Source organism: Salmo salar, chromosome 10, assembly GCF_965601325.2.
Source record: "Salmo salar chromosome 10, fSalSal1, whole genome shotgun sequence".
NCBI lineage: Eukaryota > Metazoa > Chordata > Actinopteri > Salmoniformes > Salmonidae > Salmo > Salmo salar.
In genome coordinates, this window is record NC_138300.1 from 54,422,501 (window position 1) to 54,680,000 (window position 257,500).

Below are 257,500 nucleotides of genomic sequence, written 5' to 3' on the forward strand. Positions count from 1 at the left end.
GCTCAGCACGTCACAGAGCTGGAGGAGTTCCCTTCCACTCTCCTTTAGCGGTCTCTCCATCCCTCCTTACAACTCCCCATCTTTCTCCGACTCCCTCCCTCTATCAATCTCTACCTTCATCCCCTCTCTCATAAAATCATTACAGAATTGATCCCCTTTAAGCCTCTTGTGATGCTGTTGACAAGGGCAGAAAAGTCAGCCATTAACTATCCCAATATAAAGTCAAACAGACTTTTTTTTTTCCTCAGAGATCATGGAGGAAGAGACATCCAATATGGCTGTGTCTCAAATATGGTTTAAAGTCTTAAGACTATTGACGAGTGAGCACTGAGGTCCAAGGTTAGACAGGGCAGAGGTTAGTGGTCTTTCCCTGGCCAGACTACGCTGTCCAGTCCAGTCCTGCTCAGTTCCTTCTGTAACCAGATAGACTGGCACTTGACCTTCAGATTTTTTACAATTCAGGGCTTGATTCAATCCGTGGCGTAGGAAATCTGCTTTGTAGTAGCGCAGTTTAAATTTAAAGGTATTTTTAGATTGTGCCAACATATGCAGCGTTTACCGTGAATGCAGTCTGTGCAAACTCGGAAACATTGCCTTTAAATGTCAATTGCGCAATAACGCTGATCTTCTGTCCTACTGATTGAATCAAGCCCTTAACTTTAATTTAAACAGGAAGTCTCACTGAGGTCAGAAGACCACCTTCCCATCAACAACATGTAATGACCAAAGAGAACACAACTGTCGTCATGGTTTCTGTAGTCGCCATGTCAACACTTCCTCAACAAGGGTTTGTTTGTGATTTCCTTTGAGACAAGAGTTCATGACATGAACCCTGACCTTGGCAATCATTGGATTAGCCTGAGGGACACTGAATAATAACATCTGCACAGTAAGAAGTAACTTACTTATTATTAGTATTATTGCTATTATTATCATCATAATCATTATTATTGTTGTGATTATTACTCCAAATAATAGTGGTAAGAGTAATAGAGGGGATGGTAACGTAGTAATTTGATGATGGTGGTGGTAGTAGTAATGATGATGGTAGTAGTAGATATATCAGAGGTAGAAATGATACTAGTGGTAATGGTAGTAGTAGTAGTAGTAGTAGTAATGATGATGATGGTAGTAGTAGATATATCAAAGGTTGAAATGATACTAGTGGTAATATTAGTAGAGATATTAGAGGTAGAAATGATACTAATGGTAATGGTAGTAGAAGATATATTAGAGGTAGAAATGATACTAGTGGTAATGGTAGTAGTAGATATATCAGAGGTAGAAATGATACTAGTGGTAACGGTAGTAGTAGAGATATTAGAGGTAGAAATAATACTAGTGGTAATGGTAGTAGTAGAGATATTAGAGGTAGAAATGATACTAGTGGTAATGGTAGTAGTAGAGATAGAGGTAGAAATGATACTAGTGGTAATGGTAGTAGTAGATATATCAGAGGTAGAAATGATACTAGTGGTAATGGTAGTAGTAGAGGTATTAGAGGTAGAAATGATACTAGTGGTAATGGTAGTAGTAGTAGTAGTAATGATGATGGTAGTAGTAGAGATATTAGAGGTAGAAAAGATACTAGTGGTAATATTAGTAGAGATATTAGAGGTAGAAATGATACTAGTGGTAACGGTAGTAGTAGAGATATTAGAGGTAGAAATGATACTAGTGGTAACGGTAGTAGTAGAGATATTAGAGGTAGAAATGATACTAGTGGTAACGGTAGTAGTAGAGATATTAGAGGTAGAAATGATACTAGTGGTAATGGTAGTAGTAGAGATATTAGAGGTAGAAATGATACTAGTGGTAATATTAGTAGAGATATTAGAGGTAGAAATGATACTAGTGGTAATATTAGTAGAGATATTAGAGGTAGAAATGATACTAGTGGTAACATTAGTAGAGATATTAGAGGTAGAAATGATACTAGTGGTAATATTAGTAGAGATATTAGAGGTAGAAATGATACTAGTGGTAATGGTAGTAGTAGATATATTAGAGGTAGAAATGATACTAGTGGTAATGGTAGTAGAGATATTAGAGGTATACATGATACTAGTGGTAATGGTAGTAGATATATCAGAGGTAGAAATGATACTAGTGGTAATGGTAGTAGAGATATTAGAGGTATACATGATACTAGAGATATTAGAGGTATACGTGATACTAGTGGTAATGGTAGTAGTAGAGATATTAGAGGTAGAAATGATACTAGTGGTAATGGTAGTAGATATATCAGAGGTAGAAATGATACTAGTGGTAATGGTAGTAGATATATCAGAGGTAGAAATGATACTAGTGGTAATGGTAGTAGATATATCAGAGGTATACATGATACTAGAGATATTAGAGGTATACGTGATACTAGTGGTAATGGTAGTAGTAGAGATATTAGAGGTAGAAATGATACTAGTGGTAATGGTAGTAGATATATCAGAGGTAGAAATGATACTAGTGGTAATGGTAGTAGATATATCAGAGGTAGAAATGATACTAGTGGTAATGGTAGTAGATATATCAGAGGTATACATGATACTAGTGGTAATGGTAGTAGTAGAGATATTAGAGGTAGAAATGATACTAGTGGTAATGGTAGTAGTAGAGATATTAGAGGTAGAAATGATAGTTGTAGTATTAGTGTTAATAATAGCGGAGGTAGCATTCATTTTAGTAGTTATAATAGTAGTAGTCCATATTATTGATTTTCCTATTACTCTTCACTGTTACTATTTGATTGTTATTTTAAATGATGTATTCTTAAATTAACTAAATCACTTTTAAATGATTATAATTCATTATTTGATTACAATGTCAAATCAAATTGTATTAGTCACATGTGCCGACTACAACAGGTGTAGAGCTTACAGTGAAATGCTTACTTACGAATAACAGATAAAAGTAACAAGTAATTAAATGCAGTAGCAGAGAGAACAGTCTATGACCTGGGTGGCTGGAGTCTGACAATTTTTAGGGCCTTCCTCTGACACCGACTGGTATAGAAGTCCTGGATGGCAGGAAGCTTGGCCCCAGTGATGTACTGGGCCGTTCGCACTACCCTCTGTAGTGCCTTGAAGTCGGAGGCCGAGCAGTTGCCATACCAGGCAGTGATGCAACCAGTCAGGATGCTCTCGATGATGTAGAACCTTTTAAGGATCTGAGGACCCATGCCAAATCTTTTCAGTCTCCTGGGGGGTAATAGGTTTTGTCATGCCCTCTTCACGACTGTCTTGGTGTGCCAAGGAACTTGAATCTCTCAACCTGCTCCACTACAGCCCGGTCGATGAGAATGGGACGTGCTCAGTCCTCTTTTTCCTGTAGTCCACAATCATCTCCTTTGTTTTGATCACGTTGAGAGAGAGGTTGTTGTCCTGGCACCACACAGTCAGGTCTCTGACCTCCTCCCTATAGGCTGTCTCATCGTTGTCGGTGATCAGGCCTACCACTGTTGTGTCATCTGCAAATTTAATGATGGTGTTGGAGTCGTGCCTGGCCGTGCAGTCATGAGTGAACAGGGAGTACAGGAAGGGACTGAGCACGCAACCCTGAGGGGCCCCTGTGTTGAGGATCAGCGGGCGGATGTGTTGTTACCTACCCTTACCACCTGGGGGCGGCCCGTCAGGAAGTCCAGGATCCAGTTGCAGAGGGAGGTGTTTAGTCCCAGGGTCCTTAGCTTAGTGATGAGCTTTGAGGGCACTATGGTGTTGAACGCTGAGCTGAAGTCAATGAATAACATTCTAACATAGGTGTTCCTTTTGTCCAGGTGGGAAAGGGCAGTGTGGAGTGCAATAGAGATTGCATCATCTGTGGATCTGTTGGTGCGGTATGCAAATTGGAGTGGGTCTAGGGTTTCTGGGATAATGGTGTTGATGTGAGCCATGACCAGCCTTTCAAAGCATTGCATTGCTACAGATGTGAGATGCTACGGGTCGGTAGTCATTTAGGCAGGTTACCGTAGTGTTCTTTGGCACAGGAACTATGGTGGTCTGCTTGAAACATGTTGGTATTACAGACTCGGACAGGGAGAGGTTGAAAATGTCAGTGAAGACACTTGCCAGTTGGTCAGCGCATGCTCGCAGTACACGTCGTGGTATCCGTCTGGCCCCGCAGCCTTGTGTATGTTGACCTGTTTAAAGGTCTTAATCATATTGGCTGCGGAGAGCGTGATGTATGTATATTGTATACATTGTTGCTCATGGCAATAAAGCAGCTTGAATTAGAGAGAGCGAGAGCGAGAGAAAAAGAAAGAGAAAGAGAGAAAGAAAGAGAGAGAGAGAGCGCCTAGAGGTGGTGAGAAGCAGGTCAGTTTTAATCCTCCGGTCTGTTCCGACTCAGCCTTGGCCCCAGGACCATGAACACGTCTTTGTTTGAATGGACGGCAGGAAGAGTTTCAAATTTACAAGCCTGTTTTTGACTGCAATTAGTCATTACCTAATGTTAGCTATTTTTCCAATAAACAATGTCATTAAGTGTCCTTTTTTTCGGTCTTTGGCCCAGTTTAGAGTGTCTGGAAGTGCAGCGGTATAGTCTACAAAGGGATGGAACCGAGAACATAGGGATCCAGGGCTTTATGGAAGTAATTATAATCCATGGAAACTTGTGCAACCTTTAACAGATTTGGTTTTCTTTTGTTTAGTCAGAGCTGGAGCACAAGAAGTGTGTACGGGAGAGGTCAATCCAGGCTAGTTTACGTAGAGCTGTGTCTGCTCGCCAGGGTTGGGTAAGTTACTTTCTAAATGGAATCCGTTACAGTTACTAGTTACCTGTCCAAAATTGATATCAGTACTATAACTTTCAGATTACCCAAACTCAGTAACGTAATCGGATTACTTTCAGTTACTTTATTACTTTCCTCTTAAGAGGCATTAGAAGAAGACAAAAATGATCCATCAAACACATTAGGTGTGGCATCATAGAGGTCTCTGATTGATGGTCATCATTTGGTGTGTCATCATAGAGGTCTCTGATTGGTGGTCAGACTCTCTCAGGTAAAACAAAGTTAAACTCAGTAGTGGAGTGCGGGTAAAATCACCGGGGAAGCTTTCTCCAGAAGAAATATCCATATCACAACCTGTTCTTTGATAAGTGCGTTGTTCGCTGTATAAACTGATAGTTCTTAGGACTTGGAAAAGGAGAGTCGTACACTCTAGGAGCTCAGATGCAATAATTGTATAACCAACGTTGACAGCCAAACAGTCTTCATATGCCTTGCCACCGTGATATATAGGCCTTAGGACGAGACAACAAGAAGATACAGCGGCAGAATAAACTCAACCACACCTTTGTTTCATCACAAAACCAGAGAGTAACCTCTAGGCACAGTTTAACTGGTGATTATGAATGGCCTGGGGATAGGCTGGAAAGAGGAGCTACACCCTTCCTTCCCTTCCCACCCAAATCCAAACCTTAACACAGACAGAGTGTGAGCTGACTGATGCTAATGTCTTGGACCTGGCCCCTGGATGTAGATTAGGACTAATACCTGGCCCCTGGATGTAGATTAGGACTAATACCTGGCCCCTGGATGTAGATTAGGACTAATACCTGGCCCCTGGATGTAGATTAGGACTAATACCTGGCCCCTGGATGTAGAGTAGGACTAATACCTGGCCCCTGGATGTAGATTAGGACTAATACCTGGCCCCTGGATGTAGAGTAGGACTAATACCTGGCCCCTGGATGTAGATTAGGACTAATACCTGGCCCCTGGATGTAGATTAGGACTAATACCTGGCCCCTGGATGTAGAGTAGGACTAATACCTGGCCCCTGGATGTAGATTAGGACTAATAGCCTCTCTCAGTGTGTGATGATTTCACAGGCTTTCACCCTGCATCTGTGATGTTCTACCTAGACAATACATCACAGACATGTACAGGCTTTCACCCTGCATCTGTGATGTTCTACCTAGACAATACATCACAGACATGTACAGGCTTCCACCCTGCATCTGTGATGTTTTACCTAGACAATACATCACAGACATGTACAGGCTTTCACCCTGCATCTGTCTGTGATGTTCTACCTAGACAATACATCACAGACATGTACAGGCTTTCACCCTGCATCTGTCTGTGATGTTCTACCTAGACAATACATCACAGACATGTACAGGCTTTCACCCTGCATCTGTGATGTTCTACCTAGACAATACATCACAGACATGTACATAGAGTCATATTTGAGGCATCTCACTGTTCCCTCTCTCTTCGAGAGAAAACAGGTCTCTCCTTTAGAAGAGTGAGGAGCACACAGGGTGGCCAAGAAAAGCGGAGCAAACATTTGCAGTGTTTTTCCTTTTATATGTTATTAATAATCCATAAGTCGATCCATCTGTATCCCATCAGCATTTGCAGTGTTTCTCTAACCAGCCCTAGGGACATGGAAATAATGTATCTGGAAGCCTGCAACTAAATCCACCCCTTAGCTGATTTATATTACTGAATAGATGTCACCTATCAAACATTATTTTAATGTGAACTAGCCAGCAGGTATAGATTGTGTTTAGGTTACCTTTGAAGTGGTATAATATGTATCAAATGAACGAACGTTCTAAAGTCATTCCAAGCTCACCCTGCGGAAAGACACCACGTAGAAGGTGTCTCCACGGCGATGAATCTCATCAAAGAAGTCGTTGTAGGTGCGGTGAGGAGCGTAGTACACCTGCAGCTCATTACCTGGGCTCCTGTGGGGGGGGAGAGAGACAATATTTACTTCAGTTACAGGCTCCGCTGTATACAACAAACACCAGAACGGATTCTAAACTCCTTTCCTCAGGGACATTTGCATGAATATGCAGTTGAGCTTTTGTTTTCACAGGAATCAAACATGTGCATTCTTGCAGTACAAGATGAATAACAGATTTAATACATTTTGACAGAGTTGATCAAATCCACAGATAAAACATCAGGAGAACAGACCACTACACACCAGCCTCAGTCTTAGGACCTCAGAAGCCCTAGACACACAAGCCCTAGACACACAAGCCCTAGACACACAAGCCCTAGTCAATGATCACATTTACACACTAATATCCTGTTATTATTCGGGATACTTAACGTCATATCCCATTTACAATAACCCCAAAAAACAATGTCTCCTGGGTCATGAGAAACCTGGATAAGATGTCTGAGATTTGCTGATCTTAGACGGGATACTCTGGCATGTAAACATCGTATCCCGTTTAGTGTGGGGTTTTTTGCGGTCTGCACAGGCTCAGTTTCACATATCATTGGTGTTGTGTGGTGTTTTCATCTGATTGTCAAACAAATCATTAAAACAAGTAGGTTACCTGCTCAGTTTGATCCACCATACTAATTCCATCATAAATAGTTTTGCTGATACTCCATACTGGACCGTATAGTCTACTGGCTTAGGCTACTTTCACCCTCATTTAGATATGTTTCTGCTAACATGTGTCTGCTTATAATTTCCGACATTTGGTAGGCCAGATTACTATAACTTCCGACATAGGCCATTTGTTTGTCAACTATAGTTTGATACACGCAGCTTCTTTTCTGTCATAACTTGTTGCCCCAGAAGACTAAATAAACTACGGCTCAGCTGAATTACATTTTTTATTTTTCCTTTATTTAACTAGGCAAGTCAGTTAAAAACAAATTCTTATTTTCAATGACGGCCTACCGGGGAACAGTGGGTTAACTGTCTTATTAACTGAATGTCTTACATAGATAGAATGAATGCATTAGTAATCTAGTTTACACCGGCAAAGTTGTCTGTTTCGTTTAGGGGCCGGGGAGAAAATACAATACATTTCAAAACAGTGGAAAGATTGTTCCCATAGCAAAATGTCCAAATGTCATCAGTTTGACCAGTTTTAAGGAAATGAAAAGCTGAGAAAACTATGAAACATGTTTCTGATAAGACTTCAGTTTGTCTTGGGTGCATATTTTGTGGTTGAAATACTGTCTGCTTGCATAATAGTGTCAAATATACCAGCTATATGCACAGCACATTTGTGTTTTCTCAAGAGATGCTGAAAGAAAGAAATGATATTTCCCCACTCCTGTTCCCAAGACAAAATGTACATTTTTTTTGTATAATTGTACTGCAAGAAATGCATAATTCTGCATGAGTTAATATTATATTACATGTGAGAGGTTATGGGCCTACAATCAGTGTCCATATTTCAGTTACTATTCCATTTAACCCATATGAACTTAAATTAAGAATATCCTGTTTATTCATGGAAACAGGGATACTTGTGAGCGGGAAATCAAAAGGTGCATGTAAACAGCTTATCCCGCATAAGACCTAAAGCAGGATATGAGCAACTATCCGGGAAAACTGAGCATGTAAACGTGGTCCTTCTCTGCAGTCTGTATCCCACTTTAATGACAGACAGTCAGGGTCAAGGTTAAAGGTTTGGCAGGGCCTGCTACTATGCCCCAGAGTGTCTGGTTGGCCATCAACTTGATTTTCAAATGTGGGAAAGTCAAAAGCATGAGGAAAATGTAGTACCAAAATAAAATATGATTGCAAACAGAAACATTAGTCCTCTGGGGGCACAAATACAAAATGTCATATTTAGAATATTTACATTTTTCCATTTCATACTAAAAACAGAACTTGTACTGCAAGTGAATATGTAACTTAATGTTGTATGGTGTCCTGAAAAGTTGAAAGCCGTTTTATAAATCGGATTTACAAATGGGAAAAGCTTTGTGAGGCAGATCTAAGAGTGTAAGTCAAAAAGCCAGCAGTAAAGACATCAGATAGATACTCCCAGGCAGACTGACGCAGTAAAGACATCAGATAGATACTCCCAGGCAGACTGACGCAGTAAAGACATCAGATAGACTCCCGGCGACTGCCCCAGGCCCCAGGCACTGACGCAGTAAAGACATCAGATAGATACTCCCAGGCAGACTGACGCAGTAAAGACATCAGATAGATACTCCCAGGCAGACTGACGCGGCCGAGCTCCCGGCGACGACGCAGGACATCAGATAGATACTCCCGGCGCGCGCAGGCCGAGACTCCCGCGACGCGCAGTAAAGACATCAGATAGATACTCCCAGGCAGACTGACGCAGTAAAGCACGGACTCCCGGCAGACTGACGCAGTGACTCGGCTCCCAGGCAGACTGACGCAGTAAAGACATCAGATAGATACTCCCAGGCAGACTGACGCAGTAAAGACATCAGATAGATACTCTCAGGCAGACTGACAGTCTGAACACTGGAATAAGGTAAACATGACATGCATGTAGAAATCAGATATATGTTGTATATATACACTCCTCCACTCACTTCTCTGTGGAGTCAGTGTACTGGACTGTTAGGACCTGGGACACCTCAGCCTTCTTATCCTCTTTCTGTATGGAGAGAAAGAGACAGAGGAGAGAGAGAACCAGAAAGAGAGAGAGTTAGTGGTTAGAACATGTTAATGAAGAAGTGAAAACTACTGGTGATAAATTTGTTGGCTGTGTATGTTGGTACAGTATAGTATGTTGATACACTATATGTCCAGGTGTGTATGTATGTTGATACAGTATAGTATGTTGATACAGTATATGTCCAGGTGTGTATGTATGTTGATACAGTATAGTATGTTGATACAGTATAGTATATGTCCAGGTGTGTATGTATGTTGATACAGTATGTTGGTACAGTATATTTCCAGGTGTGTATGTATGTTGGTACAGTATATGTCCAGGTGTGTATGTATGTTGGTACAGTATATATCCAGGTGTGTATGTATGTTGGTACAGTATAGTATGTTGGTACAGTATATTTGCAGGTGTGTATGTATGTTGGTACAGTATATGTCCAGGTGTGTATGTATGTTGGTACAGTATATGTCCAGGTGTGTATGTATGTTGGTACAGTATATATCCAGGTGTGTATGTATGTTGGTACAGTATAGTATGTTGGTACAGTATATTTGCAGGTGTGTATGTATGTTGGTACAGTATATGTCCAGGTGTGTATGTATGTTGGTACAGTATGTTGGTACAGTATAGTATGTTGGTACAGTATGTTGGTACAGTATAGTATGTTGGTACAGTACATGTCCAGGTGTGTATGTATGTTGGTACAGTATATGTCCAGGTGTGTATGTATGTTGGTACAGTATGTTGGTACAGTATAGTATGTTGGTACAGTATGTTGGTACAGTATAGTATGTTGGTACAGTACATGTCCAGGTGTGTATGTATGTTGGTACAGTACATGTCCAGGTGTGTATGTATGTTGGTACAGTATATGTCCAGGTGTGTATGTATGTTGGTACAGTATATGTCCAGGTGTGTATGTATGTTGGTACAGTATATGTCCAGGTGTGTATGTATGTTGGTACAGTATATGTCCAGGTGTGTGGTAGCAGGTATAGTATGTTGGTACAGTATATGTCCAGGTGTGTATGTATGTTGGTACAGTATAGTATGTTGGTACAGTATATGTCCAGGTGTGTATGTATGTTGGTACAGTATAGTATGTTGGTACAGTATATGTCCAGGTGTGTATGTATGTTGGTACAGTATAGTATGTTGGTACAGTATATGTCCAGGTGTGTATGTATGTTGGTACAGTATAGTATGTTGGTACAGTATATGTCCAGGTGTGTATGTATGTTGGTACAGTATAGTATGTCGGTACAGTATATGTCCAGGTGTGTATGTATGTTCATACAGTATAGTATGTTGGTACAGTATATGTCCAGGTGTGTATGTATGTTGGTACAGTATAGTATGTTGGTACAGTACATGTCCAGGTGTGTATGTATGTTGGTACAGTATATGTCCAGGTGTGTATGCATGTTGGTACAGTATATGTCCAGGTGTGTATGTATATTGGTACAGTATATGCCCAGGTGTGTATGTATGTTGGTACAGTATGTTGGTACAGTATATGTCCAGGTGTGTATGTATGTTGGTACAGTATAGTATGTTGGTACAGTATATGTCCAGGTGTGTATGCATGTTGGTACAGTATAGTATGTTGGTACAGTATATGTCCAGGTGTGTATGCATGTTGGTACAGTATAGTATGTTGGTACAGTATATGTCCAGGTGTGTATGTATGTTGGTACAGTATAGTATGTTGGTACAGTACCGTAATTTCTGGACTATAAACCGCAACTTTTTTCCCACGTTTTGAACCTCGCGGCTTAAACAATGACGCGGCTAATATGTGGATTTTTCCCGCTTTCAATTAAAAATAAAAAATAAAAATAACATCCTGTGACGTGCTCAGTTTTTTGGCGGCATGAAGCTTTCATTAGACCAATGAAATTGCCGAACGGGTTAAGGTCAAACAACTTTTTTGTTTACTGTTTAGATTAAATCGAGCGCTCTCAAACTTCCCATCATTCTGATTACGGTAGTCATTTTGTCACCCTCATCATGGCAAAGACACGGAGAAATGCATATGATGCAGCTTTCAAGTTGAAGGCGATTGATCTGGCTGTTGGAAAAGGAAATAGAGCTGCTGCACGGGAGCTTGGTCTTAATGAGTCGATGATAAGACGTTGGAAACAGCAGCGTGAGGAATTGACTCAAAAAGACAACTAAAGCTTACTGCAAATTTTTAATTTTTTTTTACAAGCCGTGTTTCGTTAAAGCCTATTTATTTTTACAAGCCGTGTTTCGTTAAAGCCTATTTATTTTTGTTACAAGCTGTGTTTCGTTAAAGCATGTGTAAAGTTCATTTGTTTCAATGTACCGGGCACCTGCGGCTTATAGACATGTGCAGCTTATTTATGTTCAAAATAATACTTTTTTGTTAAATTCAGTGGGTGCGGCTAATATTCAGGTGCGCTTAATAGTCCGGAAATTACGGTATATGTCCAGGTGTGTATGTGTTTTCATCCCACACAGTCAATGACAAGCTCCCTGGCCTCTTTTTTCCAGCAGAGAGCTGGGTGACACTATCCATTTCAGGAAGACGTCACATCACCAAGGCTGTGTTTACACAGGCAGCCCAATTCAGATTTTTTTGCCACTAATTGGTCTTTCGACAAACCAGATCACATCTTTTGCCAATATTTGGGCAAAAGATCAGAATTGGGCTCGCTGTGTAAACACAGCCCAAGTCACTGACCATCTCTAGCTCAGGGGCCATGCCAGCCACACAGTTTCCCCCAGACAAATGACATCGCTCCAGGCATAACTCAAGTGTTTTTCTTATGAGAGCATAGCTGGGCCATCCTGGGCTTGACTTCCTGGATGGTTCTCATTAAAACCTTCAAACTAGCTAGCTGTGAATACCTCCCAAACAAATGGCTCAAAACTAAAAAACAGACATGTCTGTATGCTCATTTATTTGAATGAGTAGAAATTAAACCAAAAATGCTAATGTTGTTTCGATTCAACTGGGCTGCTAAGGCCTTTCTAAGTAGTAATGGTGGGTCAGGGGGCTGTGTATGGTAAATACAGGAAAAACAGAGGTGTTTCAGGGGGCTGTGTATGGTAAATACAGGGAAAACAGAGGTGTTTCATGGGGCTGTGTATGGTAAATACAGGGAAAACAGAGATGTTTCATGGGGCTGTGTATGGTAAATACAGGGAAAACAGAGATGTTTCATGGGGCTGTGTATGGTAAATACAGGGAAAACAGAGATGTTTCATGGGGCTGTGTATGGTAAATACAGGGAAAACAGAGATGTTTCATGGGGCTGTGTATGGTAAATACAGGGAAAACAGAGGTGTTTCATGGGGCTGTGTATGGTAAATACAGGGAAAACAGAGTTGTTTCATGGGGCTGTGTATGGTAAATACAGGGAAAACAGAGTTGTTTCAGGGGGCTGTGTATGGTAAATACAGGGAAAACAGAGGTGTTTCAGGGGGCTGTGTATGGTAAATACAGGGAAAACAGAGGTGTTTCATGGGGCTGTGTATGGTAAATACAGGGAAAACAGAGATGTTTCATGGGGCTGTGTATGGTAAATACAGGGAAAACAGAGATGTTTCATGGGGCTGTGTATGGTAAATACAGGGAAAACAGAGATGTTTCATGGGGCTGTGTATGGTAAATACAGGGAAAACAGAGGTGTTTCATGGGGCTGTGTATGGTAAATACAGGGAAAACAGAGGTGTTTCATGGGGCTGTGTATGGTAAATACAGGGAAAACAGAGGTGTTTCATGGGGCTGTGTATGGTAAATACAGGGAAAACAGAGATGTTTCATGGGGCTGTGTATGGTAAATACAGGGAAAACAGAGGTGTTTCAGGGGGCTGTGTATGGTAAATACAGGGAAAACAGAGGTGTTTCAGGGGGCTGTGTATGGTAAATACAGGGAAAACAGAGGTGTTTCAGGGGGCTGTGTATGGTAAATACAGGGAAAACAGAGTTGTTTCAGGGGGCTGTGTATGGTAAATACAGGGAAAACAGAGTTGTTTCAGGGGGCTGTGTATGGTAAATACAGGGAAAACAGAGGAGTGTCATGTTTCAGGGGGCTGTGTATGGTAAATACAGGGAAAACAGAGGAGTGTCATGTTTCAGGGGGCTGTGTATGGTAAATACAGGGAAAACAGAGGAGTGTCATGTTTCAGGGGGCTGTGTATGGTAAATACAGGGAAAACAGAGGAGTGTCATGTTTCAGGGGGCTGTGTATGGTAAATACAGGGAAAACAGAGGAGTGTCATGTTTCAGGGGGCTGTGTATGGTAAATACAGGGAAAACAGAGGAGTGTCATGTTTCAGGGGGCTGTGTATGGTAAATACAGGGAAAACAGAGGAGTGTCATGTTTCAGGGGGCTGTGTATGGTAAATACAGGGAAAACAGAGGAGTGTCATGTTTCAGGGGGCTGTGTATGGTAAATACAGGGAAAACAGAGGAGTGTCATGTTTCAGGGGGCTGTGTATGGTAAATACAGGGAAAACAGAGGAGTGTCATGTTTCAGGGGGCTGTGTATGGTAAATACAGGGAAAACAGAGGAGTGTCATGTTTCAGGGGGCTGTGTATGGTAAATACAGGGAAAACAGAAGGTGCAGCTCATTGCTGAACAACTCAACTGTTTCCTTTCAGTAGAAACTCAGTCATTCTGACCTAACTAAGCCACAGTTTTTTGTTGAACAGTTCACTTTACCTGCTTCACATTCACAAACTATCAATATTACTTCAATTAGCTAACCACCTAGCTTCACATTACAAACTATCAATATTACTTCAATTAGCTAACCTCCTAGCTTCACATTACAAACTATCAATATTACTTCAATTAGCTAACACCCCAGCTTCACAGAACATTAACACAAGTACAAATCCTTTCTTGAAACTAAATCATGATAGTCTACCAATGTCCTGTCCAATAAACAAACAAACTGTCCTCAATCTTTCCACCTCTACATCTGTCCAATAAACAAACACTGAGTAGTGGACCTGCCCACTCCTAAAAACACGTTGTAGAGTGGTGCTGTTCTGTATCGGAATCCTTCAACATGTTGGAATCATAAGAACCCAAGAAGTCTATAGGGGTCCTGGGAAAATATATCTCCATCTTCTCTGACACAGTGCCTATGTGGACTGGAGAGGGTGGGAACTTGAGTATTGGACTGTCATGGGATAACACATACACCCATCATCAGCTGACAGACTGTTTAGATGAGGGCTTTGTTCATTCTGCTAAACAAAGAGGAAGAGAGAGAGCAGAGGGGAAAGTGATTACTAAAATCCTTTCTTTAACAGTTGTGTTTACTTTCCCAAGATTGCTGGATTAGGTTCATTCCCATGAAGAGAGAGGGAGAGGGGAGGAGGAGAGGAGAGGAAGAGAGGGGAGGAGGAGAGGAGAGGAAGAGAGGGAGAGGGGAGGAGGAAAGGCAGAAGGGAGGAAGAGAGGGAGAGGGGCAGGGTAGAGGAGAGGATAAAAATAGTCAAAAGAGATCCAAAAGACCTAAGAATTTAAAACATGAACTGGCGTAACATCACAGATCGGTTATTAAACTGACCTAACATCACAGATCGGTTATTAAACTGACCTAACATCACAGATCGGTTATTAAACTGACCTAACATCACAGATCGGTTATTAAACTGACATAACATAACAGGTTATTAAACTGGCGTAACATCACAGATAGGTTATTAAACTGGCGTAACATAACAGGTTATTAAACTGGCGTAACATCACAGGTTATTAAACTGGCGTAACATCACAGATCGGTTATTAAACTGACGTAACATCACAGATCGGTTATTAAACTGGCCTAACATCACAGATCGGTTATTAAACTGGCCTAACATCACAGATCGATTATTAAAAACTGGCCTAACATCACAGATCGATTATTAAACTGGCCTAACATCACAGATCGATTATTAAACTGGCGTAACATAACAGATCGGTTATTAAACTGGCCTAACATCACAGATCGATTATTAAACTGGCCTAACATCACAGATCGGTTATTAAACTGGCCTAACATCACAGATCGATTATTAAACTGGCGTAACACAACAGATCGATTATTAAACTGGCCTAACATAACAGATCGATTATTGTACAGTTTGAAAATCTTTTATTATATGTGTGAGTGTGAGTGTGCGTGTGATGGGTGCTGCTTTACTAGATGCATCAGTACTGTGCGTACAGGGATAGTCCTGTTGGCTCGGTGTTGGCTGTTGCTCATGCGTCTGGTCTTGGTCCGCTCCACCTCATGTCGATGGACCCAGCCTCGCAGCTCATGGTTCAACCTGTCAACCAAATCACTGAGTCAAGTCATTTAGACATTTCCACATACATGTGCACTCCGTAGACTGGAAGAGATCTGGTTGGCTGTCCCCATCTGCTTTACTGTGATAGGTTTCTCCATCTAAAGCCTATAAGTTGTGTCCTTACTCTGTCTACATCTCGGATTTGATTTTAATTCAGCCACTGTAGCACTTTGAGATAGTACAAGTACTACTACTAATAATAATACAACACTTGAATTTTTAAAACTCTCTCTCTAATTAAAGCCAACAATAAGACAAGACTTAAAACCCATCTAAATGGATTCACGATGAAGGCATATCTTTATGACATGTAAAGAAACACTACGTCTGATTAATTGTTCCATAAAGCACGGGAGCCAATTTGCGGCAGTGATGAAGAGTCCATATGGAGTCCATATGCTGAACCTCCAGAACCGATATGTTCTGAGCGTGCATAAACTAAGCCTTAAATGGTTTCCATCTAACTATTGAAAAAGACCCAGGAAAGAGATTAATTCACCTGAATCAGATATGGACATTGCTTTACTAAATCTTGTGGTTTAGATGTCATTATTTAAAGGAGTACATAGTCTTAAGTCCTAATGTGGAGGAACTAGAGATGGGGCTAAGTAGGGTTGCAAAATTCTGGAAACTTTCCCAAAGTTTTTTGGGGGGGAAACCCTGGTTGGAATCAGGAGGGAATAAAGAGTGAAACAGCGGGTAACCCTAGGGCAGAGTGAAACAGAGTGTAACCCTAGGGCAGAGTGAAACAGCGTGTAACCCTAGGGCAGAGTGAAACAGAGTGTAACCCTAGGGCAGAGTGAAACAGCGGGTAACCCTAGGGCAGAGTGAAACAGCGGGTAACCCTAGGGCAGAGTGAAACAGCGGGTAACCCTAGGGCAGAGTGAAACAGAGTGTAACCCTAGGGCAGAGTGAAACAGCGTGTAACCCTAGGGCAGAGTGAAACAGAGTGTAACCCTAGGGCAGAGTGAAACAGAGTGTAACCCTAGGGCAGAGTGAAACAGAGTGTAACCCTAGGGCAGAGTGAAACAGAGTGTAACCCTAGGGCAGAGTGAAACAGAGTGTAACCCTAGGGCAGAGTGAAACAGAGGGTAACCCTAGGGCAGAGTGAAACAGAGGGTAACCCTAGGGCAGAGTGAAACAGAGTGTAACCCTAGGGCAGAGTGAAACAGAGTGTAACCCTAGGGCAGAGTGAAACAGAGTGTAACCCTAGGGCAGAGTGAAACAGAGTGTAACCCTAGGGCAGAGTGAAACAGAGTGTAACCCTAGGGCAGAGTGAAACAGAGTGTAACCCTAGGGCAGAGTGAAACAGAGTGTAACCCTAGGGCAGAGTGAAACAGAGTGTAACCCTAGGGCAGAGTGAAACAGAGTGTAACCCTAGGGCAGAGTGAAACAGAGTGTAACCCTAGGGCAGAGTGAAACAGCGGGTAACCCTAGGGCAGAGTGAAACAGCGGGTAACCCTAGGGCAGAGTGAAACAGCGTGTAACCCTAGGGCAGAGTGAAACAGAGTGTAACCCTAGGGCAGAGTGAAACAGAGTGTAACCCTTGGGCAGAGTGAAACAGAGTGTAACCCTAGGGCAGAGTGAAACAGAGTGTAACCCTAGGGCAGAGTGAAACAGAGTGTAACCCTAGGGCAGAGTGAAACAGAGTGTAACCCTAGGGCAGAGTGAAACAGAGTGTAACCCTAGGGCAGAGTGAAACAGAGTGTAACCCTAGGGCAGAGTGAAACAGCGGGTAACCCTAGGGCAGAGTGAAACAGAGTGTAACCCTAGGGCAGAGTGAAACAGAGGGTAACCCTAGGGCAGAGTGAAACAGCGGGTAACCCTAGGGCAGAGTGAAACAGCGGGTAACCCTAGGGCAGAGTGAAACAGAGTGTAACCCTTGGGCAGAGTGAAACAGAGTGTAACCCTAGGGCAGAGTGAAACAGCGGGTAACCCTAGGGCAGAGTGAAACAGCGGGTAACCCTAGGGCAGAGTGAAACAGAGTGTAACCCTAGGGCAGAGTGAAACAGCGGGTAACCCTAGGGCAGAGTGAAACAGCGGGTAACCCTAGGGCAGAGTGAAACAGCGTGTAACCCTAGGGCAGAGTGAAACAGAGTGTAACCCTAGGGCAGAGTGAAACAAAGTGTAACCCTAGGGCAGAGTGAAACAGAGTGTAACCCTAGGGCAGAGTGAAACAGAGTGTAACCCTAGGGCAGAGTGAAACAGAGTGTAACCCTAGGGCAGAGTGAAACAGAGTGTAACCCTAGGGCAGAGTGAAACAGCGGGTAACCCTAGGGCAGAGTGAAACAGCGGGTAACCCTAGGGCAGAGTGAAACAGCGGGTAACCCTAGGGCAGAGAGAAACAGCGGGTAACCCTAGGGCAGAGTGAAACAGAGTGTAACCCTAGGGCAGAGTGAAACAGAGTGTAACCCTAGGGCAGAGTGAAACAGCGGGTAACCCTAGGGCAGAGTGAAACAGCGGGTAACCCTAGGGCAGAGTGAAACAGCGGGTAACCCTAGGGCAGAGTGAAACAGAGTGTAACCCTAGGGCAGAGTGAAACAGAGTGTAACCCTAGGGCAGAGTGAAACAGCGGGTAACCCTAGGGCAGAGTGAAACAGCGGGTAACCCTAGGGCAGAGTGAAACAGCGGGTAACCCTAGGGCAGAGTGAAACAGCGGGTAACCCTAGGGCAGAGTGAAACAGCGGGTAACCCTAGGGCAGAGTGAAACAGCGGGTAACCCTAGGGCAGAGTGAAACAGCGGGTAACCCTAGGGCAGAGTGAAACAGAGTGTAACCCTTGGGCAGAGTGAAACAGAGTGTAACCCTAGGGCAGAGTGAAACAGCGGGTAACCCTAGGGCAGAGTGAAACAGCGGGTAACCCTAGGGCAGAGTGAAACAGCGGGTAACCCTAGGGCAGAGTGAAACAGCGGGTAACCCTAGGGCAGAGTGAAACAGCGGGTAACCCTAGGGCAGAGTGAAACAGCGGGTAACCCTAGGGCAGAGTGAAACAGAGTGTAACCCTTGGGCAGAGTGAAACAGAGTGTAACCCTAGGGCAGAGTGAAACAGCGGGTAACCCTAGGGCAGAGTGAAACAGAGTGTAACCCTAGGGCAGAGTGAAACAGCGGGTAACCCTAGGGCAGAGTGAAACAGAGTGTAACCCTAGGGCAGAGTGAAACAGAGTGTAGAACTGACCTGAGGCATTTGGTCCTGTTGACAGGCGGCAGACACGGAGGAGGAGGTCCGAAAAACAGAGGATCCTTCTTCACCACCATTAGAGCCTTATCCTCCGAACTAAGACAGACAGACGGACGGACGGACGGAGGGAGACACAGACGGGGAGAGCGACACAGACACAGAGGAAGAACAATGAGAGAAAATTTAAGATTTCTTTTACTTTGGCGGCAAAAAACGAACTATTCTTGGATACAGGTGAGAGATTCCCCACTGAGGTAGTGACTGGAACCAAGATGGCTGCCTACCAAGGCCACGCAGAGCCCTGAGACGACCCAGAGTAGTGTAGCTAAGAGACCAAATGACACGCAACTCTTCAACATGAAGGCCATTAATCCCATGTTAAATTATATCTGCATGTACAGTATGCCAAACTAGGCCGTGAAACAGTGACGTGTGCAGCGTTGTGATGGGACTGACATGTACAGAGCTGGCGGCGGGTCTGAAGACTTTAAAATGATGAGTCGTACAATCCAGGAAGCGCTGATCTGTTCAATACAATGTGTCCACAGTCCGTCACAGGCTGGGGAATACCACGGATACATTGGGGATCACGCTGCCAATAACAGAACTCTGGGATAAGCTTCTGCTGACACCGAGCTATGGCACAGAGAAAAGACGAGGGAAAAGTGCAAACTCGACGACTCAGAGTTGAAATACGGTGAGCGGGCTGAGCCTAAATAATGGAAACTAGACTAAACACTCACAGAATATCACAACCAGAATATCACAACCAGAATATCACAACCAGAATATCACAACCAAGATAAAGAAAACTTACATAACACCGGGAGGGAGGGAGGGAGGCTGGGATAGAGGGAGGGAGGGAGAGAGGCTGGGAGGGAGGCAGGGATAGAGGGAGGCAGGGATAGAGGGAGGGAGGCAGGGATAGAGGGAGGGAGGGAGAGAGGCTGGGAGGGAGGCAGGGATAGAGGGAGGGAGGGAGAGATAGAGGGAGGGAGGCAGGGATAGAGGGAGGGAGGGAGAGAGGCTGGGAGGGAGGCTGGGAGAGAGGCAGGGATAGAGGGAGGGAGGCAGGGATAGAGGGAGGCAGGGATAGAGGGAGGGAGGGAGAGAGGCTGGGAGGGAGGCAGGGAGAGAGGCTGGGAGGGAGGCAGGGATAGAGGGAGGGAGGCAGGGATAGAGGGAGGGAGGGAGAGAGGCTGGGAGGGAGGCTGGGAGAGAGGCTGGGAGGGAGGCAGGGATAGAGGGAGGGAGGCAGGGATAGAGGGAGGGAGGCAGGGATAGAGGGAGGGAGGCAGGGATAGAGGGAGGGAGGCAGGGATAGAGGGAGGGAGGGAGAGATAGAGGGAGGGAGGCAGGGATAGAGGGAGGGAGGGAGAGATAGAGGGAGGGAGGCAGGGATAGAGGGAGGGAGGCAGGGATAGAGGGAGGGAGGGAGAGATAGAGGGAGGGAGGGAGAGATAGAGGGAGGGAGGCAGGGATAGAGGGAGGGAGGCAGGGATAGAGGGAGGGAGGGAGGGATAGAGGGAGGGAGGCAGGGATAGAGGGAGGGAGGCAGGGATAGAGGGAGGGAGGGAGAGAGGCTGGGAGGGAGGCAGGGATAGAGGGAGGGAGGGAGAGATAGAGGGAGGGAGGCAGGGATAGAGGGAGGGAGGGAGAGATAGAGGGAGGGAGGCAGGGATAGAGGGAGGGAGGGAGAGATAGAGGGAGGGAGGCAGGGATAGAGGGAGGGAGGCAGGGATAGAGGGAGGGAGGGAGAGATAGAGGGAGGGAGGGAGAGATAGAGGGAGGGAGGCAGGGATAGAGGGAGGGAGGCAGGGATAGAGGGAGGGAGGCAGGGATAGAGGGAGGGAGGCAGGGATAGAGGGAGGGAGGCAGGGATAGAGGGAGGGAGGCAGGGATAGAGGGAGGGAGGGAGAGAGGCTGGGAGGGAGGCAGGGATAGAGGGAGGAGGGAGAGATAGAGGGAGGGAGGCAGGGATAGAGGGAGGGAGGGAGAGAGGCTGGGAGGGAGGCAGGGATAGAGGGAGGGAGGCAGGGATAGAGGGAGGGAGGCAGGGATAGAGGGAGGGAGGGAGAGAGGCTGGGAGGGAGGCAGGGATAGAGGGAGGGAGGGAGAGATAGAGGGAGGGAGGCAGGGATAGAGGGAGGGAGGGAGAGAGGCTGGGAGGGAGGCTGGGAGAGAGGCAGGGATAGAGGGAGGGAGGCAGGGATAGAGGGAGGCAGGGATAGAGGGAGGGAGGGAGAGAGGCTGGGAGGGAGGCAGGGAGAGAGGCTGGGAGGGAGGCAGGGATAGAGGGAGGGAGGCAGGGATAGAGGGAGGGAGGGAGAGAGGGAGGGAGGGAGAGAGGCTGGGAGGGAGGCAGGGAGAGAGGCTGGGAGGGAGGCAGGGATAGAGGGAGGGAGGCAGGGATAGAGGGAGGGAGGGAGAGAGGCTGGGAGGGAGGCAGGGAGAGAGGCTGGGAGGGAGGCAGGGATAGAGGGAGGGAGGCAGGGATAGAGGGAGGGAGGCAGGGATAGAGGGAGGGAGGCAGGGATAGAGGGAGGGAGGGAGAGATAGAGGGAGGGAGGCAGGGATAGAGGGAGGGAGGGAGAGATAGAGGGAGGGAGGCAGGGATAGAGGGAGGGAGGCAGGGATAGAGGGAGGGAGGGAGAGATAGAGGGAGGGAGGGAGAGATAGAGGGAGGGAGGCAGGGATAGAGGGAGGGAGGCAGGGATAGAGGGAGGGAGGGAGGGATAGAGGGAGGGAGGCAGGGATAGAGGGAGGGAGGCAGGGATAGAGGGAGGGAGGGAGAGAGGCTGGGAGGGAGGCAGGGATAGAGGGAGGGAGGGAGAGATAGAGGGAGGGAGGCAGGGATAGAGGGAGGGAGGCAGAGATAGAGGGAGGGAGGCAGGGATAGAGGGAGGGAGGGAGGAGAGGTAGAGGCAGGGATAGAGGGAGGGAGGCAGGGATAGAGGGAGGGAGGCAGAGGATAGAGGGAGGGAGGGGGATAGAGGGAGGGAGGCAGGGATAGAGGGAGGGAGGCAGGGATAGAGGGAGGGAGGCAGGGATAGAGGGAGGGAGGCAGGGATAGAGGGAGGGAGGGCAGGGATAGAGGGAGGGAGGCAGGGATAGAGGGAGGGAGGGAGAGAGGCTGGGAGGGAGGCAGGGATAGAGGCGAGGGAGGGAGGGATAGAGGGAGGGAGGCAGGGATAGAGGGAGGGAGGGAGAGAGGCTGGGAGGGAGGCAGGGATAGAGGGAGGGAGGCAGGGATAGAGGGAGGGAGGCAGGGATAGAGGGAGGGAGGGAGAGAGGCTGGGAGGGAGGCAGGGATAGAGGGAGGGAGGGAGAGATAGAGGGAGGGAGGCAGGGATAGAGGGAGGGAGGGAGAGAGGCTGGGAGGGAGGCTGGGAGAGAGGCAGGGATAGAGGGAGGGAGGCAGGGATAGAGGGAGGCAGGGATAGAGGGAGGGAGGGAGAGAGGCTGGGAGGGAGGCAGGGAGAGAGGCTGGGAGGGAGGCAGGGATAGAGGGAGGGAGGCAGGGATAGAGGGAGGGAGGGAGAGAGGCTGGGAGGGAGGCAGGGAGAGAGGCTGGGAGGGAGGCAGGGATAGAGGGAGGGAGGCAGGGATAGAGGGAGGGAGGCAGGGATAGAGGGAGGGAGGCAGGGATAGAGGGAGGGAGGGAGAGATAGAGGGAGGGAGGCAGGGATAGAGGGAGGGAGGGAGAGATAGAGGGAGGGAGGCAGGGATAGAGGGAGGGAGGCAGGGATAGAGGGAGGGAGGGAGAGATAGAGGGAGGGAGGGAGAGATAGAGGGAGGGAGGCAGGGATAGAGGGAGGGAGGCAGGGATAGAGGGAGGGAGGCAGGGATAGAGGGAGGGAGGGGGATAGAGGGAGGGAGGCAGGATAGAGGGAGGGAGGCAGGGATAGAGGGAGGGAGGCAGGGATAGAGGGAGGGAGGCAGGGATAGAGGGAGGGAGGGAGAGAGGCTGGGAGGGAGAGAGGGAGGCAGGGAGAGAGGGAGGGAGGCAGGGATAGAGGGAGGGAGGGAGAGAGGCTGGGAGGGAGAGAGGCTGGGAGGGAGGCAGGGATAGAGGGAGGGAGGCAGGGATAGAGGGAGGGAGGCAGGGATAGAGGGAGGGAGGCAGGGATAGAGGGAGGGAGGGAGAGATAGAGGGAGGGAGGCAGGGATAGAGGGAGGGAGGCAGGGATAGAGGGAGGGAGGCAGGGATAGAGGGAGGGAGGCAGGGATAGAGGGAGGGAGGGAGAGAGGCTGGGAGGGAGAGAGGGAGGCAGGGAGAGAGGGAGGGAGGGAGGCAGGGATAGAGGGAGGGAGGCAGGGATAGAGGGAGGGAGGCAGGGATAGAGGGAGGGAGGCAGGGATAGAGGGAGGGAGGCAGGGATAGAGGGAGGGAGGCAGGGATAGAGGGAGGCAGGGAGAGAGGGAGGGAGGCAGGGAGAGAGGGAGGCAGGGAGAGAGGGAGGGAGGCAGGGAGAGAGGGAGGGAGGCAGGGATAGAGGGAGGGAGGGAGAGATAGAGGGAGGGAGAGAGGCTGGGAGGGAGGCAGGGATAAAGCGAGGGAGGGAGAGATAGAGGGAGGGAGGCAGGGATAGAGGGAGGGAGGCAGGGATAGAGGGAGGGAGGCAGGGATAGAGGGAGGGAGGCAGGGATAGAGGTAGGGAGGCAGGGATAGAGGGAGGGAGGCAGGGATAGAGGGAGGGAGGCAGGGATAGAGGCAGGGATAGAGGGAGGGAGGCAGGGATAGAGGGAGGGAGGCAGGGATAGAGGCAGGGATAGAGGGAGGGAGGCAGGGATAGAGGGATGGAGGCAGGGATAGAGGGAGGGAGGCAGGGATAGAGGGAGGGAGGCAGGGATAGAGGGAGGGAGGCAGGGATAGAGGGAGGGAGGCAGGGATAGAGGGAGGGAGGCAGGGATAGAGGGAGGGAGGGCGAGAGGCTGGGAGGGAGGGAGGCAGGGATAGAGGGAGGGAGGCAGGGATAGAGGGAGGGAGGGAGGCAGGGATAGAGGCAGGGATAGAGGGAGGGAGGCAGGGATAGAGGGAGGGAGGCAGGGATAGAGGGAGGGAGGCAGGGATAGAGGGAGGGAGGCAGGGAGAGCTGGGAGGGAGGCAGGGAGAGAGGGAGGGAGGCAGGGATAGAGGGAGGGAGGCAGGGATAGAGGGAGGGAGGCAGGGATAGAGGGAGGCAGGGAGAGATAGAGGGAGGGAGGCAGGGATAGAGGGAGGGAGGCAGGGAGAGAGGCAGGGAGGGAGGCAGGGATAGAGGGAGGGAGGGAGAGATAGAGGGAGGGAGAGAGGCTGGGAGGGAGGCAGGGATAGAGGGAGGGAGGGAGAGATAGAGGGAGGGAGGCAGGGATAGAGGGAGGGAGGGAGAGAGGCTGGGAGGGAGGCAGGGATAGAGGGAGGGAGGCAGGGATAGAGGGAGGGAGGCAGGGATAGAGGGAGGGAGGCAGGGATAGAGGGAGGGAGGGAGAGAGGCTGGGAGGGAGGCAGGGAGAGAGTGAGGGAGGCAGGGATAGAGGGAGGGAGGGAGAGATAGAGGGAGGGAGGCAGGGATAGAGGGAGGGAGGCAGGGATAGAGGGAGGGAGGGAGAGATAGAGGGAGGGAGGCAGGGATAGAGGGAGGGAGGGAGAGAGGCTGGGAGGGAGGCAGGGATAGAGGGAGGGAGGGAGAGATAGAGGGAGGGAGGCAGGGATAGAGGGAGGGAGGGAGGGAGAGAGGCTGGGAGGGAGGCAGGGATAGAGGGAGGGAGGGAGAGATAGAGGGAGGGAGGCAGGGATAGAGGGAGGGAGGGAGGGAGGCAGGGCTGGAGGGAGGCAGGGAGAGAGGCTGGGAGGGAGGCAGGGATAGAGGGAGGGAGGGCGAGAGGCTGGGAGGGAGGGAGGGAGGGAGGGAGGCAGGGCTAGAGGGAGGGAGGCAGGGAGAGAGGGAGGGAGGCAGGGATAGAGGGAGGGAGGCAGGGATAGAGGGAGGGAGGCAGGGATAGAGGGAGGGACGCAGGGATAGAGGGAGGGAGGCAGGGATAGAGGGAGGGAGGGAGAGAGGCTGGGAGGGAGGCAGGGATAGAGGGAGGGAGGGAGAGATAGAGGGAGGGAGGCAGGGATAGAGGGAGGGAGGCAGGGATAGAGGGAGGGAGGCAGGGATAGAGGGAGGGAGGCAGGGATAGAGGGAGGGAGGCAGGGATAGAGGGAGGGAGGCAGGGATAGAGGGAGGGAGGCAGGGATAGAGGGAGGGAGGCAGGGAGAGCTGGGAGGGACGCAGGGATAGAGGGAGGGAGGGAGAGAGGCTGGGAGGGAGGCAGGGATAAAGGGAGGGAGGCAGGGATAGAGGGAGGGAGGCAGGGATAGAGGGAGGGAGGCAGGGATAGAGGGAGGGAGGCAGGGATAGAGGGAGGGAGGCAGGGATAGAGGGAGGGAGGCAGGGATAGAGGGAGGGAGGGAGAGATAGAGGGATGGAGGCAGGGATAGAGGGAGGGAGGGAGAGAGGCTGGGAGGGAGGCAGGGATAGAGGGAGGGAGGGAGAGATAGAGGGAGGGAGGCAGGGATAGAGGGAGGGAGGCAGGGATAGAGGGAGGGAGGGAGAGAGGCTGGGAGGGAGGCAGGGATAGAGGGAGGGAGGGAGGCAGGGATAGAGGGAGGGAGGGAGAGAGGCTGGGAGGGAGGCAGGGATAGAGGGAGGGAGGGAGAGATAGAGGGAGGGAGGCAGGGATAGAGGGAGGGAGGCAGGGATAGAGGGAGGGAGGCAGGGATAGAGGGAGGGAGGCAGGGATAGAGGGAGGGAGGCAGGGATAGAGGGAGGGAGGCAGTGATAGAGGGAGGGAGAGAGGCTGGGAGGGAGGCAGGGAGAGAGGGAGGGAGGGAGAGAGGCTGGGAGGGAGGCTGGGATAGAGGGAGGGAGGCAGGGATAGAGGGAGGGAGGCAGGGATAGAGGGAGGGAGGGAGGGAGAGAGGCTGGGAGGGAGAGATAGAGGGAGGCTGGGAGGGAGGCAGGGATAGAGGGAGGGAGGCAGGGATAGAGGGAGGGAGGCAGGGATAGAGGGAGGGAGGCAGGGATAGAGGGAGGGAGGCAGGGATAGAGGGAGGCTGGGAGGGAGGCAGGGATAGAGGGAGGGAGGCAGGGATAGAGGGAGGGAGGGAGGCAGGGATAGTGGGAGGGAGGCAGGGATAGAGGGAGGGAGGCAGGGATAGAGGGAGGGAGGGAGGGAGAGAGGCTGGGAGGGAGGCAGGGATAGAGGGAGGGAGGCAGGGATAGAGGGAGGGAGGGAGAGAGGCTGGGAGGGAGGCAGGGATAGAGGGAGGGAGGCAGGGATAGAGGGAGGCTGGGAGGGAGGCAGGGATAGAGGGAGGGAGGCAGGGATAGAGGGAGGGAGGGAGGCAGGGATAGAGGGAGGGAGGCAGGGATAGAGGAGGGAGGCAGGCATGCAGGCAGGGATAGAGGGAGGGAGGCAGGGATAGAGGGAGGGAGGCAGGCAGGCAGGCAGGGATAGAGGGAGGGAGGCAGGGATAGAGGGAGGGAGGCAGGGATAGAGGCAGGCAGGGATGGCAGGCAGGCAGGGATAGAGGCAGGCAGGCAGGGATAGAGGGAGGGAGGCAGGGATAGAGGGAGGGAGGCAGGCAGGCAGGGATAGAGGGAGGGAGGCAGGGATAGAGGCAGGCAGGCAGGGATAGAGGGAGGGAGGGTTTTTACCTTGTCAGCTCTGGGATTTGCTCTAGCAGCTTTTTGTTACTGGCCCAATGCTCTAACCACTAGGCTACCTGCCGAAATAAATATAGTAACCCTAGCCTATCAAAGCTGATGGGATCCTCCTCTTTTTAATAGGCCATCACTCTGTTTTATCACGCAATTGCATAGACTATAGAAATGTTGTGCAACATGAGCTCATGAAGTGTTTGATTAGATTTTCAAAAACATTTGTATTGACGTCAGAGTGATTAGAGGGACAATAGAGTGCTGAGTACCAGGCAGTTAGCAAGTTTGGTAGGCTACTAATGACCAGCAGCAGCATCAGAGCTTGGAGAAGCCTACAGTGACTAAACGGTCACGTGGAATGTGACCGCAATCCGTGCTTGTGACCGCCGGTGTGGCAGTAATACAGTCACGTAACAGCCCTAGACATACGCTGTCAACTGTGGGACCTTATATAGACAGGTGTGTCTTTCCAAATCATGTCCAATCAATTGAATTTACCACAGGTGGACTCCAATCAAGTTGTAGAAACATCTCAAGGAGGATCAATGGAAACAGGATGCACCTGAGATGAATTTAGAGTCTCATAGCAAAGGTCTGAATACTTATGTAAATACCTCTCCAGTCCAGTCCAGGTCAACCCAACCCAGCCTCTACCTCTCCAGTCCAGTCCAGGTCAACCCAACCCAGACTCTACCTCTCTAGTCCAGGTCAACCCAACCCAACCCAGCCTCTACCTCTCCAGTCCAGGTCAACCCAAACCAGCCTCTACCTCTCCAGTCCAGTCCAGGTCAACCCAACCCAGCCTCTACCTCTCCAGTCCAGGTCAACCCAACCCAGTCTCTACTTCTCCAGTCCAGGTCAACCCAACCCAGTCTCTACTTCTCCAGTCCAGGTCAACCCAACCCAGCCTCTACCTCTCCAGTCCAGGTCAACCCAACCCAGCCTCTACCTCTCCAGTCCAGGTCAACCCAACCCAGCCTCTACCTCTCCAGTCCAGTCCAGGTCAACCCAACCCAGTCTCTACCTCTCCAGTCCAGGTCAACCCAACCCAGCCTCTACCTCTCCAGTCCAGGTCAACCCAACCCAGCCTCTACCTCTCCAGGTCAACCCAACCCAGCCTCTACCTCTCCAGTCCAGGTCAACCCAACCCAGCCTCTACCTCTCCAGTCCAGGTCAACCCAACCCAGTCTCTACCTCTCCAGTCCAGGTCAACCCAACCCAGCCTCTACCTCTCCAGTCCAGGTCAACCCAACCCAGCCTCCACCTCTCCAGTCCAGGTCAACCCAGCCTCCACCTCTCCAGTCCAGGTCAACCCAACCCAGCCTCCACCTCTCCAGTCCAGGTCAACCCAACCCAGCCTCCACCTCTCCAGTCCAGGTCAACCCAACCCAGCCTCCACCTCTCCAGTCCAGGTCAACCCAACCCAGCCTCCACCTCTCCAGTCCAGGTCAACCCAACCCAGCCTCTACCTCTCCAGTCCAGGTCAACCCAACCCAGCCTCCACCTCTCCAGTCCAGGTCAACCCAACCCAGCCTCCACCTCTCCAGTCCAGGTCAACCCAACCCAGTCTCTACCTCTCCAGTCCAGGTCAACCCAACCCAGCCTCTACCTCTCCAGTCCAGGTCAACCCAACCCAGCCTCTACCTCTCCAGTCCAGGTCAACCCAACCCAGCCTCTACCTCTCCAGTCCAGGTCAACCCAACCCAGCCTCTACCTCTCCAGGTCAACCCAACCCAGCCTCCACCTCTCCAGTCCAGGTCAACCCAACCCAGCCTCCACCTCTCCAGTCCAGGTCAACCCAACCCAGCCTCCACCTCTCCAGTCCAGGTCAACCCAACCCAGCCTCCACCTCTCCAGTCCAGGTCAACCCAACCCAGCCTCCACCTCTCCAGTCCAGGTCAACCCAACCCAGCCTCCACCTCTCCAGTCCAGGTCAACCCAACCCAGCCTCCACCTCTCCAGTCCAGGTCAACCCAACCCAGCCTCTACCTCTCCAGTCCAGGTCAACCCAACCCAGCCTCCACCTCTCCAGTCCAGGTCAACCCAACCCAGCCTCTACCTCTCCAGTCCAGGTCAACCCAACCCAGCCTCCACCTCTCCAGTCCAGGTCAACCCAACCCAGCCTCCACCTCTCCAGTCCAGGTCAACCCAACCCAGCCTCTACCTCTCCAGTCCAGGTCAACCCAACCCAGCCTCCACCTCTCCAGTCCAGGTCAACCCAACCCAGCCTCTACCTCTCCAGTCCAGTCCAGGTCAACCCAACCCAGCCTCCACCTCTCCAGTCCAGGTCAACCCAACCCAGTCTCTACCTCTCCAGTCCAGGTCAACCCAACCCAGCCTCCACCTCTCCAGTCCAGGTCAACCCAACCCAGCCTCCACCTCTCCAGTCCAGGTCAACCCAACCCAGCCTCTACCTCTCCAGTCCAGTCCAGGTCAACCCAACCCAGCCTCCACCTCTCCAGTCCAGGTCAACCCAACCCAGTCTCTACCTCTCCAGTCCAGGTCAACCCAACCCAGCCTCCACCTCTCCAGTCCAGACCCCCCGTGGTCATCTTACAGTGGAACATGGAGTCTGATCTGTTCTAAGACAGTGTTTTTAAACTTTGTTTTAAGACATGGGATCAGCAAATATAAAAACTTAGTGTCAGGTAACCAACCATCTCAGAGACAAGCCAACAACGTCCCACGTTCTGGCCCTGGTCCACGGAACTGAGATAGACCGTTTCTCTAAGGCACTGCATCACAGTGTTGCGGGTTCGATCCCCAGGCTGTGTCATTACCGGCCGTGACCGGAAGTCTTATAGGGCGGCACACAATTGGCCCAGCATTGTCCGGGTTAGGGGAGGGTTTGACCAGGGGGGGACTTTACTTGGCTCATCGCGCTCTAGCGACTCCTTGTGGCGGGCCGGGCGCCTGCAGGCTGACTGCGGTCGTCAGTTGAACGGTGTTTCCTCAGACACATTGGTGCTGCTGGCTTCCGGGTTAAGTGAGCGGGTGCTCAGAATATCCTGACCTGGACAACACTGACGTACACTGCCGTGTGTGTGTGGGTGTGCAGTATAAACATAGTTAAAGTGCAGAGCGAAGGGGAGGCAGGTTTATGACATGCAGCATGCCCACCACAGCCAGGTGTGTGGTGATGCTGAGTTAGGTCATTACCGGTGGGTCGGAGGGGTGGTCTGGAGGGATTCGGGGCCCACCGGGGTCTCGGTCTCTTGGGAGAAGTCCAGCAGATGTCTGCCGCTGTGCATAGAGCCAGCCTGGAGTTTAGAGCCACGGCCACCTTCAAACAAACTGAAGCAGGACGGGACAGGGAGAGGGTGGGAGAAGGGGAGAGATAGGGAAGGGGAGAAGATGGTTGAAGAGAGAGAGAGAAAGAGGGAGACAGAGAGAGGAGAAAAACCCCTGAGTAAATAAGGCTAAAATCAATGAGCCAAACAGCCAGTGGTCCAAAGACATTCAGTCTTAAAAGCAACAGCAGAATCTCAACTCTGACCTCCATGTGTCTCATCATTTCAAAGCCATCTGGCCCCATACGGTGACTATTTTACATTCCAATGGACGGCCCCAATAGTGTTCCTCTAAATACTCAGACTCACATGCTCATTCAGAGTTACATTCAAAACCACACTATGTTCTCTCAGTCTGCTACTGAAACAGCATATTCCTAGCTAGGAACACCAACACTTCACAAGCGCTTGCACACATGCCCCTTGAACTCCAACTGTTTGGGGAACACAGGCTAGATTTAGCATTTACGATGTGATTTTCTACCCTTCTCTCAGTCCCAGAAGTGGGCACTTGCTCACTCCCCCTGACCTTTTTAAAGGCATTGCAGTGGGAATAAACAAGTGCACACTTGGGGTAGAATGAGAGAGACTCACCTCAGTCCCAGGCAGGCAGACTCACCTCAGTCCCTGGCAGGCAGACTCACCTCAGTCCCTGGCAGGCAGACTCACCTCAGTCCCTGGCAGGCAGACTCACCTCAGTCCCTGGCAGGCAGACTCACCTCAGTCCCTGGCAGGCAGACTCACCTCAGTCCCTGGCAGGCAGACTCACCTCAGTCCCTGGCAGGCAGACTCACCTCAGTCCCTGGCAGGCAGACTCACCTCAGTCCCTGGCAGGCAGACTCACCTCAGTCCCTGGCAGGCAGACTCACCTCAGTACCTGGCAGGCAGACTCACCTCATTGGTCCAACATTGAGCATGAGGAACACCAGCACAACCATGAGACAAATGGCCCGCCTCTTAGGAGCACTGGTCTTCAGAACCTTGTTCTACAGGAATAGGAAACGCATCATCACATTATATCACAGGAAACGTCATCATTACATCACACATCCACTCCCAGCCTGGCCCAGAAAACATTTTCTATAGTTGTCAGGTGTTTTTGTGGTCTAACTCTGACCTCTGATAGTAGTCCCTCCAGCTGTCTCTTCAGGGTGCCGTTCTCGTTCTTGAGCAGCTGGTTCTCAGAAAGCGCCATCTTGAGACGGACCTCCAGCGTCAGCAGGTACTCTTTCTTCTTCTTACGGGACTGAGATGCCGACTCCCTGTTCTTTATCATCCTCTGCTGTCGCTGGGACACCTTCGACTGGAGGAGAGAGAGAGGGAGAGAGAGCGAGAGAGGGAGAGAGACAGAGAGAGATGTTAGCCTATACGGGCCATTTGCAACCATCAATATATGCTGAAATCATCCGCAAAGCTGATCTCCCATTATTGGCCACCGATTTACCTCTCCCTAGAGTCGATGTCGGGGTTTACTCTTAGTTCTGATTTCTGCCGACATTTTTCAAGAACATTTCACCCTGTGGTGGGCATCATCATCATTATCGCAACAATTTAATTACATTTTAGTCATTTAGCAGAGGCTCTTATCCAGAGCGACGTACAGTAGTGAATGCATACATCTCAATTCATACATTGTTTTTTTTTCCCTCCCGTACTGGCCCCCCGTGGGAATCGAACCCACAACCCTGGCGTTGCAAACACCATTGCAAACACCATGCTCTACCAACTGAGCCATAGGGAAGCTGCTATTATAGCAGACTATGGTGATTTATCTATTTGACAATCATGCCGTACAACTGAATTAAAGTATTTCATTTCCTCGTTTACCACCACCATATAGCCTTACCCTGAACATTTTATCAATGGAAACATCATGGAGTAATGACTTTACTTGTCTTAACAATATAGCCATGAGGGCTAAAGGAAATATTCCTGAACTGTAGGCTACACATTTGACATGTAAGGGATAATCAACGAGGGTTATGCGTTCTCTGAAAAATAATGAACGACCTACGTGGAAGGTGTGTTCCACGACGGGCTAGTGGAGTGAAACTGACCTTCCACAAAGTTGCATTATTTTCCAGAGAACGCATTAGAGCCCCGAGTTGATTATCCCTTTTATACCAAGGCTATAATTTAACACATTTACCTCAACAAATGTGTTCATTTGCAAGTAGAAATGTGTTTCAACATCCACTGAAGTAGCATGCAAGTTTACTAGATAGCTACAGTAGTTGCCCTGGTAACCAAACAGACTTGTTAGTTTAGCTAACCAAGTCATCAGTCCTAGCTTGCTAATATGAATTGAATTATGTTTTCAATTCAACTTTTGCTTTCAAAAGCTGCTCAATAGAACAGTAAGAATGAACTATAGCCATTGAATTCTACCTTGCTAATATTCCGTGCATTATAGGGAAATGAAGGAATGCCCTTCAAGCCAATCAGGAACAATTATTCAACGATGCCATGGTATAACTGAAACTAAAACGGTGATTGTGTTACATTTTTTCCCCCTCAAATGATCTTGTATTCTAATAAAGTTATTTAAAACAGACAGATTTGGATGGGTATTTGTATTATACTAATACGATTTCCGCTGTGGCATGGACAGCGGCTCTATGGGGTTAAAGTTCTACAAATGAAATGATCATTATTTTTTAAATAACTGTTAATCGCTTTGAAAAACAAAACACACAGCTTGGCGTGATTGTCTGTGATGAACTGGTGGTTAGGCTCAGAGGCATCATGGCCACAGGGACCTGTACCCCCATCAAATTCTTCCTGTTGAAAAAAATTAACTAAGAAAATCTGTAATACTACTAGCCACCTAGCAATTTTATGAATTTGGCTCTAGGTTCCCAATCTCCCAACCTCATAACTAGCCTTGTAGCTAGCTTGTCTAACTATTTTAGCTGGCTTGCCTGCTGGCAAGGTTGGTAGACTTTAGAAAAGCAAACGATAACTCAATGTACTGAATAAGACTCACATTTAGCAGAGATGCAGTGTAGCACATTTAGTTTCTTTAAAAAGAAGAGGAAAAAGAACCACCAGCCAGGAGGATACAGACCGCTCAAGAGGTATGCTTAGATATGCAGAAAAATAGACAGATTTAAATCAGAATTATTATGCCTCTAGATTTCAGGAAAAGCTATTTCAGGTTTTTGAAAAAATTAAGAAAATCCGTAGCCTCGCTCCGGACCCCCCCCCCCCCAACGTACTTTGTGCCCCTTCAGATTTTGGAGGTTCATGACGCCCCTGGTTAGACGTAGGGAAGAGTAACATTAAAAATGTTGTAGGAATAGTGGAGAATGCAGTGATTATTTATTTATTTATTGAACAACGTGATAACATTCGTTGTGATAACAGTGAACCTTTCTACGTTGTTACAGGGCTACAGTAACTAGGCCCATAGTCCCTACTGAGGTATATGGTACTTTATTGAAGAAACAATGTCTGAATTGGAAAGAAATGTGGTAGGGAGAGTCATTTATAAATTATTTGGAAGTCGCCATCTTAAAACAAAAAGACAAAGTGCTTTGTTATAATGATATTTAAAAATGGTCTATCACACATGCTGCAATTCATATCACTTTCATTTACAATGTGGTAATTCATTAAAATCCATATCACAAATTTACAATGTGGTAATTCATTAAAATCCATATCACTAATTTATAATGTGTTAATTAATTAAAATCCATATCACAAATGTATAATGTGGTAATTAATTAAAATCCATATCACTAATTTATAATGTGGTAATTAATTAAAATCCATCACTTTAATTTATAATGTGGTAATTAATAAAAATGTGGTCTTCAATAGCTTTATTTTTGCAGAACAGTATCCTCGAAGTATGCATAACTTGGCTATGTAATTGTCTGTAATTAAACGTGTTAACTAAATCATTGTAATTGACATAGGCTACATTTCCAGTTGAATAATTCAACTTCAGTTATATTCTTCCATTTCTCTTTTTCCCATTTTGATTTGGTTTTCCTGGTAGGATGTTACTTCATTGGGGCAGGCGTAGTGAACACAGACAAGGACCATTTCCGCTGTCGACACCGTGACAACGTCAGATCAGCTGGTCTAGATAGTTTACTCTATTCCGCTGTTCTTTTCGTTGTAACTAGGGTTATTTTAGTTTGGAGAACCATGTAATCTCCCGTTAAGAAATCCAGCGCTAACCTGCAGGTGAGCGTCATGTTCTGCCTGTTCGTTGCAATGTTAGTTTGTTTCATTGACATTTCTACCTAGGTTACTTCCATCCCAGTCCCATATCACAGCTGATTGAAATGAAAAGTGTAAACATCATGATGAAAAGGGTAAAAATACAAGACAGTCATTAGAGAAAAGGTTTGATCTTGGAGTGCCCTGGGGACCTTCTGTCCCAAGTTAGTACTCAGCAGGAGGGTGGTTCTAGTTCTCAGGGGAGGTTCTAGTTCTCAGGGGAGGTTCTAGTTCTCAGGGGTGGTTGTGTCAACAGGAGACCGTAGGGTTGTTGTAGTTCTCAGGGGAGGTTCTAGTTCTCAGGGGTGGTTGTGTCAACAGGAGAAGGGCATTTCATCATTCATATCATCTGATTCACTAAAACAGGTGGCAAAGGATGACGTATCCATGAGCACAGACAGACAGACAGACAGACAGACAGACAGACAGAGAGAGAGAGAGACAGAGAGACAGAGAGAGAGAGAGAGAGAGAGAGAGAGAGAGAGAGAGAGAGAGAGAGAGAGAGAGAGAGAGAGAGACAGAGAGAGAGAGAGAGAGACAGAGAGACAGAGAGAGGAGAGAGAGAGAGAGCACAGAACGCCAGTGAGCATCACTCTGGAATGTGGCTCCTTAAAATAAAGAGTGAGAACCATAGGAGAAGAGAGGGGGATGTGTGAGAAGAGAGTGGGTGGGAAAGGAGCGACAGAAAGCGAGAGAGAGTGAATGGAAAGAAGGTGGCGTTAACATAAAAGCTAGCCTTACTCTACTTCATTTCCTAGGATAATTATTTAACCTCGCTGACGGCTACCGGTCGCTGACGGCTACCGGTCGCTGACGGCTACCGGTCGCTGACGGCTACCGGTCGCTGACGGCTACCGGTCGCTGACGGCTACCGGTCGCTGACGGCTACCGGTCGCTGACGGCTACCGCTCTCTGCAGCAGAAAATAATAAACAGACATATAAGACGTCACATCGTAAACGGTTCCCCCGGCAACACAGCATGGGTTGGTATAGCCAGTGCATATACTCTTTCGAAGTTCAAGCTTTAAACACTTTATCTGAAAGATGGCTCTGTCTGAGAACCAGGCGCCAAAGAACCAGAACGGCATCTTGAAGAGACAGCTGGAGGGACTACCATCAGAGGTTTGAGTTAGGCCACATACACACACACTAGAAATAAAATGTCATTTGTCCCAGTCAAAAACTTTCAGCCGGAGAATCTTAACCCTTATCATCCTGAACATCACCTCTTATCCCGAGGATTTAGTCAACACTCAATCATCCTAACACAAACACACACTTCCCCCATGTGTGTGAATGACAGCTAAACACATCCCCTCCCAGGAAGCTGACTGCACCCCTCTCCCCCCAGCAGCAGTAAGCCTGTAAGACACTGGGTCTAATGGACCAGCTGGTTGATTAACTTATTTGGATCCGGAGAGCAGACGAGAGGAGGAGAGATGACAGCTCCATAACTGTTTGTATTCCGTCTCCTGAGAAACTCTCCCGCTCTGTTCTCCCGGCCCAGATCTGGGATCCGTGCCACCACCAGAGCCTGGGAACGCCAGGAGACAGAGGTTACCAGGACACGGGGTGGGCTCTGGTTCCATCGCCACATCAACAGAACCGGTAAGGGGGGTGAAGGGGACATGAGTGGGTGTGGGGGGAGTTGGGTTGAGTGCCACTGGCAGGCCTGGTAACTTTTCACTGAGAGATTCCAACCGCCTTCAGTTGGTAGCCTGAACCTCAACCCCAGCCGCTCCCAGCACCTTATCTTGAATTCTCCATTCATAAGACTCACGTTTTGAGGTTTGGCACACGAGACTAATCAGAGGGAAATAAACAGAGGCACCACAAAGCCTGTTCCTTGATCAGGACTGTTCTTTCCATTCAGGTCACCTCAAACCCTTCGAAACTGAGATCTTTTAACAAGTAAGATGAAAACATTTCTTTAGTTTAGGGGATGTTAAAAAGGTTTCCACAGGCCAGCATCTGGACACACATCGTACCCAGGATCACAGCATCCTCCCCTGGCCTGGTGTCTACCCGTGTTGGGGGCTTCCCCGAGGCCTGTAGTGTAATGAGTTACAGCCCAGAACGTAGCAGAAAATATCAAAGGAAATCTGAGCATATTATTTTACAAATAGCTCACTTTTTCAGCTTTGCCACTCTACTCGACACCTGTCCCAATATTTAGCAAGCTTTTCACACCCTCACAATTACAAACAGTGCATTCGGAAAGTATTCAGACCCCTTCGCCTTTTACAAATTTTGTTACTTTACAGCCTTATTCTAAAATGGAATATCATTTTTTTTTATTCCTCATCAATCTACAAACAAAACCTCATAATGACAAAGCGAAAACAGGTTTTTAGAAATGTTTGCAAATGTATTAAAAATAAAAACACAAATACCTTATTTACATAACTATTCAGATCCTTTGCTATGAGACTCTAAATTGAGCTCAGGTGCATCCTGTTTCCATTGATCATCCTTGAGATGTTTCTACAACTTCGAGTCCAACTGTGGTAAATTCAATTGATTGGACATGATTTGGAAAGGCACACACCTGTCTATATAAGGTCCCACAGTTGACAGAGCAAAAACTAAGCCATGATGTCGAAGGAATTGTCCGTAGAGCTCCGAGACAGGATTGTGCCAAGGCACAGATCTTTGGATGGGTACCAAAGAATGTCTGCAGCATTGTCCCCAAGAACACAGTGGCCTCCATCATTCTTAAATGGAAGAAGTTTGGAACCACCAAGACTCTTCCTAGCCCTGGCCGCCCGGCCAAACTGAGCAATCAGGGGAGAAGGGCCTTGGTCAGCGAGGTGACCAAGAACCCATGGTCACTCTGACAGAGGTCCAGAGTTCCTCTGTGGAGATGGGAGAACCTTCCAGAAGGACAACCATTTCTGCAGCACCCCACCAATCAGGCCTTTATGGTAGAGCGGCCAGACGGAAGCCACTCCCCAGTAAAAAGGAACATGACAGCCCGCTTGGAGTTGCCAAAAGTCACCTAAAAGACTCTCAGACCATGAGAAACAAGATTCTCTGGTCTGATGAAACCCAAATTAAACTCTTTGGCCTGAATGCCAAGCGTCATGTCTGGAGGAAACCTGCCACCATCCCTACGGTGAAGCGTGGTGGCAGCATCATGCTGCGGGGATGTTTTTCAGCAGCAGGGACTGGGAGACTAGTCAGGATCGAGGTAAAGATTAATGGAGCAAAGTACAGAGAGATCCGTGATGAAAACCTGCTCCAGAGCGCTCAGGACCTCCGACTGGGGGCGAAGGTTCAGCTTCCAACAGAACAATGACCCTGAGCACACAGCCAAGATAATGCAGGAGTGGCTTTGGGACAAGTCTCCTTAATATCCTTGAGTGGCCCAGCCAGAGACCGGACTTGAACCCGACCGAACATCTCTGGAGAGACCTGGAATTAGCTGTGCAGCGACGCACCCCATCCAACCTGACAGAGCTAGAAGGCCAGCATCCCGGAGTTGCCTCTTCACTGTTGACGTTGAGATTGGTGTTTTGCGGGTACTATTTAATGAAGATGCAAGTTAAGGTCTTGTGAGGCGTCCGTTTCTCAAACTAGACACTAATATACTTGTCCTCTTGCTCAGTTGTGCACTGGGGCTTCCCACTCCTCTTTCTATTCTGGTTAGAGCCAATTTGCGCTGTTCTGTGAAGGGAGTAGTACACAGCGTTGTACGAGATCTTCAGTTTCTTGGCAATTTCTTGCATGGAGTAGCCTTCATTTCTCAGAACAAGAATAGACTGACAAGTTTCAGAAGAAAGTGCTTTGTTTCTGGCCATTTTGAGCCTGTAATCGAGCCCACAAATGCTGATGCTCCAGATACTCAACTAGTCTAAAGAAGGCCACTTTTATTGCTTCTTTAAATCAGAACAACAGTTTTCAGCTGTGCTAACATAATAGCAGAAGGGTTTTCTCATTATCAATTAGCCTTTTAAAATGATAAACTTGGATTAGCTAACACAACGTGCCATTGGAACACAGGAGTGATGGTTGCTGATAATGGGCCTCTGTACGCCTATGTAGATATTCCATTAAAAATCATCTGTTTCCAGCTACCATAGTCATTTACAACATTAACAATGTCTACACCGTATTTCTGATCTATTTGAGGTTATTTTAATGGACCAAAAAAAATGCTTTTCTTTAAAAACAAGGACATTTCTAAGTGACCCCAAACTGTTGAACGGTAGTGTATGTAAATGTGATATTTCAGTTTTTGATTTCTAATACATTTGGAAAAATGTCCCAAAAACTTTTTTTGCTTTGTCATTATGGGGTATTGTGATGTCATTATGGGGTATTGTGATGTCATTATGGGGTATTGTGTGTAGATTGATGAGGGGGAAAAAAATCGAAATGTAATCAATTTTAGAATAAGGCTCTAATGTAACAAAATGTGGAAAAAGTCAAGGAGTCTGAATCATTTCCCAAGGCCCTGTACACACAAACACGCTCACAGCTCAAACACAGACTGGCACTGAGGACTGACGTAAACACACTCAAACACCTGCCTGAAGTAGGCCCCGCGGTTTACTGATCACTCAATCCACCGTGCTCTGGCCAAACCACAACGATACAGTCAAAACAGCTGCGATGTGTCAAAACAAACACACACACACACACACACACACACACACACACACACACACACACACACACACACACACACACACACACACACACACAGCTCAACTGCTTTGTGTGGGCCAAGGCGGCCGTGTCATGCAAAAAGCAAAAAGTCTGTTTAAGGCAGCACACCTGGCCTAACACAACAGACACAGCTAAACCATTTACCACCACTTTTCAGCGTATAAAATATCTGACAAACAGAGTTAAAATCCTTTTGATAAGTCTAAATACATGTTAATTCTCTGGAACCATGGATGGACTATTTATCCCGAGTCCTGAGTGAGATTCTAGTTGATTTCAGCTCCAAAAACCTGGTCCTGGTTTTGATGTTTTTCTCACAATGAAAGCACTACCCTTTAATTGCTGTATTGTAACATTATTGACTCTGTCAGGTTTGTAAAACGTCCTGAGTGGCTGGTTTGTTTTGGCCTCTTGTAGCTCGGCGGCATTCCTGGTCAATGCTCTCTCTCCAGACTCCTCCTCTCCAGACTCCATCACGATAATTTAACTACCAGACCAGACACTTTCCGTCCTCTTCTCCACTCAGCTGTTTCAGAGTGGTGTTTGCACAGTCCGAGGTTAACCATTACCACTCATAAAAACAACAACAACAACTGGAGAAATATTGCTGGGTTAACGTTCCATTAATGTTCCATTAACGTTAAATGTCAACAGCAATCCTTCAGTCGACTGGACTGGCATAACAGGGTAGTCTAGGTTATTCCTCCAGAGCAGGGATGGAGGTGGGGACCACTAAATAATCGTAACTCATCATGAGGGGCACACATTGGCTCGCAGGACTGCGTACCCACATCCATACCTACAAATGCAGTCAGAGACGGCCCAAGTATTTTGGGGGCCCTAAGCTAAAATGTTGAAAAACTGCTGATGCCCAACCAAATTTTGAAATTGCACCTTGTGTATTCTAACTCTGAGTCATTAGCCGGGTGGTTTCTTACGAGTCATTAGCCGGGTGGTTTCTTACGAGTCATTAGCCGGGTGGTTTCTTACGAGTCATTAGCCGGGTGGTTTCTTACGAGTCATTAGCCGGGTGGTTTCTTACGAGTCATTAGCCGGGTGGTTTCTTACGAGTCATTAGCCGGGTGGTTTCTTACGAGTCATTAGCCGGGTGGTTTCTTACGAGTCATTAGCCGGGTGGTTTCTTACGAGTCATTAGCTGGGTGGTTTCTTACGAGTCATTAGCTGATCATGTCATTCCACTAACAAAATACAGGGCTCTACTTTCACGTGTAAGTTGAAAGATGTAGGTGCACAGAAATACATTTAGGAGCACAATGAGAAATATTTTTAAATATTAAAAGCTAAATTAAAATTCCAGGTCGCACAGCAAAATATTTAAGCGCATACGTGAGTAAAATGGTCGCACTGTAGAGTCCTGATTAGAGCTCTGCCCACCTGACAGGCAGATATTACACATCTGTTTTCATCAATAACTGGGCTATGGACAGGGTATCACTAATATTTAGAAGCTGCTCTATTGTACAGTCAAATGACTAAGATCATAACATGGTGTCAGAAGAGCTTCAGCCTTGTCAAATATAAGACAGGAGAGATTATTTCACAGACAATGTTCCTCGAGTTTAGAGTGAGCAGAGCAGCCCATGCGGAGTCGTTGCTACGGTTACTCACAGAGCAGAGCACATGCAGAGCGAACTGAGCGCAGGGAACGAGTGACAGGCAGAGAGGAGCAGCTCATGGATTTACTAACAGAGGAAGTTATTTCTGATTTTGGGTTCGGGTTTCAGGCAGAAGCAATCAGGCCTGGGTAGAGTAGGGCCTGAACGTGGCAGGTATGGGTAATGTTAAAACTCTATCCCTGGTATGATGAGGACTCCACTACCATTTACATAACATTTTACATTATAGTCATTTAGAAAACGCTCTTATCCAGAGCGAGAGTGACATCATTATATAGTAAAACAGGGCTAAAAGTGTAACACAGAGAGAGAGAGAGAGAGAGAGAGCGCGCGAGACAGAGAGCGAGAAATATGCTTATTATATGCTTATTGTTGAATGTATGGTTATTTTGACCCTTGCTTATTGTTGATATTTACTGTTGTCCCGTTGACAATTTTGATTCTTATTATTTTCATATTGTAAATATCCAAAGTAAGCTTTGGCAATATGTACATTGTTACGTCATGCCAATAAAGCAAATTTAATTTAATTGAAATTGACAGAGAGAGGGGGACAGAGAGAAAGGGGGGGACAGAGAGAGAGAGAGGACAGACAGAGAGATTATACATTCAAATCTGTCAGCTAGTTTACCTTCTAGCTCCAACTGTTTACTGGTGGTAACCATAGCAACATGGCCACTGAGGCAGCAACAGCAGCACCAGCAGCAAATACTGAGAGACCACCCCTAAAAAATGTTCCCCCCCCCCCCAGCAGAAATCAAAAAGAGAACTGTTTACTGGTGGTAACCATAGCAACATGGCCACTGAGGCAGCGACAGCAGCAGTAGAGACTGAGAGACTTTAACCCCCAGCAGAAATAAATCAGAGAAGGGAAGAATACATTTTAAACCCCGAATTCTGAGGGAGAACCCAGAAACTTTGTTTGCCGACTGCTCACAAAACAGGACTGTTACAAACCTGTTATTTTACACAGACCACACTACTGCCTGGCATACAGCTGTAACCAGGCATTTCAGCTATACCACAAAGAAAGGCATCTGCAAGGGGAGGCAAATCCACATTTTTGAGGACAGCGACAAGGACCAGGAAAACAGGTTTCTGACGGTAAATATGTACCAGAACGGCACGGTCATGGTCCAGGGCAGTGAGGCTGCACTCAGCTCTGTTGTGCAGGACTTCCCCACCCTAACGAAGATAGCGGAAAGCAAAAAAGACAAGGACAGCACCCCAACCTCTCCCCTCAGGCACCCCAACAGCAGGACTCTCCTCCCCCTGCCTGCCTACAACCACCAGAGCCTGTTGAGAGACAGGCTGGCTCTGTTAGAGGGATGGGTTACTGAGCTGAAGGAGCAGCTCCCCAGCTACACCACCACCAGCCCAGACACAGAGCTAAAAAAAATAAAGGGAACACTAAAATAACACATCCTAGATCTGAATGAATTAAATAATCTTATTAAATACTTTTTTCTTTACATAGTTGAATGTGTTGACAACAAAAATCATCAATGGAAATCCAATTTATCAACCCATGGAGGTCTGGATTTGGAGTCACACTCAAAATTAAAGTGGAAAACCACAATACAGGCTGATCCAACTTTGATGTAATGTCCTTAAAACAAGTCAAAATGAGGCTCAGTAGTGTGTGTGGCCTCCACGTGCCTGTATGACCTCCCTACAATGCCTGGGCATGCTCCTGATGAGGTGGCAGATGGTCTCCTGAGGGATCTCCTCCCAGACCTGGACTAAAGCATCCGCCAACTCCTGGACAGTCTGTGGTGCAACGTGGCGTTGGTGGATGGAGCGAGACATGATGTGCTCAATTGGATTCAGGTCTGGGGAACGGGCGGGCCAGTCCATAGCATCAATGCCTTCCTCTTGCAGGAACTGCTGACACACTCCAGCCACATGAGGTCTAGCATTGTCATGCATTAGGAGGAACCCAGGGCCAACCGCACCAGCATATGGTCTCACAAGGGGTCTGAGGATCTCATCTCGGTACCTAATGGCAGTCAGGCTACCTCTGGCGAGCACATGGAGGGCTGTGCGGCCCCCCAAAGAAATGCCACCCCACACCATGACTGACCCACCGCCAAACCGGTCATGCTGGAGGATGATGCAGGCAGCAGAACATTCTCCACGGCGTCTCCAGACTCTGTCACGTGCTCAGTGTGAACCTGCTTTCATCTGTGAAGAGCACAGGGCGCCAGTAGCGAATTTGCCAATCTTGGTGTTCTCTGGCAAATGCCAAACGTCCTGCATGGTGTTGGGCTGTAAGCACAACCCCCACCTGTGGACGTCGGGCCCTCACACCACCCTCATGGAGTCTGTTTCTGACGTTTGAGCAGACACATGCACATTTGTGGCCTGCTGGAGGTCATTTTGCAGGGCTCTGGCAGTGCTCCTCCTGCTCCTCCTTGCACAAAGGCGGAGGTAGCGGTCCTGCTGCTGGGTTGTTGCCCTTCTACGGCCTCCTCCACGTCTCCTGATGTACTGGCCTGTCTCCTGGTAGCGCCTCCATGCTCTGGACACTACGCTGACAGACACAGCAAACCTTCTTGCCACAGCTCGCATTGATGTGCCATCCTGGATGAGCTGCACTACCTGAGCCACTTGTGTGGGTTGTAGACTCCGTCTCATGCTACCACTAGAGTGAAAGCACCGCCAGCATTCAAAAGTGACCAAAACATCAGCCAGGAAGCATAGGAACTGAGAAGTGGTCTGTGGTCACCACCTGCAGAACCACTCCTTTATTGGGGGTGTCTTGCTAATTGCCTATAATTTCCACCTGTTGTCTATTCCATTTGCACAACAGCATGTGAAATTTATTGTCAATCAGTGTTGCTTCCTAAGTGGACAGTTTGATTTCACAGAAGTGTGATTGACTTGGAGTTACATTGTGTTGTTTAAGTGTTCCCTTTATTTTTTTGAGCAGTGTATATATAAAAAAACATTGTTTTTAGCTGTTATCCTGTTTATCTCTTAACAACGTACTAGTTAGTAGTTACTGTATTTCTGACTGCTATTCTTTCTTTTTGCAACATGAAATCACTATCAGTTAGCATGTGGAACATTCAGGGCCTAAACTCATCAACCCAGTAAGCTGTACAACATCAGAATTTCATACAGATGGGCCCAAAACAGCACAGAAGAATACCAGAAAGCAACCTGGAACCAAAATATCCAAACACTCTTAGATAACTTTCTGGAAACCACATTCACTCACAGTAAAGAAGGCATCAATCTAGTAGTAAAAAGCACACATATACACATACATACAGTGAGGGAAAAAGGTATTTGATCCCCTGCTGATTTTGTACGTTTGCCCACTGACAAAGAAATGATCAGTTTATAATTTTAATGGTAGGTTTATTTGAACAGTGAGAGACAGAATAACAACAAAAAAAAACAGAAAAACACATGTCAAAAATGTTAGAAATTGATTTGCATTTTAATGAGGGAAATAAGTAGTTGACCCCCTCTCAATCAGAAAGACTTCTTGCTCCCAGGTGTCTTTTATACAGGTAACGAGCTGAGATTAGGAGCACACTCTTAAAGGGAGTGCTCCTAATCTCAGTTTGTTACCTGTATAAAAGACACCTGTCCACAGAAGCAATCAATCAATCAGATTCCAAACTCTCCACCATGGAGACCAAAGAGCTCTCCAAGGATGTCAGGGACAAGATTGTAGACCTACACAAGGCTGGAATGGGCTACAAGACCATCGCCAAGCAGCTTGGTGAGAAGGTGAAAACAGTTGGTGCAATTATTCGCAAATGGAAGAAACACAAAAGAACTGTCAATCTCCCTCGGCCTGGGGCTCCATGCAAGATCTCACCTCGTGGAGTTGCAATGATCATGAGAACGGTGAGGAATCAGCCCAGAACTACACGGGAGGATCTTGTCAATGATCTCAAGGCAGCTGGGGCCATAGTCACCAAGAAAACAATTGGTAACACATTACGCCGTGAAGGACTGAAATCCTGCAGCGCCCGCAAGGTCCCCCTGCTCAAGAAAGCACATATACATGCCCGTCTGAAGTTTGCTAATGAACATCTGAATGATTCAGGGGACAACTGGGTGAAAGTGTTGTGGTCAGATGAGACCAAAATGGAGCTCTTTTACATCAACTCAACTCGCCGTGTTTGGAGGAGGAATGCTGCCTATGACCCCAAGAACACCATCCCCACCGTCAAACATGGAGGTGGAAACATTATGCTTTGGGGGTGTTTTTCTGCTAAGGAGACAGGACAACTTCACCGCATCAAAGGGACGATGGACGGGGCCATGTACCGTCAAATCTTGGGTGAGAACCGCCTTCCCTCAGCCAGGGCATTGAAAATGGGTCGTGGATGGGTATTCCAGCATGACAATGACCCAAAACACATGCCCGAGGCAACAAAGGAGTGGCTCAAGAAGAAGCACATTAAGGTCCTGGAGTGCCCTAGCCAGTCTCCAGACCTTAATCCCATAGAAAATCTGTGGAGGGAGCTGAAGGTTCGAGTTGCCAAACGTCAGCCTCGAAACATTAATGACTTGGAGAAGATCTGCAAAGAGGAGTGGGACAAAATCCCTCCTGAGATGTGTGCAAACCTGGTGGCCAACTACAAGAAACGTCTGACCTCTGATTGCCAACAAGGGTTTTGCCACCAAGTACTAAGTCATGTTTTGCAGAGGGGTCAAATACTTATTTCCCCCCCTCACTGCACACACACACACACACACACACACGGCAAAAGAAGCACAATTGAAATTGATAAAAAACTAAACAAAAAAGATCACAGATGACAACTGGTTTTATGCAGATTGTAACATTATAAGGCAAAAACTTAGAACACTATCCAACCAAAAGCACAGAGATCCAAATAATGGTGAATTACACCTTCCTTACTGTGAGAGTTTAACTCTAGAAACTAGAGGTTGACCGATTATGATTTTTCAACGCCGATAGCGATTATTGGGAGGACCCAAAAAAAACGATACCGATTAAATCGGGCGGTTTATTAATTTATTTGTAATATTTATTTGTAATAATGACAATTACAACAATACTGAATGAACACTTATTTTAACTTAATATAATACATCAATAAAATCAATTTAGCCTCAAATAAAATGAAACGTTCAGTTTGGTTTAAATAATGCAAAAAGAAAGTGTTGGAGAAGAAAGTAAAAGTGCAATATGTGCCATGTAAAAAAGCTAACGTTTAAGTTCCTTGCTCAGAACATGAGAACATATGAAAGCTGGTGGTTCCTTTTAACATGTCTTCAATATTCCCAGATAAGAAGTTTTAGGTTGTAGTTATTATAGGAATTATAGGACTATTTCTCTCTATACGATTTGTATTTCATATACCTTTGGCTATTGGATGTTCTTATAGGCACTTTAGTATTGCCAGTGTAACAGTATAGTTTCCGTCCCTCTTCTCGCTCCTACCTGGGCTTGAATCAGGAACACATCGACAAAAGCCACCCTCGAAGCAGCGTTACCCATGTAGAGGAAGGGAAAAAACTACTCCAAGTCTCAGAGCGAGTGACGTTTGAAACGCTATTAGCGCGCACCTGGCTAACTAGCTAGCCATTTCACATCGGTTACACCAGCCTAATCTCGGGAGTTGACAGGCTTGAAGTCATAAACAGCGCAATGCATTGCGAAGAGCTGCTGGCAAAATGCAGTAAAGTGCTGTTTGAATGAATGCTTACGAGCCTGCTGCTGCCTACCACCACTCAGTCAGACTGCTCTGTCAAATCATAGACTTAATTATAACATAACACACAGAAATACGAGCCTTAAGTCATTAATATGGTCGAATCGGGAAACTATCACGTTTATTCTTTCAGTGAAATACGGAACCGTTCTGTATTTTATCTAATGGGTGGCATCCATAAGTCTAAATATTCCTGTTACATTGCACAACCTTCAATGTAATGTCATAATTATGTAAAATTCTGGCAAATTAGTTCGCAACGAGCCAGGCGGCCCAAACTGTTCCATATACCCTGACTCTGCGTGCAATGAACGGAAGGGAAGTGACAATTTCACCTGGTTAATATTGCCTGCTAACCTGGATTTCTTTTAGCTAAATATGCAGGTTTAGAAATATATACTTCTGTGTATTGATTTTAAGAAAGGCATTGATGCTTATGGTTAGGTACAGTCGTGCAACGATTGTGCTTTTGTTAAATCATCCCCGTTTGGCGAAGTTGGCTGTCTTTTATGAAGAAATAGTATTCACACAGTTCGCAACGAGCCAGGCGGCCCAAACTGCTGCATATACCTTGACTCTGTTGCAGAGGTGACACATCTTCCCTAGTTAAAAGAAATTCATGTTAGCAGGCAATATTAACTAAATATGCAGGTTTAAAAACATATACTTGTCTATTGATTTTAAGAAAGACATTGATGTTTATGGTTAGGTACAAGTTGGAGCACCGCATCGATTATATGCAACGCAGGACAGGCTAGATAAACTAGTAATATCATCAACCATGTGTAGTTAACTAGTGATTATGATTGATTGATTGATTGTTTTTTATAAGATAAGTTTAATGCTAGCTAGCAACTTACCATGGCTTCTTACTGCATTCGCGTAACAGGCAGGCTCCTCGTGGAGTGCAATGTAAAGCAGGTGGTTAGAGCTTTGGACTAGTTAACCGTAAGGTTGCAAGATTGAATCCCCAAGCTGACAAGGTAAAAATCTGTCGTTCTGCCCCTGAACAAGGCAGTTAACCCACCGTTCCTAGGCCGTCATTGAAAATAAGAATGGTGTTCTTAACTGACTTGCCTAGTTCAAAAAATATATATTTTTTTTCTTTTTTCATCGGCAGCCAAAAATACCGATTACCGATTGTTATGAAAACTTGAAATCGGCACTAATTCAAATCCGCCATTCCGATTAAAATCGGTCGACCTCTACTAGAAACGTACACTCAGAACCAAAAAAGCACAGTACAACAGCAAGCAGCTGACACTAATTGAGGAGTCCATAAACAAACAACTTTTGCAAAATTGGAAAAAGCTAAAACAATCGAAACAAGAGGAATTAGCGATACAAAATGGTGACATATGGACAACCCATTTTAAAACACTCTACAACACCGTTCAAATTGACACAAACGCAGAACAACGCCAAATTCATGAGAAGTTGAATGGATTAGAAAACACTATAAAGGACAATCAAAATCTATTGGACTCCCCAATTACTGACCAGGAGCTCTATAAGAAACTTCAGGCCCTCAGATTTAAAAAAGCATGCGGACCTGATGGCATCCTAAATGAGATGCTCAAACTCACTGGTGCAAAATTTCAATTGGCTATATTAAAACTGTTTTATTTGATCCTGAGTGTAGGTTATTTCCCTGACATCTGGAATCAAGGACTCATAACCCCAATCTTTAAGAACGGAGACAAATTTGACCCTAACAATTACAGAGGCATTTGTGTGAACAGTAACCTGGGGAAGGTTTTCTGTAGTATTAGAAAATGTAAGAGTTCTAAACTTCCTTAATAATGTCTTGAGTAAAAGCCAAATTGGATTTATACCAAAACATCGCACGACTGATTATATTTACACCGTACACACCCTGATAGATAAACATGTCCACCAAAATATTACCAAAATATATGCTTGCTTTATCGACTTCCAAAAAGCATCTGATTCTATTTGGCATACAGGCCTGTTCTACAAAGTTATTGAAAGTGGTGTAAGGGGTAAAACATATTACATAATTAAATCAATGTATACTGGCAATACGTGCAGAATTAAAATTGGCAAGAAAAGAACAGAATTCTTTAACCAGGGGCAGGGCCTTCGCCAGGGTTGCAATCTGAGCCCTGCACTCTTCAATATTTACATCAACGAATTGGCCACTATTCTAGAAAAATCCTCAGCTCCTGGTGTTAGTCTCCACAATTCAGAGGTTAAATGCCTACTCTTCGCAGATGACCTATGCCTGCTGTCACTCACAGCACATGACCTACAGCAGAGCCTGGACCTGCTACAGCAGTAAACACCAAAAAGACGAAAAATAAATGTTTTCCAGAGAAGATCCAGATCTCAGGGAATTAGACCAAAGTTCTCAATTAGTACAAAATATATAGAGTACTGTACACACTACAATTACTTAGGTTTAAAAATAAGCTCAACTGGACACCTTAATGATGCAGTGAATGAACAGAGAGAAAGCAAGGCATTCTACGCCATTAAAAAACGAATTCAAATTGAAATACCTATTCAAATTTGGCTAAAACTAATTTAATGTGTCATGGAACCAATTGCACTTTATACCAGCGAGGTGTGGGGTCTACTTGCAAAACAAGATTTCATAAAATGGGACAAACACCCCATTGAAACCCTCAATGCAGAGTTCTGTAAGATTCTCCTACATGTCCAGAGGAAAACTACATACAATGCATGCAGGGCAGAATTAGGCCAATATCCACTAATAATAAAAACTCAAAAAAGAGCAATTCAGTTTTGGAAACATCTAAAATACACTGACCCCCTCATATCATTACCAAGCCCTGCAATGCCAAGAGCTGAGCAAAGAAAAGAGTCCCCTCATCCAGCTGGTCCTGGGGCTGAGTTCACAAACCTGTCCTACTAACACACTGAAGCCTCAGGACCAGAACATCCAATCAGAATAAAACAAATTACAACACAATCAAAACAAAACTACATTGCTTATTGGGAAACAGAAGCACAAAGCAAAATGCAGTGCTATCTGGCCCTAAATGGACAGTACACCGTGGCTAACTATTTGACCATGGTTACTGATCAAAACCTTAGGAAAAACCTTGACAAAGTACAGGCTCAGTGAGCACAGCTTTGCCATTGAGAAGGGTAGACACAGGAAAACCTGGCTCCCTGTAGAGGAAAGGCTGTGCAACCACTGCACCACAGCAGAACCTGAGACAGAGCTGCATTTCCTGACAAAATGTAAAAAACATAAAACAATTATAGTGTCATTTCCCCAAATTTGAAACCCCTATTTAAGGTTTCAAAGACCTCTCTGATGGGAATAGGCTACCGGTCCTGCTGGGGGAGGACGCAGACAGACACAGACAGACACAGACAGAGACAGACAGAGACAGAGAGACAGACAAGTCATGCAGAAGAACAGCTCCTGACTTGTTATAACTTTTTGGTTGTTAACTTTTTATGGATGGGGGCAGTATTTTCACGGCCGGATAAAAAAATGTACCCAAGTTAATCTGATTATTACTCCTGCCCAGAAACTAGAATATGCATATAATGGATAGAAAACACTCCAAAGTTTCTAAAACTGTTTGAATGGTGTCTGTGAGTATAACAGAACTCATTTGGCAGGCCAAAACCTGAGAAGATTCCAAACAGGAAGCGCCCTCTCTGACCATTTCTTGGCCTTCTTGATCATCTCTATCCAAAACAGGGGATCTCTGCTGTAACGTGACATTTTCTAACGCTCCCATAGGCTCTTAGAAGGCGCCAGAACGTTGAATGATGACTTTGCAGGCCATGGCTGAAAAAGAGTAGCGCATTTGGTAAGTGGTCGATCTGAGAACAATGAGACTGGCGTGCGCGTGCACGAGAAGAGTCCATGTTTACATTTTCAGTCTTTGAACGAAAACAACAACTCCCGGTCGGAATATTATTGTTTTTTTTACGAGAAAAATCGCATAAAAATTGATTTTAAACAGCGATTGACATGCTACGAAGTACGGTAATGGAATATTTTGAAATTTTTTGTCACGAAACGTGCCGGGCGCGTCACCCTTCTTTACCCTTCGGATAGTGTCTTGAACGCACGAACAAAACGCCGCTATTTGGATAGAACTATGGATTATTTGGAACCAAACCAACATTTGTTATTGAAGTAGAAGTCCTGGCAGTGCATTCTGACGAAGAACAGCAAAGGTAATCCAATTTTTCTTATAGTAAATCTGAGTTTGGTGAGGGCCAAACTTGGTGGGTGTCAAAAAAGCTAGCCCGTGATGGCGAGCTATCTACTCAGAATATTGCAAAATGAGCTTTCACCGAAAAGCTATGTTAAAATCTGACACCGCGATTGCATAAAGGAGATCTGTATCTATGATTCTTAAAATAATTGTTATGTTTTTTTTTTGTGAACGTTTATCGCGAGTAATTTAGTAAATTCACCGGAAGTGTTCGGTGGGAATGCTAGTTCTGAACATCACATGCTAATGTAAAAAGCTGTTTTTTTATATAAATATGAACTTGATTGAACAAAACATGCATGTATTGTATAACATAATGTCCTAGGAGTGTCATCTGATGAAGATCAAAGGTTAGTGCTGCATTTAGCTGTGGTTTTGGTTTTTGTGACATTATAAGCTAGCTTGAAAAATGGGTGTCTGATTATTTCTGGCTGGGTACTCTGCTGACATAATCTAATGTTTTGCTTTCGCTGTAAAGCCTTTTTGAAATCGGACAGTGTGGTTAGATAAAGGAGAGTCTTGTCTTTAAAATGGTGTAAAATAGTCATATGTTTGAAAAATGGAAGTTTTCGGATTTTCGAGGACTTTGTATTTCGCGCCACGCCCATCATTGGATATTGGAGCAGGTGTTCCGCTAGCGGAACGTCTAGATGTAAGAGGTTAAGAGCGAGATTGACACGATTAAATTAGCAAAAAATGTATAGGTAATCAAATTGTACAACTGAAGATCAACACAGGAAGGAAAGATTGGTCTTTTAACTCACTCTCTGTCAATCTTCATCGTGGTAGCTAGCCAAATTCAAATCTGTCAGCTAGCTCACCTCTAGCTCTAACTGTTTACTGGTGGTAACCATAGCAACGTGGCCACTGAGGCAGCGACAGCAGCAGCAGAGACTGAGAGACTTTAACCCCCAGCAGAAATAAATCAGAGAAGGGAAGAATACATTTTAAACCCCGAATTCTGAGGGAGAACCCAGAAACTTTGTTTGCCGACTGCTCACAAAACAGGACTGTTACAAACCTGTTATTTTACACAGACCACACTACTGCCTGGCATACAGCTGTAACCAGGCATTTCAGCTATACCACAAAGAAAGGCATCTGCAAGGGGAGGCAAATCCACATTTTTGAGGACAGCGACAAGGACCAGGAAAACAGGTTTCTGACGGTAAATATGTACCAGAACGGCACGGTCATGGTCCAGGGCAGTGAGGCTGCACTCAGCTCTGTTGTGCAGGACTTCCCCACCCTAACGAAGATAGCGGAAAGCAAAAAAGACAAGGACAGCACCCCAACCTCTCCCCTCAGGCACCCCAACAGCAGGACTCTCCTCCCCCTGCCTGCCTACAACCACCAGAGCCTGTTGAGAGACAGGCTGGCTCTGTTAGAGGGATGGGTTACTGAGCTGAAGGAGCAGCTCCCCAGCTACACCACCACCAGCCCAGACACAGAGCTAAAAAAAATAAAGGGAACACTAAAATAACACATCCTAGATCTGAATGAATTAAATAATCTTATTAAATACTTTTTTCTTTACATAGTTGAATGTGTTGACAACAAAAATCATCAATGGAAATCCAATTTATCAACCCATGGAGGTCTGGATTTGGAGTCACACTCAAAATTAAAGTGGAAAACCACAATACAGGCTGATCCAACTTTGATGTAATGTCCTTAAAACAAGTCAAAATGAGGCTCAGTAGTGTGTGTGGCCTCCACGTGCCTGTATGACCTCCCTACAATGCCTGGGCATGCTCCTGATGAGGTGGCAGATGGTCTCCTGAGGGATCTCCTCCCAGACCTGGACTAAAGCATCCGCCAACTCCTGGACAGTCTGTGGTGCAACGTGGCGTTGGTGGATGGAGCGAGACATGATGTGCTCAATTGGATTCAGGTCTGGGGAACGGGCGGGCCAGTCCATAGCATCAATGCCTTCCTCTTGCAGGAACTGCTGACACACTCCAGCCACATGAGGTCTAGCATTGTCATGCATTAGGAGGAACCCAGGGCCAACCGCACCAGCATATGGTCTCACAAGGGGTCTGAGGATCTCATCTCGGTACCTAATGGCAGTCAGGCTACCTCTGGCGAGCACATGGAGGGCTGTGCGGCCCCCCAAAGAAATGCCACCCCACACCATGACTGACCCACCGCCAAACCGGTCATGCTGGAGGATGATGCAGGCAGCAGAACATTCTCCACGGCGTCTCCAGACTCTGTCACGTGCTCAGTGTGAACCTGCTTTCATCTGTGAAGAGCACAGGGCGCCAGTAGCGAATTTGCCAATCTTGGTGTTCTCTGGCAAATGCCAAACGTCCTGCATGGTGTTGGGCTGTAAGCACAACCCCCACCTGTGGACGTCGGGCCCTCACACCACCCTCATGGAGTCTGTTTCTGACGTTTGAGCAGACACATGCACATTTGTGGCCTGCTGGAGGTCATTTTGCAGGGCTCTGGCAGTGCTCCTCCTGCTCCTCCTTGCACAAAGGCGGAGGTAGCGGTCCTGCTGCTGGGTTGTTGCCCTTCTACGGCCTCCTCCACGTCTCCTGATGTACTGGCCTGTCTCCTGGTAGCGCCTCCATGCTCTGGACACTACGCTGACAGACACAGCAAACCTTCTTGCCACAGCTCGCATTGATGTGCCATCCTGGATGAGCTGCACTACCTGAGCCACTTGTGTGGGTTGTAGACTCCGTCTCATGCTACCACTAGAGTGAAAGCACCGCCAGCATTCAAAAGTGACCAAAACATCAGCCAGGAAGCATAGGAACTGAGAAGTGGTCTGTGGTCACCACCTGCAGAACCACTCCTTTATTGGGGGTGTCTTGCTAATTGCCTATAATTTCCACCTGTTGTCTATTCCATTTGCACAACAGCATGTGAAATTTATTGTCAATCAGTGTTGCTTCCTAAGTGGACAGTTTGATTTCACAGAAGTGTGATTGACTTGGAGTTACATTGTGTTGTTTAAGTGTTCCCTTTATTTTTTTGAGCAGTGTATATATAAAAAAACATTGTTTTTAGCTGTTATCCTGTTTATCTCTTAACAACGTACTAGTTAGTAGTTACTGTATTTCTGACTGCTATTCTTTCTTTTTGCAACATGAAATCACTATCAGTTAGCATGTGGAACATTCAGGGCCTAAACTCATCAACCCAGTAAGCTGTACAACATCAGAATTTCATACAGATGGGCCCAAAACAGCACAGAAGAATACCAGAAAGCAACCTGGAACCAAAATATCCAAACACTCTTAGATAACTTTCTGGAAACCACATTCACTCACAGTAAAGAAGGCATCAATCTAGTAGTAAAAAGCACACATATACACATACATACAGTGAGGGAAAAAGGTATTTGATCCCCTGCTGATTTTGTACGTTTGCCCACTGACAAAGAAATGATCAGTTTATAATTTTAATGGTAGGTTTATTTGAACAGTGAGAGACAGAATAACAACAAAAAAAAACAGAAAAACACATGTCAAAAATGTTAGAAATTGATTTGCATTTTAATGAGGGAAATAAGTAGTTGACCCCCTCTCAATCAGAAAGACTTCTTGCTCCCAGGTGTCTTTTATACAGGTAACGAGCTGAGATTAGGAGCACACTCTTAAAGGGAGTGCTCCTAATCTCAGTTTGTTACCTGTATAAAAGACACCTGTCCACAGAAGCAATCAATCAATCAGATTCCAAACTCTCCACCATGGAGACCAAAGAGCTCTCCAAGGATGTCAGGGACAAGATTGTAGACCTACACAAGGCTGGAATGGGCTACAAGACCATCGCCAAGCAGCTTGGTGAGAAGGTGAAAACAGTTGGTGCAATTATTCGCAAATGGAAGAAACACAAAAGAACTGTCAATCTCCCTCGGCCTGGGGCTCCATGCAAGATCTCACCTCGTGGAGTTGCAATGATCATGAGAACGGTGAGGAATCAGCCCAGAACTACACGGGAGGATCTTGTCAATGATCTCAAGGCAGCTGGGGCCATAGTCACCAAGAAAACAATTGGTAACACATTACGCCGTGAAGGACTGAAATCCTGCAGCGCCCGCAAGGTCCCCCTGCTCAAGAAAGCACATATACATGCCCGTCTGAAGTTTGCTAATGAACATCTGAATGATTCAGGGGACAACTGGGTGAAAGTGTTGTGGTCAGATGAGACCAAAATGGAGCTCTTTTACATCAACTCAACTCGCCGTGTTTGGAGGAGGAATGCTGCCTATGACCCCAAGAACACCATCCCCACCGTCAAACATGGAGGTGGAAACATTATGCTTTGGGGGTGTTTTTCTGCTAAGGAGACAGGACAACTTCACCGCATCAAAGGGACGATGGACGGGGCCATGTACCGTCAAATCTTGGGTGAGAACCGCCTTCCCTCAGCCAGGGCATTGAAAATGGGTCGTGGATGGGTATTCCAGCATGACAATGACCCAAAACACATGCCCGAGGCAACAAAGGAGTGGCTCAAGAAGAAGCACATTAAGGTCCTGGAGTGCCCTAGCCAGTCTCCAGACCTTAATCCCATAGAAAATCTGTGGAGGGAGCTGAAGGTTCGAGTTGCCAAACGTCAGCCTCGAAACATTAATGACTTGGAGAAGATCTGCAAAGAGGAGTGGGACAAAATCCCTCCTGAGATGTGTGCAAACCTGGTGGCCAACTACAAGAAACGTCTGACCTCTGATTGCCAACAAGGGTTTTGCCACCAAGTACTAAGTCATGTTTTGCAGAGGGGTCAAATACTTATTTCCCCCCCTCACTGCACACACACACACACACACACACACGGCAAAAGAAGCACAATTGAAATTGATAAAAAACTAAACAAAAAAGATCACAGATGACAACTGGTTTTATGCAGATTGTAACATTATAAGGCAAAAACTTAGAACACTATCCAACCAAAAGCACAGAGATCCAAATAATGGTGAATTACACCTTCCTTACTGTGAGAGTTTAACTCTAGAAACTAGAGGTTGACCGATTATGATTTTTCAACGCCGATAGCGATTATTGGGAGGACCCAAAAAAAACGATACCGATTAAATCGGGCGGTTTATTAATTTATTTGTAATATTTATTTGTAATAATGACAATTACAACAATACTGAATGAACACTTATTTTAACTTAATATAATACATCAATAAAATCAATTTAGCCTCAAATAAAATGAAACGTTCAGTTTGGTTTAAATAATGCAAAAAGAAAGTGTTGGAGAAGAAAGTAAAAGTGCAATATGTGCCATGTAAAAAAGCTAACGTTTAAGTTCCTTGCTCAGAACATGAGAACATATGAAAGCTGGTGGTTCCTTTTAACATGTCTTCAATATTCCCAGATAAGAAGTTTTAGGTTGTAGTTATTATAGGAATTATAGGACTATTTCTCTCTATACGATTTGTATTTCATATACCTTTGGCTATTGGATGTTCTTATAGGCACTTTAGTATTGCCAGTGTAACAGTATAGTTTCCGTCCCTCTTCTCGCTCCTACCTGGGCTTGAATCAGGAACACATCGACAAAAGCCACCCTCGAAGCAGCGTTACCCATGTAGAGGAAGGGAAAAAACTACTCCAAGTCTCAGAGCGAGTGACGTTTGAAACGCTATTAGCGCGCACCTGGCTAACTAGCTAGCCATTTCACATCGGTTACACCAGCCTAATCTCGGGAGTTGACAGGCTTGAAGTCATAAACAGCGCAATGCATTGCGAAGAGCTGCTGGCAAAATGCAGTAAAGTGCTGTTTGAATGAATGCTTACGAGCCTGCTGCTGCCTACCACCACTCAGTCAGACTGCTCTGTCAAATCATAGACTTAATTATAACATAACACACAGAAATACGAGCCTTAAGTCATTAATATGGTCGAATCGGGAAACTATCACGTTTATTCTTTCAGTGAAATACGGAACCGTTCTGTATTTTATCTAATGGGTGGCATCCATAAGTCTAAATATTCCTGTTACATTGCACAACCTTCAATGTAATGTCATAATTATGTAAAATTCTGGCAAATTAGTTCGCAACGAGCCAGGCGGCCCAAACTGTTCCATATACCCTGACTCTGCGTGCAATGAACGGAAGGGAAGTGACAATTTCACCTGGTTAATATTGCCTGCTAACCTGGATTTCTTTTAGCTAAATATGCAGGTTTAGAAATATATACTTCTGTGTATTGATTTTAAGAAAGGCATTGATGCTTATGGTTAGGTACAGTCGTGCAACGATTGTGCTTTTGTTAAATCATCCCCGTTTGGCGAAGTTGGCTGTCTTTTATGAAGAAATAGTATTCACACAGTTCGCAACGAGCCAGGCGGCCCAAACTGCTGCATATACCTTGACTCTGTTGCAGAGGTGACACATCTTCCCTAGTTAAAAGAAATTCATGTTAGCAGGCAATATTAACTAAATATGCAGGTTTAAAAACATATACTTGTCTATTGATTTTAAGAAAGACATTGATGTTTATGGTTAGGTACAAGTTGGAGCACCGCATCGATTATATGCAACGCAGGACAGGCTAGATAAACTAGTAATATCATCAACCATGTGTAGTTAACTAGTGATTATGATTGATTGATTGATTGTTTTTTATAAGATAAGTTTAATGCTAGCTAGCAACTTACCATGGCTTCTTACTGCATTCGCGTAACAGGCAGGCTCCTCGTGGAGTGCAATGTAAAGCAGGTGGTTAGAGCTTTGGACTAGTTAACCGTAAGGTTGCAAGATTGAATCCCCAAGCTGACAAGGTAAAAATCTGTCGTTCTGCCCCTGAACAAGGCAGTTAACCCACCGTTCCTAGGCCGTCATTGAAAATAAGAATGGTGTTCTTAACTGACTTGCCTAGTTCAAAAAATATATATTTTTTTTCTTTTTTCATCGGCAGCCAAAAATACCGATTACCGATTGTTATGAAAACTTGAAATCGGCACTAATTCAAATCCGCCATTCCGATTAAAATCGGTCGACCTCTACTAGAAACGTACACTCAGAACCAAAAAAGCACAGTACAACAGCAAGCAGCTGACACTAATTGAGGAGTCCATAAACAAACAACTTTTGCAAAATTGGAAAAAGCTAAAACAATCGAAACAAGAGGAATTAGCGATACAAAATGGTGACATATGGACAACCCATTTTAAAACACTCTACAACACCGTTCAAATTGACACAAACGCAGAACAACGCCAAATTCATGAGAAGTTGAATGGATTAGAAAACACTATAAAGGACAATCAAAATCTATTGGACTCCCCAATTACTGACCAGGAGCTCTATAAGAAACTTCAGGCCCTCAGATTTAAAAAAGCATGCGGACCTGATGGCATCCTAAATGAGATGCTCAAACTCACTGGTGCAAAATTTCAATTGGCTATATTAAAACTGTTTTATTTGATCCTGAGTGTAGGTTATTTCCCTGACATCTGGAATCAAGGACTCATAACCCCAATCTTTAAGAACGGAGACAAATTTGACCCTAACAATTACAGAGGCATTTGTGTGAACAGTAACCTGGGGAAGGTTTTCTGTAGTATTAGAAAATGTAAGAGTTCTAAACTTCCTTAATAATGTCTTGAGTAAAAGCCAAATTGGATTTATACCAAAACATCGCACGACTGATTATATTTACACCGTACACACCCTGATAGATAAACATGTCCACCAAAATATTACCAAAATATATGCTTGCTTTATCGACTTCCAAAAAGCATCTGATTCTATTTGGCATACAGGCCTGTTCTACAAAGTTATTGAAAGTGGTGTAAGGGGTAAAACATATTACATAATTAAATCAATGTATACTGGCAATACGTGCAGAATTAAAATTGGCAAGAAAAGAACAGAATTCTTTAACCAGGGGCAGGGCCTTCGCCAGGGTTGCAATCTGAGCCCTGCACTCTTCAATATTTACATCAACGAATTGGCCACTATTCTAGAAAAATCCTCAGCTCCTGGTGTTAGTCTCCACAATTCAGAGGTTAAATGCCTACTCTTCGCAGATGACCTATGCCTGCTGTCACTCACAGCACATGACCTACAGCAGAGCCTGGACCTGCTACAGCAGTAAACACCAAAAAGACGAAAAATAAATGTTTTCCAGAGAAGATCCAGATCTCAGGGAATTAGACCAAAGTTCTCAATTAGTACAAAATATATAGAGTACTGTACACACTACAATTACTTAGGTTTAAAAATAAGCTCAACTGGACACCTTAATGATGCAGTGAATGAACAGAGAGAAAGCAAGGCATTCTACGCCATTAAAAAACGAATTCAAATTGAAATACCTATTCAAATTTGGCTAAAACTAATTTAATGTGTCATGGAACCAATTGCACTTTATACCAGCGAGGTGTGGGGTCTACTTGCAAAACAAGATTTCATAAAATGGGACAAACACCCCATTGAAACCCTCAATGCAGAGTTCTGTAAGATTCTCCTACATGTCCAGAGGAAAACTACATACAATGCATGCAGGGCAGAATTAGGCCAATATCCACTAATAATAAAAACTCAAAAAAGAGCAATTCAGTTTTGGAAACATCTAAAATACACTGACCCCCTCATATCATTACCAAGCCCTGCAATGCCAAGAGCTGAGCAAAGAAAAGAGTCCCCTCATCCAGCTGGTCCTGGGGCTGAGTTCACAAACCTGTCCTACTAACACACTGAAGCCTCAGGACCAGAACATCCAATCAGAATAAAACAAATTACAACACAATCAAAACAAAACTACATTGCTTATTGGGAAACAGAAGCACAAAGCAAAATGCAGTGCTATCTGGCCCTAAATGGACAGTACACCGTGGCTAACTATTTGACCATGGTTACTGATCAAAACCTTAGGAAAAACCTTGACAAAGTACAGGCTCAGTGAGCACAGCTTTGCCATTGAGAAGGGTAGACACAGGAAAACCTGGCTCCCTGTAGAGGAAAGGCTGTGCAACCACTGCACCACAGCAGAACCTGAGACAGAGCTGCATTTCCTGACAAAATGTAAAAAACATAAAACAATTATAGTGTCATTTCCCCAAATTTGAAACCCCTATTTAAGGTTTCAAAGACCTCTCTGATGGGAATAGGCTACCGGTCCTGCTGGGGGAGGACGCAGACAGACACAGACAGACACAGACAGACACAGACAGAGACAGACAGAGACAGAGAGACAGACAAGTCATGCAGAAGAACAGCTCCTGACTTGTTATAACTTTTTGGTTGTTAACTTTTTATGGATGGGGGCAGTATTTTCACGGCCGGATAAAAAAATGTACCCAAGTTAATCTGATTATTACTCCTGCCCAGAAACTAGAATATGCATATAATGGATAGAAAACACTCCAAAGTTTCTAAAACTGTTTGAATGGTGTCTGTGAGTATAACAGAACTCATTTGGCAGGCCAAAACCTGAGAAGATTCCAAACAGGAAGCGCCCTCTCTGACCATTTCTTGGCCTTCTTGATCATCTCTATCCAAAACAGGGGATCTCTGCTGTAACGTGACATTTTCTAACGCTCCCATAGGCTCTTAGAAGGCGCCAGAACGTTGAATGATGACTTTGCAGGCCATGGCTGAAAAAGAGTAGCGCATTTGGTAAGTGGTCGATCTGAGAACAATGAGACTGGCGTGCGCGTGCACGAGAAGAGTCCATGTTTACATTTTCAGTCTTTGAACGAAAACAACAACTCCCGGTCGGAATATTATTGTTTTTTTTACGAGAAAAATCGCATAAAAATTGATTTTAAACAGCGATTGACATGCTACGAAGTACGGTAATGGAATATTTTGAAATTTTTTGTCACGAAACGTGCCGGGCGCGTCACCCTTCTTTACCCTTCGGATAGTGTCTTGAACGCACGAACAAAACGCCGCTATTTGGATAGAACTATGGATTATTTGGAACCAAACCAACATTTGTTATTGAAGTAGAAGTCCTGGCAGTGCATTCTGACGAAGAACAGCAAAGGTAATCCAATTTTTCTTATAGTAAATCTGAGTTTGGTGAGGGCCAAACTTGGTGGGTGTCAAAAAAGCTAGCCCGTGATGGCGAGCTATCTACTCAGAATATTGCAAAATGTGCTTTCACCGAAAAGCTATGTTAAAATCTGACACCGCGATTGCATAAAGGAGATCTGTATCTATGATTCTTAAAATAATTGTTATGTTTTTTTTTTGTGAACGTTTATCGCGAGTAATTTAGTAAATTCACCGGAAGTGTTCGGTGGGAATGCTAGTTCTGAACATCACATGCTAATGTAAAAAGCTGTTTTTTTATATAAATATGAACTTGATTGAACAAAACATGCATGTATTGTATAACATAATGTCCTAGGAGTGTCATCTGATGAAGATCAAAGGTTAGTGCTGCATTTAGCTGTGGTTTTGGTTTTTGTGACATTATAAGCTAGCTTGAAAAATGGGTGTCTGATTATTTCTGGCTGGGTACTCTGCTGACATAATCTAATGTTTTGCTTTCGCTGTAAAGCCTTTTTGAAATCGGACAGTGTGGTTAGATAAAGGAGAGTCTTGTCTTTAAAATGGTGTAAAATAGTCATATGTTTGAAAAATGGAAGTTTTCGGATTTTCGAGGACTTTGTATTTCGCGCCACGCCCATCATTGGATATTGGAGCAGGTGTTCCGCTAGCGGAACGTCTAGATGTAAGAGGTTAAGAGCGAGATTGACACGATTAAATTAGCAAAAAATGTATAGGTAATCAAATTGTACAACTGAAGATCAACACAGGAAGGAAAGATTGGTCTTTTAACTCACTCTCTGTCAATCTTCATCGTGGTAGCTAGCCAAATTCAAATCTGTCAGCTAGCTCACCTCTAGCTCTAACTGTTTACTGGTGGTAACCATAGCAACGTGGCCACTGAGGCAGCGACAGCAGCAGCAGAGACTGAGAGACTTTAACCCCCAGCAGAAATAAATCAGAGAAGGGAAGAATACATTTTAAACCCCGAATTCTGAGGGAGAACCCAGAAACTTTGTTTGCCGACTGCTCACAAAACAGGACTGTTACAAACCTGTTATTTTACACAGACCACACTACTGCCTGGCATACAGCTGTAACCAGGCATTTCAGCTATACCACAAAGAAAGGCATCTGCAAGGGGAGGCAAATCCACATTTTTGAGGACAGCGACAAGGACCAGGAAAACAGGTTTCTGACGGTAAATATGTACCAGAACGGCACGGTCATGGTCCAGGGCAGTGAGGCTGCACTCAGCTCTGTTGTGCAGGACTTCCCCACCCTAACGAAGATAGCGGAAAGCAAAAAAGACAAGGACAGCACCCCAACCTCTCCCCTCAGGCACCCCAACAGCAGGACTCTCCTCCCCCTGCCTGCCTACAACCACCAGAGCCTGTTGAGAGACAGGCTGGCTCTGTTAGAGGGATGGGTTACTGAGCTGAAGGAGCAGCTCCCCAGCTACACCACCACCAGCCCAGACACAGAGCTAAAAAAAATAAAGGGAACACTAAAATAACACATCCTAGATCTGAATGAATTAAATAATCTTATTAAATACTTTTTTCTTTACATAGTTGAATGTGTTGACAACAAAAATCATCAATGGAAATCCAATTTATCAACCCATGGAGGTCTGGATTTGGAGTCACACTCAAAATTAAAGTGGAAAACCACAATACAGGCTGATCCAACTTTGATGTAATGTCCTTAAAACAAGTCAAAATGAGGCTCAGTAGTGTGTGTGGCCTCCACGTGCCTGTATGACCTCCCTACAATGCCTGGGCATGCTCCTGATGAGGTGGCAGATGGTCTCCTGAGGGATCTCCTCCCAGACCTGGACTAAAGCATCCGCCAACTCCTGGACAGTCTGTGGTGCAACGTGGCGTTGGTGGATGGAGCGAGACATGATGTGCTCAATTGGATTCAGGTCTGGGGAACGGGCGGGCCAGTCCATAGCATCAATGCCTTCCTCTTGCAGGAACTGCTGACACACTCCAGCCACATGAGGTCTAGCATTGTCATGCATTAGGAGGAACCCAGGGCCAACCGCACCAGCATATGGTCTCACAAGGGGTCTGAGGATCTCATCTCGGTACCTAATGGCAGTCAGGCTACCTCTGGCGAGCACATGGAGGGCTGTGCGGCCCCCCAAAGAAATGCCACCCCACACCATGACTGACCCACCGCCAAACCGGTCATGCTGGAGGATGATGCAGGCAGCAGAACATTCTCCACGGCGTCTCCAGACTCTGTCACGTGCTCAGTGTGAACCTGCTTTCATCTGTGAAGAGCACAGGGCGCCAGTAGCGAATTTGCCAATCTTGGTGTTCTCTGGCAAATGCCAAACGTCCTGCATGGTGTTGGGCTGTAAGCACAACCCCCACCTGTGGACGTCGGGCCCTCACACCACCCTCATGGAGTCTGTTTCTGACGTTTGAGCAGACACATGCACATTTGTGGCCTGCTGGAGGTCATTTTGCAGGGCTCTGGCAGTGCTCCTCCTGCTCCTCCTTGCACAAAGGCGGAGGTAGCGGTCCTGCTGCTGGGTTGTTGCCCTTCTACGGCCTCCTCCACGTCTCCTGATGTACTGGCCTGTCTCCTGGTAGCGCCTCCATGCTCTGGACACTACGCTGACAGACACAGCAAACCTTCTTGCCACAGCTCGCATTGATGTGCCATCCTGGATGAGCTGCACTACCTGAGCCACTTGTGTGGGTTGTAGACTCCGTCTCATGCTACCACTAGAGTGAAAGCACCGCCAGCATTCAAAAGTGACCAAAACATCAGCCAGGAAGCATAGGAACTGAGAAGTGGTCTGTGGTCACCACCTGCAGAACCACTCCTTTATTGGGGGTGTCTTGCTAATTGCCTATAATTTCCACCTGTTGTCTATTCCATTTGCACAACAGCATGTGAAATTTATTGTCAATCAGTGTTGCTTCCTAAGTGGACAGTTTGATTTCACAGAAGTGTGATTGACTTGGAGTTACATTGTGTTGTTTAAGTGTTCCCTTTATTTTTTTGAGCAGTGTATATATAAAAAAACATTGTTTTTAGCTGTTATCCTGTTTATCTCTTAACAACGTACTAGTTAGTAGTTACTGTATTTCTGACTGCTATTCTTTCTTTTTGCAACATGAAATCACTATCAGTTAGCATGTGGAACATTCAGGGTCTAAACTCATCATCCTGTCAGTTAGCATGTGGAACATTCAGGGTCTAAACTCATCATCCTGTCAGTTAGCATGTGGAACATTCAGGGTCTGAACTCATCATCCTGTCAGTTAGCATGTGGAACATTCAGGGTCTAAACTCATCATCCTGTCAGTTAGCATGTGGAACATTCAGGGTCTAAACTCATCAACCTGTCAGTTAGCATGTGGAACATTCAGGGTCTAAACTGATCAACCTTTGGACTGAAGAGTTTAGCACTGGAGTTCAACAAACATCTTAAAGATGTTGACGTCATCATTCTGCAGGAGACATGGTGTAAGGCTGACATTGTCACTCACTGTCCCACAGGCTACAGAGAGGTCATTGTGCCATCACAGAAACACAGCTCTGTCAATAGAGGCAGAGACTCTGGAGTACTGATCATTTGGTACAGATCCAAACTACAACATCTAATTGCTCCCCTCAAAATTGGTAAATATCACATTTGGTTAAAACTGAAAAAAAGAATTGTACTGACAGAAAAAAACATGTTCCTTTGCACAATATATATCTCCATATTACTCAGAGGAGATCTTCCCCACCCTTGAGGCAGAGACGTGCCATTTCCAGGCCCAGGGAAATGTGCTCATCTGTGGGGATACAAATGCATGCACAGGAACACTACCTGATCTAACGACCACACGAGGGGACAGCTTTATTACAGGCCTTACTTTTCTAACTGTCTTCATCTCCCCCATAGAAACAACAGTGACAGCACCATCAACAAAAACGGAAGAGATCTTTTGCAGCTCTGTATAACCCTGGGTCTGTACTTTGTCAATGGTAGGTTATGGGGGGACTCTTTGGGGAGATTCACCTACTGCTCACCTCTTGGCCATAGTACAGTAGACTATATGATCACAGACATTGACCCTTTCTCTCTCAGCTCATTAACTGTCAAGCCACTAACACCTCTGTCTGATCACAGCCAAATGATGTTGTTCCTCAAAAGAACAGACATGGAAACAACCACACATTCACAGCCCAGTAAGCTGTACAACATCAGAAATTCATACAGATGAGCCCAAAACAGCACAGAAGAATACCAGAAAGCAACCTGGAACCAAAATATCCAAACACTCTTAGATAACTTTCTGGAAACCACCTTCACTCACAGTAAAGAAGGCATCAATCTAGCAGTAAAAAACATCAACTATATATTCAGGCAAATGGCAAAAGAAGCACAATTGAAATTAATAAAAAACAAAACTAAAAAGATCACAGATGACAACTGGTTTGATGCAGATTGTAAAACAATAAGGAAAAGACTTAGAACACTATCCAACCAAAAGCACAGAGACCCAAATAATGGTGAATTACTCCTTCATTACTGTGAGACTTTAAAACTCTATAAACGTACACTCAGAACCAAAAAAGCGCAGTACAACAGCAAGCAGCTGACACTAATTGAGGAGTCCATAAACACAAACAACTTCTGGTAAAATTGGAAAAAACGAAAAAAATCTAAACAAAAAGGAATTAGCGATACAAAATGGTGACATATGGACAACCCATTTTAAAACACTCTACAACACCGTTCAAATTGACACAAACGCAGAACAACGCCAAATTCATGAGAAGTTGAATGGATTAGAAAACACTATAAAGGACAATCAAAATCTATTGGACTCCCCAATTACTGACCAGGCGCTCTATAAGAAACTTCAGGCCCTCAGATTTAAAAAAGCATGCGGACCTGATGGCATCCTAAATGAGATGCTCAAACTCACTAGTGCAAAATTTCAATTGGCTAAAAAATTATTTCAATTGGTTTAAAAATAAGCTCAACTGGACACCTTAATGAGGCAGTGAATTAACAGAAAGAAAGCACGCAGGGCATGCTATGCCATTAAAAAGCAAATTCAAATAGAAATACCTATTAAAATGTGGCTAAAACTAATTGAATATGTCATTGAACCAATTGCACTTTATGCCAGCGAGGTGTGGGGTCTACTTGCAAAACAAGATTTCATCAAATGGGACAAACACCCCATTGAAACCCTCAATGCAGAGTTCTGTAAGATTCTCCTACATGTCCAGAGGAAAACTACAAACAATGCATGCAGGGCAGAATTAGTCCATTATCCACTAATAATAACAACAACAACTCAAAAAAGAGCAATTCAGTTTTGGAAACATCTAAAATACACTGACCCTCTCATATCATTACCACGCCCTGCAATGCCAAGAGCTGAGCAAAGAAAAGAGTCCCCTCATCCAGCTGGTCCTGGGGCTGAGTTCACAAACCTGTCCTACTAACACACTGAAGCCTCAGGACCAGAACATCCAATCAGAATAAAACAAATTACAACACAATCAAAACTACATTACTTATTGGGAAACAGAAGCACAAAGCAAAATGCAGTGCTATCTGGCCCTAAATGGACAGTACACCGTGGCTAACTATTTGACCATGGTTACTGATCAAAACCTTAGAAAAACCTTGACAAAGTACAGGCTCAGTGAGCACAGCTTTGCCATTGAGAAGGGTAGACACAGGAAAACCTGGCTCCCTGTAGAGGAAAGGCTGTGCAACCACTGCACCACAGCAGAACCTGAGACAGAGCTGCATTTCATGACAAAATGTAAAAAACATAAAACAATTAGTGTCATTTCCCCAAATTTGAAACCCTTATTCAAGGTTTCAAAGACCTCTCTGATGAGGATAGGCTACCCGTCCTGTTGGGGGAGGACACAGAGAGCTGTGGGTTGGCAGCACACTACATTGCTGCCTGCCATAAGATGAGGGACAGTGTCTGACAGACCAATCAACCTGCACATGTCCTCTACTGTATAATTATTGTTATTGTTGAATGTATGGTTATTTTGACCCTTGGTTATTGTTATTACTGTTGTCCCGTTGACAATTCTGATTCTCATTTTTATATTGTAAATATCCAAAATAAGCTTTGGCAATATGTACATTGTTACGTCATGCCAATAAAGCGAATTGAATTGAGAGATTCAGACAGACAGACAGACAGACAGACAGACAGACAGACAGACAGACAGACAGACAGACAGACACACAGAGAAAGAGAGACACACAGAGAAAGAGAGAGAGCGAGAGAAACAGAGAGAGACAGAGAGAGAGCGAGAGAAACAGAGAGAGAGACAGAGGATGTGTGCTTCCGAAAGATCCTTGTGAAAACCACAAGGGCTGTTGCAAGTGGTGGTTACTGTAAGGAATTACTGGTACTCACAGCCACAGGAATGACCTTTTACTACCTGCTGGCTATATGAAGGATCCTTCTAGAAACCAAGACCAATCTAAAAGCAATAAGCCTGAGTTCAAACAGCGCTCTATCGAACACTGAACATAAAAAATAAGTCACTTTCTCTTTGGAAGAAGTTAAAGTGCCATCTGAAACAATAGTGTGAGCCTCTTCCACTCTTCCTGTGCAGTGCTGCTGAAGTACGCTTCTGTTTGATGCAGCGCGCCAGAGAAGTTCTTCCACTGTCAGGAGAAATGCTAATGCAAGTTAATATATGTTAATTGCATGCAAATGAAAGGTTGCTTCTCTATCACACCCACAACGGAAGCACAACCATGGCCTTGGATTAGCAGGTGGAGGACTTCTGTGAGAGGTCGCTGTTATGCCTGAATTCGACCCAAAACCCAACGAGGTTGAGAGTGGTTGTATGAAACCATTCGGTATGTCAAGAAAAGCTTTTAAACGTGCCAGCCCACTTCATTTCTATTCAAGTTTGACTCGCCATGAATTCGGCGTTTGAACTGTGCGTAAGCCGCCATTTTCAAATGAGTTTACAACATAGTAACAAAAAGATCAAAAGAAACAAAAACTATCCCTTAGCTTTTAATAGAGAATAATGAAAGCTGCCCCCTAAAACGAAACCAGCACAAAAGACACAGAGGACTTTTACTGAGAAACCACTGGCTAGTATAAACCCAAAAAATACGGTATAACTGACTATTCTTGTTTTGTTTGTGCCTGGTTTGCGTCTTTTGGACGGCCTCTGCTGAAGTGAAATAATACCTTGTCTGAGCTGAAACCAGTGTAGTGCGGTGTGTAGGACTTCTCAGTACTGGTAATTACACCGCCCTGCGATGACTGGGATAGTGTGTAGACACCGCAGGAGGTCATATCACTAGTGTGTACGTGTGTATGTGTTGCAGCTGTCCTTACATCACCCTAGTGAAACATAAAAGCACTGGAAGGACACCACCCCTTTGACCTGTCACCTGACATTTCCTCCAACTGACTGTAGCCAGCTGTTTTACCATTCCATTACTGCAACACATTCTGACTGTAGCCCGCTGTTCCATTACTGCAACACATTCTGACTGTAGCCAGCTGTTCCACCATTCCATTACTACAACACATTCTGACTGTAGCCAGCTGTTCCATTACTACAACACATTCTGACTGTAGCCAGCTGTTCCACCATTCCATTACTACAACACATTCTGACTGTAGCCAGCTGTTCCATTACTACAACACATTCTGACTGTAGCCAGCTGTTCCACCATTCCATTACTACAACACATTCTGACTGTAGCCAGCTGTTCCACCATTCCATTACTGCAACACATTCTGACTGTAGCCCGCTGTTCCATTACTGCAACACATTCTGACTGTAGCCAGCTGTTTTACCGTTCCATTACTGCAACACATTCTGACTGTAGCCCGCTGTTTTACCATTCCATTACTGCAACATATTCTGACTGTAGCCCGCTGTTCCATTACTGCAACACATTCTGACTGTAGCCAGCTGTTCCATTACTACAACACATTCTGACTGTAGCCAGCTGTTCCATTACTACAACACATTCTGACTGTAGCCAGCTGTTCCATTACTACAACACATTCTGACTGTAGCCAGCTGTTCCACCATTCCATTACTACAACACATTCTGACTGTAGCCAGCTGTTCCATTACTACAACACATTCTGACTGTAGCCAGCTGTTCCATTACTACAACACATTCTGACTGTAGCCAGCTGTTCCATTACTACAACACATTCTGACTGTAGCCAGCTGTTCCACCATTCCATTACTGCAACACATTCTGACTGTAGCCCGCTGTTCCATTACTGCAACACATTCTGACTGTAGCCAGCTGTTTTACCGTTCCATTACTACAACACATTCTGACTGTAGCCAGCTGTTCATTACTACAACACATTCTGACTGTAGCCAGCTGTTCCATTACTACAACACATTCTGACTGTAGCCAGCTGTTCCATTACTACAACACATTCTGACTGTAGCCAGCTGTTCATTGCTACAATACATTCTGACTGTAGCCAGCTGTTCATTACTGCAACACATTCTGACTGTAGCCAGCTGTTCCATTACTACAACACATTCTGACTGTAGCCAGCTGTTCCACCATTCCATTACTACAACACATTCTGACTGTAGCCAGCTGTTCCATTACTACAACACATTCTGACTGTAGCCAGCTGTTCCACCATTCCATTACTGCAACACATTCTGACTGTAGCCCGCTGTTCCATTACTGCAACACATTCTGACTGTAGCAAGCTGTTCCATTAATGCAACACATTTTGACTGTAGCCCGCTGTTCATTGCTACAATACATTCTGACTGTAGCCAGCTGTTCCATTAATGCAACACATTCTGACTGTAGCCAGCTGTTCATTACTACAACACATTCTGACTGTAGCCAGCTGTTCCATTACTACAACACATTCTGACTGTAGCCAGCTGTTCATTACTACAACACATTCTGACTGTAGCCAGCTGTTCCATTACTACAACACATTCTGACTGTAGCCAGCTGTTCATTACTACAACACATTCTGACTGTAGCCAGCTGTTCATTACTACAACACATTCTGACTGTAGCCAGCTGTTCATTACTACAACACATTCTGACTGTAGCCAGCTGTTCCATTACTACAACACATTCTGACTGTAGCCAGCTGTTCATTACTACAACACATTCTGACTGTAGCCAGCTGTTCCATTACTACAACACATTCTGACTGTAGCCAGCTGTTCATTACTACAACACATTCTGACTGTAGCCAGCTGTTCCATTACTACAACACATTCTGACTGTAGCCAGCTGTTCCATTACTACAACACATTCTGACTGTAGCCAGCTGTTCATTGCTACAATACATTCTGACTGTAGCCAGCTGTTCATTACTGCAACACATTCTGACTGTAGCCAGCTGTTCCATTACTACAACACATTCTGACTGTAGCCAGCTGTTCCACCATTCCATTACTACAACACATTCTGACTGTAGCCAGCTGTTCCATTACTACAACACATTCTGACTGTAGCCAGCTGTTCCACCATTCCATTACTGCAACACATTCTGACTGTAGCCCGCTGTTCCATTACTGCAACACATTCTGACTGTAGCCAGCTGTTTTACCGTTCCATTACTGCAACACATTCTGACTGTAGCCCGCTGTTTTACCATTCCATTACTGCAACATATTCTGACTGTAGCCCGCTGTTCCATTACTGCAACACATTCTGACTGTAGCAAGCTGTTCCATTAATGCAACACATTTTGACTGTAGCCCGCTGTTCATTGCTACAATACATTCTGACTGTAGCCAGCTGTTTTACCGTTCCATTACTGCAACACATTCTGACTGTAGCCCGCTGTTTTACCATTCCATTACTGCAACATATTCTGACTGTAGCCCGCTGTTCCATTACTGCAACACATTCTGACTGTAGCCCGCTGTTTTACCATTCCATTACTGCAACACATTCTGACTGTAGCCCGCTGTTTTACCATTCCATTACTGCAACACATTCTGACTGTAGCCAGCTGTTCATTGCTACAACACATTCTGACTGTAGCCAGCTGTTCATTACTACAACACATTCTGACTCTAGCCAGCTGTTCATTACTACAACACAGACTGACTCTAGCCAGCTGTTCATTACTACAATACAGACTGACTCTAGCCAGCTGTTCATTACTACAATACAGACTGTCATTTTGTAATCGTCACCTATACTGAAGATCAAGAGGCGGGAAACAGAATGGAACAAACAACTTCTGAGACTGAAGAAACATCTTTAGGACGATGAAGTGAATCATCAACAATGGCATACTGTAGACTGGGTGCATTTCCTGTACGCTGTAGTTAATGTGGATTCACATTACACACCGCCCCGTAGCATTCACGTCTGTAGCTATGAAGTGCTTTGAAAAGCTGGTCATGGCTCACATCAACACCCTTATCCCAGAAACCCTAGACCCACTCCAATTTGCATACCGCCCCAACAGATGATGCAATCTCTATTGCACTCCACACTTCCCTTTCACACCTGGACAAAAGGAACACCTATATGAGAACGCTATTCATTGACTACAGCTCAGCGTTCAACACCATAGTGCCCTCAAAGCTCATCACTAAGCTAAAGACTCTGGGACTAAACACCTCCCTCTGCAACTGGATCCTGGACATCCTGACGGGCCGCCCCCAGGTGGTGAGGGTAGGTAACAACAGATCCGCCACGCTGATCCTCAACACTGGGGCCCCTCAGGGGTGCGTGCTCAGTCCCCTCCTGTACTCCCTGTTCACTCATAACTGCACGGCCAGACACGACTCCAACACCATCATTAAGTTGGCCGATGACAACAGTGGTAGGCCTGATCCCCGACAACAACGAGCCTATAGGGAGGAGGTCAGAGACCTGGCCGTGTGGTGCCAGGACAACAACCTCTCTCTCAACGTGATCAAGAGAAAGGAGATGATTGTGGACTACAGGAAAAGGAGGACCAAGCACGCACCCATTCTCATCGACGGGGCTGTAGTGGAGCAGGTTGAGAGCTTCAAGTTCATTGGTGTCCACATCACCAACAAACTAACATGGTCCAAGCACAACAAAACCTATTCCCCCCCAGGAGACTGAAAAGATTTGGCATGGGTCCTCAGATCCTCAAAAGGTTCTACAGCTGCACCATCGAGAGCATCCTGACTGGTTACATCACTGCCTGGTATGGCAACTACTCGGCCTCCGACCGCAAGGCACTACAGAGGGTACTGCGTACGGCCCAGTACATTACTGGGGCCAAGCTTCCTGCCACACAGGACCTCTATACCAGGCGGTGTCAGAGGAATGCCCTAAAAATTGTCAAAGACTCCAGCCACCATAGATTGTTCTCTCTGCTACCGCACGGCCACCGGTACTGGAGTGCCAAGTCTAGGTCCGAGAGGCTTCTAAACAGCTTCTACCCCCAAGCCATAAGACTCCTGAACATCTAACCAAATGATTTGAATTGCTGCCCCCCCCCCCCCCCCTTAACGCTGCTGCTACTCTCTGTTTATTATCTATGCATAGTCACTTTAATAACTCTACCTACATGTACATATTACCTCAATTACCTTGACTAACCGGTGTCCCCGCACATTGACTCTGTACCGGTACCCCCCTGTATAATCTCGCTATTGTTATTTTACTGCTGCTCTTTAACTACTTGTTACTTTTATTTCTTATTCTTAACCACATTTTTTAAACTGCACTGTTGGTTAGGGGCTCGTAAGTAAGCATTTCACTGTTAGGTCTACACCTGTTGTATTCGGCGCATGCGACTAATAAAATTTAATTTGACATTAACTTTTTAAGGTATAGGGGGCAGTATTATCATTTTCAGATGAAAAGTGTGCCCAGAGTAAACTGCCTAATACTCGGGCCCAGAGTCAAATATTTGCATATTATTAGTACATTTGGATAGAAAACACTGAAGTTTCTAAAACTGTTTGAATGATGTCTGCGAGTATAACAGAACTCATATGGCAGGCAAAAACCTTAGAAAAATCCAACCAGGAAGTGGGAAATCTGAGAATTGTAGTTCTTCTTTTGAATCCCTATCGAAACTACAGTGTCTGTGGGGTCACGTTGCACTTCCTAAGGCTTCCATTGGCTGTCAACAGCCTTTAGAAACGTGTTTCATCCTTCTCCTGTTACTGGGCAGAAAATAAGAGCTCAGTCAATGAGTGGACTGCCTGGGACCAGTGAGTTGTTTACTGCACGGGCACGTTTGGCGCACCGCTCCTTCTTTTTCCTCTAATGAATACGCTATTGTCCGGTTGGATTATTATTGACGTTTTATGTTAAAAAGACCCTAAGGATTGATTGTAAACAACGTTTGACATGTTTCTACGAACGGTAATGGAACCATTTTACTTTTCTTGTCTGCATATTATGCCTTTGGATAATGATCTGAACGCACGAACAAAACGGAGGTATTTGGACATAAATATGGAGTATTTCGAACAAAAAGAACATTTCTTGTGGAAGTAGGAGTCCTGGGAGTGCATTCTGACGAAGACCAGCAAAGGTAAGAGAATATTTACAATACTAATTCTGAGTTTAGTTGGCGGGTGTCTGTATAGCTTGCTTTGATGGCTGAGCTATGTACTCAGAATATTGAAAAATGTGCTTTCTCCGTAAAGCTATTTTAAAATCTGACACAGCGGTTGCATTAAGGAGAAGTATATCTATAATTCTTTCAATAACTGTTGTAAATTTGATCAACGTTTATGATGAGTATTTTTGTAAATTGATGTGCACATTCACCGGCAGTTTTGGTGGGAATACATTTTCTGAACATCACGCGCCAATGTAAAATGGGTTTTTTGGATATAAATATGAACTTTATCGAGCAAAACATACATGTATTGTGTAACATGAAGTCCTATGAGTGCCATCTGATGAAGATCAAAGGTTAGTGAATATTTTAGCTGTATTTTTGGTCTTTGTGATGCATGTCCTTGCTTGGAAAATGGCTGTGTGGTTTTTCTTTAAGTTTATGTCCTACATAATCTAATTTTATGCTTTCGCCGTAAAGCCTTTTTGAAATCGGGCAATGTGGTTAGATTAATGAGAAGTTTAATCTTTAAAATGGTGTAAAATAGTTGATTGAGAAAATGAAATGAGATTTTTGCTGTTTCGTATTTCGCGCCCTGATATTTCACTGGCTTTTGATAGTGTGTAGCGCGGGTGGGACTCTAGCGTCCCACGTAGCCCATAGAAGTTAAGCTCAGCTGTATGCCAATCCTGGATGCTGCAAATCTAGTTTCTGTCAGTCTAGAAAAAAGACTGACAGCATCATAAATAATAATGGTGGCTAGTTTTTCTAGCTGCCATTTTGTGTTTTCGTATTTCACCCAGGAATTAAAATCAATGAACTGAAGTGAAGAGGAACCAGCACCACAGAGTGAGATACAGTCTTCCATTGTTGTGGAAAGGAGAATGAAATCAGAGGCATACGAGCATGATCAAAACACAGACATGTAGGACACACACACCCTCTCTCTCTCACACACACACACACACACACACAGCAGACACTTACATCTTCGTCAGAGCCAGGGCTGTGGAGTGTGACTGCAATGGGGGCGGGCCTCTCTTGGGTCAATGATGGCATGGTAACCAGGTGCCCGGTGACTGCCTGTGGCGTGTGGATCTGCAGCACCTGGGCCGGCTGGCACAGCACCAACGGACCACCTGTTAGGAGGGGACAAACAACACTTAGATTATATACTGTACCCTTTACTAAGCTGTTATTAAATAATAAGCTGTGTGTTTCGGTATTCCTCGCCAGTCGCTAACCACAAAAACAACAGAGCACTTGGTCACCTGTGACAGCTGGGAGTCAGTCTGGCTATTATCAGCAGCCCCTCTTCCCCAGTGCTACTGTCTGGTCCCTCTCAAAAAGCGTTCCCCCTTTCCCCAGTGGTACTGTCTGTACAGAGTGCACCCAGAGCTCCTTCTACCCTCTGACCTCTCAGCGACCCTGCATTAACCCCTGAGCTTTAATAACCTGTAGGAGAACTGAACACTGGGGAACTAACTGGTCAGATGTTAACCATCAGGGTCAACGGCCGGTCACATTCCTCCCCTCCTACCTGTATTAAAGGGAGGGAAGAACAGACAGAAAAATGGAACACATCTGTCTGTGTACATGATTAGATTTCTCAATAGATGTATTGCGGTCTCACGGTAATTTATACTAATGTAATACAATGTTTCTAAAAACACCATATCCATGGTTTACAGCTCTGTGCCAGGAACCATCCGTCACACAGAAACACTGGCACAGCACCCACCGGGTCCTGCTAAATGACCTGTCAGCGTTAATGGTGATGATTAGACAAAGCTACAGCGCTGATGAAGGAACGCGGATGAGATGAGGACTACTTCTTTTACCAAGTCAAATAGTAGATCTAGAGCAGAGCTACCAAATCAAATCAAGCTTTATTTATACAACACATTTCAGACATGGGGAAAAAAAATGAATAAAAACAAATGAAATTAAAAAGAAATATTCACAACAAACATCAGAGGATAAACAAACTAAAGAACAACAATAAAAACAGAGACTAAAAAAAGCACAGTGAGGAAAAGCAAAGCTAAGGTATGTTTTAAGATCTCTTAAAACTCGACAGTTTCAGCCCCCCCCTGGCAGGCTGTGCCCGATCCCGTACGTCCACAGTTTCAGCCCCCCCCTGGCAGGCTATTCCAGAGGCTGGGGGCATAGTAACTAAAGGCTGCCTCTCCATGCCTCTTGGTCCTAGGCTTTGGGATAGTTAAAAGGCCAGAGGACCTAAGGGACCTACTGGGTACATAACTTAAAAGCATGTCTGACATGTACTGGGGTGCACAATCGTGGATTGATTTAAAAACCAAAAGAAGAATATTAAAATGAATTCTAAAACTCACAGGCAGCCAGTGTTGAGACTTTAAAACCAGTGCAATATGTGCTTTCTGTCTGGTCTTGGTCAGTACCCGTGCTGCAGCATTCTGTATGTTTTGCAGTTGACCAATGGCTTTCTTGGGTACACCAGACAGGAGAGCATTACAGTAGTCAAGCCTGCTTGTAATAAAAACGTGGATGAGTCTCTCTGTATCAGCCTTAGAGAGAAACGGCCGCACCTTGGCAATGTTCCTCAAGTGGTAAAAGCTATTTTGGGCACATTCCTAATGTGTGATTCAAAATTTAGCTTAGAATCTAAAATAACACCTTGGGTTTTTTACCTGCTGTTTTATCTTTATTGCCCGTGAATTAAAATGTTCAGCCAGATTATCTCTCTGTACTTTGGCTCAAACAATAAGTAACTGTTTTTTCTTGATTTAGTTAGAGAGGAAGTTGTGAGCCATATACACTACCGTTCAAAAGTTTGGGGTCACTTAGAAATGTCCTTGTTTTTGAAAGAAAACCTAGGTGTTATTTTAGATTCTGTAATAAATAGAAGGCTTAAGTTGTGATGTCACTTTGCTGAGCATGTCTGTGTCAACCAGGGAAAATAACTCCATAGTACCTTTGCGTGGTAGACTAAGGCACATATTAAACTTCTTATCAGGTCTTGACTGATAACAAACATTAGGCTGGATATCTTATCTCTAAAATATGCTGCAAACTCATCACATTTCGACGTGTAGGAAAGTTCATATACAGTAGGTTTGCAGGTGTAGGATTTCTCTCAAATGACTAGCGATCAGATTAGAGCCCGTCTGGCATTTAGAAAGTATTCAGACACCTTGACTTTTTCCACACTTTGTTACATTTTAGAATAAGGCTGTAACGTATTTCATTGTTTTTCCCCCCCTCATCAAATCTACACACACACAATACCCAATAATGACAACGCAAAAATAAAAATACTGAAATATCACATTTCCATAAGTATTCAGACCCTTTACTCTGGACTTTCTTGAAGCACCTTTGGCAGCGATTACAGCCTCAAGTCTTCTTGGGTATGACGCTACAAGCTTGGCACACCTGTATTTGGGGAGTATCTCCCATTCTTCTCTGCAGATCCTCTTAAGCTCTGTCAGGTTGGATGGGGAGCGTTGCTGCACAACTATTTCCAGGTCACTCCAGAGATGTTCAATCGGGTTCAAGTCTGGGCTCTGGCTGGGCCACTCAAGGACATTCAGAGACTTGTCCCGAAGCCACTCCTGTGTTGTCTTGGCTGTGTGCTTAGGGTCATTGTCCTGTTTGAAGGTGAACCTTCTCCCCAGTCTGGGTCCTGAGCCCGTTGAGCAGGTTTCCATCAAGGATCTCTCAGTACTTTGCTCCGATCATCTTTCCCTTGATCCTGACTAGTGTCCCAGTCCCTGAAATACATCCCCACAGCATGATGCTGCCTCCACCATGCTTCACCATAGGGATGGTGCCAGGTTTCCTCCAGATGTGACACTTGGCATTCAAGCCAAAGAGTTGAATCTTGGTTTCATCAGGCCAGAGAATCTTGTTTCTCATGGTCAGAGTCCTTTAGGTGCCTTTTGGCAAACTCCAAGCGGGCTGTCATGTTCCTTTTTACTGGGGAGTGGCTGTCCTTCTGGAAGGTTCTCCCATCTCCACAGAGGAACTCTGGAGCTCTGTCAGAGTGACCATTGGGTTCTTGGTCACCTCCCTGACCAAGGCCCTTCTCCCGCGATTTCTCTGTTTGGCCGGGTGGCCGGCTCTAGGAAGAGTCTTGGTGGTTCCAAACTTCTTCCATTTAAGAATGATGGAGGCCACTGTGTTCTTGGGGACCTTCAATGCTGTAGAAAGTTTTTGATACCTTTCCGCAGATCTGTGCCTCGACACAATCCTGTCTCGGAGCTCTACGGATAATTCCTTCAACCTCATGGCTTGGTTTTTGCTCTGACAACTGTGGGACCTTATGCAGACAGGTGTGTGCTTTCCCAAATCATGTCCAATCAATTGAATTTACCATAGGTGAACTAATCAATTGTAGAAACTTCTCAAGGATGATAAATGGAAACAAGATGCACCTCAGTTCAATTTCGAGTCTCATAGCAAAGGGTCTGAATACTTATGTAAATAAGGTATTTCCGTTTTTATTTTTAATACATTTGCAAACATTTCTAAAAACCTGTTTTCGCTTTGTCATTATGGGGTATTGTGTGTAGATTGATGAGGACATTTTATTTAATCCATTTTAGAATAATGCTGTAACGCAACAAAATGTGGAAAAAGGGAAGGGGGCTGAATACATTCTGAATGCACTGTATATGCCAAGTTGCTCTCTCAGAATATCATAATGGACCTGCAACTTTGACTTTCACCACTTTTCTAATTGATTTAGTTTCCTCACTCATCCAAGGGGCTTCTCCATTTGGATGTGGCTTTTTTCAACCTTACTGGAGCTATGGCATCAATGGTTGTCCTTCATTTGCTAAAGTTATCAACTAAATCATCACAAGAGGAAAGCAGAATAGGTGGTGGAGTATTGTTCATACACAAAATCTGTAGCAACTTCAGAGGTAAGATAGCGTTTCTTAATAATACGTTCAGTATTCCTCTTTGCTCTGGGCAACAAGGTAGTAAAAAAGACCGTGGTGATCAGATAAAGCAACATCAACAATAGAGGATATGTCAATATAAAGCCTCTTGGTAATATCCAGGTCCAGAGCACGGCTGTGGTTATGGGTGGGCCCAGTAGAAAGCCCCTTGGTAATATCCAGGTCCAGAGTACGGCTGTGGTTATGGGTGGGCCCAGTAGAAAGCCCCTTGGTAATATCCAGGTCCAGAGTACGGCTGTGGTTATGGGTGGGCCCAGTAGAAAGCCCCTTGGTAATATCCAGGTCCAGAGTACGGCTGGGGTTATGGGTGGGCCCAGTAGAAAGCCCCTTGGTAATATCCAGGTCCAGAGTACGGCTGTGGTTATGGGTGGGCCCAGTAGAAAGCCCCTTGGTAATATCCAGGTCCAGAGTACGGCTGTGGTTATGGGTGGGCCCAGTAGAAAGCCCCTTGGTAATATCCAGGTCCAGAGTACGGCTGGGGTTATGGGTGGGCCCAGTAGAAAGCCCCTTGGTAATATCCAGGTCCAGAGTACGGCTGTGGTTATGGGTGGGCCCAGTAGAAAGCCCCTTGGTAATATCCAGGTCCAGAGTACGGCTGTGGTTATGGGTGGGCCCAGTAGAAAGCCCCATGGTAATATCCAGGTCCAGAGTACGGCTGTGGTTATGGGTGGGCCCAGTAGAAAGCCCCTTGGTAATATCCAGGTCCAGAGTACGGCTGGGGTTATGGGTGGGCCCAGTAGAAAGCCCCTTGGTAATATCCAGGTCCAGAGTACGGCTGTGGTTATGGGTGGGCCCAGTAGAAAGCCCCTTGGTAATAACCAGGTCCAGAGTATGGCCACGGTTATGGGGGGCCCAGTAGAAAGCCCCTTGGTAATAACCAGGTCTAGAGTATGGCCACAGTTATGGGTGGGCCAGTAGAAAGCCCCTTGGTAATAACCAGGTCCAGAGTATGGCCACGGTTATGGGTGGGCCCAGTAACATGTTGGAAAAAGTCCATGAAGCTCAAAATATTCATAAATTCAATGGTCTTGGAGTCAGTCTCTTTGTCAACATGAAAATTAAAATTGTCCCACACAATGATTTTTTAAATAAAGAGTGAAGGAAAAGCAGCCAACAAGTTGGAACTCCTTCAAGACTGTTGGAAAAGCATTCCAGGTGAAGCTGGTTGAGAGAATGCCAAGAGTGTGCAAAGCAGTCATCAAGGTAAAGGGTGACTACTTTGACGAAGACAAATTTAAATATATTTTACATTTGAGATAAGAGATTTTTTGGTTACTACATGATTCTGTGTGTTATTTCATAGTTTAATGTCTTCACTATTATTTTACAATGTAAGAAAATAGTAAAAATAAAAGATAAAACCCTGGGATGAGTAGATGTGTCCAAAATGTTGACTAGTTCTGTATGTGAGTGACGATGGTGTCAATATTGGAGTAGTTGGCCAGAACTGTGGGCAGGAGGGAGTTGTTGTCATGGACACAGGCTCCTGGGTGACAGGTGATCTTGGTCGGTCCACAGATCGAAGGCAGGCCAAAATCTTTCACCATCGAGCTGTCCACAATGGTGGTCTTGATGGAATCCGATGAGGGAAGAGGGGGAGCAGGATGGGACCGTTATGGGGGGGGGGGGGGGGGGGCGCTTTGAGACAGGCTAGCCCGACTCTTAGTACCAGCAACAGCGGATGGCGTCGGAAACCCCAGGAAGGTGGAAGATGGCCCGAAACCCTTCTGTCTTGAGTCAGCGACCTGCTGAACTGTGGTGGTCGTGGAGAGGGTGCCACTGGGCAGCCGCCAGCTGGCGATATACTCCCAGGATCAGTTCTGACTCACGGGGCTGGTAGGTCCGTCTCGGGGCAAAGCTCTTTGATAGCTGGATCGGATCTTCTCGGATAGATAAAGGGTGGCCAGACTGCCTCCCCGATCTCCTATGCCTTGCGAGTGTCCAGTCTCCCATGGGTCGTGGAGTTGAGCTGAACATCCGTCCGTTGGATTGGGACAGATTAACGCCTCCTGACTCATTGACAGTTTTGCTACAGGAGGCATTTAAAAATGAGATTCGGTTTGCCTGGGTTATAGCAAGTTTGGTGTACCTAGAAAGCAGGTAATCCTTTTCTCGCAGCCAAGCGAACAACTGGAGGATCTCTTCCCTGAGTTCCTTGATGGTGGTGCATTTAGGGCAGACAAATCCCTGTCCATCGTTCAGTTCCACCTTATCTTAATCTGTGATTGATCACACCTAAAGCATTTGTGCCCAGTCGTGGATAAAAACACTAGATGGTTAGTACTACTAGCGTTAGCCTGCTCCGTTTCCATGACGGCTAGCAGCTAACTGCTACTTAACAGGAATCCAGAACACAAACTTGAGATCCCAGCTGTAAAGGCTAACCGCATCGCGGAATCCGTAGCAGTAAAAACTTTAGCTATGATTAAGGAAAACTATTTCATAAACACAACAAACTTAGTTTAGACAGTACAATGTTCTGTTGCCCACTCCCATAGGTTTACATCCAGGGTTCTCCAACCCTGTTCCTGGAGAGCTACCCTCCTGTAGGTTTACACCAGGGCTCTCCAACCCTGTTCCTGGAGAACTACCCTCCTGTAGGTTTACACCAGGGTTCTCCAACCCTGTTCCTGGAGAGCTACCCACCAGTAGGTTTACACCAGGGTTCTCCAACCCTGTTTCTGGAGAGCTATCCTCCTGTAGGTTTACACCTGGGCTCTCCAACCCTGTTCCCAGAGAGCCACCCTCCTGTAGGTTTACACCTGGGCTCTCCAACTATGTTTCTGGAGAGCTACCTTCCTGTAGGTTTACACCAGGGCTCTCCAACCCTGTTCCTGGAGAACTACCCTCCTGTAGGTTTACACCAGGTTTCTCCAACCCTGTTCCTGGAGAGCTACCCTCCTGTAGGTTAACACCAGGGCTCTTCAACCCTGTTCCTGGAGAGCTACCCTCCAGTAGGTTTTCACTCCAACCCCAGTTGTGACTAACCTGATTCAGTTTATCAACCAGCTAATTGTCTAGAATTAGGTGCGCTAGATTAGGGTTGGAGTGTAAACCTACAGGATGGTAGCTCTCCAGGAAGAGGGTTGGAGAGCCCTGATCTAGAGAGAAAGTTCTATTCAAACTCTAAACTAAAAATGGGTTTTGATTGTGCTTCAAATTCACATTCATGACTACAGAGGTCAGATATTCCACAGTGTTGGTTTAGTCCCGGGCAGACTGTGACATAACTGTTTGTATTGGCCCAGACTCAGCTGAGGTAGAAGATCAGGAAGAGGATCAGATTGGTAAGTCTGAATGAAACACAGGCTGGTGGGCCGAGGTAAGGAAACACTACTAAAACATTGACTCACAAATTATTAAACACAGATCCTAAAAAGAGAGGCAACGAAAGTAGAAATAGGGCGACACCTGCTGGCCAACGATACACAACACCCTCCCAAACTCTCACCCAAAACTTCCCTAATGCTTTACAGATCGACTGCCCCTAAAAACCAAAACGTGGCATCGATATGAGTCAGAAACATTTATTATAGTGTCATAATTGACTACAGAGTGTAAATAGGAAAATGTTTGGTCATAAAGGCAGTCTAAAACTGAGTTTGGAACCTCGTCACAACGAGTAAATTAAGATTGGGTTTGGATATACAATTATGTCAACATATCATGCCTCCTTTCGCCAAGCTCAACGTGCAAATTGCCCCTCTGCCCACTTTGCTTCCTATTACACTGGTCGCGTAGAACCGACAATGGACCACACGTCAACGCGTGAAAGAAGGGAGGGAAGCTCACCCTTCTCAAATCAAACAGTAAACTAATCTGCTCCGCTTGGTCATGTTGTCTACAAGCAAGCTAGTTGCATCGTCCAGAAACATACATCACTTTTCCATAAAATAAGTGTTTCAATTGTAAAACTAGTTTTCACTGGGAAGGCAGATAACACGTTATCAAAAGCAGTCACTTCTGCATGTGAAAACACTGAATCCTACTCATCACTCCATGTGATTGATTATTATTTGTTTTGAGCCGACTTTGCCGTCGGCCAGAGCGCGGCACCTGGCTCACTCCCGGGAGGCAGCCCGGTTACAAACCGAATGCAAATAACTTTTTACCCGGTTAAAACTCCTCCCACCGGAGTAACCCGGGACAGAAAAAGAAACCCATAGAATGGGGCTCCGTCTCCCCCAAAACGTTCAAATCAAAAGGATCACGGCGGTTTGAGACTGAACATCCCTATACGGCTTGACCAACCAGTGGCGGTGACTATACCGGTTGCAAGACTACAGACTGCTGGTTATGTATATTTTGATCATCATTATCATAGCTGATGTTAGCTAGCAAACTAAGATTGAGGGGACCACCGTATTTTAACTAGCTAACATTAGCATTGGTAGCTATTTTTTGACAAACTTTGCTAGTTGTTTACTACTATGTATTTGCCTACTTTAGCAATGTCATCGTATTTCCATTCCACTCTAAATTAGTGTAATTTAGACGAAACAGTCACATTTGCCTCTGAGGAGCAACCCATGTCTGGAGCACAAATAAATATTGGATGCAGCGGTGGTAGTATTAGCTCATTTATGTCTGACTAGGACTACAACAGTGTACTGGCAGCAACAAACTCAAACCAACGCAGGGCCATAGCAGAACATGTCACAGTTGGTTGCACAGTGTAACAGCGTTACCGGCCTGAATCTAATCCCATCTGGAGCCGGTCAGTCTACATCTGTAATTCATAGAATTAGTTTACAAAACGAGATTACGTTATTTCTCAAGATATGTTTATAATTGAGGGATGATGACAATCGTTGACCCTGTTTTTTTCCTGTTAGACAAGTGTAAGACTGATCCCCGCCGGGGCCTACCAGAGGAGCAAAGGTGGGTATCATTAACATGTCCTGCAATGTGATTACAATGGTTTAGCGACCTCCAAAAATGATTTAATTCACTGTTCACTTGCTATTTTCACAGTTTGTCAGGCAAGACCTCATTATAAAAGTGTGTCATGCAACACAAGTAGCCTTGTGACACCTCCTCCTCCGCTGTTGCCAGTCTCCCTGGACTCCTATGAAAAGGACACGCCATCATGAGGCCTCTGATAGTGACCCGAGTTACTGCCCAGATCAACAACGACAGGTAATGTGTGTTATGTAAAAAAAAAAGTTGGATTCAAAACTACCCGGGTTGATAAACTAGTAGCTAATTCTCCAGCCAAGCAGATATAACTAAGTATAGTCATTTTGGTTGTGAAGTGCATTAGCAAAAATATTTCTCCTTTCTTTACAACAAAATGGAATTTACCACTTGGCTGTCCATTATATCACCCTGTCACAGGCCCACTTGGCTGTCCATTATATCACCCTGTCACAGGCCCACTTGGCTGTCCATTATATCACCCTGTCACAGGCCCACTTGGCTGTCCATTATATCACCCTGTCACAGGCCCACATGGCTGTCCATTATATCACCCTGTCACAGGCCCACATGGCTGTCCATTATATCACCCTGTCACAGGCCCACTTGGCTGTCCATTATATCACCCTGTCACAGGCCCACATGGCTGTCCATTATATCACCCTGTCACAGGCCCACATGGCTGTCCATTATATCACCCTGTCACAGGCCCACTTGGCTGTCCATTATATCACCCTGTCACAGGCCCACTTGGCTGTCCATTATATCACCCTGTCACAGGCCCACATGGCTGTCCATTATATCACCCTGTCACAGGCCCACATGGCTGTCCATTATATCACCCTGTCACAGGCCCACATGGCTGTCCATTATATCACCCTGTCACAGGCCCACATGGCTGTCCATTATATCACCCTGTCACAGGCCCACATGGCTGTCCATTATATCACCCTGTCACAGGCCCACATGGCTGTCCATTATATCACCCTGTCACAGGCCCACTTGGCTGTCCATTATATCACCCTGTCACAGGCCCTTCCAGTCAACACCACATCATAAGATGAGTTCGAGAGATGTCCATAGAGAAGACCAGCAAGGGGGCTCTCATCAGCATCATGCAGACAGGCCCTCGCTGTGAGCCTTCCTATAAATAGAACAGTCAGCCACATGTTGGCCAGCAACCTTCACCTGTCAGTGGCAACAGCTTTCAAAGGCTCATCATTTGTACAAATACAGAAGGTAACCCACTTCATTACTTTGACACATTAGGTAACCCAATTGTGAAAAATAGTGTGTGTAAACTGCTTATTTTCTACTTCTTAGATGCATATAAATGTCCAGAGTATAACCTAGTAGACCCAGGACGATACCAGTATCGTGGCACTCATTAGTAATCGTGGCAAGGGAACAAAACAAGATGTGGATTTAACTTCTTTAGAAAAACAGCCCTAATGTTGCAAACAGACATCATGTCATCCAGAGTCACATGTATCTATAGCAACAATATTTTACATACAGCAGGTTAAAGGATTAAAGAGTTCGGTGTTTTTCGTGTTTAGATTTTTGCCATGGAAAGAATATTGTGATAATGGTACCGTCTCAGCCCTATAACCTAGCCTAGTGGAACCAGCCTGATCACTGTGATGTCCAGGGTATAACCTAGCCTAGTGGAACCAGCCTGATCACTGTGATGTCCAGGGTATAACCAAGCCTGGTGGAACCAGCCTGATCGCTGTGTTCACCATATAACGTCCAGGGTATAACCTAGCCTGGTGGAACCAGCCTGATCACTGTGTTCACCATATAATGTCCAGGGTATAACCTAGCCTAGTGGAACCAGCCTGATCGCTGTGTTCACCATATCATGTCCAGGGTATAACCTAGCCTGGTGGAACCAGCCTGATCACTGTGTTCACCATATAATGTCCAGGGTATAACCTAGCCTAGTGGAACCAGCCTGATCGCTGTGTTCACCATATCATGTCCAGGGTATAACCTAGCCTGGTGGAACCAGCCTGATCACTGTGTTCACCATATAATGTCCAGGGTATAACCTAGCCTGGTGGAACCAGCCTGATCGCTGTGTTCACCATATAATGTCCAGGGTATAACCTAGCCTGGTGGAACCAGCCTGATCACTGTGTTCACCATATAATGTCCAGGGTATAACCTAGCCTGGTGGAACCAGCCTGATCACTGTGTTCACCATATAATGTCCAGGGTATAACCTAGCCTAGTGGAACCAGCCTGATCGCTGTGTTCACCATATCATGTCCAGGGTATAACCTAGCCTAGTGGAACCAGCCTGATCGCTGTGTTCACCATATAATGTCCAGGGTATAACCTAGCCTAGTGGAACCAGCCTGATCGCTGTGTTCACCATATCATGTCCAGGGTATAACCTAGCCTGGTGGAACCAGCCTGATCACTGTGTTCACCATATACAGTGGCTTGCGAAAGTATTCACCCCCCTTGGCATTTTTCCTATTTTGTTGCCTTACAACCTGTAATTAAAATAGATTTTTTGTGGGTTTGTAACATTTGATTTACACAACATGCCTACCACTTTGAAGATGCAAAATATTTTTTTTATTGTGAAACAAACAAGAAATAAGACAAAACAACAGAACTTGAGCGTGCATAACCTCCCCAAAGTCAATACTTTGTAGACCCACCTTTTGTAGCAATTACAGCTGCAAGTCTCTTGAGGTAAGTCTTTACAAGCTTGGCACATCTAGCCACTGGGATTTTTGCCCATTCTTCAAGGCAAAACTGCTCCAACTCCTGCAAGTAGGATGGGTTCCACTGGTGTACAGCAATCTTTAAGCCATACCACAGATTCTCAATTGGATTGAGGTCTGGGCTTTGACTAGGCCATTCCAAGACATTTCAAATGTTTCCCCTTAAACCACTTGAGTGTTGCTTTAGCAGTATGCTTAGGGTCATTGTCCAAACAGGTTTCCCTCAAGAATTTGATTGTATTTAGCACCATCCATCATTCCTTTAGTTTCCCAGTCCCTGCCGATGAAAAACATCCCCACAGCATGATGCTGCCACCACCATGCTTCACTGTGGGGATGTGTTCTCGGGGTGATGAGAGGTGTTGGGTTTGCGTCAGACATAGCGTTTTCCTTGATGGCCAAAAAGCTCAATTTTAGTCTCATCTGACCAGAGTACCTTCTTCCATATGTTGGGGAGTCTCCCACATGCCTTTTGGTGAATACCAAACTCGTTTGCTTATTTTTTTCTTTAAGCAATGTCTTTTTCTGGCCACTCTTCTGTAAAGCCCAGCTCTGTGGAATGTACGGCTTAAAGTGGTCCTACGGACAGATACTCCAATCTCCGCTGTGGAGCTTTGCATCTCCTTCAGGGTTATCTTTGGTCTCTTTGTTGCCTCTGATTAATGCTTTCCTTGCCTGGTCCGTGAGTTTTGGTGGGTGGCCCTCTCTTGGCAGGTTTGTTGTGGTGCCATATTTTCAATTTTATAATAATGGATTTAATGGTGCTCCGTGGGATGTTAAAAGTTTTGGATATGTTTTTATAATCCAACCCTGATCTGTACTTCTCCACAACTTTGTCCCTGACCTGTTTGGAGAGCTCTTTGGTCTTCATAGTTCCGCTTGCTTGGTGGTGCCCCTTGCTTAGTTAGTGGAGTTGCAGACTCTTTGGCCTTTCAGAACAGGTGTATATATAAACACTGAGATCATGTGACAGATCATGTGACACTTAATTCATTAGATTGTACACAGGTAGACTTTATTTATGTGACTTCTGAAGATAATTGGTTGCACCAGATCTTATTTAGGGGCTTCATAGCAAAGGGGGTCAATACATATGCACGCACCGCTTTTCCATAGTTTTTTGGTACATTTTTTCATTTCACTTCACCAATTTGGACTATTTTGTGCATGTCCATTACATGAAATCCAAATAAAAATCCATTTAAATTACAGGTTGTAATAAAACTAAATTGGAAAAACACCAAGGGGAATGAATATTTTTGCAAGACACTAATGTCCAGGGTATAACCTAGCCTGATCACTGTGTTCACCATATAATGTCCAGGGTATAACCTAGCCTGGTGGAACCGGCCTGATCACTGTGTTCATCATATAATGCCCAGGGCATAACCTAGCCTGGTGGAACCAGCCTGATCACTGTGTTCATCATATAATGCCCAGGGCATAACCTAGCCTGGTGGAACCAGCCTGATCACTGTGTTCACCATATAATGTCCAGGGTATAACCTAGCCTGGTGGAACCAGCCTGATCACTGTGATGTCCAGGGTATAACCTAGCCTGGTGGAACCAGCCTGATCACTGTGTTCACCATATAATGTCCAGGGTATAACCTAGCCTGGTGGAACCAGCCTGATCACTGTGTTCACCATATAATGTCCAGGGTATAACCTAGCCTGGTGGAACCAGCCTGATCACTGTGTTCACCAAATAATGTCCAGGGTATAACCTGGTGGAACCAGCCTGATCGCTGTGTTCACCATATAATGTCCAGGGTATAACATAGCCTGGTGGAACCAGCCTGATCGCGGTGTTCACCATATAATGTCCAGGGTATAACCTAGCCTGGTGGAACCAGCCTGATCACTGTGTTCACCATATAATGTCCAGGGTATAACCTAGCCTGGTGGAACCAGCCTGATCACTGTGTTCACCAAATAATGTCCAGGGTATAACCTGGTGGAACCAGCCTGATCGCTGTGTTCACCATATAATGTCCAGGGTATAACATAGCCTGGTGGAACCAGCCTGATCGCGGTGTTCACCATATAATGTCCAGGGTATAACCTAGCCTGGTGGAACCAGCCTGATCACTGTGTTCACCATATAATGTCCAGGGTATAACCTAGCCTAGTGGAACCAGCCTGATCGCTGTGTTCACCATATAATGTCCAGGGTATAACCTAGCCTGGTGGAACCAGCCTGATCGCTGTGTTCACCATATAATGTCCAGGGTATAACCTAGCCTAGTGGAACCAGCCTGATCACTGTGTTCACCATATAATGTCCAGGGTATAACCTAGCCTAGTGGAACCAGCCTGATCACTGTGTTCACCATATAATGTCCAGGGTATAACCTAGCCTGGTGGAACCAGCCTGATCGCTGTGTTCACCATATAATGTCCAGGGTATAACCTGGTGGAACTAGCCTGATCACTGTGTTCACCATATAATGTCCAGGGTATAACCTAGCCTGGTGGAACCAGCCTGATCACTGTGTTCACCATATAATGTCCAGGGTATAACCTGGTGGAACCAGCCTGATCACTGTGTTCACCATATAATGTCCAGGGTATAACCTAGCCTGGTGGAACCAGCCTGATCACTGTGTTCACCATATAATGTCCAGGGTATAACCTAGCCTAGTGGAACTAGCCTGATCACTGTGTTCAAACATTCTATTTCCCTTCAAATGTTATGATCTCTGACGTGAAATAGAACTGCAAAGGCAGTGATCAGGTTGGTTCACCCAGGCTAATCATAACCACCATAGATAATGTAAATCAGTGTGTGTGTGTGTGTGTGACCAACCAGTATCTTTGAGGGCCCAGGTACTAATCTACACTGCTATGCCCATCAATCGGGGCTCTGGCAAAGACCTTATCTCCAGCCTCACCTCTTGCCTGCTTTCCAACGGTCGTCAATGGGGAGAACAGAATTAGTTACATTTAGTCTGACCGGTTTAAACTTCAACATAGCATCTGTTTGTGTGCGTCATATCACCTATCCCTAACTGCCATTGGTAATAGAACAGTGGCTGTGTGTGTGTTCACTGAAGCATGAGATGCAGAGAGACCTGGAACTCAACACGTCCACAGTGAGGTGATCACTAATAATACAGTCCAGTAATAGCAACACCCTTTTCATTCTGTGTGTCACTGATGAACTCTGCCTACTGTATTTCTACAGATGGACTGGAGATGCTTTTGCCAGACGGCAGCCTCAGTCGTTTGATGGGGAGACCATAATTGGGTAGGTTTTATCTGACCTGTTCAATCTTCAACATAGGATAGGTAATGTCTGAAACACAAACAGGTAATAACTGCCATTGGTAATAGAACAGGGACTGTGTGTGTGTATGTGTTCACAGAAACATGTATGAAGCCAGGACATGGAGACCTGCAAGATGATGTGATGAAGTCCAGACAGACGGGCTAGATACTGATGTCTCTGAATGGACAGAGACCAGCCACTCTGACAGACAGGCTAGATACTGATGTCTCTGAATGGACAGAGACCAGCCACTCTGACAGACAGGCTAGATACTGATGTCTCTGAATGGACAGAGACCAGCCACTCTGACAGGCTAGATACTGACGTCTCTGAATGGACAGAGACCAGCCACTCTGACAGACAGGCTAGATACTGATGTCTCTGAATGGACAGAGACCAGCCACTCTGACAGACAGGCTAGATACTGATGTCTCTGAATGGACAGAGACCAGGCACTCTGACAGACAGGCTAGATACTGATGTCTCTGAATGGACAGAGACCAGCCACTCTGACAGACAGGCTAGATACTGATGTCTCTGAATGGACAGAGACCAGCCACTCTGACAGACAGGCTAGATACTGATGTCTCTGAATGGACAGAGACCAGCCACTCTGACAGACAGGCTAGATACTGATGTCTCTGAATGGACAGAGACCAGCCACTCTGACAGACAGGCTAGATACTGATGTCTCTGAATGGACAGAGACCAGCCACTCTGACAGACAGGCTAGATACTGATGTCTCTGAATGGACAGAGACCAGCCACTCTGACAGGCTAGATACTGACGTCTCTGAATGGACAGAGACCAGCCACTCTGACAGACAGGCTAGATACTGATGTCTCTGAATGGACAGAGACCAGCCACTCTGACAGACAGGCTAGATACTGATGTCTCTGAATGGACAGAGACCAGCCACTCTGACAGACAGGCTAGATACTGATGTCTCTGAATGGACAGAGACCAGCCACTCTGACAGACAGGCTAGATACTGATGTCTCTGAATGGACAGAGACCAGGCACTCTGACAGACAGGCTAGATACTGATGTCTCTGAATGGACAGAGACCAGCCACTCTGACAGACAGGCTAGATACTGATGTCTCTGAATGGACAGAGACCAGCCACTCTGACATACAGGCTAGATACTGATGTCTCTGAATGGACAGAGACCAGCCACTCTGACAGACAGGCTAGATACTGATGTCTCTGAATGGACAGAGACCAGCCACTCTGACAGACAGGCTAGATACTGATGTCTCTGAATGGACAGAGACCAGCCACTCTGACATACAGGCTAGATACTGATGTCTCTGAATGGACAGAGACCAGCCACTCTGACAGACAGGCTAGATACTGATGTCTCTGAATGGACAGAGACCAGCCACTCTGACAGACAGGCTAGATACTGATGTCTCTGAATGGACAGAGACCAGCCACTCTGACAGACAGGCTAGATACTGATGTCTCTGAATGGACAGAGACCAGCCACTCTGACAGACAGGCTAGATACTGATGTCTCTGAATGGACAGAGACCAGGCACTCTGACAGACAGGCTAGATACTGATGTCTCTGAATGGACAGAGACCAGGCACTCTGACAGACAGGCTAGATACTGATGTCTCTGAATGGACAGAGACCAGCCACTCTGACAGACAGGCTAGATACTGATGTCTCTGAATGGACAGAGACCAGCCACTCTGACAGACAGGCTAGATACTGATGTCTCTGAATGGACAGAGACCAGCCACTCTGACATACAGGCTAGATACTGATGTCTCTGAATGGACAGAGACCAGGCACTCTGACAGACAGGCTAGATACTGATGTCTCTGAATGGACAGAGACCAGCCACTCTGACAGACAGGCTAGATACTGATGTCTCTGAATGGACAGAGACCAGGCACTCTGACAGGCTAGATACTGATGTCTCTGAATGGACAGAGACCAGCCACTCTGACAGACAGGCTAGATACTGATGTCTCTGAATGGACAGAGACCAGCCACTCTGACAGACAGGCTAGATACTGATGTCTCTGAATGGACAGAGACCAGACACTCTGACAGGCTAGATACTGATGTCTCTGAATGGACAGAGACCAGCCACTCTGACATACAGGCTAGATACTGATGTCTCTGAATGGACAGAGACCAGGCACTCTGACAGACAGGCTAGATACTGATGTCTCTGAATGGACAGAGACCAGCCACTCTGACAGACAGGCTAGATACTGATGTCTCTGAATGGACAGAGACCAGCCACTCTGACAGACAGGCTAGATACTGATGTCTCTGAATGGACAGAGACCAGGCACTCTGACAGACAGGCTAGATACTGATGTCTCTGAATGGACAGAGACCAGCCACTCTGACAGACAGGCTAGATACTGATGTCTCTGAATGGACAGAGACCAGCCACTCTGACAGACAGGCTAGATACTGATGTCTCTGAATGGACAGAGACCAGCCACTCTGACAGACAGGCTAGATACTGATGTCTCTGAATGGACAGAGACCAGGCACTCTGACAGACAGGCTAGATACTGATGTCTCTGAATGGACAGAGACCAGCCACTCTGACAGACAGGCTAGATACTGATGTCTCTGAATGGACAGAGACCAGCCACTCTGACAGACAGGCTAGATACTGATGTCTCTGAATGGACAGAGACCAGCCACTCTGACAGACAGGCTAGATACTGATGTCTCTGAATGGACAGAGACCAGGCACTCTGACAGACAGGCTAGATACTGATGTCTCTGAATGGACAGAGACCAGACACTCTGACATACAGGCTAGATACTGATGTCTCTGAATGGACAGAGACCAGCCACTCTGACAGACAGGCTAGATACTGATGTCTCTGAATGGACAGAGACCAGCCACTCTGACAGACAGGCTAGATACTGATGTCTCTGAATGGACAGAGACCAGCCACTCTGACAGACAGGCTAGATACTGACGTCTCTGAATGGACAGAGACCAGACACTCTGACAGGCTAGATACTGATGTCTCTGAATGGACAGAGACCAGCCACTCTGACAGACAGGCTAGATACTGATGTCTCTGAATGGACAGAGACCAGCCACTCTGACAGACAGGCTAGATACTGACGTCTCTGAATGGACAGAGACCAGACACTCTGACAGACAGGCTAGATACTGATGTCTCTGAATGGACAGAGACCAGCCACTCTGACAGACAGGCTAGATACTGATGTCTCTGAATGGACAGAGACCAGCCACTCTGACAGACAGGCTAGATACTGATGTCTCTGAATGGACAGAGACCAGCCACTCTGACAGACAGGCTAGATACTGATGTCTCTGAATGGACAGAGACCTGGCATTCTGCATAAAAAATGTTAGTAGACACTTACTTGTATTGTCTTTTTTTTAATTATTGAAATGAATGGTATCAGTCAATATGGGGAGGGAGAAACACTGTGTATTCTGCACCAGGATCAGGGAACTCCTGTTTGTGGTACATTGCGTTGTGCCTGGACACATCCCTTAGCCGTGGTACATTGCGTTGTGCCTGGACACATCCCTTAGCCGTGGTACATTGCGTTGTGCCTGGACACATCCCTTAGCCGTGGTACATTGTGGTACATTGCGTTGTGCCTGGACACATCCCTTAGCCGTGGTATATTGGCCATATATCATGAACCCCCGAGGTGCCTTATTGATATTATAAACTGGTTACCAACGCAATTAGAGCAGTAAAAATAAGTTGTCATACCCATGGTATACGGTCTGATATACCACGGCTGTCAGCCAATCAGCATTCAGGGCTCGAACCACCCAGTTTATAATATGTATTATAGTGTAGTGAGTGCAGTTTTAGACTCACCTATAGGTGGCGCTGGCTGTATGCTGACAGGGGCAGGTTTGACCACAGCAGGGTGAGGCACCAGGGTGGTCTGCAGGGGCTGGATGATGATGGTCTGGAGAGGGCCCGCGGCATGCTGGGCTACAGCTGTTACAACTGGTCTGGGCTGGATGGATACCTTGGGGGTGAGCTGGATAGGCATCTTCACTGGCTGGGCTGGCTTGACTGTGAGACAGATCAGAATTCACAACCGTTTCCATTTTTTTATGGAGCTTTCTTCCCCCTCCAGATGCCATTGTATGTATCATTGAAAGCAGGGCGAATGGACTTGAACCAATAAACATCTGTTGTTTGGTTGTACTAATGTTTGGCTTGAGTCGTCATACTTTTTCCTATCCATTAAAACTAACAAAGTCAATCAATAACATATTTCCAAATCAGAAACAGACTGGCGAGGGAGAGTGATACAGTATTTTCACTGAAAGCCAATGTAACTACAGGAAGAAATGGCAGCCTGATATCAAAGAAAATATCAAAGAAAAGGAGGAGGAGGATGATGATGATGGAGAGGTGTCTGTCTGACCTCGCGTGGCCTGACTGGTCCTCTTGGGGGCCCTCTTGGCCAGGGGCAGGGGGGGCTCTGAGAAGCCGCTGGACTCGGAGCAGACAGAGACGGCAGGAGAGGGCTGAGGAGATATGGCTAGATCATCCTGTAGAGGGCAGCAGAGAGACAGGCCATCATGCTTCACTGCTGTATGAGGTTTTACAATACCTCCTGAAGGTCCAGTGTTCCCCTATATGCATTTAGACGCAGCGCACCACAACTGCTAAACTGTGACCACCACTGCAAAAATACAAAATATTTGAGTGTTATAATGCCGATTGTATAGATGTAAGGCCAAGGAAGGCCCCATCCACCGCTGCCATATATCTTGCTAAAAGGAACTACAAAGTTCTTGACGACTGATGCTGTTGGCAACATCCAAAATATCTTTGAGGTGTAGGCACAAATGTCCTTGATCATAAAGGCAGGAGAAATAAACATTGTGCAGTGTAGGGTCACAAGATCTAACCCTAGTCCTCTTTCTGACATGCTGTGAATACAACTGCCTGCTACATTATGCTAATATGGCCAGAGTTGTCATCACCTCATTTTAACGAGGGGGCGGGGCCACACCTCTGGCAGATGGTGGATAATTAGTTTGACAAGGTGCTTCAGACCTTCCTTAATGAGGTGCTCAAGTGTGTGTGTGTGTGTGTGTGTGTGTGTGTGTGTGTGGATTGCAAAAGCAGATGGCAGAGGTAGCAACGTGTGTAACGGAACCATGTGGGGCGAAAACACAAACTAACACAGATGGGCCTAGACGCACACTGGAAATACTCCCAGCCATACAAAATAGGCACATCAAAAACATAAATGCAAAATGACCTACAGCGAAACACACTGGAGAGAGACAGGGGACTTACTTGTATGGAGTAAGGTGACAGGGCCTCTCGGGATGCAGGCGAGGTGACAGAGCTCATGGTACGGGCAGGAGAGAGAGAGTCCACACTCAGATCCCCATCTGCAGACAAGGACACAGAGCTCATGGTATGTGCAGGAGAGAGAGAGTCCACACTCAAATTTACACGAGAGAAATACTGGTACTGACATGTTCAAACAATTTTTGTCCAATACAATATCACCTTATACCATAGACCTGATTAGACACACCTGTGTAGGTGCTGCCTGTGTCAGTGCTCCAGGGAGGCAGGTCCATGTCAAAGTCGAGGTCAGGGCCGGCCTAGAGGGTTAAACAGAGCAGACACACAATCACTGTACTTCACATTATGATGGTTCACTGTGAATCTGGTCTGTTACGATTTTCTAAAGTGGAACTGACAGCGTTTTAGCAACATGAAATCTTATTTAAAAGATCTGTTCATATACAACCCCAGGGAAGAATATGATGCTTTTAAATGCATTTTCTTTTTTACATTTTATGACAAGGGAGATATGGTCATTCATAGAATGTTTGGAAATTATGTATACTAAAGGCATTTGTGAAAATTCTATATCAATATATAGAGTGGGAAAGTGGCTGTGTGTTGGTACAATTAACAGACACTGCAGTAAATAAAACCTAATGAAAAAAACATCTGTCTTGTCCAGTACCGGAGTCTACACAGACCGTTGTGCCATAGCCAATCAGAGCTACAGTAGGCCTATATGCAAATAAGCCATTTGCCACACGGGCCTGCCATCATTTACAAAACACTAAAAGGGCTGGGCGATATATCTTTCTCGGGAGGGGAGTCGGCCCAATCACCCACTCGTCCAATGACAACATCCTCCCGGGCAGCTAGCTAACTAACATTACACTCCGTTTTTTTTTAGCTTGGTAAATAAATAGCTAGCCTATTAGCCATGGTATGACTGACCTGTGATCATTGCCATTGCTAGTTTGATTGTATTGGAATTCACAGCTTTTGTTACATTCATCTGTTTTTACCCCAAAATATTGAGTCTTTGAAACTGAAACAGTGTATTCCTAAATGGCTGGAGGAACCAAACAACGTTACCATACCAGCTGTGATTTACAACCCGATAGAAATATCTGTGTGACTTCCAAGACATTTATTGGTGAATGATATGAATCATGCATTGATCCGCATCCATCTATTCTGCCAACAACGCCTTACTCTACATCATAGAAGTTGTAATCAAATAGAACCGATTGGTTTTGTAGCATAAACTGAGAATTTGATATTTTTTAACTGATATGATGATTGTCTGTTTCATATCTGCAAAGTAGTTAAAACGCTTGTCAGTTCCACTTTAAGGGACAGTGTTGCCTAGAGTGTGTCTGTGTATTCCTGTACTCACATATCCCACACACTCCAAGGCCTGAAGAAGTTCGTCTGCATCTCCAAGGTTGTCCAGCTCGTCAAACAGGCTGATGTCTGCTTGAGAGCAAGAGACACACACGTCTGATTTAACAGTAGCCTTACATGAAAACAATACTTAGTTGCCTTCGCCAAAGACTAACTACCGTTTTCATCAAAGGCTAGTTTAACAGATGTCTTGACTTGTTTCAGATAGTTATCCACAACGTCAGGTCAGATAGTTAATCACAGTTTAGTCATATGGGGCTACAAAGAAGAATTCATATTGTAAACGGCTTCTCTTAGTCATAGATATGGCTATTCACTTATTATTTACACATTGGTAATGCATAACTGATGGCCCACTTGTTTGATCAAATTAGTAAACATTTCATTTACGTTTTCCTGTTTGTAAGGGCTCCCGAGTGGCGCAGCAGTCTAAGGCACTGCATCTCAGTGCTAGAGGCATCACTACAGACCCTGGTTCGATTCCAGGCTGTATCACAACCGGCCGTGATTGGGAGTCCCATAGGGTGGCTCACAATTGGCCCAGCGTCGTCCGGGTTAGGCCGTCATTCTAAATAAAATTTGTTCTTACCTGACTTACCTAGTTAAATAAAGGTTAAATAAAAACATTTTAAAAATTGGAATGTGCTTTAAAATGACTAAAACCAAATCTAAACTGTGTAGACATATTGGATAGTACATTTTCTTGAAATGCCCAGTTCACTAAAAATTACAAAAAATTTAAGCTAGACTGTCACAGAGCATCAAAGAATAAAAAAAACGATGGATAGAGGACTATTTTTTGTTCATTTTGACCATGAGGAAATATAACCAATTTTTAGTGTGGCCCTTCAGACCTCGTTGAAGACAATGCTTTAGGGCTGCATCATGTTAACTCCTCTCTCATACTGACTCTAGTCTGTCCTGAGGAACCACTGGGAGTCTGGACTGTATCATGTTATCTCCCCTCTCATACTGACTCTAGTCTGTCCTGAGGAACCACTGAACCCACAGGGAGTCTGGGCTGCATCACATTATGCTGCACAGAAGTTAACACACTTGATCGACGCAGCACGGCATGTAGAAACTGTTCATTACTGTTGGCAAAACAATGTCCATTACAGGCTAGAACACTTTACAATGCAAGAAGATACCGGAAGCTTCCAGCTTTGTAGGCTAGCTTTCTTTGCTAGCTTACAGCTGAAGCTAAAATCACTTCACTACCCTATTACCTTGTTTGTGAAACACACAATAACGCAAAATATTGCTGGATTACAAAGCGGATTGTCACAAAAAACATTATTCATTCACTTTGTCTCCCCCAGTCAAGATCATCTTTGCTCGAGCCTCGAACAGACTGTGTGAATGTCATGGGTCTCAAAGCAGCAATCAGCAGTAGAAACAATAACAAAGCCGCGTCCCGCCCCTGGTACAGTGAAAAGCTGAGGGATGTGGCTGGAGAAATGTAAACACAAATTCATAGACAGAGAGCTATGGATGCAAGGAATGACCATCCATGATATGAAAATCATATTTTTAACCATGTTTTGAGGCTATATAGTGTTTGTTTACATTTTCGTTGTTTACACCATTGGAGTAAAACAAGCTTGTATTTTGGGTTCTGATGGGGTGTGACAGTTGAACTAAGCTCATGAGGCATTTACAAGTTCTATTCTTTATGAATCAATGGATACATGCCAGTACATTTATAAGTCCAAAAATAGATGTAACAACTGCTGATTGCCCCTTTAAAGAGACGGTGCATACTTTTATAAAAGATATTGCTTCTTCTATGCAAACGTTGTTGATCAGCATAATAAAATAAAGAGCCAAATGGAAGGGAAACAGATTTCTTTTCATCCATAAAAAATCAGCCAGAACAAGATCAATAACTCAATGCATACACACAGTCCTATTGAATATGCATTCACCTGTATTGTGAATAGACCTAGGCTACATCTTGATTAACCCAGTTTATCAACAGACTACAGATTTACTATTCAAACAAATTATTACTATTATGTAGTTAGATTTCTTTTTTACCAAAGTCAAATTGAATGTTTGATTGTATAACTGATTCATTAATGCTTACATTAAAATTATCTAAAATTACTAATGTAATGAATGATATTGAAATCAAAAGATCTGTCTGTGACTTTGGCTAATACGCCTTATTTTGCCCTGGTATCATTTGTGTTGTTTTGGTAGAGTATCGTGATGGTATTGAGTATTGTGATAAAAGGTATCGAAGTAAAAATTCCAGTATCGTGACAACACTAGAGTCTACATGTTACGCCTCCATCACACAACAGCGTCATAGCGTTTTGGTACACCAGAAGTCCATTTATTTCCAATGAAACGCTGCGTTTGCCTTGCAGCATTGTGTTACAGAGGCAGTTCCAGTGCCTTCTGTGCGGTGCATACGTTGGATTTATCGAACGTATGCATCAAATTGTACTCGTAGACGGCTTGGCAGAAATGGTAGCAGAAGGTGAATGTTGAACTTTTGTTGCACACAAATCCAGATGATGCTGCGTACCATTTTGCACAATGACCCTGTAGGTGTGAGAGAGGTGAGTAAGCATTTCACTCTTGGATTCTAGAAAAGCCTAGGCTAGCCTAGCCCATTGCTCATACACATGTGTATATGTATACATTCTTATAGTTTACTTAGATGTATGTGTATTCTGTATTTGTTGTGGAATTGTTATATATTGCTGCACTGTCGGAACTAGAAACACAAGCATTGCGCTAGACTCGCAATAACATCTGCTAACCATGTATGTGACCAATAACATTTGAGTATGACTCTCAGTTCCATTACATAACACATAAGAGTCATTGTACCAAGGTATCTTCTGTATGAGGGAGTTGTGTTAAGAGCCCCTACCCTCATTACAGGCAATATTTACAGAAGACAGCAGTAAAACAGAGCCACCTGTGGAAATTAGCTGTCTAGCATGCTCCGAACACCTGTATGCAACTGAAGAAGGCCACCAGAAACGTGTTGTCACTGAAAAATTAAGTTGGCTGCAACTGTGATAAAGCCGGTTAAAACTGTGTACAGTAAGTGTATATTTTGCATTAGTGAAATTATTTTTGATGTGATATTAAAGTAAAGGGCTTTATCTTTCTAGAACCCTATCGCAATTAATAATCGATTCACGTTTCGATTTGGCTGTTTTGGCCGCCAGAGCCAGTCTACCTCTTAAAATAACATCAGGTTCTTGAACCTTAAGGCAAAGATTTTTTACAACTAACCCAAGAAAGACCACACAACATGTCGTTTCCAATGGCAGCAAATTACAGAGACAAGCACTAGCCGATTGGCGCGTTCTAGCAAGTATTTGCATATTTCCGTTAGGGAAGGCCTACTCTGAAGTGCTCGTACACTCCTTCTAAACAACGCAATTTTTGGGGAACTTTGGCAAAAGGGTCAAGTCTACAAACATGTGTCCACTCTGTTTGTAATAGATTCTAGTTTTAGAAACAGAAAACTGCATTGAGATCAAATGTTTAATCGATGAATACATAAGCAAAATGTCGGACAAAATCCATCTCGCTCCATCTTGGTAGTGATTGGAAACGCCAACCGGATGCTTCACATTTATACATCCGGTAAAATATCTGTCTCAATGTTCTATCTTCGCTTAAAATGTAAAGGTTGGCTCCTTAATTAAGAGTACATTTTGGGCCATATCTATGACTAAAAGGAGAAGACGTTTAGCAATCAAATTTTTTTGTATCTCTTCTCGCGAATTCATAACCCTACCCCTCCTAACAGGCTAGCTAGTACCGCCCCAAAAAATAAAAAATGATAATAATAATAATAATAAATATATTCGTTCAGGGCAGAGAAATTACAAATAATTTAACTTAGATTGTAGAGAATTCAGATTGTAAAACGTTCTCTTTTTGGACATGGCAACAGCTACCAGTGGGCGATAGCGGTTACTGACTTGAGGCAGCTAAGTAAACGTTAGCTAGCCCGCTTGCCAAATAACTAGCTAGCTACCATGTTAGCAATAAGCAGGCAAATGAAGAACATTCATTCGATCGAGTATAACCATCGTAAACACAACCAACATGTTGACATTTGTGGTACACATTTCCGAGGAGTAAGTGTCTCTCTTTAGCGCTACACTAGCAAGCTAACGTTAGCTGTTGGCAAGTGACGCTTGCTTACCCCACTCGCCATCCTGGTCGATGGACATGGTGCCAGTTTCACTGTTCATCATTTGTTGTTCTTGAGTCTCGAAGTCTAACATTAAATCGGACGACATCCTTCCTCGAATACATTAGTAACCGATTTTAAAGAAATATGTTATAGTTTATTCTAATAGGTCAAAAGCTTAGCATCGGCTGTACATGTTGCTGGTTCGTATTCACTGATAAATGTTCTTCCTGTTCTACGGGGAAAAAAAGATACACGTCTTGCTTTACCGTAAATCTACGGCTCCCGAGAAGGATCTATAAATCCCTCGGTGGTTGTAATGACGAGATACACCATTAGGTTGCAGCAAAGCACAGGTTCTAAAAAGTATAATTTTCCTCAACCAGTGGGTGCACACAATTAGCCATTTCCGTCACCCCAATTTAAAACATTTCTTTATATTAGTCCTAAAGTGAAGGGGACAGATATTTTGTCATCAGTAGGCTTAGAAGGGCATCATTGGTTTAGTAGGGTTAATTTATGCAGAGAAAGCTGACGTTCTGATTTAATCTGCTAGCGACTTTTGGCCTCTATTTATGCCTTTAAATTAAAAACACAACTACACCCCAAAAACACAATTATTCACTAGTTCCACCCCAGTAGCAGCCTCAAATATGTTTAAATTAACAAAAATAGTCCTACAATTATATCCTCCAAGTGAAAGAGACCTTGTCCACTCAGACTATGGTCTGCTGTAGACTATATCTGGAAATGCTGTATTACACATTTGAAAGGTGAGACAGAATCAGCCAGCTCAAATAGCCTAGCTACGTTCCATAGCCAGGTTTCCTTTCCAATCGATCAGACAGACAGATGGGGACATGCCAGCCAGTTCAAGCTGGGCCGGGGCCCTGTTCTGTGGTAACAATAGAAGCCTGTTCTTTCCAGGTATATTCTTAGAACTCAGTGGTGATTCCTAAATGCCCCAGCCGCAGGTCACTCACATTGGCATAGTAAAGATCAGTAGCAAGTGCCTGCCTGTAATAATCTGTCCTGGGCAACTTGGGACAGGGAAGGCTTAACCCGAAGTGGTCTTCCTGATTACCTCCCTACGCATTGGACGGATTGGATCTGCTCTGTTCTATAAGAACAGCGCTAGATAAAGATATTTAACCTCTTTCTTTACTTGATCATTATGTGACAAAGTAACAAGACCATTGTAATATTCATATGTGTAAACATACTGAATTATAATTGGATGCATTTTACCGCCTTATCATACTGTGCTATGATTGGTTAAGACCACCCAGATGGTTAGGTCATGGTCAGTTGATCATGGTTGGAGATACGTGAACATGCACGTTGTAGCTAGCTAATAAAGAGCTACGTTGAGAAATGTCCTGTAGTACTGCATTTTATTATTTTGTAAAACGCGTACAAAACAAGACAACCATTAAAACATAATCAACACTGTTGGTAGGTTGATGTAGTCTTGATTGTCCTGTGTTACTAACTGATAATGACATTGAATGGTAGTGGGAGTTGTTTGGAGGTGCGTGGTATGATGGGTAGTGGCGTTGGTGTTTTAACCTGACGATAGGTCCAGGTCTAGGAGGTCCCATCATGGTGATTGTGTGTTAACCCCCTAGAACCAGACAGGAGATTAACAGGTTACCCTAATGCCAGAAGTCAGAACGTTTAAACGGAACATCTGTGTAAAATCGATTAGGAGCTTTGGATACATCCGTTGCTATGGAAACTGCTATGTCTGGGTATGATTCATTTTTCCATTAGATAATAACTGGTAGGTATATCTGAAGCACAACATAGTAATTACATTGTAATTTCATAATTCATAACAGACCATTAATATACTATTGTCTTGATAACAGTCCATTCAGACTATCTAATTTAATTTGGGATAAAAAATACATCTGTGCAAATCCTACAGCAATCCTGCAAGTCCATACAGGAATTCTACAGGAAAAATCCCAAATGGTTTTTGTGGCCTCTTTCCTGTGAAACAACCTGCAGGGTTTCTGTAGGATTTTGACTGTGAGTTAGTGGTTTCCTGTAATCCTTTTTGTTTGTTTACAACAGGATCCAATGCTGTGAACATAATACAGTTAGTTGTACCTGTACATGATGAGGAGATGAGGTGGGATAAACAGTGCTAGCACATGTGACTGACAGCTCCTTACAATCCTGTTACACTCATAGATTGGCGTCTGTTCACAGCCTTCAAAAGTGTTCCATGAATGAGACTCAACATTGTGTCTTTTGAGACCACCAGTTTGTTTGTTTCATGGATTTGCCATAGACTGTATTAGGTCTGTTCCCCTCTTTTACTCTACCCCCCCCCTTTACTGGGGCTGGCTATCAGGGATGCTGGTGAAAGACAAAACAGCCAAACTTCAAGGAAAGAATATGGAGGTGGAAAGGGAGAAAGAAAGAAAAAGAGAGAGAGGGAGAGAAAGAAAGCAAGAAAGAGCAGATCTGATTCATATGGGAATTTAATACTAGCCCAGCTCTATCATCGAGACTCATGAAAAATATTCTCATTCCTGGCATGCTCACCAGAGCACTTTCCCTGCCAACTAACCACACAGGGAAGGAAACAAAATGAGATAAAGAGGACCCCAAGGAGATGGAGAGGCAGAGAGAGAGGGCGGTTAGAGAGACAGAGTGTCCCTGGACCTGGAGAGAGAGAGAGAGAGAGAGAGATAGACAAGAGCTTGCTTAGTTATAAACAAAAAGAAGGTCCCTCCCTTCCAAACAGAATCCCGGTCTGCCACATTTCATCTTTTGTGTTTGTGAGCTGGATGATGTTCGTTACTGTTGTGTGGCATTGTCTCATCCCAGCAGCCACAGGGAAGGGGAACATTTATCATCTCAAGCCTATGTATGGGGAGGGGGGTTGGGGTGTAGGTGGTTGGGGGAGGGGAGCAGAGGGGTTTGATAAAGCATGATGGAGATGGGTTAATGAGGACAGAAGCAGATGAAGAGAGAACCGTCTCCTATGACTTCCCTTAAACACACTATGAGCACAGCCAGAGAGAGAGGGGAAAGAGTGTATTTTTGCAGGCATGCGTGCATTGGCTGTTTTGTGTTCTGTATTCTATGTTCTGTATTAGGTATTCTGTATTCTGTGTTCTGTGTTCTGTATTCTGTGTTCTGTGTTGTGTATGTGTGTTTCATTCAACATGGTTATTTATGCTGTGCATGTGTAATGGAGGTCGTTCGGTGAACTAGGCTCATGTGTTGAGTAACGTCTGCCTTAGACCTGAAGACTATAAGATCCTCAAGCTAATGCATAGGCTTTAGTTCAGTGGGCTAACACATTCCTGACTCTAGGTTGGTCAGTGTTTCTCCTTCTCTGTTCTGCTTCTGTTCTCCACTATAAGAGCTGTGCTAGCAGGTGGCCCAGGTCTGTTGTGTTGGGTGAGGGATTAGGCTTTAGGACATTGTTTGGTGGGAATGGTGCTGTGAATACAAAGGGATTAGTCCAAAGGGTTGCTTCATTGACCGTGTGTGTGTGTGTGTGTGTGTGTGTGTGTGTGTGTGTGTGTGTGTGTGTGTGTGTGTGTGTGTGTGTGTGTATATATTTGTGTTTGGGAGGTGGCTTGGAATTTAGGTGATGATGGTAGAGATCTAGATGGAATGGCAAAATAAAACACCCCACAGCTTCAGTAGTCTAACACCCCACAGCTTAAGTAGTCTAACACCCCACAGCTTCAGTAGTCCAACACCTCACAGCTTCAGTAGTCCAACACCCCACAGCTTCAGTAGTCCAACACCCCACAGCTTCAGTAGTCCAACACCCCACAGCTTCAGTAGTCCAACACCCCACAGCTTCAGTAGTCCAACACCCCACAGCTTCAGTAGTCTAACACCCCACAGCTTCAGTAGTCTAACACCCCACAGCTTCAGTAGTCTAACACCCCACAGCTTCAGTAGTCCAACACCTCACAGCTTCAGTAGTCCAACACCCCACAGCTTCAGTAGTCCAACACCCCACAGCTTCAGTAGTCTAACACCCCACAGCTTCAGTAGTCCAACACCCCACAGCTTCAGTAGTCCAACACCCCACAGCTTCAGTAGTCCAACACCCCACAGCTTCAGTAGTCCAACACCCCACAGCTTCAGTAGTCCAACACCCCACAGCTTCAGTAGTCCAACACCCCACAGTTTCAGTAGTCTAACACCCCACAGCTTCAGTAGTCCAACACCTCACAGCTTCAGTAGTCCAACACCCCACAGCTTCAGTAGTCCAACACCTCACAGCTTCAGTAGTCCAACACCCCACAGCTTCAGTAGTCCAACACCCCACAGCTTCAGTAGTCCAACACCTCACAGCTTAGCCTATCTTTGAGGTAATGTTGACAATAACATTAGGCCTTCTACTCAATCCTGTTGAATATTTGCACAGGCCCCATTCCTTGACTGCCATACAAATGAAATGCCATTTAAGAGATATGCTAAAAGGCTATTTTATATGACCTCAGTCTAGGCAACATGAAAGCATGGTATGGTGTTGTGATTGTAAATCTTACATCTGATTTCCTCCCCTACATTTCTCTCTCCATGTGGTCCATAAAACCATGTGCAACCCTTTAAAAAAAACAAAAAAAAACAATGCCTTGAACCACATGCAGCCATTAGGAACACACAAAAGAGAGAACTGACAAATAGCCCTTTTAATGCCTCTCTTTGACTTTAATGAATTTATGTAATCTAATGGAGGTGGTGGGGGTGGGGATGAGGAGGGGTAACAAATGAAAAGCCCTGATCAGTGTACAATGACTGGAGAAAAAAATACCATTCATCTTGGGTAGCATCCTCCGTTGCTCGTTGTTACAAGGCCGCAGGTCGAGGTTCTTGTTCCATTAATAACTGGGCAGCGAAAGGCTCTCTCTGAGTGGTCAGGGACCGGCGTTGACAGAGCATCTGAGCGGCCTGCTCCCCCCAGTTGAAGATGGTGAATCCCTCAACGAGGGTTGACTCCTCAGTAACCTTCTGAGGTACCGCGAACTCACCCTCAAATGACCCCAAAATATCTAGGGGGATTCCAGGGGGTCACGAGACCCGGACCCGCACGTTTCAATAGGTAAACAGCTGAATGTGGAGGGTGCTTTGGGTTGCCGGAGAGAGAAAAATAACTATATATCACCACATAAACAAAAACATTACACACAGGCGTTCAGATTACACATAGGATACATTACACACATACGCACACACGGACACTTTTTTTTGTGGAAAATTTGAATCAATCCCATTTAAAGGACATGGGCCTAATCATATTCAAAATAAAGCTAAATGTGTGAACATAATTCAGAAGGTGAACATATTGTAGGCTATTAAAATCGGTAAGCAGCCTATTCACACAATTTATAACGAGGGACTACACGAAACAATATGCCTACTGGCCCTACAAAATGTCTTATTGATCTTTGCCAGGTCGCAGTTGTAAATGAGAACTTGTTCCTAACTGGCCTACCTGGATAAATAAAGGGGAAATAAAAAAATGAAATAAATAAAGTGTTCAATTAATCAAAATGTAATTACAGAGTAATTACAAAACATAGCCTAAAGGCAAAGATTAGACAAAAATAATATTTTTTTATTGTTGAAATTATGAATAGGCTTTATTTGGTAGGCTATAAAACACACAAATGAAATGTAGCCTAAAATAAAATGAGTGTAGAAGTAGAGCGTATAGAAAGGCTTTTGGAAATGTGGAAACATCCACCTGATTTCACTTGGTTTTAAAAAAAAAAACACGACTCTGGCTTTTCGAACGCCATATTGGAATTTTTTTGTCGTTACTTTCTGTTTGCGAAAATGATTTGTGTCACATTTTATACATTCTAGGTTGCAACGTTGTAACGCTGCGAGGCGAGAAGTTTCGTCAGGTTCGTGTAGATATCTCGATGACTGTTGTCATTGGGAGGAGACCTGTTTTGCCACCCCCTTGCTGGGCCCCGCGTTGACCTGCCCTTGCACGGTTTTCCCGGTTGGGGAGTGTTATACGCTGGGATGATGTTGCTGCCTGTGACCGTGCGGCTATAGAGAACGACACAGCGTTAACTCACATATTATGGACAGAAGGCATAATGACCCTTATTTACACCCCAGTAAGTATCTTTCCTTGCTCTGTTTGAAATACCTTTATCCCTCGATAGTCGTTGTATAGTTGTGCTATTTGGAGACGGTTCATGGCGTGTTTTTCTCGGAGTGCCAGCGGGCGAGTTAGTTGGAGCAGTCCACGGACTCGGCTGGATATTTCCCTCCATAGATATTTATTCAATGGTCATGTTTAGTTAGCCTGCTTAGCACCCGTCCGGCTGTACTGCCTCTTGACATGAAGGGCTGCGGCCAATGTAAAAGTCAGTGGATCGCGGTTCTCCTGTTCAGACAAGGTCAAAGGTTGGCAGTTTAATTGCGCTTAAATGTATGTAATTTATGATGGTGGTCCGGTGTTTCTTGCCAACTGTTTTTGACATAAACACAATTTATTGGTTTACAATGGTGTTTTCCCTATCGTGGACGATATCTTTAGACCTAACGATCGAAAGAGGGGGGGCTTTTCTGTCCAGGTCTTCAACAAAACTTTCCCGAGTGGAAAGCAACCATCTTATTGCGCTGCTTGGTCAATGTGGAGGCTGGAGGCTGCCCAGTTGGAGTTATGGTTCACACATACACACCTCTTGTTACGTTTTCACAGCCAAGTGAAACTGCACAGAAAACAAGAATAAAAACAACAAACATTTGAGGAGACCTAGGCAGCAAATAGGCCCATAGCTAATAACACGGTTATTGATTATGTATTGGTTGTAGTAGTCTGCAGCCTACTAATGTAATCATAGTGCATGATGTGTGTAAAAGGCATTACATGCTGAGGTGAATACTAACATGCTGTGAGACTTTTGTGATGCTTTCAGTCTGTGATTTGTGCACAGTTAAGTTACAGCCCAGGGCTTCTTTAAGTCCACATAGTGAGTCACACACAACATGCATCATTTATCATGTGATGTTCTCCTTGAATGAAACATTCATTGCCAAGCCACTGCAATATAGTATGATGTTATTATCATCAACAGTGCTTTGTGAAAATGTCGGGGGATCTCGAGTGTGTTGGGCTCCCGAGTGGTGCAGTGGTCTAAGGCATCACAACAGACCCTGGTTCGATTCCAGGCAGTATCACAACCGGCCGTGATTGGGAGTCCCATAGGCAGGCGCACAATTGACCCAGCGTCGTACGGGTTAGGGTTTGGCCGGGGTAGGCCGTCATTGACACGGTGAAAATCTGTCGTTTTGCCCAGAACAAGGCCGTTAACCCACTGTTCCTAGGCCGTCATTGTAAATAAGAATTTGTTCTTAACTGACTTGCCTAGTTAAATTAAGGTTAATTAAAATAAAAAATCTAAAACCACATTAAAGGGATTGGAGTCTATCTTTGGGATGTTGTTGCCTGACTTGCCTGACTTGCCTCCTAGATATTTCAGCATCATGTATGTGGGTGAAACTGCCATCACTATGAATGGTTGTGTCTCCTGGTAATGGGAGACTGTGGGAGTCTGGGACAGGACGTGCTACCTGTCCCAGACCTGCTGTTTTCAACTCTCTAGAGACAGCAGGAGCGAAAGAGATACTCTCAAAGATCGGCTATGAAAAGCCAACTGACATTTACTCTTGTGTTACTGACTTGTTGCACCCTCGACAACTGTGATTATTATTATTTGACCATGCTGGTCATTTATGAACATTTGAACATCTTGGCCATGTTCTGTTATAATCTCCACCCGGCACAGCCAGAAGAGGACTGGCCACCCCTCATAGCCTGGTTCCTCTCTAGGTTTCTTCCTAGGTTTTGGCCTTTCTAGGGAGTTTTTCCTAACCACTGTGCTTCTACACCTGCATTACTTGCTGTTTGGGGTTTTAGGCTGGGTTTCTGTACAGCACTTTGATATATCAGCTATAGAAGGGCTATATAAATACATTTGATTTGATTTGTGAAGCGGTGAGCAAACAGATTACAGAATATTCATAAACAGACCATTTGTATCCCCTCAGACTAGAATCTTACTCAGTTCACTTCTGTTGTGTCTTGTTGAAATTGTTATACCTACAGTGTACTGTCATAACAAGTTCATAGGTCTAATAAGGTGTTATTTTAATCATGTTCCATAACAGAGTTATGATATGAAACATTCAATTCTATCATCTTTTTTCATGGTTTATTATTTTGTACTAAACATAAACTGTTGTAGTGACACAGAGTTCTGTGAAGGCTGTAACAGGCCATTCCAGTTAACTGTACAGTCATTAAATTGACACACTGCTCAGAACAACCTACTGTACAGGAAAGCATATGTAATAGCTATAATATAGTGTTGTTTCATAGCAATGGACGATCACGTTGACAAAATAAAAAAACTGTCCCTTGGAATTTGTAACATGTAATAGAGAATCTGTGCATCGATCATACCGTAGAGATCCTATAGGATGTTATCAATAAAATATCACAATACGTCGCGGAGCGTTCGATTTGGAAAGGAGACCCCCAGCTCCCCTAAAACCATTGACAACTACAAGCCGTTTTCAAGGGATTGTTAAATAAATGTTATAACTATTTGGTTTTAATATCATCACCTCTTGAAGAGCATAGTCAGAACTACACATTTCAGATTATTCCACATTTAGCTCTGTCATCAGAGTTATACAGGAAGTAACTGTATGCTTTTGATGATCAGTAAACATCAATTGATCATGAAGTTTCAGATACGTGATGGTAGCCTATCAATTTGGCATGTAGCTAGTAGGCTTGGGCGGTATCCAGATTGTCCTACCTTCATACCGACCTTGTGCCATACCCTGGATATTCGGTAATACCGGCACTGAACACAAGGGTCGCTGTTTTCAAACCCCACTGATACTCTGTAATCCGAAGGTGCCAATGCTTTGCATGGAGGAATCTGAAATTTGTAGTTCTGACTCTTCAAGAAAATAGATGTATAGCGGTTTGGAAATAAACTCTTCAAATACAGTTTATAAGGCTTTTATACCAATTTTCTGTATACCGGTAAATAGCCTCTAAAATATATGTAAACAGACCATAAATGTCTAAATGATTTTTCTTGGAAAGCTGTGAATGCTGTTATATGATACAATATCAGTACTTGTTGCATTCACAACTTGTCTAAGTCCTGTCAACAACTGATTTCAGCCAGTGTATGGCTGTGGATTGACTGCACTGGTTGAACGGAAGGTTGGCATATCGGCAGTTAATTAGAAACATGTATAGAATCATTCCTCTAAAGATGGCTAGCTAACAAACATACAGTACAGGAACATTCTTCAAGTTCATTATTTTACACTATCTTACACAGCAATGGCAAATCATGGTTGACCAATTCCCTGACCAAAATGGCTGACCTTTATCGCATCATAAGAAGGTTAATGTCCATTCTAGTATTCCAATTCCTAATTCTGTGAAGCAAATCAGTGAGAGGTCAGATTCAGCAGCACATCATAGTTTAATCAAGTTTGGAGAACTTCTGTGGATTATGCCAAGTAATAAATGTTCTTGCTTTTTGGCATTTCTGTGGTTTCCCGTCAGTCTGGGGGTTCACAGACGTGCAGGCATTCATTCTGCTGCTGCTGCTGTTCAGGGAAACGATATGCACATAACTCACAGATCTGTGGAAGTCCTGGAGATAAAGACAGTCAACGGAGATAGGGTGGAAAATTATTATTGGAATGGGAAAGAAAGAGACAGAGAGAAGAGGGAGTAAAGAGAGAGAAGAGAGAGAAAAAGAGAGAGAGGAGAGAGAGAAGAGAGAGAGAAGAGAGTGAGAAAGAGAGAGGAGAGAGAGAGGAGAGAGAGAAAAAGAGAGGGAAGAGAGAGAGGAGAGAGAGAAAAAGAGAGGGAAGAGAGAGAAAGAGAGTGAGAAAGAGAGAGGCGAGAGAGGGGTCCCACCAGGACTGGTTGACAGTAGCTCTCTGAACTCTTGTTTAACTGCTGCCAAGGGTCAATGATCCTCCTGATTTCTGTTTGAGTAACCAAATCAAATCAAATTTTATTTGTCACATGCGCCGAATACATACAATGAAATGCTTACTTACAAGCCCTTAACCAACAATGCAGTTTTAAGAAAATACCTACAAAAAAAAGTAAGAGATAAGAAAAACAAATAATTAAAGAGCAGCAGTAAATAACAATAGCATAGAAGGGGAGGCGGGGCGGGGGGGGGGGGGGGGGGGGGGGCAATGCAAATAGTCTGGGTAGCCATTTGATTTGCTGTTCAGGATTCTTATGGCTTGGGGGTAGAAGCTGTTTAGAAGCCTCTTGGACCTAGACTTGGTGCTCCGTTATCGCTTGCCATCCGGTAGCATAGAGAACAGTCTATGACTGGGATGGCTGGAGTCTTTGACAATTTTTAGGGCCTTCCTCTGACACCGCCTGGTATAGAGGTGCTGGATGGCTGGAAGCTTGGCCCCGGTGATGTACTGGGCCGTACGCACTACCCTCTGTAGTGCCTTGCGGTCGGAGGCCGAGCAGTTGCCATACCAGGCAGTGATGCAACCCGTCACAATGCTCTCGATGGTGCAGCTGAAAAACCTTTTTAGGATCTGAGGACCCATGCCAAATCTTTTCAGTCTCCTGAGGGGGAATAGGTTTTGTCGTGCCCTCTTCACGACTGTCTTGGTGTGTTTGAACATGTATGTTGGTGATGTGGATGCCAAGGAACTTGAAGCTCTCAACCTGCTCCACTACCGTCCCGTCGATGAGAATGGGGGCGTGCTTGGTTCTCCTTTTCCTATAGTCCACAATCATCTCCTTTGTCTTGATCACGTTGAGGGAGAGGTTGTTGTCCTGGCACCACACAGTCAGGTCTCTGACCACCTCCCTATAGGCTGTCTCATCGTTGTTGGTGATCAGCCCGACCACTGTTGTGTCATCTGCAAATCTAATGATGGTATTGGAGTTGTGCCTGGCCGTGCAGTCATGAGTGAACAGGGAGTACAGGAGGGGACTGAGCACGCACCCCTGAGGGGCCCCTGTGTTGAGGATCAGCGTGGCGGATGTGTTGTTCCCTACCCTTACCACCTGGGGGCGGCCCGTCAGGAAGTCCAGGATCCAGTTGCAGAGGGAGGTGTTGAGTCCCAGGGCCTTAGCTTAGTGATGAGCTTTGAGGGCACTATGGTGTTGAACACTGAGCTGTAGTCAATGAATAGCGTTCTCATATAGGTGTTCCTTTTGTCTAGGTGTGAAAGGGAAGTGTGGAGTGCAATAGAGATTGCATCATCTGTGGATCTGTTGGTGCGGTATCCAAATTGGAGTGGGTCTAGGGTTTCTGGGATAATGGTGTTGATGTGAGCCATGACCAGTCTTTCAAAGCATTGCATTGCTACAGACGTAAGTGCTACGGGTCGGTAGTCATTTAGGCAGGTTAGCTTAGTGTTCTTTGGCACAGGGACTATGGTGGTCTGCTTGAAACATGTTGGTATTACAGACTCAGACAGGGAGAGGTTGAAAATGTCAGTGAAGACACTTGAAACTTTGTCAGCGCATGCTCGGAGTACATGTCCTGGTAATCCGGCCTTGTCAATGTTGACTTGTTTAAAACCTCTTACATCTAGACGTTCCGCTAGCGGAACACCTGCTCCAATATCCAATGATAGGCGTGGCGCGAATTACAAATTCCTCAAAAATACAAAAACTTCAATTTTTCAAACATATGACTATTTTACAGCATTTTAAAGACAAGACTCTCCTTTATCTAACCACACTGCCCGATTTCAAAAAGGCTTTACAACGAAAGCAAAACATTAGATTATGTCAGCAGAGTACCCAGACAGAAATAATCAGACACCCATTTTTCAAGCTAGCATATAATGTCACATAAACCCAAACCACAGCTAAATGCAGCACTAACCTTTGATGATCTTTATTAGATGACACGCCTAGGACATTATGTTATACAATACATGCATGTTTTGTTCAATCAAGTTCATATTTATATCAAAAACCAGCTTTTTACATTAGCATATGACGTTCAGAACTAGCATACCCCCCGCAAACTTCCGGTGAATTTACTAAATTACTCACGATAAACGTTCACAAAAAACATAACAATTATTTTAAGAATTATAGATACAGAACTCCTCTATGCACTCGCTATGTCCGATTTTAAAATAGCTTTTCGGTGAAAGCACATTTTGCAATATTCTGAGTAGATAGCCCAGCCATCACGGCTAGCTATTTTGACACCCACCCTGACCAAACTCCGATTTACTATAAGAAAAGTTTGATTACCTTTGGTGTTGTTCGTCAGAATGCACTCCCAGGACTGCTACTTCAATAACAAATGTTGGTTTGGTTCCAAATAATCCATAGTTATATCCAAATAGCGGTGTTTTGTTCGTGCGTTCAAGACACTATCCGAAGTGTAAATAAGGGTCACGAGCACGACGCATTTCATGACAAAAAAAATTCTAAATATTCCATTACCGTACTTCGAAGCATGTCAACCGCTGTTTAAAATCAATTTTTATGCAATTTTTCTCGTAAAAAAGCGATAATATTCCGACCGGGAAAGCGTGTTTACATACAAAGAGAGAGAAAATAAAAGCATGGGATCCCCTCGTGCACGAGCCTGAGTCTCATAGTACTGTGACCGGCCACTATCCAAACGCGCTACTGTTTTTCAGCCAGAGCCTGCAAAGCCTCGATTCAGCTTTTTGCCGCCTTCTGAGAGCCCATGGGAGCCGTAGGAAGTGTCACGTAACAGCAGAGATCCCCTGTTTTGGATAGAGATAATCAAGAAGGCCAAGAAATGGTCAGACCAGGTACTTCCTGTACAGAATCTTCTCAGGTTTTGGCCTGCCAAATGAGTTCTGTTATACTCACAGACACCATTCAAACAGTTTTAGAAACTTTGGAGTGTTTTCTATCCAAAGCTAATAATTATATGCATATTCTAGTTTCTGGGCAGGAGTAATAATCAGATGAAATCGGGTACGTTTTTTATCCGGCCGTGAAAATACTGCCCCCTAGCCATAACAGGTTAAAGGTCTTATCGGCTGCGGAGAGTGTGATCACACAGTCGTCCGGGACCGCTAATGCTCTCATGCATGTTTTAGTGTTACTTACCTCAAAGCGAGCATAGAAATGACTTAGCTCATCTGGTAGGCTGTGCTTCCGTTTGTAGTCTGTAATAGTTTACAAGCCCTGCCACATCCGACGAGCGTTGGAGCTGGTGTTGTACGATTCGATCTTAGTCCTGTATTGACGCTTTGCCTGTTTGATGGTTCGTCGGAGGGCATAGCGGGATTTCTTAGAAGCTTCCGGGTTAGAGTCCCGCTCCTTGAAAGTGGCAGCTCTATCGTTTAGCTCAGTGCGAATGTTGCCTATAATCCATGGCTTCTGGTTGGGGTATGTACGTACAGTCACTGTGGGAACAACGTCTTCGATTAACTTATTGATAAAGCCAGTGACTGATGTGGTGTATTCCTCAATGCCATCGGAAGAATATTCCAGTCTGTGCTAGCAAAACAGTCCTGTAGTTTAGCATCTGCTTCATCTGACCACTTTTTTATAGACCGAGTCACTGGTGCTTCCTGATTTAATTTTAGCTTGTAAGCAGGAATCAGGAGGATATAATTATGGTCAGATTTGCCAAATGGAGGGTGAGGGAGAGGCTTGTACGCTTCTCTGTGCGTGAAGTAAAGGTGGTCCAGAGTTTTTTCCCCTTCTGGTTGCACATTTAACTAGAGGTCGACCGATTATGATTTTTCAACGCCTATACCGATTATTGGAGGACCAAACAAAGCCGATACCGATTAATCGGGCAATTTTTTAAAACATTTTTTTATTTGTAATAATGACAATTACAACAATACTGAATGAACACTTATTTTAACTTAATATAATACATCAATAAAATCAATTTAGCCTCAAATAAATAATGAAACATGTTCAATTTGGTTTAAATATAGCAAAAACAAAGTGTTGGAGAAGAAAGTTAAAGTGCAATATGTGCCATGTAAAAAAGCTAACGTTTAAGTTCCTTGCTCAGAACATGAGAACATATGAAAGCTGGTGGTTCCTTTTAACATGAGTCTTCAATATTCCCAGGTAAGAAGTTTTAGGTTGTAGTTATTATAGGAATTATAGGACTATTTCTCTCTATACGATTTGTATTTCATATACCTTCTTATAGGCACTTTAGTATTGCCAGTGTAACAGTATAGTTTCCGTCCCTCTCCTCGCTCCTACCTGGGCTCGAACCAGGAACACATCGACAACAGCCACCCTCGAAGCAGCGTTACCCATGTAGAGCAAGGGGAAAAACTACTCCAAGTCTCAGAGCGAGTGACGTTTGAAACGCTATTAGCGCGCACCCGGCTAACTAGCTAGCCATTTCACATCGGTTACACCAGCCTAATCTTGGGAGTTGACAGGCTTGAAGTCATAAACAGCGCAATGCATTGCGAAGGACTGCTGGCAAACGCACAAAAGTGCTGTTTGAATGAACGCTTACGAGCCTGCTGCTGCCTACCATCGCTCAGTCAGACTGCTCTATCAAATCATAGACTTAATTATAACATAATAACACACAGAAATATGAGCCTTAGTGTCAGGGGTGTCGTAGGGTAAAGCGGACCAAGACGCAGCGGGGAAATGTGCACTCATCTTCTTTTATTAAACGGACAAAGAAGGTAAACCAAAATAAACACGTACACAACAAAAACACAACGACTAATAACAGGCCGGTAAGGCACAGAGCTATACACAGCACAATCTCCCACAAATACTAAAACAAACACATACCTATTTATAGAACCCTCAATCAGAGGCAACGAGAAAACACCTGCCTCCAATTGAGGGTTCAACCCCCAATAAACTAAACATAGAAATACAAAGAACTAGACTAAACATAGAAATACATAAACATAGAACAGTGCCCAAAACCCCGGAATAATAAATCAAACACACCACTAAACACACAACCACCCCGAACCACATAAAACAAATACCCCCTGCCACGTCCTGACCAAACTACAATAACAAATAACCCCTATTACTGGTCAGGACGTGACACTTAGGTCATTAATATGGTCGAATCCAGAAACTATCATCTCGAAAACAAAACATTTTTCCTGTCAGTGAAATACGGAACCGTTCCGTATTTTATCTAACGGGTGGCATCCCTAAGTCTAAATATTCCTGTTACATTGCACAACCTTCAATGTTATGTCATAATTACGTAAAATTCTTGCAAATTAGTTCGTAACGAGCCAGGCGGCCCAAACTGTTGCTTATACACTGACTCTGCGTGCAATGACACAATTTCATCTGGTTAATATTGCCTGCTAACCTGGATTTCTTTTAGCTAAATATGCAGGTTTAAAAATATATACTTCTGTGTATTGATTTTAAGAAAGGCATTGATGTTTATGGTTAGGTACAGTCGTGCCATGATTGTGCTTTTTTCGCAAATGCGCTTTTGTTAACCTCTATGGGCTATGTGGGACGCAAGCGTCCCACCCCTGGTACACCCAATCAACAGGTGAAATATCAAGAGCAATTAAATGTCAAAATTCAAATTTCTCAAACATACAACTATCTTACACCCTTTGAAAGATAAACGTTTCCTTAATCTAACCACGTTGTCCGATTTCAAAAAGGCTTTACGGCAAAAGCATAAAGTTAGATTATGTTAGGAGAGTACATTGACAATAGCTGTGTGTAATGTTTTGTCAATTCAAAGACAGGTGTCACCAAAAGCATTAAACCAGCTAAAATGATGCACTAACTTTTGACAATCTCCATCAGATGACACTCCTAGGACATTATGTTAGACAATGCATGCATTTTGTGTTCTATCAAGTTCATATTTATATCCAAAAACAGCGTTTTACTATGGCGTTGATGTTGAGGAAATCGTTTCCCTCCAATAACCGCCAGTCAAGCAGCACAACAAATTAAATAATTACTATTCGAAAACATTGGTAAAATATTATATTGTCATTCAAAGAATTATAGATTTACATCTCTTGAACGCAACCGGATTGCCAGATTTAAAAATAACCTTACTGGGAAATCACACTTTGCAATAATCTGAGCACTGTGCCCAGAAAAATACGCTTTGCGATACAGACTAACCGCCATGTTGGAGAGATCTAAAATCGAAAATACTATGTAAATAATCCATTACCAAACATGTCAAACGTTGTATAGCATAAATCATTAGTGCCTTTTTTAACCAGAACATGAATAATATTCAAGGCGGACGTTTGCATTCTCTTTTAAAACGTTTTGGAACGAGAGTACCAAACATGAACTCGCGCGCCATAGTCTAATCGGCCACCACCGTTCCAAGGCTCTTGTTCGTTCAGTTCTCACAGTATAAGACTCAAAACACTTTCTAAAGACTGGTGACATCTAGTGGAAGCCATAGGAAGTGCTCAAAAATTAATAAGCCCCTGTGTGTTTCAATGGCATAGGCTTAAAGGTAATTCAACACATCAGGTATCCACTTCCTGTCAGAATTTGTCTCAGGGTTTTGACTGCCATATGAGTTCTGTTATACTTACAGACACCATTCAAACCGTTTTAGAAAATTCAGAGTGTTTTCTATCCAAACCTGAACAATAATATGCATATTCTAGCTTCTGAGTTGGTGTAGGAGGCAGTTAAAAATGGGCACATATTTTTTTCAAAATTCTCAATACTGCCCCCTAGCCCCAACAGGTTTTAAATCATCCCCCGTTTGGCGAAGTCGGCTGTCTTTGTTAGGAAGAAATAGTCTTCACAGTTCGCAACGAGCCAGGCGGCCCAAACTGCTGCATATACCCTGACTCTGTTTGCAAGAGAAGTGACACATTTTCCCTAGTTAAAATAAATTCACGTTTGCAGGCAATATTAACTAAATATGCAGGTTTAAAAATATATACTTGTGTATTGATTTTAAGAAAGACATTGATGTTTATGGTTGGAGCAACGTGTACCTAAGCAATTATATGCAACGCAGGACAGGCTAGATAAACTAGTAATATCATCAACCATGTGTAGTTAACTAGTGATTATGATTTATTGTTTTTTATAAGATAAGTTTAATGCTAGCTAGCAACTTAGCTTGGCCTCTTACTGCATTCGCATAACAGGCAGGCTCCTCATGGAGTGCAATGTAAAGCAGGTGGTTAGAGCGTTGGACTAGTTAACCGTAAGGTTGCAAGACTGAATCCCCGAGCTGACAAGGTAAAAATCTGTCGTTCTGCCCCTGAACAAGGCAGTTAACCCACCGTTCCTAGGCCGTCATTGAAAATAATAATGTGTTCTTATCTGACTTGCCTAGTTAAATAAAGGTCAAAAAAAATATATAAAAAATAAAATAAAATTGGACAAATCGGCGTCCAAAAATACCGATTTCCGATTGTTATGAAAACTTGAAATCAGCCCTAATTTATCGACCATTCCGATTAATCGGTCAACCTCTACATTTAACATGCTGATAGAAATGAGGTAAAACTGATTTAAGTTTCGCTGCATTAAAGTCCTCGGCCACTAGGAGCGGCGCCTCTGGATGAGCGTTTTCCTGTTTGTATATGGCGGTATACAGCTTATTGTGTGAGGTTTTATTGCCAATGTTGGTCTGTGGTTGTATGTAGACAGCTACAAAAAATACAGATGAAAATTCTCTAGGAAGATAGTGTGGTCTAAAGCTTATCATGAGGTACTCTACCTCAGGCGAGCAAAGCCTCGAGACCTTATATATCGTGCACCAGCTGTTGTTTACATATATGCATAGGCCACCGCCCCATGTCTTACCAGAGGCTGCTGTTCTGTCCTTTGAAGAAAAACTCTTTGTCTAATCTGAGATTAATAATCTCAGTTCTGATGTCCAGAAGCTCTTTTCGGTCATAAGAGACGGTAGCAGCAACATTATGTACAAAATAAGTTACGAACAACGCGAAAAAACAAACAAAATAGCACGGTTGGTTAAGAGCCAATAAGACGTTAGCCTTCCCATCCGACGCCATCATGGATACACACACACACACACACACACACACACACACACACACACACACACACACACACACATCACTCACTCACTCACTCACTCACTCACTCACTCACTCACTCACTCACTCACTCACTCACTCACTCACTCACTCACTCACTCACTCACTCACTCACTCACTCAAATAGGCTATTACCAGGCTCCGTAATGCACATCTATTGTGTGCCGTCTGCTAATACATATGACAGTTTTCAGTTGGTCTGAAATGGCAGAATCCTTGTGCAAATATGGCATTGGTCGACACACCCACACCTGTATGGCTTGGTATTACCGGGCGGGCGGGGGGCGGGTGTTCAATAGAGGGAGAGTCAACTTGTGAGTTTGTTATTTACAGGCTGGTTTGGTTTCATAGTCAAATAGGCCCTCCCATTCATATGCTTCGTCACATGCCCATTTTGTCACATTGTCTTTTCTGCTATGCAATGCTTGGATGTCTTGACACTTTTTAATTTAGTTTATGTACTTAGACTTTTACTAGAGCCAGGACGATACCAGTATCGCGATACTCCTTAGTATTGTGGCAAGGAAACAAAGCACAAAGCGGATTTAAATTCTTCAGGAAAACAGCCCTAATGTTGGAAACAAACATCATTATGTTGTCATCCTGAGTCACATTTATTTATTTTCCAAACTACAACACACAATATGTTACAGCAGGTTTTTAAAGGACCAAAGAGTTGTCTGCTTCATGTTTTCATTTTTTGCCATGTAAAAACAATATTGTATCACAGCCCTACTAACTGGTGTTACCCTCACCTGCTATCATCAAACTGGTGTTACCCTCACGTGCTATCATCACAGCCCTACTAACTGGTGTTATCCTCACCTGCTATCATCACAGCCCTACTAACTGGTGTTACCCTCACCTGCTATCATCACAGCTCTACTAACTGGTGTTATCCTCACCTGCTATCATCACAGCTCTACTAACTGGTGTTATCCTCACCTGCTATCATCACAGCTCTACTAACTGGTGTTACCCTCACGTGCTATCATCACAGCCCTACTAACTGGTGTTATCCTCACCTGCTATCATCACAGCTCTACTAACTGGTGTTACCCTCACCTGCTATCATCACAGCTCTACTAACTGGTGTTATCCTCACCTGCTATCATCACAGCTCTACTAACTGGTGTTATCCTCACCTGCTATCATCACAGCCCTACTAACTGGTGTTATCCTCACCTGCTATCATCACAGCTCTACTAACTGGTGTTATCCTCACCTGCTATCATCACAGCCCTACTAACTGGTGTTACCCTCACCTGCTATCATCACAGCTCTACTAACTGGTGTTACCCTCACGTGCTATCATCACAGCCCTACTAACTGGTGTTATCCTCACCTGCTATCATCACAGCCTTACTAACTGGTGTTACCCTCACCTGCTATCATCACAGCCCTACTAACTGGTGTTACCCTCACATGCTATCATCACAGCTCTACTAACTGGTGTTACCCTCACCTGCTACCATCAAACTGGTGTTACCCTCACCTGCTATCATCACAGCCCTACTAACTGGTGTTACCCTCACCTGCTATCATCACAGCTCTACTAACTGGTGTTACCCTCACCTGCTACCATCAAACTGGTGTTATCCTCACCTGCTATCATCACAGCCTTACTAACTGGTGTTACCCTCACCTGCTACCATCAAACTGGTGTTACCCTCACCTGCTATCATCACAGCCCTACTAACTGGTGTTATCCTCACCTGCTATCATCACAGCCCTACTAACTGGTGTTGTCCTCACCTGCTATCATCACAGCTCTACTAACTGCTGTTATCCTCACCTACTATCATCACAGCCCTACTGACTGGTGTTACCCTCACCTGCTATCATCACAGCCCTACTAACTGGTGTTGCCCTCACCTGCTATCATCACAGCCAGACTGACTGGTGTTATCCTCACCTGCTATCATCACAGCCCTACTAACTGGTGTTATCCTCACCTGCTATCATCACAGCTCTACTAACTGGTGTTATCCTCACCTGCTATCACCACAGCTCTACTAACTGGTGTTATCCTCACCTGCTATCATCACAGCCCTACTGACTGGTGTTACCCTCACCTGCTATCATCATCACCTGGGAAAACATAATTCTAAACAGTACACCTGGGAAAGCATCATTCTTAACAGCACACCTGGGAAAACATCATTCTAAACAGCACACCTGGGAAAACACCATTCTTAACAGCACACCTGGGAAAACACCATTCTAAACAGCTTACCTGGGAAAACACCATTCTAAACAGTACACCTGGGAAAACACCATTCTAAACAGCACACCTGGGAAAACACCATTCTAAACAGTTTACCTGGGAAAACACCATTCTAAACAGTACACCTGGGAAAACACCATTCTAAACAGCTTACCTGGGAAAACACCATTCTAAACAGCTTACCTGGGAAAACACCATTCTAAACAGCTTACCTGGGAAAACACCATTCTAAACAGTACACCTGGGAAAACACCATTCTAAACAGCTTACCTGGGAAAACACCATTCTAAACAGCTTACCTGGGAAAACACCATTCTAAACAGAGAACCTGGGAAAACACCATTCTAAACAGCTTACCTGGGAAAACACCATTCTAAACAGCTTACCTGGGAAAACACCATTCTAAACAGCTTACCTGGGAAAACACCATTCTAAACAGCGCACCTGGGAAAACACCATTCTAAACAGATTACCTGGGAAAACACCATTCTAAACAGCTTACCTGGGAAAACACCATTCTAAACAGCTTACCTGGGAAAACACCATTCTAAACAGCTTACCTGGGAAAACACCATTCTAAACAGCTTACCTGGGAAAACACCATTCTAAACAGCTTACCTGGGAAAACACCATTCTAAACAGAGAACCTGGGAAAACACCATTCTAAACAGCACACCTGGGAAAACACCATTCTAAACAGCTTACCTGGGAAAACACCATTCTAAACAGCTTACCTGGGAAAACACCATTCTAAACAGAGAACCTGGGAAAACACCATTCTAAACAGTACACCTGGGAAAACACCATTCTAAACACCTTACCTGGGAAAACACCATTCTAAACAGTACACCTGGGAAAACACCATTCTAAACAGCTTACCTGGGAAAACACCATTCTAAATAGTGCACCTGGGAAAACACCATTCTAAACAGTACACCTGGGAAAACACCATTCTAAACAGCTTACCTGGGAAAACACCATTCTAAACAGCTTACCTGGGAAAACACCATTCTAAACAGAGAACCTGGGAAAACACCATTCTAAACAGCTTACCTGGGAAAACACCATTCTAAACAGAGAACCTGGGAAAACACCATTCTAAACAGAGAACCTGGGAAAACACCATTCTAAACAGCTTACCTGGGAAAACACCATTCTAAACAGCTTACCTGGGAAAACACCATTCTAAACAGCGCACCTGGGAAAACACCATTCTAAACAGCTTACCTGGGAAAACACCATTCTAAACAGCTTACCTGGGAAAACACCATTCTAAACAGCTTACCTGGGAAAACACCATTCTAAACAGCTTACCTGGGAAAACACCATTCTAAACAGAGAACCTGGGAAAACACCATTCTAAACAGCACACCTGGGAAAACACCATTCTAAACAGCTTACCTGGGAAAACACCATTCTAAACACCTTACCTGGGAAAACACCATTCTAAACAGAGAACCTGGGAAAACACCATTCTAAACAGTACACCTGGGAAAACACCATTCTAAACACCTTACCTGGGAAAACACCATTCTAAACAGTACACCTGGGAAAACACCATTCTAAACAGCTTACCTGGGAAAACACCATTCTAAATAGTGCACCTGGGAAAACACCATTCTAAACAGTACACCTGGGAAAACACCATTCTAAACAGCGCACCTGATAGTGGTTCCATATGTGACAGAAATGAAAATCTCTGTTAGAAACTTAAAAAAGGGGGAATCTAAAAATGCAACAACTAGCATGGGATGCTAATATGACTAGGATTATCATCAACTAGCATGGGTTGCTAATATGACTAGGATTATCATCAACTAGCACGGGCTGCTAATATGACTAGGATTATCATCAACTAGCACGGGTTGCTAATATGACTAGGATTATCATCAACTAGCACGGGCTGCTAATATGACTAGGATTATCATCAACTAGCATGGGATGCTAATATGACTAGGATTATCATCAACTAGCATGGGATGCTAATATGACTAGGATTATCATCAACTAGCACGGGTTGCTAATATGACTACGATTATCATCAACTAGCATGGGCTGCTAATATGACTACGATTATCATCAACTAGCACGGGCTGCTAATATGACTAGGATTATCATCAACTAGCATGGGCTGCTAATATGACTAGGATTATCATCAACTAGCACGGGCTGCTAATATGACTAGGATTATCATCAACTAGCACGGGCTGCTAATATGACTAGGATTATCATCAACTAGCATGGGATGCTAATATGACTAGGATTATCATCAACTAGCATGGGATGCTAATATGACTAGGATTATCATCAACTAGCACGGGCTGCTAATATGACTAGGATTATCATCAACTAGCATGGGCTGCTAATATGACTAGGATTATCATCAACTAGCATGGGATGCTAATATGACTAGGATTATCATCAACTAGCACGGGATGCTAATATGACTAGGATTATCATCAACTAGCACGGGATGATAATATGACTAGGATTATCATCAACTAGCACGGGATAATAATATGACTAGGATTATCATCAACTAGCACGGGATGCTAATATGACTAGGATTATCATCAACTAGCACGGGTTGCTAATATGACTAGGATTATCATCAACTAGCACGGGATGCTAATATGACTAGGATTATCATCAACTAGCACGGGCTGCTAATATGACTAGGATTGTACCTTTGGCTTCTGGACAGTGAAAGAAAGTTGATATGAAAACCAATAGAGCAGGAGAGAAACGGCATAACGGTGGGTCCAAAAGGGAAGTACATGGAAATACATTTGCCAAAATTATATAATTACTCCCGTCTATACATAAATACATTAAATTATTAAAAACGCTTCACCAGAAAGCATGGCTTAGCCACAGAGGAATCAAGGATCCTTCATTTCTAAAAAAAAAAAAAAATAGCTTTGGATTGTTTCAGATCACAAGCTCTTAGGCCTATGCCTGTTTGCGAAGCCCTCGGTTTGGGAAGCCCTCAGTTTGGGAAGCCCTCAGTTTGGGAAGCCCTCAGTTTGGGCAGCGCACGTGGCAATAGGCCTAGCTCATTATTGACAGGCTGCTGTCAGTGAAAAGCATCTAAAATATATGTGAAGATAATGTGTCTTGAGTAGAATTTTAAATGTTGAGACAAGAAGAAGGGGAGGGTGGTGAAGATATAGACTAGTCTCTCTCCAGAATGGGAGGTGTGTGTGGTGAAGATATAGACTAGTCTCTCTCCAGAATGGGAGGTGTGTGTGGTGAAGATATAGACTAGTCTCTCTCCAGAATGGGAGGTGTGTGTGGTGAAGATATAGACTAGTCTCTCTCCAGAATGGGAGGTGTGTGTGGTGAAGATATAGACTAGTCTCTCTCCAGAATGCGCTCAGCTGTCTACCTCCAATTCTTGCACATTCATTGTGCAAATTGTTTGCCCTTATATTTGTTATTTTAATCAATTCCCCATTACATACACCTTAGTCAAATACATTTAAACTCAGTTTTTGGCTATTCCTGACATTTAATCTTTGTAAAAATTCCCTGTCTTAGGTCAGTTAGGATCACCACTTTATTTTAAGAATGTGACATTTCTGAATAATAGTATAGAGAATTATTTATTTCTGAATTTTGACCCATTCCTCCTGACAGAGCTGGTGTAACGGAGTCAGGTTTGTAGGCCTCCTTGCTCGCACACGCCTTTTCAGTTCTGCCCACAAATTTTCTATGGGATTGAGGTCAGAGCTTTGTGATGGCCACTCCAATACCTTGACTTTGTTGTCCTTAAGCCATTTTACCACAACTTTGGAAGTATGCTTGGGGTCATTGTCCATTTGGAAGACCCACTTGCGACCAAGCTTTAACTTCCTGACTGATGTCTTGAGATGTTGCTTCAATTTATCCACATAATTTTCCATCCGCATGATGCCATCTATTTTGTGAAGTGCACCAGTCCCTCCTGCAGCAAAGCACCCCCACAACATGATGCTGCCACCCCCATGCTTCACATTTGGGATTGTGTTCTTCGGCTTGCAAGCCTCCCCCTTTTTCCTCCACACATAACGATGGTCATTATGGCCAAACAGTTCTATTTTGTTTCATCAGACCATAGGACATTTCTCCAAAAAGTACAATCTTTGTCCCCATGTGTAGTTGCAAACTGTAGTCTGGCTTTTTTATGGCAGATTTGGAGCAGTGGCTTCTCCCTTGCTGAGTGGCCTTTCAGGTTATGTCGATATAGGACTCGTTTTACTGTGGATATAGATACTTCTGTACCTGTTTCTTCCATTATCTTCACAAGGTCCTTTGCTGTTGTTCTGGGATTGATTTGCACTTTTCTCACCAAAGTACGTTCATCTCGAGGAGACAGAATGAGTCTCCTTCCTGAGCGGTATGACGGCTGCGTGGTCCCATGGTGTTTATCCTTGCGTACTATTGTTTGTACAGATGAACGTGGTACCTTCAGGCGTTTGGAAATTTCTCCCAAGGATGAACCAGACTTGTGAAGGTCTTGGCTGATTTCTTTTGATTTTCCAATGATGTCAAGCAAAGAGGCACTGAGTTTGAAGGTAGGCCTTGAAATACATCCACAGGTACAAATCCAATTGACTCAAATGATGTCAATTAGCCTATCAGAAGCTTCTAAAGCCATGACATAATTTTCTGGAATTTTCCAAGCTGTTTAAAGGCACAGTCAACTTAGTGTATGTAAACTTCTGACTAAAAGCCATCAACAGAAACCCTGTGTGTGTGTGTTTTAGAGGAGTCTCAAGGGGGGAGGGAAGTGTTCTTTCAGCTAATTGTCAGTAATTACTCATTAGTGAAGAAGGTCAAAGTGTTGACGCTTTAATTCTTGCTTTAGTCAAGTAACGTGCCTCACGGCCCCTCCTCTGCCCCTCCTCTCCTCCACCCCTCCTCTCTCCTCTGCCCCTCCCCTCTCCTCTCTCCTCCACCCCTCCTCTCTCCTCCGCCCCTCCTCTCTCCTCCGCCCCTCCTCTCTCCTCCGCCCCTCCTCTCTCCTCTGCCCCTCCTCTCTCCTCTGCCCCTCCTCTCTGCTCTGCCCATCCTCTCTCCTCTGCCCCTCCTCTCCCCTCTGCCCCTCCTCTCTGCTCTGCCCATCCTCTCTCCTCTGCCCCTCCTCTCCCCTCTGCCCCTCCTCTCTCCTCCGCCCATCCTCTCTCCTCCGCCCCTCCTCTCTCCTCCGCCCCTCCTCTCTCCTCCGCCCCTCCTCTCTGCTCCGCCCATCCTCTCTCCTCCGCCCCTCCTCTCTCCTCTGCCCCTCCTCTCTCCTCCGCCCCTCCTCTCTCCTCCGCCCCTCCTCTCTCCTCCGCCCCTCCTCTCTCCTCTGCCCCTCCTCTCTCCTCTGCCCCTCCTCTCTCCTCTGCCCCTCCTCTCTCCTCCGCCCCTCCTCTCTCCTCCGCCCCTCCTCTCTCATCCGCCCCCTCCTCTCCCTCCTCCGCCCCTCCTCTCTCCTCCGCCCCTCCTTTCTGCTCCGCCCCTCCTCTCTCCTCTGCCCCTCCTCTCTGCTCTGCCCCTCCTCTCTCCTCCGCCCCTCCTCTCTCATCTGCCCCTCCTCTCTCCTCCGCCCCTCCTCTCTCCTCCGTCCCTCCTCTCTCCTCTGCCCCTCCCCTCTCCTCTGCCCCTCCTCTCTGCTCCGCCCCTCCTCTCTCCTCCGCCCCTCCTCTCTCCTCCGCCCCTCCTCTCTGCTCTGCCCCTCCTCTCTCCTCCGCCCATCCTCTCCTCTCTCCTCCGCCCCTCCTCTCTGCTCTGCCCCTCCTCTCTCCTCCGCCCCTCCTCTCTGCTCTGCCCCTCCTCTCTCCTCCGCCCCTCCTCTCTCCTCCGCCCCTCCTCTCTGCTCTGCCCATCCTCTCTCCTCCGCCCCTCCTCTCTCCTCCGCCCCTCCTCTCTGCTCTGCCCCTCCTCTCTCCTCCGCCCCTCCTCTCTCCTCCGCCCCTCCTCTCTGCTCTGCCCATCCTCTCTCCTCCACCCCTCCTCTCTCCTCTGCCCATCCTCTCTGCTCTGCCCCTCTGCTCTACACAGAACAGAATGCAGCGTCACATATCTATTTTGAGGGCTCAGAGTGCCATGTTAGTCCAACCCATCACACGCACGATCACACTCACACTGACGCATGGACAGACACATGCACATATACACCCGTGCACACAGTTAACACACACACACACACACACACACACACACACACACACACACACACACACACACACACACACTGTACTGATTGCTTCACAGCTGACTGTCCTTTTAAAAAAAAAAATGTATTTCTCTGGTATCTATTATCCCTGTCTATCAAGTCCTCTGTTTTTTTTATTTCTCTGATATCTATTATCCCTGTCTGTCAGTCTTATCATTTTTATTTTATTTCTCTGGTATCTATTATCCCTGTCTGTCAGTCTTATCATTTTTATTTTATTTCTCTGGTATCTATTATCCCTGTCTATCAAGTCCTCTGTTTTTTTTATTTCTCTGGTATCTATTCCCCCTGTCTGTCAGTTATTTTCCTTGAAAACACACAGGGGTACAAAAGATGTCACATGTTTGAGTCCTCCTCCCTGCCAAAATACACAGTGTTCACAGTGTTCAGCCAGTGGTATTAGAGAACATGGACAGAGGGAGGTATGAAAACTAAACGGCCTGCTCCTCGTACCTCAGGGACAGAGGGAGGTATGAAAACTAAACGGCCTGCTCCTCGTACCTCAGGGACAGAGGGAGGTATGAAAACTAAACGGCCTGCTCCTCGTACCTCAGGGACAGAGGGAGGTATGAAAACTAAACGGCCTGCTCCTCGTACCTCAGGGACAGAGGGAGGTATGAAAACTAAACTGCCTGCTCCTCGTACCTCAGGGACAGAGGGAGGTATGAAAACTAAACGGCCTGCTCCTCGTACCTCAGGGACAGAGGGAGGTATGAAAACTAAACGGCCTGCTCCTCGTACCTCAGGGACAGAGGGAGGTATGAAAACTAAACGGCCTGCTCCTCGTACCTCAGGGACAGAGGGAGGTATGAAAACTAAACGGCCTACTCCTCGTACCTCAGGGACAGAGGGAGGTATGAAAACTAAACGGCCTACTCCTCGTACCTCCTCAGATCAACTTGAAGTAAAAGCCTATGTGAGTCAGCTTCTTCTGTCAGTGATTTTAGGGAAACACACACACACACACACACACACACACACACACACACACACACACACACACACACACACACACACACACACACACACACCACACACACACACACACACACACACACATCATTATTACCCTAAAAGCTTTGTTTTGAATTCAAGGTTTAATTTCGCCAATGAGGAAACACATTAGTGTGGTATACCACACATTAACCACTCAATGTGCTAAATGTCTTTATGAATGCTAATTATGTCTTTCAGGGCGACGTGTTTTATGTGGGTCATCGCTTATTATTCCAACTCCACATGAATTTGAAGAGGTGTGTATTATTTGAGCTGTTCCCTGAAGACTTGTTGGGTGTAATAGACTGGTATGAAAGCTGCTCCGGTCTCTACTCTATAGGGAGCAGAGCCTCCAGGCCTGCTAGCTTAACTCCACTGTCAGTCAGGTGCTATGGGCTGCTGAAGGAATTCATTCATTGTCGTTGATTTTCAGTGTGTGTTCCTTTAAATGTCTTGGTCTTGGGTCTTGTTTTGAGTGCACACATTTCGCTCTAGGTCCATACTGTTTTCTGCACCGAGACACATACATAGGAATAGACAGTTCCAGGAATGCAAGGCTTGTTAGACGACACGCACATACACACTCGTGCATGTGCACACACACACACACACACACACACACACACACACACACACACACACACACACACACACACACACACACATACACCATGCTGGACTCTTTTGGCTCTAAGGCACGGAGTGACAGGGACACACACACAGGCGACGTGCAGTGTGCCAACACAGCGCTAACAGGCATGTATGCTGCCCTAATTACAAAAAAAGGCATCCTGGGAACTTACGGACGTGCCTAAAGAAGAGAGGAGAGTGAAAAGAGAGATCCTCCTTTCAGATATAGAGGGGAGGAATTGTAGAGTTAAACGAGTTGATCCACTACTGCAAACGGTTCCTCTGGGATTGATCAGAGAATAATCTGGTTAATCCCATAAACGACGTGGGTGGACTTTGCCTCGCTCCCTCCTTTTCCCTTCGTCCCTCCCTCCCTCTCTTTCCTCTATCCCTCCCTCTCTGCCCTCTCGTCTCTCTCTCCTGTCGGAGCAGGAGCAGGAGTCAGAGTACGTCCTTCTCTCCAGCTGCTAGGGAGGCTCTGTTCTTTGGCAAGGTGGTTCGGCTGGCACCCCTCTCCACCCTCTCTGGAGCCATGTGGCACCCTATGGCATCAGCCTCATCTGGAAGCCCCATAAGGGAGCTGGGTTATATGCACTGTGAGTACTGCAGGACTGGGACAGAAGGGAGCTGGGTTATATGCACTGTGAGTACTGCAGGACTGGGACAGAAGGGAGCTGGGTTATATGCACTGTGAGTACTGCAGGACTGGGACAGAAGGGAGCTGGGTTATATGCACTGTGAGTACTGCAGGACTGGGACAGAAGGGAGCTGGGTTATATGCACTGTGAGTACCGCAGGACTGGGACAGAAGGGAGCTGGGTTATATGCACTGTGAGTACTGCAGGACTGGGACAGAAGGGAGCTGGGTTATATGCACTGTGAGTACTGCAGGACTGGGAGACTGACGGACATACTCCTAAGAGTAAAGATCGTGGATCAGGGAGGTGAATAGTAAAGACTATAGATCAGAGAGGTGAATAGTAAAGACTATAGATCAGGGAGGTGAATAGTAAAGACTATAGATCAGGGAGGTGATTAGTAAAGACTATAGATCAGGGAGGTGAATAGTAAAGACTATAGATCAGGGAGGTGAATAGTAAAGACTATAGATCAGGGAGGTGATTAGTAAAGACTATAGATCAGGGAGGTGATTAGTAAAGACTATAGATCAGGGAGGTGAATAGTAAAGACTATAGATCAGGGAGGTGAATAGTAAAGACTATAGATCAGGGAGGTGAATAGTAAAGACTATAGATCACGGAGGTGAATAGTAAAGACTATAGATCAGGGAGGTGAATAGTAAAGACTATAGATCAGGGAGGTGATTAGTAAAGACTATAGATCAGGGAGGTGATTAGTAAAGACTATAGATCAGGGAGGTGAATAGTAAAGACTATAGATCAGGGAGGTGAATAGTAAAGACCATATATCAGGGAGGTGAATAGTAAAGACTATAGATCACGGAGGTGAATAGTAAAGACTATAGATCAGGGAGGTGAATAGTAAAGACTATAGATCAGGGAGGTGAATAGTAAAGACTATAGATCAGGGAGGTGAATAGTAAAGACCAGATACCAGGGAGGTGAATAGTAAAGACTATAGATCAGGGAGGTGATTAGTAAAGACCATATATCAGGGAGATGAATAGCAAAGACTATAGATCACGGAGGTGAATAGTAAAGACTATAGATCAGGGAGGTGAATAGTAAAGACTATAGATCAGGGAGGTGAATAGTAAAGACCATATATCAGGGAGGTGAATAGTAAAGACTATAGATCAGGGAGGTGAATAGTAAAGACCAGATACCAGGGAGGTGAATAGTAAAGACTATAGATCAGGGAGGTGAATAGTAAAAACTATAGATCAGGGAGGTGAATAGTAAAGACTATAGATCAGGGAGGTGAATAGTAAAGACTATAGATCAGGGAGGTGAATAGTAAAGACTATAGATCAGGGAGGTGATTAGTAAAGACTATAGATCAGGGAGGTGATTAGTAAAGACTATAGATCAGGGAGGTGAATAGTAAAGACTATAGATCAGGGAGGTGAATAGTAAAGACTATAGATCAGGGAGGTGAATAGTAAAGACTATAGATCAGGGAGGTGAATAGTAAAGACTATAGATCAGGGAGGTGAATAGTAAAGACCAGATACCAGGGAGGTGAATAATAAAGACTATAGATCAGGGAGGTGAATAGTAAAGACCATATATCAGGGAGGTGAATAGTAAAGACTATAGATCAGGGAGGTGATTAGTAAAGACTATAGATCAGGGAGGTGCATAGTAAAGACTATAGATCAGGGAGGTGAATAGTAAAGACCAGATACCAGGGAGGTGAATAGTAAAGACTATAGATCAGGGAGGTGAATAGTAAAGACTATAGATCAGGGAGGTGATTAGTAAAGACCAGATACCAGGGAGGTGAATAGTAAAGACTATAGATCAGGGAGGTGAATAGTAAAGACCAGATACCAGGGAGGTGAATAGTAAAGACTATAGATCAGGGAGGTGAATAGTAAAGACCATATATCAGGGAGGTGAATAGTAAAGACTATAGATCAGGGAGGTGAATAGTAAAGACTATAGATCAGGGAGGTGAATAGTAAAGACTATAGATCAGGGAGGTGATTAGTAAAGACTATAGATCAGGGAGGTGCATAGTAAAGACCAGATACCAGGGAGGTGAATAGTAAAGACTATAGATCAGGGAGGTGAATAGTAAAGACCAGATACCAGGGAGGTGAATAGTAAAGACTATAGATCAGGGAGGTGATTAGTAAAGACCATATATCAGGGAGGTGAATAGTAAAGACTATAGATCAGGGAGGTGATTAGTAAAGACTATAGATCAGGGAGGTGAATAGTAAAGACTATAGATCAGGGAGGTGAATAGTAAAGACTATAGATCAGGGAGGTGAATAGTAAAGACTATAGATCAGGGAGGTGATTAGTAAAGACTATAGATCAGGGAGGTGAATAGTAAAGACTATAGATCAGGGAGGTGAATAGTAAAGACTATAGATCAGGGAGGTGAATAGTAAAGACTATAGATCAGGGAGGTGAATAGTAAAGACTATAGATCAGAGAGGTGAATAGTAAAGACTATAGATCAGGGAGGTGAATAGTAAAGACTATAGATCAGGGAGGTGATTAGTAAAGACTATAGATCAGGGAGGTGCATAGTAAAGACCAGATACCAGGGAGGTGAATAGTAAAGACTATAGATCAGGGAGGTGAATAGTAAAGACTATAGATCAGGGAGGTGATTAGTAAAGACCATATATCAGGGAGGTGAATAGTAAAGACTATAGATCAGGGAGGTGAATAGTAAAGAGCAGATACCAGGGAGGTGAATAGTAAAGACTATAGATCAGGGAGGTGAATAGTAAAGACTATAGATCAGGGAGGTGAATAGTAAAGACTATAGATCAGGGAGGTGAATAGTAAAGACTATAGATCAGGGAGGTGAATAGTAAAGACTATAGATCAGGGAGGTGATTAGTAAAGACCATATATCAGGGAGATGAATAGTAAAGACTATAGATCAGGGAGGTGATTAGTAAAGACCATATATCAGGGAGGTGAATAGTAAAGACTATAGATCAGGGAGGTGAATAGTAAAGACCAGATACCAGGGAGGTGAATAGTAAAGACTATAGATCAGGGAGGTGATTAGTAAAGACTATAGATCAGGGAGGTGAATAGTAAAGACTATAGATCAGGGAGGTGAATAGTAAAGACTATAGATCAGGGAGGTGAATAGTAAAGACTATAGATCAGGGAGATGAATAGTAAAGACTATAGATCAGGGAGGTGAATAGTAAAGACTATAGATCAGGGAGGTGATTAGTAAAGACCATATATCAGGGAGGTGAATAGTAAAGACTATAGATCAGGGAGGTGAATAGTAAAGACCAGATACCAGGGAGGTGAATAGTAAAGACTATAGATCAGGGAGATGAATAGTAAAGACTATAGATCAGGGAGGTGAATAGTAAAGACTATAGATCAGGGAGGTGAATAGTAAAGACCAGATACCAGGGAGGTGAATAGTAAAGACTATAGATCAGGGAGGTGAATAGTAAAGACTATAGATCAGGGAGGTGATTAGTAAAGACCATATATCAGGGAGGTGAATAGTAAAGACTATAGATCAGGGAGATGAATAGTAAAGACTATAGATCAGGGAGGTGAATAGTAAAGACTATAGATCAGGGAGGTGAATAGTAAAGACTATAGATCAGGGAGGTGAATAGTAAAGACCAGATACCAGGGAGGTGAATAGTAAAGACTATAGATCAGGGAGGTGAATAGTAAAGACTATAGATCAGGGAGGTGATTAGTAAAGACCATATATCAGGGAGGTGAATAGTAAAGACCAGATACCAGGGAGATGAATTTATTCAGGCATTCAGTGGCAGTGCAGAGGGGATCTATAGGATTGTGTGGTGTGTGTGGTGTGTGTGTGGTTTATAGTGTGTGTGTGTGTGTGTGTGTGTGTGTTTGGTAACACGTTTGCAACACTGCGAAGTCCTGAAAATGTTGTTTTCAAACGGGGTTAAAGACACTGTCTTTAAACTGTCTTTTTGTATTCAGTGTCGTTTTATGGGCTGTTGTTTTGTTGTTTATAGTATGATCTTTTGCTACTTACCCAGAGTCAGATGAAGTCATGGATATGTCTCTGTCTATCCCTTTAAGCATCTGGATAGATGCGTTCTTCTGTTCTGGGCTTTGTTTTCATTTGATGAGTTCCTTTACTGCAGTATGTTCGGTGGTTATTTTGTAATATGTGCTTTATGGTATGTGAGGGCTGTTTATAGACTTGTGGTTTATGATACTGTTTGAATTGGCTGATAGCTGTTACTGTAAGTCAGAATGTGGGCTGTAAGTGTTACAAAGTAGAGCGGGTTTGGGGGGGGGGGGCGTGTTTTGGTCAGGGGGCTCCTATAAGGGGAACAGACTGGGCCTGTTCTGTGTCTTGGTTTAGATGAATGAAGTTTGGTTTGAATGTGTTCTGTTACCTGCCTCTTATTTGGTGATCTTAGTTATTTTAACTATTGTCATATGGTGTCATGGATGATTGCGTATGAAATAAGAAGAGGTCAGAAAACGATTTCATGTGTGAAACAGGCACACAGACTGAGAGAGAGAGAGAGAGAGAGAGAGAGAGAGGAGAGAGAGAGAGAGAGAAAAATGATGGTGAGTGTGGAAGCCCTCTGTTCAGGGTTCAAAGGTGGTCGTTGAGGTGATGTCACCACCAAGCTATCACCATAACAACTCTCTCTCATTCTCTGCATCTGCACTCTGCCTAGTGTTACCTTCAGCATATCTATCTATCTCTCAACACCTCCCTCTCCCTCTCTCTCTCTGTTGCCTGTCACTCTGATCTCTCCATCACCCCTCTTCCTCTGTGTTTTTCCCCTCCTCTGGTTGGCGAGGTGTTGGAGGTGTTGATGTGATCCTTTTACACACAGACAGAAGAGAGACACAGACAGGGTCCTGTCGCTAGCCATTATCAGCCGAGAGGACCGACACAGTGTGTGTGCGTATGTGTGTGTGTGTGTGTGTGTGTGTGTGTGTGTGTGTGTGTGTGTGTGTGTGTGTGTGTGTGTGTGTGTATTTTTGCGGCAGAGCTGCGATGAGTTGGTTATATTTTTGTATTGAGCATACATCTCCATACACCTTTGTTAACTGGTTGTGTGCCATAATTTTACCTTCCTTATTTACAATGTCATTCATGAACATGATACCTTCCTTAAAAAAAATGTCCCAAGAAAAGGGTTCTTTCCTCTATCAGTTTAGCCATATTAGTTGCTGTAATATTTGTTCTGCCTCTTCTGGAGGATGAAATTGTAATTTTAACCAACGTTGTATAGCTTTGTTTAAAAAGGAGGGTACTTTAAAGAGGGATCAATTGTCAATTCACCGGAAATGGTTGGTTTTAATCTGTATAGCGGCAAAAAAGACCCCTTTTTGTTTTTCTTAGTAGACTGCTGGAAAACCAGTTTGGATTTATATATAATTTCGTTAGGCTTTAGGAGAGAAGTTTAATTTTTAATGTAATTTTTTTTCACCTTTATTTAACCAGGTAACTAGGTAGGCTAGTTGAGAACAAGTTCTCATTTACAACTGCGGCCTGGCAGTTAATGCCTTTAACCCTCAGAACTCATGTTCATTATATAAATATGCCCGTTTTAACTTTATCTGGTTTGCCAATCCAAATGAAATGAAAAAAAAAATGTGTCACATGATTTGACAAAGGATTCTCTGGGAGTTAGTAGAGCCATTAATAAATATGTTAACTGCGACATCACTAAAGAATTAATCAGGGTCATTTTCCCAAAGATGGACAGATGTTTCCACGGTTTCAAGATCATATATATTTTTCTATCACTCAACTCTTTCGGGAAAGCGTTTTGGTCACCTTTCATCGACTCTTCTGACAGAACCACCCACCAAAGAAGGACCAAGCAGCGGAGGAAGAAGCAGCAGGAGAAGTATTTGGAGTCATGGACGTGGGAGGAGATCCTCGATGGCAAGGGTCCATGGAGCCAGGCTGGGGAGTACCAGCACCCGAAGGCGGAGCTGGAGGAAGCGAAGAGGGAACGACGGAGGTACGATTCATTGTATCCTCCTATTCAGGAGGTGGAGAGGCATAAGGGGAGTGTTGCTAGGTCAGGGGGGAACCCTGACCTAACTTCCCGGGAATTCGGAGGGAGCCATGGAGGAAACCAGAGCCGGTCGAGGAGACAAGAGCGGATGACGACGCTGGATTCCGGAGAAAGGGACTAGTGGAGAGCGCACGACGGAGCAGACGCACAGAGGGAGGAGCTAGGCAGCATGGAGGTATGCGCACTTTGTCGCCCATAAGCACTCAGAGCCCGGTGCGGTCAGTACAGGCTCCGCAACGTTGTCGTGCGACAGCTAGCCGGCAGCCAGGGAAAAGTGCGCCGGCGCAGCATATCTGGCCTCCAGTGCGGCTCCTCGGCCCAGGATATCCCACGCCTGCTCCACGCACGATACCCTGCATTCCCCAGCACAGCCCAGTTCGTCCTGTGCCAGCGCTTCGCCCTTGCCGGGCTTGAGTGAGCATGGAGCCAGGACGGGTTATGCTGGCTGTAAGTGTCAGACCTCCAGGGAGAATCCTGGGCCCAGGATATCCTACGCCTGCTCCAGGTACGGTGCGCCGCATTCCCCAGCACAGCCCAGTTCGTCCGTTGCCAGCGCTCCGCCCTTACTGGGCTATAGTCAGCATTGGGCCGGGGCGGGTTGTGCCAGCCCTGAGCGCCAGACCTCCAGCGACGCCTCTCAGCCCGGGGCCTCCAGCGACGCCTCTCAGCCCAGAGTCTTCGGAACGGGAGCTACGCCCAGAGCCACCTCCGTAGTGGGAGGATTGGCGACGGGGGGGGGGGGGGGGGGGTGTAGCACAGGAACCGTCGTTGACGGTGGCCATCCTCCCTTCCCTCCCTTTAGGTTTGGGGTTGGTTTTGTGGGTTTTTTTTGTTTTGGAGGTGCAGTCGGGGTCTGCACCTTTGGGGGGGGGTGGGGGGGGGGGGTACTGTCACGTCCTGACCAGTAAAGGGGTCATTTGTAATTGTATTATGGTCAGGGCGTGGCAGGGGGTGTTTGTTTTGTGTGTTTTGGGGTTTTTTGGTTCTAGGGGATTTTGGTTCTAGTTTTCTATCTCTATGTTTCTTTTTCTATGTGTGGCCAAGTATGGCTTCCAATCAGAGGCAGGTGCCTTTCGTTGTCTCTGATTGGAAGCCATACTTAGGCAGACTGTTTTTCCTGTGTTTTTGTGGGTGGTTGCTTTCTGTATAGTCTGTGTACCTTGCAGAACTGTTGATTGTCGATTTGTTGTTTTCGTTTAAGTGTTCACTTTATTAATAATAAAAGAAGATGAGCACTATGCCAGCTGCGTTTTGGTCACCTTTCATTGACTTTTCTGACATCAACACCATTTAATCGGGAGACCACATGGCAGTTAAAAATGTGGTATCTTTTAGATACCCAATCTCTAATATAGTACTCTTATCATAGTTGGGTTTTAGACCAGATAAACTGGAAATCTTCTCCAGGTCCTCAATAAGGCCCTTCAAGGTTATTGATTGAGGACTCAAGAGAAAACTTGAATCGTCAGCATACATTGATATTTTTGTCTCTAATCCATACATTTTTAGCTCCTTAATGTTATCATTAGACTTACAGTGCACTCAGAAAGTATTCAGACCACTTGACTTTTTCCACATTTTCTTACGTTAACAGCCTTATTCTAAAATGGATTAAATAGTGTTTTCCCCCCTCATCAATCTACACACAATACCCCATAATGACAAAACAAAAAGCTTTTTTTTTTTGCAAAAAAAACCTGGAAATATCACATTTACATAAGTATTCAGACCCTTTACTCAGTACTTTGTTGAAGCACCTTTGGCAGCAATTACAGCTTCAAGTCTTCTTGGGTATGACGCTACAAGCTTGGCACACCTGTATTTGGAGAGTTTCTCTCATTCTTCCCTGCAGATCCTCTTAAGCTCTGTCAGGTTGGATGGGGAGCATTGCTGCACAGGTCTCTCTAGAGATGTCTGATCGGTTTCAATTCCAGGCTCTGGCTGGGCCACTCAAGGACATTCAGAGACTTGTCCCGAAGCCACTGCTGTGTTGTCTTGGCTGTGTACTTAGGGTCATTGTCCTTTTGGAAGGTGAACCTTCTCCCCAGTCAGGTCCTGAGCGATCTGCAGCAGGTTTTCATTGAGGATCTCTCTGTACTTTGCTCCATTCATCTTTCCCTCAATCCTGACTAGTCTCCCAGTCCCTGCCCCTGAAAAACATTCCCACATCATGATACTGCCACCACCATGCTTCACTGTAGGAATGCTGCCAGGTTTCCTCCAGACGAGACACTTGGCATTCAGGCCAAATAGGTCAATCTTGGTTTCATCAGACCAGATAATCTTGTTGAGAGTCTTTATGTGCCTTTTGCCAAACTCCAAGCGGGCTGTCATGTGCCTTTTACTGAGGAGTGGCTTCCGTCTGGCCACTCAACCATAAAGGCCTGATTGGTGGAGTGCTGAAGAGATGGTTGTCCTTCTGGAAGGTTCTCCCATCTCCACAGATGAACTCTAGCACTCTGTCAGAGTGACCATTGGGTTCTTGGCCACCTCCCTGACCAAGGCCCTTCTCCCCTGATTGCTCAGTTTGGCCGGGCAGCCAGCTCTAGGAAGAGTCTTGGTGGTTCCTAACTTCTTCCATTTAAAAATTATGGAGGCCACTTTGTTCTTGGGGACCTTCAATGCTGCAGACATTCTTTGGTACCCATCCAAAGATCTGTGCCTTGGCACAATCCTGTCTCGGAGCTCTACAGACAATTCCTTTGACATCATGGCTTGTTTTTTGCTGTGAGACCTCATATAGACAGGCGTGTGCCTTTCCAAATCTTGTCCAATCAGTTGAATTTACCACAGGTGGACTCCAATCAAGTTGTAGAAACATCTCAAGGATGATCAATGAAACAGGATGCACCTGAGCTCAATTTCGAGTCTCATAGGAAAGGGTCTGAATATTTATAGAATACGTTTATTTAAAAAGAAAATTATATAAATTAGCAGTAATTTAGAATTACCTGTTTTTGCTTTGTCATTATGGGATATTGTGTGTAGATTTCTGAGGATTGTTTTTATTTCATCCATTTTAGAATAAGGCTGTAAAGTAACAAAATGTAACATAACAAAATGTTTGCAGCATAGATGGTCCCCAAGAACACAGGGAATAAAGTCAAGGGGTCTGAATACTTTCAGAAGGCACTGTATTTCCCATTCCTTTTGCTTCATCCCTCTCAACCATAACTTTTTTTATAGCTAACAGTTCAATGGCCCTAATAAGTATAGTGTCAGAGGACAACCTTATTTTACACCTCTTGACAATTCAAATTTCTCAGAAGGATTGTTGTACATTACTTTTAGCCATTTTATGAGAGATTCTCCAAAGTAAAAAATTAAAGGAAAATCTGATTTCAAGATTATACCTGGTTTCCCTGCGTTCTCAAAGTTTTCAATTATTTCTGGTAGTTGTCTAATGTTGACTCCAATATATTTGCCTTTTAAGAATCCCGCCTGATCGTGATGAATAATGTCTGATAGGACCTTTTTAATTATATGATCAATACATTTTGCCAATATTTTTGCATCATAACATTGAAGGGTGAGGACACTCCAATTTTTTAAAGAGACAGGGTCTTTGTTCTGCCCCCTAGTTCCTGATTCAGTAGGAGCGAGATCAGTCCCTCTTTTTGTGTGTCAGACAATTCGCTTCATATATTAGTAATTAAAACATGATAGTAATGAATCTTTCAGTAGTTCATAAAAAGTTTGATATATCTCTTGGAATGCCACCGAGGCTAGGTGGTTTTCCCCATCTGAAAGGAATCAATTGCCAACCATAGTTTGTCCTGTGACATCACAAGATCTCACTCAAAACCCATCATCAAATGAGGTTGGAGGAACTTGTTTTAAATATTTTACTCCCTCATTCAATATCTCCTTTGGTGAGATAAGGATTTCTCCATTGTTTGTAGCTATTTTCTGTAGGTTATTTTTGTTCGCTTAGGGAAGGAAAAAAAAAATCGCCATTCTCCATCCAATTTTGTCTGTTGTTATTTTTTTTTAAATAAATGAAACCTGATCTTTCCTGAATAAGTTCTCTTTTTGTTTTGTGTCTAGATTATTCATTGCTTCTGTCTTGGCTACATAGGCTACTTGCAGTAGGCCTATCAAACAGGCAAGGATGTCTGGTGGGTGGGTGGCTCAGATGGGTGTCTAGGGTAGGTAGGGGTTGGCACCGTTCCATCATGATCCCGAGTGGCGCAGAGGTCTAAGGCACTACATCTCAGTGCTAGAGGCGTCACTACAGACCCTGGTTCGATTCCAGGCTGTATCACAACCAGCATTGATTGGGAGTCCCATAGGGCGGCGCACAATTGGCCCAGCGTCGTTAGGGTTTGGCCGGGGTAGGCCGTCATTGTAAATAAGAATTTGTTCTTAACTGACTTGCCTAGTTAAATAAAATAAATAAATGATAGGACAAAAATAAGTTTCTGAAGTTTCACAGCTTTTGTTTACTTTATTATTTTATTATTTATTTGTAAATGTATTTCCCATCTCTGTGCAAAAGTGGAAACTCAGTCTCTATGGTACAACTCTTACTCGCAGACACGCATGGACTCAGACATTCACACCCGCTTTTCTCACTCACTCACTCACTCACTCACTCACTCACTCACTCACTCACTCACTCACTCACTCACTCACTTTCTTCTCATTAGACTCACGCAGACACATGGGCACTCCCATCTCCCAACACGACTGCACCCCCTTCTATGCCTTCTTTTTATAGTGTTTTTATTTCCACCTTGTTGATTCTTGACTAATTTCAGGCTTTTAAGTACTTTAGTGTTCCAGTTCCTTGTATTTTGGGGATTTATTATAGAAGTTTTTGTCCTTCTTCTGATGCTGTCATTTATCTATATAACATTTGTGACTCGTTTCAGGATACTAGGTGTATGTCGCGGCTCACTACTTCACAGGAGAGCCATTTTAACTTAAACTTACATTTTTATCAAAATGCGTTTTTTTTGGCAGAAAGGCCTTCTGGAACATGTGAACCTTCATGTGCCTTAATAACAAACATGTATGCCATCTGTAAATACGAATAAAATTGTTAAATTACGAGCCTAGTTGGTTTAGCCACGGAAAAAGTGAGCAACCTTCCTGCTAGTCATGATTAGCTGAGATAATGAGTGGGCTGGACATGCTGAGAGATGAGTTTAGATTGGTCTGCCATGTAGCATGCTTCTGTCTATAACATGAGCTGGTCAGTATGTGTAGGTAATTATTTCTAATGCAGATTTTTTTAAAGATATCACTTAGTAGAACTGTGTAAGTGTTTCTCTCCACTTTCTGGAAGAACGAGTTTTGAAATCAGTAGAATTAGAGTATGATTGCTAAAGAGATAGAGAAAATTCTGGCAGAGTCGAAAGAAAATACAGTGATCAGAGCGATAGCGTGTCCAGTGTGCGCTCTGAATGCCCCGAGACTGAAACGCTCTGAATTTACAGACACTCTGAGTTTACGAACGCCCAGAGCGCACTCTGGCACTTCAGATTAAATTTACGAACACACCCGTGGTAGTATAAACCAGCCTTCAGTCTTCAAATCTTTGGTTGTTTAGTACATGGCCTCACATGTGAATCCTTAAAGAGATGGTTCCGCCGAAGTCGGTCCCTCTCCTTGGTTCGGGCGGTGTTCGGCGGTCGACGTCATCGACCTTCTAGCCATCGCTGATCCATTTTTCATTTTCCATTGGTTTTGTCTTGTCTTCCTTCACACCTGGTTCCAATCCCATCAATTACATGTTGTGTATTTAACCTTCTGTTTCCCCTTATGTCCTTGTCGGTGATTGTTTGATTGTATGTTATGTGCAAGTTATGTTCTGGTGTGCGACAGGTTTTGTACTCACTTTTATTATTTTGTATATTTTGGTTTTTGGAGTTTTGTGAGCACTTAAACGACTCCGTTCATACCAAGTTTGTTCTCCTGCGCCTGACTTCCCTGCCACCAGCACGCACCCATTACAGATGGGTAGGGCTAAACCTCAACCTCTATGGGCTAGGTGGGACGCTACTCAACAGCCAGTGTAATCCCGTGGCGCGATATTCAAATACCTCAAAAATGCAAAAACCTCAATTTTTCAAACATATGACTATTTTACACCATTTTAAAGACAAGACTCTCGTTAATCTAACCACACTGTCCAATTTCAAAAAGGCTTTACAACGAAAGCAAAACATTAGATTATGTCAGCAGAGTACCCAGCCAGAAATAATCAGACACCCATTTTTCAAGCTAGCATATAATGTCACATAAACCCAAACCACAGCTAAATGCAGCACTAACCTTTGATGATCTTCATCAGATGACAACCCTAGGACATTATGTTATACAATACATGCATGTTTTGTTCAATCAAGTTCATATTTATATCAAAAACCAGCTTTTTACATTAGCATGTGACTAGCATTCCGACCGAACACTGCCGGTGAATTTACTAAATTACTCACGATAAACGTTCACAAAAAACATAACAATTATTTGAAGAATTATAGATACAGAACTCCTCTATGCACTCGATATGTCCGATTTTAAAATAGCTTTTCGGTGAAAGCACATTTTGCAATATTCTAAGTAGATAGCCCGGCATCACAGGGCTAGCTATTTAGACACCCAGCAAGTTTAGCACTCACCAAAGTCAGATTTACTATAAGAAAAATGTTATTACCTTTGCTGTTCTTCGTCAGAATGCACTCCCAGGACTTCTACTTCAATAACAAATGTTGGTTTGGTCCCAAATAATCCATTGATATATCCAAATAGCGGCGTTTTGTTCGTGCGTTCAAGACACTATCCGAAAGGGTAAATAAGTGTGACGAGCATGGCGCAATTCGTGACAAAAAAAAATCGAAATATTCCATTACCGTACTTCGAAGCATGTCAACCGCTGTTTAACCTCTATGGGCTAGGTGGGACGCTTGCGTCCCACCTACTCAACAGCCAGTTGAATCCTGTGGCGCGTTATTCAAATCCTTAGATATGCTATTACTTCAGTTTTTCAAAAATATGACTATTTTACACCATTTTAAAGATAAGACTCTCGTTAACCTCTATGGGCTAGGTGGGACGCTAGCGTGCCACCCGTGGTGCACTCCATCAACAGCAGGTGCATTTCAAGAGCGGCAAATTTGAATCCAAATAAATGTCAAAATTCAAATTTTTCAAACATACAACTATTTTACACCCTTTGAAAGATAAACATCTCCTTAATCTAACCACGTTTTACGATTTCAAAAAGGTTTTACGGCGAAAGCATAAATTTAGAGTATGTTAGGACAGTACATTTACAAGAGTTGTGTGTAATGTTTTGTCAATTCAAAGACAGGGTCACCAAAACCATAAAACCAGCTAAAATGATGCACTAACCTTTTACAATCTCCATCAGATGACACTCCTAGGACATTATGTTAGACAATGCATGCATTTTTAGTTCTATCAAGTTCATATTTATATCCAAAAACAGCGTTTTACTATGGCATTGATGTTGAGGAAATCGTTTCCCTCCAATAACCGGCAGTCAAGTCAGCGTCACAAATTAAATAATTAAAATTAGAAAACATTGGTAAAATATTATATTGTCATTTAAAGAATTATAGATTTACATCTCTTGAACGCAATCAACTTGCCAGATTTAAAAATAACCTTACTGGGAAATCACACTTTGCAATAATCTGAGCACTGCGCCCAGAAAAATACGCGTTGCGATACAGACTAGACGTCATGTTGGGGAGATCTAAAATCGAAAATACTATGTAAATAATCCATTACCTTTGATTCTCTTCATCAGATGTCACTTCCAGGTATCACAGGTCCATAACGAATGTAGTTTTGTTCAAAAAAGCTCATCATTTATGTCCAAAAATCTCCGTCTTGTTAGCACATGATCTAAGCCAGCTGGACTTCTCGTCATGAACGAGGGGAAAAAATATATTTACGTTCGTTCAAACATGTCAAACGTTGTATAGCATAAATCATTAGGGCCTTTTTTAACCAGAACATGAATAATATTCAAGGTGGACGAATGCATACTCTTTTATAACGTATTGGAACGAGGGTACCCAACATGAACTCGCGCGCCAGGTGTCTAATGGGCCATCATCGTTCCATGGCTCTTGTTCGGTCAGATCTCCCTCCAGAAGACTCAAAACACTTTGTAAAGGCTGGTGACATCTAGTGGAAGCAATAGGAAGTGCCAAAATATTCCTCAGCCCCTGTGTTTTTCAATGGGATAGGTTTAAAGGTAATACAACACATCAGGTATCCACTTCCTGTCAGAAAATGTCTCAGGGTTTTGCCTGCCAAATGAGTTCTGTTATACTCACAGACACCATTCAAACAGTTTTAGAAAATTTAGGGTGTTTTCTATCCATATGTAATAAGTATATGCATATTCTAGTTACTGGGTAGGAGTGGTAACCAGATTAAATCGGGTATGTTTTTTTATCCAGCCGTGTCAATACTGCCCCCTAGCCCTAACAGGTTAATCTAACCACACTGTCCGATTTCAAAAAGGCTTTACAACGAAAGCAAAACATTAGATTATATGACGCACTGGAAGCCTGATGCGTGGTGCTGGTACTGGAGGTATCCGCCTGGGAACACGCACCTCAGGGCTAGTGCGGGGAGCGGGAACAGGCCGAGTCGGACTGGGCTGACGCACTGGAAGCCTGATGCGTGGTGCTGGTACTGGAGGTATCCGCCTGGGAACACGCACCTCAGGGCTAGTGCGGGGAGCGGGAACAGGCCGAGTCGGACAGGGCTGACGCACTGGAAGCCTGATGCATGGTGCTGGTACTGGAGGTATCAGCCTGGGAACACGCACCTCAGGGCTAGTGCGGGGAGCGGGAACAGGACGAGTCAGACTGGGCTGACGCACTGGAAGCCTGATGCGTGGTGCTGGTACTGGAGGTATCAGCCTGGGAACACGCACCTCAGGGCTAGTGCAGGGAGCGGGAACAGGACGAGTCGGACAGGGCTGACACACTGGACCGTAGAGGCGTACTGGCGGTCTCGAGCGCAGAACTGGCATCGCTCTTACTGGCTGGATGCCCACTTCCCCCTGGCAAATGCGGGGCGCTGGTATTGCGCATACCGGCCTAAAAATACTTGGCCTCGCCACAGTACCCATTACCCCGAAACACAGGACCTGTCCATTCACTGGTTGCCCAGAAAAAGTATGGGGATTTGGCCTGGGGCTCACTCCTCGCCCAGCCAAACTACCCATGTGCCCCCCCCAAAAAAATTATTGGGGCTGCCTCTCGGGCTTAAACACCAGTCGTGTTCCCCGGTAGCGTTCCCGGTCCTCACTAGACTTCCTCCATGGGCCCTCTCCGGCCAGAATCTGCTCCCACGTCCATTTCTCCCGCCAGTCCATATTGAATTCCCCTTGCTCCTTACTCCGCTACTTGGTCCACTTGTGGTGGGAGATTCTGTAACGGTTGTCGTCGGGAATGGAGGACCAAAACGCAGCAGGAATGTGGATGCTCATCTTGTATTTTTTTTTTTAAAATAAAGTGAACACCAAAATAACAAAATGAAGAATGAACGAACAACAAAACAGTCTTGTCAGGCTCACACACGCAAAACAAGAAACAATCTCCCACAAACACTAAACCAAACACATACCCATATATAGGACTCCCAATCAGAGGCAACGAGAAAACACCTGCCTCCAATTGAGAGTCCAACCCCAATAAACCAGACATAGAAATACAAAAGACCAGAGACCACATAGAAATACAAACATAGAACATTACCCAAAAACCCGGAAATAATAAATCAAACGCCCTACTAAATAAACCACCACCCCGAATCACATAAAACAAATACCCTCTGCCACGTCCTGACCAAACTACAATAACAAATAACCCTTATACTGGTCAGGACGTGACAGTGTTCCTTTATTTGCCCCTTCTATGGGAACGCTCTATTATTTTGAACAGTCATGGAGTAGTCTTGGTGTCTCAGAACAGTTGGTTATCAATGTCCAGATTATCAACAATGAGAGTTACACATCTCCCTTTTAAGTTTATTTTCTATGAAGAGTGGGTACAGTACTTTACGCCGTTCAGTGATTTCCTTAAGGAATTGATCATTTATGCTTATTTTCATGCTGAGTCTTATGTCCAGGCTTTTAACCATTATTTGTCTTTAAAGGATACAAATTTGGCAACGATTGGGCGGTCGTATCGATGTCCTCCTCTCTGACCAAGACAGTGTACGCATTCAAGTTTGATTTTGTTGACAATATCGCCTGGGATCTGTAGTGCTTTAACCTTGAACTCCTTTACCATATTATCTGGATTTTCACCCTCATTCTCTTGGATACCGGTAAGCACCAGATTCCCTCTTGGATTCCGGTAAGCACCAGATTCTCTCTTGGATACCGGTAAGCACCAGATTCTCTCTTGGATACCGGTAAGCACCAGATTCTCTCTTGGATACCGGTAAGCACCAGATTCTCTCTTGGATACCGGTAAGCACCATATTGCCTCTTGGATACCGGTAAGCACCAGATTCCCTCTTGGATACCGGTAAGCACCAGATTCCCTCTTGGATACCAGTGAGCACCAGATTCCCTCTTGGATACCGGTAAGCACCAGATTCCCTCTTGGATACCAGTGAGCACCAGATTCCCTCTTGGATACCGGTAAGCACCAGATTCCCTCTTGGATACCGGTAAGCACCAGATTCCCTCTTGGATACCGGTAAGCACCAGATTGTCTCATATTGATCTAGTTTGTATATCAAGTAAGGATTCTCTTAGAAACGTGTTTTAATATTGCTGTGATTAAATCTATAATACTCAGAGAGTCTGAGAGATGACGAGATGACTGTGATGACAGATGAATCCTACTGATCCTGAGAGAGGACAAGGTGACTGTGATGACAGATGAATCCTACTGATCCTGAGAGAGGACGAGATGACTGTGAAGACAGCTGAATCCTACTGATCCTGAGAGATGACTGTGATGAAAGATGAATCCTACTGATCCTGAGAGAGGACGAGATGACTGTGATCACAGATGAATCCTACTGATCCTGAGAGAGGACGAGATGACTGTGATGACAGATGAATCCTGCTGATCCTGGGAGAGGACGAGATGACTGTGATGACAGATAAATCCTACTGATCCTGAGAGATGACTGTGATCACAGATGAATCCTACTGATCCTGAGAGAGGACGAGATGACTGTGATGACAGATGAATACTACTGATCCTGAGAGAGGACGAGATGACTGTGATGACAGATGAATCCTACTGATCCTGAGAGATGACTGTGATGACAGATGAATCCTACTGATCCTGAGAGAGGACGAGATGACTGTGATGACAGATGAATCCTACTGATCCTGAGAGAGGACGAGATGACTGTGATCACAGATGAATCCTACTGATCCTGAGAGAGGACGAAATGACTGTGATGACAGATGAATACTACTGATCCTGAGAGAGGTCGAGATGACTGTAATGACAGATGAATCCTACTGATCCTGAGAGAGGACGAGATGACTGTGATGACAGATGAATACTACTGATCCTGAGAGAGGACGAGATGACTGTGATGACAGATGAATACTACTGATCCTGAGAGATGACGAGATGACTGTGATCACAGATGAATCCTACTGATCCTGAGAGAGGACGAGATGACTGTGATGACAGATGAATACTACTGATGCTGAGAGAGGACGAGATGACTGTAATGACAGATGAATCCTACTGATCCTGAGAGAGGATGAGATGACTGTGATGACAGATGAATCCTACTGATCCTGAGAGAGGACGAGATGACTGTGATGACAGATGAATCCTACTGATCCTGAGAGATGACTGTGATGACAGATGAATCCTACTGATCCTGAGATAGGACGAGATGACTGTGATCACAGATGAATCCTACTGATCCTGAGAGGACGAAATGACTGTGATGACAGATGAATACTACTGATCCTGAGAGAGGACGAGATGACTGTAATGACAGATGAATCCTACTGATCCTGAGAGAGGACGAGATGACTGTGATGACAGATGAATACTACTGATCCTGAGAGAGGACGAGATGACTGTGATGACAGATGAATACTACTGATGCTGAGAGAGGACGAGATGACTGTAATGACAGATGAATCCTACTGATCCTGAGAGAGGACGAGATGACTGTGATGACAGATGAATCCTACTGATCCTGAGAGAGGACGAGATGACTGTGATGACAGATGAATACTACTGATCCTGAGAGATGACTGTGATGACAGATGAATACTACTGATCCTGAGAGATGACTGTAATGACAGATGAATCCTACTGATCCTGAGAAAGGACGGGATGACTACTGACAGATGAATACTACTGATCCTGAGAGAGGACGGGATGACTACTGACAGATGAATACTACTGATCCTGAGAGAGGACGGGATGACTGTAGTGACAGATGAATACTACTGATCCTGAAAGAGGACGAGATGACTGTGATGACAGATGAATACTACTGTTCCTGAGAGAGGACGAGATGACTACTGTCAGATGAATACTACTGATCCTGAGAGAGGACGAGATGACTACTGTCAGATGAATACTACTGATCCTGAGAGAGGACGAGATGACTACTGTCAGATGAATACTACTGATCCTGAGAGAGGACGAGATGACTACTGTCAGATGAATACTACTGATCCTGAGAGAGGACGAGATGACTACTGTCAGATGAATACTACTGATCCTGAGAGAGGACGAGATGACTACTGACAGATGAATACTACTGACCTCCATTTTTAAGCCCAATGCTCTTAGGTGAATATGTCTAGTCTATGAGAAACAGAGCGATCTGACTAGTAAACACAAACAGTCAGTCTGTCTGGGTGTTTTTCTCTCTCCTTATCTGTCTGCAGTGTGCTGATTGGGCCATGATACATGATGATCTTTCAAATTGTCTCTGTGCAGTACGCTGAGACTGGGGCGCTCTGGTAGTGTGTCACAGTCTGGTCAGGGCAACCTACCCAGGTCAAGGGTCACTGGTGGTGAGTGGGTTAGATGGGAATGAGCAGCGTACCAGTGGAGTCAGAGGGAACAGGGATGTTCCCTTGCCAGCAACAGCACATGCACCAGCCTTATTTCGTTTACCCCCACGGCTTTGTCTCTCTTCCCGTTTTCTCCTCCCCTCTACTCCTACTCCTCTCCCCTCCTCCTCCCCCCCCCTCATACTCCTCTCCTACTCCTCTCCCCTCCTCCTCTCTACTCCTTTTCTCCTCCTCTCTGACTCCTCCCCTCCTCCACTCCAGCTCCTCTCCCTTCCTCCCTTCCTCCTCTCCTCCTCCTCTCCTCCTCCCCTCCTACTCCTCTCCTCCTCTTCTCCTCTCCCCTCCTCCTCTCCTACTCCTCTCCCCTCCTCCTCTCCTCCTCCTCCTCTTCCCTCCACTCCTACTCCTCCTCTCCCCTCCTCTCCTCCCCTCCACTCCAGCTCCTCTCCCTTCCTCCCTTCCTCCTCCCTCCTCCTCTCCTACTCCTCTCCCCTCCTCCTCCCTACCTCCTCTCCTCCTCCTCCTCCTCTTCCCTACCTCCTCTCCTCCTCCTCCTCCTCCCTACCTCCTCTCCTCCTCCTCCTCTTCCCTCCACTCCTACTCCTCCTCTCCCTCCTCTCCTCCTCCCCTCCACTCCAGCTCCTCTCCCTTCCTCCCTTCCTCCTCTCCTCCTCTTCTCTTCCTCCTCTACTACTCCTCTCCCCTCCCCTATTCCCTCTACTCCTACTCCTCTCCCCTCCTACCCTCCTCTCCTCCTCTTCTCCTACTCCTTTACTACTCCTCTCCCCTCCTCCACCTCCTCTCCTACTCCCCTCCCCTCCTACCCTCCTCCAACTCCTCTCCTCCTCTTCCCATCTCACTCCTCCTACCCTCCTCCAACTCCTCTCCTCCTCTTCCTCTTCCCATCCCACTCCTCCTACCCTCCTCCTCTCCCCTCCTCCTCCTCTCCCCCTCTCCCCTCCTCCTCTCCTCCTCCTCCTCTCTCCCCTCCTCCTCCTCCTCCTCTTCCCATCCCCCTCCTCCTCCCCTCTCCTCCTCCCCTTCTCCCCATACCCTGGACTCAGTACTTCAGTAACCACATGAGAATGTTAATTTGGAACGGGACTGGTCAGCTGGTTACTTCTCCTGCTGTTGCTTGTTTGTTGTGTGGCAAAATTTGGCCAGTCTGTCCCCTTCACGCCTGATCGGGAATCGTTGGGTTAGGTCTGGCTGGCCCTGTCCTGTTGTTGTTTGAGTTGAGCTTCTTTATCTCTCAACCAAAAAAATGTGTTATCTCTGTCTGTCTGTCTGTCTGTCTGTCTGTCTGTCTGTCTGTCTGTCTGTCTGTCTGTCTGTCTGTCTGTCTGTCTGTCTGTCTGTCTGTCTGTCTGTCTGTCTGTCTGTCTGTGTCTGTCTGTCTGTCTGTCTGTCTGTCTGTCTCTTTCTGTCTGTCTCAGCACCGACCAAACCATTGATCCTCTTCCTCTTTTGAAATGTTCTGTGCCAATGTGCCAATGTGTCAATGGAACATGATGAAATGTACCCATTCGTTTTGTCATACTTCTGGAAACTTCCCACTGGGCACACCACCTCCTTTCAACGGGAAAATGTAGGTCATATTTAGTTGAGACGTTGATCAATGAGATTTCAACATTTATTCACCCAACTCAAAAAGACAGACAGAAGTTTAATTCCCAATGTATTATCACCATACTTTCAACCATCTAAAAGCACAAGCAAATTTCAATGGAAAAATAATGTCAGATTTTTGGTTTAGTTGTCATCAAAATGTGTTATCACTGTGATTTCAACCATAAACAGAGCCTTCAGAAAGTATTCCTACCCCTTGACTTATTCTACATGTTGTTGCGTTACAGCCTGAATTCAAAATGGATTAAATATATATATTTTCTCACCCATCTACACACAATAGCCCATAATGACAAAGTGAAAGCATGTTTTTAGAAATGTTTATTTATTTTAATTTATTGAAAATTAAATACAGAAATATCTAATTTACATAAGTATTCACACCTCTGAGTCAATACATGTTAGAATCACCTTTACCAGTGATTACAGCTGAGTGTTTCTGGGTAAGTTTCTAAGAGCTTTGCACACCTGGATTGTACAATATTTACACATTATATATTTTTTAAATTCTTCAAGCTCTGTCAAGTTGGTTCTTGATCAAATCAAATTATATTTGTCACATGTGCCGAATACAACAGGTGTAGACCTTACCGTGAAATGCTGAGTACAACAGGGGTAGACCCGACTTTTAAATGCTGAGTACAACAGGTGTAGACCTGACTTTTAAATGCTGAGTACAACAGGTGTAGACCTGACTTTTAAATGCTGAGTACAACAGGTGTAGACCTGACTTTTAAATGCTGAGTACAACAGGTGTAGACCTGACTTTTAAATGCTGAGTATAACAGGTGTAGACCTGACTTTTAAATGCTGAGTACAACAGGTGTAGACCTGACTTTTAAATGCTGAGTACAGCAGGTGTAGACCTGACTTTTAAATGCTAACTTTCAAGCCTTTAACCAACAATGCAGTTTAAAGAAAAATAAGAGTTAAGAAAAGATGTAATGGTACAAAAGTAACACAATAGGTTATATACAGGGTATTACGGTACAGAGTCAATGTGGAGGCTATATACAGGGTATTACGGTACAGAGTCAATGTGGAGGCTATATACAGGGTATTACGGTATAGAGTCAGTGTGGAGGCTATATACAGGGTGTTACATTACAGAGTCAATGTGGAGGCTATATACAGGGGGTACCAGTACAGAGTCAATGTGGAGGCTATATACAGGGTGTTACGGTACAGAGTCAGTGTGGAGGCTATATACAGGGTGTTACGGTACAGAGTCAATGTGGAGCCGATATACAGGGGGTACCAGTACAGAGTCAATGTGGAGGCTATTTTCAGGGGGTACAGGTACCGTGTCAGTGTGGAGGCTATATACAGGGGGTACAGGTACTGTGTCAGTGTGGAGGCTATATACAGGGGGTACAGGTACCGTGTCAGTGTGGAGGCTATATACAAGGGGTACAGGTACCATGTCAGTGTAGAGGCTATATACAGGGAGTACAGGTACCGTGTCAGTGTAGAGGCTATATACAAGGGGTACAGGTACTGTGTCAGTGTGGAGGCTATATACAGGGGGTACAGGTACCGTGTCAGTGTGGAGGCTATATACAGGGGGTACCGGTACAGAGTCAATGTGGAGGCTATATACAGGGGGTACAGGTACCGTGTCAGTGTGGAGGCTATATACAGGGGGTACAGGTACCGTGTCAGTGTAGAGGCTATATACAGGGGGTACAGGTACTGTGTCAGTGTGGAGGCTATATACAGGGGGTACAGGTACTGTGTCAGTGTAGAGGCTATATACAGGGGGTACAGGTACCGTGTCAGTGTAGAGGCTATATACAGGGGGTACAGGTACCGTGTCAGTGTAGAGGCTATATACAGGGGTACAGGTACTGTGTCAGTGTAGAGGCTATATACAGGGGGTACAGGTACCGTGTCAGTGTGGAGGCTATATACAGGGGGTACAGGTACCGTGTCAGTGTAGAGGCTATATACAGGGGGTACAGGTACCGTGTCAGTGTGGAGGCTATATACAGGGGGTATCGGTACTGTGTCAGTGTGGAGGCTATATACAGGGGGTATCGGTACAGAGTCAGTGTGGAGGCTATATACAGGGGGTACCGGTACCAAGTCAATGTGCAGGGCACAGGTTAGTTTATTATTTTACCTTTATTTACCTAGGCAAGTCAGTTAAGAACAAATTCCTATTTACAATGACAGCCTAGGAACAGTGGGTTAACTGCCTTGTTCAGGGGCAGAATGACAGATTTTACCTTGTCAGCTCAGGGATTCAATCTAGCAACCTTTCGGTTACTGGCCCAACGCTCTAACCACTAGGCTACCTGCCCAACGCTCTAACCACTAGGCTACCTGCCTTCAAGGTAATTGAGGTAATATGTACATGTAGGTAGGGGCAAAGTGACTATGCATAGATAATAAACAGTAGCAGCAGCGTAAAAAATATCATTGCTAGACAGCCATTTTCAAGTCTTGCCATAGATTTTCAAGACAATTTAATTTAAAACTGTAACTATGCCACTCAGGAACATTCACTGTTTTCTTGGTAAGCAACTCCGGTGTAGATTTGACCTTGTGTTTTAGGTTATTGTCCTGCTGAAAGGTGAATTCATGTCCCAGTTTCTGGTGGAAGGCAGTTTCCAATGGGATTCTGCAGCGCTGCCTGAAATTAGCACTTTGGATAATGTTTTTAAGGACATACCTCAAATATTTCCTCCCCCCCATCCACCCAGCAAGCGAGCTGATTTAAGACAGGTAAATTGCTGAACCTGGCGCTAGGGCTGGAAAATGCCAGTGTAGCAGTTTTTCCATGACGAAATTGCAAACTAACGTGCGTTTGACATCAGCACCACCTTAACGCCAGCTGAAAATAGAGCCCTCGGTGTCTGCTTTTTACATTTTTACCCACCTATCCATATATGCCCTTCTTTGTGAGGCATTGGAAAGCCTTCCTGGTCTTTGTGGTTGAATCTGTGTTTGAAATTCACTGCTCGACTCAGGGACCTTAACAGATAATTGTATGTGTGGGGTATAGAGTCATTAAAAAAATCACTTTAAACACTATTATATTAAGTCCATGTAACTTATTATGTGACATGTAATTTCTTTCTCCTCAACTTATTTATTCTTGCCATAACAAAGGGGTTGAATTCTTATTGACTCAAGACATTTCAGCTTTTCATTTTTATTAATTTGTAAACAGTTGTTTGTAACATAATTCCACTTTGACATTGTGGGTTATTGTGTGCAGGCCAGTGACACACACTCTCAATTTAATCAATTTTAAATTCAGGCTGTAACACAACAACATATTTAGAAAATGACAAGGGGTATGAATACTGTCAACCCCTTTCTTATGGAAAGCCTAAATAAGTTCAGGAGTAAAAATGTGCTTAACAAGTCATATACTGTAATAAGTTGCATGGACTCAATAATTGTGTTTAATATGATTTTTGAATGACTACCTCATCTTTGTACCTGACACATACAATTATCTCTAAGGTCCCTCAGTCAAGCTGTGAATTTCAAACACAGATTCAACCACAAAGGCCAGAGAGGGTTTGTGGTCCCAGAAACTGGGACATGAATTCACCTTTCAGCAGGACAATAACCTACAACACAAGGCCAAATCTACACTGGAGTTGCTTACCAAAAAAAGTGAACGTTCCTGAGTGGCCAAGTTACAGTTTTGACTAAAAACATCTTGAAAATCTTTGGCAAGACCTGAAAATGGTTGTCTAGCAATGATCAACAACCAATTTGACAGATCTTGAAGAATTTAGAAAAGAATAATGGGCAAATGTTGTGCAATCCAGGTGTGGAAAGATCTTAGAGACTTACCCAGAAAGGTGCTTCTACAAAGTATTGACTCAGGGGTGTGAATAAAGTATTGACCCTATTGTGTGTAGATGGGTGAAAAATAATCTATTTAATCCAATTTGATTTCAAGCTGTAACACATCAAAATGTGGAATAAGTCAAGGGGTATAAATACTTTCTGAAGGCACTGTATAATTAATTGTGTTTGATTGACAACGCAACCAAATATCAACATTTAAAGGATATCTAATATTTGGATAGTTTCATCTGAGCCACTGGCTTAATCCTATAATTTAACTTTGATATTTGGTTTAGTTGGAGATGTGAATCCAACATATAATTTGTTAACTTGTTAATAGTTCATGGGATATTTACTGTATTGCAAAAGTGCTATTGGATTGTGTTTGGTTGTCAACGCAACCAAATATCAACATTTAAAGGAGATGTATATTTTGTGCCACTGACTTAGTCTGGCTTTAATTCCAGTTTGTCTACAAATGAATAATGGATATGTTGGATTCACGTCTCCATCTCAACCAAACATCAAAGTTAAAGAATATGACCAAATCAAACTTTATTTAAAATGCATTAAGTTTAATCAAACTTTATTTAAAATGCATTTAAAGTTTAATTTGATTTAGTCCTATTCTTTAATTAAGTGTTCTTTTTGGTTGAGGTGGACACTTGAATCCAACATATCAATTATTCATTTGTAGACAAAGTGGAATTAAAGCCAGACTAAGTCAGTGGTACAGATGGAACTATCCAAGCAGAAGATACATCTCCTTCAAATGTTGATATTTGGTTGCGTTGAAAACCAAACACAATTCAATGTCTAGTTTGTCAACAAATTAATAATTGATACAGTTGTAACGGTTGTCGTGGGATTGAGACCAAAACGCAGCGGGTATATGTGTACTCATCTTCTTTTATTACGGAAAGAAGGGAAAAAACAAAATAAACATGTACACCAAACGACCACAACGACAAATAAACAGTCCTGTAAGGCCATAAGCTATACATGGAACAATCTCCCACAAACACTAAACCAAACACATACCCATATATAGGACTCTCAATCAGAGGCAACGAGAAAACACCTGCCTCCAATTGAGAGTCCAACCCCAATAAACAAAACATAGAAATACAAAAGACTAGACAGAACATAGAAATACACTAACATAGAACAATACTCAAAAACCCGGAAATAATAAATCAAACACCCTAATTCATAAACCACCACCCCGAACCACATAAAACAAATACACTCTGCCACGTCCTGACCAAACTACAATAACAAATAACCCTTATACTGGTCGGGACGTGACAACAGTAGGTTGGATTCATGTCTCTATCTCAACCAAAATTCACAATTAAAGAATAGGACTAAATAAAATCAAACTTTAAATGCATTTTAAATAAAGTTTGATTTGATTTAGTATTTTCTTTGACTTGTTTGGTTGAGATAGAGACGTGAATCCAACATATTAATTATTAACTCAATGATAAAATTTGAAATCCACCAAAGCTTGAAATCCTAGACCTATATTTATGTTATTTAGTAGAAGCGAAATACAGGAGCAATTAGGGTTAAGTGCCTTGCTCAAGGGCACATCTACGGATTTTTCACCTAGTCAGCTCAGGGATTTGAACCAGCAAACCTTTCAGTTACTGGCCCAACACTCATAACTCTTAGGCTCCTGTCTATTTTAGTTAAACCCTGGGTTGAATTGAAACAATAGCTGTTGATGACTTTGCAATATATAGTCCTAAATAGTCTCATTGATGCTATATGACTTATAGAGTATGGTTATATTTCATTTGGTCTCTTAAACCTACCCTTTGGAATGACTTCGCAAATATATTTAGTTATTAAGATATCTTTCAATAATGATTCTCATGATAGCACATTGGTATTAGTCAGTGACAAATATCAAAGCTAATCAGGGCTGGGCTCGTGAGACCAAATTAATAATTGTAGAAAGATCAACTCTCCAGGAGGAGGTGCTGCCCAGCCTGTTGTTTTTTCTTCTGATAGTGGGTATACAGTAACGTTGATCACACGTTGTTTCAAAGGTACACATTTGACATATTTTATACAAGGTTTGTCTGTTGAACATTTTTACAATGATAACCTAATCCTGTGGATGAAATGTCACTCTCAAAACAACAGTTTAGTATTTTTTTCAAATTCAATGTATATATTTTCCACGTAGATAAGATTCCACGTCACAATATGTTGACAAATTACGTCAAAACAACATTGATTCAGCCAGTTTGTGTCCAGTGGGATTTTGTTGTCCATAGATTGATGAGGGGATTTGCGTACTTCCCCTTTTAGATTGAAAGTATCTGCGTTAGGGCAAATCTCTGTTCATGACAGAGAAAGAGTGAAATACAGAAAGTGAGAGGGAGAAAAGTTAACTTTTCACAGTGTGAGTCAGTGAGGGTTTAATACAGGACAGAGTTTAGGGGTCAACAAGGTTCATTCTCTCTAGTTCTGGTCCATCTGTACTGTGTGTTCAGACTTGGCTGAAAAAAAGAAAGGCATAGTCCCAACAAGATCTCACGGTTTTGACTTCACATTCAGACGTTTTGTCCACTTTCTGGGATTGAACACGTGACCCTTGGAGCCAGAGCTTGCAGCTTACGCCCATCCACCATCACCATCCACAACGCCCTAGCAAGACCCAAGCCTACTTGATGGTATTAACAGCTCATTGTTGCCTCTAGTGGCGGGTTATGAAGGCATCTCCCAACATCCTCGGGACGTCAAATTTCAAAGTGAATCTTTGCGACCTGGCTGATAGGGCTGTGTTTTTCTGTATTATGTTTTAAAAAAACATTTGGTCTCTGAGCTCACACAGGAAATTCTGCTAAGATTTATTGAGAGAAACTGGGAACTCATCTGGAATCCCATCAGAAGCATGTGGATTGTTAGTATGACATAATGATTGTTACATACGCATCAAGGAAGAGGGAACGCAACACCCTGCTACAACTCAACTCCCCGTGGAGTGAAAGAGGTATGGGACTGTATGTGCGAGTAAGGATGACAAAGGCAGAGAATTGCACGGTTTACAGGGAATTTATTCCGTCACACGGTAATTTTGGGGAAAAGAGGCTGGTCGGAACCAAAGCAAAGAAAGTAAATGTCAAAGCCCCCTCTCCTACCTTACCTGCCTACCCACTACTTACCTAACTTAGCACCACCTGGTGCACTAACCAAAATACAGGGGGTGGTCCGCCCAGGTCTTACCTAGTGTGCATAGACAGTAAATACTACGGGTTATATAAGCCCGCAGGCCTCTTCCCTAAGCACTCCTTAGGTGCCTTCCCCTTCCCCCCTGGGAACAAATGAAACAGAATAACACAATGTCAATAATAAAAAATAAAAAAACTGCGTCCTATTGACAAACACAGGACATACTAATAAGCTCTCTCTCTCAGCAACAACCAACACAGGACATACTAATAAGCTCTCTCTCTCAGCAACAACCACAGAACATAACCATCAGCTCTATCTGAGAAACAACCAACACAGGATATCGCCCTCATCTCTCTGCTGAGTAACAGAACACTGGCTTATATAGCTGGAGAAGGAGTCTAATGGGATACAGCTAGAGAAGGAGTCTAATGGGATACAGCTAGAGAAGGAGTCTAATGGGATACAGCTAGAGAAGGAGTCTAATGGGATACAGCTGGAGAAGGAGTCTGTAATGGGATACAGCTGGAGAAGGAGTCTAATGGGATACAGCTGGAGAAGGAGTCTGTAATGGGATACAGCTGGAGAAGGAGTCTGTAATGGGATACAGCTGGAGAAGGAGTCTGTAATGGGATACAGCTAGAGAAGGAGTCTGTAATGGGATACAGCTGGAGAAGGAGTCTGTAATGGGATACAGCTGGAGAAGGAGTCTAATGGGATACAGCTGGAGAAGGAGTCTGTAATGGGATACAGCTGGAGAAGGAGTCTAATGGGATACAGCTGGAGAAGGAGTCTGTAATGGGATACAGCTGGAGAAGGAGTCTGTAATGGGATACAGCTGGAGAAGGAGTCTGTAATGGGATACAGCTAGAGAAGGAGTCTGTAATGGGATACAGCTGGAGAAGGAGTCTAATGGGATACAGCTGGAGAAGGAGTCTGTTATGGGATACAGCTGGAGAAGGAGTCTAATGGGATACAGCTGGAGAAGGAGTCTGTAATGGGATACAGCTAGAGAAGGAGTCTAATGGGATACAGCTGGAGAAGGAGTCTAATGGGATACAGCTGGAGAAGGAGTCTGTAATGGGATACAGCTGGAGAAGGAGTCTGTAATGGGATACAGCTGGAGAAGGAGTCTAATGGGATACAGCTGGAGAAGGAGTCTGTAATGGGATACAGCTGGAGAAGGAGTCTAATGGGATACAGCTGGAGAAGGAGTCTGTAATGGGATACAGCTGGAGAAGGAGTCTGTAATGGGATACAGCTGGAGAAGGAGTCTAATGGGATACAGCTGGAGAAGGAGTCTGTAATGGGATACAGCTAGAGAAGGAGTCTAATGGGATACAGCTGGAGAAGGAGTCTGTAATGAGATACAGCTGGAGAAGGAGTCTGTAATGGGATACAGCTGGAGAAGGAGTCTAATGGGATACAGCTGGAGAAGGAGTCTGTTATGGGATACAGCTGGAGAAGGAGTCTGTAATGGGATACAGCTGGAGAAGGAGTCTAATGGGAACAGCTGGAGAAGGAGTCTAATGGGATACAGCTGGAGAAGGAGTCTGTAATGGGATACAGCTGGAGAAGGAGTCTGTAATGGGATACAGCTGGAGAAGGAGTCTAATGGGATACAGCTGGAGAAGGAGTCTAATGGGATACAGCTGGAGAAGGAGTCTGTAATGGGATACAGCTGGAGAAGGAGTCTGTAATGGGATACAGCTGGAGAAGGAGTCTGTAATGGGATACAGCTGGAGAAGGAGTCTAATGGGATACAGCTGGAGAAGGAGTCTGTAATGGGATACAGCTGGAGAAGGAGTCTAATGGGATACAGCTGGAGAAGGAGTCTAATGGGATACAGCTGGAGAAGGAGTCTAATGGGATACAGCTGGAGAAGGAGTCTGTAATGGGATACAGCTGGAGAAGGAGTCTGTAATGGGATACAGCTGGAGAAGGAGTCTGTAATGGGATACAGCTGGAGAAGGAGTCTAATGGGATACAGCTGGAGAAGGAGTCTGTAATGGGATACAGCTGGAGAAGGAGTCTGTAATGGGATACAGCTGGAGAAGGAGTCTGTAATGGGATACAGCTGGAGAAGGAGTCTGTAATGGGATACAGCTGGAGAAGGAGTCTAATGGGATACAGCTGGAGAAGGAGTCTAATGGGATACAGCTGGAGAAGGAGTCTAATGGGATACAGCTGGAGAAGGAGTCTAATGGGATACAGCTGGAGAAGGAGTCTAATGGGATACAGCTGGAGAAGGAGTCTGTAATGGGATACAGCTGGAGAAGGAGTCTGTAATGGGATACAGCTGGAGAAGGAGTCTGTAATGGGATACAGCTGGAGAAGGAGTCTGTAATGGGATACAGCTGGAGAAGGAGTCTGTAATGGGATACAGCTGGAGAAGGAGTCTGTAATGGGAATACAGCTGGAGAAGGAGTCTGTAATGGGATAACAGCTGGAGAAGGAGTCTGTAATGGGATACAGCTGGAGAAGGAGTCTAATGGGATACAGCTGGAGAAGGAGTCTAATGGGATACAGCTGGAGAAGGAGTCTAATGGGATACAGCTGGAGAAGGAGTCTGTAATGGGATACAGCTGGAGAAGGAGTCTAATGGGATACAGCTGGAGAAGGAGTCTAATGGGATACAGCTGGAGAAGGAGTCTGTAATGGGATACAGCTGGAGAAGGAGTCTGTAATGGGATACAGCTGGAGAAGGAGTCTAATGGGATACAGCTGGAGAAGGAGTCTGTAATGGGATACAGCTGGAGAAGGAGTCTGTAATGGGATACAGCTGGAGAAGCGAGTCTAATGGGATACAGCTGGAGAAGGAGTCTGTAATGGGATACAGCTGGAGAAGGAGTCTAATGGGATACAGCTGGAGAAGGAGTCTGTAATGGGATACAGCTGGAGAAGGAGTCTGTAATGGGATACAGCTGGAGAAGGAGTCTAATGGGATACAGCTGGAGAAGGAGTCTGTAATGGGATACAGCTGGAGAAGGAGTCTGTAATGGGATACAGCTGGAGAAGGAGTCTGTAATGGGATACAGCTGGAGAAGGAGTCTGTAATGGGATACAGCTGGAGAAGGAGTCTGTAATGGGATACAGCTGGAGAAGGAGTCTAATGGGATACAGCTGGAGAAGGAGTCTGTAATGGGATACAGCTGGAGAAGGAGTCTAATGGGATACAGCTGGAGAAGGAGTCTGTAATGGGATACAGCTGGAGAAGGAGTCTGTAATGGGATACAGCTGGAGAAGGAGTCTAATGGGATACAGCTGGAGAAGGAGTCTGTAATGGGATACAGCTGGAGAAGGAGTCTAATGGGATACAGCTGGAGAAGGAGTCTGTAATGGGATACAGCTGGAGAAGGAGTCTGTAATGGGATACAGCTGGAGAAGGAGTCTGTAATGGGATACAGCTGGAGAAGGAGTCTGTAATGGGATACAGCTGGAGAAGGAGTCTGTTATGGGATACAGCTGGAGAAGGAGTCTGTAATGGGATACAGCTGGAGAAGGAGTCTGTAATGGGATACAGCTGGAGAAGGAGTCTGTAATGGGATACAGCTGGAGAAGGAGTCTGTAATGGGATACAGCTGGAGAAGGAGTCTGTAATGGGATACAGCTGGAGAAGGAGTCTGTAATGGGATACAGCTGGAGAAGGAGTCTGTAATGGGATACAGCTAGAGAAGGAGTCTAATGGGATACAGCTGGAGAAGGAGTCTGTTATGGGATACAGCTGGAGAAGGAGTCTGTAATGGGATACAGCTGGAGAAGGAGTCTGTAATGGGATACAGCTGGAGAAGGAGTCTAATGGGATACAGCTGGAGAAGGAGTCTGTAATGGGATACAGCTGGAGAAGGAGTCTAATGGGATACAGCTGGAGAAGGAGTCTGTAATGGGATACAGCTGGAGAAGGAGTCTAATGGGATACAGCTGGAGAAGGAGTCTAATGGGATACAGCTGGAGAAGGAGTTTAATGGGATACAGCTGGAGAAGGAGTCTATAATGGGATACAGCTGGAGAAGGAGTCTGTAATGGGATACAGCAGGAGAAGCAGTCTGTAATGGGATACAGCTGGAGAAGGAGTCTAATAGAATACAGCTGTATCCTCTGACGAGAGGGCGGGGTCAGCTCCAATTAGCAATGGGGCTGACCAATCAGCTGCTTGGAGGACTCCAGGAAGCCATCCTGAAACACACACATACAAACAAAACCACAAGACAGAAACTGGGGAACGTAACATGCCCACCACAAAACATGCAATCATACAGTTTGCAATAACAAAAACCAACGCATCCCCATTTACTAAACCCGTGATAGAGCATCAGCAACCATATTCACCGAACCCTTCACATAGTTAATCTGTACATTGTATCCTTGTACAATCAGAGCCCACCGCATAAGGCGGAGGTTCTGATTGTACATTTGCTTCAAAAACACCAAAGGATTATGGTCCGTGAAGACCAGCATAGGCAAGGCACTGGAGCCCACATACACTTCAAAGAACTGTAAGGCTAGCAATAAAGCCAGCGTCTCTTATTCAATGGTGGAGTGCCTTGACTGACACGAGGTGAACTTATGGGAGAAGAAACTGACGGGCTGATCCACTCCCTCTTCATCTTCCTGCAAGAGAATCGTACCCACCCCCACTATACTAGCGTCTACGGAGAACTCCAGGAACTATTACTGGGTTTTGCCATGTCATTCTATAATAAATAAGCTACCTCACTTTTCATTACATTAACGAATACTGACGTATAGGTGAAGCATTCTCCACATCCACGTCATGTTCCAAGATGGACGTGCGACTTGGAACGTCCTGAAACACATTGAGAAAACTATCTATCAATAGGATAAGATCACTAATTTGATCATTATCCAAATGTTCCATTTGAGAGGGTAACTTTTTCAGCATATCCGAATTACCTAAGCGTTCACACTGCTGTAACGTATGGCATAACTCCAACCCGTCCTCCTTATCCTCCTCTAGGTCCTAGCCAGGCTTCAGCACCACCGTAGCCACACTGGAGACGGCGGGCTGGCCCGGCTTACCTGAGGAGCTGTCTGGAGAATCACGCACATAATATGCTTACAGCATGTTAACATGACACACACGGGAAGAACGCCTACGATCTGGGGTCTTTATCACATAATTGGTGTCACTGAGTTTCTTTTCCACAAGATATGGTCCAGAAAAACGTGTCGACAGAGATGAGCCAGGAATTGGCAACAAAACTAAAACTTGATCCCCTGGTGCAAAAGAACGGCCAACAGCCTTTATGTCATAATGCAACTTCATGCGTTTTTGAGACGAGGAGAGAGACTTTTGGGCTAACGCACATGCGGCGTGCAGTCTCTCCCGCATCTTACTGACATAATCCAACGCATTTTTAGGGGCGCTACTGGGTGTAGGAGACAGGATATGCTCCTTCAAAACTTTTAGCGGACCCCGTGGGGTGTGTCCAAACACAAGGTCAGCAGGGCTGAACCCTAAGGACTCTTGTATTGTTTCCCTAATAGCAAATAGGACAAAGGGCACCCCCTCATCCCAATCGGTACTGGTATCCATGCAATACTTGCATAGCATCGCCTTTAGCATCTGATGCCAGCGTTCGAGAGCCCCTTGACTCTCTGGATGATACAGACTGGAGACCTGATGGGAAATACACAATGTCTTTAACACATTTGAGAACAGTTTTGACATAAAGTTGGTTCCCTGATCAGTTTGGATTACTTTCGGGACTCCAAACGTAGAGAAGAACTTCACTAGTGCCTTCACCACAGTCTTAGCCGTTATTGTACGGAGAGGAATAGCCTCTGGGTATCGAGTAGCACTGCACATTATTGTTAGTAAGAACTGGTTATCTGACCTGGTTTTCGGCAATGGAAATACACAATCGATTATCACTCTCTTAACCTGTTAGGGCTAGGGGGCAGTATTGACATGGCCGGATAAAAAACGTACCCGATTTAATCTGGTTACTACTCCTGCCCAGTAACTAGAATATGCATATAATTATTGGCTTTGGATAGAAAACACCCTAAAGTTTCTAAAACTGTTTGAATGGTGTCTGTGAGTATAACAGAACTCAAATGGCAGGCCAAAACCTGAGAAGATTCCATGCAGGAAGTGGCCTGTCTGAGAAGTTGTGTTTCATCTTGGCTCTTTTTATTGAAGACTGAGGATCTTTGCTCTAACGTGACACTTCCTACGGCTCCCATAGGCTCTCAGAGCCCGGGAAAAAGCTGAACGATATCGAGGCATTCTCTGGCTGAAACACATTATCGCTTTTGGCAAGTGGCCGATCAGAGTACTATGGGCTTAGGCGCGTGCCCGAGTCGACCCAATGCTTTATTTTCTTTCGTCTGTTTACCTAAACGCAGATTCCCGGTCGGAATATTATCGCTTTTTTATGAGAAAAATTGCATAAAAATTTATTTTAAACAGCGGTTGACATGCTTCGAAGTACGGTAATGGAATATTTCGATTTTTTTTGTCACGAATTGCGCCATGCTCGTCACCCTTATTTACCCTTTCGGATAGTGTCTTGAACGCACGAACAAAACGCCGCTGTTTGGATATAACAATGGATTATTTGGGACCAAACCAACATTTGTTATTGAAGTAGAAGTCCTGGGAGTGCATTCTGACGAAGACAGCAAAGGTAATAACATTTTTCTTATAGTAAATCTGACTTTGGTGAGTGCTAAATTTGCTGGGTGTCTAAATAGCTAGCCCTGTGATGCCGGGCTATCTACTGAGAATATTGCAAAATGTGCTTTCACCGAAAAGCTATTTTAAAATCGGACATATCGAGTGCATAGAGGAGTTCTGTATCTATAATTCTTAAAATAATTGTTGTACTTTTTGTGAACGTTTATCGTGAGTAATTTAGTAAATTCACCGGCAGTGTTCGGTGGGAATGCTAGTCACATGCTAGTCACATGCTAATGTAAAAAGCTGGTTTTTGATATAAATATGAACTTGATTGAACAAAACATGCATGTATTGTATAACATAATGTCCTAGGGTTGTCATCTGATGAAGATCATCAAAGGTTAGTGCTGCATTTAGCTGTGGTTTGGGTTTATGTGACATTATATGCTAGCTTGAAAAATGGGTGTCTGATTATTTCTGGCTGGGTACTCTGCTGACATAATCTAATGTTTTGCTTTCGTTGTAAAGCCTTTTTGAAATCGGACAGTGTGGTTAGATTAACGAGAGTCTTGTCTTTAAAATGGTGTAAAATAGTCATATGTTTGAAAAATTGAAGTTTTTGCATTTTTGAGGTTTTTGAATAACGCGCCACGGGATTACACTGGCTGTTACGTAGGTGGGACGATTTGGTGCCACCTACCCTAGAGAGGTTAAACGGTTCCCCCACCACAGGAATCGGGCAGAGCGGCGCACGAGGAACTGTTTGATTTGCTTTCCCACAAGACAGAAACTGGGGAACGTAACAATGATATCCCTACGCTCTCTTTTGGGTTCTCATCATCACTGTATTGATTTAAGTCTCAGACACGGGACAGCAGAGGATTTTCTGACTTTATATGATCCAATATTCTCAGCCTGTGGGAGAGATTAGTTTGTGTGTGTGTATCTAATCATGTGAGTGTAGGGAGGGAACCTGTGCTGGAGTGGGACAATACCCTGTCCCCTCCCCTCTGCCCTCCCCCTCGTCCATTACCTCCCCACTGCCCCCGCGGGCTCCTACCTTCTTGACAGCTGGCCTGACGGGTCTCAGGGCAGTGAACCAGGTTCCAGTGAGTTGTTTGGCAGTAGAGTCTCAGGGCGGTGAACCAGGTTCCAGTGAGTTGTTTGGCAGTAGAGTCTCAGGGCGGTGAAACAGGTTCCAGTGAGTTGTTTGGCAGTAGAGTCTCAGGGCGGTGAAACAGGTTCCAGTGAGTTGTTTGGCAGTAGAGTCTCAGGGCGGTGAACCAGGTTCCAGTGAGTTGTTTGGCAGTAGAGTCTCAGGGCGGTGAAACAGGTTCCAGTGAGTTGTTTGGCAGTAGAGTCTCAGGGTGGGGAATCAGGTTCCAGTGAGTTGTTTGGCAGTAGAGCCTCAGGGCGGTGAACCAGGTTCCAGTGAGTTGTTTGGCAGTAGAGTCTCAGGGCGTTGAACCAGGTTCCAGTGAGTTGTTTGGCAGTAGAGCCTCAGGGCGTTGAACCAGGTTCCAGTGAGTTGTTTGGCAGTAGAGCCTCAGGGCGGTGAACCAGGTTCCAGTGAGTTGTTTGGCAGTAGAGTCTCAGGGTGGGGAATCAGGTTCCAGTGAGTTGTTTGGCAGTAGAGCCTCAGGGCGTTGAACCAGGTTCCAGTGAGTTGTTTGGCAGTAGAGTCTCAGGGCGGTGAACCAGGTTCCAGTGAGTTGTTTGGCAGTAGAGTCTCAGGGCGGTGAACCAGGTTCCAGTGAGTTGTTTGGCAGTAGAGTCTCAGGGCGGTGAAACAGGTTCCAGTGAGTTGTTTGGCAGTAGAGTCTCAGGGTGGGGAATCAGGTTCCAGTGAGTTGTTTGGCAGTAGAGCCTCAGGGCGGTGAACCAGGTTCCAGTGAGTTGTTTGGCAGTAGAGTCTCAGGGCGTTGAACCAGGTTCCAGTGAGTTGTTTGGCAGTAGAGCCTCAGGGCGTTGAACCAGGTTCCAGTGAGTTGTTTGGCAGTAGAGCCTCAGGGCGGTGAACCAGGTTCCAGTGAGTTGTTTGGCAGTAGAGTCTCAGGGTGGGGAATCAGGTTCCAGTGAGTTGTTTGGCAGTAGAGCCTCAGGGCGTTGAACCAGGTTCCAGTGAGTTGTTTGGCAGTAGAGTCTCAGGGCGGTGAACCAGGTTCCAGTGAGTTGTTTGGCAGTAGAGTCTCAGGGCGGTGAACCAGGTTCCAGTGAGTTGTTTGGCAGTAGAGTCTCAGGGCGGTGAACCAGGTTCCAGTGAGTTGTTTGGCAGTAGAGTCTCAGGGTGAGGAATCAGGTTCCAGTGAGTTGTTTGGCAGTAGAGTCTCAGGGCGGTGAACCACTTCTTAATGACATGCTGGCAGTATCTAATGACTTTCCCAGTCTGTTCTCCTGATTGCTTTAGTGGGCATTATGTTTTGTATCACTCTGTCACAGTGCAACACACACACACACGTAAAAACACACTCCAGATCGATGCACGCGTTAGAGGATACACTTCTTTCTGGAGGGATAATTTGATAGATTTTGTGTGTGTCTTTCTGTTACAGATCGACCCCTTTCTCACACACACACACACACACACACCCCTATTCCCAGTAGCCTGATCTCCAGACCGTAGATATTATTAGTTAGTGGGCCACTGGTTTATTGAATTACCACACACTGGAGGGCTCAGTCTACACTGAGGGGACAAAACATTAGGAACACCTGCTCTTTCCATGACATAGACTGACCAGGTGAATACAGGTGAAAGCTATGATCCCTTATTGATGTCACTTGTTAAATCCACTTCAATCAGTGTAGATGAAGGAGAGGAGACAGGTTAAATAATGATTTTTAAGCCTTGAGACAATTGAGACATGGATTGTGTATGTGTGCCATTCAGAGGGTGAATGGGCAAGACAAAAGATTGAAGTGCCTGAACGTGGTTTGGTAGTGGGTGCCAGGTGCGCCGGTTTGTGTCAAGATCTGCAACGCTGCTGGGTTTTTCATGCTCAACAGTTTCCCGTGTATCAAGAATGGTCCACCACCCAAAGGACATCCAACCAACGCTTTCGACACCTTGTAGAGTCCATTCCCCAATGAATTAAGGCTGTTCTGAGGCTAAAGGGGAGGAGGGGGAGTGTTCTTAGTGTTTTGTACACTCAGTGTGTGTGTGTGTGTGTGTGTGTGTGTGTGTGTGTGTGTGTGTGTGTGTGTGTGTGTGTGTGTGTGTGTGTGTGTGTGTGTGTGTGTGTCCCCACTAGCCTGTAATTAACTACCACAGATTTAAATGGTTTGTGGTTTGGGTTTATCCGCTCTAAAAAAATCACTGGGATACTATGTTGACTTCCAGCATGGTCTTTTGTGTGATATGAGATGGGGCTCTGTCTGTTCTCACTGTAGCTCTCTGAATGTAGCCATCTCTGTCTGTTCTCACTGTATCTGTCTCTGAATGTAGCCATCTCTGTCTGTTCTCACTGTATCTGTCTCTGAATGTAGCCATCTCTGTCTGTTCTCACTGTAGCTGTCTCTGAATGTAGCCATCTCTGTCTGTTCTCACTGTAGCTGTCTCTGAATGTAGCCATCTCTGTCTGTTCTTACTGTAGCTCTCTGAATGTAGCCATCTCTGTCTGTTCTCACTGTAGCTCTCTGAATGTAGCCATCTCTGTCTGTTCTTACTGTAGCTCTCTGAATGTAGCCATCTCTGTCTGTTCTTACTGTATCTGTCTCTGAATGTAGCCATCTCTGTCTGTTCTCACTGTAGCTCTCTAAATGTAGCCATCTCTGTCTGTTCTCACTGTAGCTGTCTCTGAATGTAGCCATCTCTGTCTGTTCTCACTGTATCTGTCTCTGAATGTAGCCATCTCTGTCTGTTCTCACTGTAGCTGTCTCTGAATGTAGCCATCTCTGTCTGTTCTCACTGTATCTGTCTCTGAATGTAGCCATCTCTGTCTGTTCTTACTGTAGCTCTCTGAATGTAGCCATCTCTGTCTGTTCTCACTGTAGCTGTCTCTGAATGTAGCCATCTCTGTCTGTTCTCACTGTATCTGTCTCTGAATGTAGCCATCTCTGTCTGTTCTCACTGTAGCTCTCTGAATGTAGCCATCTCTGTCTGTTCTCACTGTAGCTCTCTGAATGTAGCCATCTCTGTCTGTTCTCACTGTAGCTGTCTCTGAATGTAGCCATCTCTGTCTGTTCTCACTGTAGCTCTCTAAATGTAGCCATCTCTGTCTGTTCTCACTGTATCTGTCTCTGAATGTAGCCATCTCTGTCTGTTCTTACTGTAGCTCTCTGAATGTAGCCATCTCTGTCTGTTCTCACTGTATCTGTCTCTGAATGTAGCCATCTCTGTCTGTTCTTACTGTAGCTCTCTGAATGTAGCCATCTCTGTCTGTTCTTACTGTATCTGTCTCTGAATGTAGCCATCTCTGTCTGTTCTCACTGTAGCTGTCTCTGAATGTAGCCATCTCTGTCTGTTCTCACTGTATCTGTCTCTGAATGTAGCCATCTCTGTCTGTTCTTACTGTAGCTCTCTGAATGTAGCCATCTCTGTCTGTTCTCACTGTAGCTGTCTCTGAATGTAGCCATCTCTGTCTGTTCTCACTGTAGCTGTCTCTGAATGTAGCCATCTCTGTCTGTTCTTACTGTATCTGTCTCTGAATGTAGCCATCTCTGTCTGTTCTTACTGTAGCTCTCTGAATGTAGCCATCTCTGTCTGTTCTTACTGTAGCTCTCTGATATGTAGCCATCTCTGTCTGTTCTCACTGTAGCTGTCTCTGAATGTAGCCATCTCTGTCTGTTCTCACTGTAGCTCTCTGAATGTAGCCATCTCTGTCTGTTCTTACTGTAGCTCTCTGAATGTAGCCATCTCTGTCTGTTCTTACTGTAGCTCTCTGAATGTAGCCATCTCTGTCCGTTCTTACTGTAGCTCTCTGAATGTAGCCATCTCTGTCTGTTCTCACTGTCGCTATCTCTGAATGTAGCCATCTCTGTCTGTTCTCACTGTATCTCTCTGAATGTAGCCATCTCTGTCTGTTCTCACTGTATCTGTCTCTGAATGTAGCCATCTCTGTCTGTTCTCACTGTAGCTGTCTCTGAATGTAGCCATCTCTGTCTGTTCTCACTGTAGCTCTCTGAATGTAGCCATCTCTGTCTGTTCTCACTGTAGCTCTCTAAATGTAGCCATCTCTGTCTGTTCTTACTGTATCTGTCTCTGAATGTAGCCATCTCTGTCTGTTCTCACTGTAGCTGTCTGAATGTAGCCATCTCTGTCTGTTCTCACTGTATCTCTCTGAATGTAGCCATCTCTGTCTGTTCTTACTGTATCTGTCTCTGAATGTAGCCATCTCTGTCTGTTCTCACTGTAGCTCTCTGAATGTAGCCATCTCTGTCTGTTCTTACTGTAGCTCTCTGAATGTAGCCATCTCTGTCTGTTCTCACTGTAGCTCTCTGAATGTAGCCATCTCTGTCTGTTCTTACTGTATCTGTCTCTGAATGTAGCCATCTCTGTCTGTTCTCACTGTAGCTCTCTGAATGTAGCCATCTCTGTCTGTTCTTACTGTAGCTCTCTGAATGTAGCCATCTCTGTCTGTTCTCACTGTAGCTCTCTGAATGTAGCCATCTCTGTCTGTTCTCACTGTATCTGTCTCTGAATGTAGCCATCTCTGTCTGTTCTTACTGTAGCTCTCTGAATGTAGCCATCTCTGTCTGTTCTCACTGTAGCTCTCTGAATGTAGCCATCTCTGTCTGTTCTTACTGTATCTGTCTCTGAATGTAGCCATCTCTGTCTCTTCTTACTGTAGCTCTCTGAATGTAGCCATCTCTGTCTGTTCTTACTGTAGCTCTCTGAATGTAGCCATCTCTGTCTGTTCTCACTGTAGCTCTCTGAATGTAGCCATCTCTGTCTGTTCTCACTGTATCTGTCTCTGAATGTAGCCATCTCTGTCTGTTCTTACTGTAGCTCTCTGAATGTAGCCATCTCTGTCTGTTCTCACTGTAGCTCTCTGAATGTAGCCATCTCTGTCTGTTCTTACTGTATCTGTCTCTGAATGTAGCCATCTCTGTCTCTTCTTACTGTAGCTCTCTGAATGTAGCCATCTCTGTCTGTTCTTACTGTAGCTCTCTGAATGTAGCCATGTCTGTCCGTTCTTACTGTAGCTCTCTGAATGTAGCCATCTCTGTCTGTTCTCACTGTAGCTCTCTGAATGTAGCCATCTCTGTCTGTTCTCACTGTATCTGTCTCTGAATGTAGCCATCTCTGTCTGTTCTTACTGTAGCTCTCTGAATGTAGCCATCTCTGTCTGTTCTCACTGTATCTGTCTCTGAATGTAGCCATCTCTGTCTGTTCTTACTGTAGCTCTCTGAATGTAGCCATCTCTGTCTGTTCTTACTGTAGCTCTCTGAATGTAGCCATCTCTGTCTGTTCTCACTGTAGCTGTCTCTGAATGTAGCCATCTCTGTCTGTTCTTACTGTAGCTCTCTGAATGTAGCCATCTCTGTCTGTTCTTACTGTATCTGTCTCTGAATGTAGCCATCTCTGTCTGTTCTCACTGTAGCTCTCTCTGAATGTAGCCATCTCTGTCTGTTCTCACTGTATCTGTCTCTGAATGTAGCCATCTCTGTCTGTTCTCACTGTAGCTCTCTCTGAATGTAGCCATCTCTGTCTGTTCTCACTGTATCTGTCTCTGAATGTAGCCATCTCTGTCTGTTCTTACTGTATCTGTCTCTGAATGTAGCCATCTCTGTCTGTTCTCACTGTAGCTCTCTCTGAATGTAGCCATCTCTGTCTGTTCTCACTGTAGCTGTCTCTGAATGTAGCCATCTCTGTCTGTTCTTACTGTAGCTCTCTGAATGTAGCCACCTCTGTCTGTTCTTACTGTAGCTCTCTGAATGTAGCCATCTCTGTCTGTTCTCACTGTATCTGTCTCTGAATGTAGCCATCTCTGTCTGTTCTTACTGTAGCTCTCTGAATGTAGCCATCTCTGTCTGTTCTCACTGTAGCTCTCTGAATGTAGCCATCTCTGTCTGTTCTTACTGTATCTGTCTCTGAATGTAGCCATCTCTGTCTGTTCTCACTGTAGCTGTCTCTGAATGTAGCCATCTCTGTCTGTTCTTACTGTATCTGTCTCTGAATGTAGCCATCTCTGTCTGTTCTCACTGTAGCTCTCTGAATGTAGCCATCTCTGTCTGTTCTTACTGTAGCTCTCTGAATGTAGCCATCTCTGTCTGTTCTCACTGTAGCTCTCTGAATGTAGCCATCTCTGTCTGTTCTCACTGTATCTGTCTCTGAATGTAGCCATCTCTGTCTGTTCTTACTGTAGCTCTCTGAATGTAGCCATCTCTGTCTGTTCTCACTGTAGCTCTCTGAATGTAGCCATCTCTGTCTGTTCTTACTGTATCTGTCTCTGAATGTAGCCATCTCTGTCTGTTCTCACTGTAGCTGTCTGAATGTAGCCATCTCTGTCTCTTCTTACTGTAGCTCTCTGAATGTAGCCATCTCTGTCTGTTCTTACTGTAGCTCTCTGAATGTAGCCATGTCTGTCCGTTCTTACTGTAGCTCTCTGAATGTAGCCATCTCTGTCTGTTCTCACTGTAGCTCTCTGAATATAGCCATCTCTGTCTGTTCTCACTGTATCTGTCTCTGAATGTAGCCATCTCTGTCTGTTCTTACTGTAGCTCTCTGAATGTAGCCATCTCTGTCTGTTCTCACTGTATCTGTCTCTGAATGTAGCCATCTCTGTCTGTTCTTACTGTAGCTCTCTGAATGTAGCCATCTCTGTCTGTTCTTACTGTAGCTCTCTGAATGTAGCCATCTCTGTCTGTTCTCACTGTAGCTGTCTCTGAATGTAGCCATCTCTGTCTGTTCTTACTGTAGCTCTCTGAATGTAGCCATCTCTGTCTGTTCTTACTGTATCTGTCTCTGAATGTAGCCATCTCTGTCTGTTCTCACTGTAGCTCTCTCTGAATGTAGCCATCTCTGTCTGTTCTCACTGTAGCTGTCTCTGAATGTAGCCATCTCTGTCTGTTCTCACTGTAGCTCTCTGAATGTAGCCATCTCTGTCTGTTCTTACTGTATCTGTCTCTGAATGTAGCCATCTCTGTCTGTTCTCACTGTATCTGTCTCTGAATGTAGCCATCTCTGTCTGTTCTCACTGTAGCTGTCTCTGAATGTAGCCATCTCTGTCTGTTCTCACTGTAGCTCTCTGAATGTAGCCATCTCTGTCTGTTCTTACTGTATCTGTCTCTGAATGTAGCCATCTCTGTCTGTTATCACTGTAGCTCTCTGAATGTAGCCATCTCTGTCTGTTCTCACTGTAGCTGTCTCTGAATGTAGCCATCTCTGTCTGTTCTTACTGTAGCTCTCTGAATGTAGCCACCTCTGTCTGTTCTTACTGTAGCTCTCTGAATGTAGCCATCTCTGTCTGTTCTCACTGTATCTGTCTCTGAATGTAGCCATCTCTGTCTGTTCTTACTGTAGCTCTCTGAATGTAGCCATCTCTGTCTGTTCTCACTGTATCTGTCTCTGAATGTAGCCATCTCTGTCTGTTCTTACTGTAGCTCTCTGAATGTAGCCATCTCTGTCTGTTCTTACTGTAGCTCTCTGAATGTAGCCATCTCTGTCTGTTCTCACTGTAGCTGTCTCTGAATGTAGCCATCTCTGTCTGTTCTCACTGTAGCTCTCTGAATGTAGCCATCTCTGTCTGTTCTCACTGTATCTGTCTCTGAATGTAGCCATCTCTGTCTGTTCTCACTGTATCTGTCTCTGAATGTAGCCATCTCTGTCTGTTCTCACTGTAGCTGTCTGAATGTAGCCATCTCTGTCTGTTCTTACTGTAGCTGTCTGAATGTAGCCATCTCTGTCTGTTCTCACTGTATCTGTCTCTGAATGTAGCCATCTCTGTCTGTTCTTACTGTATCTGTCTCTGAATGTAGCCATCTCTGTCTGTTCTTACTGTAGCTGTCTCTGAATGTAGCCATCTCTGTCTGTTCTTACTGTAGCTCTCTGAATGTAGCCATCTCTTTTTCACCATGTATCGGTTCTCATCAAGTCAATGTAATAAATATGACCATTTGTATTTTCCTCTCAAGTGTATCCATTCTGTTTTGAGGTAATGGAATAATTGTAATATAAATGTGTAAATGACTTGATTATGGCTAGGAATGTGTTATACTGTATAATTATGTAGATCTGAACAGTACTGTCACCTCAGCATTATGGTTATTGTGATGTTATGTATTACAGACCGTCATACACTAGTGTAGGCTTTCCAGTCATGGGAAGCAGCAGCAGTCTGACTGTACCTGTCTGCTAGCGTTTTCTCAGAATAATCTATGTAACCTTGGGATACTGATATGATCTCTTTTGAACTTGGTCGGGAGGGATTTGGCAACAGGTGACCTTTGAGTCGCAACAGCATGGGGTCAAAGGTAAACAGAGCTCCTCTGTCTGTTTGATTTCACTGTGTATTGGAGTCAGTCTACAACATACTACAGTCTGCAATGATCTTTCCCAAGTTGTGTTCCTCCTTTAAAGAATGTGAGTGTGAGACATACACAAACATACATTCCGGAGTGTCTGTGGAGTGATTTACATAGAATAGCGTTTGCGTGGGGCAGACGGTGGAGTTGGGTCAGGTCAGGCAGGGATAGCCCCGTTAACCACCACAGGCCTTTCCATTTACGCATCCATCCTCTGGTGGCCATGCTGGCTTCTTGCCACACACACAAACAGCATTCCCCCCTCAGAGCATGCTAACCTCGGCCACCCCTTTCTTTTAGGAATCTCACCAGGTGACTGTATGTCAAATGAGACGGGATAGTTTTGTACTGGGTCGGGGGTAGACTGGCTATGCTTGTTGTATACTCCTCAGGAAGTCCCTGCTGCTCAGAGATAGACAGCTATTTTATCTTCCCAAGACTGGAGAGATAGTTGGCTAGTTTTGGGCCACAGGGGACATTGAGAGCCACTGAAGTATAACGAATATATGACCGACTGCCTCGTTTCGGTCTTATGTAGCATCATTTGAAATAGTGTTTTTATTTTTTTTACATTGGATGAAAGTAGAGACTCAGAGTGTCACGTCCTGACCAGTAAAAGGGGTTATTTGTCATTGTAGTTTGGTCAGGGCATGGCAGGGAGTGTTTGTTTTGGTGTTTTTGGTTTAGGTTCTATGTTTTATATTTCTATGTTTAAATCTAGTTTTCTATATCTATGTTGGGTTTTTGGTAGGACCTCCAATTAGAGGAAGCTGGTTGTCGTTGTCTCTAATTGGAGGCCATATTTAGTTGAGGTTTGTTTCACTTGTGTTTTGTGGGTGGTTATTTCCTGTATAGTCTATGCACCTTATGGGACTGTTTCATCGTTTGTTTCTTTTGTTCAAGTGTTATTTGTAATAAATTAAGAAGATGAGCACTTTACCCGCTGCGCCTTGGTCCTATCCTTACGATGCCTATGACACAGAGCTACAAAATGGTATATCATACACTGCAGTTGAGGAATGATGGGAAAGTAATTCTGCTTTAAAAGTTGATAAACTTGTAACCCCACTTTTGAGAAAAGTGCCCTTGAATGTTTTGGTACAGCTACTGGAGAGCCCTTCTTTGTCTCCACCTATTCAGCATCGTTCCCTCTTAAGCCTTTAGCCTCACCCATCTCTTTAAGGATTCACATGTGAGGCCATGTGCTAAACAGAGCGAGTACGGCAGTGTAGTAAACAACCAAACATTTCAAGACTGAAAGTGTTGAAGGTAGTAGCCTACAATAATGGAAAAACTCCATGTAAAAATACACGTTATCTTGTCCTTAGCGTATATCCTAATCTGACTTTGAAAGTGTACAGATACAAATATTGTATAAATATTGTATAATTATTAGATGATGCTTACCCAGACACACTTGTCTAAATTGATGGTTCATGTGAAGGAAATGCTAAACCCCCCCCAGCCGCATCTAGATAAGTGGATGGGTCACTATTGTCTAGAGATGATCATGAAATACAGTAGATGGCTGTAATCACCCCCCAGCCACATCTAGATAAGTGGATGGGTCACTATTGTCTAGAGATGATCATGAAATACAGTAGATGGCTGTAATCACCACCAGACACATCTAGCTAAATGGATGGGTCACTATTGTCTAGAGATGATCATGAAATACAGTAGATGGCTGTAATCACCACCAGACACATCTAGCTAAGTGGATGGGTCACTATTGTCTAGAGATGATCATGAAATACAGTAGATGGCTGTAATCACCCCCCAGACACATCTAGCTAAGTGGATGGGTCACTATTGTCTAGAGATGATCATGAAATACAGTAGATGGCTGTAATCACCACCAGACACATCTAGCTAAATGGATGGGTCACTATTGTCTAGAGATGATCATGAAATACAGTAGATGGCCGTAATCACCACCAGACACATCTAGCTAAGTGGATGGGTCACTATTGTCTAGAGATGATCATGAAATACAGTAGATGGCTGTAATCACCCCCCAGACACATCTAGCTAAATGGATGGGTCACTATTGTCTAGAGATGATCATGAAATACAGTAGATGGCTGTAATCACCACCGGACACACCTGGCTAACTTGAGTCATGTAATCATTCCCTTGCGAAGTGGAGTATTTTGTTTAGACATGTAGCTAGCTAGCTAAACAATGAACCATAAACCCAACCCATAGCTACAGTACACACTGATTGTCATAGCTAGCCACCATGCATGAAATGCTAAAGTATGAATCTGAAGGTTTGCTTAAGCTAACCAACTAGGTTCAACGTTAGCTAGCTAGCTAAGAATAGGTTCTAACTAGCAATTTAAATGGCTTTCTGAGATACAAATAATATTACTACACAGATCATACACGTAACGTGAGCTAGCGAGCCAGCAAGTTAACTTTCTCTAGCTAGCTACCAGTACGCTTTAACTTGCAATGAAAATGACTTTCTGACCAAATTAGAAACGTATAATATCTAAAAATGTAGCTAGACTCTTACCCGTATACAATGATGAATGCTTCATGGCAGCGTGTCCCTTCCATTTGGTTTGTAGCTAGCTGTTTGGCCCATTGTTTGGCCCATTGTTGTGTCAAGTCACTCCGTTTGCAGAAAGTAGTCCATCACAACTTTTTACCACTGATCTTTGTCAATAGCACCTGCTAAATTTTGTGCAGCAATGTTGGTGATAGCAGTAGCAACACTTTTGCAGTTATCCATGCCTAACGTTATACAGTATCTTTCAAAAAGCCGCGGTAGAAAGGATTATCTACACATACTGTGCAGTTTATGTTATAGACAAAAACATGCTACATGGCAGACCAAATCCGAACTCATCTCTCGTCATGTTCAGCCCACCCATTATCTCAGCCAATCATGGCTAGCGGGAAGGTTCCTGTCTTTTTCCGTGGGTGGCTAAACTAGCTAGCCTCGTAATTTAACGTGTTCCAGAAGGCATTTCTGCCACCAAAAAAAAAACACATTTTGATTAAACAAAAAAAAGTATAATTTGAAATGCCTCTCCTGTGAAGTAGTTACGTGCGACATACGCTTAGCTTATTGAAACTGGTCACATATAATGTAGGGCCGGGACGATACCTAATAAACAGTCCCAATATACTGTAGGTCCTAAACATCTCTTCTCTCATATCCAGCCAGGCCAGCTGGAAAGACGCCTCAATATGTGTCTGTCTGTGTCTGTTTGTCTGTTTATCTTCTTGAGAGAGTCCATACATTACAGAAGGAGATTGGTGGGGGGCTGTAGTCCATTACAGAAGGAGAGTGGTGGGGGCTATAGTGCATTGCAGGGGGAGAGGGGTGGGGGCTGTAGTCCATTACAGAAGGAGAGGAGTAGGGGCTATAGTTTTCTGGCTAAAGAGGAAGTTGCACAACAGCTCTTCTCTGGCATACAGAAGCAGGATTAGCAGCCAAGCAGCTGTGGTTCTACAGCATGTGATGTGTCTGCTATGGAGAACTGTTCCGTTCAGATTTAGCTCTGTCTGTCTCTAACCCTGTCTCTTTGACTCATCCCCACAGATTCCCAAGGGCCGATGAGCATGCCCCACTCCCATGGCCCTCCAATGGGCGGCATGGTGGGACACCCCTCCGTCATCAGCACCTCCAGGACCCTTCCATCCCCAATGAGCACCCTGGGCGCGCCCATGAATGGCCTGGCATCGCCCTACTCCGTCATCACGTCCTCCCTGGGCTTGCCCTCCACGCCAGGGATCAACTTCGGATCGCTCCACAGTCCACAGATGAGAGAGGTGTGTGCCACTTAGCTTAACTCAACTTGTGAGATCTGAAAACATCTAATGTTGCTGACCACGATCATCCAGAACAATAGATTTTATCTCAATAGCTAGATTTCCATCCAATTGGCGAACAATTTTCATGCGTATATAAAATAATCTGTGCGTGATGACGTAGTGCACACAATCCACTTTTCCTCTTAAGGTTTCATGTACTGAATAAAATGTAATATTCAATGTGTTTCTATCACATTTTCAACTCTTACCGATAGTTTTGTCACAATTTTTTTTTAAATTAAAGAGCAAATGTGCCCACTCTGGTCTTGGCACGTGCCCTCTAGCCAACGGCTCACAGATACAGTGCAGGTAGGCTAGTCTACATGATGACATTATTATAGTTAAGAGCGAGAATGTTTTTATTTGTCAAACTGCAGTCAAGCATTGGTCATCATGTCACCAGAATAAGACCCTCGATATTTATTGGAAAGGACCATCGAGTTCCTCACCATGCACTTTCACCACCCTGTGAAGTTCCTCACCGTGCGCTTTCACCACCCTGTGAAGTTCCTCACAGTGCGCTTTCACCACCCTGTGAAGTTCCTCACCGTGCGCTTTCACCACCCTGTGAAGTTCCTCACAGTGCGCTTTCACCACCCTGTGTAGTTCCTCACCGTGCGCTTTCACCACCCTGTGAAGTTCCTCACAGTGCGCTTTCACCACCCTGTGAAGTTCCTCACCGTGCGCTTTCACCACCCTGTGAAGTTCCTCACCGTGCGCTTTTACCACCCTGTGAAGTTCCTCACCGTGCGCTTTCACCACCCTGTGAAGTTCCTCACCGTGCGCTTTCACCACCCTGTGAAGTTCCTCACCGTGCGCTTTTACCACCCTGTGAAGTTCATCACCGTGCACTTTCACCACCCTGTGAAGTTCCTCACCGTGCGCTTTTACCACCCTTGGAAGTTCATCACCGTGCACTTTCACCACCCTGTGTGTGTGTGTGTGTGTGTGTGTGTGTGTGTGTGTGTGTGTGTGTGTGTGTGTGTGTGTGTGTGTGTGTGTGTGTGTGTGTGTGTGTGTGTGTGTGTGTGTGTCTTCTCGGTGTTAGCATCAGCCCTTGAATGGATTATAGCAGTAATTGCCAAAGAAAGTCCATCTCTCTCAGTTTTCTCCCTCTCCGCTGAGCTTTCATCCTCCCATCTAGGTTATTACAGGATCATTCACAACAGTGGATAAGCTTCACTGACATAAACAATAAGCAACAATACCCACCATAAGCTTGCTATCTTACCGTCTCACACAATGAACTACAAGATCCTATAGGAATTCTCTTTAAGTGCTCTGTTATATAAACTACACAGCAGATAAGGGTTTTGAAAGTCAGCCTGTCAGACAATGCTCCATCATACGTAAGTGCTTTGGTGTTTATGCTATGTTTCACTATTTAAAGCCAATGGCTGCCATTGTTACACTAATTATCAAGCCTTGTCTTAGAGATGATTTGAAAGGGGAGTTACAGTGCCGTCAAAAGTATTTGCCCCTTTTCTGATTTTCTCTATTTGTTGCTATTTTTCATACTTAATGTTATCAGATCTTCAACCAAAACCTAATATTAGATAAAGGGAACCTGAGTTTACAAAAAATATATTAAAAAATGCATCGTTTTTTGGTGGGGGGCGAGGGGACAAAGCCAGAACTGTATGCTAGAGGAGAGGACGATATCTTCTACTACAGTGATAGGAAGGATCTGGGCCTGAGGGAGACTGATGGATCTGAGCCTGAGGGAGACTGATGGATCTGAGCCTGAGGGAGACTGATGGATCTGGGCCTGAGGGAGACTGATGGATCTGAGCCTGAGGGAGACTGATGGATCTGGGCCTGAGGGAGACTGATGGATCTGAGCCTGAGGGAGACTGATGGATCTGAGCCTGAGGGAGACTGATGGATCTGAGCCTGAGGGAGACTGATGGATCTGGGCCTGAGGGAGACTGATGGATCTGGGCCTGAGGGAGACTGATGGATCTGAGCCTGAGGGAGACTGATGGATCTGGGCCTGAGGGAGACTGATGGATCTGGGCCTGAGGGAGACTGATGGATCTGGGCCTGAGGGAGACTGATGGATCTGGGCCCGAGGGAGACTGATGGATCTGGGCCCGAGGGAGACTGACTGTGAGCTATGGATGAATGCATATGTTTCTCCATTCAGGATGGTGCACCAACTCAGTTGTCATTTGACAGCCAAGCTATTCATGTGTTGTATGTTTCCTCACAATATTGTTTTTAAAGGTTTGTTTTAGGACTGATGCCCAACTGAACGTTTTACTCAATGCGGTCTCAATAGGTGCTGATGGAGATTATGTCTAAGCCCCCGAGAGTCTAAGCCTTGGGAGCGGGGGATTATCTGACAAACGGCGCTACCTCATGACAACATCGCCATTTATATCTAAAGTAAACTCAATGACATCATAATACTGGCAAAGTTGTTTTCAACTAATAATTTGTCTACTTTATTTCAAGGCTAACATAGTGTACATTTGATGAAACAGTCATTAGCCCCCTTTCAGAAAGACTTGGTATTAACCATCAGTCAGATGCCCAATATGCTGCGGCGTCTGTAGAACGCTGATAAAAATGTCAGTTAGTTTATAGCTAGTAGTAATAGTTTGTAGCTAGTAGTAATAGTTTATAGCTAATAGTAATAGTTGATAGCTAGTAGTAATAATTTATAGCTAGTAGTAATAGTTTATAGCTAGTAGTAATAGTTTATAGCTAGTAGTAATAGTTTATAGCTAATAGTAATAGTTGATAGCTAGTAGTAATAGTTTATAGCTAGTAGTAATAGTTTATAGCTAGTAGTAATAGTTTATAGCTAGTAGTAATAGTTTATAGCTAGTAGTAATAGTTGATAGCTAGTAGTAATAGTTTATAGCTAGTAGTAATATTTTATAGCTTGTAGTAATATTTTATAGCTTGTAGTAATAGTTTATAGCTAATAGTAATAGTTTATAGCTTGTAGTAATAGTTGATAGCTAGTAGTAATAGTTGATAGCTAGTAGTAATAGTTTATAGCTAGTAGTAATAGTTTAGAGCTAGTAGTAATAGTTTATAGCTAGTAGTAATAGTTTATAGCTTGTAGTAATAGTTGATAGCTAGTAGTAATAGTTTATAGTTTATAGCTAGTAGTATAAGTGTATAGCTAGTGTAATAGTTTATAGCTTGTAGTAATAGTTGATAGCTAGTAGTAATAGTTTATAGCTAGTAGTAATAGTTGTAAAGCATGTCTGAACCCTATATATATAGTTTATAGCTAGTAGTAATAGTTGATAGCTAGTAGTAATAGTTTATAGTTTATAGCTAGTAGTAATAATTTATAGCTAGTAGTAATAGTTGATAGCTAGTTGTAATAGTTTATAGCTAGTAGTAATAGTTTATAGCTAGTAGTAATAGTTTATAGCTAGTAGTAATAGTTGATAGCTAGTAGTAATAGTTTATAGCTAGTAGTAATATTTTATAGCCAGTAGTAATAGTTTATAGCTAGTAGTAATATTTGATAGCGAGTAGTAATATTTGATAGCTAGTAGTAATATTTGATAGCTAGTAGTAATAGTTTATAGCAAGTAGTAATATTTTATAGCTAGTAGTTTATAGCTTGTAGTAATAGTTTATAGCTAGTAGTAATAGTTTATAGCTTGTAGTAATAGTTGATAGCTAGTAGTAATAGTTTATAGCTAGTAGTAATAGTTTATAGCTAGTAGTAATAGTTGATAGCTAGTAGTAATAGTTTATAGCTTGTAGTAATAGTTGATAGCTAGTAGTAATAGTTGATAGTTAGTAGTAATAGTTGATAGCTAGTAGTAATATTTTATAGCTTGTAGTACTAGTTTATAGCTAGTAGTAATAGTTTATAGCTTGTAGTAATAGTTGATAGCTAGTAGTAATAGTTGATAGCTAGTAGTAATAGTTTATAGCTAGTAGTAATAGTTTATAGCTAGTAGTAATAGTTTATAGCTAGTAGTAATAGTTTATAGCGAGTAGTAATAGTTTATAGCTAGTAGTAATAGTTTATAGCTAGTAGTAATAGTTTATAGCTTGTAGTAATAGTTGATAGCTAGTAGTAATAGTTGATAGCTAGTAGTAATAGTTTATAGCTAGTAGTAATAGTTGATAGCTAGTAGTAATAGTTTATAGCTTGTAGTAATAGTTGATAGCTAGTAGTAATAGTTGATAGTTAGTAGTAATAGTTGATAGCTAGTAGTAATATTTTATAGCTTGTAGTACTAGTTTATAGCTAGTAGTAATAGTTTATAGCTTGTAGTAATAGTTGATAGCTAGTAGTAATAGTTGATAGCTAGTAGTAATAGTTTATAGCTAGTAGTAATAGTTTATAGCTAGTAGTAATAGTTTATAGCTAGTAGTAATAGTTTATAGCGAGTAGTAATAGTTTATAGCTAGTAGTAATAGTTTATAGCTAGTAGTAATAGTTTATAGCTTGTAGTAATAGTTGATAGCTAGTAGTAATAGTTGATAGTTAGTAGTAATAGTTGATAGCTAGTAGTAATATTTTATAGCTTGTAGTACTAGTTTATAGCTAGTAGTAATAGTTTATAGCTTGTAGTAATAGTTGATAGCTAGTAGTAATAGTTGATAGCTAGTAGTAATAGTTTATAGCTAGTAGTAATAGTTTATAGCTAGTAGTAATAGTTTATAGCTAGTAGTAATAGTTTATAGCGAGTAGTAATAGTTTATAGCTAGTAGTAATAGTTTATAGCTAGTGTAATAGTTTATAGCTTGTAGTAATAGTTTCTAGCTAGTAGTAATCGTTGATAGCTAGTAGTAATAGTTTATAGCGAGTAGTAATAGTTTATAGCTAGTAGTAATAGTTTATAGCTAGTAGTAATAGTTGTAAAGCATGTCTGAACCCTATATATATAGTTTATAGCTAGTAGTAATAGTTGATAGCTAGTAGTAATAGTTTATAGTTTATAGCTAGTAGTAATAATTCATAGCTAGTAGTAATAGTTGATAGCTAGTAGTAATAGTTTATAGCTAGTAGTAATAATTGATAGCTAGTAGTAATAGTTTATAGCTAGTAGTAATATTTTATAGCTAGTAGTAATATTTTATAGCTAGTAGTAATAGTTTATAGCTTGTAATAGTAGTTTATAACTAGTAGTAATATTTGATAGCTAGTACTAATATTTGATAGCTAGTAGTAATATTTGATAGCGAGTAGTAATATTTGATAGCTAGTAGTAATATTTGATAGCTAGTAGTAATAGTTTATAGCAAGTAGTAATATTTTATAGCTAGTAGTTTATAGCTTGTAGTAATAGTTTATAGCTAGTAGTAATAGTTTATAGCTTGTAGTAATAGTTGATAGCTAGTAGTAATAGTTTATAGCTAGTAGTAATAGTTTATAGCTAGTAGTAATAGTTGATAGCTAGTAGTAATAGTTTATAGCTTGTAGTAATAGTTGATAGCTAGTAGTAATAGTTGATAGCTAGTAGTAATAGTTGATAGCTAGTAGTAATATTTTATAGCTTGTAGTAATAGTTTATAGCTAGTAGTAATAGTTTATAGCTTGTAGTAATAGTTGATAGCTAGTAGTAATAGTTGATAGCTAGTAGTAATAGTTGATAGCTAGTAGTAATAGTTTATAGCTAGTAGTAATAGTTTATAGCTAGTAGTAATAGTTTATAGCGAGTAGTAATAGTTTATAGCTAGTAGTAATAGTTTATAGCTAGTGTAATAGTTTATAGCTTGTAGTAATAGTTTATAGCTAGTAGTAATCGTTGATAGCTAGTAGTAATAGTTTATAGCGAGTAGTAATAGTTTATAGCTAGTAGTAATAGTTTATAGCTAGTAGTAATAGTTGTAAAGCATGTCTGAACCCTATATATATAGTTTATAGCTAGTAGTAATAGTTGATAGCTAGTAGTAATAGTTTATAGTTTATAGCTAGTAGTAATAATTCATAGCTAGTAGTAATAGTTGATAGCTAGAAGTAATAGTTTATAGCTAGTAGTAATAATTGATAGCTAGTAGTAATAGTTTATAGCTAGTAGTAATATTTTATAGCTAGTAGTAATATTTTATAGCTAGTAGTAATAGTTTATAGCTTGTAGTAGTAGTTTATAACTAGTAGTAATATTTGATAGCTAGTACTAATATTTGATAGCGAGTAGTAATATTTGATAGCGAGTAGTAATATTTGATAGCTAGTAGTAATATTTGATAGCTAGTAGTAATAGTTTATAGCAAGTAGTAATATTTTATAGCTAGTAGTTTATAGCTTGTAGTAATAGTTTATAGCTAGTAGTAATAGTTTATAGCTTGTAGTAATAGTTGATAGCTAGTAGTAATAGTTTATAGCTAGTAGTAATAGTTTATAGCTAGTAGTAATAGTTTATAGCGAGTAGTAATAGTTTATAGCGAGTAGTAATAGTTTATAGCTAGTGTAATAGTTTATAGCTTGTAGTAATAGTTTATAGCTAGTAGTAATATTTTATAGCTAGTAGTAATATTTTATAGCTTGTAGTAATAGTTTATAGCTAGTAGTAATATTTTATAGCTTGTAGTAATAGTTGATAGCTAGTAGTAATAGTTGATAGCTAGTAGTAATAGTTGATAGCTAGTAGTAATAGTTTATAGCTAGTAGTAATAGTTGATAGCTAGTAGTAATAGTTTATAGCGAGTAGTAATAGTTTATACCTAGTAGTAATAGTTTATAGCTAGTGTAATAGTTTATAGCTTGTAGTAATAGTTTATAGCTAGTGTAATAGTTTAAAGCTAGTAGTAATAGTTGATAGCTAGTAGTAATAGTTTATAGCGAGTAGTAATAGTTTATAGCTAGTAGTAATAGTTTATAGCTAGTAGTAATAGTTGTAAAGCATGTCTGAACCCTATATATATAGTTTATAGCTAGTAGTAATAGTTGATAGCTAGTAGTAATAGTTTATAGTTTATAGCTAGTAGTAATAATTCATAGCTAGTAGTAATAGTTGATAGCTAGTAGTAATAGTTTATAGCGAGTAGTAATAATTGATAGCTAGTAGTAATAGTTTATAGCTAGTAGTAATATTTCATAGCTAGTAGTAATATTTTATAGCTAGTAGTAATAGTTTATAGCTTGTAGTAGTAGTTTATAACTAGTAGTAATATTTGATAGCTAGTACTAATATTTGATAGCTAGTAGTAATATTTGATAGCTAGTAGTAATAGTTTATAGCTAGTAGTAATAGTTTATAGCTTGTAGTAATAGTTTATAGCTAGTAGTAATATTTGATAGCTAGTAGTAATATTTGATAGCTAGTAGTAATAGTTTATAGCTAGTAGTAATAGTTTATAGCTAGTAGTAATAGTTTATAGCTAGTAGTAATAGTTTATAGCTAATAGTAATAGTTGATAGCTAGTAGTAATAGTTTATAGCTAGTAGTAATAGTTTATAGCTAGTAGTAATAGTTTATAGCTAGTAGTAATAGTTGATAGCTAGTAGTAATAGTTTATAGCTAGTAGTAATATTTTATAGCTTGTAGTAATATTTTGTAGCTTGTAGTAATAGTTGATAGCTAGTAGTAATAGTTGATAGCTAGTAGTAATAGTTTATAGCTAGTAGTAATAGTTTATAGCTAGTAGTAATAGTTTATAGCTAGTAGTAATAGTTTATAGCTTGTAGTAATAGTTTATAGCTTGTAGTAGTAGTTTATAACTAGTAGTAATATTTGATAGCTAGTACTAATATTTGATAGCTAGTAGTAATATTTGATAGCTAGTAGTAATAGTTTATAGCTAGTAGTAATAGTTTATAGCTTGTAGTAATAGTTTATAGCTAGTAGTAATAGTTTATAGCTAATAGTAATAGTTGATAGCTAGTAGTAATAGTTTATAGCTAGTAGTAATAGTTTATAGCTAGTAGTAATAGTTGATAGCTAGTAGTAATAGTTTATAGCTAGTAGTAATATTTTATAGCTTGTAGTAATATTTTGTAGCTTGTAGTAATAGTTGATAGCTAGTAGTAATAGTTGATAGCTAGTAGTAATAGTTTATAGCTAGTAGTAATAGTTTATAGCTAGTAGTAATAGTTTATAGCTAGTAGTAATAGTTTATAGCTTGTAGTAATAGTTTATAGCTAGTAGTAATAGTTTATAGCTTGTAGTAATAGTTGTTAGCTAGTAGTAATAGTTTATAGCTAGTAGTAATAGTTTATAGCTAGTAGTAATAGTTGATAGCTAGTAGTAATAGTTTATAGCTTGTAGTAATAGTTGATAGCTAGTAGTAATAGTTGATAGCTAGTAGTAATAGTTGATAGCTAGTAGTAATATTTTATAGCTAGTAGTAATATTTTATAGCTTGTAGTAATAGTTTATAGCTAGTAGTAATAGTTTATAGCTTGTAGTAATAGTTGATAGCTAGTAGTAATAGTTGATAGCTAGTAGTAATAGTTGATAGCTAGTAGTAATAGTTTATAGCTAGTAGTAATAGTTTATAGCTAGTGTAATAGTTTATAGCTTGTAGTAATAGTTTATAGCTAGTGTAATAGTTTATAGCTAGTAGTAATAGTTGATAGCTAGTAGTAATAGTTTATAGCGAGTAGTAATAGTTTATAGCTAGTAGTAATAGTTTATAGCTAGTAGTAATAGTTGTAAAGCATGTCTGAACCCTATATATATAGTTTATAGCTAGTAGTAATAGTTGATAGCTAGTAGTAATAGTTTATAGCTAGTAGTAATAATTCATAGCTAGTAGTAATAGTTGATAGCTAGTAGTAATAGTTTATAGCTAGTAGTAATAATTGATAGCTAGTAGTAATAGTTTATAGCTAGTAGTAATATTTTATAGCTAGTAGTAATATTTTATAGCTAGTAGTAATAGTTTATAGCTTGTAGTAGTAGTTTATAACTAGTACTAATATTTGATAGCTAGTACTAATATTTGATAGCTAGTAGTAATATTTTATAGCTAGTAGTAATAGTTTATAGCTAGTAGTAATAGTTTATAGCTAGTAGTAATAGTTTATAGCTTGTAGTAATAGTTTATAGCTAGTAGTAATATTTGATAGCTAGTAGTAATAGTTTATAGCTAGTAGTAATAGTTTATAGCTAGTAGTAATAGTTTATAGCTAGTAGTAATAATTTATAGCTAGTAGTAATAGTTTATAGCTAGTAGTAATAGTTTATAGCTTGTAGTAATATTGTATAGCTTGTAGTAATAGTTTATAGCTAATAGTAATAGTTTGTAGCTTGTAGTAATAGTTGATAGCTAGTAGTAATAGTTGATAGCTAGTAGTAATAGTTTATAGCTAGTAGTAATAGTTTATAGCTAGTAGTAATAGTTTATAGCTTGTAGTAATAGTTGATAGCTAGTAGTAATAGTTTATAGTTTATAGCTAGTAGTATAAGTGTATAGCTAGTGTAATAGTTTATAGCTTGTACTAATAGTTGATAGCTAGTAGTAATAGTTTATAGCTAGTAGTAATAGTTGTAAAGCATGTATGAACCCTATATATATAGCTTATAGCTAGTAGTAATAGTTGATAGCTAGTAGTAATAGTTTATAGTTTATAGCTAGTAGTAATAATTCATAGCTAGTAGTAATAGTTGATAGCTAGTAGTAATAATTTATAGCTAGTAGTAATAATTGATAGCTAGTAGTAATAGTTTATAGCTAGTAGTAATATTTTATAGCTAGTAGTAATAGTTTATAGCCTGTAGTAGTAGTTTATAACTAGTAGTAATATTTGATAGCTAGTACTAATATTTGATAGCTAGTAGTAATATTTGATAGCTAGTAGTAATAGTTTATAGCTAGTAGTAATAGTTTATAGCTAGTAGTAATAGTTGATAGCTAGTAGTAATAGTTTATAGTTTATAGCTAGTAGTATAAGTGTATAGCTAGTGTAATAGTTTATAGCTTGTAGTAATAGTTGATAGCTAGTAGTAATAGTTTATAGCTAGTAGTAATAGTTGTAAAGCATGTCTGAACCCTATATATATAGTTTATAGCTAGTAGTAATATTTGATAGCTAGTAGTAATATTTTATAGCTAGTAGTTTATAGCTTGTAGTAATAGTTTATAGCTAGTAGTAATAGTTTATAGCTTGTAGTAATAGTTGATAGCTAGTAGTAATAGTTTATAGCTAATAGTAATAGTTTATAGCTAGTAGTAATAGTTTATAGCTAGTAGTAATAGTTTATAGCTAGTAATAATAGTTTATAGTTTATAGCTAGTAGTTTATAGCTAGTGTAATAGTTTATAGCTTGTAGTAATATTTGATAGCTAGTAGTAATATTTGATAGCAAGTTGTAATAGTTGATAGCTAGTAGTAATAGTTTATAGCTAGTAGTAATATTTTATAGCTAGTAGTAATATTTTATAGCTTGTAGTAATAGTTTATAGCTAGTAGTAATAGTTGATAGCTTGTAGTAATAGTTGATAGCTAGTAGTAATAGTTGATAGCTAGTAGTAATAGTTTATAGCTAGTAGTAATAGTTGATAGCTAGTAGTAATAGTTGATTGCTAGTAGTAATAGTTGATAGCTAGTAGTAATAGTTTATAGCTAGTAGTAATATTTTATAGCTAGTAGTAATAGTTTATAGCTAGTGTAATAGTTTTTAGCTTGTAGTAATAGTTGATAGCTAGTAGTAATAGTTTATAGCTAGTAGTAATAGTTGTAAAGCATGTCTGAACCCTATATATATATATAGTTTATAGCTAGTAGTAATAGTTGATAGCTAGTAGTAATAGTTTATAGTTTATAGCTAGTAGTAATAATTTATAGCTAGTAGTAATAGTTTATAGCTAGTAGTAATAGTTTATAGCTAGTAGTAATAGTTTATAGCTAGTAGTAATAGTTTATAGCTAGTAGTAATATTTTATAGCTTGTAGTAATAGTTTATAGCTAGTAGTAATATTTGATAGCTAGTAGTAATATTTGATAGCTAGTAGTAATAGTTTATAGCTAGTAGTAATAGTTTATAGCTAGTAGTAATAGTTTATAGCTTGTAGTAATAGTTGATAGCTAGTAGTAATAGTTTATAGTTTATAGCTAGTAGTATAAGTGTATAGCTAGTGTAATAGTTTATAGCTTGTAGTAATAGTTGATAGCTAGTAGTAATAGTTTATAGCTAGTAGTAATACTTGTAAAGCATGTCTGAACCCTATATATATATAGTTTATAGCTAGTAGTAATAGTTGATAGCTAGTAGTAATAGTTTATAGTTTATAGCTAGTAGTAATAATTCATAGCTAGTAGTAATAGTTGATAGCTAGTAGTAATAGTTTATAGCTAGTAGTAATAATTGATAGCTAGTAGTAATAGTTTATAGCTAGTAGTAATATTTTATAGCTAGTAGTAATATTTTATAGCTAGTAGTAATAGTTTATAGCTTGTAGTAGTAGTTTATAACTAGTAGTAATATTTGATAGCTAGTACTAATATTTGATAGCTAGTAGTAATATTTGATAGCTAGTAGTAATAGTTTATAGCTAGTAGTAATAGTTTATAGCTTGTAGTAATAGTTGATAGCTAGTAGTAATAGTTTATAGCTAGTAGTAATAGTTGTAAAGCATGTCTGAACCCTATATATATAGTTTATAGCTAGTAGTAATAGTTAGCTAGTAGTAATAGTTTATAGCTAGTAGTAATAATTTATAGCTAGTAGTAATAGTTTATAGCTAGTAGTTATAGTTTATAGCTTTTAGTAATAGTTTATAGCTAGTAGTAATAGTATATAGTTTATAGCTAGTAGTAATAATTCATAGCTAGTAGTAATAGTTGATAGCTAGTAGTAATAGTTTATAGCTAGTAGTAATAATTGATAGCTAGTAGTAATAGTTTATAGCTAGTAGTAATATTTTATAGCTAGTAGTAATAATTTATAGCTAGTAGTAATAGTTTATAGCTTGTAATAGTAGTTTATAACTAGTAGTAATATTTGATAGCTAGTACTAATATTTGATAGCTAGTAGTAATATTTGATAGCGAGTAGTAATATTTGATAGCTAGTAGTAATATTTGATAGCTAGTAGTAATAGTTTATAGCAAGTAGTAATATTTTATAGCTAGTAGTTTATAGCTTGTAGTAATAGTTTATAGCTAGTAGTAATAGTTTATAGCTTGTAGTAATAGTTGATAGCTAGTAGTAATAGTTTATAGCTAGTAGTAATAGTGTATAGCTAGTAGTAATAGTTTATAGCGAGTAGTAATAGTTTATAGCTAGTAGTAATAGTTTATAGCTAGTGTAATAGTTTATAGCTTGTAGTAATAGTTTATAGCTAGTAGTAATCGTTGATAGCTAGTAGTAATAGTTTATAGCGAGTAGTAATAGTTTATAGCTAGTAGTAATAGTTTATAGCTAGTAGTAATAGTTGTAAAGCATGTCTGAACCCTATATATATAGTTTATAGCTAGTAGTAATAGTTGATAGCTAGTAGTAATAGTTTATAGTTTATAGCTAGTAGTAATAATTCATAGCTAGTAGTAATAGTTGATAGCTAGTAGTAATAGTTTATAGCTAGTAGTAATAATTGATAGCTAGTAGTAATAGTTTATAGCTAGTAGTAATATTTTATAGCTAGTAGTAATATTTTATAGCTAGTAGTAATAGTTTATAGCTTGTAGTAGTAGTTTATAACTAGTAGTAATATTTGATAGCTAGTAGTAATAGTTGATAGCTAGTAGTAATAGTTTATAGCTAGTAGTAATATTTTATAGCCAGTAGTAATAGTTTATAGCTAGTAGTAATATTTGATAGCGAGTAGTAATATTTGATAGCTAGTAGTAATATTTGATAGCTAGTAGTAATAGTTTATAGCAAGTAGTAATATTTTATAGCTAGTAGTTTATAGCTTGTAGTAATAGTTTATAGCTAGTAGTAATAGTTTATAGCTTGTAGTAATAGTTGATAGCTAGTAGTAATAGTTTATAGCTAGTAGTAATAGTTTATAGCTAGTAGTAATAGTTGATAGCTAGTAGTAATAGTTTATAGCTTGTAGTAATAGTTGATAGCTAGTAGTAATAGTTGATAGCTAGTAGTAATAGTTGATAGCTAGTAGTAATATTTTATAGCTTGTAGTAATAGTTTATAGCTAGTAGTAATAGTTTATAGCTTGTAGTAATAGTTGATAGCTAGTAGTAATAGTTGATAGCTAGTAGTAATAGTTGATAGCTAGTAGTAATAGTTTATAGCTAGTAGTAATAGTTTATAGCGAGTAGTAATAGTTTATAGCTAGTAGTAATAGTTTATAGCTAGTGTAATAGTTTATAGCTTGTAGTAATAGTTTATAGCTAGTAGTAATCGTTGATAGCTAGTAGTAATAGTTTATAGCGAGTAGTAATAGTTTATAGCTAGTAGTAATAGTTTATAGCTAGTAGTAATAGTTGTAAAGCATGTCTGAACCCTATATATATAGTTTATAGCTAGTAGTAATAGTTGATAGCTAGTAGTAATAGTTTATATTTATAGCTAGTAGTAATAATTCATAGCTAGTAGTAATAGTTGATAGCTAGTAGTAATAGTTTATAGCTAGTAGTAATAATTGATAGCTAGTAGTAATAGTTTATAGCTAGTAGTAATATTTTATAGCTAGTAGTAATATTTTATAGCTAGTAGTAATAGTTTATAGCTTGTAGTAGTAGTTTATAACTAGTAGTAATATTTGATAGCTAGTACTAATATTTGATAGCGAGTAGTAATATTTGATAGCGAGTAGTAATATTTGATAGCTAGTAGTAATATTTGATAGCTAGTAGTAATAGTTTATAGCAAGTAGTAATATTTTATAGCTAGTAGTTTATAGCTTGTAGTAATAGTTTATAGCTAGTAGTAATAGTTTATAGCGTGTAGTAATAGTTGATAGCTAGTAGTAATAGTTTATAGCTAGTAGTAATAGTTTATAGCTAGTAGTAATAGTTTATAGCGAGTAGTAATAGTTTATAGCGAGTAGTAATAGTTTATAGCTAGTGTAATAGTTTATAGCTTGTAGTAATAGTTTATAGCTAGTAGTAATATTTTATAGCTAGTAGTAATATTTTATAGCTTGTAGTAATAGTTTATAGCTAGTAGTAATATTTTATAGCTTGTAGTAATAGTTGATAGCTAGTAGTAATAGTTGATAGCTAGTAGTAATAGTTGATAGCTAGTAGTAATAGTTTATAGCTAGTAGTAATAGTTGATAGCTAGTAGTAATAGTTTATAGCGAGTAGTAATAGTTTATACCTAGTAGTAATAGTTTATAGCTAGTGTAATAGTTTATAGCTTGTAGTAATAGTTTATAGCTAGTGTAATAGTTTAAAGCTAGTAGTAATAGTTGATAGCTAGTAGTAATAGTTTATAGCGAGTAGTAATAGTTTATAGCTAGTAGTAATAGTTTATAGCTAGTAGTAATAGTTGTAAAGCATGTCTGAACCCTATATATATAGTTTATAGCTAGTAGTAATAGTTGATAGCTAGTAGTAATAGTTTATAGTTTATAGCTAGTAGTAATAATTCATAGCTAGTAGTAATAGTTGATAGCTAGTAGTAATAGTTTATAGCGAGTAGTAATAATTGATAGCTAGTAGTAATAGTTTATAGCTAGTAGTAATATTTCATAGCTAGTAGTAATATTTTATAGCTAGTAGTAATAGTTTATAGCTTGTAGTAGTAGTTTATAACTAGTAGTAATATTTGATAGCTAGTACTAATATTTGATAGCTAGTAGTAATATTTGATAGCTAGTAGTAATAGTTTATAGCTAGTAGTAATAGTTTATAGCTTGTAGTAATAGTTTATAGCTAGTAGTAATATTTGATAGCTAGTAGTAATATTTGATAGCTAGTAGTAATAGTTTATAGCTAGTAGTAATAGTTTATAGCTAGTAGTAATAGTTTATAGCTAGTAGTAATAGTTTATAGCTAATAGTAATAGTTGATAGCTAGTAGTAATAGTTTATAGCTAGTAGTAATAGTTTATAGCTAGTAGTAATAGTTTATAGCTAGTAGTAATAGTTGATAGCTAGTAGTAATAGTTTATAGCTAGTAGTAATATTTTATAGCTTGTAGTAATATTTTGTAGCTTGTAGTAATAGTTGATAGCTAGTAGTAATAGTTGATAGCTAGTAGTAATAGTTTATAGCTAGTAGTAATAGTTTATAGCTAGTAGTAATAGTTTATAGCTAGTAGTAATAGTTTATAGCTTGTAGTAATAGTTTATAGCTAGTAGTAATAGTTTATAGCTTGTAGTAATAGTTGATAGCTAGTAGTAATAGTTTATAGCTAGTAGTAATAGTTTATAGCTAGTAGTAATAGTTGATAGCTAGTAGTAATAGTTTATAGCTTGTAGTAATAGTTGATAGCTAGTAGTAATAGTTGATAGCTAGTAGTAATAGTTGATAGCTAGTAGTAATATTTTATAGCTAGTAGTAATATTTTATAGCTTGTAGTAATAGTTTATAGCTAGTAGTAATAGTTTATAGCTTGTAGTAATAGTTGATAGCTAGTAGTAATAGTTGATAGCTAGTAGTAATAGTTGATAGCTAGTAGTAATAGTTTATAGCTAGTAGTAATAGTTTATAGCTAGTGTAATAGTTTATAGCTTGTAGTAATAGTTTATAGCTAGTGTAATAGTTTATAGCTAGTAGTAATAGTTGATAGCTAGTAGTAATAGTTTATAGCGAGTAGTAATAGTTTATAGCTAGTAGTAATAGTTTATAGCTAGTAGTAATAGTTGTAAAGCATGTCTGAACCCTATATATATAGTTTATAGCTAGTAGTAATAGCTGATAGCTAGTAGTAATAGTTTATAGCTAGTAGTAATAATTCATAGCTAGTAGTAATAGTTGATAGCTAGTAGTAATAGTTTATAGCTAGTAGTAATAATTGATAGCTAGTAGTAATAGTAGTTTATAACTAGTAGTAATATTTGATAGCTAGTACTAATATTTGATAGCTAGTAGTAATATTTGATAGCTAGTAGTAATATTTTATAGCTAGTAGTAATAGTTTATAGCTAGTAGTAATAGTTTATAGCTTGTAGTAATAGTTTATAGCTAGTAGTAATATTTGATAGCTAGTAGTAATAGTTTATAGCTAGTAGTAATAGTTTATAGCTAGTAGTAATAGTTTATAGCTAGTAGTAATAGTTTATAGCTAGTAGTAATATTTTATAGCTTGTAGTAATATTGTATAGCTTGTAGTAATAGTTTATAGCTAATAGTAATAGTTTGTAGCTTGTAGTAATAGTTGATAGCTAGTAGTAATAGTTGATAGCTAGTAGTAATAGTTTATAGCTAGTAGTAATAGTTTATAGCTAGTAGTAATAGTTTATAGCTTGTAGTAATAGTTGATAGCTAGTAGTAATAGTTTATAGTTTATAGCTAGTAGTATAAGTGTATAGCTAGTGTAATAGTTTATAGCTTGTACTAATAGTTGATAGCTAGTAGTAATAGTTTATAGCTAGTAGTAATAGTTGTAAAGCATGTCTGAACCCTATATATATAGTTTATAGCTAGTAGTAATAGTTGATAGCTAGTAGTAATAGTTTATAGTTTATAGCTAGTAGTAATAATTCATAGCTAGTAGTAATAGTTGATAGCTAGTAGTAATAATTTATAGCTAGTAGTAATAATTGATAGCTAGTAGTAATAGTTTATAGCTAGTAGTAATATTTTATAGCTAGTAGTAATAGTTTATAGCTTGTAGTAGTAGTTTATAACTAGTAGTAATATTTGATAGCTAGTACTAATATTTGATAGCTAGTAGTAATATTTGATAGCTAGTAGTAATAGTTTATAGCTAGTAGTAATAGTTTATAGCTAGTAGTAATAGTTGATAGCTAGTAGTAATAGTTTATAGTTTATAGCTAGTAGTATAAGTGTATAGCTAGTGTAATAGTTTATAGCTTGTAGTAATAGTTGATAGCTAGTAGTAATAGTTTATAGCTAGTAGTAATAGTTGTAAAGCATGTCTGAACCCTATATATATAGTTTATAGCTTGTAGTAATATTTGATAGCTAGTAGTAATATTTTATAGCTAGTAGTTTATAGCTTGTAGTAATAGTTTATAGCTAGTAGTAATAGTTTATAGCTTGTAGTAATAGTTGATAGCTAGTAGTAATAGTTTATAGCTAATAGTAATAGTTGATAGCTAGTAGTAATAGTTTATAGCTAGTAGTAATAGTTGTAAAGCATGTCTGAACCCTATATATATAGTTTATAGCTTGTAGTAATATTTGATAGCTAGTAGTAATATTTTATAGCTAGTAGTTTATAGCTTGTAGTAATAGTTTATAGCTAGTAGTAATAGTTTATAGCTTGTAGTAATAGTTGATAGCTAGTAGTAATAGTTTATAGCTAATAGTAATAGTTTATAGCTAGTAGTAATAGTTTATAGCTAGTAGTAATAGTTTATAGCTAGTAATAATAGTTTATAGTTTATAGCTAGTAGTTTATAGCTAGTGTAATAGTTTATAGCTTGTAGTAATATTTGATAGCTAGTAGTAATATTTGATAGCAAGTTGTAATAGTTGATAGCTAGTAGTAATAGTTTATAGCTAGTAGTAATATTTTATAGCTAGTAGTAATATTTTATAGCTTGTAGTAATAGTTTATAGCTAGTAGTAATAGTTGATAGCTTGTAGTAATAGTTGATAGCTAGTAGTAATAGTTGATAGCTAGTAGTAATAGTTTATAGCTAGTAGTAATAGTTGATAGCTAGTAGTAATAGTTGATTGCTAGTAGTAATAGTTGATAGCTAGTAGTAATAGTTTATAGCTAGTAGTAATATTTTATAGCTAGTAGTAATAGTTTATAGCTAGTGTAATAGTTTTTAGCTTGTAGTAATAGTTGATAGCTAGTAGTAATAGTTTATAGCTAGTAGTAATAGTTGTAAAGCATGTCTGAACCCTATATATATATATAGTTTATAGCTAGTAGTAATAGTTGATAGCTAGTAGTAATAGTTTATAGTTTATAGCTAGTAGTAATAATTTATAGCTAGTAGTAATAGTTGATAGCTAGTACTAATAGTTTATAGCTAGTAGTAATAGTTTATAGCTAGTAGTAATAGTTTATAGCTAGTAGTAATATTTTATAGCTTGTAGTAATAGTTTATAGCTAGTAGTAATATTTGATAGCTAGTAGTAATATTTGATAGCTAGTAGTAATATTTGATAGCTAGTAGTAATAGTTTATAGCTAGTAGTAATAGTTTATAGCTAGTAGTAATAGTTTATAGCTTGTAGTAATAGTTTATAGCTAGTAGTAATATTTGATAGCTAGTAGTAATAGTTTATAGCTAGTAGTAATAGTTTATAGCTAGTAGTAATAGTTTATAGCTAGTAGTAATAGTTTATAGCTAATAGTAATAGTTGATAGCTAGTAGTAATAGTTTATAGCTAGTAGTAATAGTTTATAGCTAGTAGTAATAGTTTATAGCTAGTAGTAATAGTTGATAGCTAGTAGTAATAGTTTATAGCTAGTAGTAATATTTTATAGCTTGTAGTAATATTTTATAGCTTGTAGTAATAGTTTATAGCTAATAGTAATAGTTTGTAGCTTGTAGTAATAGTTGATAGCTAGTAGTAATAGTTGATAGCTAGTAGTAATAGTTTATAGCTAGTAGTAATAGTTTATAGCTAGTAGTAATAGTTTATAGCTAGTAGTAATAGTTTATAGCTTGTAGTAATAGTTGATAGCTAGTAGTAATAGTTTATAGTTTATAGCTAGTAGTATAAGTGTATAGCTAGTGTAATAGTTTATAGCTTGTAGTAATAGTTGATAGCTAGTAGTAATAGTTTATAGCTAGTAGTAATAGTTGTAAAGCATGTCTGAACCCTATATATATATAGTTTATAGCTAGTAGTAATAGTTGATAGCTAGTAGTAATAGTTTATAGTTTATAGCTAGTAGTAATAATTCATAGCTAGTAGTAATAGTTGATAGCTAGTAGTAATAGTTTATAGCTAGTAGTAATAATTGATAGCTAGTAGTAATAGTTTATAGCTAGTAGTAATATTTTATAGCTAGTAGTAATATTTTATAGCTAGTAGTAATAGTTTATAGCTTGTAGGAGTAGTTTATAACTAGTAGTAATATTTGATAGCTAGTACTAATATTTGATAGCTAGTAGTAATATTTGATAGCTAGTAGTAATAGTTTATAGCTAGTAGTAATAGTTTATAGCTTGTAGTAATAGTTGATAGCTAGTAGTAATAGTTTATAGCTAGTAGTAATAGTTGTAAAGCATGTCTGAACCCTATATATATAGTTTATAGCTAGTAGTAATAGTTGATAGCTAGTAGTAATAGTTTATAGCTAGTAGTAATAATTTATAGCTAGTAGTAATAGTTTATAGCTAGTAGTTATAGTTTATAGCTTTTAGTAATAGTTTATAGCTAGTAGTAATATTTGATAGCTTGTAGTAATATTTTATAGCTAGTAGTTTATAGCTTGTAGTAATAGTTTATAGCTAGTAGTAATAGTTTATAGCTTGTAGTAATAGTTGATAGCTAGTAGTAATAGTTTATAGCTAATAGTAAGAGTTTATAGCTAGTAGTAATAGTTTATAGCTAGTAGTAATAGTTTATAGCTAGTAGTAATAGTTTATAGCTAGTAATAATAGTTTATAGTTTATAGCTAGTAGTTTATAGCTAGTGTAATAGTTTATAGCTTGTAGTAATATTTGATAACTAGTAGTAATATTTGATAGCTAGTTGTAATAGTTGATAGCTAGTAGTAATAGTTTATAGCTAGTAGTAATATTTTATAGCTAGTAGTAATATTTTATAGCTTGTAGTAATAGTTTAAAGCTAGTAGTAATAGTTGATAGCTTGTAGTAATAGTTGATAGCTAGTAGTAATAGTTGATAGCTAGTATTAATAGTTTATAGCTAGTAGTAATAGTTGATAGCTAGTAGTAATAGTTGATTGCTAGTAGTAATAGTTGATAGCTAGTAGTAATAGTTTATAGCTAGTAGTAATAGTTTATAGCTAGTAGTAATAGTTGATAGCTTGTAGTAATAGTTTATAGCTAGTAGTAATAGTTTATAGCTAGTAGTAATAGTTTATAGCTAGTGTAATAGTTTTTAGCTTGTAGTAATAGTTGATAGCTAGTAGTAATAGTTTATAGCTAGTAATAATAGTTTATAGTTTATAGCTAGTAGTTTATAGCTAGTGTAATAGTTTATAGCTTGTAGTAATATTTGATAGCTAGTAGTAATATTTGATAGCAAGTTGTAATAGTTGATAGCTAGTAGTAATAGTTTATAGCTAGTAGTAATATTTTATAGCTAGTAGTAATATTTTATAGCTTGTAGTAATAGTTTATAGCTAGTAGTAATAGTTGATAGCTTGTAGTAATAGTTGATAGCTAGTAGTAATAGTTGATAGCTAGTAGTAATAGTTTATAGCTAGTAGTAATAGTTGATAGCTAGTAGTAATAGTTGATTGCTAGTAGTAATAGTTGATAGCTAGTAGTAATAGTTTATAGCTAGTAGTAATATTTTATAGCTAGTAGTAATAGTTTATAGCTAGTGTAATAGTTTTTAGCTTGTAGTAATAGTTGATAGCTAGTAGTAATAGTTTATAGCTAGTAGTAATAGTTGTAAAGCATGTCTGAACCCTATATATATATATAGTTTATATCTAGTAGTAATAGTTGATAGCTAGTAGTAATAGTTTATAGTTTATAGCTAGTAGTAATAATTTATAGCTAGTAGTAATAGTTGATAGCTAGTACTAATAGTTTATAGCTAGTAGTAATAGTTTATAGCTAGTAGTAATAGTTTATAGCTAGTAGTAATATTTTATAGCTTGTAGTAATAGTTTATAGCTAGTAGTAATATTTGATAGCTAGTAGTAATATTTGATAGCTAGTAGTAATATTTGATAGCTAGTAGTAATAGTTTATAGCTAGTAGTAATAGTTTATAGCTAGTAGTAATAGTTTATAGCTTGTAGTAATAGTTTATAGCTAGTAGTAATATTTGATAGCTAGTAGTAATAGTTTATAGCTAGTAGTAATAGTTTATAGCTAGTAGTAATAGTTTATAGCTAGTAGTAATAGTTTATAGCTAATAGTAATAGTTGATAGCTAGTAGTAATAGTTTATAGCTAGTAGTAATAGTTTATAGCTAGTAGTAATAGTTTATAGCTAGTAGTAATAGTTGATAGCTAGTAGTAATAGTTTATAGCTAGTAGTAATATTTTATAGCTTGTAGTAATATTTTATAGCTTGTAGTAATAGTTTATAGCTAATAGTAATAGTTTGTAGCTTGTAGTAATAGTTGATAGCTAGTAGTAATAGTTGATAGCTAGTAGTAATAGTTTATAGCTAGTAGTAATAGTTTATAGCTAGTAGTAATAGTTTATAGCTAGTAGTAATAGTTTATAGCTTGTAGTAATAGTTGATAGCTAGTAGTAATAGTTTATAGTTTATAGCTAGTAGTATAAGTGTATAGCTAGTGTAATAGTTTATAGCTTGTAGTAATAGTTGATAGCTAGTAGTAATAGTTTATAGCTAGTAGTAATAGTTGTAAAGCATGTCTGAACCCTATATATATATAGTTTATAGCTAGTAGTAATAGTTGATAGCTAGTAGTAATAGTTTATAGTTTATAGCTAGTAGTAATAATTCATAGCTAGTAGTAATAGTTGATAGCTAGTAGTAATAGTTTATAGCTAGTAGTAATAATTGATAGCTAGTAGTAATAGTTTATAGCTAGTAGTAATATTTTATAGCTAGTAGTAATATTTTATAGCTAGTAGTAATAGTTTATAGCTTGTAGGAGTAGTTTATAACTAGTAGTAATATTTGATAGCTAGTACTAATATTTGATAGCTAGTAGTAATATTTGATAGCTAGTAGTAATAGTTTATAGCTAGTAGTAATAGTTTATAGCTTGTAGTAATAGTTGATAGCTAGTAGTAATAGTTTATAGCTAGTAGTAATAGTTGTAAAGCATGTCTGAACCCTATATATATAGTTTATAGCTAGTAGTAATAGTTGATAGCTAGTAGTAATAGTTTATAGCTAGTAGTAATAATTTATAGCTAGTAGTAATAGTTTATAGCTAGTAGTTATAGTTTATAGCTTTTAGTAATAGTTTATAGCTAGTAGTAATATTTGATAGCTAGTAGTAATATTTTATAGCTAGTAGTTTATAGCTTGTAGTAATAGTTTATAGCTAGTAGTAATAGTTTATAGCTTGTAGTAATAGTTGATAGCTAGTAGTAATAGTTTATAGCTAATAGTAAGAGTTTATAGCTAGTAGTAATAGTTTATAGCTAGTAGTAATAGTTTATAGCTAGTAGTAATAGTTTATAGCTAGTAATAATAGTTTATAGTTTATAGCTAGTAGTTTATAGCTAGTGTAATAGTTTATAGCTTGTAGTAATATTTGATAACTAGTAGTAATATTTGATAGCTAGTTGTAATAGTTGATAGCTAGTAGTAATAGTTTATAGCTAGTAGTAATATTTTATAGCTAGTAGTAATATTTTATAGCTTGTAGTAATAGTTTAAAGCTAGTAGTAATAGTTGATAGCTTGTAGTAATAGTTGATAGCTAGTAGTAATAGTTGATAGCTAGTATTAATAGTTTATAGCTAGTAGTAATAGTTGATAGCTAGTAGTAATAGTTGATTGCTAGTAGTAATAGTTGATAGCTAGTAGTAATAGTTTATAGCTAGTAGTAATAGTTTATAGCTAGTAGTAATAGTTGATAGCTTGTAGTAATAGTTTATAGCTAGTAGTAATAGTTTATAGCTAGTAGTAATAGTTTATAGCTAGTGTAATAGTTTTTAGCTTGTAGTAATAGTTGATAGCTAGTAGTAATAGTTTATAGCTAGTAATAATAGTTGTAAAGCATGTCTGAACCCTATATATATAGTTTATAGCTAGTAGTAATAGTTTATAGCTAGTAGTAATAGTTTATAGTTTATAGCTAGTAGTAATAATTTATAGCTAGTAGTAATAGTTTATAGCTTGTAGTAATAGTTTATAGCTAGTAGTATTAGTTTATAGCTAGTAGTAATAGTTTATAGCTAGTAATAATAGTTTATAGTTTATAGCTAGTAGTTTATAGCTAGTGTAATAGTTTATAGCTTGTAGTAATATTTGATAGCTAGTAGTAATATTTGATAGCTAGTTGTAATAGTTTATAGCTAGTAGTAATAGTTTATAGCTAGTAGTAATATTTTATAGCTAGTAGTAATATTTTATAGCTTGTAGTAATAGTTTAAAGCTAGTAGTAATAGTTGATAGCTTGTAGTAATAGTTGATAGCTAGTAGTAATAGTTGATAGCTAGTATTAATAGTTTATAGCTAGTAGTAATAGTTGATAGCTAGTAGTAATAGTTGATTGCTAGTAGTAATAGTTGATAGCTAGTAGTAATAGTTTATAGCTAGTAGTAATAGTTTATAGCTAGTAGTAATAGTTGATAGCTTGTAGTAATAGTTTATAGCTAGTAGTAATAGTTTATTGCTAGTAGTAATAGTTTACAGCTTGTAGTAATATTTGATAGCTAGTAGTAATAGTTGATAGCTAGTAGTAATAGTTGATAGCTAGTATTAATAGTTTATAGCTAGTAGTAATAGTTGATAGCTAGTAGTAATAGTTGATTGCTAGTAGTAATAGTTGATAGCTAGTAGTAATAGTTTATAGCTAGTAGTAATAGTTTATAGCTAGTAGTAATAGTTGATAGCTTGTAGTAATAGTTTATAGCTAGTAGTAATAGTTTATAGCTAGTAGTAATAGTTTATAGCTAGTGTAATAGTTTTTAGCTTGTAGTAATAGTTGATAGCTAGTAGTAATAGTTTATAGCTAGTAATAATAGTTGTAAAGCATGTCTGAACCCTATATATATAGTTTATAGCTAGTAGTAATAGTTTATAGCTAGTAGTAATAGTTTATAGTTTATAGCTAGTAGTAATAATTTATAGCTAGTAGTAATAGTTTATAGCTTGTAGTAATAGTTTATAGCTAGTAGTATTAGTTTATAGCTAGTAGTAATAGTTTATAGCTAGTAGTAATAGTTTATAGTTGATAGCTAGTAGTAATAATTTATAGCTAGTAGTAATAGTTGATAGCTAGTAGTAATAGTTTATAGCTTGTAGTAATAGTTTATAGCTAGTAGTAATAGTTTATAGCTTTTAGTAATAGTTGATAGCTGGTAGTAATAGTTGATAGCTAGTGTAATAGTTTATAGCTAGTAGTAATAGTTGATAGCTAGTAGTTATAGTTTATAGCTTGTAGTAATAGTTTATAGCTAGTAGTAATATTTGATAGCTAGTAGTAATAGTTTATAGCTAGTAGTAATAGTTTATTGCTAGTAGTAATAGTTTACAGCTTGTAGTAATATTTGATAGCTAGTAGTAATAGTTTATAGCTTGTAGTAATAGTTGATAGCTGGTAGTAATAGTTGATAGCTAGTGTAATAGTTTATAGCTAGTAGTAATAGTTGATAGCTAGTAGTAATAGTTTATAGCTTGTAGTAATAGTTTATAGCTAGTAGTAATAGTTGATAGCTTGTAGTAATAGTTTATAGCTAGTAGTAATAGTTTATAGCTAGTAGTAATAGTTTATTGCTAGTAGTAATATTTGATAGCTAGTAGTAATAGTTGATAGCTAGTAGTAATAGTTGTAAAGCATGTCTGAACACTATATATATACTGTATCATGAATGTATGAACCATTAATAATGCATGTGTAATACTTGTGCTACATGTGGTGCTGTTTGTCTGAGGCATATTGGTGCCCGAGAAGCCATAAGCATGTGAATGGCATGTTCAATCATAACATATGTGTAGCATGTGTTGGCCATTTGTCTGGCATGTTGGCTGTATGGGAGAGGCATGGTTATGAGCTGCAGTACAGGAAAGGGCTCTCTCTCATCATTGACTCAACAGCATCAGCAGAAGACAGAATGCTAATTAGCCAACTCAGTGGTCGACAGGAGACAAGAGGTGCAAAGTGCAGAAAGACGATAAGGAGCCCATAAAAATATCATTTTGACAACGTTTGTTCAGGAAACTCTCTGGGAAAGGATTTATAACACAAGTTGCTAAAACCAGAATATATTTTCTTCTAATCAGCATTTACACTGAACTGTTTTGACAAACTAATATATTGAACCCATAAAATCCCAGGCCTATGCCTGGCCTAAAGCGGCGGACGTGACCCTACGCTTCTCTCTGCTGGTGAAAAGTGAGAAGTGCAGCTTGGTGAACGTGACAAGCTCAGCTCTCCTCCCACACAGCTCACACAGTCAACCACCCCTGTCAACAAACATTAGAAGCCTGCGTGACTAAACTCACAGAGGAAACACAGATACTCCCTTTGATCAGTCATGTGATCGCTGCCTCAGCTACTTTCATACCACACATGTGGGTGGAGAACGGAGGAAGAGGGGGAGAGGGGGAGAGGATGAGGTGGAGAGAGGAGGAAGAGAGGGAGAAGGAGGAGGGTGAGAGGGGAAGAGAGGGAGACGATTTTAGAGAAGTAAAAGAAAGAGAGACAGGACAGACTCACTCACTCACGTTTTCCCAACTTCTCCTCCACTCTACTCTCTCTACCCCCCCTCCCCCATCCATCTCTTTCTCCCCCTGCTCCTCCTCCTCTTTCCAGATGAACAGTGTCAGTAGTTCAGAGGACATCAAGCCTCCTCTGGGTCTCCAGAATCTAGGGGACATCAACTACAACTGCACCAGCCCTGGAAGCATGTCCAAACACGTATGTGCCATCTGTGGAGACCGATCATCAGGTAAGAAATAGGGCCACACCTCCCCACTGGGCCCTAGTCCAGCCCCCTGTAGCAGCAATAGGGCCCTAGTCCAGCCCCCTGTAGCAGCAATAGGACCCTAGTCCAGCCCCCTATAGCAGAAATAGGACCCTAGCCCAGCCCCCTATAGCAGCAATAGGACCCTAGTCCAGCCCCCTATAGCAGCAATAGGACCCTAGTCCAGCCCCCTATAGCAGCAATAGGACCCTAGTCCAGCCCCCTATAGCAGCAGTAGGACCCTAGTCCAGCCCCCTGTAGCAGCAATAGGACCCTAGTCCAGCCCCCTATAGCAGCAATAGGACCCTAGCCCAGCCCCCTATAGCAGCAATAGGACCCTAGTCCAGCCCCCTGTAGCAGCAATAGGACCCTAGTCCAGCCCCCTAGAGCAGCAATAGGACCCTAGTCCAGCCCCCTGTAGCAGCAATAGGACCCTAGTCCAGCCCCCTGTAGCAGCAATAGGACCCTAGTCCAGCCCCCTGTAGCAGCAATAGGACCCTAGTCCACCCCCCTATAGCAGCAATAGGACCCTAGTCCAGCCCCCTATACAGGCGGCAGAAACTCCACTGTTGGTTGGTATTGGGGAGGTTTATCCCAATTTATTTTAGATTTAGTGAATTACCTCATTGCTGATTTTTCTTCTCCCAGTCCTCATCCAATAACCATGGACTATGACATTGATTAACAGTATTGCGATTATGTGGATCAGTTTCTCAGGTAAAGCAGTGGCGTTGATGTTTTGGATGTTGTTCACCCAGGGAAGCACTATGGCGTGTACAGTTGTGAAGGCTGCAAAGGCTTCTTCAAGAGAACCATCCGGAAAGACCTCACCTATACGTGTCGAGACAGCAAGGAGTGCCTGATAGACAAACGACAGCGCAACCGCTGTCAATACTGTCGCTACCAGAAGTGCCTAGCCATGGGCATGAAGAGAGAAGGTGTGTGTAAGTGGTGTAGAGAGGAGGAGGGAGGTTGTGTGCATGTAGACAGGGGGAGGGAGGAGGAGGGAGGTTGTGTGCATGTAGAGAGGGGGAGAGAGAGGAGGAGGGAGGTTGTGTCTGCATGTAGAGAGGGGGAGAGAGAGGAGGAGGGAGGTTGTGTGCATGTAGAGAGGAGGAGGGAGGAGGAGGGAGGCTGTTTGCATGTAGAGAGGGGGAGAGAGAGGAGGAGGGAGGTTGTGTGCATGTAGAGAGAGGAGGAGGGAAGTTGTGTGCATGTAGAGAGGGGGAGAGAGAGGAGGAGGGAGGTTGTGTGCATGTAGAGAGGAGGAGGGAGGAGGAGGGAGGTTGTGTGCATGTAGCGAGGGGGAGAGAGAGGAGGGAGATTGTGTGCATGTAGAGAGGTGGAGAGAGAGGAGGAGGGAGGAGGAGGGAGGTTGTGTGCATGTAGCGAGGGGGAGAGAGAGGAGGGAGGTTGTGTGCATGTAGAGAGGGGGAGAGAGAGGAGGAGGGAGGTTATGTGCATGTAGAGAGGAGGAGGAAGGAGGAGGGAGGTTGTGTGCATGTAGAGAGGGGGAGAGAGAGGAGGGAAGTTGTGTGCATGTAGAGAGGGGGAGGGGGAGGAGGGAGGTTGTGTGCATGTAGAGAGGGGGAGAGAGAGGAGGAGGGAGGTTGTGTCTGCATGTAGAGAGGGGGAGAGAGAGGAGGAGGGAGGTTGTGTGCAGGGAGAGAGAGGAGGGAGGTTGTGTGCATGTAGAGAGGAGGAGGGAGGAGGAGGGAGGCTGTTTGCATGTAGAGAGGGGGAGAGAGAGGAGGAGGGAGGTTGTGTGCAGGGAGAGAGAGGAGGGAGGTTGTGTGCATGTAGAGAGGAGGAGAGAGGTTGTGTGCATGTAGAGAGGAAGAGGGAGGTTGTGTGCATGTAGAGAGGAGGAGAGAGGAGGAGGGAGGTTGTGTGCATGTAGAGAGGGGGAGAGAGAGGAGGAGGGAGGTTGTGTCTGCATGTACAGAGGGGGAGAGAGAGGAGGAGGGAGGTTGTGTCCATGTAGAGAGGGGGAGAGAGAGGAGGAGGGAGGTTGTGTGCATGTTGAGAGAGGGAGAGAGAGGAGGGAGGTTGTGTGCATGTAGAGAGGGAGGGAGGAGGAGGGAAGTTGTGTGCATGTAGAGAGGGGGAGAGAGAGGAGGAGGGAGGTGGTGCGTGTAGAGAGGGGGAGAGAGAGGAGGAGGGAGGTTGTGTGCATGTAGAGAGGAGGAGGGAGGAGGAGGGAGGTTGTGTGCATGTAGCGAGGGGGAGAGAGAGGAGGGAGGTTGTGTGCATGTAGAGAGGTGGAGAGAGAGGAGGAGGGAGGTTGTGTGCATGTAGAGAGGAGGAGGGAGGTTGTGTGCATGTAGCGAGGGGGAGAAAGAGGAGGGAGGTTATGTGCATGTAGAGAGGAGGAGGAAGGAGGAGGGAGGTTGTGTGCATGTAGAGAGGGGGAGAGAGAGGAGGGAGGTTGTGTGCATGTAGAGAGGGGGAGGGAGGAGGAGGGAGGTTGTGTGCATGTAGAGAGGGGGAGGGAGGAGGAGGGAGGTTGTGTGCATGTAGAGAGGAGGAGGGAGGTTGTGTGCATGTAGAGAGGGGGAGAGAGAGGAGGAGGGAGGTTGTGTGCATGTAGTGAGGAGGAGGGAGGTTGTGTGCATGTAGAGAGGAGGAGGGAGGAGGAGGGAGGTTGTGTGCATGTAGAGAGGGGGAGAGAGAGGAGGGGGGAGGTTGTGTCTGCATGTAGAGAGGAGGAGAGAGAGGAGGAGGGAGGTTGTGTGCATGTAGAGAGGAGGAGGGAGGTTGTGTGCATGTAGAGAGGAGGAGGGAAGAGGAGGGAGGTTGTGTGCATGTAGAGAGGAGGACGGAGGAGGAGGGAGGTTGTGTGCATGTAGAGAGTGGGAGAGAGAGGAGGAGAGAGGTTGTGTCTGCATGTGAAGAGGGGGAGAGAGAGGAGGAGGGAGGTTGTGTGCATGTAGAGAGGGGGAGAGAGAGGAGGAGGGAGGTTGTGTGCATGTAGAGAGGGGGAGGGAGAGGAGGAGGGATCTTGTGTGCATGTAGAGAGGGGGAGAGAGAGGAGGAGGGAGTTTGTATATGCATGTAGAGAGGGGAGAGAGAGGAGGGAGGTTGTGTGCATGTAGAGAGGAGGAGGAGGGAGGTTGTGTGCATGTAGAGAGGAGGAGGGAGAGGAGGAGGGAGGTTGTGTGCATGTAGAGAGGAGGAGGGAGGTTGTGTGCATGTAGCGAGGGGGAGAAAGAGGAGGGAGGTTATGTGCATGTAGAGAGGAGGAGGAAGGAGGAAGGAGGTTGTGTGCATGTAGAGAGGGGGAGAGAGAGGAGGGAGGTTGTGTGCATGTAGAGAGGGGGAGGGAGGAGGAGGGAGGTTGTGTGCATGTAGAGAGGGGGAGGGAGGAGGAGGGAGGTTGTGTGCATGTAGAGAGGAGGAGGGAGGTTGTGTGCATGTAGAGAGGGGGAGAGAGAGGAGGAGGGAGGTTGTGTGCATGTAGTGAGGAGGAGGGAGGTTGTGTGCATGTAGAGAGGAGGAGGGAGGAGGAGGGAGGTTGTGTGCATGTAGAGAGGGGGAGAGAGAGGAGGGGGGAGGTTGTGTCTGCATGTAGAGAGGAGGAGAGAGAGGAGGAGGGAGGTTGTGTGCATGTAGAGAGGAGGAGGGAGGTTGTGTGCATGTAGAGAGGAGGGAAGAGGAGGGAGGTTGTGTGCATGTAGAGAGGAGGATGGAGGAGGAGGGAGGTTGTGTGCATGTAGAGAGTGGGAGAGAGAGGAGGAGAGAGGTTGTGTCTGCATGTGAAGAAATGGAGAGAGAGGAGGAGGGAGGTTGTGTGCATGTAGAGAGGGGGAGAGAGAGGAGGAGGGAGGTTGTGTGCATGTAGAGAGGGGGAGAGAGAGGAGGAGGGATCTTGTGTGCATGTAGAGAGGGGGAGAGAGAGGAGGAGGGAGTTTGTATATGCATGTAGAGAGGGGAGGAGGAGGGAGGTTGTGTGCATGTAGAGAGGGGGAGAGAGAGGAGGGAGGTTGTGTGCATCTAGTGAGGGGGAGAGAGGAGGAGGGAGGTTGTGTGCATGTAGAGAGGAGGAGGGAGGAGGAGGGAGGTTGTGTGCATGTAGAGAGGGGGAGAGAGGAGGAGGGAGGTTGTGTGCATGTAGAGAGGGGAGGAGGAGGGAGGTTGTGTGCATGTAGAGAGGGAGAGAGAGGAGGAGGGATCTTGTGTGCATATAGAGAGGGGGAGAGAGACGAGGGAGGTTGTGTGCATGTAGAGAGGGGGATAGAGAGGAGGAGGGAGGTTGTGTGCATGTAGAGAGGGGGAGAGAGAGGAGGGAGGTTGTGTGCATCTAGAGAGGGGGAGAGAGAGGAGGAGGGAGGTTGTGTGCATGTAGAGAGGAGGATGGAGGAGGAGGGAGGTTGTGTGCATGTAGCGAGGGGGAGAGAGAGGAGGGAGGTTGTGTGCATGTAGAGAGGGGGAGAGAGAGGAGGGAGGTTGTGTGCATGTAGAGAAGGGGAGGGAGGTTGTGTGCATGTAGAGAGGAGGAGGGTGGTTGTGTGCATGTAGAGAGGAGGAGGGAGGTTGTGTGCATGTAGTGAGGAGGAGGGAGGAGGAGGGAGGTTGTGTGCATGTAGAGAGGAGGAGGGAGGAGGAGGGAGGTTGTGTGCATGTAGAGAGGGGGAGAGAGAGGAGGGGGGAGGTTGTGTCTGCATGTAGAGAGGAGGAGAGAGAGGAGGAGGGAGGTTGTGTGCATGTAGAGAGGAGGAGAGAGGTTGTGTGCATGTAGAGAGGAGGAGGGAGGTTGTGTGCATGTAGAGAGGAGGACGGAGGAGGAGGGAGGTTGTGTGCATGTAGAGAGGGGGAGAGAGAGGAGGAGAGAGGTTGTGTCTGCATGTGGAGAGGGGGAGAGAGAGGAGGGAGGTTGTGTGCATGTAGAGAGGGGGAGAGAGAGGAGGAGGGAGGTTGTGGGCATGTAGAGAGGGGGAGAGAGAGGAGGAGGGATCTTGTGTGCATGTAGAGAGGGGGAGAGAGAGGAGGGAGGTTGTGTGCATGTAGAAAGGGGGATAGAGAGGAGGAGGGAGGTTGTATCTGCATGTAGAGAGGGGAGAGAGAAGAGGAGGGAGGTTGTGTGCATATAGAGAGGGGGAGAGAGGGGAGGGAGGTTGTGTGCGTGTAGAGAGGGGGAGAGAGAGGAGCAGGGAGGTTGTGTGCATGTAGAGAGGAGGAGGGAGGAGGAGGGAGGTTGTGTGCATGTAGAGAGGGGGAGAGAGAGGAGGGAGGTTGTGTGCATGTAGAGAGGGGAGGATGAGGGAGGTTTCTGTGCATGTAGAGAGGGGGAGAGAGAGGAGGAGGGAGGTTGTGTGCATGTAGAGAGGGGAGGAGGAGGGAGGTTGTGTGCATGTAGAGAGGGAGAGAGAGGAGGAGGGATCTTGTGTGCATGTAGAGAGGGGGAGAGAGAGGAGGGAGGTTGTGTGCATGTAGAGAGGGGGATAGAGAGGAGGAGGGAGGTTTTATCTGCATGGAGAGAGAGGAGGAGGGAGGTTGTGTGCATGTAGAGAGGGGGAGAGAGAGGAGGGAGGTTGTGTGCATCTAGAGAGGGGGAGAGAGAGGAGGAGGGAGGTTGTGTGCATGTAGAGAGGAGAAGGAGGGAGGAGGAGGGAGGTTGTGTGCATGTAGAGAGGGGGAGAGAGAGGAGGGAGGTTGTGTGCATGTAGAGAGGGGGAGAGAGGAGGAGGGAGGTTGTGTGCATGTAGAGAGGGGAGGAGGAGGGAGGTTGTGTGCATGTAGAGAGGGAGAGAGAGAAGGAGGGATCTTGTGTGCATGTAGAGAGGGGGAGAGAGAGGAGGGATGTAGTGTGCATGTAGAGAGGGGGATAGAGAGGAGGAGGGAGGTTGTATCTGCATGTAGAGAGGGGAGAGAGAGGAGGAGGGAGGTTGTGTGCATGTAGAGAGGGGGAGAGAGAGGAGCGAGGTTGTGTGCATCTAGAGAGGGGGAGAGAGAGGAGGAGGGAGGTTGTGTGCATGTAGAGAGGAGAAGGAGGGAGGAGGAGGGAGGTTGTGTGCATGTAGAGAGGGGGAGAGAGAGGAGGGAGGTTGTGTGCATCTAGAGAGGGAGAGAGAGGAGGAGGGAGGTTGTGTGCATGTAGAGAGGAGGAGGGAGGAGGAGGGAGGTTGTGTGCATGTAGCGAGGGGGAGAGAGAGGAGGGAGGTTGTGTGCATGTAGAGAGGGGGAGAGAGAGGAGGAGGGAGGTTGTGTGCATGTAGCGAGGGGGAGAAAGAGGAGGGAGGTTATGTGCATGTAGAGAGGAGGAGGAAGGAGGTTGTGTGCATGTAGAGAGGGGGAGGGAGGAGGAGGGAGGTTGTGTGCATGTAGAGAGGGGGAGGGAGGAGGAGGGAGGTTGTGTGCATGTAGAGAGGAGGAGGGAGGTTGTGTGCATGTAGAGAGGGGGAGAGAGAGGAGGAGGGAGGTTGTGTGCATGTAGTGAGGAGGAGGGAGGTTGTGTGCATGTAGAGAGGAGGAGGGAGGAGGAGGGAGGTTGTGTGCATGTAGAGAGGGGGAGAGAGAGGAGGGGGGAGGTTGTGTCTGCATGTAGAGAGGAGGAGAGAGAGGAGGAGGGAGGTTGTGTGCATGTAGAGAGGAGGAGGGAGGTTGTGTGCATGTAGAGAGGAGGAGGGAAGAGGAGGGAGGTTGTGTGCATGTAGAGAGGAGGACGGAGGAGGAGGGAGGTTGTGTGCATGTAGAGAGTGGGAGAGAGAGGAGGAGAGAGGTTGTGTCTGCATGTGAAGAGGGGGAGAGAGAGGAGGAGGGAGGTTGTGTGCATGTAGAGAGGGGGAGAGAGAGGAGGAGGGAGGTTGTGTGCATGTAGAGAGGGGGAGAGAGAGGAGGAGGGATCTTGTGTGCATGTAGAGAGGGGGAGAGAGAGGAGGAGGGAGTTTGTATATGCATGTAGAGATGGGAGAGAGAGGAGGGAGGTTGTGTGCATGTAGAGAGGGGAGGAGGAGGGAGGTTGTGTGCATGTAGAGAGGGGGAGAGAGAGGAGGAGGGAGGTTGTGTGCATGTAGAGAGGGGAGGAGGAGGAAGGTTGTGTGCATGTAGAGAGGGAGAGAGAGGAGGAGGGATCTTGTGTGCATGTAGAGAGGGGGAGAGAGAGGAGGGAGGTTGTGTGCATGTAGAGAGGGGGATAGAGAGGAGGAGGGAGGTTGTATATGCATGGAGAGAGGAGGAGGGAGGTTGTGTGCATGTAGAGAGGGGGAGAGAGAGGAGGGAGGTTGTGTGCATCTAGTGAGGGGGAGAGAGGAGGAGGGAGGTTGTGTGCATGTAGAGAGGAGGAGGGAGGAGGAGGGAGGTTGTGTGCATGTAGAGAGGGGGAGAGAGGAGGAGGGAGGTTGTGTGCATGTAGAGAGGGGAGGAGGAGGGAGGTTGTGTGCATGTAGAGAGGGAGAGAGAGGAGGAGGGATCTTGTGTGCATATAGAGAGGGGGAGAGAGACGAGGGAGGTTGTGTGCATGTAGAGAGGGGGATAGAGAGGAGGAGGGAGGTTGTGTGCATGTAGAGAGGGGGAGAGAGAGGAGGGAGGTTGTGTGCATCTAGAGAGGGGGAGAGAGAGGAGGAGGGAGGTTGTGTGCATGTAGAGAGGAGGATGGAGGAGGAGGGAGGTTGTGTGCATGTAGCGAGGGGGAGAGAGAGGAGGGAGGTTGTGTGCATGTAGAGAGGGGGAGAGAGAGGAGGGAGGTTGTGTGCATGTAGAGAAGGGGAGGGAGGTTGTGTGCATGTAGAGAGGAGGAGGGAGGTTGTGTGCATGTAGAGAGGAGGAGGGAGGTTGTGTGCATGTAGTGAGGAGGAGGGAGGAGGAGGGAGGTTGTGTGCATGTAGAGAGGAGGAGGGAGGAGGAGGGAGGTTGTGTGCATGTAGAGAGGGGGAGAGAGAGGAGGGGGGAGGTTGTGTCTGCATGTAGAGAGGAGGAGGGAGGTTGTGTGCATGTAGAGAGGAGGACGGAGGAGGAGGGAGGTTGTGGGCATGTAGAGAGGGGGAGAGAGAGGAGGAGGGATCTTGTGTGCATGTAGAGAGGGGGAGAGAGAGGATGGAGGTTGTGTGCATGTAGAAAGGGGGATAGAGAGGAGGAGGGAGGTTGTGTGCATATAGAGAGGGGGAGAGAGGGGAGGGAGGTTGTGTGCGTGTAGAGAGGGGGAGAGAGAGGAGCAGGGAGGTTGTGTGCATGTAGGGAGGAGGAGGGAGGAGGAGGGAGGTTGTGTGCATGTAGAGAGGGGGAGAGAGAGGAGGGAGGTTGTGTGCATGTAGAGAGGGGAGAATGAGGGAGGTTTCTGTGCATGTAGAGAGGGGGGGAGAGAGGAGGAGGGAGGTTGTGTGCATGTAGAGAGGGGAGGAGGAGGGAGGTTGTGTGCATGTAGAGAGGGAGAGAGAGGAGGAGGGATCTTGTGTGCATGTAGAGAGGGGGAGAGAGAGGAGGAGGGAGGTTGTGTGCATGTAGAGAGGGGAGGAGGAGGGAGGTTGTGTGCATGTAGAGAGGAGGAGGGAGGTTGTGTGCATGTAGAGAGGGGGAGAGAGAGGAGGAGGGAGGTTGTGTGCATGTAGTGAGGAGGAGGGAGGTTGTGTGCATGTAGAGAGGAGGAGGGAGGAGGAGGGAGGTTGTGTGCATGTAGAGAGGGGGAGAGAGAGGAGGGGGGAGGTTGTGTCTGCATGTAGAGAGGAGGAGAGAGAGGAGGAGGGAGGTTGTGTGCATGTAGAGAGGAGGAGGGAGGTTGTGTGCATGTAGAGAGGAGGAGGGAAGAGGAGGGAGGTTGTGTGCATGTAGAGAGGAGGACGGAGGAGGAGGGAGGTTGTGTGCATGTAGAGAGTGGGAGAGAGAGGAGGAGAGAGGTTGTGTCTGCATGTGAAGAGGGGGAGAGAGAGGAGGAGGGAGGTTGTGTGCATGTAGAGAGGGGGAGAGAGAGGAGGAGGGAGGTTGTGTGCATGTAGAGAGGGGGAGAGAGAGGAGGAGGGATCTTGTGTGCATGTAGAGAGGGGGAGAGAGAGGAGGAGGGAGTTTGTATATGCATGTAGAGATGGGAGAGAGAGGAGGGAGGTTGTGTGCATGTAGAGAGGGGAGGAGGAGGGAGGTTGTGTGCATGTAGAGAGGGGGAGAGAGAGGAGGAGGGAGGTTGTGTGCATGTAGAGAGGGGAGGAGGAGGAAGGTTGTGTGCATGTAGAGAGGGAGAGAGAGGAGGAGGGATCTTGTGTGCATGTAGAGAGGGGGAGAGAGAGGAGGGAGGTTGTGTGCATGTAGAGAGGGGGATAGAGAGGAGGAGGGAGGTTGTATATGCATGGAGAGAGGAGGAGGGAGGTTGTGTGCATGTAGAGAGGGGGAGAGAGAGGAGGGAGGTTGTGTGCATCTAGTGAGGGGGAGAGAGGAGGAGGGAGGTTGTGTGCATGTAGAGAGGAGGAGGGAGGAGGAGGGAGGTTGTGTGCATGTAGAGAGGGGGAGAGAGGAGGAGGGAGGTTGTGTGCATGTAGAGAGGGGAGGAGGAGGGAGGTTGTGTGCATGTAGAGAGGGAGAGAGAGGAGGAGGGATCTTGTGTGCATATAGAGAGGGGGAGAGAGACGAGGGAGGTTGTGTGCATGTAGAGAGGGGGATAGAGAGGAGGAGGGAGGTTGTGTGCATGTAGAGAGGGGGAGAGAGAGGAGGGAGGTTGTGTGCATCTAGAGAGGGGGAGAGAGAGGAGGAGGGAGGTTGTGTGCATGTAGAGAGGAGGATGGAGGAGGAGGGAGGTTGTGTGCATGTAGCGAGGGGGAGAGAGAGGAGGGAGGTTGTGTGCATGTAGAGAGGGGGAGAGAGAGGAGGGAGGTTGTGTGCATGTAGAGAAGGGGAGGGAGGTTGTGTGCATGTAGAGAGGAGGAGGGAGGTTGTGTGCATGTAGAGAGGAGGAGGGAGGTTGTGTGCATGTAGTGAGGAGGAGGGAGGAGGAGGGAGGTTGTGTGCATGTAGAGAGGAGGAGGGAGGAGGAGGGAGGTTGTGTGCATGTAGAGAGGGGGAGAGAGAGGAGGGGGGAGGTTGTGTCTGCATGTAGAGAGGAGGAGGGAGGTTGTGTGCATGTAGAGAGGAGGACGGAGGAGGAGGGAGGTTGTGGGCATGTAGAGAGGGGGAGAGAGAGGAGGAGGGATCTTGTGTGCATGTAGAGAGGGGGAGAGAGAGGATGGAGGTTGTGTGCATGTAGAAAGGGGGATAGAGAGGAGGAGGGAGGTTGTGTGCATATAGAGAGGGGGAGAGAGGGGAGGGAGGTTGTGTGCGTGTAGAGAGGGGGAGAGAGAGGAGCAGGGAGGTTGTGTGCATGTAGGGAGGAGGAGGGAGGTTGTGTGCATGTAGAGAGGGGGAGAGAGAGGAGGGAGGTTGTGTGCATGTAGAGAGGGGAGAATGAGGGAGGTTTCTGTGCATGTAGAGAGGGGGGGAGAGAGGAGGAGGGAGGTTGTGTGCATGTAGAGAGGGGAGGAGGAGGGAGGTTGTGTGCATGTAGAGAGGGAGAGAGAGGAGGAGGGATCTTGTGTGCATGTAGAGAGGGGGAGAGAGAGGAGGAGGGAGGTTTTATCTGCATGGAGAGAGAGGAGGAGGGAGGTTGTGTGCATGTAGAGAGGGGGAGAGAGAGGAGGGAGGTTGTGTGCATCTAGAGAGGGGGAGAGAGAGGAGGAGGGAGGTTGTGTGCATGTAGAGAGGAGAAGGAGGGAGGAGGAGGGAGGTTGTGTGCATGTAGAGAGGGGGAGAGAGAGGAGGGAGGTTGTGTGCATGTAGAGAGGGGGAGAGAGGAGGAGGGAGGTTGTGTGCATGTAGAGAGGGGAGGAGGAGGGAGGTTGTGTGCATGTAGAGAGGGAGAGAGAGAAGGAGGGATCTTGTGTGCATGTAGAGAGGGGGAGAGAGAGGAGGGAGGTAGTGTGCATGTAGAGAGGGGGATAGAGAGGAGGAGGGAGGTTGTATCTGCATGTAGAGAGGGGAGAGAGAGGAGGAGGGAGGTTGTGTGCATGTAGAGAGGGGGAGAGAGAGGAGGGAGGTTGTGTGCATCTAGAGAGGGGGAGAGAGAGGAGGAGGGAGGTTGTGTGCATGTAGAGAGGAGAAGGAGGGAGGAGGAGGGAGGTTGTGTGCATGTAGAGAGGGGGAGAGAGAGGAGGGAGGTTGTGTGCATGTAGAGAGGGGGAGAGAGGAGGAGGGAGGTTGTGTGCATTTAGAGAGGGGGAGAGAGAGGAGGGAGGTTGTGTGCATCTAGAGAGGGAGAGAGAGGAGGAGGGAGGTTGTGTGCATGTAGAGAGGAGGAGGGAGGAGGAGGGAGGTTGTGTGCATGTAGCGAGGGGGAGAGAGAGGAGGGAGGTTGTGTGCATGTAGAGAGGGGGAGAGAGAGGAGGAGGGAGGTTGTGTGCATGTAGAGAGGAGGAGGGAGGAGGAGGGAGGTTGTGTGCATGTAGAGAGGGGGAGAGAGAGGAGGGAGGTTGTGTGCATGTAGAGAGGGGGAGAGAGTAGGAGGGAGGTTGTGTGCATGTAGAGAGGGGAGAAGGAGGGAGGTTGTGTGCATGTAGAGAGGGGGAGAGAGAGGAGGAGGGAGGTTGTGTGCATGTAGAGAGGGGAGGAGGGAGGTTGTGTGCATGTAGAGAGGGAGAGAGAGGAGGAGGGATCTTGTGTGCATGTAGAGAGGGGGAGAGAGAGGAGGGAGGTTGTGTGCATGTAGAGAGGGGGATAGAGAGGAGAAGGGAGGTTGTATCTGCATGGAGAGAGAGGAGGAGGGAGGTTGTGTGCATGTAGAGAGGGGGAGAGAGAGGAGGTAGGTTGTGTGCATCTAGAGAGGGGGAGAGAGAGGAGGAGGGAGGTTGTGTGCATGTAGAGAGGAGAAGGAGGGAGGAGGAGGGAGGTTGTGTGCATGTAGAGAGGGGGAGAGAGAGGAGGAGGGAGGTTGTGTGCATGTTGAGAGAGGGAGAGAGAGGAGGGAGGTTGTGTGCATGTAGAGAGGGAGGGAGGAGGAGAGAAGTTGTGTGCATGTAGAGAGGGGGAGAGAGAGGAGGAGGGAGGTGGTGCGTGTAGAGAGGGGGAGAGAGAGGAGGAGGGAGGTTGTGTGCATGTAGAGAGGAGGAGGGAGGAGGAGGGAGGTTGTGTGCATGTAGCGAGGGGGAGAGAGAGGAGGGAGGTTGTGTGCATGTAGAGAGGTGGAGAGAGAGGAGGAAGGAGGTTGTGTGCATGTAGAGAGGAGGAGGGAGGTTGTGTGCATGTAGCGAGGGGGAGAAAGAGGAGGGAGGTTATGTGCATGTAGAGAGGAGGAGGAAGGAGGAGGGAGGTTGTGTGCATGTAGAGAGGGGGAGAGAGAGGAGGGAGGTTGTGTGCATGTAGAGAGGGGGAGGGAGGAGGAGGGAGGTTGTGTGCATGTAGAGAGGGGGAGGGAGGAGGAGGGAGGTTGTGTGCATGTAGAGAGGGGGAGGGAGGAGGAGGGAGGTTGTGTGCATGTAGAGAGGAGGAGGGAGGTTGTGTGCATGTAGTGAGGAGGAGGGAGGTTGTGTGCATGTAGAGAGGAGGAGGGAGGAGGAGGGAGGTTGTGTGCATGTAGAGAGTGGGAGAGAGAGGAGGAGAGAGGTTGTGTCTGCATGTGAAGAGGGGGAGAGAGAGGAGGAGGGAGGTTGTGTGCATGTAGAGAGGGGGAGAGAGAGGAGGAGGGAGGTTGTGTGCATGTAGAGAGGGGGAGAGAGAGGAGGAGGGATCTTGTGTGCATGTAGAGAGGGGGAGAGAGAGGAGGAGGGAGTTTGTATATGCATGTAGAGAGGTGAGAGAGAGGAGGGAGGTTGTGTGCATGTAGAGAGGAGGAGGAGGGAGGTTGTATGCATGTAGAGAGGGGGAGAGAGAGGAGGGAGGTTGTGTGCATGTAGAGAGGAGGAGGGAGAGGAGGAGGGAGGTTGTGTGCATGTAGAGAGGAGGAGGGAGGTTGTGTGCATGTAGCGAGGGGGAGAAAAAGGAGGGAGGTTATGTGCATGTAGAGAGGAGGTGGAAGGAGGAAGGAGGTTGTGTGCATGTAGAGAGGGGGAGAGAGAGGAGGGAGGTTGTGTGCATGTAGAGAGGGGGAGGGAGGAGGAGGGAGGTTGTGTGCATGTAGAGAGGGGGAGGGAGGAGGAGGGAGGTTGTGTGCATGTAGAGAGGAGGAGGGAGGTTGTGTGCATGTACAGAGGGGGAGAGAGAGGAGGAGGGAGGTTGTGTGCATGTAGTGAGGAGGAGGGAGGTTGTGTGCATGTAGAGAGGAGGAGGGAGGAGGAGGGAGGTTGTGTGCATGTAGAGAGGGGGAGAGAGAGGAGGGGGGAGGTTGTGTCTGCATGTAGAGAGGAGGAGAGAGAGGAGGAGGGAGGTTGTGTGCATGTAGAGAGGAGGAGGGAGGTTGTGTGCATGTAGAGAGGAGGAGGGAAGAGGAGGGAGGTTGTGTGCATGTAGAGAGGAGGACGGAGGAGGAGGGAGGTTGTGTGCATGTAGAGAGTGGGAGAGAGAGGAGGAGAGAGGTTGTGTCTGCATGTGAAGAGGGGGAGAGAGAGGAGGAGGGAGGTTGTGTGCATGTAGAGAGGGGGAGAGAGAGGAGGAGGGAGGTTGTGTGCATGTAAAGAGGGGGAGAGAGAGGAGGAGGGATCTTGTTTGCATGTAGAGAGGGGGACAGAGAGGAGGAGGGAGTTTGTATATGCATGTAGAGATGGGAGAGAGAGGAGGGAGGTTGTGTGCATGTAGAGAGGAGGAGGAGGGAGGTTGTGTGCATGTAGAGAGGGGGAGAGAGAGGAGGGAGGTTGTGTGCATGTAGAGAAGGGGAGAGAGGAGGAGGGAGGTTGTGTGCATGTAGAGAGGGGAGGAGGAGGGAGGTTGTGTGCATGTAGAGAGGGGGAGAGAGAGGAGGAGGGATCTTGTGTGCATGTAGAGAGGGGGAGAGAGAGGAGGAGGGAGTTTGTATATGCATGTAGAGAGGGGAGAGAGAGGAGGGAGGTTGTGTGCATGTAGAGAGGAGGAGGAGGGAGGTTGTGTGCATGTAGAGAGGGGGAGAGAGAGGAGGGAGGTTGTGTGCATGTAGAGAGGAGGAGGGAGAGGAGGAGGGAGGTTGTGTGCATGTAGAGAGGAGGAGGGAGGTTGTGTGCATGTAGCGAGGGGGAGAAAGAGGAGGGAGGTTATGTGCATGTAGAGAGGAGGAGGAAGGAGGAAGGAGGTTGTGTGCATGTAGAGAGGGGGAGAGAGGTTGTGTGCATGTAGAGAGGGGGAGAAAGGAGGAGGGAGGTTGTGTGCATGTAGAGAGGAGGAGGGAGGAGGAGGGAGGTTGTGTGCATGTAGAGAGGGGGAGAGAGAGGAGGGGGGAGGTTGTGTCTGCATGTAGAGAGGGAGGAGGGAGGTTGTGTGCATGTAGAGAGGAGGAGGGAGGTTGTGTGCATGTAGAGAGGAGGAGGGAAGAGGAGGGAGGTTGTGTGCATGTAGAGAGGAGGACGGAGGAGGAGGGAGGTTGTGTGCATGTAGAGAGTGGGAGAGAGTGGAGGAGAGAGGTTGTGTCTGCATGTGAAGAGGGGGAGAGAGAGGAGGAGGGAGGTTGTGTGCATGTAGAGAGGGGGAGAGAGAGGAGGAGGGAGGTTGTGTGCATGTAAAGAGGGGGAGAGAGAGGAGGAGGGATCTTGTGTGCATGTAGAGAGGGGGAGAGAGAGGAGGAGGGAGTTTGTATATGCATGTAGAGATGGGAGAGAGAGGAGGGAGGTTGTGTGCATGTAGAGAGGAGGAGGAGGGAGGTTGTGTGCATGTAGAGAGGGGGAGAGAGAGGAGGGAGGTTGTGTGCATGTAGAGAAGGGGAGAGAGGAGGAGGGAGGTTGTGTGCATGTAGAGAGGGGAGGAGGAGGGAGGTTGTGTGCATGTAGAGAGGGGAGGAGGAGGAAGGTTGTGTGCATGTAGAGAGGGAGAGAGAGAGGAGGAGGGAGGTTGTATATGCATGGAGAGAGGAGGAGGGAGGTTGTGTGCATGTAGAGAGGGGGTTGAGAGAGGAGGGAGGTTGTGTGCATCTAGTGAGGGGGAGAGAGAGGAGGCGGGAGGTTGTGTGCATGTAGAGAGGAGGAGGGAGGAGGAGGGAGGTTGTGTGCATGTAGAGAGGGGGAGAGAGGAGGAGGGAGGTTGTGTGCATGTAGAGAGGGGAGGAGGAGGGAGGTTGTGTGCATGTAGAGAGGGAGAGAGAGGAGGAGGGGTCTTGTGTGCATATAGAGAGGGGGAGAGAGACGAGGGAGGTTGTGTGCATGTAAAGAGGGGGATAGAGAGGAGGAGGGAGGTTGTGTGCATGTAGAGAGGGGGAGAGAGAGGAGGGAGGTTGTGTGCATCTAGAGAGTGGGAGAGAGAGGAGGAGGGAGGTTGTGTGCATGTAGAGAGGAGGAGGGAGGAGGAGGGAGGTTGTGTGCATGTAGCGAGGGGGAGAGAGAGGAGGGAGGTTGTGTGCATGTAGAGAGGGGGATAGAGAGGAGGGAGGTTGTGTGCATGTAGAGAGGGGGAGAGAGAGGAGGAGAGAGGTTGTGTCTGCATGTGGAGAGGGGGAGAGAGAGGAGGGAGGTTGTGTGCATGTAGAGAGAGGGAGAGAGAGGAGGAGGGAGGTTGTGGGCATGTAGAGAGGGGGAGAGAGAGGAGGAGGGATCTTGTGTGCATGTAGAGAGGGGGAGAGAGAGGAGGGAGGTTGTGTGCATGTAGAAAGGGGGATAGAGAGGAGGAGGGAGGTTGTATCTGCATGTAGAGAGGGGAGAGAGAAGAGGAGGGAGGTTGTGTGCATATAGAGAGGGGGAGAGAGAGGAGGGAGGTTGTGTGCGTGTAGAGAGGGGGAGAGAGAGGAGCAGGGAGGTTGTGTGCATGTAGAGAGGAGGAGGGAGGAGGAGGGAGGTTGTGTGCATGTAGAGAGGGGGAGAGAGAGGAGGGAGGTTGTGTGCATGTAGAGAGGGGAGGATGAGGGAGGTTTCTGTGCATGTAGAGAGGGGGAGAGAGAGGAGGTGGGAGGTTGTGTGCATGTAGAGAGGGGAGGAGGAGGGAGGTTGTGTGCATGTAGAGAGGGAGAGAGAGGAGGAGGGATCTTGTGTGCATATAGAGAGGGGGAGAGAGAGGAGGGAGGTTGTGTGCATGTAGAGAGGGGGATAGAGAGGAGGAGGGAGGTTGTATCTGCATGGAGAGAGAGGAGGAGGGAGGTTGTGTGCATGTAGAGAGGGGGAGAGAGAGGAGGGAGGTTGTGTGCATGTAGAGAGGGGGAGAGAGGAGGAGGGAGGTTGTGTGCATGTAGAGAGGGGAGGAGGAGGGAGGTTGTGTGCATGTAGAGAGGGAGAGAGAGAAGGAGGGATCTTGTGTGCATGTAGAGAGGGGGAGAGAGAGGAGGGAGGTAGTGTGCATGTAGAGAGGGGGATAGAGAGGAGGAGGGAGGTTGTATCTGCATGTAGAGAGGGGAGAGAGAGGGGGAGGGAGGTTGTGTGCATGTAGAGAGGGGGAGAGAGAGGAGGGAGGTTGTGTGCGTGTAGAGAGGGGGAGAGAGAGGAGCAGGGAGGTTGTGTGCATGTAGAGAGGAGGAGGGAGGAGGAGGGAGGTTGTGTGCATGTAGAGAGGGGGAGAGAGAGGAGGGAGGTTGTGTGCATGTAGAGAGGGGAGGATGAGGGAGGTTTCTGTGCATGTAGAGAGGGGGAGAGAGAGGAGGAGGGAGGTTGTGTGCATGTAGAGAGGGGAGGAGGAGGGAGGTTGTGTGCATGTAGAGAGGGAGAGAGAGGAGGAGGGATCTTGTGTGCATATAGAGAGGGGGAGAGAGAGGAGGGAGGTTGTGTGCATGTAGAGAGGGGGATAGAGAGGAGGAGGGAGGTTGTATCTGCATGGAGAGAGAGGAGGAGGGAGGTTGTGTGCATGTAGAGAGGGGGAGAGAGAGGAGGGAGGTTGTGTGCATGTAGAGAGGGGGAGAGAGGAGGAGGGAGGTTGTGTGCATGTAGAGAGGGGAGGAGGAGGGAGGTTGTGTGCATGTAGAGAGGGAGAGAGAGAAGGAGGGATCTTGTGTGCATGTAGAGAGGGGGAGAGAGAGGAGGGAGGTAGTGTGCATGTAGAGAGGGGGATAGAGAGGAGGAGGGAGGTTGTATCTGCATGTAGAGAGGGGAGAGAGAGGGGGAGGGAGGTTGTGTGCATGTAGAGAGGGGGAGAGAGAGGAGGGAGGTTGTGTGCATCTAGAGAGGTTGGAGAGAGAGGAGGAGGGAGGTTGTGTGCATGTAGAGAGGAGGAGGGAGGAGGAGGGAGGTTGTGTGCATGTAGAGAGGGGGAGAGAGAGGAGGGAGGTTGTGTGCATGTAGAGAGGGGGAGAGAGGAGGAGGGAGGTTGTGTGCATGTAGAGAGGAGGAGGGAGGAGGAGGGAGGTTGTGTGCATGTAGTGAGGGGGAGAGAGAGGAGGGAGGTTGTGTGCATGTAGAGAGGGGGAGAGAGAGGAGGAGGGAGGTTGTGTGCATGTAGAGAGGAGGAGGGAGGAGGAGGGAGGTTGTGTGCATGTAGAGAGGGGGAGAGAGAGGAGGGAGGTTGTGTGCATGTAGAGAGGGGGAGAGAGTAGGAGGGAGGTTGTGTGCATGTAGAGAGGGGAGAAGGAGGGAGGTTGTGTGCATGTAGAGAGGGGGAGAGAGAGGAGGAGGGAGGTTGTGTGCATGTAGAGAGGGGAGGAGGAGGGAGGTTGTGTGCATGTAGAGAGGGAGAGAGAGGAGGAGGGATCTTGTGTGCATGTAGAGAGGGGGAGAGAGAGGAGGGAGGTTGTGTGCATGTAGAGAGGGGGATAGAGAGGAGAAGGGAGGTTGTATCTGCATGGAGAGAGAGGAGGAGGGAGGTTGTGTGCATGTAGAGAGGGGGAGAGAGAGGAGGGAGGTTGTGTGCATCTAGAGAGGGGGAGAGAGAGGAGGAGGGAGGTTGTGTGCATGTAGAGAGGAGAAGGAGGGAGGAGGAGGGAGGTTGTGTGCATGTAGAGAGGGGGAGAGAGAGGAGAGAGGTTGTGTGCATGTAGAGAGGGGGAGAGAGGAGGAGGGATGTTGTGTGCATGTAGAGAGGGGAGGAGGAGGGAGGTTGTGTGCATGTAGAGAGGGAGAGAGAGGAGGAGGGATCTTGTGTGCATGTAGAGAGCGGGAGAGAGAGGAGGGAGGTTGTGTGCATGTAGAGAGGGGGATAGAGAGGAGGAGGGAGGTTGTATCTGCATGTAGAGAGGGGAGAGAGGAGGAGGGAGGTTGTGTGCATGTAGAGAGGGGGAGAGAGAGGAGGGAGGTTGTGTGCATCTAAAGAGGGGGAGAGAGAGGAGGAGGGAGGTTGTGTGCATGTAGAGAGGAGAAGGAGGGAGGAGGAGGGAGGTTGTGTGCGTGTAGAGAGGGGGAGAGAGAGGAGGAAGGTTGTGTGCATGTAGAGAGGGGGAGAGAGGAGGAGGGAGGTTGTGTGCATTTAGAGAGTTGGGGAGAGAGAGGAGGGAGGCTGTGTGCATGGAGGAGGGAGGTTGTGTGCATGTAGAGAGGAGGAGGGAGGAGGAGGGAGGTTGTGTGCATTTAGAGAGGGGGAGAGAGAGGAGGGATGCTGTGTGCATGTAGAGAGGGGGGAGAGAGGAGGAGGGAGGTTTGTGCATGTAGAGAGGAGTAGGGAGGAGGAGGGAGGTTGTGTACATTTAGAGAGGGGGAGAGAGAGGAGGGAGGCTGTGTGCATGTAGAGAGGGGGAGGATGGAGCAGGGAGGTTGTGTGCATGTAGAGAGGAGGAGGGAGGTTGTGTGCATGTAGAGAGGAGGAGGGAGGAGGAGGGAGGTTGTGTCTGCATGTAGAGCGGGGGAAAGAGAGGAGGAGGGAGGTTGTGTCTGCATGTAGAGAGAGGAGGAGGGAGATTCTGTGCATGTAGAGAGTGGGAGGGAGGAGGAGGGAGGTTGTGTGCATGTAGAGAGGGAAGGAGGGAGGTTGTGTGCTCTTGTGAGTGTGTTGAGGGTGGATCTGTAATGTATGGGTTTTCATTGGTATGTTTACATTTTACATTTTAGTCATTTCGCAGAGGCTCTTATCCAGAGCGACTTACAGTTAGTACATTCATCTAAAGATAGTTAGGTGGGACAACCATATATCACAGGCATAGAAAGTACAGTTTTCCTCAGTAGAGTAATCGAGTCAGAGCTAGAAAGCAGGGGGTCAAGTGCTGGTTCAGGTGGGGGTGGGGTTTGAGTTGAGGAAGAGGATTATTTAAGATACTGTTTGAAGAGTTACAGATATTTTCGTAAGAGGGGCAGGGACTCTGCTGTCCTAACTTCAGGGGTAAGCTGGTTGCATCATTGGGGTGCCAGGACAGAGAAGAGCTTGGACTGGTCTCAGAGGGAGCTGCTCTCCCGTAGGGGTGGGAGGGCCAAGAGACCTGAAGTGGAGTGCTCGGGTTTGGGTGTAGGGTTTGAGCATAGCCTGCTGTTCCGTAGGTAAGAACCATGGTCTTGTAGTGGATGTGAGCTCCGACTGGAAGCCAGTAGAGTGTGTGGAGGAGCGGGGTGACATGAGAAGACGGCGGGCTGCAGCGTTCTGGATAAGTTGCAGGGGTTTGATGTCACAAGTTGGGAGCCCAGCCAACAGCGAGTTGCAGTAGTCAAGACCTGCGCCGAGTAAATGTCAGTTGGGTTTTCATAGCCGAGCATTCAGAGGTCGAGACAGCAGGTGTGGTAGAGAGAGAGAGTTGAAAACAGCAGGTCCAGGACAAGGTAGCACGTCCGGTGAACAGGTCAGCGTTCCATAGCCGCAGGCAGAACAGTTGAAACTGCAGCAGCAACACGACCAGGTGGACTGGGGACAGCAAGGAGTCATCAAGCCAGGTAGTCCTGAGGCATGATCCTAAGGCTCAGGTCCTCCAAGAGAGAGAGAATTAGAGGGAGCATACTTAAATTCACACAGGACACCAGATAAGACAGGAGAAATACACCAGATATAACAGACTGACCCTTGCCCCCTGACACATAGACTATTGCAGCATAGATACTGGAGGCTGAGACGGGTGGGTCGGGCCACACTGTGGCACCGTCCAACAATACCCCGGACAGGGCCAACCGGGCAGGATATAACCCCACCCACTTTGCCAGAGCACAGCCCCCACACCACTAGAGGGATATCAACAGACCTTACTCTCCTGAGACAAGGCTGAGTATAGACCACGAAGATTTCCTCCACCGCACAAGCTCGATGGGAAGAAAAAACGGATGAGAACAGAGAAGACAGTGTCAGCTTTGGCGGTGCGGAGAGCCTCCGTGACACAGAGAAGAGCAGTCTTGACACAGAGAAGAGCAGTCTTGACACAGAGAAGAGCAGTCGTAACACAGAGAAGAGCAGTCGTAACACAGAGAAGAGCAGTCGTAACACAGAGAAGAGCAGTCTTGACACAGAGAAGAGCAGTCGTGACACAGAGAAGAGCAGTCGTGACACAGAGAAGAGCAGTCTTGACACAGAGAAGAGCAGTCTTGACACAGAGAAGAGCAGTCGTGACACAGAGAAGAGCAGTCTTGACACAGAGAAGAGCAGTCTTGACACAGAGAAGAGCAGTCTTGACACAGAGAAGAGCAGTCTTGACACAGAGAAGAGCAGTCTTGACACAGAGAAGAGCAGTCGTAACACAGAGAAGAGCAGTCGTGACACAGAGAAGAGCAGTCTTGACACAGAGAAGAGCAGTCGTAACACAGAGAAGAGCAGTCGTAACACAGAGAAGAGCAGTCGTGACACAGAGAAGAGCAGTCTTGACACAGAGAAGAGCAGTCGTAACACAGAGAAGAGCAGTCGTAACACAGAGAAGAGACAATGAGAGAGTTGATCAGAGAGAGAGTTGATCAGAGACAGAGAGAGTGTTGATCAGAGACAGAGAGAGAGAGAGTTGATCAGAGAGAGAGAGTTGATCAGAGAGAGAGAGTTGATCAGAGAGAGAGAGTTGAGAGAGAGTTGATCAGAGACAGAGAGAGAGAGTTGATCAGAGAGAGAGAGAGTTGATCAGAGACAGAGAGAGAGAGTTGATCAGAGACAGCACCTTCAAGGGTTTTGGAAAGAAAAGAAAGAAGGGATACAGGTCTATAGTTTTTGACATCAGATGAGTCGAGTGTTGGTTTCTTAAGGAGGGAAAAGACTCGAGCCATTTTGAAGTCAGAGGGGAGGCAGCCAATGGTCAGGGATGAGTTGATGAGGGAAGTGAGGAATGGGAGAAGGTCTCCAGAGATGGTCTGGAGAAGGGAGGAGGGGATGCAGCCAGTGGTCAGGGATGAGTTGATGAGGGAAGTGAAGAATGGGAGAAGGTCTCCAGAGATGGTCTGGATAAGGGAGGAGGGGATGCAGCCAGTGGTCAGGGATGAGTTGGTGAGGGTAGGGCGGAATGGGAGAAGGTCTCCAGAGATGGTCTGGATAAGGGAGGAGGGGATGGAGGCCGAGTGGGCAGGTTGTCAGGAGGTCAGACCTCACTAAATCGCAGGATTTCATCTGGAGAGAGATGTGAGAAAGAAGTCGAGGCGTAGGGTAGTTCTGTTTGAGTGGGACCATGTGGACTCAACAGGCTGTGTTCTGCTCTGTGTGGTAAATGTGTCCAATATGTTTCCATGTTCTGTGTCCATTTGGAATGGTTGTGGAAATGTCTGATAGATTGCCGTAAATCTTTCATTGTTGTGGATTGTCTGGTGTGTTTTTCTTGCACCACGAGTGTCATGCTTGTGGATGTGTGTGATCTGTGGCTCCATGCAGCGGTGCAGGAGGAGAGGCAGCGGGGGAGGGAGCGGGGGGAGAACGAGGTGGAGTCCACCAGTAGTTTTAATGAGGAGATGCCCGTCGATAAGATTCTGGACGCAGAGCTTGCCGTGGAACCCAAGACAGAGACGTCAGCAGACGAAGGCCCTGGCAACTCGGTAAGGATGACTTAGAGCGGTGTTTCTTAAAGGTCCAATGCAGCTGTTTTTATCTCATTATCAAATCATTTCAGGGTAACAATTAAGTACCTTACTGTGACTGCTGCAAATAGCTTTTTCTCAAGCAAGAACTTTGTAGGACTCTCTGGCAGTGTTCTGAGTGATGAGAGGGAAAACTGAAAACTAGCTGTTATTGGCAGAGAGGTTTGGAACTCTCTTTCTTATTGGTCTATTAACTAATTTACCGCCTGGTGATGTCACCAGGCAGGCCAAAACTCCATCCCACCAATTGCAGGCGGTCTTTTCAAACAGCTTTGACACTAAAAGGGCCTCATCATCATTCTCAACATTTCACAGAATTATTCCTCATAGTGTGGAGATATAGATAAAACACAGTTAAACCTCATAGTGTGGAGATATAGATAAAACACAGTTAAACCTCAGTGTGGAGATATAGATAAAACACAGTTAAACCTCATAGTGTGGAGATATAGATAAAACACAGTTAAACCTCATAGTGTGGAGATATAGATAAAACACAGTTAAACCTCATAGTGTGGAGATATAGATAAAACACAGTTAAACCTCTTAGTGTGGAGATATAGATAAAACACAGTTAAACCTCAGTGTGGAGATATAGATAAAACACAGTTAAACCTCATAGTGTGGAGATATAGATAAAACACAGTTAAACCTCATAGTGTGGAGATATAGATCAAACACAGTTAAACCTCAGTGTGGAGATATAGATAAAACACAGTTAAACCTCATAGTGTGGAGATATAGATAAAACACAGTTAAACCTCTTAGTGTGGAGATATAGATAAAACACAGTTAAACCTCAGTGTGGAGATATAGATAAAACACAGTTAAACCTCAGTGTGGAGATATAGATAAAACACAGTTAAACCTCAGTGTGGAGATATAGATAAAACACAGTTAAACCTCAGTGTGGAGATATAGATAAAACACAGTTAAACCTCAGTGTGGAGATATAGATAAAACACAGTTAAACCTCATAGTGTGGAGATATAGATAAAACACAGTTAAACCTCAGTGTGGAGATATGTGGAGATCAATATAAAACAGTTAAACCTCATAGTTTGGAGATATATTTAAAACACAGTTAAACCTCATAGTGTGGAGATATACACTACCGTTCAAAAGTTTGGGGTCACTTAGAAATGTCCTTGTTTTTTTAAAGAAAAGCAAAACAATTTGTCCATTAAAATAACATCAAATTGATCAGAAATACAGTGTAGACATTGTTAATGTTGTAAATGACTATTGTAGATGGAAACGGCTGAATTTTTATGGAATATCTACATAGGCGTACAGAGGCCCATTATCATCAACCATCACTCCTGTGTTCCAATGGCACGTTGTGTTAGCTAATCCAAGTTTATCATTTTAAAAGGCTAATTGATCGTTAGAAAACCCTTCTGCTATTATGTTAGCACAGCTGAAAATTGTTGTGCTGATTAAAGAAGCAATGAAACTGGCCTTCTTTAGACTAGTTGACTATCTGGAGCATCAGCATTTGTGGGTTTGATTACAGGCTCAATATGGCCAGGAGCTCTGCCTAGAAGGCCAGCATCCCGGAGTCGCCTCTTCACTGTTGACGTTGAGACTGGTGTTTTGCGGTTACTCTTTAACCTCTCTGGGGGGGTGGGACGCTACCGTCTCACCTGGCCAACATCCAGTGAAATTGCATCGTGCCAAATTCAAAAACAGAAATACTCATTATAAAAATTAATGAAACATACAAGTGTTATACATCGGTTTAAAGATTAACTTCTTGTTAATCCAACCACAGTGTCAGATTTCAAAAAGACTTTACGGCGAAAGCAAACCATGCGATTATCTGAGAACAGCACCCAGCATACAAATCATTACAAACAGTAACCAGCCAAGTAGTCAAGTAACAAAAGTCAGAAATAGCGATACAATTAATCACTTACCTTTGATGATTTTCATATGGTTACACTCACAAAACTCCCAGTTACCCAATACATGTTGGTTTTGTTCGATCAAGTCCCTCTTTATATCCAAAAACCTCCGTTTTGTTAGCGCGTTTTGTTCAGTAAAACACTGTCTCAAACAACATCCGGTGAAATTGCAGAGCGTGAAACTCAACAAAACAGAAATTCTCATAATAAACATACATAAAAGATACAAATGTTATACACCATCTTAAAGATACATTTCTTGTTAATCCAACTGCTGTGTCAGATTTCAAAAAGGCTTTACGGCGAAAGCAAACCATGTGATTATCTGAGAACAGCGCCCAGCAGACAAATCATTACAAACAGTTAGTAGCCAAGAAGAGGAGTAACAAAAGTCAGAAATAGCGATAAAATGTATCCCTTACCTTTTATGATCTTCATATGGTTGCACTCCGAATACTCCATGTTACACAATAAATGTTTGTTTTGTTCGATTAAGTCCCTCTTTATGTCCAAAAACCTCCGTTTTGTTGGTGCGTTTTGATCAGTAATCCATTGGAACAAAGCGCGGTCACAAAAGACAGACGAAAAATCTAAAAGTACAATAATGGTTCGTAGAAACATGTCAAACGATGTTTATAATCAATCCTCAAGTTGTTTTTGTCATAAATAATCGATCATATTTCAACCGGACAATATCTTCGTCAATAGAAAAGGAGAAACAAGAAAGGCACGCTCCTGGTCACGCGCTGGCTTCATGTCTGGAAATTTCCACTGTCCACTCATTGAAAGTGCTGTTTCCCCCTCATTTTTCAGAGTAAAAGCCTGAAACAATGCCTAAAGACTGGCCACATGTTGTGGAAGGCATAGAGATCGTGAACTGTGTCATAAGTCTTTGTATGGTGGATAGGCTTTAACCTCTTACATCTAGATGTGCCACTAGCAGAACGCCTCGCCAATATCCAATGATAGAGCGTGGCGCGAATTACAAACACCTCAGAAATCCCAAAACTTCAATTTTTCAAACATATGACTATTTTACACCATTTTAAAGACAAGACTCTCCTTTATCTAACCACATTGTCCGATTTCAAAAAGGCTTTACAACGAAAGCAAAACATTAGATTATGTCAGGAGAGTACCCAGCCAGAAATAATCACACACCCATTTTTCAAGCTAGCATATAATGTCACAAAAACCAAAACCACAGCTAAATGCAGCACTAACCTTTGATGATCTTCATCAGATGACACTCCTAGGACATTATGTTATACAATACATGCATGTTTTGTTCAATCAAGTTCATATTTATATCAAAAACCAGCTTTTTACATTAGCATGTGACGTTCAGAACTAGCATACCCAAACTTACGGTGAATTTACTAAATTACTCACGATAAACGTTCACAAAAAACATAACAATTATTTTAAGAATTATAGATACAGAACTCCTTTATGCAATCGCGGTGTCCGATTTTAAAATAGCTTTTCGGCGAAAGCACATTTTGCAATATTCTGAGTAGATAGCCCGGCCATCATGGCTAGCTATTTTGACACCCACCAAGTTTGGCACTCACCAAACTCAGATTTACTATAAGAAAAATGTGATTACCTTTGCTGTTCTTCGTCAGAATGCACTCCCAGGACTTCTACTTCAACGCCCAATGTTGTTTTGGTTCCAAATAATCCATAGTTATATCCAAATAGCTGCGTTTTGTTCGTGCGTTCAAGACACTATCCGAAGGGTGACGCGCCGGCACGTATCGTGACAAAAATATCAAAATATTCCATTACCGTACTTCGAAGCATGTCAAACGCTGTTTAAAATCAATTTTTATGCGATTTTTCTCGTAAAATAGCGATAATATTCCAACCGGGAGACCTCGTTTTCGTTCAAACACTGAAAATAGAAAATGGAGTCTTCACATGCACGCGCGCACCAGTGTCATTGTTTTCAGAACGACCACTTTCCAAAACCCCTACTGTTTTTCGCCCAGGGACTGCAGAGATCTCATTCCACGTTCTGGCGCCTTCTGAGAGCCTATGGGAGCCTTAGAAAATGTCATGTTACAGCAGAGAGCCTCTATTTTCGATAAAGAGGCTATAGAAGGACAAGAAATGGTCAGACAGGGCACTTCCCATATAGAATCTTCTCAGGTTTTGGCCTGCCATATGAGTTATGTTATACTCACAGACACCATTCAAACAGTTTTAGAAACTTTACGGTGTTTTCTATCCAAATCAAACAATTATATGCATATTCTAGTTTCTGGGCAGGAGTAATAACCAGATTAAATCGGGTACGTTTTTTATCCAGACGTGAAAATACTGCCCCCTATCCTAAACAGGTTAATGTGAGGTTAATAGTGAGGTTAATGAAGATGCCAATTAAGGAATTATGAGGCGTCTGTTTCTCAAACTAGACACTCTAATGTACTTTCCTCTTGCTCAGTTGTGCACCGGGGCCTCCCACTCCTCTTTCTATTCTGGTTAGAGCCAGTTTGCGCAGTTCTGTGACGGGAGTAGTACCAGCGTTGTATGAGATCTTCAGTTTCTTAGCAATTTCTCGCATGGAATAGCCTTCATTTCTTAGAACAAGAATAGACTGACGAGTTTCAGAAGAAAGTTATTTGTTTCTGGCCATTTTGGGCCTGTAATCAAACTCCCAAATGCTAATGCTCCAGATACTCAACTTGTCTAAAGAAGGCCAGTTTTATTGCTTCTTTATTCAGAACAACAGAATTCAGCTGTGCTAACATAATTGCAAAAGGGTTTTCTAATGATCAATTAGCCTTTTAAAATTATAAACTTGGGATAGCTAACACAACGTGTCACTGGAACACAGGAGTGATAGCTGCTGATAATGGCCGCTGTACGCCTATGTAAATATTCCATTAAAAATCAGCCGTTTCCAGCTACTATAGTCATTTACAACATTAACAATGTCTACACTGTTTTTCTGATCAATTTGATGTTATTTTAACGGACTGTAAATGAGAGAGCACCTCCCTCCTGTAAATGAGAGAGCACCTCTCTCCTGTAACAGAGAGAGCACCCCCCTCCTGTAAATGAGAGAGCACCCCCCTCCTGTAAATGAGAGAGCACCCCCCTCCTGTAAATGAGAGAGCATCACCCTCCTGTAAATGAGAGAGCCCCTCCCTCCTGTAAATGAGAGAGCACCTCCCTCCTGTAAATGAGAGAGCATCACCCTCCTGTAAATGAGAGAGCACCCCCTCCTGTAAATGAGAGAGCACCTCCCTCCTGTAAATGAGAGAGCACCCCCCTCCTGTAAATGAGAGAGCACCCCCCTCCTGTAAATGAGAGAGTACCCCCCTCCTGTAAATGAGAGAGCACCGCCCTCCTGTAAATGAGAGAGCACTCCCTCCTGTAAATGCATCGCCCTCCTGTAAATGAGAGAGCACCGCCCTCCTGTAAATGAGAGAGCACCCCCCTCCTGTAAATGAGAGAGTACCCCCCTCCTGTAAATGAGAGAGCACCCCCTCCTGTAAATGCATCGCCCTCCTGTAAATGAGAGAGCACTGCCCTCCTGTAAATGAGAGAGCACCCCCCTCCTGTAAATGAGAGAGTACCCCCCTCTTGTAAATGAGAGAGCACTCCCTCCTGTAAATGCATCGCCCTCCTTTTAAATGATAGAGCACCGCCCTCCTGTCATTGAGAGAGCACCCCCCTCCTGTAAATGAGAGAGCACCGCCCTCCTGTAAATGAGAGAGCACCCCCCTCCTGTAAAAGAGAGAGCACCCCCTCCTGTAAATGCATCGCCCTCCTGTAAATGAGAGAGCACTGCCCTCCTGTAAATGAGAGAGTACCCCCCTCCTGTAAATGAGAGAGCACCCCCCCCTCCTGTAAATGAGAGAGTACCTCCCTCCTGTAAATGAGAGAGCACCCCCCCTCCTGTAAAAGAGAGAGCACCCCCTCCTGTAAATGCATCGCCCTCCTGTAAATGAGAGAGTACCTCCCTCCTGTAAATGAGAGAGTACCCCCCCTCCTGTAAATGAGATCCATTTAATGTTAATACATAAGATGGAATATGATTTAGATATGTTGTATCTTACACTCTCTGTCTGTATCTTCTGTCCAGACAAACGACCCAGTCACCAACATATGCCAGGCAGCAGACAAACAGCTGTTCACCCTGGTGGAGTGGGCCAAGAGGATCCCTCACTTCTCAGAGCTGCCCTTAGACGACCAGGTTATTCTACTACGAGCAGGTACAGAACACCTACTTATCATCATTTGTTTTTATATTTCTGTTAGTTGGAAAAGCATTGTGGGGTAGCAGGTAGCCTAGTGGTTAGAGCGTTGGACCAGTAACTGAAAAGTTGCTAGATTGAATCCCCGAGCTGACAAGGTACAAATCTGTTGTTCTGCCCCTGAACAAGGCAGTTAACCCGCTGCTCCTAGGCCGTCATTGTAAGTAAGAATTTGTTCTTAATAACTGACTTGCTTAGTTAAATAAAGGTTCAATAAAATAAAACACTAGCTGTTATTAACAAAGCGACACCCCTCTCATCTTACCCGAGGCTTCGACCGGTCAAGTCCGTAAAACGGTTGATTTCCACTGCAGCGCCACCTTCTTCTCTCATATTGATGTTGCATCCTATAACAAAATTCAACCTGACCTGGTCGTTAACATAAAGCAGTTTCCCATCAGAGCCATATCTGCAATGAACATATTGCCAACGATGACTCTTTCAAAAACACCCTAACACTGAACTCTGCTGGTGGGATATTTCAAACACTAAACCTCAATGCAGGAGAGGAAATATCACACCGCATCACTAATGAGCTGAACACGTTTTAATAGCCTGATAGGAAACCGAAAGAGAGAGAGAGAGATACATGAAGAGAATAGGAAATATTTGAAGATAGAGAAGTGGGAGGGATAGAAAAAGAGGGAGATAAGATAGAGAAATGAAGAGAGAACAGTAGATAAACACTAGCATTCACATGCAGTGACTTTAGTTGCCAAGTAAAGATCCCTGTGTGTTTATCTGTTTTATGTTCAGGCTGGAACGAGCTCCTCATCGCGTCCTTCTCACATCGTTCTGTCACGGTAAAAGACGGAATCCTATTGGCCACGGGTCTCCACGTCCAGAGAAGTAGTGCTCACAGTGCCGGAGTGGGTTCCATCTTCGACAGAGTCCTGACAGAGTTGGTGTCTAAGATGAAAGACATGCAGATGGACAAGACAGAGCTGGGCTGCCTGCGAGCCATCGTCCTCTTCAACCCAGGTCAGGGGGTCATACCTGCTTGCAGGGGCGTCAAGAACCCCAAAAAATTTAAGGGGGCAGAAAGTATGTGAGGATGGCTAAGTTGGAGAATTTAGAATTGTTCAAACACCTGATACAGCTTTTTCCTGCAATCTAGAGCCATCATTATGTGCATATCTAAGCATACCTCTTGAGCTGTCTGTATCCTCCTGGCTGGTGGTTCTTTTTCCTTAAGAAAGTAAATGTGAGTCTTATTCAGTACATTTAGTTATTGCTTGCTTTTCTACCAACCTTGCCAGCAGGCATGTCATCTAAGATAGTTAGACAAGCTAGCTACTCTAACTTGATTGATAGATCTGAAATGTCTTTTTGGTATCTAGTTATGAGGTTGGGAGATTGGGAACTTACTTGGGCTAGCTAAAGCCGACGTCATAACACTTATAAGTGGTTTCTAGTAGTGTTACAGAGAAAAAAACTAAATCAAAGAGATATATTTTTCATGTCTATGAGCATTACACCTCTGTCTACTTCGTTACGCCAGCCGTTCTGATACTGGTTTGTTAAATGACTTTTCTGTGTGGCGTATGAGGTAAGGAATGAGGTTGTTGATGTATTATTGGATGTGAACTTGTGGTCTGGGCGGTCTTCATGTTAGCAGACATGACCATGACAAGGAAGCCACAATAGATTACTATGAGTCATTGTAATGTTGGTGTCGGTGTGATGGGTCACCGGGCAGCATGACTGTATCTTAATGTTTCGGTGTGAGTGACTAGGACTAGTATCCAGTTTGACTGAAGTGGAGAAGGAGAGGGTTTGTCTAACATGAGAAGGTAGGGACGGACTGGGATCAGAAATCAGCCCGGGCAGTTCTAACACACCAGTCCATTGTTTTCCTAAAGGCCCCCCACACCAGCCATTTTTTTTTTTACTAGAGGCCCTCATTATTAGCCAAATAATGATAATTCTATGCAAAAATCTAGATTTAGACAGGCTCACAGGCCTAAAGATGGACCAGCCCATCTGGCATTTGCCTGAACTGACCTATGGCTAGTCCGTTTCTGAGAGAAGGTGAATTTATAAAGGCGTCAGACTGACTGTAAATGTTCTATGGTTGCAGATGCAAAAGGCCTGTCAAATCCACCAGAGGTAGAAGGGCTGAGGGAGAAGGTCTACGCCTCGCTGGAGTCCTACACCAAAGCCAAGTACCCAGACCAGCCCGGCAGGTACAGTATTCACAGCTCATACAGACAGGGTTGGTGTCAATTCCAATTGAAGTCAATCAATTCAAGAAGTAAACTGACATTACAATTCAATATTTAAAAGGGCTATATACTGTATTTTCAACGACTTCTCAATAAGCTGTAAAATGAGAAGCTATTTATGTCAAACTTTTTCAAATTAAAATCACTTCCTAAATTGACTGACTTCAATTAGAATTGACCCCAACCTTGCTACAGACCAGACACATCCCAATACAATCTGATTGTAATTGACCCCAACCTTGCTACAGACCAGACACATCCCAATACAATCTGATTGTAATTGACCCCAACCTTGCTACAGACCAGACACATCCCAATACAATCTGATTGTAATTGATCCCAACCTTGCTACAGACCAGACACATCCCAATACAATCTGATTGTAATTGATCCCAACCTTGCTACAGACCGGACACATCCCAATACAATCTGATTGTAATTGACCCCAACCTTGCTACAGACCAGACACATCCCAATACAATCTGATCACTGCCCTTGTCTCATTGGAATTGACCACTTATTTTAAAGAAATTGTTTTCCTTTAGTATTGTGGACACCTATCGGGCACTCTTACTTATTTGTGGTCATGAGGAAAAAGTTACAGGAAAGTGAGCCATTCCTTGAAAAGAGGACAATGAGCAAAGAAAGAATATTATGACATAATAATGATATTATGACATGGTCATAGCCAGGTTTAATCGTTGTTTCTTGTGACTTTCCCTCCTCCTAGGTTTGCTAAACTGTTGTTGCGTCTCCCCGCCCTGCGCTCCATAGGCCTCAAGTGTTTGGAGCACCTGTTCTTCTTCAAGCTGATAGGAGACACGCCCATAGACACCTTTCTCATGGAGATGCTCGAAGCGCCACACCAAATCACATGACACGAGTCCCACTTCCCTCTGTATATACTCCCACAATGTAATTGATATAAAGATGAAACTTGATTCAAGTTGTAAAACAGATGTATTTTGTACAAAGAAACAAATTATTATTAATGTCAACAATTTGTATTTTTGGGGGGTACGAGGAACATCTAGTTTAAGGGAGTGGAGTGGGGTGTAAAAAAAATACACTGTTAAAACACAATTCTAATAAAATTTTGTAAATAGATAATTTCAGGTATCCATTTTAAAAGCAACCCAAAGCAATATTGAAAAGAATATTTTATTAAAAGATTAATTGTATAAAACTGAAAACCGTCCTTAAGTTTCTAAAAAAAATGAATTTTAGAATTCTTCCAGAATAAAATAATATACAATTTGGATTTTTGGAATAGTTTTGTTTGTGATGTTTCTCATGCCTTTTCACAATAATTAAACAGACTAGGTGGTACTATATATCACACATTCATATAGAGTCAGGTCCAAAATTATTGGCACCCTTGATAAATACTGAGCTATATTGTATGCGCCTAAAAGTATATAACAATAATATTATTTTAAACTAATACATTCCTCAGCAAAATAGATTTTGTTTAACAAGTAACACAAAAAAAATCTCTAAAAGACAAGGGTCAAAATGATTGGCACCACTGTTTTCAATACTCCAGCACCCTCCCCTTACGAGGATAACGTCACAGCCTTTATCTAAAATGTTTTATGCGATTGGAGAACACATTGGGAGGGATCTTAGACCATTCCTCCATACAGAATCTTTCCAGATCCTTGATTTCCTTCGGTCTGCCGTTATGAGCTGCCCTCTTCAATTCAAACCACAGGTTTTCAATGGGATTCAAGTCCGGAGATTGACATGGCAATTGATTTTGATTTTGTGGTCAATTAACCATTTCTTTGTGGATTTTGAAGTGTGCTTGGGGTAATTGTCTTGCTGGAAGATCCACTCTTGGCCAAGGTTCAGCCTCCTGGCAGAGGCAACCAGTTTTTTTTGGCTAAAATATCCTGGTACTTGGTAAAGTTCATGATGCCATTGCAAGGGCCCGAGGACCAGTGGAAGCAAAATAGCCTCATAACATCAAAGCTCCACCACCATATTTTACAGTAGGTATGAGGTTATTTTCTGCATATGCCTCTGTTTTTTGACACCAAACCCTATCACTGGTGGGCGTGGCCAAATAGCTCTATTTTCAAGTCATCTGATCATAGCAGCGCCTGTTTGCTAAATGGCACAGACACTTGGATTGGAATGGTGCTATGGTCAGATGATCGACAAAAATTGAGTTAATTGACCACACAAATCAACATCTCAGACTCCGGACTTGAATCCCATTGAAAACCTGTGGTTTGAATTGAAGAGGGCAGTCCATAAGGGCAGACCCAAGGATATCAAGGATCTGGAAAGATTCTGTGTGGAGGAATGGTCTAAGATCCGTCCCAATGTGTTCCTCGATCTCATTAAACATAAAAATCTCATAAAAAAGGCTTAGTGTCTTTATCCTCACAAAGGGAGAATGCTGGAATATTTAAATCTCTTTGAGAGATTTATTAAACAAAATCTCTTTCTCTGAGCAATTCTATTAGTGTCAAATGATATATATTTAGCATATAATAATATAGCTCAGTATTTATTTTATTTAGTTTTTTTTGCTCATCTTTATCAAGGGTACAAATTATTTTGGAACTGACTATGTGGTTTTACATCAATCAGTGTAGGTTTACCCAGGTACTGCCATCTGTAGTACACTACTGCCATCTGTAGTACACTACAGCCATCTGTAGTACACTACTGCGTCTGTTTCCTTCAATGAGCCACTAAAGGTCTTGAGTAGATCTACTGTATGTAGACCTACCGGTAGTTCTCAGCGCTCGTGGGGCATTTAAGCCCTGAACAGCGCCTGACAGGCAACCCTGTCTCCAGGATGCATTCAGCCACCAAGACCAGAGCCAATCTCATGCAAGGAACAACAAGCTGTCGAGCCACATTCAAACCGAGACAGAAAGCTTAAGCCTAGAGGGAAAAAGGTAATAAGGCTAGCTTCTTTCATAATTAAGGCAACTTTATAATGATATATCACTGATACTAAGACTGATTTGTTGTAGATTAGCAATCTTTTTGTGTTCGTTAGCTAGCTTGCTGGCAGGGCTGCAAACAAGCTCACTTGGCTAGCTAGTCTTGTGAGCTACCTAGCTAGTTAGCTAGGCAGTCTTGTTAGCTACTGTAGCTAGCTAGTTTTCTATGCTAGTTGTTATCTTGCAAAACTGATATGCTTATAATTATAAGGGACACTTCATGTTTAGTGGATAATATTTACATTTACAGAACTCCATTCCTGACAGGCTGATCAGATTAGCTTTCAGCCTCAGAGCTTGATCAGATTCAATAGCAGCCTCAGAGGCTGATAAGTCAAGATGCTGCCTTGTGCAGTAGGCTGTTTCATGAGAAAAGCTCCTTGCAGGCATATTAACAGTCAAAGTGCCTAATAGGCTGATGCATATGATCCAGTGGGATCTATTCCCGCCAGGCTGATCAGATTCAATAGCAGCCTCAGAAGCTGATAAGTCAGCATGCTGCCTTGTAGGCTGTTTTAATGAGCACATGTTTTGTCTATCTATATGAATGGGCCAAGACTGATACCTGACCTTAATTGTAGTCATTATTCAATCAATGATTGGATGTATTACTTTGTTTCACTGATGTTTCTGTCTTTGTCTTATAGCTGTGTGATGGTTGACTGTGACATTAAAGAAAAGAAGGCAATCGAATCAGTCTTCCCACAGTCTGCAGTGTTACTTTGCTGGTTCCATGTAGCCTATTACAAGTAACTATTATGAAACTAACAGCCTCCTTTCAAAATTCAGCATCACAATGATTAGTTTAAATATTTACATATGAACATGCTTGCTGTCACGAATCCCACCGAAGGTGGCTCCACTGCCTGCTCGGGCGGCGCTCGGCGGTCGTCGTCACCGGCCTACTAGCCGCCGCTGATCCCTTTTTCCTTTTCGTTTGGTATGTCTTATTGTTTGCACCTGTTCCTCATTTGGGTCTTTTGATTTTTGGTTATTTAAGCCTGGTTAGCCCGCCCAGGTTTGTGCGGGATTATTTAGCGTCAGGTTGTGTTTTGTATTTGGATGTGCTGGCGATCTACTATTGTTATATTTTTATGCATGCTGTGCACCTGTTCTGGGCACTTTGCATTTTTTCACGCCGGTTGTGTTGGCGTCGATCGTGTTGTGTTTTATTTAATAAACACACAGTTCCTTACCTCTGCTCTCTGCGCCTGACTCCTACCACCACTCCTAGCAACTACTGACAGAATCCCGCACCAGCTATGGAGTCAGCAGGAGCAGCCTCCCCTCCTCTCCCATCGATGGAGGAACGGGTCCTCCATCATACCACCATCCTCCACCGAATCGGCTCAGCGATGGACCAGATGATGGAGAGGATGGACCGATGGGAGAGGAGTGGCCTCCCTACCGCATCCCCAGCACCAATTCCCCCTCCACCATCTACCCCTCCACCGACGTCCGGACCCGGAGCCCTACGCCTGGCTCTCCCCAGGGAGTACGATGGAGCGGCGGCTGGGTGCCAGGGGTTCCTGCTACAGTTGGAGTTGTACCTGGCTACCGTTCGTCCGACTCCCTCGGGAGAGGAGAGCGTAAGCGTCCTCGTCTCCTGCTTAACGGGACGTGCCCTGGAGTGGGCCAACGCAGTGTGGTATGGCCCAGACTCGGCAAGGGATCACTACCCCGAGTTCACCCGCCGTTTCCGGGCCGTGTTCGACCACCCAGCAGAGGACAGGGCGGCGGGTGAACGGCTGTTCCACCTGCGGCAGGAGACGAGGAGCGCACAGGACTTTGCTCTGGAGTTCCGGACCTTGGCTGCTGGAGCGGGGTGGAACGACAGGGCCCTGATGGACCACTATCGGTGTAGCCTCCGGGAGGACGTCCGCCGTGAGCTAGCCTGTCGGGACACTACCCTCTCACTAGATGAACTAATCGACATGTCCATTCGTCTCGACAACCTGCTGGCTGCGCGCGGGCGTCCAGACAGGGCCCTGTTGGTTCCACCTCCAGGTCCTCCAGCTCCCATCCCTATGGAGCTAGGGGGGGCCGCATCCAGGGGAACCGGAGGAGGAGGCTCCTCTTGTACCCAGTGTGGTCGGAGAGGACACACTACCGACCGGTGCTGGGGGAGCTCCTCTGGGAATCGGGATGGCAGGCGGAGCACTCCTCGTTCACCTCAGGTGAGTAAGCACCAACCTCACCCAGAGCTCCCTGTTGGTCATATGTTCGTTTTAGTAACTTTCCCCTTGTTTTCTCCCTCTTTCCAGCATAAAGTCGATTCAGGCGCAGCTGGAAACTTTATGGATCGTGGGCTCGCATTAAGGCTAGGGATTCCCCTGGTGTCGTTGGACCAACCTTTCCCCGTGCACTCCTTAGATAGCCGACCATTAGGGTCAGGACTGGTCAGGGAGGCCATGGTGCCACTGGACATGGTAACGCAGGGGGATCATGGGGAACGGATTAGTCTCTTCCTCATTGATTCTCCTGCGTTTCCGGTGGTGCTGGGGATTCCCTGGCTGGCCAATCACAATCCCAATATTTCGTGGAGACAGGGGGCTCTCAGAGGGTGGTCAGAGGAGTGCTCAGGCAGGTGTAAGGGAGTTTCCATCGGTGCGACGACGGTGGAGAGTCCAGACCAGGTTTCCACTGTGCGTATTCCCTCAGAATATGCCGATTTGGCTATCGCTTTCTTTAAAAAGAGGGCGACCCGATTACCACCTCATCGACGAGGGGATTGCGTGATAAATCTCCAGGTAAACGCTGCACTTCCCAGGAGTCACGTGTACCCATTGTCACAGGAGGAAACGTTGGCTATGGAGACATATGTCACGGAATCTCTGAGACAGGGGTACATTCGGCCCTCCATGTCACCCGTCTCCTCGAGTTTCTTTTTCGTGAAGAAAAAGGATGGAGGGTTGCGTCCGTGCATTGATTATCGAGGTCTAAATTCCATCACAGTAGAGTTCAGTTACCCACTACCTCTCATCGCTACGGCGGTGGAATCATTTCACGGTGCACGTTTTTTCACGAAACTGGACCTCAGGAGCGCTTACAATCTGGTGCGTATCCGGGGAGGAGACGAGTGGAAAACCGCATTCAGTACCACATCGGGCCACTATGAGTACCTCGTCATGCCGTATGGGTTAAAGAATGCTCCAGCCGTCTTTCAATCCTTTGTTGACGAGATTCTCAGGGACCTGCACGGGCAGGGGGTGGTGGTGTATATTGACGACATCCTGATTTATTCCGCCACCCGCGCCGCGCATGTCTCCCTGGTGCGCAAGGTGCTTGGGCGACTGCTGGAGAATGACCTGTACGTTAAGGCTGAGAAATGTGAGTTTTACAAACGAGCCGTTTCCTTCCTGGGGTATCGCATTTCCACCTCGGGGGTGGTGAGGGAGGATGACTGCGTTAAAGCCGTGCGTAATTGGCCGACTCCGACCACGGTAAAGGAGGTGCAGCGGTTTTTAGGGTTTGCCAATTACTACCGGAGGTTTATCCGGGGCTTTGGTCAAGTTGCTGCTCCCATTACCTCATTGCTGAAGGGGGGTCCGGCGCGCTTGCGCTGGTCAGCAGAGGCGAACAGAGCGTTCAGTCGCCTGAAGGAGCTGTTTACCGTCGCTCCAGTGCTGGCTCATCCGGATCCCTCTTTGGCATTCATAGTGGAGGTGGACGCGTCCGAGACTGGGGTGGGGGCCGTGCTATCACAGTGCTCGGGCACGCCACCCAAAGTCCGCCCGTGCGCTTTCTTTTCTAGGAAGCTCGGGCCGGCGGAGCAGAACTATGACGTGGGGGACAGGGACTTGTTAGCTGTGGTCAGGGCTCTGAAGGTGTGGAGACATTGGCTTGAGGGGGCTAAGCACCCTTTCCTCATCTGGACTGACCACCGTAATCTCGAGTACATCCGGGCAGCTAGGAGACTGAATCCGCGTCAGGCCAGGTGGGCCATGTTCTTTACCCGTTTCCGGTTCACGATCTCTTATCGGCCAGGTTCACAGAACACGAAGGCCGACGCACTGTCCCGCCTATATGACACCGAGGAGAGGGCCATCGATCCGGCTCCCATTCTTCCAGCGTCGTGCTTGGTAGCTCCGGTGGTATGGGAGTTGGACGCAGAGATCGAGCGGGCGTTACGGTTGGAACCTGCACCATCGCAGTGTCCGGCAGGTGTTCAGTACGTGCCGCTTGGTCTCCGTGATCGATTGATTCGATGGGCCCATAATCTCCCCTCTTCGGGTCACCCTGGGATCGAGAGGACAGTGCGGAACCTGAGGGGGAAGTACTGGTGGCCCACCTTGGGTAAGGACATGCGGTTTTATGTTTCCTCCTGCTCGGTGTGCGCTCAGAGCAAGGCTCCTCGACACCTGCCTAGAGGGAAATTACACCCCCTCCCCGTTCCACAGCGGCCGTGGTCACACTTGTCAGTGGACTTTCTCACTGACCTTCCCGTATCTCAGGGGGACACCACTATCCTGGTCGTTGTGGATCGGTTCTCGAAGTCCTGTCGTCTCATCCCATTGCCCGGTCTCCCTACGGCTCTGCAGACTGCGGAGGCCCTGTTTACCCATGTCTTCCAGCACTACGGGGTGCCCGAGGACATCGTTTCTGATCGGGGTCCCCAGTTCACGTCCAGAGTTTGGAGGGCGTTCATGGAACGTTTGGGGGTCTCGGTCAGCCTGACCTCAGGTTTCCACCCCGAGAGTAATGGGCAGGTGGAGAGAGTGAACCAAGAGGTGGGTAGGTTTCTAAGGACGTATTGCCAGGACCGGCCCAGGGAATGGGCGAGATACATGCCATGGGCAGAAATAGCCCAAAATTCTCTACGTCACTCATCAACCAACATGTCACCATTCCAGTGCGTGTTGGGCTACCAGCCGGTCCTGGCTCCATGGCACCAGAGCCAGACCGAGGCTCCTGCGGTGGAGGATTGGGTGCAGCGCTCGAAGGACACTTGGAGAGCCGTCCAAGACGCACTCACAAAGGCGAGTGGACGGCAGAAGAAGAGCGCTGACCAGCACCGCAGTGAGACCCCTGTGTTTGCACCAGGGGATCGAGTCTGGCTCTCGGCTAGAAACCTGCCCCTCCGCTTGCCCTGCCGGAAGCTGGGCCCGCAGTGTGTAGGGCCGTTTAAAGTCCTGAGGAGGATAAACGAGGTGTGTTACCGGTTACAAGTTCCATCTTACTACCGTATTAACCCCTCGTTTCATGTGTCTCCCCTCAGGCCGGTGGTGGCTGGTCCCATGCAGGAAGGTGAGGTGCCGGAGGTTCCTCCACCCCCGCTGGACATTGGGGGGTCCCCGGCGTATAAGATACGCGCCATTCTGGACTCCAGACTTCGGGGGGGGGGGGGCCTACAGTACCTCGTCGACTGGGAGGGGTACGGCGCGGAGGAGAGGTGCTGGGTACCCAGGAAGGACATTTTGGACCCCCCACTACTGAGGGAGTTCCACCGCCTTCATGGGGATCGCCCTGCACCTCGTCCTCCGGGTCGCCCTCGAGGTCGGTGGCGGCGCGCTGCGGGAGCCGCGCGTCAGGAAGGGGGTAATGTCACGAATCCCACCGAAGGTGGCTCCCCTGCCTGCTCGGGCGGCGCTCGGTGGTCGTCGTCACCGGCCTACTAGCCGCCGCTGATCCCTTTTTCCTTTTTGTTTGGTATGTCTTATTGTTTGCACCTGTTCCTCATTTGGGTCTTTTGATTTTTGGTTATTTAAGCCTGGTTAGCCCGCCCAGGTTTGTGCGGGATTATTTAGCGTCAGGTTGTGTTTTGTATTTGGATGTGCTGGCGATCTACTATTGTTATATTTTTATGCATGCTGTGCACCTGTTCTGGGCACTTTGCATTTTTTCACGCCGGTTGTGTTGGCGTCGATCGTGTTGTGTTTTATTTAATAAACACACAGTTCCTTACCTCTGCTCTCTGCGCCTGACTCCTACCACCACTCCTAGCAACTACTGACACTTGCCAGGCTAATTTCCAGGCTAACTGGTTTACATAACACTACAGTGGTGCTAACTGGTTTACATAAGACTACAGTGGTCGCAATTGAAAAAGTAGTTTACTCCCCCCCAAAAAGTAGACATAACAAGAAGGTTGCTGAGGGGAGGACGGCTCATGATAATGGCTGGAATGGAATATAATGGCTGGAATGGAGTGTGTAATGGCTGGAATGGAGTGTGTAATGGCTGGAATGGAGTGTGTAATGGCTGGAATGGAGTGTGTAATGGCTGGAATGGAGTGAAGTGATTGGTATCAAACACATGAACACCATATGTGTTTGATACCATTCCATTGACTCCATTCCAGACATCGTTATGACCCGTCCTCCCCTCAGCAGTCTCCTCTGGTAAGAAGGGTATAAAATCCTAACTGAAATGTCATTTTCACTCAAAGGCTGTACACCATTGGCTTTAATAAGACAAGAAAGGGTCAGGCTTAGGTATCCATCAGCAGGGAACGCTGTGGTAAGAGGAATGATGTCTCTGAAGCATAACAGTACAGTAAGCTACGCATCTGATGTTGTCTAACATAATATTGTTTCAATTTAACAGTGCACTCCTTAGTCCTAATGTAAACATAACGGTAGCCCTGCAACATGATGCTGAGGAATGAAGTTGGACAAATGTTGACCTATAAATGTTTTCTAGGTGGTAAACGTTCTGCCCGAGGGGGAGGGGCCTGAGGTGGAGCAGAGAGGTGAGAGGTAAACGTTCTGCCCGAGGGGGAGGGGCCTGAGGTGGAGCAGAGGGGTGAGAGGTAAACGTTCTGCCCGAGGGGGAGGGGCCTGAGGTGGAGCAGAGGGGTGAGAGGTAAACGTTCTGCCTGAGAGGGAGGGGTCCAGATTAAGAGCAGAGGGGCAAGTGACCCCTTCAGACTAGAGCTGTGGACCGGCCCCTTTTGCTCCCCAATTGGTAGTTACAGTCTTGTCCCGTCGCTGCAACTCCCGTACGGACTCAGGAGAGGCAAAGGTCGAGAGCCGTCCTCCGAAACACAACCCAGCCAAGCCACACTGCTTCTTGACACAACGCCCGCTTAACCCGGAAGCCAGCCGCACCAATGTGTCAGAGGAAACACCGTACGCTTGGTGACCATGTCAGCGTGCACTGCGCCTGGCCCGCCACAGGAGTCACTAGTGCACAATGGGTCAAGGACATCCCTGCCAGCCAAACCCTACTCTACCCTACCCTACACTAACCCAGACAACGCTGGACCAAACCCTCCCCTAACCCGGACGACGCTGGGCTAAACCCTCCCCTAACCCGGACAACACTGGGCCAATTGTGCACCGCCCCATGGGCCTCCCGGTCACGGCCGGCTGCGACACAGCCTGGACTCAAACCAGAATCTCTAGTGGCACAGCTAGCACTGTGATGCAGTGCCTTTGACCACTGCGCCACTCGGTAGGCTGAGCTGCAGAACTTGACCTTTGGCAGGACCCATAAATGCATAAACAATTTGGTATTTTATTTGTGTTAAAGTTGATGTGTTTCTATTCTTGTTCATATTTGACATTTCATCCACTAGAACGTGAAGGCGGAGTCTGTGGAGGAAGAGGAAGAGGACAGCCACTTCTCCAGTCTGCCAATAACTAGAAGCATGAAAACAACATATTAGAATCCTATCTTATTCCGCAAACATCCCTTATGGTCACATGTCTTGTTGTGCTTCTCTTCAGGTTTATGTCCTAGCCCCAAACCCAGACCACCCTGAGGACTCTCTGCTTTAGCTGTGGGGAGATCACTTCTCTGACCAAGACTACAAAGCATTCCCCTTGTTAACATTTGTCTCCTGGTGAAATGGATTGCACTTTAATTACTATTATTTAAGCACTGTTGTTTTGTTTTTTGTTGCTATTCTAACACACTGGTTCTTGTGTACATTCTGGTGTTATTTCTCCTCCCAGCGTGTGTGTTCTGATAGAAACACTGTGGAGGCAACGTTGAATTACACCTGTGACAATAGATGCACTACTGAAGATGATGGCTTTGTCTCGTCTTACTTTGTTCCCCATTAAGGACACGACAGACCAACACTAACATTGGCCTTGCACAGCAGTTGCACAACCTCAGACCACAGAATATTGGCAGTCATTTTCAACGAACTGCTCACGGCTGACGTTTCCTGTTGGTCTGTTTTGTCCTTTACACACTTGAGTCTCACCAGTTCCAGTTAGGGCTGTTCTACATGATGTCCCTCAGTGGTGACTTCATAGATGTACAGCTGCAGACTGAACATTCAGATCACTCACCACAGCACACACTAGGGCCGCATTTTTAGACAGGCAGCCTAATTTTGATATTTTTGCCCACTTTTTTTGGTATTTTGACCATCCAGATCTTTTGCCAATAATTGGTACATGAAAAATGTACATGATCAGTAACCACTATCCAGCTCCTGTTCTCAGTTGCTCTAATCTGGTACAATGAAGTGTAATGGTGAGTAGTGACTGGTGCTAACTGTCCATGAACAGAACATTCCGGTGGTTCTTGTGTAGCACCATGCGCGGGACATCGCCATGCTTCTATAAATGACAAATGTCTGAATCTGGTCCCAAGTAAATAACCGTCAAAGACAATGGTGAGTATAAATGGGGGGTATTTTTATTTTAAAAGGCTGTGTCACAGCTGTCGTAAAGAGAAGCGGACTAAAGTGCATCGTGTGTGTCGTTCCACATTTTATTTACACTGTGAAACTATGCAATACATACACAATAAACTAAACGAACAAAAACAACAAACCGTGACGCAGAGTGAAACATACACTACTCAAAAAACAATCTCCCACAAACCCAGGTGGGACAAACACCAACTTAAATATGACCTCCAATTAGAGACAACAATGACCAGCTGCCTCTAATTGGAGATCATCCCAAACAAAGCCCAACATAGAAATATAAAACTAGAACAACCCAACATAGAAAATGTAAATTAGAAGAAGAAAAAAACTTGTCATGCCCTGACCTACTCTACCATAGAAAATAACATATTTCTATGGTCAGGACGTGACAGGCTGCTTGCTGTATTCCATGTGCTCTGAGTAGATATTTAGTGCATGATAATCATGAATGAGATGAGGCCCCTTTTAAGATCATCTTGTATGTAAGACTGATTACTATCTGATTGCATGGTTCATCAAAACAAGTGCAACAATATTTGCAAAGTACAAATTCATTGTTTTCAGTCTATCAAATTACTTATTTCCAGTTTAAGTACAGCAGCTCAACAAAAAAAGACAACCGACTAGAAGCCTCACAGGAGACAGAAAGAAAGCCAGGGGCATGTTAAGTGAAACACAACATGCAGAATGCAGTTTGAAATGAGAATGTACAATGTGGACAAACCATCTATTATCCAATAGGGTGGCATTGTAGAAGTTATTCTATGTACTGCATTTCTATCTGCAGCATTATGAAAGATGCTCGTAGAAGAGCATACCCCCTACAGTAGACATTTAAACGTGTTAACCCTCTCGAGGCTGCCGGCCCAGAAGAGCATACCCCCTACAGTAGACATTTAAACGTATTAACCCTCTCGAGGCTGCCGGCCCAGAAGAGCATACCCCCTACAGTAGACATTTAAACGTGTTAACCCTCTCGAGGCTGCCAGCCCAGAAGAGCATACCCCCTACAGTAGACATTTAAACGTATTAACCCTCTCGAGGCTGCCGGCCCAGAAGAGCATACCCCCTACAGTAGACATTTAAACGTGTTAACCCTCTCGAGGCTGCCGGCCCAGAAGAGCATACCCCCTACAGTAGACATTTAAACGTATTAACCCTCTCGAGGCTGCCGGCCCAGAAGAGCATACCCCCTACAGTAGACATTTAAACGTATTAACCCTCTCGAGGCTGCCGGCCCAGAAGAGCATACCCCCTACAGTAGACATTTAAACGTATTAACCCTCTCGAGGCTGCCGGCCCAGAAGAGCATACCCCCTACAGTAGACATTCTGCTTGTTCTCTAGAGGGATGACTTGAGCTTGGCTTTTCACAAATGATTTAACCTACAAAACATCTCAACTTCCAAACAACTGATCCATGAACTGATCCATGTCATACAAAGGTTAAGACATCTGAGAGTTGCCTAGCTCAGAAGGACCTCCATCAACAAGCAGATTTACATTTTAGTATTACGGTTCAGGATCAATATGGGTTGGCATCCTTCTACAGGCACGTAAACAATCAATCAATGAGAGTGTACACCTGAAATGACCCTCTATTCCCACTACCTTTTGGCTAGGACTAATAATGTACTATACAGGGAATAGTGTGTACACCTGAAATTACATTCTATTCCCAACACCTTCTGGCCAGGACTAATAATGTACTATACAGGGAATAGTGTCAATTTAAGACACACCTACTTCATGTTAAACTTCTATTCCATGATATAAACAGTGAAATATAAACAAGAAGTGTCTTGTGATATAAAAAAAGCGTTGGCATATTAATTCCAAACGAACCGATAACTCGTCCTTCCCATTCACAATTAGAGACATCAGATTTCTTCATCAACATCATCCCTTAAATCAACAATTGACTAGACTGGAATGGACTGATTCAAGTAAAATAAACCCAGTCCCTCTTAAGAAATTAAGACAAAATCTCAATTTGCAGGAGCTGAAAGAAAGCTGAACCCCCAGCCTGAGCACTGTAGAGGAACTCTAGCTTTGGGTATGGAGTGACTGAAGGGACAAAATGCACACAGTTACACCCAGGGAGAGCGATATGGGACATACAGATCATACACAGCAAAAGTCTCAATAATACTACATGATTTTATTTTCATTAAAGACCCAGAAGAGGGATTAAGAATGACACAATAAACAAGAGTTGAATATGCATGCAGTCTGTTCAGTCTAATTTTAATAAAGGACATGTGCGAAACTATTCTAGCACACAAACACAACAGCGTAGAACAGAGCAGTGAGACATACATTGAAAGGAGAGAGCAGGGAAATAGATACCATAGTCTCAAAGTGAACTGATTGTAAAGAACATTGAGGTTTCCATCCTTTGGACACAGTGCGTCTGTTAGGAGAGACATTAAAAAGAAAAGGGTTATGTAGAACAATGGGACCCACAGAGTAGGACAGAGTGAGGTTGAGCCCAGAGAAAGGGATTGAGGAGGGGATATAGGTGGGCTTTCCTTCTGAGGGGCCTTCGGCATGTTTAGGTTGGGCAGGTTGCCTGTGCTGACTGGGTTGCCCGCGTTCTCTGTGTTGTTGGCTGTGCCTCTATGGAAGCCACTAGGCTCACAGCACACTGGCTGGCCACTACAGTCCTGCTGCCTGGACACCTAGCTAGTCTGGAGCGGAACAGGGAGCTGGCATAGAGGAGGGAAGGGGTTCATTCAGTCAACAAGGAACCATGAATGGCAGAATCCTGATTTATCATCTTCTGAGGCTGCTGTTGAATCTGATCAGCCTGGCAGGAATACAGCACATCCACTGGATTATATGCATCAGCCTATAAGGCACTTTGACTGTTAATATGCCTGCAAGGATATTTGCTCATGAAACATCCTACAAGGCAGCATCTTGACTTATCAGCCTCTGAGGCTGCTATTGAATCTGATCAAGCTCTGAGGCTGAAAGCTAATCTGATCAGCCTGTCAGGAATGGAGTTCTGTAAATGTAAATATTATCCACTAAACATGAAGTGTCCCTTATAATTATAAGCATATCAGTTACGCAAGATAACAACTAGCATAGATAACTAGCTAGCTAACAAGACTGCTTAGCTAACTATTGTTCATCTACAACAAATCAGTCTGATATAATATCAGTGATATATCATTATAAAGTTACCTTAATTTTGAAAGATGCTAGCCATATTACCTTTTTTCCCTTCAGCTTTCTGGCTTCAGCTTTCTGGCTCTGTTTGAATGTGGCTCGATGGCTCGTTGTTCCTTTCATGCGATTGGCAGTGGTCTTGGGGGGGCTGCATGCCTGGGAGGAAAGTATAAAGAACAGAATCCTCCGAATTAAGATGAACATGGGTGAGATGTGACTGGGAAAGCTTCCGTGGTCCTGGTCCCACCTCCACTCGTGGGACTCCGGGGTGGCTGGCAGGCGAGGTGATACACCCGGCCGGGCCACCGGTGAGCGTTGCCTCTAGGCTAGGCTACCTGTCGAATTCAGGCGTTTATCTACATTTATCCAGCTTCGTTTTTGGACGGTTGTATTGTCGATACTGAATATCGTATGCTCACATTGTAGTAGAATGGAAATATGCGACAATTTCCATGTGACCGAATTTGGCCCAAGTAACAAATGTAGCTATTCTTTTTTACCATTATTGTTTCGTTTTCATTTCCCGAGAATAGCGATTACATGGAATGAAAATAAAAAGAACCAGCCTAATAATGTAAATTAGTAATAATGACTAATTAAATTAGTCCATAAATAATTTTTGTAGCATGCATCAAAATAATCAAATGGTATCCTATTTTCTTAAGATAAGTTTTAGCCTAGGCTACATTTAAATTGTTCAGTAGCCTTAAACAAGAAGCAAACTGCAAGACATATGTGCCATCATATTTGAGAAATATTTTCCTATCGAAAAGTAAACCTGAAAGGACAATATTGAACAGCTTTAGGCTTATAGGTAGGTTCAATCTTCAATATGAAATAGAATTTTAGATGACAAATGTGTCACCGTAAATGAATCAAATGTCCTGAATAAGCATAATACATAGGTGAGGTTATAAGTAAATCGTTTTTCTTTTATATTCTGTTTTGCAAAAGTATCCTTTTATTCTAATTAAAGTAAGTAATGTATAGTCTTTAAGCTATATGAGGTGTGCTGGTATTAACTTCGTATAACATACTGCTGTGAGGAACTTGCCAGGGTGCGCATGGAGTCTGAGACGGAGATGGGGGTAGAAGGAAAAGTGATGTAGAGAGAGCGAACACTAACAATGTGTAGGTGCTTTCTTGGACGCATCTCTCTCTCTGTGTCTCTCTCTCTCTCTGTCTCTCTGCCTCTCTTTCTGTCTCCTGTCTCTCTGTCTCGGACTAATAGGTGAATTGATAGATAAATGCTCAATAACAAGGAGCAGCACTAAGAAGAGGAATTGGAAACGTTCGAGTCGGCTGGGAAAGTTTTCTCCGATCTTCTTCATCCAACACGACCAGGACATTGTTTCCATCAATCCAGAAGAGATTACAATGGAATATATCAGAAAATAGATTCTAAAATATCGACATAAACAGAAGAACATCCTGGTAATGTCAAATGTTTTAATTGTATTTAACCTATTTCATTTCTATTTCCGCGGGTGTATTCCAGTTTTCATATGGTGTCTATACACACCGTTCACATCGGTTTACATATATATTTATATTTCGGACACTGACTTGCGCGATCTGACATTGCGCGTTCTGATATTGCTCATTCTTGTATGTCTTAATTTCTTGTTAATAACGTTTGGATTATGTGTGTATTGTATTTCTAGATATTGCTGCATTGTTGAAGCTGGAAATATAAGAATTTCACAGCGCTTGAGATAACATCTGCAATACGGTGTACACGACCAATAGGCCTAAAGGTTGATTTGATTTGAGTTCGACCTATGAACACAACAGCAACATTTTTTTTTAAATGAAATAAAACTGAATCAATGATTGACATCTCAAGAAGGATATATAATTCCACAAGGCTGACAATTATTTTCTCCTCGCAGAACTTTGTTGGATACAAACAACGATGGGGGAAGGACATCCTGCATCTCTACTTGGTGAGTATAGGCAACTACGGAATTTAATAGGCTTAACAAAAAAACTAACAATAACAAAAATACCTTTAAAAACATTGCATGCATGACTTTTAAATACGTTTTTTGTTAAAATTGACTTATTAAAAACGACTTGTTAAAATAGACTGCAATTATCACATCTCTATAAAATATATTTTGCCGCAAAGTTGTGATGCATATATATTTTAACAGCAGGTCACTGTAGATAATATTTATATGTTTAATGTTTAAATTACGTATTTGTTGAGCCTAATATATATTCTATTCTAGAAAATTGGGAGTCAACATTTATATTGCAATTGATTAAATATATAATGTTTTAGGTTTTAGGCTTTTTAAATAATTACTGATTCAATACTACACATATTTCGATATATAATAAAGATCAGGATTTTATGTTGGACTAATTATCCAAACGTTGTGGTTATTTTCTGGGGTAGATTTGACACAGACCGTGTGTGTAGGATGCCACTGCCTCATCCGTGACAAGTACCTGCTTAGCGTCATTGATGGCCTATGGCACGAGCAATGCGTCCGGTGCGTGGCGTGTGGCGACCCGCTCAAGAACACATGCTTTCTCCGGAACCAGAAACTTTACTGCAAGCGCGACTATGTCAAGTAAGTGTTGTTTTAGATTTAATCACCGTGCGGGGAAGGTTGATACCTTATCATCATTGAAAAGTTTCTATTTTTTAATATGGAGTATGGCCTGGCCCTAGGCCTACTTGGTTTGTTCAAAACAAGTCGAATTTCCACATAGGTCTAGATAAATAAAAAAAGAAGGGAAAAAAAGGAAAATACAATTTAGAGGAATATAATTGTAACTTTGTTTTATTGCCATTTTTGTTTGGCATTTGTTTCCATAATATAACATGATCACATAGACTACTTCTCTTTTAACAAACCATTTTCTCTTTTTGCCTTGACCACCGATGTTCTTCAATAGTGTATGTGGCCTGGGCCGGATGTCTTCCCAGGTCAGTAGGAATGTGTTGAAGCTAGAAACAGAGCTTGGGGGAAAGGGACCGAGCAGGGGATTCCACCCCGTAAAGACAGTCTCTTATCGCTATTGTTCTCTTAGGAGCCAGTAGCCCAGTGAGGGGCGGAGAGAGTGAGGTGGCTGAGGGGTTAGGGATGTGGAGGGGTGAGGAGGGCGAAAGGGGTTGAGGGTGAACGGTGAGGGGTGTGACGGGTAGGGGGGGTGAAGGGTAGGGAGGGTGAAGGGTGAGGAGGGTGAAGGGTGAGGAGGGTGAAGGTGAGGTTGAGGAGGGTGGAGGGTGAGGAGGGTGAAGGGTGAGGAGGGTGAAGGTTGAGGAGGGTGAAGGGTGAGGAGGGTGGAGGGTGGAGGGTGAAGGGTGGGGAGGGTGGAGGGCGAGGAGGGTGAAGGGTGAGGAGGGTGAAGGGTGAGGAGGGTGAAGGTTGCGGAGGGTGAAGGGTGAGGAGGCTGGGGAGGGTGAAGGCTGGGGAGGGTGGAGGGCGAGGAGGGTGAAGGGTGAGGAGGGTGAAGGGTGAGGAGGGTGAAGGGTGAGGAGGGTGAAGGTTGCGGAGGGTGAAGGGTGAGGAGGGTGGAGGGTGAAGGCTGGGGAGGGTGGAGGGTGAGGAGGGTGAAGGGTGGGGAGGGTGGAGGGTGAGGAGGGTGAAGGTTGAGGCGGGTGAAGTGTGTGGAGGGTGTGAAGGGTGAGGAGGGTAGAGGGTGAGGAGGGTGGGGAGGGTGAAGGGTGAGGAGGGTGAAGGTTGAGGCGGGTGAAGGGTGTGGAGGGTGAGAGGGGTGGGTGTGCTACTGTTCTTGTGCATTGTGGCTAAAGCATTAGTAAATGCCAGTTACATATATTCCATGTTTCAGATAAGAGAATGTCTGCAGATTGATAGATAATGTAGGAGAGATACTGGGGATAGATACTATAGATAGATAATGTAGATAGATACTGGGGATAGATACTGTAGATATATAACGTAGATAGATACTAGGGATAGATACTGTAGATATATAATGTAGATAGATAATGTAGATAGAAACTGTATATATATAATGTAGATAGATACTGTAGATAGATACTGGGGATAGATACTGTAGATATATAATGTAGATAGATACTGGGGATAGATAATGTAGATAGATAATGTAGATAGATACTGGGGATAGATACTGTAGATATATAATGTAGATAGATAATGTAGATAGATACTGGGGATAGATACTGTAGATATATAATGTAGATAGATAATGTAGTTAGACACTTTATATATATAATGTAGATAGATAATGTAGATAGATAGTGGGTATAGATACTGTAGATATATAATGTAGATCGATACTGGGTATAGACACTGTCAGAGAAGAGAATGTCTGCAATTCCATGTCAGTACAGGAACAGTACCCAGCTTCACTCACTTAGACTTCGTGTCCATAGATAAGAACAGGGGAATGTGAAATTATAAGTTAGTAAAGCAGAAATTCAGGATAGCTGCACCTGGAGCCACGATGGCATGGCACCTGTCAGGCCCGCTGCACTCTGTACACCCACCACGCTTTGACAGCCTGCCTGCATCCCAAGCTTTGTCCTTGACATGTCGGAATGTGTGTCGGAGTGTGTGTCGGAGTGTGTGTCGGAGTGTGTGTGTGTGCCAATAAACATTTGGGAAGACGTTTGGAGAAATGTTTAATTTCACTGATGACATTTCTTTAGTCTGTGGTGTGTCAGGGTCTTCTCTCTCAGTGTTACATACCACTCACTGTATGTCAGGGTCTTCTCTCTCAGTGTTACATACCACTCACTGTATGTCAGGGTCTTCTCTCTCAGTGTTACATACCACTCACTGTATGTCAGGGTCTTCTCTCTCAGTGTTACATACCACTCACTGTATGTCAGGGTCTTCTCTCTCAGTGTTACATACGTCAGGGTTTTGTCTCTCAGTGTTACATACGTCAGGGTTTTCTCTCTCAGTGTTACATACCACTGTATGTCAGGGTCTTCTCTCTCAGTGTTACATACGTCAGGGTTTTCTCTCTCAGTGTTACATACGTCAGGGTTTTGTCTCTCAGTGTTACATACGTCAGGGTTTTCTCTCTCAGTGTTACATACTACTGTATGTCAGGGTCTTTGTGGAGTTGTGTGGCTGCAGTTGGTCCACGTGTGTAGAATAACCTAGGTACTCACACTCAAACCATCAAAAGGAAATAAACCAAGGAGGCCAAGATGTAAAAATATATTTCATTTAATCAATGCTTGAAATAATAACAAACGGTGCAAGTGCCACATGCTAAAAAGTTCTGAATAAAAAAAAGGAGAATGTGGATAGTTACTGTAGATAGTTACTGTAGATAGATACTGTAGATAGTTACTGTAGATAGTTACTGTAGATAGATACTGTAGATAGTTACTGTAGATAGTTACTGTAGATAGATACTGTAGATAGTTACTGTAGATATATACTGTAGATAGTTAGTGTAGATAGATACTGTAGAGAGTTACTGTAGATAGTTACTGTAGATAGATACTGTAGATAGTTACTGTAGATATATACTGTAGATAGTTACTGTAGATAGATACTGTAGATAGTTACTGTAGATATATACTGTAGATAGTTACTGTAGATAGATAATATAGATAGATACTATAGACAGATAATGTACCTTAACCAAATACATTTAAACTCAGTTGTTTACAATTCCTGACATTTAATCCTAGTAAAAATTCCCTGTTTTAGGTAATTTACGAACACCACTTTATTTCATCGCATTCCCAGTGGGTCAGAAGTTTACATACACTCAATTAGTATTTGGTAGCATTGCCTTTAAATTGTTTAACTTGGGTCAAACGTTTCAGGTAACCTTCCACAAGCTTCCCACAATAAGTTGGGTGAATTTTGGCCCACTCCTCCTGACAGAGCTGGTGTAACTGAGTCAGGTTTGTAGGCCTCCTTGCTCGCACACACTTTTTCAGTTCTGCCCACAATTTTTCTATGGGATTGAGGTCAGGGCTTTGTGATGTCCACTCCAATACCTTGACTTTGTTGTCCTTAAGCCATTTTGCCACAACTTTGGAAGTGTGCTTGGGGTCATTGTCCATTTGGAAAACCCATTTGTGACCAAGTTTTAACTTCCTGACTGATGTCTTGAGATGTTGCTTCAATATATCCACATAATTTTCCTTCGTCATGATGCCATCTATTTTGTGAAGTGCACCAGTCCCTCCTGCAGCAAAGCACCCCCACAACATGATGCTGCCACCCCCGTGCTTCACGGTTGTGATGGTGTTCTTCGGCTTGCAAGCCTCCCCCTTTTCCTCCAAACATAACGATGGTCATTATGGCCAAACAGTTCTATTTTGTTTCATCAGACCAGAGGACATTTCTCCAGAAAGTACGATTTTTGTCCCCATGTGCAGTTGCAAACCGTAGTCTGGCGGTTTTTGAGCAGTGGCTTCTTCCTTGCTGAGTGGCCTTTCAGGTTATGTCGATATAGGACTCGTTTTACTGTGGCTATAGATACTTTTGAACCTGTGTCCTCCAGCATCTTCACAAGGTCCTTTGCTGTTGTTCTGGGATTCAATTGCACTTTTTGCACCAAAGTACGTTCATCTCTAGGAGACAGAACGCATCTCTTTCCTGAGCGGTATGACGGCTGCGTGGTCCCATGGTGTTTATACTTGCGTACTATTGTTTGTACAGATGAATGTGGTACCTTCAGGCATTTGGAAATTGATCCCGAGGATGAACCAGACTTGTGGAGGTCTACAATAGTTTTCTGAGGTCTTGGCTGATTTGTTTTGATTTTCCAATGATGTCAGGCAAAGAGGCACTGGGTTTGAAGGTAGGCCTTGAAATACATCCACAGGTAAACCTCCAATTCACTCAAATTATGTCAATTAGCCTATCAAAAGCTTCTAAAGCCATGACATAATTTTCTGGAATTTTCCAAGGTGTTTTAAGGCACAGTCAACTTAGTGTATGTAAACTTCTGACCCACTGGAATTGTGATACAGTGAATTATAAGTGAAATAATCGGTCTGTAAACAATTGTTGGAAAAATTACTTGTGTCATGCACAAAGTAGATGTCCTAACTGACTTGCCAGAACTATAGTTTGTTAACAAGAAATTTGTGGAGTGGTTTAAAAACGAATTTTAATGACTCCAACCTAAGTGTAAACTTCCGACTGTAGATACTATAGATAGATAATGTAGATATATAATGTAGATAGATACTGGGGATAGATACTGTAGATATATCATGTAGATAGATAATTTAGATAGATAATGTAGATAGTTACTGTAGATAAATACAGTAGATAGATACTGGGGATATATGCAGTATGTATGTGTTTGTATGAAAGGGAGTGTCCAGGGAACTTGGCACGGGAGTCACAGCTCTTGGAGAACAAGGTGACTGCAGGAGGAAGGGGCAGCATGGGCCCTGGAATGTGAGAGGAGAGAGCACAGACACACACACACACACACACACACACACACACACACACACACACACACACACACACACACACACACACTTACAGACACACACACACACACACACACACACACACACTTACAGACACACAGACAGCGCGATCTGGGGTAGAGCTCAACTGACACATTGTCAAAATGTGTTAAATTATCAAAACCCATCGGAGTGGCAACGGCAAGCTGGGGACAACATATGGCCCATTCAAAAGCGTCACTTACACAAACCTCCCCTCCTTAAATTCCTCCCAAGCCCCCCCCCCACACACACACACACACACACACACACACACACACACACACACACACACACACACACACACACACACACACACACACACACACACACACACACACACACACAAACTATATCTCACACCTAAACTAGAGCCAAGCCCAAACAGAGGCAGAGTACATTATTTCTGAACAATTTAGTGATGGCCTCTCTGCCAAGCGACGAGACTGGAAACATCACACTCATTTACTCTGCCCAAAATGTTTCCTTCTCAGTGCATTGAAATGAAATCCCCTTGCAGCGTTGGCTATGGCCCTGGTTGGTGCTATTGGCAGGTACCCTGAAGGCAGACACACCAACACATCCCTTATACTGACCAAGCTGTGATCTCTTTGCTGTTTGGGATGTTTCCTGAGCCATAAAGATCCTAAAAAAGGACCACAGAGTTTAATGACAACAGAAAGACAGTTGGCATGTGCAGGAAGGGCTGGAAGTAGTGGCGTGGCACAGTTTTGCCCCCCCTCCCATGGAGCTGAGGGAAAAATATGCCGTTTTTAGACAATCTCAAGCTATTTTACACATTTTGCCAGGAGGCTGAGAGAAAATGTTGCTGTTGGCCATCTGACTTGTGGGGGCTGTGGGAGTGACAGGAGGGTCAATGTTTATGTTAGCCAAAGGAGCTAGCAGAGGAGCTAGCAGAGGAGAGAGGGGGGAGAGAGGGAGGAGAGAGGGAGGAGAGAGGTGGAGGTGTAACGGGAACAGTAAAGAGCCATATGTTGGTGGGGCAGAGGGATTCTGACAGGAGAGGCAGTGGGTTTAGGGTGTGAACCTTTTAGGGACGGTGCCCACTTTGAGGGGGGCATTCCGTGCGGTGGCATCTGGATAGCCCCGTGCCCAGGTGCCTAGGTGCCCAATGGGATGACGCCCATTCGACCGTGAGATATCTGACCTGACCAATTAGCAGGGGGCCTCATGCCAGGTACCGCCCCCACAGCTCTGTCTCGACCAAGAAGCTGAATCTATTTCACCAGAGAAAACATCCAATCGAGGCAAACAGCACCGCTCTGTCTTAGTGTCTGTACCCATGTCATACTCTTTTTGGCCAGACAGTATCAGATACATGGGCTATACATACTGAGACAGAGGGGCGCTGTTTTGCTGGCTTGGATACTTTCTCCGGTGAGATTGATGAGTTGCTATAAAATATCAATATATTCAGATACAACGTATCAGATCTCAGAATTTCTGGGGCAGCAACTAGGGTACTGGCCGGTCCAGAGTTCTGCTACACATCATTGTCCCTGGGCCAGGCCAGGGTTCTGATACACATCATGGTCCCTGGGTTGGTCCAGGGTTCTGCTACACATCATTGTACCTGGGCCGGGCCAGGGTTCTGATACACATCATGGTCCCTGGGACAGGCCAGGGTTCTGATACACATCACTGTCCCTGGGCCGGGCCAGGGTTCTGATACACATCATTTTCGTTCTGATACACATCATGGTCCCTGGGCCAGGCCAGGGTTCTGCTACACATCATTGTACCTGGGCCGGGCCAGGGTTCTGATACACATCATTGTACCTGGGCCGGGCCAGGGTTCTGATACACATCATGGTCCCTGGGCTGGTCCAGGGTTCTGATACACATCATGGTCCCTGGTCCAACACTGTAGTTTCTGTCTGGGTCTCATCCCACCTCACCGACTGCTCTCCTATTTATTGTAATGCATACCAACCAGAACCTTGGCCTACTTGGAACTGAATGATGATGATGTGGGTTGTTTTGAACTGAATCAGGTCAAGAAGTAGCCTGATTTTCACTGTCTGCTGATGATCTGAAGACAACATCACCAATCAAAGTTGTAGAGTCAGTTGACATGGGCAGTGAGAGTACGGAAAACGGTTATAGGCTAGTGTACCTGTATCTAATCTAATAGATGGCCTGATAGATGGCCTGATAGATGGCCTGATAGATTAGGTTGGGTGTACAGTAGTGTACAGTTCAGTTAGCAGGTAGATTAGGTTGGGTGTACAGTAGAGTACAGTTCAGTTAGCAGGTAGATTAGGTTGGGTGTACAGTAGAGTACAGTTTGGTTAGCAGGTAGATTAGGTTGGGTGTACAGTAGAGTACAGTTCAGTTAGCAGGTAGATTAGGTTGGGTGTACAGTAGAGTACAGTTCAGTTAGCAGGTAGATTAGGTTGGGTGTACAGTAGAGTACAGTTCAGTTAGCAGGTAGATTAGGTTGGGTGTACAGTAGAGTACAGTTCAGTTAGCAGGTAGATTAGGTTGGGTGTACAGTAGTGTACAGTTCAGTTAGCAGGTAGATTAGGTTGGGTGTACAGTAGAGTACAGTTCAGTTAGCAGGTAGATTAGGTTGGGTGTACAGTAGAGTACAGTTTGGTTAGCAGGTAGATTAGGTTGGGTGTACAGTAGTGTACAGTTCAGTTAGCAGGTAGATTAGGTTGGGTGTACAGTAGAGTACAGTTCAGTTAGCAGGTAGATTAGGTTGGGTGTACAGTAGAGTACAGTTCAGTTAGCAGGTAGATTAGGTTGGGTGTACAGTAGAGTACAGTTCAGTTAGCAGGTAGATTAGGTTGGGTGTACAGTAGTGTACAGTTCAGTTAGCAGGTAGATTAGGTTGGGTGTACAGTAGAGTACAGTTTGGTTAGCAGGTAGATTAGGTTGGGTGTACAGTAGTGTACAGTTCAGTTAGCAGGTAGATTAGGTTGGGTGTACAGTAGTGTACAGTTCAGTTAGCAGGTAGATTAGGTTGGGTGTACAGTAGAGTACAGTTCAGTTAGCAGGTAGATTAGGTTGGGTGTACAGTAGAGTACAGTTCAGTTAGCAGGTAGATTAGGTTGGGTGTACAGTAGAGTACAGTTCAGTTAGCAGGTAGATTAGGTTGGGTGTACAGTAGAGTACAGTTCAGTTAGCAGGTAGATTAGGTTGGGTGTACAGTAGAGTACAGTTCAGTTAGCAGGTAGATTAGGTTGGGTGTACAGTAGAGTACAGTTCAGTTAGCAGGTAGATTAGGTTGGGTGTACAGTAGTGTACAGTTCAGTTAGCAGGTAGATTAGGTTGGGTGTACAGTAGTGTACAGTTCAGTTAGCAGGTAGATTAGGTTGGCTGTACAGTAGTGTACAGTTCAGTTAGCAGGTAGATT

At 44.1% G+C, this 257,500-nt stretch overlaps 3 protein-coding genes across 8 annotated transcripts in view; 2 read left to right on the top strand and 1 right to left on the bottom strand.

The window, feature by feature from the left end:
- The window catches only part of atf6 (activating transcription factor 6), a 122,604-nt gene extending 22,735 nt beyond the window's left edge, over positions 1–99,869 (bottom strand). The window contains exons 1-14 of one of the 2 annotated variants that reach the window (XM_014123469.3): positions 99,603–99,869; positions 95,412–95,488; positions 94,260–94,329; positions 94,013–94,110; positions 93,129–93,255; positions 92,567–92,770; positions 73,824–73,975; positions 30,952–31,137; positions 30,729–30,820; positions 29,704–29,838; positions 18,854–18,952; positions 15,556–15,658; positions 9,278–9,342; positions 6,579–6,690 (exon numbers count right to left, since the gene is read on the bottom strand). In XM_014123469.3, coding sequence (XP_013978944.1) covers positions 6,579–6,690; positions 9,278–9,342; positions 15,556–15,658; positions 18,854–18,952; positions 29,704–29,838; positions 30,729–30,820; positions 30,952–31,137; positions 73,824–73,975; positions 92,567–92,770; positions 93,129–93,255; positions 94,013–94,110; positions 94,260–94,329; positions 95,412–95,488; positions 99,603–99,699 — 1,617 coding nt within the window. In that variant the 5' untranslated portion in view covers positions 99,700–99,869. Of the gene's footprint in view, positions 1–6,578; positions 6,691–9,277; positions 9,343–15,555; positions 15,659–18,853; positions 18,953–29,703; positions 29,839–30,728; positions 30,821–30,951; positions 31,138–73,823; positions 73,976–92,566; positions 92,771–93,128; positions 93,256–94,012; positions 94,111–94,259; positions 94,330–95,411; positions 95,492–99,602 lie in introns of both variants that reach the window. The other variant, XM_014123468.3, reaches the window with a different exon arrangement.
- Positions 99,870–105,417: 5,548 nt separating this feature from the next.
- On the top strand, positions 105,418–233,188 carry rxrgb (retinoid X receptor, gamma b). Of its 5 annotated transcripts, none has more exons than XM_045687937.2 (9): positions 105,418–105,706; positions 175,701–175,930; positions 201,511–201,646; positions 202,420–202,605; positions 223,325–223,485; positions 229,531–229,660; positions 230,459–230,683; positions 231,783–231,888; positions 232,658–233,188. In XM_045687937.2, the coding sequence occupies exons 1-9, from the start codon at positions 105,670–105,672 to the stop codon at positions 232,803–232,805; spliced, it is 1,359 nt and encodes a 452-aa protein (XP_045543893.1). In that variant the 5' UTR covers positions 105,418–105,669; the 3' UTR covers positions 232,806–233,188. The 5 variants fall into 5 exon arrangements, with proteins under 5 accessions (XP_045543893.1, XP_045543894.1, XP_045543891.1 ...); XM_045687938.2 differs by having other exon boundaries at positions 202,420–202,599; XM_045687935.2 differs by lacking the exon at positions 105,418–105,706 and adding an exon at positions 128,126–128,316.
- Positions 233,189–248,592: 15,404 nt separating this feature from the next.
- The window catches only part of lmx1a (LIM homeobox transcription factor 1, alpha), a 28,294-nt gene continuing 19,386 nt past the window's right edge, over positions 248,593–257,500 (top strand). The window contains exons 1-2 of the mRNA XM_082956610.1: positions 248,593–248,623; positions 249,082–249,259. Of these exons, the coding sequence (XP_082812736.1) occupies positions 248,593–248,623; positions 249,082–249,259 (209 nt within the window). The remainder of the gene's footprint in view (positions 248,624–249,081; positions 249,260–257,500) is intronic.

Excerpts from the sequence above, each read along its gene's own strand:
- rxrgb (XM_045687935.2), top strand. The coding sequence starts at position 128,253 with ATGTGGCACCCTATGGCATCAGCCTCATCTGGAAGCCCCATAAGGGAG. Across the intron at positions 201,647-202,419 it reads CTGTGGAGACCGATCATCAG|GGAAGCACTATGGCGTGTAC; the intron begins GTAAGAAATAGG and ends TTGTTCACCCAG. Across the intron at positions 230,684-231,782 it reads CATCGTCCTCTTCAACCCAG|ATGCAAAAGGCCTGTCAAAT; the intron begins GTCAGGGGGTCA and ends CTATGGTTGCAG.